This window comes from Rhamphochromis longiceps, linkage group LG7 (assembly GCF_057381845.1).
Source record: "Rhamphochromis longiceps isolate RC_006_pf linkage group LG7, R_longiceps_female_GT1.1, whole genome shotgun sequence".
Taxonomy (NCBI): domain Eukaryota; kingdom Metazoa; phylum Chordata; class Actinopteri; order Cichliformes; family Cichlidae; genus Rhamphochromis; species Rhamphochromis longiceps.
The window spans coordinates 52,023,604-52,311,961 of NC_140563.1; the positions used below are offsets into that span (position 1 = coordinate 52,023,604).

The window sequence follows — 288,358 nt, forward strand, 5'->3', positions numbered from 1 at the left end:
CACATAATTAATACAAAAAAATATTTTTTTTGTGTGTGTGTGTGTGTGTGTGTGTGTGTGTATTCTCAGACTTCTGACAGGTTTACTCCATGGTAGAGTCTTGTCCTGAGCTTTGCACACACACAAAAAAGTCAATATACTTTGAAGTGACTACAAACGTTGCAATTGGCTGTACGCTTCAGAATGGTGTGATGTGGCTGTGAAACAGCCAGCCTGCTGCTACCTACAGATCTTGGCTCGATCACAGACTTCACACTAATAACATAACTGAGCGAGATAAAATGACCCAACCAGTTAAATCTCATGTTATGTATAAGTCTCTAGACCGATGTGAAATTGGACAAAATTAACAGTTTTTTTTTTTTTTTTTTTTTGCTTGTTCGTTTGTTTTCCCAGAAGTCCTAAAATATCACATTAAATGTTAATGGGAGACAGAAGGATGAAGAACATCATAAATATGACATCAAAACTGGTACGGACCACACCGTGACTGCACAAAACATCGGCACATCTGTAACACTAGTATTCCACAGGTTTGGTATTGAATGTACGTTTAAATTTTTCAGCTCTTGGAGTTACGGATTACATGGAGTCAGTGTGGAGACTAAACACTAACAAAGCTGAATAATGAAGAAGGAGAGCAACATATTCCTGTTCTCAGTAGTGTTGCCAGGACGGTTGGAATATGAAACCACTTGCAGCCAGTACAAAATGTGGTAGAGTATACAATGCTTTGCTACAACATTTGGATTGAGAACCTTTATACTTGCAAAAACTCCATCGTGTCTGTTGTTGTTTCTGAGGATAAAACACAAAGGAAGTTGAGCCAATAACATGACCGAGAGCGCTGTAGAAGAGACAGCAGAGGAGTCATTGGTGTTGTAAGAGGGAAAAAGATACAAGGTAATGTGTGTTTTAGGTGCATAATTCATACAATACCTTAGATACATGTTTGCTCTTTCTGAAGTTGCAGTTCATTCAAGTATATAGCTGCCACCAAACAGTTGGCATCATCATTCTGTTGATTCACTGACATTTTAGAGGAAAAACGATAATGGTGTGTTTTTTCTACCACACAAAGCAGCACAAGTGATGTTTAAGTGTACAACTTTATTTTTTAACTTTTTGAAAACCTTTTGCATGAACTATTCCATACATCACTGTAACTCTAGGGTAAATGTGAAGACTGAACTTCTGTTACTGACTTATTAGTTTCCAAAAGAATTTCTCTTTGCTACTTAAAAGTTAAAACCAGAGCCTTTGATTGGAAGAGTCACATCATTGCCATTCACTCTACAGCAATGGAGCCTCACAAACATTCAGAAAGTTAGCAATATAGCTGTGCCATAGAGATTTAGCAATACAGAAGTTTGAAATGCATTTTTAAAAGGTAAGATGTTAAAAAAGAGGGCTGTCTGTTATCAGCACACAATCCAACTGCCCGCTGGCAGGTTCTAGCAAAGTCCAAACCCTGACAGGACTCTGACTCACTTGAGGTAGCTGGCTAAAAGTAGTTTTAGCCAGAGCCCTCGAGTAAGTCAGAGACACAAAGTACATTCAAGTGCAGTCAAGAGAACAAGGACATTTAAATATGATGGCTTACAGAAAGATGGTGAGAATGAGGGAAGACTCCGACCTCATGGTTCTGTGGTTTCACTCTCTCCTTTTAGCTGTGCAGGTCTCACAACAAACATATTGATCGTGTTTACATTAATGGCTACGTGGGGAGCAGCAGAGGAGAGGCCGGCCCTGCCTTTGCTGCAGTCGAGGAGGGCTAATCTTACGGCCAGACCTCCACCCACTGTCTGCTTTATTCCCATACTAAGTGGACAGGAAAGGTACACCAACAAACACCATCGCCTCGCATCTGCATGCTGTGGGAAAAAGATAAATCCATGCATGCAGTACTGTACACATGCTACACGTACACAGAGACAGAACAGAAAGATGAATGAAAAAAAGACGAGCCCATACTCATGAGAAGAACAGCAGGAGAAGTGCTGCACACATGCTCATTCAAGCACAGGTAAATTACAGCACATAGTCTGGTAAACTGTGACCCAAGCAGACAGGCTTAAAAGCATGAAGGAAATCATCCAGTTGTGGTGGAGCGGAAAAAATAATTGCACGAGAATCAATGTTCTTTGTCTCGGTCTAATAAGGGAAACATCAGGGAGTGAGGGAAGAAATGCTTTAAAATCCTGAAAACTTTAGGTTGCAGCGAAGGCATACACTGAACCCCCGCAGCGTGCAGCTACTGTAGGGCGTTGGATCTGACGGTAATTAACAGAGTTTCCATCCGATGGCACTGGGTCCTGATGAGCTGTAGCTCACATAAAGGGCTTTTGATGCAGAAAAAAAAAGGCAACAAGTTCCCCACCCAATAAAATAGTCAGAGGTTTGATGCATGGTTACCAGTTAGTGAAAACACAGCTTCCAACTAAATGATCTGATCAGTCAGATGTTTCATATGTCCAAAAATCACCAAACAGAGCTTTACTGGTTTTAATGGGCTTAAAAGGAATTCTGGTAGACTTAATGGATGTTCAGCTGTGATATATATTTTAAAGCCTATTAGGCTAACATGCAAGCTAATGCAGCAGGCATGGAGGAGCAATAATTTGTGTGTGAAATATCTGACTCTTTAATAATGACTAAACACTTTTCCTGTGTTAAAGCACACCAAGTCAGTAAAATCACAGGCTCCACACACTGAGCTGAAAGACTTGTCAATGCTCTTTAAAGGCGAGAGGAGCTCCGGAGTTTGGGTGGTAAGTTTCACTGCATTTCTCCCTGCGAGTGATACATTTCACATTACACACTAATTTAATCCACTGATAATTAGCTGGTCTTCCAACCCAGAACCCAAACAGCACTGGGAGACCCTGAGTGATATACAGAGGAAAAAAATATATTGTGCAGTGCAGTAATTATATGGAGCGATTGATATATTGTATATGATACCTTTTGGGCTGGTGTTTGCAATATGCTAAGAAGGTCCAATAAGCGAGCAGCAAAATAAGCCACATTAAAATTCACTGAAACTGAAACCAAAGCCATCAAAGTTGGAAAATTCAGCAAAGTTTTTCATGAAAGTTTCTGCTGAAATGAGAATGTTAGATGAGCTGCTTGGAGAGTAAAACTGCAGTAAGATGAAGAGTTGTTTACATCCTGTTTTGACTGAGGGATTGATTATGCTTGCTTTTCCTCTAATTTCCTCTAACGTTTTTCTTCTTAATCGAATTCTTCTCGTCTTAGGCAACAACAACTTCGAGAAATTGTTTGGGGATGAATCTGTTACCAAAATATCTTAAATATATACATTTATTATTATTGTTTACTCAGATAGGTATATAGATATATACTTCTAAATAATCCTTACATTTAGGAAATATCGAGCAAAAACGTTACCTTTGCTTTACTTTTTTAATGTATTTAAATTTTTTACATGATCGGTTTTGCTGTTTTTTTGTCTTGTTGTGTCTTAACTCTTTTGAGCCTCTTGATTTGTAATGTTTTGTGTTTTCGATGCATTGATTAATATGACAACGGTTGTGGGTAGCAGTGCAGGACATAGTGGGAAAGCGCATAAATACACATAGAAATATAGCATAAATAGTTTCCTCCAGCCTCATATCCATTTCCCTTGGATCGCCACTGCTGACCTCATGACCTGTTAGATGTAGAGCTTCCAAAGACGCAAGCCTCATTACCCAGACTCCTCTCTGGCGGAGCGGGGTCTTATTTACCCCCGAGGAAGGACAGAAATAAACAAAGACCACCACTGATTGAGTGATGGAAACAAAACACCACTGCAGTAAAAGGTTACGATGCCCGACATCCTGTTCAGTGCCCACTGGCTTTCAATCATAAAAAAAGAAACACAATGTCGCTGACACTGTCTCAATTCTGACAAAAATGTCAGCCATAAACAACATTTACACATGTTAATTATCACAACAGCCATGTTAGAGTGTAAGTTATGGGTTACTGACTGGTTATAGACAAGCCGTCATTAGCAGTGAAAATGCACAATGTTCCAGCTATCAGTGTGCCATGTGCTACATCGGCAAATCAGTAGAACATTGGTAATAATTAAGACAAGTACTTTAAAAAGGCATACAGGCTCATGATATGGTGAATGCTTTTCCATTAGAAGACAAAGAGAAAGTTTGTGATGTTGCTCTTAGAGTCCACAGAGGGAGGAGGTCAGGGTGGTTGATGGGTCAACGAAGCGATCACCTTTAATGCAGGAATGCACTTAATAGTTTCCTGTTTCTGTCACTTTTGCTTTCTTTTGACAATTACCAAAGAACCAAAAACCCAAACGGCTCAAGCCTTTCCCCAACTTTGTCTGAAGCAGTGGTGGAAAACTAAAATTTTGAAACTCAGGAAATATTATACAGCTGCTCAAAGGTTAGCAGTCACTTTGACATGTCCTTGTACTTTTTGTGAAATTGAACAGAAATATTATAAATGATGGTTAATGATTAACTGGATCACTCATCATCAATCATTTATACAGGCACACAAAAGCCAACAACCACCGATCCTAAGTTCAACAATGTGTTTCCTCTGATAGTTTAGCATGTTTAAAAGTCCCTCAAAAAGAATTCCAGTTTAGTTGGAAGATGTAAATATGGTTCTTCCAATTAAAGAAGTCCCAAATAAATTTCACACCTGACCTGTTTAAAATGATTTCTGTTTCATTTTCCCACTGATTTCTTGCTCATTTAGAGCTCCCTTAGAGTTTTCTTTGTTTAAAAACAAATAAAACCACCAGACAAAGTTAAAAGTTGACAAACTCATCATCTAATTCAGACCATGGTAAACAAACTAGGTGTGAAAATGCTATAAGAAATTAGGCCTGTTACACGCGGCAAAGTGGAAAAAAGGATCTCACTGAACGGTGTATCTAAATCCCATCACAGAACATCAAAAACTGACTTTAACCAGAAAAGAAGAAAGACGTGTGAGATTCCAGAGAACAAACAAATAAAAGGAAAAGCACATCAGAGCCTCAAAGGTCCTCCGGTGGCAGCCTCGTTGATAGTACCTTTGTGGGTCATCGTGGGACAAAAGCTGATGCTACAGGCATTCAGCTGGTCACATTTATAGTTTTTTATGTCTGTTTGAGGTCTACGTCCTGATCTGTGATCAGCCCGACCCTAAACTAGCCCTGATGCTATTGAAATACATGCTTTATTTTCATACTTACATTTCACCCTCCCCCAAAAAAGTCCTTTTTGTCTAGGCCTTTAGTAATCATCAGTGAGGTCTTAGATCTCACACGGTTAATTGGTGTAATTGTACATCGGAAAGACCTTCAACGTAATAGACTTGTGTAGGGTAATACCAAAACACAGGCATTGTTGTTGCTGAGAGCTGGCCTTTGTGCAATAAAAATCCTCATTGAATAATGATGTTTATGTTGATGTGTCCATAAATCAGAAATGATCATGTACAATATTTTGGATCAATTAGCATAAATAGTCCACAAGTGTGAGTCTAAGTTTTCTTTGGATTTCTTTGTTTGTGGCTTTGTTGAGAATCTGTTCATACTCAGAGATTTGCCAGCAGACAGAAATTAAATCTCACCAATCACTGTTAGGGATAGTTTCTTTCCTGTTTTAAAAGATGATATTGTGAGATCTCTAAGAGCTGCTGTCACTAAACAAAGGCACCATCTCCTGCTGGTGAAATTGATAGGCACTATTTGTAGCTATATGAATGAAGAAGAGCATCCACAGGTGACATCAGGGGTCAGCGTGGCAGGAAAAACCTCCGGGTGTGACGAGGGCGAGGTTGGGTGAGCAAATCAATGAGACGAGAAGCTGGTATTGATCCTGCTTGGATTTATCCCCCACGCCCCTCCAATGTCAACATGGAGCGTCAGTATGAAGAGGAGACTGCACCCTGTTTGCCCTGAGAGCACCGGGATAAATCTCGGTCTTTCTTCTGCAGCTCATTTAGTGAAGGATATAATGGTGTGAGTAGGCTGAGAGACTGTTAGCAAACCATTCTGTTGAACAGACTGTAAATCTTTTGTCCTGCTCTAGATCCGGCATCTATTTGCTGAAAATAAAAATCTGAGTTATGAATTTGAAGTGGGCACACGAGCGGCTGTAGCGCATGCCAAATAATTTGTTCGCCGTTGGTTACATGAAATTTGCACATTCATTACCTCCAGCGCCACGTAGAAACCACTGTTAGTGCGAAACCACTTCATAAAACGCTGATGTAACAACCATTAGGATCAATCAATAACCATCACCATTAAAAGGAACAACTCAATAAGGAATCGCAGTGTTAAATGAGGAGTGCTCAATCTTGTCTGATATAAATAGAAAATATAAACATAAATAAATCAGTTGGTAGTAATTCCCATGACATCAAGAGAGTAGAATCGCAACCTGTAAGATGAGAAGCCCCTCTTTAAAGGGGCACTACGCTGTTTTTTTACATATCAAAGTCCTCAAAAATATTCTGAATATGAGGAGAACTCACTGAAGCAGGCCACGAAGGAGCTCTGAAAGGACAAATTTAACCAGATGAAAGCGTCAAGGTTATGTCAACTTTCAATGCTTCAAGAATGAAAGCCTGCATTATAAAATGGTATGTGGATTTACAAAGAAGATAATGTTTTGTGGGTGGACAGGCTTTTTTTTTTTTCCAATGTACAAATTTGACAGATGCGAATCTGGAGAATGAATCATACTGAGGATTAAAGGTCCAGATGTCAAAGCGTCTGCACATGCTACTACCTCTCACAAGCCTTTCCAGACTTGAATTGCAATATTAAACTTGTTAAAGCAGGAGTGTCAATCATATCTGGCCCACTGAACGGCTTTGGACAATGTGAAGGAGGACTTTTAACTGTAGACTTTTAACTGTATTTTAAGTTTTACAGCTTTTTGTATTGATCAAGATCTCACCGATGGCAGTAAATAAAGAGTTTCCATTTTATAATTATAGGGCAAACAAATGGCTAACAGAATCTTTTCTGGAATTTTACACATTTATTTCTTACCGTTTAAGATGTAGTGTTGAAATCGCACTTCTTTTTGTTATTTTTAAACATTGCAGTGATTAAATCTGTCGTTAAACTTCTTTACACAGACAGAAAGGACAGCTTTGCTGGTCCGTTTATCATACAGAAAACACTGTATCGCTTCATCAGCTTCAGTGCAGTTGTCATGTCTTTAACCAGTCCTTTTGATTTATTTATTTATTTTAATCACTATGCCTTTGATTCTTACATCTTCTTTATCAGTATTTGAAGGTTGCTGCTGTAAGCTACCACCCCCAGTTTTTAATTTAATTTTCCTGACATGTTTTGCTACACCTTATCAGTAGGGGGTGCCGCAGCACCCTCTGCACCCCACTTCCTGTAGCCATGCATGACTGTGCAAAAGACTGACGAACTTTGATTTTTGTGTCTTTTGTGATGCGCTCAACTCAAAGTGAATTACTTTTTAAAGCACCCTGAAAACACTTGTGTTACATACAATACATGGTGTTGTGTATCAGTAGATCCCTTGCAGCAGATCAATATACAACAAGAACATTAATGACATAGTAGCTCATTTGCCACACAGTCCATAAATGTTACCCTGACCTTGACCTTGTGTACAATTTGGGTGGAGCTAAGATAGGTCCCAGTGCTCCCATGACCCGGAAATAAATAGACGGGAAAAAAATGGCTGGTTGGCTGGTTGGATGGAACTATTGGATGGATGGACTCATTAGATGATCATTGCATGTAAGTTTTATAATTTTCATACTGTAATAGCAGTCCTTTGGTCAGATGAGCTTATGTCATTTTCAGATCCAAAGTGTTTTAATCAGGTGGCGTGGTGGTACAGTGCTTAGTTCTTGCCTCACACCAATGAGGTCCTGGGTTTGAATCCAGTCTGTGTGGAGTTTGCACTCTCTCCCTGTGTCTCCATGCATTCACTCCAGGTACTGTTGCTTCCTCCCACAGTTAAAGGACAGACATGGCCCTTGAAATCTTCAGAAAGAAAGTGTCCTTTTCCACTCATATATGTGAAACCCAAATCCATTGGGGAGTGTCATGAGAATGACAGCAACAAGGCAGGCTCAGCAGTGTGTGACTGAGTCAGTAAACAATGAGATCAGCCTAAAGTGTGAGAGAGTACGTGAGCACTGCTCGAGTGTCTGCTTTGGTCATGTCAGTGAGATTTATCAGCAGGGCAAAATCCTGGCAAGAGCCAGTACACCTCTACATTTGTTGAGGTCGCCTTGTTGACAGATAGGCGAGCAAACAAGTGAGTAAGGAGGAATGAGGACGCGAATGACTAATCGAATAATCCAGTGAGTAAAAAAGGTGACAGAGAGGTCGTCTTTGTAACTGTAACCTTGAGTGGCGACAGACACTTGCGGTGTTGAAGAGTGGAGTGAGGAGTGTGTGAAAGGCACCTCCAGAAGTTCTCATCGATCACTGGATCATATGGGAGCTCTGAGGAGGTTCAGTCGAGCTGCAGCTGACGAGCAGAAAAGAGGCCACTCACTGTAAAGCACCTGCACAAATGCACAAATGCAGTGCGTCTCACAGATGGATACAGCTTTAACACCCCTGTACTGCTGCATACACACAAAAAACAGAAAAATAGACAGTGACCAGGTCCTTCCACACACAAATCCAAACACACACTCACTACAGCAGAATGTGTCTGCTGTCGGCCCAGTGTGGGACAGGACACCAACCGGGCCCTCCACAAATGCTGTTAATCTCAGACACAGCACCTTGTCATTGCGTGTTGCAAAGAGAGGATGTGTGATGTAGAAAGACGAGCGCCTGTGTGTGTCACAGCGCTTCATTTGCATCTTTAAGCGCTACCTCTCATCAGACTTCCTAGGACTAAATTACACAGAGGTCTACATCTACAACTGTTTATGTTAGGAGTAAAAGAAATAAAAATAAAGCTATAGTACAAAGAGGTAGATGTAGTGCTGATACCTCTTTAATAGTACCTCGGTATATGGTGGTTTCTGGGAATGATGTGAAATACATTTCAGGGTCACTCCAAGGTTATATCTGGTTTCCCTGGTGGGCAAACACCAGATGTAAGTGAAAAGAGCATCTTTCCCCAAGGTAGGATGACTAACTAGGAGTTGCTAGGAGACCATGATTGGTGTGTGTGCGTGTGTATGTGTGTGTCTGTGTGTGAGCGACACAAGTGTGCATGCTTGTGTGTGTATGTCTTCATTCATTGTCTGGAAGGCCCATCTGTTTTTTTTGTTTTTTGTTTTTTTTTTTCCTTGAAGAAGGAAATGTGTTCATAGTGACAGGTGTTTTGTAGTCGGACAGAACATATGGGGCTCACTGGTGAAAATGCCACGAAGTACATTCATCTAAACTTTTAAACAACACATGAAAGAAGAGCAAAACAATCAACAGTATTTATAAAAATGTCAAAAAACACAGTTAGTTAAACATTTGGCTGTGTAGAGTGGCAGATTATATCCAGGAGAAGGCAAATAGTCAATGTGTTAGATCCAAACTCAAACCAGATCAAGACACAGCGGACTGACTGTACAAACAATACAGGTGGGCTCAGGGCACAGGTAGGAAAGGCAAATCAGCAAATCAGAGGACATCCAAAGACAGGAAACACATAAGGAAAAGCAATTATCAACTTAAAACAGGAAGTTGAAACAAGGAAGACAGGAGGTACTAACAAAACAGAGGCAGAAAAAAGCTCGGAAACACTGGGAATACTAGGAAAAATAATAACATTACAAACACAAGAAAGAACATCATCAAAATCAAAGCAGTGACAAAAACTCAGTAATCAATAACAAAAAAACCCAAAATATATGGATGTGATTGGTGAACTGTCTCTTTAAGGGAAAAACCTCCATCTATATTCTTATCACTGTTTGTCCCTGTGTGCTAGTGATTTTAAATATCTTCTTATAAGTTATGTAGTTATATATCTTATAAGATATTAGCCAGCTGAAGAAACCTAATGCACAAGCAGCAAAAGAAGATGAACATGAGCACTGGGCTACCTTCACCAACAGGAGTTGCTTGGCTATGGAGACCCATGGTATGAAGCTCGCGGCTCACACCGTTTGTACTGATGTTAATGTCAGAGGAGGTTTGGCCGGTTAGGCGACAACACTCTGTAACTTATCGAGGTCTGAGTTGCTATGGTTCCTAAATGCTCCTGCTTTGCAATAATACCACTTAGAGCTGATCATGGAACATCTAGGTGTAAAGAGACAAGCTGTCTGATTGTTAGCTTTCTATCACAGCACCACACTTGAAATCAGTGAGCACTCTCGAACGACCCATTCTTTCATGAATGGATGTAAAAGCAGACTGCATAGTTAGGTGCTTGAGTTTATGCACCTGTAGCAAAGGGACCGAAAACTGATTATGGGCTTTGCTAAAGTTTGCCAAGGATGCATAAATGTGAGTCTTGCACAAGCAGGTTTTTACAGAGAGAGAGAGCGACAGAGCGAGAGATGAGGCCTTTCCTGAACCTTTTCCAAACTCCACAGGCTGCCACGATCAAGGGTGTATATTTTATCAAGGTCTGCCAGCTAGGCTACTCTCGCAGCCCTATCCTCTGCCAAAACACAAATATGGAGGGAGTGAGAGTGAAAGACTGGGAGAGTGTAGAGAAAGTTGGGGAGACACAAAATAGAAACAGAGGATGGAGGAGAGTATGATTTGACACCGTTCATTTGTGCGGTTCACACAGCAGATTTCAATCCAAACCGATTGCAGATTAAGTGCTTTTTTTTTTTTTAAAGGATGGCATGTCATGTCAGCAGCACCCCTTTGAACACTGCGTGGTCATGGACTAACATTGTTGCAGGAAATGAATACGGCAGCGTCGCTTGCTGTGCTACATGCTGTTATGTGCGCGAGTCTATTAGCCAGGACAGCCTGTGCTATTGTTATTGATGCTCCTATTTAGGTAGACATAATTGAATTCCAAAATACAATATCAGTCATTCATCACATTGAGGGTTGACATTTCGATCAGATTATTGATGCCCATTCAAGTGAATTAAGAAAAGTGGGGGGAAAAAATCAAACGTACATATCGAAAATGGCTAAAAACACGATTAGGATTTCTGTTAGAAGCGATAAGCGGTAAATGACGTCAGTTGCCTGACCGGCTTCACTGCCTACACCTGTAATCTGCATCCGTTTGTGAAATAAATGTTTGGAGCTTATTCACACTAAGTCACATTTCAAGCACGGCTGACGCGCTCTGGCCATTGCTGAATCAGTGATGAACTCTGGCTTCAAATCAGTCACACCAGGAAAACAGAGGAGCGGAAGAAAAAGTAGGAGGGTCAGTTGCTCAAAGTTTCAAATTCAAACTAGTAAAAATCTGATGACCTTTGGAAGTCTAATACTGAAAGTGAAATATAGGCTGCTACATAGTTTTTTCGCAGCCTCTGACAAATGCTACACTGTTCGTCTTTCATCTTTGACTCCGAGGCGGTTTGATAAATTGAGTGGGGCCTTTTTTCTTCTCTTATAGTGCAGTGTCGATTAAAGGTCTATGTTTTTTCTATATCGATAGCCTCTTATAACGGTGAATGCCATATTTGAGATGCCCTATTGATTGCAGAAGGAGGGATTTGTCTTTCAGCTTGGCCCTGCTTAAACTAGTTAGAAAAATGGTCTTTGCCTCTAAAATGCTCTGGGAGTTTAAAAAAAAAAAAAGGGTTAAAACTCATCTCAAAGACACGAAAAGAGAGGGAAGGCCTGGCAAGGACAAAGTATTGATCCTCTCCTGGGTTTACTGCCGGCGTTTCATACAGAGGTTCATAATTTCCTTTCAATTGTACATCTCTTTCTCTGTCCCACCCCCTGCGTCTTCTGGCCTCTTTCTACTTCTGTTTGTCCTAAAATGTGACCGGAGGTGTGAATTATGTAATCCCAAATGCTTGTTGTTCACCTCTTAAGTGTGAATTAGTGTTCTGGCCCAGTATGAACTGATTACACATCTGTTCTTGTGTTTTGGCACCACGACAGCGTTACTTATGCAGCTTGGTGTCATGAACTGGCACACGAATGACACACCAAGTCATTTTGTGTGTTACAGCTTAGTCACACTAGTGTAAAAATAGTAACCTCCTTGCAACTAGGAAACGATGGTTGTCTGGCAAATGCCTTTAATTTTTCTTTTTGCATTCAGCAACCAATTGCAACACGATGATTGCGCAGGTCAGCGGGAGGGAACAACCAGTCTCTAACCAGCGCAAATAATCGGAGTCAGTCTGAGCTGATGAGCACAACCTGTTGGTTTCTTTGCAATTGAGGACTTGACTCAACTAGTTTCCAGCTGGTTATATTCTATTTATATTACTACAGGGAGTGCAGAATTATTAGGCAAATGAGTATTTTGTCCACATCATCCTCTTCATGCATGTTGTCTTACTCCAAGCTGTATAGGCTCGAAAGCCTACTACCAATTAAGCATATTAGGTGATGTGCATCGCTGTAATGAGAAGGGGTGTGGTCTAATGACATCAACACCCTATATCAGGTGTGCATAATTATTAGGCAACGTCCTTTCCTTTGGCAAAATGGGTCAAAAGAAGGACTTGACAGGCTCAGAAAAGTCAAAAATAGTGAGATATCTTGCAGAGGGATGCAGCAGTGTCAAAATTGCAAAGCTTCTGAAGCGTGATCGTCGAACAATCAAGCGTTTCATTCAAAATAGTCAACAGGGTCGCAAGAAGCGTGTGGAAAAACCAAGGCGCAAAATAACTGCCCATGAACTGAGAAAAGTCAAGCGTGCAGCTGCCAAGATGCCACTTGCCACCAGTTTGGCCATATTTCAGAGCTGCAACATCACTGGAGTGCCCAAAAGCACAAGGTGTGCAATACTCAGAGACATGGCCAAGGTAAGAAAGGCTGAAAGACGACCACCACTGAACAAGACACACAAGCTGAAACGTCAAGACTGGGCCAAGAAATATCTCAAGACTGATTTTTCTAAGGTTTTATGGACTGATGAAATGAGAGTGAGTCTTGATGGGCCAGATGGATGGGCCCGTGGCTGGATTGGTAAAGGGCATAGAGCTCCAGTCCGACTCAGACGCCAGCAAGGTGGAGGTGGAGTACTGGTTTGGGCTGGTATCATCAAAGATGAGCTTGTGGGGCCTTTTCGGGTTGAGGATGGAGTCAAGCTCAACTCCCAGTCCTACTGCCAGTTTCTGGAAGACACCTTCTTCAAGCAGTGGTACAGGAAGAAGTCTGCATCCTTCAAGAAAAACGTGATTTTCATGCAGGACAATGCTCCATCACATGCGTCCAAGTACTCCACAGCGTGGGTGGCAAGAAAGGGTATAAAAGAAGAAAAACTAATGACATGGCCACCTTGTTCACCTGATCTGAACCCCATTGAGAACCTGTGGTCCATCATCAAATGTGAGATTTACAAGGAGGGAAAACAGTACACCTCTCTGAACAGTGTCTGGGAGGCTGTGGTTGCTGCTGCATGCAATGTTGATGGTGAACAGATCAAAACACTGACAGAATCCATGGATGGCAGGCTTTTGAGTGTCCTTGCAAAGAAAGGTGGCTATATTGGTTGCTGATTTGTTTTTGTTTTGTTTTTGAATGTCAGAAATGTATATTTGTGAATGTGGAGATGTTATATTGGTTTCACTGGTAAAAATAAATAATTGAAATGGGTATATATTTGTTTTTTGTTAAGTTGCCTAATAATTATGCACAGTAATAGTCACCTGCACACACAGATATCCCCCTAAAATAGCTAAAACTAAAAACAAACTAAAAACTACTTCCAAAAACATTCAGCTTTGATATTAATGAGTTTTTTTGGGTTCATTGAGAACATGGTTGTTGTTCAATAATAAAATTATTCCTCAAAAATACAACTTGCCTAATAATTCTGCACTCCCTGTATATAGAGTGCCGAATTTCTTTGTTGGACCTATGACGGTCCAGCTGAACTCTGAATGTAAGTACTAAATATAAATTTCTGTCTAAATGCCAACAGATTCACAACAAGTAGCAACAGACTTTGCAATTTTTGCTGATTTTTCACAGTTCATTGCCAAACTACTGCAAACAGAATTCATGCAATTGCCAACTTGACCTCATTCAATCTCAAATCAAACAATCTCACACTTATGAAAGACTGATTCCTTTTTGTATTGCTATTTTATGTCCATTTTGTTGCAGTCTCTTTAGAGACAGTAGCTGACTGTGAGTGATCGCAGACCTGCTCCCATCTGTTGTGTTCCGTAATGTTTATATCATATTGCACCACTAGAGGGTGGTGTCGCAAAATAAGAGGTAAAGCGGAGCCGGAAAAGGTTTAGAGAATAGAAAGAGATAGAATACAGTTAGGTGGCTAGCTGATAGCCGATGTGTGTCACTGCTATCCCTTGGATGTTAGTCTGTGCTGAATTCATTAAAGAGCACTGTTCTTCATGAGGACTGGTTATTACCGCCCACCATTACATTTTGGCGACGAGTAACCCTGCGTGTTTTTTTTTCTCTGCTTTGAGTTTTTTTGCCGAGTCATCATGACTGCAAACGTCCATCCGCCACCGATGTTTTTGCCTTGCCCTGGAGACCCTCCTTTGCCATTCAACATGTGGATGCGTATGTTCAACAATTATTTGCTTGTGATCAATGCAACAGGGAATGCTTGGCCTGAAGCACGAAGAAGAGCTACTTTACTTCACTGCTTAGGAACTGAGGGACAAAGGATTTTCTACTCACTGCCAAATACAGGTGACACTTTCGCCTCTGCTGTTACTGCCCTAGAGCAATACTTTTCACCCAAGGTAAATGTTGTTGTGGAAAGACATGCTTTCAGACAGCGAACACAAGCTTCACATGAGACTGTTATCCAGTATGTGGCCAGCTTGCGTGACCTTGCTTCTAAATGTGAGTTTGATGACAGGACAGAAGAAATGATCCGTGATCAGCTAGTTGAACATGTGTCTAGCCCCAGCATAAGAGAAAGACTCTTGCTGGAACCTGATTTGACACTAGATAAAGCTGTTACACTGGCAACACAAATGGAATCTGCAGTTCAACAAGCTAAATCCATAGCTGCAGACAGTAGTACCCCAGTCCAAGCTGTGCAGTCTCACTCGCACTCCATGCAGAGGAAACATAAGTACAATGCTCACCCTGCAAAGCCATCTCATGCAACAAAAACATCTAAGAACTGTTTTAGATGTGGTTCAAACAGTCATTTAGCCAACTTTCGTCAGTGTCCTGCTGCTAAAGCTACTTGTAAACTGTGTCATAAAATTGGACATTTTGCTCGTGTCTGCTGCTCATCCAAGACAAGAGATGTACGGGAAGTCCATTTACCAAAACTCACAGTCCTTTACTTAACAGATCCTTCTCATGCATCAAAAGGATTGCAATGCAGCATAAATGTGAGCACACCTACGTCATCAGCTAAGGATATTGAACTGATTGTGGACACAGGTTCTGCAGTTTCTATCCTGCCTAACTACATCTACGAAGAGCACTTCAGTGGTACGCCACTAAAACCACCTGACCTTCAACTAGTTACATACACAAAGAAAACAATCCCTGTGTTAGGCTGCCTGAAAGTCACAGTGAGCAGAGGAAATGCATCTGCCTCAGCTGTGTTCTTTGTTGTAAGGAAAGGAACTCCTCTTCTTGGAAGAGATCTGATGGAAGCGCTGAATGTCAGCATTGCAGGCAATACTATTCTACCTCCATGTACTGATCCTACTGCTTCTGTGATGTCTACAAATCCATCACCTGCTTCTTGCATCCCTGCTGCCCCAGATATTGGCTGTGTGCGTGCCTTTGTGCATAAAGTGAAAGTTGACCCAACAGTCAAACCTGTGCGTCAGAAGCTGCGACGTCTCCCGTTTGCTGTGAGGGCTTCAGTTTCAGCAGAACTGGATCGTTTACTCAAAGCTGGTGTCATTGAACGGATTGATGCATCACCATGGGTATCCCCAATTGTTGTGACAGGACGGAAAACTGGTGGAATAAGGCTGTGTGCAGACCTCCGTGAACCAAACAAAGCTGTGATCACTGATTGCTACCCCTTACCACATGTGGATGAATTGTTTGCCAGCTTACAGGGTGCAAAAGTGTTTTCTACAATTGATCTTGCAAATGCATACTACCAGCTGCCCCTGCATGAAGATAGCAGAGATTTGAGAGCATTCATTACACATGATGGACTCTTCAGATTCTGTAGAGTACCTTATGGACTGGCCTCTGCCCCCTCAGCTTTTCAGAAAATGATGGCTGAAATTCTTAAAGACCTCCCAGGTGTCCAAAACTACCTGGATGACCTTATTGTCTACAGTAAAAGTGCAGCTGAGCATGACCAAAACCTTAGCACTGTCCTGCAGAAGCTCAAAGATGCTGGACTTGTGCTTAACGAAAACAAATGCCATTTTAGGAAGACATCGCTACGCTTCCTAGGTCATGTTGTCACTGCTGATGGCATTCTTCCTGATGAGGAGCATATGGATGCTGTTTTGAGAGCCCCTCCCCCATCTGATGCTGTTGCTCTGAGATCCTTCCTGGGCTTGGTGTCATGGTACTCCAAGTTCTTGCCAAACTTTGCAACTGTTGTAGCCCCTATGCGTGCCTGTGCTAACGACAAGAACACCTTCACATGGACTTTAGATGCACAAGCGAGCTTTGAAGAAGTAAAAAAACTCCTGGTGAATAGTTCTGCACTGGCACTGTTTGACCCTGCCTTGCGTGTCGTGATCTCTACTGATGCAAGTGACTATGGGCTTGGTGCTGTATTTGCTCAAGTGCAACCTGATGGCACAGAAAAACCTGTGGCGTTTGCTTCCCGCACACTGTCTGCAACAGAACAAAAGTACTCAACTGTTGAAAAAGAAGCTTATGCTTGTGTGTGGGCTGCAGAGAAATGGAGAACGTATTTGTGGGGCCGACGTTTTACTCTGCGGACAGACCACCAAGCTCTGACAACACTGCTGAGCACCAAAGGGATTAATAGGGCTGGAATGCGCAACGCCCGCTGGTCTGCCCGCCTCCTGTGTTTTGACTATGATGTTATTTACCACCCAGGTTCTCAGAACTATACAGCTGACTGCCTCTCTCGCCTGCCCCTGCCTGTTTCTTCCCATCCTACATCGGATGCAGATCATGAAATGGTAGCCCAAGTTTCCGCTGCCATGTCCTCTCTTCCTGTTGCGGACTTTGACTCTGCCTGTTCAACTTGCCCTGAACTGGTTGCTTTGCGTTCACAAATACAAAGCGGCTGGCCTGCCTCAATCAAAGCACTTGATGTCACGCTTGCACCTTACTACAAAATCCGTAATGAACTTTCAACCCCAAGTGATTATGTTCTCAGAGGCTCAAGGCTCATTGCACCACTTTCAGTGAGACTTAAACTGATTGCACTGGCACATGAAAGTCATCAAGGGATTGTGCGCACAAAACAAAGACTACGAGACCTCTACTGGTGGCCAAAAATGGACTCACAAGTTCAGTCTGCCATAACCTCATGCCTCCTCTGTCAGTCCAATGACAAAACTGCACATACTAACTAGAGATGGACCGATCCGATATTACGTATCGGTATCGGTCCGATACTGACCTAAATTACTGGATCGGATATCGGAGAAAAATAAAAAATGTAATCCGATCCATTAAATATCACGAAAGCACCTCACAAAACTTGCAACAAGCTGTAACTCACCTCAGAACGTTAGCACGTCGGAGCAGTATGCATCACGTGATAGAGCGGCTGTGGCATGCGGGACCTGTCAGTGGTCTGGATAGCATTTGGAGCTTCGCTAGCAACCCGGCATTTCATCTCCGACAAAGTTATCCCCGAGAGAAGTAAAGCAAGTGTGTAAGTCCATCTCTGAATGTTTGTAAAGCATTCCTGCGTTAAGCTTAACGAGCGACTGCCTCTCGCTCTCCGGCTGCTACTTCAATCATGAAACTGCTTAATGATCAGCTGATCGGCTTTTCTGTCACGAGTCCGTGTCTCTTGTTTGCTTTTGGCCCACTTTGCACCAGAAAGAGGAAACCAGCGGCTGAACAACAGCAGCACGTTTAAGCTTGATCAGCTGTTGTTAGAATTTATTTAATATTACTTTCTACACCAGGATCCTTTTCTACGCAGCTGACGGCTGTAACTGTGCAGGGGCGGATCTAGCAAAGTTTAGCCAGGGGGGCCGATAGGGCATTAACAGGGAAAAGGGGGCACAAAGACATACTTTTCTTTCTTATTCTCATTGACATTGTTGGGCCTTTTGATACTGCTATACCTGCTTGTAGATATGTCATAACATTGACTGACTACTACTCCAAATGGCCTGAGCTTGCCTTTTCACCTTCTGCTACTCCTGATGATGTCATTCAGTTTCTCTCATCTGTCTTTAGTCGTCATGGCAACCCAGAGAACATCGTGACTGACAATGGTACACAGTTCACCTCTGTAATGTTCACCTCATTCCTCCAGAATAGAGGCATCTCCCACAGCAGAACATCTGTCTACTACCCAGCTTCAAACGGAGCAATCGAACGGTTTCATCGTGCCCTCCGCACCTGTATCCAGACAGCAATCCAGCAGTCAAAACCATGGAAGGCGACTGTGCTGGATTGGCTTCAAGTTTACCGTGCAACACAGCATGCAACTACTTCCCTCTCTCCCTATGAACTCCTGTATGGCAGGAAGATGCGTACTAAACTGGATGTCCTCCCTTTGCCTCCTGCTGTGTCTCCACTGGATGACGTTGCACATCACTCAGTTCAGAAATATCAGTTGAAAATGCAACGTTACACTGATGGTAGGCGTCACGCACGGAAACCTTCTTTTCTACCAGGAGAGAGTGTGAGGATAAGGAAACCCCACCATGTTCCCAAAGGACATCCCAGATTTACCCCTCCTGTAACAGTAACAAAAGCCAAAGGCTCGAATGCCTTCTTGCTGAGTGATGGGAAGATTTGGAATGCCACTCATCTAGCACGCTGTCGCCCAGTGACTGAAAAGAACGCTGACACTGCTAGGTTGCACCACACCCAGACTGGCTCACCTACTGCCAGAAGACTGCCACGCGTCAAGTACAAGCCTCGTTGGCACAAAGACTATATTGTACCATAATAGGTTGCTTGAAAAGGACATTAGAGAAATGTCATTACTTGTTCTATTTTGGGTTTAAGAACTGATTTCCTGTCACCAATGCACTAGAGAAAAATATTGTAATGGAAAAACTGGAATAATTTCTTTTCATTTTACAATGTCAGGCTTATTTAGCTTTTCTAGCTGTAGTATTCTGATGTTATAACTATTGCGACATTTAAGTTCACCAGTGTATGTTTGGTTTGCTAAACAGTGAATTACTTTATTTCTGTACTATGCTATTTGGTGAACTCGTTTTATAAAGAGAGAGGAGATGTTGTGTTCCGTAATGTTTATATCATATTGCACCACTAGAGGGTGGTGTCGCAAAATAAGAGGTAAAGCGGAGCCGGAAAAGGTTTAGAGAATAGAAAGAGATAGAATACAGTTAGGTGGCTAGCTGATAGTGATGGGATTTCCGGCTCTTTTTAGAGATCCGGCTCTTTCGGTTCGGCTCACTAAAAAGAGCCGGCTCTTTCGGCTCCGAACCGGCTCTTCAAGTTGTTTTGTTGCTTTAATTAATTTATTATTAACAATAATATAAAATTATGCACAAAAGGAATTACTAACGTAAAAACAAGTGGTTTTATTTATATATGTTTATATATAAATATATGCGGTGGCCCCTAGAGACAAAACACGTACAAACTCCAAAACACATTTCTAGCATGAACTGAACTTCCAAAGCAGAGCTACTAGATCACTTAAATTACACAATTGAAAGCATGTGTGTATTGTTTGTGTATTTATACACAGGCACTCATATATATATATTCAAATAATTTAAAAAAAAGTTCATTTACCTGTTATTACCACACACCAAATCCGGTCGTTGGTACTTGCTGGCTTGTGTAGCCACAAGATAACAAAGGCTCAACACTGCGCCCAGCATCCTGGAGCACTTCTGTTGTCTTTTGTACGTGTTTTGAGTTTTTATGTGCTTCTGAGTTTTTACGTGCTTCGGAGTTTGTACGTGTTTTTACGTGTTTTGGAGTTTTTACGTGTTTTGGAGTTTGTACGTGTTTTTACGTGTTTTGGAGTTTGTACATGCGTCAGAGTTCGTACGTGATTTGAAGTTTGTATGTGCTTTGTCTCTAGGGGCCACCGTAAATATACTTTTATTTATTCACTCCACATAAAATGTAATAAATAAATCATATAATACAAAAATCAACTATTCACATTTCAAGTTTTAACTATTTAAATTTTCAGCTTTTTCCTTTCACAAATTTAAAGTGAAAAGAACACCTGCAAACTACAACACAATTAAATATAAATTATAATATGAAAACTAAAAGAACATGCATATTCTCTGTCATATGGACCTGCATGAATAAACTTTCTCAATCCTTTATCATCTGCAACCGAAAATAGTTGTGGATGATTACTATACCTTTCTAATGTTGTTGTCCCTGCCTCTCTTTCTCTCTCTCTGGCTCTGTTCCTGTGCTACTGAGTGTAACTACCGCCCCTCCCCCCTCTGCCCAGCGTAAAGCACAAGGCTCGCGTGCAGAGTGAAGCGGAAAAAAAGTGCGAGAGAGAGGCTGAGAGAAAGGAAAAAAAAAAAAAAAAAAAAAAAACACGTGACGGCTCGCGATAAGGAGCCGGCTCGCGTCGTTCACGTCAAAGAACCGGCTCCAAGAGCCATTTCGTTCGCGAACGACCCATCACTACTAGTTGATAGCCGATGTGTGTCACTGCTATCCCTTGGATGTTAGTCTGTGCTGAATTCATTAAAGAGCACTGTTCTTCATGAGGACTGGTTATTACCGCCCACCATTACACCATCTTATAAGCTACCATTAAAAGAGAACAAGATTGCAGGTTTGTAGCATGCAACAGCAGTAATTGCGGCCATGTCTTGGTTAACAACCACTGCTTTCCCTAGTAAGCAATATTGAGGGTCATTTTTCTGCTTTTGGAGTCATTTTTTTTTTATCTGCATGAATGGCACATTAAAGTGCATTCAGGTGACTATTGTTGTGATTTGGTGCTATGCATATTGAATTGAATTGAAGCAAACCCTAACTTTAACCACAAGCCATTTAATTTGTTAAAATGATAAAAGAACAAGGACAGACAACTTAGGTTAATCACAGTTACCTTTTTGCATAACAACTGCGGGGGAAAGTCAAAAAAGGACACTTTAAAAAAAAAATCTTTTTGCTCATCAGTTAAAATGATTATTTTGCACGGAATGGACCACCAGTAGTTGGCACCAGTTACATTTCACTGTTATTGTCGTTGTTCTTTACATCCACAAAATCAAACTGATGCTAATTCTGCCGTCTCCCCAAACTGAGCTACATAAGTGCACTGACATAAAAGAAGGCAGATGTTTAGCCACCGTGACATAGCCCGTTGACTTAGGTACCTGCATTTTCAAGGTTCAATGTAGTGTTTAGTTTAGTGTTTTGGCTGTCACAGTGTTGCCTTTTTTCAGTTAGACATTATTGTTTTTTGGAGGTTAGCAAGCTCTGTTAGCAAGCTGCATCCGCACAAGTAAACAGACTAATAAAATCACTAGAATTTCATCCACCAAAACTAAATGCACAAACTTTTGTGTAAAGCAAGCCATAATATTTGCCAGAAACGCCCATTAAAATGCTTGGAAAGACACCAAAAATAAATATACTGGTTGCTCCAATAAGCGGATTTCATCTGCTATTCCCAAAATCCAGCATTCAGGTGAAAGAATACTGGAGCATGACAACTTCTCACCCGCTGAGGAGTTGTCATGAAGGTTGGGGACTTACCCATTAAGGCCAAGAACATTTTAGTATCTAGTAAACAAGCGTTTAATGCTATAAAGTTGGGCATCTTATCATGGAGCTAGCCCCAAGTGTCCACTAGAGGAACTAAAGTTTTTGGCACTTCTGGGTTGGCTCTCATTTTGCAGCCCTGGAGGTTGCTGCTTGCCTGACAGTTGTATTTGCTTCAGAAGCATGACAGTAAGATTTTTAAGTATAGTTTTTAAGTATAGTTTCTAAACAATGGTAATGTTAATCATAACAAAGTGCACAATTAACAAAAAACAAAGAAGTAACCTGAGTACTATAACAAGTGATTATTGTATGGCTCCAAAAGTTGATTCTGTTCATCTTGATGTAGCGTTTTGTGGGAGAAACGTTTCGTCACTCATCCAAGTGACTTCTTCAGTCTCAGCTGACTGCAGGTTTCCCCCAACCTTATAAAGAGTACATTTGCATAACTGGGTGTCATCAGGACGCTACAACACAGAGCGAACACCATCCCCACTGACACAGCGGCCAGGGAGGCAGAAGAACAGCACATCAAGAAGGCCCAGAGTAAATGTGGTGACCAAAAGAAAGCTCCAGCCGATCCAGGAGAGAAGGACAACCGCTGCCTAAGCGAAAACCTGTAGTGATCCCGTACGTGTCAGGAGTATCGGAGCATTTGAGATGCATTTTTTCTAAACACCGGGTCTCTGTGGCTTCAAAACAGGCTGCGCCAAAAACTGGTCCACCCCAAGGATCGGGTCCCCCGACACAAACAGAGTAACATAGTGTACGCTGTTAAGTGCCAGGAGGATTGCCAGGATTTATACATCGGGGAAACCAAACAACCTCTGGCTAAATGGATGGCACAACACAGAAGAGCCACCTCATCAGACCAGGACTCTGCAGTCTGTTTACACCTACAGGCCAGTGGACACTCTTTCAAGGATGAGGATGAACACATCCTGGACAGGGAGGAACGCTGGTTTGAGCGCGGAGTCAAGGAGGCCATTTACGTGAAAAGGGAAAGACCATCTCTGGATCGAGGAGGGGGCCTAAGGGTACATCTGTCACCATCTTACAATGCTGTGATAGCTGCCATTCCCCAGCTCTCTGTGAATGGTACTCATGGCCAGTGATCAGTGGGCTTTGATCAATGGTCATGAGAATTTGCATAATTAAGATTAAGGATCTGACCTCCCAGCCCATTGTTCCTTCAGTGGGCTGGTTTCACTCATTATGCAAATGTACTGTTTATAAGATTGGGGAAACCTGCAGTCATGATTGAGCATGCATCAAGACATTACCTCCAATGCATCACACAAGAAGTTTAAATGTGTGGATCTAAAACATTATATCATGATATCACGTTGATGTTTGTGGTTTCCAGATGCACGGACCTTTAGGCTTATGCCAAATAAACCGTTTGCATATGTTAGAATGAATTATGAGGTACATCCCGATCTATCAAACAACACTCTGAGTGGAATAAGACCAAAGAAAAGTCACTAAATCACCTTAGTGGAGGGTTCTGTTTTGCTACATTTGGCACTGCTGTGCTGTGTAAAATATGGAGAAATGCTACGTGAGCTAAAAATGGCACCACAGCAAACCTGTCCCAACAGCAGTGTCTCTGTTTGAGATTTGAATATGTCACATCACAGTATTTGCCTCTGTTACACACCAGCTCCCCAAGTTTCACTGCTCTTGACATTTTTTGGCCTAATCTCCCAGTCCAGTTTCAACTTTCTTAAAGTCAGAGGCTTTTGGTTGCACTTCTGCTATCCACGGTCAGAGTGTTTCTGACCTGTAAACCCACTTGAATAAAAAATAAATAAACTACTGATGCTGGGTGTGACCACTCTTGAACTTTCACATCTTGCCAAGATATAAACATTCTGAGCTTGGCAATCAGCGCTAGCAGGAGAAGCTGATAATCGCTTTCACTGATAAGCAAGTTGTTTATGTCTAACCCTGAAGATGACAGATTTTGTAACCTAGGAACAGAGATGGGCAGTAACGCGTTACTTGTAACGCGTTACTGTAATCTGATTACTTTTTTTAAGTAACGAGTAAAGTAAGGGATTACTATTGCAAAATCGGTAATTAGATTACCGTTACTTTCCCGTAGGAACGCTGCGTTACTGCGTTACTAAAACCGTGATTTTTTTTGCGAGAATGTCTCATGACAGTGACGTAAGCAAGTGCGACGTTGGTGACAGCAGCTGTGTGCAGATCAACAATGGATAATATATCGAGTGCGGGAGAGAGTATGAGCGTGCAGCGTTTAAAGTGTGGAAGTACTGACCTTACTTTGAGTTTGATTCCATAAAAAGTGACAAAAACATTAGCGTCCATCGTGCGTGGGAAGAAAACTTCTTTTTACAGCGAAAAAAACCCCTAAACTTCCGAGCAAGCACCGAGTAGCTACGACGTGATGGGAAACTCACAGAGACACTCGCGCGGATTCTTCAACTGACCGCAGCACACCTGCACCAGGGTAACCCTCCGCCTACCCTGCTCCTGCTTTACAGGTGAAAATAGAGCAAAAGGACCGCTGAGTCTTTGACTTTATTTATTTTCTGCTGTGTTTTACTTGCATCTGTTTGAAAGAGTGAGTGAAAACACAAAAAATATTTTATTTTATGTGCTGGAATGTGTAGAAAATAGGTTTAAATGTTAAACTAATTTATTCAAGTCAGAAAATGTTGCATATAATTAAATGTTTTGCTTGATGCATAAAGTTAAAAGATTAAAACTGATAAAACAAGTTAAAAAAAGAGACTTTTCCATTTGATTACATTTTGTATGATGGATTATGTAGAAAAAGTAGAATTGGGCTGAAAGATCTATCACTTTATCACCTCTTCAGGTTGTAAATCGTGTTTTTAAAAAGTAACTAAGTAACTAAGTAACTAAGTAATTAATTACTTTTGAAAATAAGTAATCAGTAAAGTAACGGGATTATTTTTTGGGGGGAGTAATCAGTAATTAGTTACTGATTACTTTTTTCAAGTAACTTGACCAACACTGCCTAGGAATAACACGTTTTTAATAAGAGAAGCACGCTCAAAATTAGGTCAACAACAAAAAAAAGTCCTGACCACAACCCGATAAAACGCCTTTGTAATGATGTCTTGATGCATTCTCAATCATCCAGGAAAGTAAATCTCCAGAAAGTTGATTCTGTTCATCTTGACGTAGCGTTTTGTGGGAGAAACGTTTCGTCACTCATCCAAGTGACTTCTTCAGTCTCAGCTGACTGCAGGTTTCCCCAATCTTATAAACAGTACATTTGCATAATGACTGATCAAAGCCCCTCCTCGATTCAGAGATGGTCTTTCCCTTTTCACATAAATGACTTCCTTGACACCGCGCTCAAACCAGCGTTCCTCCCTGTCCAGGATGTGTTCATCCTCATCCTTGAAAGAGTGTCCACTGGCCTGTAGGTGTAAATAGACTGCAGTCCTGGCCTGATGAGGTGGCTCTTCTGTGTTGTGCCGTCCGTTTCGCCAGAGGTTGTTTGGTTTCCCCGATGTATAAATCCTGGCAATCCTCCTGGCACTTAACAGCGTACACTATGTTACTCTGTTTGTGTCGGAGGACCCGATCCTTGGGGTGGACCGATTTTTGGCGCAGCGTGTTTTGGGGTTTAAAAGCCACAGAGACTTGGTGTTTAGAAAAAACAAGGAAATACTTTTGATAATTAGTGTAGCACCATAGTTGTTCTTCACATTCTGATGATATTTTTTTTAGTCAACTTTCAAATGTTTTAAACTGCTTTGAAGAAAAAAAAAACACATTGCTCCTTTAATGGATGCCATGCTGTGTAAGTGGGTGCACAGTTATGATTATGAGAACTGGATTCGTTTTGTTTCTGTACTGATGTGTTTTTTTTTTCTATACTGTTGATTGACTCAAGTCTAACAGCATACATCAGGTGAAAGTCACACAACCTTGAGTCAAAAAAACACATTCACTGCTTGAAAAGTTAAAGAGTCTGTTTCACAGTAGGACCATGGACAGGACAAAAGCACTACACATCACTGCGCGGGCGCGCACACACGCGCAGCAGTGTAAGGAAACTAACTACATGTACACTGTAAACCCCAACAGTCTACCTGACTTATAAAGTTTGTGGATATAACAATTAAAATTCCTCACAAAGTTGAAACAACTTAAAACTTTTCTGTTCGGTTAACGATTCAAACAGTTATAATTGTACATGGCTTAGAAGTTAAGAGTAAATACTGCTTTCTTAATTATGATTTTTGAGTAAATGTTTTTTTCCGAGCTCCGCATGTGGACGTCATGACGTCATGACGTCTTCTCTCTAACCTGAACGACGTTGACAGAAAATTCTGTTCAATATGGCTGCCCTTCTCGAGCGACTGGAGAACACATTTGGAGAAACTTGTAAGTAAAACTGAACCTTCGTTATGTTCTTCATGGGGCTTGATGACGGCAAACCCCTGAAACCCCTGCCTACATGCTCTTAAGGAATATAAGGCAATGTTTGTTAGGACACGCACTCTGTTACTGAGCACTTTGTTTGAAGCACTTTAAGCACTTTAAGTTTACTACAGGCTTTGGGTGGATTTAACTCCGTCAGTTTACCTAATTTTCCTATACTTGACTGCCTTATCTGGTTATTTGGAAGCTGATCATCTTTGTACCCATTTTAAAAAATTGTTTTTCATTTCTATTTAAAAAAAAGTGATTAGTATTTGACTTTTTGTTTTGCATTTTTGTGTATTTTGAGAAAGATGCAATTAGGACTGATGTCGTCCTTTGTGAGTTTATAAAAAGATAAATGTTCTACACAGAATTTATAATGCTCACTTTATGGTGCCGATGTCCATGTTAGTTGTTTTATAAAAACATTTGTGATGTTTTTAAATTTTCATGAAAAAATGTTAAATAAACAAAATGTAAAGTAACTGAATTTCCGTACTTTTTTTTTTTAGTAGTCTACACTCACAACATATCTTTTAATTAATAATCAGATAATTTGAGTTTAGGTTGTAATATAATTGCATTGTGTTGCATCAAAATAATAAACTACAAGAAACACAAAAATATTGAAATTAAAGTATACAGTCTTTGAGTAAAGCTCAATTAATAAAATATAAAATATAATTTAAAATTTTTAGGTTAACAATAAATACAAATTTTGAGTACCCCATACTTAGAAGATATGAGTTTTTGTACTTAAATCTTTTGAGGTAATCAGTTTCCACAAAAGTTTTAAGTTCAGTCAACTTGTTCGGGTTTACAGTGTACCTCACGTTTATCAAAGTACTTCGATGCAGTGCACACAGGCACCACATGCTGCAGTTACTGCAGACACATGCAAAAGTCATCCTAATATCTTTGCAAAACATTAAAATTAAAATTGCTGTTACTGAACCTCACAAGTAAATTTAAGGCGATTTTGCGGTTCAGGAATAATGATAAATAATTCAACAAAGTGGGATAGGGTCACAACGTTCTCCGGCACTACAAGTCCCGTCAGGAGTACTGCGGGAATACCTATTTTTGAAGGGAAGGGGGAGATTATTTTGAATAAACTGATAAACAGCGCGGGCAGAAGAATAGATGACGTTATCTTCACAAATCTGGACGGATAAGGTCGGAGGTAAAGGCTACGGTACCACCGGGACCCCCACCTCTCTCTCCGGCTGCTCCTTTAAAGCCGAGCGGAGTGCTGATCAGAGCTGACGGGGAACAGTTTGGAGCTGGAGCGGATAGGAGAAGTTGCACCGCCCCGGTTCAGGCAGCAGGGCTGGAGCAGATAAAAGCTCAGATAGTGATTGAAAGTGATGGTAAAAGGATTTAGCCCAGGCATTAACCGAGGGGGAGAGAGGGAGAGAGAGAGAGAGGAGGGAGGGAGATATTTTCCATAAAGCCTTTTTTTTCCTCCTCTCTTTCTTTCTGCCCTTGAGCATAAACCCGAGCTTTGTAAAAGTGGGAAAAGGAAGTGGAGAGGAGGGGAAGAAGGGCGGGCACAAGCCTTTTTTTCACAAACTCAATATTTTATACTTTTGATACTCCTTGACGCTGGATTTCAGTCCTGTTTTCGCAGCCGTTTCCAGATCTAGGACACCGATCTACCGTGCGCAGCCATCTACGCTGTGATCAAAAAGTATCCGTCGGACGGCAAAAAAAGGGAAAAAAAAGAAATAAAACAGAAAAAGAAACCAAACAAACAGCGAGCCGGCTGATAACGGGAGTACAGTGAGGACCGCGGCGGGGGACGAGTACACTGGATGGTAAAGGGGATTTTTTTTTTTTTTTTTGGCCAAACAGGGGGGGTGGACGTGCACGCACTCCGAGCAAAGTGCTGACCTGCCCGACAGATGCATGTCAGAAGTAAGTGTTTTATCTGATTAAAGCATTTCACAGCGGGATGCGTTTGTTGCGAAAGCTCTGCGAAGTCAGACAAGCACCGGAGAGCTGCTGATGAGTTGTAGCCTCCACAATATCCGGAGCACTTCAGGATGTTCGGGGGGACTGGCAGCATAATTCATTCTGCTTTAGACAAACGCGCTGATGCATTCATTCTTGAGCGTGCATTATAGCCCGCACACATACATATATATGTAAAATTGGAGTGATGCTCCACGGAAGGATGCACTACTGTAGAAACTGACACACCCCTGCGAGACTGCCAGTGCCGGGCCGGGAAACAGCTTTGGCGACTTCACTTGACAAGTGAAGTAAGTCACCGGGTGTGCATGGGATAGGCTGTTTAAGCACCAGACTTCCTTTGGTGTGGGATGACGGGCGGATTATAAGCAGTGAGTCCACGCTGCAAAAAGGGGGGGAAATCATCATGAGTAGCTATTCATTTACTCGGCCTAAAATGGAAACATAGTTAATACAAATAATATTAGTTTATTTATTTATATTAGCGAATAACTCAATTAGCAGTTTGTTTCTCCGGAACTTTATTATCACACCAGTTACTGATGTGCTGAAGCAAAGCTGAATTTTGGATAGGCCCGAGGTTGATGAAGTATAAATGAAATGACACTACGCTGAAGAACGTTCTTGAACTAGACTGTGGATGAGTCACTCTTTATTTTTTGCACCATTTGCCGGGTCATAAAGTAAACAGATTATATTGGGCTATTAAATACCTCTTGCCGACGGATATTTCTTGCAGTGCAGTTATTACCATCTGTATAGTCCACTCTCTGTCGCCGGTATTGGAGCAAAAAAAACACACACGCACAGGCGGCACCCGGCAGCAGCACGTGTTTTTACGCATAAGGTTATCCACGCGGTGTGGCGTTTTTTTTCTGTTCTTTCTTTTATTTTAACACTCAGATATTCGGGCTGTATGTAAAACAAACTCCTTGTAACTAACTGTTCGTGGCATATATTCACTTTAAATGTTTTCATAGTTTGGGGGCAGTTGTGATGTTTTCCAGAGTAAATCAGTGGGATTTGTTGCATTTTTAATCTGACACCGCGAATTAAAAGCTCAACGTTACTATAAAAATGACATTTCGAAGACGGGCACTTAAGTTTTATCGAGCATAGTCCTGTCAAATGCCACGTGTATTTATTTGCAGTGAAATTAAGAATGCGAAAAATTGCGGACACAGGTATTAACCTATTATTTATGCCCCCCATTTCACCTCCAGGACAATCGGAAGAGCTCAACAAATCTGAAATGTCCAATGGATACATCTGGAGACGCATCAACTTCTCCTCCATCCTCTCCAACTAGCTCCGCCGTTTCCCTGAAGGACACCGCTCTGTGAGACATGGATCCGCGCAAACATCTCCCACCCAACTCCCTGCAACACTATGGTTAGAGTGCATGCCGAGACTCCTCTCCGTAACATTATCCACCCCCACGCCCACTGCCCATCTTCCTCAGGAAATCAGCCATCAAAACAGTGAAGTGTCCTGCTTTCCTTTCCTCTTTGGGGCTGCCAATAACTGACGAGAAACGCTGAGAGAAAGCTGCCGATTCAGTGTTTCGTTTTGGGGAATTAATAAAGCTGGAGGCAGGTGATGTCAATTTACCCTGACCTCTCCATTCCAAACACAGCAGTATGGTGGTAGGGATGTGCACTCGTTCCCTATGATTATCGCTCCATGCTCGTAACCTGTCCTCTGAGCTCCGTGGCCCCCTCACCCTGTGCCGGACCCCTCTCCAAATACCCCCCCAGCCTGCCATGCTCCTTCAGGCTGTGTTGCTGCTGCTGCTGCGCTGCTTGGCCTCCACTCTGGGCCAGTACGAACTGTGCAAATCCCTGGTGAGCACGGACGAGGGCTCGGTGTGGGAGCATTACGCCTGCCAGCCAAAACCTAGGTCCATGAAAGACTTTATGCGGATCAAGGTGGATCCGCCTGGGATCACATGTGGAAGGCCACCGGAGAGGTTCTGCACTCTGGTGAGTCCATGTCAGGGCTTGTATCATATATGTTTCACTTTTATTAGTGACTTTAAAATGTAGGATATCGTAATAATAATGTTTCAAAGTGGTAAAAAAAATAGTGACCAGGAACACATGGGCCACATGCACAGTAGCCTTGGTCTTGAATGAAATGCACCTAAAAGTGTTGAAATAAAAGTTGAAACTATTAGTTTGGAAATCACCAGCTCACAGGGCTGAAGCGTAAAAGAGTAATGACAGGCATTTCTAACTAAGGTCAGAGCAGGATTCACACTGTAAAAGCCCCAGGGACCCGAAAGGAACGACACAAGTGCAATGACTGGGGACTGACCTAAAGGTGTTGTTTACATTACTATGGACTTGCCAGCCCGGTGTCCGGTTTAATTTAGGGCTTCTAGAGGGGCTCGCATTTCCTGTGGTAAAATGCATACACTGGGACCTTAGTTCCAAGGACACTAAAGGGTGAGCTGCAGGAAAACTTGTTAAAATGTCTGCTACAGCAGTATTTAACACACTTTAGCCTGGAGGCTACTCCCAACTAATGTAGGTGTAATAATTAGAAATAAGGGTTATAAAATCGTACGAATGAAATTAAGCTTCCTCCCGCCTCTTCCGTGGAAAGTTTTATATCTGAGGTTTGACTCATGATTTGACTCACAGCACGTGTATGTGTGTGTGTGTGTGTGTGTGTGTGTGTGTGTGTGTGTGTGTGTGTGTGTGTGTGTGTGTGTGTGTTGAGTGCGTGTGTGAGACAAGTTCACCCTCTTGATGATCAGCCCTGCTGTCGCTGAGTGTCCACTCACTGGCAGGGCCAGTACCGGGGGTGCCAGACCCGTCTCAACAGCCCTGAGTCAATCTCACAACAAGTGTCTCCGCAGAGCGTTGGTCGGCCGACAACACATTATAAAATCATGTCATGCTGTTAATTAGGTGTTTATATTCTGAGTGACTGGAGACTTGTTAGTTGTTAAGACGATTTTGCAAACAGCCCTCCACTCTTGTCTGCCTCCCTTCCTCCCACATAGGCTGGCATTTGGGGGGTGGAGGGGTCATTTGACAGGAGCAGCAGAGGATACTGTGGTTTTCGGATACCTAATGGTTAATGATTTGTTTAACAGCGGAAACCACTGTTGTCTTGAGAGAAGCCGCTCATGTGACTTATCCTGAGAGGGGAGATGGACATAGCTAGTGGAAAGAGTGTGGCGGGGGGGGGGAAAGAGAGAAGTCAGGAGAACTGCTCGCTGCCATAACGTATTGACGTCTGCCCCCTAATGGCCTCAGCCTGGAAACTTCTATAACTATGTTTCTGAGTGAGCAATGATGAAATATTGATGGACGCCTTAATGGGCTTCCTTACAAGGACTGGCCAGCGTCTCTCGTTCTCGGGGATCCAGAGTGGTGTTGCTTGGTAGATGAGACAGAAAGAGAAAGAGGAATGGAGGGCGGGACAGGAAGGAGTCTGGCCTTAGTCAGCAGTTTCACATCGGATTGGGTCTTTAGAGCAGAAAGTTCTTGTTCTTCTCAGGTCGTCGGTGGTTGTGGGGGGATTTAGAAGCAGCGCTCCCCTCTAAGTGCATTAGATGGGGAAGCTGTCAGATAAAAGTTTACTTAAGAAGCAAGGGATGTCAGAACAGCGGGTTTAATTCTGTACCGTGACTATATTCTTGTCATCACTTTAAGTCCTCATTCTGATTTGTAATGACCCATGAAATCTGTTCATTTTCGCTACAGAATCACTGAGCACTGAGGTCAGGATGCGATCGTGGTTAGGGTTAGGCTTACAGGGCTTTAGTTAAGGGGTTAGGGTCTGGCGTGATGGTGTTTCCACATCACAAAACAATGACATCACAACAATGTGATTGGTCGCTTGCAATGCTGAACCTTAATTTTAATAATCCAGGAACAGCACCAACACGGGGATATCATATTGTGCTTCTTTCTGCTGCACATGCCAAACAGGTATTGGTTGAGTGATATTAGGATACAGATCATTTATTTTCAAGCAAGTGCTATATTTTTCTTCCCCCTCTTCCTCTTCCTCTTCCTCTTTCTCCCCTCCCACCCTTACAGATTTGGCAGCTTTACAGAAAAGCCAGTTTCTTATCTAATTGGTGTACATTTACATTCACTCATTCAGCAGTCCCACAAGTCAAGAGAAAGTCAGGGCACTCTGGAAAAAAAAAGAAAAAGCATCACCCAAAGCGCAGAGCTGCTCACTCTTAATAAGACTACAGACATACTGCGGAAGATGTAAAATAATTTTTCCCCCCTCCACTTCTCTCACTCTACGACTGCTATGTAGCAGTTGTAGTAAAAGAACAAAAGCTGGGGGAGAATTTACTTTTGGGGTTTTGATGTGGAGGCATGCTGTAGCTCCGTCCACCCCCTCCCGCTCACATTGGTTTACAGTAGTTTTTTTTTTGCTCCCTCCATCTCCACAGGGATGCATTTTTTCTACTCTATTTATCTCTCTTGTTCCCTGGGAATGCAGCATCCTTTCTCCTTTGCCAAACAGGCCAGCATGTTGGCTTCTTTCAACATGACGGGCTTCCAAGCACTTTGACAAAGATGCTACTGTCACTAGTGCTGTGTTAGGAGCTTCAGTAGTCTCTTTGTAGCTTCTCTGTACGGCAGCTGCTATGGAGTTGTAGCTTGCAGTCGAGGGGCGATGGTCTAAGGAGATTTGAGGCAGCACGGTGTACTGGTGGATAGGTAATAATGAAGAAGAAGTAATAATGATCCAAGCTTAGCTAAGCAGATAGATGAAATCAACACTAAATGCACACGGTGTTGATATATATTAAAAAACAATGTAGCATTCAAAGAGGTCTCACCGTACTGTTGTTTGTTATTTTGTCTCTCGGTTTTGAACCAAAACCTTCAATCAACGCTCTCCCTCGGGGCGGAGAACATAGAGCAGCTGAATGCAAATGGGTAGCGTGCATGTGTACTGGAATGTACAGTGAACCAGCAGGGCTGCATGAAACGTGCACGAGTTGGCCAACAGTGCACACTAGTATGTCTAAGAAAGACACACACAAAAAACATGCGCGCACAGACGCACACACACCTTCCTGTTTCAAAACACATTTGCCCATTTTAGAAGGTAGAAATCTGCCAGCTCTAAAAATAGACATGATAAGAGAGAGAAGCCGCGCAGCAGCGGAAAGGGAGCATGCAGGAAGGGGAGGAAGATGGCAGCTGGTAGCGTGGATCAGTGCATCCCAGACTGGGCCTATGGCCATACTTCATACTCCCTGCCCAGTGTAGCCATGCCAGGCCCGGCTGGCTTGCCCTGCCCAGCAGCGGGACTTCAAGGCTGCGCAAAAGGGCCACCCACATCCAGCAGTGGGCCATCGTCAGTCAGCCTCCCTGGGGGTGAAAGATAGCTCAGGTGGCCACTGTCCTAATAATACACCCATGGAGGTGAATTTGGGCACAGCATGAGCAGCTTTGACAGCGCAGGGGCATAATTATCGAAGGGAAAAGAGAGAGAGAAGGGAGCGGACAGCTAAAGAGAATGACAGAGTGTGACTATACAAACAAGGCAGGAGGGGGAGGGTGCGGTGATGTAATGGCATGGCTTGCTTCCCCCATTAGGACACAGTTGAAAGTGATCAGAGAGTGTTTAGATGTGTTGGCAGAACGGGAGGATAGTTATAAGTGAGATTTATCCCTGACTGAGGTGAAACTAAGAGGGATTGGCTGCAGGGCTTAGACAGTCTGAGGTGAACTTAGCAAAACACCTTGTTTAACCTATCAGGATGTGTGGAGAGGAGTAATGCTTAGTACTGAGGGATGTGTTGAGTGGGGATACTACTACGAATGCAAGAAGCTTTCATGTATCCGTCCAGTGTACAAGAGATTGAGTGGCAACAGTGTAAGGAGGATCCTTTAAAAGTCTGGGTTAGAAAATTCAAACAAGGGCAAGGATGCAGCATCCTGCAGCTGTCCAAACGCTTCAGTGTATCAGAATCTATCAGAACAGACAGAGAAAATACAGATATCCCCTGGAACAGCCTATTGACAAGTACTTGGTATGATTTCCTTTGATTTGAAGAGTTTTTGGCCCCCCGGCTCTCACTACAATCCACATGTTCTTACACTAAGGCAAAGCACCCCCCCCCCCCCCCCCCCCCCAAAAAAAAACAAATAGTTTGATGTCAACTTTCTAAAAGCCTTTAAAATCAAAAGCAACCCTCCACTCTCCTGCATCGCTTTCCCGCACTTGCACACGAGCATACTTCCTGTGCTAACTTTCAGGATGATTTGAGGTGCATATAAGAAGTTTTCAGATTAAGGTTTTCAGTGAAGCTGTGAACACGGATCATCTTGGTTTACCAAAAAATCTATAAGGGAGAAGTAGTGACTAAAGTGTTTTCAAAAGCAAAGATTGAAAGTATGAGGACGCCCAGGCTTACAAATACCAGAGTTTGACATTTATTTCTCTTAGCGCAGCTCCTCAGTTCAAAAAGTGTGCAGAAGAAAAAGATGCACAGTTCTGCTCAAAAAGATTAAAAAAAAAAACAGACATTTTTTAAATCTGGCTGATGTCCCCTTCAAGGCAGTCTTCTTGGGTAGCAGTTCACTGTTTTCTATTTTTAGATCACTCCAGTGTGTCAAAAAGGTTGTCTTTAAAGTCACAGGACATAGGACTGGTGGTGAGCAAACTTTATGTTACTGCTGCCTAAAAGATTTGATGGAAGGATGGCACATGCAGTTCAGGTCGCTTCTGCCTAATGTTCTCTGTCAGATGCCTACATTAGTCTTGACAGTCTGACTCTCGGGGTTGACTTCACAAAGAACGACCCATGAATTTTTAAAAAAACATAACATCAACAACAGCAACGAGTTCCAGGAAGTGATTTAAATATAGCAACAAGGAAGCAGTGCAGATGTGCACAAGAAGAAGGAGGGATAAGCCAACTTTAAATTAGGTGTAAAAGTCAGTTTAAAGGACTTAAAGGTACAGTTTGTAAAATTCGACCACCAGTTGTCAGTAGATTTCAATTCAAGTGTATCATTCTAGCTACAGTGGCTGCTGTAGGACAAACATGTTTTAGGCAAGCAAGCGAGATAAGAAACATTTAATTTTGATTCCATCCCATAACAGATAGATTCACTATATTACTGTTTGTGTAAAAAAACAATTTTTCTAAACATTATATTTTAAAAATGGATATGTGTCAATTAAATACTTTGCTATATTTTCAGTTTTTACCCTCAAGTCTTCTCGAAAACTCTGGCTGCTTTTCATCTGTAGAACCGAGATAGCAAAGTAAGTTCAGACTTGATCTGAGTTTTTTGCATTCTGGCTATGCTGTCAGGCTGTTTACCTCACAAAGTTTACTTGTCAATATCGTGGGTGAAAACATCCATGTCTATTTACCCTGGAAGAGAAGAAGAAACTTTGTGAAAGCAGTCCAATACTCTCCAATGACATTGATATTGAGGTGAGGGGTGAGGATGTCTTGAATTTTATGCTGGTAAGCGGTGCTGTTTTTGCTGCGCTAATGAAACTTTGTTGGACTCAGACACTTAGAGAACGAATTCTCATAAAAGATGAGAAATTATTCAAACTGTGCATTGGAGTGAGAGTGTGATTCTTAGGACACTCAAGCCTAACGTTAGCTGGCGTAATGTTAGCTTATAACCAGCTGTTGTTGTTTAGTTGGCGCGTTGTCATCTGTCCAGAAATAGCAGGGTTGCATGTCCAATTTTAATGTGTAATTAAAATTTTCCTCCACTTTTTGGCATACTACAAATGTGGCCGATCTCTAGCCACAGACATAAAACACAATCAGACAGAATTGCATTTTCTATATCAGCCTCTGTAGTTTGTTGCCCCATCATCTACAATACAATGTATTTTTAATGGATTCATTCTCAGTTCCTAACAAAGCATACAAGTGCAAGTACAATATTATCTTTGTCTTTTAAACAAAATCTACAAACAACTGTCTGCATCTTTAAAATAAAACTTCATGCAGCTTAAGAGGGATCCGAGAAAGAAGCGGGGACCTACCTCAAGTGATCCGTCAGTGTCAGTTGCAGTGGGCCAAAGATTGTAAAGCTGTCATGACAAAATACTTGGAGGTGTGACATAAAAGCTTGCCACACTTCTATATCCCACCCCTCATCCCCACTTGAGGTTAGCCACCATTAGCATAACCGGTGCGCCAACTCTCAACTCATAGCTGTCAGTGTAGGCAAGTTAGACATGATCAGAGATGGGCAGTAACGCGTTACAAGTAACTTTTTTTTACAGCGAAAAAACCCCCCTAAACTTCCAAGCAAGCACCGAGTGCGCAACGACATAATGGGAAATTCACAGAGAAACTCGCGGATTCTTCAACTGACCACGGCACACCTGCACCAGGGTAAACCTCCGCCTACCGCAGTCCTGCTTTACAGGTGAAAATAGAACAATAGGACCGCTAGTCTTTGACTTTATTTATTTTCTGCTGTGTTTTACTTGCATCTATTTGAAAGAGTGAGTGTAAACACAAAAAATATTTTATTTTATGTGCTGGAATGTGTAGAAAATAGGTTTAAATGTTAAACTAATTTATTCAAGTCAGACAATGTTGCATATAATTAAATTTTTGCTTGATGCATAAAGTTAAAAGATTAAAACTGATAAAACAAGTTAAAAAAAAGAGACTTTTCCATTTGATTACATTTTGTATGATGGATTATGTAGAAAAAGTAGAATTGGGCTGAAAGATCTATCGCTTTATCACCTCTTCAGGTTGTAAATCGTGTTTTTAAAAAGTAACTAAGTAACTAAGTAATTAATTACTTTTGAAAATAAGTAATCAGTAAAGTAACGGGATTACTTTTTGGGGGAAGTAATCAGTAATTAGTTACTGATTACTTTTTTCAAGTAACTTGACCAACACTGGACATGATATATCTGATTCTGTTATATGAGTTTTAATGCTTTTCTTAAATTGTCAACTGTGAATTCAGCTGTGTTTGCAGACTGCATTTGAGATAAACTGCTAGTGCAATATTTAAAAAATACAGAAAGGTAAAGAAAATGATATAAAGATCTCTGTTGCACAGTTCACATCTCATCTCTTCTGCCTTACCTTACCTACATCTCAACTACCATTGGTTTAGATTTTACAACGGACCCTGAATCCATCTAATCGCTACACTTGGAGACAACAGTAACTCTGCCAGATATTTTGGATCTGCTATAAGCACTGCCTGAATTCTAAGATATGTTGCTAATAAAACTCGTGCTGGTTCAACTGCGGTAATTTGAACAGGACAAGCTCTGCTGCTGCTTCAGATCAGCGTGGTGTCGCCGCTTGGTCCTTCTTATTCTCTCCTCCTCCTCATGCACAATCACACATGCCTACAGTAAACATTTACTTTTTCCTGCCTGCGCACACACATGCACACGAATACACGCACACAGACATAAACAACACCCGCCCACACAAACACACACCTAAGACACTTTTACACTTGCCAACTGCTGTTTTGCACCCAGCAAGACATTTTCCAGCAAGCGGATAATCACTTTTTCAGGTAAAGTAAAAGGTTTGTAATCCTTTACATGTACAAATACACAGTTACGTACGCTCGCTGGCAACACACACACACACACATACTGATGTACTGTCTCCATCCAGGGTAACAAGAACTTGCAGCATGATGGAAAAGCTTCCAACAAAATAAAAGATTACGTTATAAGTGAAAAAGCAATATCTCTTTCTCTTCCCCTCTGTGCCCTTTTTAATGGGGAGGGCCATTTCATTTGATGTTTCTCCAAAATAAAATAAATTGCGTTCTCTGAGTGAGGGTCGGTACCTCTATTCCCCTCGCTAGCAATGTATTGTGGAAACCTCTATAAGTGGAGGTAGAAATAAAGCAGACAGCGTGATAGAGAAAGGTGGCAACAGAAAATATTTCTTGGGAACACAACTAGTCATAAGAGCAAAGGAAGGGACAGAAATGTAAAGGAAAATTTTTTGCATACTTCTTTGTGAATGGATGGTGGACTTTTTCTTTTTCTTTACAGAACAAGAGTTGTTTCGTCGCTCCTGATGTGTTCAAAAACAAGGCACACAGCCGTAGCATGAGCCACATTTTTAGCACTTGAGGTATTTCTAATGATCATTTAGGATCTCACTGTATTCCTGTGAGTGAAAACAAGAAAGCCACTGACGGCAGGGGCATCATGGCGGCTGTTGTCGTGGAGACGGGATCCCGGTGAGGATAATTGCTGGAGGGGCTTAGCAGTGCGGGCCACCTGCCGCAGCATTTGGCTGGGATCTGTGTGTCTGTGTGCTTCTGTGAGGGAAAAGATTGTGTTTGCTGGTGTGTGTGTGTGTATCCTGGAATATAGTGATATATATATATATATATATATATATATATATATATATATATATATATATATATATATATATATATATATATATATATATGTATGTATGTTGAGCCTGGCTGGGGAATAAGGAGGTGGAATAAGGAGGACACGGGCAGACAAAGGGCTTAAACATAACCTCATGTAAGTCTCTCACGGGGGATAAAATCTTCCAGCTTATTACAGTACATATCACCTCCAGACTAGTTAATCCTAAAGGGCCGGCTGAGGTCGGAGGAGGTTGGCGAACGCTTTCGACCTGATGCTGTAAAATACTGTAATGACTCCCTCATGTTGTCTGGTACTCACATGCTTTCTGTGTCAGACAAAACAGGAAATGCTATCACCGGTACACTTCAGGAGCTAACCTATATGTGCTCTATCTGGGACTGTGTGACAATGCGATCATTTTCAATCGGATTTGTAGGTCAAGGGTCATCCTCAGAACAACAGGCGTACTAATCTTACTTTGAGTGTGTGTAAACACGTGTGTGGACGGGTCTGGATTGAAGGGCACAGAAGCAGCTGATCCACCACGGAGCTGCTACTCTCACTCCGAGGCTCGCTATAACCCTCTTCATCTGATCCTAATTACTTTTTCTGGTTGCAGTTGTTTATGAGCATTGTAGATGATCATCTTAAGTGTGTTTGCGCTGACAGCGATCTCGATGTGAGTCAGTGCAAAGAGAGATAATTGGGTTATCAGATGGGGAACAATGCTGCTATGTTGCTCCAGTGAGCAGAGAGATAGATTATCTGCAGTTTCTGGTATAAAGATACCACTGCTGTGTCTTCACATGCATTATGATCCCGCACAGTGTCTTTTGTGCCATACAGCTTCTCTCAGCACCAGCTCAGCGTTTGCTTATGTTTGGAGTTTTCCCCACTCTGCACTGTCACCATAAATCAGATGATTTATAATCTCAGCCTCGCAGGATTGTAACTTTTGCTTTTGTTATCAGGCCACTAGAGTGAGCTTGAGTGACTGCTCACTTTTCTGTAGCGCAGTCCAATGACTTTATTCAAGAGGGCTTGGCAATAGATGCAAAGAAGCAGCGACACGTGATACGCACTTGCAAGGTTCATCAATATTGTGCAGTACTGCTTTCACAGAAAGAAGAAACTGCTGTTTCATGTGATACTCCACCCAAAATCTTTATGGAACTGAAAGGTGGCTGTAGAAAGCTTGATTTCTTTTTAGTAGGGGGGGGAACCAAAGGAGCTTCTCTGACCGCTTCTCCTACTCTCCATCTGTATTCTCAATATATTACAAATACTCAGATATCCATGAAACGTTTGCACCTCAGACCCAACTCTGTCAAGCTTGTTAGCAGCTGTGTCATCTTGATGTTCAAGCGCCCCTTCAAATTCTATACAACCAACTTTTAAACCCTGCAGGGTCAGTGTTTGATCGTCGAAACACAAATTTGTGGTGAAATCATCAGGCGACCAAATTTAGCCTTGTTAAAATTTAAGCAGCAGCACCATTACATTACTCTACATTAAGGCTTCTATCCATGGTGTAATACACTTTTTCAGTTCAACATGTAGCCATGACTACAATTTGATAAATGGCTACACCAAAAGTAATTAGATCTCAATTGATCGAATGACTACTATATTTGCATAAATAAATTCATTACATTTTGACAATATTTTAACAACACACATTATATGTGCATTGAATTTTAGCCAGGACCAAGAAATTGGTATTATCAAGAGAAAAATGTTTTTTTCTTTCTTTCTTTTGGTCTAATTAATACAAGAATAAACAATATGGCAGATCCTTGTGATAAATTGTTAAAACATCTCATTGGTTGTTAAGGCTCATGATATGTGATGTTACAGGTCCAAGTAGGAAACTGTTCTTCTTCCCCACCTTCCACTAAACGCAACAACCCCCAGGGACCCATATCAGGTCCTCTTCTCTTCTCAGTATACATGCTCTAGCTTTCAGAAACACAATATTCCCTTATACCTGGATGATACTGAACTTTATCTACTTGCCACACTTGAAAATATCTTCTCAGTGAAAAAAGTCTTTGTCTCAAATTGTGGACCCTCCTTCAACTAAATGATACCAAAACCAAAACTATTGAGTTTGGTCCATCAAACTCCACAAATATCTTAACAAACACACCTGGTGCTCCTGGTTGAAAATCTTGGTGTTTCTATGGAAAGTTCCTTTATTAATCAAATCAGCAAACTCAGCTTTCACTAATTGAGAAGCATCACTTAATTAGAGCTGGTTTAGGCTCTAAAGGATATGGAAACATAAATCCACAGCTTTATCACCTCACAGCTGGACTCTAACTGGTACAAATAAAAGATAACATGTCACTTCTGTTTTGGCTTGGCTGTCCTGGCTAAATACAAAATTAATTTTAAAAAGGTTATAGGTTGTCTTTCAAGCCTCCCTGTGGATCAACTCTATTAATTTCAATCCATATTTTGCCTCTGGGTCCCTGAGGTCATTTTGTCAACAACTTCTCTCATTGGCCCCATTTTCACCTAAAAACGACTAAAGGTCAAACACTACAATTAGAAACAGCACAAACGCTAAAAGTAAAAATAATATGGGAGGATGAAAAAAGAGAAGAAGAAAGGGGAGGAAGCAGCGGAGAAGCAGGGACGGTAGAGGTGGAAGAAAAAAAGAGGGATATTTATACTCTCTAGTCCATCAAGAGCTTGTTAAGCACGCAGCGGTAAAACACAGAACGACAGCCAGATTTCGAATAAATAAAAGAATAAGGATGACATCAGCTGTAGAACTGCAATCAGTTACTACGAGTGGAGAAAACCAGAGAGGAGGATGAAAACACAGCTGAAGATTCATTATTGTAATTATGCAAACATAACGCTGTTATGGGAATCCTTTTTCACAAGGTACATAAAAACTTAAATAACAAATAAATATACTGACATAAATTTAAACACACATTCAATATATAAATACAATATACTGACATGTATTGTTTGTGACATGTTGAATTTTAAATGTGAAGTGATGTGTAATGAAAGAAGACAGTATATGAGGGCAATAGAGTGAATGCTTGGTCAAATAATACAAAGATATTTGTATTTGATGCAATTAGTGACTTCAGCTAAATATTGTAGAAAATCATAACTCTAACAGTCTAATTAGTGCATCTTGGGGGCATGGTTAGCCTTCTGAATGTAAAACAATCCAAACAGCACGAGAGCTGAGCTTTGCAAATTAAGCACCAAGAGAGATGGCTGCGGATCTGTGGGATTTCCTTATGTAAATATTTTTACTTGGGTGGTGATGGGGATGTCAGACAACTGGCTTAAAACAGTCAGCTGCATCAATTTCACTGAAACCTCTGCAGTGGTTTTAATATGACGAGCCAGCATCTGTGGAATTAAAGATGTATAAAACTTATTTGAAAAGTTGGTGGAGTTGCGACAACTCTTAATGTTAGTTGATGCTAACTTAGGCTCCTAGAAATTACATTTATCACACCATGTTTTTTGTTAATTAACATATTTGGCAAGTTACTAAAATGATTAAAGCCAAGCTATTTTATTTGCTTTTCGCTGGAATATGAGATCATGCAGAACATTGGTGTAATGACTATAGCACTGATATATTTTATAGTTATGTGTAGACAGTCAGAAATTGGGCTAGGAAAGGACTGTGGTCTGGTTTAATATATAAAATGTCTTGATACAAAATGAACTGAAGGCACAGCCTTGTCGCCTAAATCTACATAGAGATGGGAATCACTTGTCAGGAGCTGCAGCCCACCCTTTACCCTCCTCTCTGTGACTGTGCTGCAGTACATACACTAAATATAGCACTTCATTCACTCAACCCTGATCCCAAACATAATCCAGCCAAAGATTACATTTGTCAATGCTGAGAAAGCCGTGCTGTATCACGTATATAAAGTAGTAATGGACCTGATGTTTTTTGTTGGAGTTTTTTTCATTATGTTTTGTTTTTTGGGGGGTTGTTTCAGAATTTGCAAGCCTAAACAAGTGGAAGATGAATTTGTCTTACTGGTATCAAGGGAAGATGAGATGCATGAGATATTCTTACAGAAGCATTTCTCGTTGCAGGTGTAAAGAGGCTTGTAGCTCTCTGTGAGCAGCGTGACTAATCCTGTTGACTTTTAGTTGTGTAGAGGGGCAGCAACTTGAAAGTCTTGGCATCACTAGAAGAGGAGGATCAATTCTCTGGAGTTAAAAGTGCAGCAGCACTCTGCTGTCTATGCAAAGACAGTGATGATGCACGATCCTCTTGACCTTCACACTTCCTGTTGTGTTGTTTGGCAAGTTTACTTTTAAGCTATCTGTCCCTTGGTGCATTGGAAAGGCCCTCCATACACGTCTCTTTTTGTCTTTTTTGGGAGGATAATATGGAAGATTTTGGTGTTGAGCTGTGGATATTGTGGGAATAAATAAATATCTTTTGAATCAGCATTTGTACTGGGAACAAAGGAACATCCTGATGATTGTGAATAGAATTTGTAAATCCGTAGCTTAACATAATTTTCCGTTGCAGTAATGATGGCTGCAGCTACTGCAGGGACCACAAATCCATTTTTAAAGCAAAGACATTTTGTTGTCTTGTCAATTGAGAATTTGCTGAGCCTATTTAGGGCTGGATGACCAGAAGAGAAAAGCAGACAACTGCCCAAGGGACTCAAAGGGCCCCAGTGTCAATGTGAATTTGCAGTAATCTAATAAAAATGCAATTTTCGGGAATATGCACTGTATTATCAAGTATTCATTACTGTTCCTCTTGTTAGAGTCATTCCCGAACCCCGAATGAAATCCTTTCTGTCTGTCTTTATCTCTCTTTTAGGAGAACCCATACCTATGTAGTGACGAGTGCGATGCCTTAAATCCAGACCTTGCCCACCCTCCTCAGCTGATGCAGGACAATGAGCGCAACGGCCTACTTACCTACTGGCAGACAGTAACATGGCGAAACCACCCACTGCCCCTGCTGGCCAACGTCACCATGTCCTGGAACAAGAGTCTGGAGCTCACAGACGATATCCAGATCTCCTTTGAATATGGCCGCCCTACGATCATGGCTCTGGATAAGTCCATGGACCACGGACGCTCCTGGCAGCCCTACCAGTTCTATGCCGACGACTGTCTGGATGCATTCAACATGCCACCCAAACAAGTGCGCGATCTCTCACCTGCTAACATCACACGGGTCATCTGCACTGAGCAGTACTCGCGCTGGGTTGGCTCCAAGGCTGAAAAGAATGTGAAGTTTGAGGTGCGGGCACGATTTGCTGTGTTTGCTGGACCTCGGCTACAGAACATGGACAACCTGTACGCCCGAATGGAAAGTATGAAGGGACTGAAGGACTTCTTCACCTTCACCAACCTTAGGTTGAGGCTGCTCAGGCCTGCCCTCGGAGGTACCTATGTCCAGAGAGACAACCTACTCAAGTACTTCTACGCCATCTCCAACATCGAGGTACCTGCCAGGTGAGAGCCACTTTTGACTACATCTTGATACAAATTCACACCTTTGAATGTAAATCTGATTATGAACATAAGAAATTCTTTGGTGAGAAGAATACAAAACATGAAACTATTAAGAACTCCGTACAGGACAAAAAAAATAAATAAATAAATAAATAAAACTATTAAAAACATATGTGTTAAACTGAAGTTCACTAAGAGGAACATTTGCAAAGTATTAAAACTCAGACAGATTTATATATTTATAAAATGGGAGCCATTTTATTCGGTTTATCCAGTTATAATATCTTGATAAAATACCAGCATCCTTTTTAAAATCAAACATTACTCTTAATAAGAATAGCTTAACAAGGGTTAAAGGGTTTTGTCAAGGGCACAAATAAATGTTTGAGGATAGGAGCAGAAATCTCAAAGATGCTCAGCTGCTAAATTTCTGTAAAACACATTAAAGGCCTAGACCAGTCAGCAAACACCTGACAACCTCCAGCTGCTAATGAGAAATGTGTTCAAAATCCTGTGTTCAACAGCCAGCAACAAACAAACCCATCAGGGAAGACATGTTTTATGTATGCTAGCTACTTCTAGCTACTTCCTAGAAGTAGCTAGAAGTAGCTAGCAATGACTAAAGGTAAGCTGCAAAATATTGATATCATAATTTAAATAATCTTAAACTTTGTTTTAATTGAAAACCATTTTAACAATGACTTACATAGTCTCCAATCGAAATATTAAATACCAAAGCAAAACCACAACAGTTCAATTACATCAGTAACAGTTTTCCATTTCATATAACTTGGTAAGGGTCCAAATGCCACTGAATCTTTTATCAATTCTTGAATGTAGCTTTGTATTTTTTAAGTAACTAAAACTAGAAATATAAACTTATTCAATGAAGTTGAATGATGTTACATAATTTTATTTTGGTACAAGAAGCTAGAAATGATTCTTGCTGGGAATGTTATTGTATTTGCTTGATTTTTTTAGTAATTAATTGTTGCTTTATAAGCTGTATGTTGTCTGTAAACTTTGGATGTTTTCAGTCCAGTTGCTATAGGTGTACGAAATGAAGCACTTAGCCATGCATTTTGTCTTTACAAGCATTTGTGAAAGAATGAGTTGTTCTAAAGAGCGCCGTGAATTCAAGCGCCATAGTGTAATAGGATCCCACCATTGCTGCAAATAAGTTTGTGAAATTTCTTTCTAGGTGTTCAACAATCAAGAGTGGGTGGTATTATTGCAAAGTTAACATGTTTAGGAACCCCAGCAATTCAGCCACAAAGTATGAAAGTTAAAGGTTCGTCGGTTTAGTTTTAGTTTTTTAGCTTTGAGAATGATTTCCGTGTTTGAGTTTCGTTGTTAGTGAAAATGTTTTGTTTTTATTAATTTCAGTGGAAATTTGAAATTTTTTAAGTGAGAGGCGTATTTTTTGACATTGATTGTTCGGACACATTGACATTACATTCACACAACTCGACCAAAATAATGAAGGTCTTGATTCAGAGCGGCGAGGTTAATTAGTTCAAAATATTGATCTTATGTATGAAAATTTTAACTGGAGCCTTCTGTATGCATCACAGTAACGATCAACTAGACCATTTCTCTGCAGAACAGTCAGCACTCTGTTTAACTTAAAAAAAAAACACTGTACGCTTGCAGTCGTTGACGATATAGTGGGATGTTTCTCTGTACTCACACTATTTGGCAGAGTACAGTCAACGGCTTGGAGAGAAGCCGCTTGGACCGATAGACCAGTTTTTCAGGGTAGCTGATACAGAATTAGCTGGCACTGCAGCCACAGAATGCAACATCCAGCACCAGCTATAAAAGTGAAAGTGTTAATTTTACATGCGTACACTGTTTAATATGAGATTAGTGAATCTTCGCAGACCAGATCCAATATGGAACTGATCATATTTATGCTTGTAGTTCAGTATTACTTTTCCTGCACTCAGACATGACAGATAAGGTATGTTCACCTGCCAGTGAATGTACCCTCTGTTCTGACATTCAGCCACACACTTTCACACACAGCTACTGTGATCTGAGGGCATTTCAAATGACACCCCCCCACCAACCCCCACACCTCCACACATACTCTCTCTCAGCCTGAGTCCTGGTCTGGCTGTCACTGGCCTGTGAAGACAATGATTAATGACAGAAACACGTGGCCTCGGTGGTCGAACGTAAACCGCCATCCACATTCTGCCAGAGGAGCCGGGAACCCTTACATGGCAACTTTGTGACAGTGAATGATGCCCGGGCCGTCATGCTGCTGCTTAGCATCAACAAGCCATCTTTCCTGCCTTTCAGAATTCTTCCAGAATTATTATTCCAATCAATACAGCAGGCTGACATTTGAATGGTATTTAACATCCTTGTTGGGATGGCATGGACTCAGAAGAAGAAGGCATAATTTGTGCGTGTGTGTGTGTGTGTGTGTGTGTGTGTGTGTGTGTGTGTGTGTGTGTGTGTGTGTGTGTGTGTGTGTGTGTGTGTGTGTGTGTGTGTGTGTGTGTGTGTGTGAGAGAGAGAGAGAGAGAAGCAGACAGGGGTTGAGAGTGAGATGGGGAAAGTGAAAATGAGCTACTGTTTGAGTGAGGCGTTGACCGATGGGGCCTTTGTGTGTGCGTGTTTGTGTGTTTGTGCGTGTGTGTGTTGAGTCAAGGTATGGGGGTGGGGGGTGGGATGTCTGATAAAGTCCTGAGTGGATGCTGACACAGCACACGCACACAAACACAAACAGCCCTCTGGCAGTGGTGAAAGGGCCTGCAGGTATTGATCACAGCCACTTTTCAGGCTCAGCATAGCATCAGAGAGAGCAAGGGATCGACCCCTGGCTGCAACAGTCCCTCGCCAAACCAGAGCCGCAACCAAACTCCGAAAATGTAACAATCAACCATTTCTGGCTTTGATATATTCGAGCAAACGCTTTATTTAGTGGCCTACAAGCGCGCAGCATCTAAGAATTCATCATCACACATGAAATCCCCGCTGTGCCACTCTGCTTGAAACAGCTACACTTACACTGTTAGCTCGGGGGAAATTTCTCTTTGTGTACGTCTCTTAACTTCTCTCCTCATCCTCAGAGCCTGGCCAGTGGCAGCTGGTGATAGTGTCAGCGTGTGTTGGATCTGGTGACAGAGGAGCCAAATTTAGCTCTGTGGAGATGACTGAGGCCAGTCCGTCTTCCGCCCTGGCCACCCACACCTCCCGTAACATAATCAGTAATCAATAAGTTATTCTGGGCAGCCAGGAGGAGTATTAGGTGATAGTGGTGGGGGGTCCTCAACAGTACAGTACAATCAGGAGTGTCTGATGCTTACGGCTGGGAAATTGATTTTAGGGGAGCGAGACGATTAGTCAATGTTCCCTGGACAAAAGGCTAAGCCATTCCATCTCATCTCATCTGGCCTTAGTAACATATTAGGATTTCCAATGCTTAAAATTTGAATAATGAATATTCCACTCTGCTGGAGCTCCGCCGGGGACAGCGCGCTGAAATGGGTTTTATATGATCAAGCCCGAGTGGCAGTGTACCACAGGTCGCAGCAGTAATGAGATATGCTGGTGTTATCGATGGAGAGAGGCTTGTAGTCACTTCCTGACCGTATTGTATGTCCCCGGGCCTCTAGCTGTGGCTCTCTGACTGAACCCAGTTAAAAGTAATTATTATTGGTTAACTCTTTTTAAAAACCCAAACTGACCGCGGACAGAGACAGCAGAGCAAGCTGTTTTCCCATCAAACGGTGTAAGATGTTACCTCTGTGGAAAGCGTTTCACTTTTATCTGACGCTGCATTGTCAGAGTGACTGGTCAGGCTCTAAAAAGCTGGCACAGGTATGCGGGAAGTCAGGTACTTGGGGGAGGATGGGGGCAAATGTTGCTGCTTTATCAATAAATAGGTAACCTGATAGGCCATTAAGTGCAAACGCAGGCAAGTTGGATTTGATGAGAGTGAGGTTGTAAATTTAGATTTGTGGACGCGATGAAAACACTCAGCAAACCGGATCTCAGGCGAGCGGCGAGAGGGCGTCTGAGGTAGAGGACAGCCAGAGGTGGGGCGGGGGGTTTTGAAGTGGGCAGAGTGGAGAGAAGGTCAAACAGAGGCAGCGTGGGGAAAGTTAAATTGGATCGGGTTGATAGAATATTATCATAGGATTCAGCGTCACTCACTTTGTGTTGCAAAGTTCTCCCAAGGTTAACTGTAATGAGCAAAAGTACTGACTACAATTGAAACTCTAAGCCAAGGTGTTTGGGGTTTTAAAAGCCCTGGGCTGTATGTTCATTTTGCAGGCTATATTCAAACCCCAGATCTGGCCATTTCCATATCATTGATGGGCCATGTGAAAGCCATCTCCAACCATCAAAGGCAGAGTAGCACAGCCTCAGCTCTATCATCATTTACATCATTGAAATCACATTCACCGGGAAGCTTCACTCATAAGCGGAGCTCTCAAATTCTCCCTCATTCATTGGGCCTCCTTCTCTCCATCCCTGTTCCTGGTGTTCCATCTGTCAGCTGGAACGTGGCGTGGACTATAGCAGGCCGTGCCTGGCCCGTAGTCTACATTATGGATTAGACATAGGGTCATGGATAGGGCCTTTTTAATGAAATAAGCAGCAGGTCGTACAGTGGGTCTTTATAATGGAATAAGGGAAAGGCTCTAAGCTCAGGAAAGAGGCAACTAAGTGGATTAGGGGCCAAGACAGAGAGGAGGAGATGGAGCAGGATGAGGAGTCTGCAGCGTTTCTCTCCCCTCGCTCATAATCGCTGCAGCGTCGAGTTCGCTTCTGCCTAACTTCTCAATTTGATTTGATTGGCTTATGGAAGAAGATGACATTTAAGAGAAGCCAAGTAGTCTGAGTGTCTCTTACTTCTCATTGTCAGTGAGCTGAATAATGGGTGCGATTTGCGCAGGTACATTACAGCACTGATTATGTTTCTAGAAAACATTAATGATCCTGGTATGCAGCTGGGGATATAAATTCAGATTTTAAATATTTGTGTGCACATAATTTGTATCAATGTTTGTAAAATAAACCCATCACTGACACCTCTATCATTTTTATTCAATCGGTATTTTTTTAAAATCTATAGGCTTCTGCAAACTACAGAACAAATGGTGAGGGGAGACGTGTCACAGTCATAGACTGTATCCAAAAGATGACCTTAGCCACCATGACATCACCTAGTCAGATAGTGGGTCTCAGTGAGAGGTAAATCCACCTGGGAAACAAAGGGAAGCTCCACACTTATACAGTTTAGTGAGTCCACAGCCACAAGGCAGCTATGTGTTAATGCTTACCCTGTGTTACTGGTCATTATTTACAAATAAACATCATATTATTAAAAAAAAAAAAAAAAAAGAATTGCAATAAACTTGCAGTTGGGACCAAAAAGTAATCTGGGAAATGTTTATTGAACTAATAAATCAAGGGAGTAGAGGTGTAATTTCCTCATAGACAAACTTGTTTCTGCAACCAGAGAAGTTGCCCCCTGGTGGCAATTGCAGAGACTGCGTGTTCATTATTATTTATTATATTCATTTTAACACAAAAGAGTAATCAACTAGACAAAGGCCAAACAAAGTTTGAAACATCATTTTGTCAAATACTGTCAACTACTAATTGTTTAATAATTAGCAATATGTTAACAGCCTTTTATCTCAAATAAGGAGGCCCTTGGGCAGCTAAAATATGTAAAGAGTATTAATATCAATACCACTGAAAATACATCTGCAGGCAGAGGAACACAAAGAACGTTCTCTGGGCTTTAAACACTAATTACAGCTGGTAGGCCCAGTCTTGTCTGAAAGGCCCATCTTTTACCAACAACTAATTATTCTCCAATAGTGAAAATGAGTTAAGAGCTGACCAGGCAGGAAACAAGGCACATGAATGCTAATGATATTCAGAGTGTTTTTACACGGTCATGCCGTTTCATGTCTGCTCGACTCATTTATCCGTCGTGTGTTTGTGTTTGTCTCAGTGCCGGCCCCATGCTGACAGCTAATGTGCTGAGAGGTTTAAGCTCTCCATCTCCTCACAGACTGGAACAAGCTGGCACAGAAAACTTTCCTGGTGTTTGTTAACATGTTGCAGAGGGAAAGAGCAGTAAAAGGAGTTTTGTGTGAATTCTTTCATGTACTCGTACATCTTCTTCTTTTGTGGTTTTATCAAAACAGCCGTTGCAGCAGAAGTCCTTTGTAATTCTCCAACAAATGGCTTTACTTCTGTTAAGTAAAATGCTGTAGTCGTGAATATTATCTATAATGAGATGTGTTTCAACTTTGAGAAAAAAAATAGAGGAAATTTAAAGACTTTTTTTTAGGAACGTTAGTTTTTTAATGTAAATTATTTTATTGCGCCTCGTTAGGTACGCTATTCATCACCTACGAGGAAACGTGCTGATTCTACCAGAGTCCAACATTCAAAATCAGTGTGTGTGTGTTTACACTTTGCACTGACAGATTTCCATTGTACTGATGGGATATCCACAGGCAGCTAGTGTGTTAATGCCATCAGTCAGTGACGTGAAGGGGGGACATTTCTGGTGCCAAATCTTTAGATTCTTTATGAAGACGTTTTAATCGAATCTAATTAAATAACACCGCAAAACCCAAAACGAAACACGACATGGGCAACACGCATTGTGAACGAGTCCGCGCTGTCTGGAGCAGAGGCTCCTATCTGGGCTCCCTTTCCTCGGAGGATTGTATAATATCTGAGGGGTTGCAGAATGAACGAAAAAATTAATTAACAATAAAGAGCACTTCTCCATCCATTAAACCTTAAAATCAGTTAATCTGTCACTTTAATGCCCCACTTTAATTTCTCTTTGGTACCTTTGAATTAGAGCTGGGCGATAGAACGATAACGATATGTATCGCGATATAACTTTTACTCGATAGAGAAATTAAACTATCGCGATAGACTTCGCTGCTCTTGTCCTCTTAAAAAAAAAACAAAAAAAAAAAACAGGTCAGCCAATCCAAATTAAGTAGCGCAGAGCCGAACCAATCACAGCCGCAGCGTCACGTCGCGTGACTTGTTACGTACAGCACAAGTGCCAAGCCGCACGTGTGTTTGTTTGGGAAGCAGCCAGCGTGTAATGGAGGAAATGAGTGTGCCGACTAGAAAAATCAACCGAGCGTGACCGAAGAGAAAACAGATGATGGTTCCAATGCCGGAGAGATTGTCGAACGGAAGAGCCATAGAAGTTCCGTAGTGTGAAGGTATTTCGGCTATTTCAAGTCTGACAAAAAACAGAGTAGCGTTCATTGTAAATTGTGCCGAAAGCAAGTCTGGAAATACAATAAACCGGTGCATGCGTCACACTGTGCGCCACGTTATTGTTTCGGTGAAATGAATTTCTACAATACTGTTACTGTTAATTCTACTCTCTGCAGTGTTTAAATGCTTACATATACACACAGTTACTGTCCGTCCACACATACGACTCGGTTCTGCTTCTATGCCCCAGCTTTGTTTACTTTTTCCCACCGAGGTTTCTAGACTTCTGATTGGCCAACATTTCTGCACGGTTAGGAATCTAGCGCCACCTGCTGCTTTGGCATGTTCATAGCAGCGTTTTCCTTCATTTCTGCCTTTATGTGTGGACGGATTATTTTTTAAAACGAAAACGGAAAATCTCCGTTTTCAAAAATACCCGTGTACGTGTGGACGTAGCCTCAGTCTCTGACCGGAAGCGCTAATTCGTCATTCGGCTTTTGTCAGACTAAAGTAACTGTTACAACTGTTTGAAAAGCTAAGCTATACAACAAGGAGAGATTGAGAATTTCCTTTTAGTTCTCAGTTTATTTGATATTGACAAAAGTTAGTCAGTTTTGTCTGTTCTTCTGTAAAACAAACTAAGATTTATTTTTAGAATTAATATTTTGTTTCTAAGTGGAATTGACAATTTAGTAGTCTGTTTCGTTTGTTCTATTTTGAAACTTAAACGCTTTAGCGGCTGCCTTTTGTGTAGTTTGCAATATTTGCCTTTATTTATCTGAAAAAGTCTCATGTTCCTTAAGTACATCTACCCTGTTGAACTTATTATGGGAAATAAATATTTAAATAAAAACAAGCTGCTGATTATTTCACATTTTACTTGTGAGCAACGGCACATTTAAATCTTACAAATATAGTTATTTGGCTTATATCGTGATAGATATCGTTATCGACTGAAATGAAAAAAACATATCGTGATATGAAAAAATCTCATATCGCCCAGCTCTACTTTGAATACAACAGACTGCAGCTCCTTTTATTGATCTAAAGTTTAAATGTTGTTTTTATGTTGTTGTTTTTTTAAATAAAATTGCATTTTATGGAGGACTGCTTCAAAGAAAAGTTGTTTTAATTTAATCCTTTATTGTTGCTTTTTTTAGCAGCTCTGACAGTGACGTGAATTACAATGCTAAGAAGTTGTAACTCATTAAAACCTGGAAGTCACGATCCTTAAGTAACCCTGATTAAGTAACCCTGCAGTTGCACTCCATCCTACAGGAAGGACTAATTAGACCCCGAAAGGCTCTCAGTGCTTAATCCAATTGTTACAAAGCTCTATCGTTGTAGTAGAAACATGAATGAGGATGACGGGGCAGGTAGCGGGAGATCTCGGAGGCCTCGGCGTGTGTCCGTTTCCCTCACCGGAGAGCAGATGCCTCTGCTCTGCTCTCTCTTTTTTGGAGCCTCCGGTCTTTTTCATGTCTTGATTATCTTCCAAGGGTGACTTTGACTTTGGAGACTGTCACGCTATTTTTGAATCACACCAAAGTTTCCTTTCGTGTCCTTTGCAAGAGTGAAGGTGAGAGGATGGGAGGTATAAGCCTGGATCAGGTGGGGGAGAGGGGAGAGGGAGAAAAGAGGGAGGCAGATGATGGATTAACTCCTAGTTTCATGGGACTAGCTGGGGTGTGTGATTCTGTGATGAATGATGCGAGGTGCGATGCTCTGTAAATATTATTCTCCAGTTCACACACAGCCACCGCCGCGGTGCACATCATAGTCTCGCATAGTGTCACAGTCTCGCCACATACTCGCCGCATTTCCCAACTACAGTTGAAAACTTCCGCATTTATTCTGTTTGATGAGGAAAACTGCTTTGTGCTTGAATACTGCCACCTTTCACCACCCTTCATGAATGAAATACACAGTCTGTGCTTGATGTGCGATGAGGAGAACATAAAGGTGGTGGCTCGTATGTTCGGGGAACCTTCATGCGTGGCCCACCCTTCCTTCGCCCAGACTCCTCCCCTCCGAGTTATCTCCCTCCGAGGCAGCCGAGGCTCCGAAACGGATCACTTTTTAAATCATTCATGAGCACTCCCCCAGAAAAGAAAGGCATGCAGAAAGCTGAGGGACCGGAATGAGGAATGTGTCATTGCTCCCCTCATATGCGATGATTTATGACACAATGGTTGTAACTGATTTGATAATCACAGTTTATTTCCCCTCCAAAGGGAAGAAAGTTATAGTCAGCGATTTTGCCTGTTTTCCCTTTATTCCACGTCTTTTTTTGTTTTGTTTCACAGATTAATTTTTTTTCTTTAATCCCCGCCCTCTTCGATTGATTTCTCTTTTCTTCTTAAACGCCCTCGCCCGCGCTCGCCAACTCATCCCATAACCATCCTTTTAAATTCACAAATACAATAAAGAATACTCCCCACCATGCACCAGCATCACACCCTACCCAGCATCTGGTGAGGGGGGAATCTCTTGATACCGCAAGCGTGCTTTAAAGCTGAAAAGCATGCTGGGAATTGTAAGTGGGAGAACATGAGGTAGAGGGAGGGTGTCCTTGGAAAGATGGCTTGTTCTCAGTCGGCCACATTAATTAGCATCGCATTATTACAGGCGTGCTCAAAAGCACACAGCATCTTCGCTCCTGGAAGGCGTCTGTCATTACTAACATGTAGACAGGTAAACAACTCGTCAACTGGCGCCTCAACGTGAGAGACAATGTGTGTTTGTCTGCGAGGAACACAACGGCTCACACTGTGATCAGCCGCCGTTTGATGTCGGAGACTTTCGCTCTTACAGCCGCATCGTCCCATCATGTGCCGTGGAGTCTCAAAGTTTTCAAACCAGCAAAACAAGGCAGCAGAAAAAAAGAGACTAGAGAATAAGAAAAATATTGAGTTGTTACAGCTATTAATGATAATTAACACCTTCCACAACCGTCAGGCCAATACTGTTGATCACATTAAGTGATTAAGTGAGAACATCCATTCATTTTCTTAATTGCTTATTCAGTTCAGGGTCTCCAGGGGAGGATGGAGCCGGTCTCAGTTGTTACAGGCTGAAAGGAGGGGACACACATGCTGGACAGGTTGTCTAGTGCAGGGTTTGGGGAAATCCATTGTATAGAAATAGACCTGAAATGGCTCTAAACCGCTACCTCCAGACCTTTCAGCTGTACTGCAGTCTGCAAGTTTTCGCCTTCTCAATAATTCTCAGCACTTTTCTGACTTTTTTGTCATCTGCTGAAGACTCATCTTTATCTGCTGATGTAGCCCAGCCAAAAACTCTATAACAAGATATTGTTCTGTCAACTGTGCTTTTCAAGGTCAAGAACTTGCTGCAACTTCCTGCTATGGTAGTGAAGGAGTACAGTTTAGTAAATAGCTCAGTTTACTGACCAGTTTCTCCTATATTCCTTGTAAGTTTTAATTAGCTGCTAAATACACGAAGAATAAAGAATTTTTTTTTTTTTTGAATGAATATAATGAATATTCTTTATTGTCATTGTCACAGGTACAATGAAATTGAAAGATGTCTCTGGTCAGTGCAACATCACAAAAGATAAATACTTAAAAACTATAATTAAATACTTAAAAACTATAATGATAGGATATAAAAGATAGAAATACATATAAAATACAGTATACTCATACCGTAGATACACCCAAGCAATCCAGGCCTAAGGCCCCATACAGACACTCAACATACGACCTAGTTGATATATCACTCAAACAATCAATCACTCAGTCAATTTGTTAGCGCATCCAACAAAACATGTCTGAAAGCATTCCAACATCAAGGGCACAAATGACAACAGGGGCAATGAAAGTCATCTGCTTTTAGTAGCATTGAGACATGATATTGCAATTGGGTAGAAACTGTGTTTGAGTCTGTTAGTCCTTGTGTATGTTGTTCTATACCGTTTACCTGAAGGCAGCAGTTCGAACATGGAGTGTCCAGGGTGTGAGGTGTCCTTTATGATGTTATGGGCTCTTTTGAGGCAGCGGGAACTGTGTAGGTCTTTCAGTTTGAGGAGAGGGCAGCCGATTGTCTTTTGGGCAGCGTTGATTACTCCCTGGAGTGCTTTCCTCTGAGCCACTGTGCAGCTAGCGTACCATATGCCTATGCAGTACGTTAGTATGCTTTCGATGGAGGCTCTGTAGAAAGACACCAGCAGTCTCTGTGTGATGTTGTTCTTCCTAAGCACTCTCAGAAAGTACAGTCTCTGTTGTGTCTTTTTCAGTAGCTCAGAGGTATTCACACTCCAGGATAGGTTTCCCTCTATGCTGACTCCCAAGAAGCGGAAGTCTGCCACCCTCTCCACACAGTCGTCGCTGATGATTAGTGGTTGGATTTCTGTCTTGTGTCTTCTGTAGTCAATTATGAGTTCTTTGGTCTTTTTCGTGTTTAGGAGAAGGTTGTTATCCTTGCACCATGAAGACAGCCGCTCCACCTCATCTCTGTAGGCAGACTCATCTCCCCCAGATATGAGCCCCACCACAGTAGTGTCATCTGCGAACTTTACAATGGTGTTGCTCTGGTGGGCGGGGGTGCAGTCGTGTGTATAAAGCGAGTAGAGCAGTGGACTAAGCACGCAGCCCTGTGGCGACCCAGTGCTTAGATTTAGGGCTGGAGATGTGTAACGTCCCACTCTCACTCTCTGTCTGCGGTCGGTGAGGAAGCTATTGATCCACTTACAGGTGCTGTGAGGAAGCCCTAGGTCTTTTAGCTTGGCGTCCAGTTTGTATGGAAGAATGGTGTTAAATGCCGAGCTATAATCCACAAAGAGCATACGCACATAGCTTCCTTGCCTCTCCAGATGTGTTAATGCTACATTGAGTGCTGTTGCTATGGCGTCCTCTGTCGATCGGTTTGCTCTGTAGGCAAACTGGTGTGGGTCAAGGCTGCTGGGTAGGGCTGCTGTAATGTGGTAACGCACAAGTTTCTCAAAGCACTTCATCACCACCGGGGTTAGTGCCACTGGTCTATAGTCATTTAGGCTAGAGATATGAGATTTCTTGGCCAAGGGTATTATGGTGGAGGTCTTGAGGCAGGGTGGGACGTTTGACTGTTCAAGGGATTGGTTAAAAATCCTGGTGAAAATATAGGCAAGCTGGTCTGCGCAGTCTCTCAGCACACGTCCTGGTACGCCATCTGGGCCGGCTGCCTTCCTCGGGTTAACAGCCCGCAGGGTGCGCCTCACTTCATGCTCCTCCAGAGTGATGATGGTACTGCTGCTGTGGGCTGTATGGTGTAGCTGTTCCTCTGAGGCATAGGGTGCAGTGACCTCAAAGCGTGTGAAGAAGATGTTCAGCTCCTCCGCCAATGCTGGGTCACCTTCAGCCATACCTGATTTGGACTTGTAGTTTGTCAGCTGCTGGACACCCTGCCACACCAGCCGGCTGTTCTTACTCTCTAGGTGGTTCTCGATCTTCTTCCTATAGTCCGCCTTGGCCTTCTTAATGCCTTTTTTCAGGTTGGCTCTAGCCCTGCTGTAGCTCTCCCTGCTTCCGGACCTGAAGGCGCTGTTCCTCTCTTTTAACAGCTGCTGGACTTCCCGGGTCATCCATGGCTTTTGGTTGGTGTAAACCCGGATCTGCTTGTCTACTGTGACAGTGTCTATACAGTGTTTGATGTAACAGAGGACACTGTTTGTGAACATTTCCAGGTCTTGATGTTGGAAGATATTCCAGTTGGTTCTGTCAAAGCAGTCCTGTAGCTGTTGAGAAGCGCCCTCTGGCCATGTTGTTATAGTTTTAGTGATGGTCGACGCAGTTTTCCTGATTGGGGCATATGCAGGAATTAGGAGCAGGGATAAATGGTCAGATTGGCCCAGATGTGGTAAGGGTCTTGCCCTGTAGCCCTTCTTGATGTTGGAATAGACTTTATCTAAGGTGTTAGCCCCTCTCGTGGCACACTTCACATGCTGGTGGAAATTAGGGATAGCTGTTTTTAAATCCACCTGATTAAAATCACCCGCTATAATGTGCACTGCGTCAGGATATTTATTGAGTTTATTGTTGATGTTCGTGTGCAAAAGCGCTAGTGCCACGTTAGTATTTGCATCTGGCGGTATGTAAACAGTTGTTATTACCACAACAGTGAACTCCCGTGGAAGATAGATGGGCCTGCATTTGACAGTCAGATATTCTATGTCCGGAGAACAGTGACGGTCTATGATCACTGTGTTTGTACACCAGCTGTTATTCACGTATATACAGATTCCCCCTCCTTTTCTCTTACCGGAATTGTTTGTTCTATCCTGGCGCTGTGCGGTGTAGCCTGCTAGCTCAATAGCAGAGTCCGGGATGGACTGATGCAGCCAGGACTCAGTGATTAGAAGAATACATGAGTTTTTGATGTGATTGTCCGTTGTTATTTGTAACGTTAGTTCGTCCATCTTGTTCGCCAAGGATCTGACATTCGAGAGATATAAACTCGGGAGCGGTGGTTTGAAAGGCTTCCTCCTTAGCCTGGTTAGCACGCCAGCCCGGCAGCCTCGCTTCCTCCTTCTCTCTCGTCGCCGTCTGCGTCTCCCTCCCGCCGGAATAGTAATCCAAGGAGCGCCCGGTCTCCTCGCTACTTCCTCTGGTATTTTGTGTGAGTGGATAAATTCCATGGTCACGCTCACACGGTAACTCACTCCGATCTTAAGAAGATCATGTCTGCTGAAGATGTTATTCGCTTGACTGATCGCGCACAAAACAAAACACAAAACGTACAAACGTATTAACACCTTTTTTTCATTTATCACATTATGAAAAAGCTAAATTATTAATCATAACGTCAGTTTAGTTGGCTGTGTACTTTTGTGTTTCTCAGCTAACCAGCAATCTGATATTAAGTCTCCAAAAATAAATGAGAGAATATTAACAAAGTTATATATGCTGCATAGTGTATTAGGGTTAATTAATGCAATTTGTACTAAAAGTAACAAATAAACACAAGCTTCTTTCAGCTACTCTCTCGATTTGGCCAAGAGTTTTACACCAAATTCTCTTCCTGACGCAACAGTACCAAGGAGTCTTCCCATACTCAGTTAAGGAATCTTTCACGTGCTCGGCAAATGGGCTAACCTGTACTCTACGTACCCACGGATAAATAAGTAAATAATAGGGGTGCAACGATACTCGTATCGATATTGAACCGTTTGATACAGTGCTTTCGGTTCGGTACGCATATGTATCGAACAATACAAAATTTTTAATTTATTTGATCAACTTTCCTTCTGACTATGCTGTCTGTGTTGAGCGCTCTGTAGATCTGAGCTCGACAGTGCAGCCTAGGCGGAGTAGTCGAACGCAGATTCACTGAGTGCAGGGCAAGCTAGCGAGACAGAAGTTAAGCTCTCCTTGCAACATGGCAAATTGAACCTCCCCCACCCTCATTCAGATGTGTGTTAGGAACTATTTTGGTTTTCATGTGACGCATGACCCTGAAGGTAAGCGCGTCACGGACTAAAGTAAAACAGCATGTTGGATGTGCCACGCAATGCTCAATTACATTGGTGGGAACTAGTGTGTTAGCCCAGTTAGCTCGTTAACATGTTGGCTGTCCAGCCCCACGCACGGGGTGATCCGCGGTAGCTCGTTAACAGAGATTTGCCGTGTTGTGGCGTTAACGTCATTTCAGATTAACGCTGACAGCACTAGTGGGAACACAACGAATATGACTGCACATTTACGCCGACATCACCCTAGTGCAAAGACAAGTGGAGGCAGACAAAAACAACAAGCATGCTACAAACTTTACCCGAGTCATTTAGACAGCCGTTAGCACATGATTCTCCTTATGGGGACCTGATATGTTTAATATGCTGCTGAGAATATAGCCCAGAAGAAGCGTAAAGTATAGCTTTTATTTTGGAAAGAGCCATTTCTCTGTAATAAACTCTCTTTTCCAAAGACGAGTGATTTCTCGATCAGATAGATTAATTTTTTTATTACTTTGTTATTTCAGCAACATTAAATTTAAAAACTGTACTTTTGAGTTAAAATATATTTTTATAATTTTAATAAATGACAAATTAAAAAGGCATGAACATTTTTTTTGTATTGAAAAAATATCGAACCGTGACACCAAAGTATCGAACCGAACCGAACCGTGAATTTTGTGTATCGTTGCACCCCTAGTAAATAACAGCTTAAGTTTAAAAGCAACATTTAACAGATTAAATTTTAAAAGATTAAAGTAATAGATTAGACAATTGTTGTAATTGACAGCCATGCTTATTTTTCAAGCATTAAAAAAAATCATGCCACTTTTTTGCGTGGCTAGAAAAATGTACAGCATTCATAAAGCACTTGATATGGTTTATTTCTAATCATTATCTCTATTAATAAGAATCTTATTATAATGATTGTAGGAAGTGTATGCATTCATTTCTGGCTCTCTTCCACAGAGTCTTATAATCCGTCCCCCTCCACTCACATCCAACCGGTCGTGGCAGATGACTGCCCTCCCTAAGCCTGGTTTTGCTAGAAGTTATTTCCTGTTAAAAGAGAGTTTTTCCTCCCCACTGTTGCCAAATTCTTCCTGACAGGGAATTGTCTGGTTGTTGGGGTTTTCTCTGCATTATTGTAGCATCTTTACAATATAAACACCTTTAGAGACTACTATTTGGATTTGGGCCTGTATATATCAAATTGAATTGAAAGTTTTCTGGTGATTATCGCCACCCATATATATCATTCTGTTATGTTATGTGTTCATAAACAACCCAGTTTCTGTCATTTGGCTACATACAGTGGGCTAGCAAAACCTTAACTTCGCCAGTAGGGTTTAGGGTGGGGTTTCTTTTCTTTTTTTTTTTTTGCATTAATAATAGGAACAAGTCACCTGTGCATCTTTCAGCGCTACAAACTCACGGAGAGTTGCAAGGTCGGTCAATGTTAAACCTCCTTAAAGCAGAGTTCATTCCATTTATTGCAAAATTATGCTGAGAATTTGCCTCAAAAGAGCATCATTATGTATATAGTTTAAATATGACTGTAATTTCATTCAATTCATTTTTTTCCTCCAGTAATTCATTTATAGAGAGATTATTAAGCAGAATATAACAATTACTGAATAAGCGACACAGTTTCAGCCACTGCTTAGAGTGCTATTAAACACTGTCCTTTCTTCTTCTTTTTTTAACAAGGACCCCCAAGTTTTACTCTTTGTGCTAATTGTCTTGCTAACTGCACTGGTGGGGTTTTGAAGCTCTGCTTTCCTATTTCCCCTTTCTCCTCCTCTGTTCCTCTCTCCTCATCTCCTCTGGCCTGCGGCTTGGGTAGCTCTCCTCTTGCTATGACTAATGAAGTTCTTTCAGTCTCAAGGTTTTAGCAGGATAATTATATTAACCCTTGTCCTCTGGATGATCCCAGCTCAGCTCCTCTTCCCCAGGCATTCTCCCCTCTACGGTCTCTCCGGAATTAGACTTTAACACATACGCACACACACACGCACGCACAGAAACACAAATTGCGCTGTAATACAAAAACTGTTTGCATTCGCGCGTGTATGTTTGCGTCTGGTGTGAATGCACATGTTCAAGTTTTAGTGACTTTTGGGAGACTTTTTACAAACTAGTTTTTTTTTCTGCTTAAATGAAAGGACATGCACCTAACAAAAAGAAAGCATGTATAGTAAAGTAATTAGATGAGTGGCTAAACACGGGTAAAAGCCTGCGGGTGTAGGTTTGCAAATGTGTTTGCACAATGCTAATTTCTGAAAACAGATTTGTAAGTGCATTCATGGTTCAAATTTCAAGTTCATACAGCGGGTATATGCCATCAGAGAGAAGAGATCCACATATGAGTTTTGTGATATACGCAACAGCTTAAAAAGCCTAAAAAACAACTTAAAGATCCTGCAAAGATCTATATCGCCCTTGGGGGTTTCAGGACTCTGCGGGGGACCACACAACAGGAAGAACCTTGCATATTGTCCCGGAGTTTCTATTTCTTCATCACTTTTTCACCCCCCTGCCTCCCCACGAACGTACACACACCCAGCTGCCTCCCTTCATCTATTAGGCCATCTTCCTTGTTTATATCTTAAATAAAGGAGGATGTATAACGACTCCCTCCCTCCAACTCACACCCAATTTCCTCTCTCCCCAGGTGTTAGTCTTTGCTGTAGTGTTCATTAAAACACATTCAGCAGCAGTAAGGACTCTGCAGGGAGGCTGCACTCTAATATCCAGCACAGTCACACGGTGAGCTCAAGACAACCGGGGGCCGGCTGGAGCAAAAGGCTGGACTCTCTCTTTAGTGAAAGAGGGCTTAAGATGCAGTGACATGTCTGCCTCAGTACGACAGTGTCAGCCAGCCTGCATCATTCATGCTGCATCATGCATCATGAATATTACAATGCTGGCATGCAGGCTCTTAAATTACCACCTGCCAAGTGCCAAATGCCAGTAAAATATGTCTTGTGTGTACGAATTAATAAGGGTCACCCATCACAGTGGTCACTGACTTTTGAGGGTGCATCTATTCATGGGTGATAACATTCAGCATATGTTATTTATAGTGCAATAACTTTTCATCAGAATCATGTAGAGACGACCAAACAAAGAAAACAAAACAAAAAAGAAAGTAAATGGTCTGTATTTGTATAGCGCTTTACTAGTCCCTAAGGACCCCAAAGCTCTTTACACAACCAGTCACCCACCCATTCACACACACTGGTGATGGCAAGCTACATTGTAGCCACAGCCACCCTGGGGTGCACTGACAGAGGCGAGGCTGCCGAACACTGGCGCCACCGGGCCCTCTGACCACCACCAGTAGGCAACGGGTGAAGTGTCTTGCCCAAGGACACAACGACCGAGACTGTTCAAGCCGGGGCTCGAACTGGCAAGCTTCCGATTACAAGGCGAACTCCCAACTCTTGAGCCACGATCGCCCAAGCAAAAACGTCGATGTGGGGCTTTCTCATTTCTGTCTCTATACTAAACACAGAGATTAGTTTAACTGTAACTAAAGCGCATAAAGAATGAATGACAGTTTCTGGCTGCATGAGAGGTTTTCTAATTGTTTTTGATGCAGAATCAAAAAATCTAAGATTCTACTCAGCAGCTTCAAATACAAATGCTATTAATGACTTTTAATGATGTCACATATTTTAAGCTTTTTTTAATGTTATCATTTTGATTCATTGTCTAAAGGGGTTGATCAGTCAGCACGGTTGGTTGATGGTTCTCATCTCAGTGTGTCTGGCTTTACTGTTCGGTCACACGTCCCATGGCGCTGCACTAAAAAACACAAGGTTTTCCTTTTCATCAGTGCCGTCACCCACTGGCCCAACTGGTCACGGCAGGTGTCTGCCTCTCTATGAGTCTGGAGGTTTCTTTCTGTTAAAAGGGAGTTTTTCCTTTCCGCCGTCAGCAAGTCCTTGGTTGATTGTTGAGGTTTCCTCTCTATTATTATATAAAAGGCCTTAAGGCAACTCCTCTTGTGATTTGGTGTTGTAGAAATTGAACTGAACTGAATTCAATTAAGCAGTGTAAGGGGTGGCAGTGGAGTGACAACTTCATCAGCCATGACACTGCAGTTCCTGTTGGGAGCTTTGCATTTTAAAACTTTGGTTCACTTCTGATTCTGCTTTTGTTTTCTCTTGTTCGGGTGCTTTGTGAGGTTTAGGAAAAGACTGTTGCTTGAGTTAAGACATTTCTGTCCACAACATTAACCCTACATGACTGAAAGGAAGCTCACGTATACCAGTGCATTTAAATCTGATGTCAGATGTGTTAGGAGATAGATTTATCTCGGTGTTGCCATTATAAGGTTTCAAGGTGTGTCATGATACCAGTGCCTATGAAAACATCTGCAAGACGCTGGCAGATTTGACAAAGTGGCAGTATTTGATGCCTGGTGAATGACTGATGTATTTAGGGCAGAGGCAGGCAAAACATGAAGGTGTCAAAAATGCCAGAAATGATCATGAATATAGCAAGAAAAACCAAAACCAATTATTATTTTATCTTCTTTTCCCTTCACCACACAATTTTCTTCATTTGTTAATAAAAAAAGGGCCAAAGTTTAATTTAAATGAAATTTTGAAAAGACGAAGAAGAAGAAGAAAAACCAGCACACCAGCATCAGCAAATTTAATTTGTTTCCTCACTTGCTCTTTACTCCATATCCTTCCCCTGGATATCTACATCCCACTTGTAGAGGCTCCATGGGGACCCTGCTCCTGTTTTGGAGCTATGGATGTAGTCTAGGGTCTGCTATATTCATGGCTTTACTAACACTTTTTTTTTTCTAATACGCAAAATCAAAAACCCGAAACGATTACAGGGGGTTGCCAGGGTAACAACTAAGAGCCTGTACAGTTTATAGATGTACAGTATAATGAGTATTGCTTACATGCCCATTAAAGCAAACTGCATGTTAAAGAGGGGAACTGAACATTGGCAGCGTAAATGATTTTCTTACAGACCACAAATTTTAAGAAACCAGACAATCTCCTCCTGGAACCAACTCTTAAAGCAAGTTATATATTCAGTGTTTAACTGAGTAAGAAAGTCATTTACAAATTGTGACCACATAAAGTATCACAGGAAACAGCAAAGGAAATAAAAAGCAGCATATTAATTACCTCTGCGGAGTGAAAGGCCAGCTAAAATGGTAAACATTGGAACCTGAATTGTTCCAATGTATATCTCTGTCACTCCTGGCAGGTCCCGACTGGAGAACAGGATGTGCTAAGGCTCCCTTATTTAGATGTTTGATGCTGTGCATATAGTACATACTTCAGAGAGCAGGTACCTCAAAGTGGAGCTGGAGTTAGACTGCTGTACTTTACATGGCCAAACCTGACCAACTGCAGGGCTGCTCTCAGGTCCGAGCACCAGCTAGGGATGCATGCAATAGCTATTTACTGTATGCTGTGTTAATAATTTACATGCAGGCCTATTCCCAAGCAATCTCTCCCTGTCTAACTATCCCACTGTCTAGTGCATAATCACTTGTTTTTTGTTTTTTTAAAATTTAGAGCAAACTGTGCTAAAATAATGAATCACCCCACAAACGCACCAAGGAGGTCACACGTCCCAAAACACTCCACTGCAGAAACACACACAAACACACAGTGTACAAATTCACACAGGGTGTGGATTGCAAAGACAACCAAGGTCATTCCTTTGAATTTGAATTTTTGCCGGACTGTTCACTTCAGTTTTTTCCCAGTGCCGAAAACATGCAGTGACCCCTCAACAGTGAACATATTTAGAAAGTGGTGTGTGTGTGTGTGTGTGTGTGTGTGTGTGTGTGTGTGTGTGTGTGTGTGTGTGTGTGTGTGTGTGTGTGTGTGTGTGTGTGTGTGTGTGTGTGTGTGTGTGTTACAACGAATGGTAGCCCATAAACACATAGTTCCCGAGGCCTTCCCCTTGTTCGAGTAGATGTTCTTTTTAAAAACCTTTCTACAAAAAAAACCCAAGAACAAAGCAAAAAGTTCAAACTAAAAAAATGGAAGGCAGGGAAGGAAGGATTGATTCCGAAAATATATCTAAAGCATCTGTGTTTTTTCTGCTGTCAACAGTTTACATTAGATAATGACCGATAAAGTGCTTGGGAGGAATGATTTGTTTAAAAAGATATCATCAGCTCTGCTATTAATGTGAAAGAGTGGGAGGGACTGAGAGAAAACATGTGAAAGAACTGCTGTGGTTGTGAAAAGAGGCAAACTGTAATTCCTGCTCACCATCCAATAGCAGGGGTGGTCAGTTATAGATTACCTGTTTAGTCTGGAGCGAAAGTGGGAGTACACGTGAGTGGATGGATGGATAGCTGAGCGGGAGGGAAAAAAAAGATAAGGTGTGGTAGAGAGGAGAGGGAACGTTTGAAGAAGCTCGTGCTGCTACGGAAGGTTGCACTCGAGGAAAATCGATCCTCTCCCTTCAGAGAAAGAAATTTATGAAGCTGGAACATAAACGGAGTCATGTCCAATTAGCTGCTCTGAATTTACAAGCCGAGGCAGGGGAGGAAGTGGGAGGGGACGTGGTGATAAAGACTTCAGCAGAAGCCAATAAGGCGTGCTGTTGATCAATGATCTACGCTTCATGGAACTCCCACTTCATACTCGGTTGCTTTCTCGTATGCTTGGGATGCACTGTGCCGTAGGACTTTCCTACAGCTGTCATCGTCTAGCCAGGGGAAGGACGTATACGACGTGTATGCAAATACGGTTTTCCACAAAGTCATTGGTATTTAGAGATAAACACAGCTGAGTACAATCAAGAAAACAACCAACAGGAAGTAACACTGGAGACAAGATACAAGGGACAGAAGGCTTGAAAATGTAACAGGAAATGAATACCTGAACCACTGAATAACTTAAAGGAAACAAACTGTAACACAGAAAAAAAGTGAAAATACTGCCCTTATCTGCCCGTGTGAATGCAAACAGTTTAGAAAAAGCACACTTTTATGCATGTGATCATGATAAGAACTGTTTAGAGAACTAAAAAATGTGTGATGTGCTACGAATTTACATTTGATAAGGTTCTTGCATAGAAAGTTGAATTAGCCAGTTAAAATTTGAAGGTACATCTATTACCTCTGCCTATAAATTAACATTTCAATGATTTCATTGTTTTTCTTTAATTTCTAAGTTAGACTGAAGATGCCCTTCACTCTTCCGTTTTTATACTCAATCCAATCGGTCTTCCAAACTATTTGTGATCTAACAAAAAAAAATATATTCAGAACATGTTTTGAATTCTGATTCAAGGGGCACAGAAAAAACAATTTGTAGACTCAAACCCATCAAATATGCATCATTCTGCACAGAGAAGGTCAAATATTTAGACACAATTGACAAAATATAAATTACAAAAAGTTTCTGGACCAAACTACGAGCTCAAAACCACAGAAACTAAATCGAATCTGTACAAAATCTGGCATTGTAGACAAACTGCTGGACTATTGCATTCGTTATGATTATAGTGCACTTCTCTGCCTCTTTTATCAGCCCTGTCACAGAAATTGTGTTTATGTAATATCAGGATTACACTTTTTAATCAACATAATGAGGAAATCTGGCGAGCTGCAAACTATCAGTTCACTGAAAATGTGTTTCATTTGTTGGATGCCAAAATATCCAACACTGCAATACAAACACAGTTTGAACAGTAGCATAAGTGTACCACGTAGTATAATTACACTGTTTTATGGGCACAGCACATAAAACACTTGCTTGAGGTTACTGAAATGTGCTTTTCTTTCTACAATTTAGCTAAAACCACAATCATAATACAAATGTAATTTATTATAATACTTAATACAGCCACACATTATGTATATCCATCTACCTCATTCCTGTGTGGTATAGAAATAAACAGATTCATAAAGCAGTCATGTTAAGGCTTTCTGTCTCTGGCAAACAGGCCCTGACACACAATGCCTATTAGCCTCTCTCTCTACTATTACTACAGCAGGTTGTTTAGCCAGTTGTGAGTTTTCCGGTTTCCAGAGAGGGAATAGTTGCAAGTGTCGAGTGGGCCTTCTCAGTGACGGTTGATCGAACAGAGAGTGGAGAAGGAGGGAGTCCTCCTGCTGGGTCAGAGCCGCATCAATGCGGTCTGTCATCACAGGTTAGAGCACGTCAATGCAGACCCTCCCTCTACTCCTCCTCCAACTCTCACCGCTGTAGTCGGAGAGGCAGGCAGACTGTCAGGGCTTTGACACAACTGCCCTACTCCCTGCTGTACTGACTGCTCAGCCCCCCACATGGTCTAAATCCCCTCTATTTTCTCCTCAACCCACTCCTCTCAAACACATGTCCGCAACCCAATTTAGTCAATGCACTCTTCGGTGAACACTGATGCGACTGGCTAAAAGGGGAACATACGTAAACTGACAGAAGGGGGAAAGAGATGGAGGATAAAATGAGAAAACAGAGATCAAGAGCCAAAGGAAAGGGTGGAGGAGATGGATTTTTTTATTTTTTTTTGGAGGGGGGGGTAGCAACAGATACAGTGGGAGAAGAGTGCAAAACGGAAAATAGGAGAGAGGGCGTGATAGCAGTGTCCCTAGAGAGGAATAGAGGAATATGCTTCAACTACAGTAAAGAGACAGATAAAGCCCCATTAACTGCTGCTTCCAGCTGCTTTCTCAGGCTCTGCCACCACATGACTCCCCCTTGATGTTTGTTTATCTTTCGTCTTATTTATTCCCCTAATTGCTGCGTCTCTGCTGTCTAAAACAGGCAGTCTTCATATCATTAAATACACATGGCCGACATGACTTCAGACAGACACGCTGCGGGGAGAATGGACAAAGACAAAGGCAGACAGGGCTGGACACAGATGCACATAGAGAGATATAATAATTATATGCCCTATAATAACCACCAATCTGCAATATGTCTGAAAATTGTTTCAGGGTAACCTGAAAATACCCTGCTCAAAAAAATTAAAGGCACATCAGATCTCAATGGGAAAAGAAACATGTTGGATATCGACACTGATATGGACTGGGTAATGTGTTAGGAACCAAAGGATGCCACGTCGTTTGATGGAAATGAAAATTAGCAACCCACTGATGCGGCAGGTTAGTCCATTTTACGAAATGTTATAGTTTTTACAGCCCCCACGTGCTCGTATGCATGTCTGACAACGTCAGGACATGGTCCTAATGAGAAGACTGTTGGTCTTCTCCAGACCCTGCCAATACTCGTATTCCACCAGCTCCACGGTGCTGAGGACAACATCATGAAGTCTGCCTTTGATTGTTTGGTCAGAGACATTCCCTGCTGGTCACTTTGTAGCTCTGGCAGTGCTCATCCTGTTTATCCTTACACAAAAGCGCAGACAGTGGTCTTGCTGATGGGTTAATGACCTTCTACGGTCCTGTCCAGCTCTCCAGAATCTCCTCCATTCTCTGTGCTGGGAGACACAGCTGGCAATGGCACACATGCCATCCCGGAGGTGTTGGACAACATGTGCAACCTCTGTAGGGTCCAGGTATCGCCTCATGGTAGTGTAGGTTAATGGAGTGTATGTAGATCGCTCCCATGATATGACATTAGCTGATATTTAATAACCGCAATTCTACAAAATACGTTTAAATCCAACTAAATAGATTTTCATTTCCTGTTTTCATGGCCAGGATGTAGTTAGGTTGTGTTATTTGGAACTTTGGAGATATATTTATAAAAGGGAAAGTCTGGACAAATAAGTGGACACATATGAATCAAAAGCTTAAACTCTGCTGTAATTATTTTATACTGCAGAGCTTAATGTATATAAATTGGATGAGTTTGTCACTAACAATTCAAACTGTAAAGCACCAATTTGCAGGAATTTGGAAAGTTAGTACATCGTGCACTTCAGGTGGTGCAGAAGAAGTCACAGCTAGTTCATCAAGCATTTTCTTAACTAAAAACAGTGTCACACAGCCCATGGTTTGTTGGGCAATACATTTTCTGCTCACGGTGTGTTAACATCCTGCAGCAGTCAGTGAACTTCACTTAACATAACACCAATTTTGTTTATATCCTGTATTCGCACCAAACACAAGAGAAGTCTAAAAAAAAGTGTGTTTGTTCATGTTCATTAGTAGGCAGTCGTCTACTTTCTGCTTTAGCTGGCACACTGCTGCCTAACTGGTGCATTATGGCCTCATGTAGGTCAGCAGAGTTGTGTAAAATTATTGGCAGAAATATGCATTATGTCACTCGTGTCGATGCATGTGTGAGAGAGAAGAACAAACATGCAAGGGATCACATAAGCATCAAAGAAACCAAGACTACCTTTAAGGCAAAATATCCTTAGATATCAAAGCAGCTAATTAAATGTATGGTTTCTTGTATAGACCGGAATTCATTTGCATTCTTTATTTTTCCCCTGTTCCTAGACACTCTTATTACCCTGCTTTCTCTTGCCCTTCCCACTCTCCTCCTCCGCTCACCTTCTCTAATTTCGTCTCCCCTGTCTCTCCCACTCCAAGCAAATAGACTGTTGTGATGGATCCAGCTGTCCCATCTTAACTTCCTTCAGCTCAGAGCTGATTCTCCCACTTTGATGACTTTGCAGCGAAGGCAGACATCTTGCACATTAACATATGATTGTGCCCATGTATTATTTGTGTGCGGGGGGACTGGAGACAGGGATCGGGAAAAATCCCAGTGCAAGCTGTCATCCGAAAGAGAGACAGAGAGAGCTACAGGAACACTGCACTTGAAAAGTCAAGAGTGTCAACATCATTCATGCGGAAAGAGTGCAAGGCTAGATGCACTCTTCCTGGGTTGTCCTGTGTGGAAGGAGTCAGAAAAGGAGGTCAAGGAGATGAAGCGTCCGAGAAAAAGTTTCAGCCTGTGAGACTCTGAGGCTTCCTGAACGCGAGTTAATTAACAGAGAATTTTGTTAAGATGAGAAAGCAAGTGATATTTCACAACTCGAAACACAGACCCACACAAACACACACGCAGGTTTTTGTGCTCTCCAGCTAAGTGACAGAAAGAAGGCCATTTCTGATGGCATGAAGCCCGTGAGCCTGAAAATGCACAGCAGCATACCTAGAAACCGCTCGCTCTTCCTCAGCATTGTGTTTAATCTCCAGCTTCTAGGTTTTGGACTCAGCCCGCTTACATTTTCAAGATGAGACAGATGAGATTTATCACTGAAGATACAGGAGATGAGAAGTAGTGATATGTTCGGCGCTGTCAGTCACTCAGTGCCGGCATTAGTCACCGCGCCTCAGCTTCTCTGATCTGTTGTCTGTCATCGACGCTCGCAGGCAAATGCATCACACGAAGCAGAAACACACACACAAACGCGCATGCACACACTCGTCTCATTTGAAACACGTTCGCTCTCGCGCACGCACCGTTCTCTCCATGAAAAAGAGATGTTCAATTTCAGTCTTTGCTAAGTGGACAGCTTGTGTCCTTCAGGAAGCAGGCAGTAAACAAGGCCTTGTTGGTGGATGGATTCTCTGTGGCACATCCTGTCAACTCCTCCAGTGATCGGAGAGAAACTGAGGTAATCTGCGCGACTCTGTGTAAGACTCATGGTGCAGATCAACTGTCTCGATTTCTTTCCGTTTTAAGTTTTAGTCATCATAATTCATATTTTTGAAAGTCCCCCCCACCCCAAAAAAAAAAAAAAAAGGATGCAAAAGGAAGATTGAAGTAGTCATCTCGTCAGAATACAGAGGCCATTCTTTGAATATTTGATGCAGACGGATAGGTGTTCACTCCAGTGGAACAAACTAGATTGGAGTCCAGTCGCTCATCTGGAAAAGGCTGTAATTTAAAGTCGTAGCTGCCGAGTGTCCTTAAGATCCTCATTTCCTTTTTTTGGCAGAACTTCAGCCTCTGGATCAGCCCACCTGGGCCCTGTCCTCTGCTGAGGTCAATTGCCCAAAGGTGCGCACACACACACACAACCACAGAAGCACCTACGCTCAGATGCTTGAATTTCACCGGCACTAATTGCAAACAATAATTTGCTCAGAAATGACGGTGTCAGAAAGCAAGTGGATAAATAGATTATCAACAGTTGTGGCACCTTCAGTGTACTCTGATTTGTTTTCTCTTTAAAGTCCAGACTTAGTTGGGGGGGGGGGGGGGGGGGGGGTTGAGAAGGGAAGAACAACATTAACATATACTTTGACTCACAAATAAATAAGCTGATAAAATTACACTATGCAGATCTCATAGTACCATATCACTCAAATAGAGTACGCCACTCTCGGACTGCAGGCTTGCTTGTGGTTCTTTAGCTGTGTTTTATGGAACCAGCTCCCAGTTTGACTTCGGCTGTGGCAGATGGCTGCTCTTCCCTGAGTCTGACGTTTCTTCCTGTTAAAGGGAGTTTTTCCTTCCCACTGTCACAAAGTGCTTGCTCATAGGGAGTTGTCTTGTCGTTGGGTTTTCCTTTCTAGTATTGTAAACAAATGTTGTTGCAAATAACATTGAATTAAACTGAATTCAGTCATTGTTTTTGATTTTAATTAATTTATGATTAAACTAATCAGCTGATTCCACTGTTACTATAGTTACATATTAATATTGGCAATAATAATTTGTGTAATGATCGCAGCGTAGTAATATCTTTACAATATGTTTTGAAAGATATTAAAAATATGGTAACATACTTTTGATTAAATAATTTAATGAGTGCATTATTTAAATTAAAAGGGGGTACTGTATGTTCATTTTACAAACGTCATGGGCTACTAGCAGTCTAATATAGAGGGCCATTACTAACACGAATGATGTCATGAAGTGAAGATCCACACACTCCAAATAACTTCTAAATAACATTAAAATTGTAAATTATGTTCAAATTCCCAATGAAAATATTAGTAACAATAAAATAAATCGACATAGATGCCATACTAACATTCACCTAGGTCTCACCAGTAGTTTGATATGCACCAGTGATCCATGTCAGACTACTGGCTACAGACTACTGCTGCATATCAGATTACTATCAGTGATGCATCACTCTGTACTGGAATTCATTTAAATAGCAGTACAGTCCCACTGCTTTTTTCTTTGTTTGTTCATTTTTTTAAATTGCCTGGCAGCGGTTTTGTGCAGATATCAGGTGTGGTGTACGGGGGTCCTTAATAGACCAAACTGAAGTGATCTGTATTTTATCTAGGTGTGCTCTAACACTATATCACCGGTAATTAATACTGAAATACCTTCAGGCATTATGTTCCATACAGGGCTCCCTTGTTTCAAGACAATACAGTAAAAAATATTATGTTTGTTGTTGTGATTTGTGTGTTTGCTACCTGAAGACCCTTGTAAAGTTCAGTAAAAGTTCTGATGACTGCGGGCTGCTAAACGCTACCAGTTTCTATTTCATTTCATGTTATTATTATGGTAAAGGACCTTTACCCTGTTCCAACATACACAGTTATACTGAGAGTAATCACAAAATTTTTAAAAAGGGATTAGTTAGTTAGTCCAGCTATTACACTGATGTGCTGGCAGATTATCCCATTGTTACCAACATATTAAAAATACTACTACGATCACTGTTCATTGATATGTTTAAATGTGGAAAAAAAATCATGAGTCAAATAAATAAAATGTAAAAAAAAAATCATATGAGTATTTATTACTCATATCTCATGTGTTCTACTGTCAGTTACTTCTCTATTTCATATACTATTATACTACTGGCTATTATAATCATATTAATGCTCAGATGTCCTATAAAGTGGTAGTACTAAATATTGTACAATGTGTGACAAAGGGCTAATAAAATTTCCAGGAGTACAGATCGACCTTTTTAAGTTGCCCCACAAGCCAAATATATTTAGTTTAATATTATATGTGATTAAAAGAAAAACCTCACCTATGACTTCTTGCACCCAAAAAATTTGAAATAATGTTCTGAGAAGATTATCAAAATAGCTGCTGATTTATTTTCTATCACCTGACAAACTGATGAATTAAGTGTTTTTGACTCAGTTGGGACTTTTGTTACCCGGCAAGGTTTTTTTTAAGCAGTTTAATTCATTGCTGTCACTTTAGACTGTCAGTGTGAGTACAGCTGCCAGTAAAATACAAAAAAACAGAATCAGATGGACTGGCAACTGTACAAACTTTACCAGCAAACATCAAAATAGAAATGGGCGCTGAAGTTCTGCCAGTACTTTCTGAGAAAGCACTGAATACATTTGAGAGCAAAAACAGAGTTAAGTAATAAACCTATCACAGTGACAAGTCTCAAGGGCATCGCGATTTTTTAACTATGATTCTGCTCGTCTCGTTTGCTTGGTACAAGTGCGCCGGCGAGGCCACACTTAGTTGACTCTTTGTGACGTGCTGTAATTTAGAGCAGCGGTCTCCAACCTTTTTTGCGCCACGGACCGGTTTATGCCCGGCAATATTTTCCCGGACCGGCCTTTAAGGTGTCGCGGATAAATACTACAAAATAAAACCAGTACCGGTACCGAAAAACAGAAGATTTATTCATAACACACGTGAAAAGACCCAGGAAAACCGAGTTAAAAACGATAACAAAATAACGCTGAAAAACGATAAAAACCCTGAAAACTATACATTTCACACCTGAGCCTCATCTCTCGCGGCCCGGTACCAAACGACTCACGGACCGGTACCAGTCCGAGGCCCGGGGGTTGGGGACCGCTGATTTAGAGTATTCGCTAAAGAATTAAACACAAGAACAAGAAGTGTGCGGCATGTCTGTGCACAGGGAACTCAGCAGTCCACAGCTGCACTTTGGTGAACATGGAAAATACAGAGTATGATTAACACTGTAACTGTAACCTGGGTGTGATTACAGCTTATTCCCGCAGCTTTATACACAGTCAGCTCTCACACATCGCATGAACATTTTGTCTTACGGGCGTCCGTTCTATTTCTGTTTAAGGTGTAAGTGTAACCTCCACGCCTCCCAGTGCCTGCCAGATGAGGATGGCGGGAACCTCCAGTGCCAGTGTGAACACAACACCACAGGCCAGGACTGCCAGCGCTGCAAGAAGGGCTTCAAAGCCAAGTCCTGGAAAGCAGGTTCCTACCTGCCGGCACCCAACGGAACCCCCAACACGTGTAAGTTAGAAATAACATCACTGACTCTTTTTAATAACACCTATCAGCCTTCTTTATTATAATAGAGCTGCACAACTGTAAGACTACTTTTTGCGGAAGCAATCTGAACCGTGGCTTCCATCGTTGCCGACTTATGAAAGAGGTTTTCTATCACTCTGACGTCCTGCATAAAAGCAGGCTGGAAAAGAAAGAAAAGGGTGAAGAGGCTGAGTTGTTGTCACCTCTGTGCAGAGAGCACATCTATGGAAGAAATATAGTATCATCAGAATTCAAGTATTTTTAGACATTGAATTTATGACACTGAATTTTTATCCTCCAAATTTCCCTGCAAAAATATTCACCTGCAAAAATTCACCTGCAAAAAATTCACCTGCAAAAATTCACCTGAAAAAAATTCACCTGCAAAAAATTCACCTGCCAAAAATTCACCTGCAAAAATTCACCTGAAAAAAATTCACCTGCAAAAAATTCACCTGCAAAAAATTCACCTGCCAAAAATTCACCTGAAAAAAATTCACCTGCAAAAAATTCACCTGCAAAAATTCACCTGCAAAAATTCAACTGCAAAAGTGATGAACTTTAATGACCCAAGCCAGAGCAATCAGCACCAGATCGAGTCGAGTGGCTCTCGGCCAATTAAATTACGCTGTTTGATCACATGACACCGTTAGCCAGCAGTTTGTCTCCTAAAAGAGAGCTGTTTAGAGGTGAGTGATTAAGTTTTTCTCCTAAATAGAGATCATTACAGAACGCCTAGTCCTACTTAAAATCCCATTTATTTTTATTTTATCATCTACTCGAACTAAGGAAAACGTTTGACTAACTCAAAGACAATTTCCACGCCTCCCCTGCCTGACTGCAGAGGCAGTTTTGAATTTAGGAGCAGCAAGATGGAAGCAGCAAACCCTGGCGATTCTCCGGTAAGTATATTGTTTTTTATCTTCAAGTTTGTCTTTTGAAACGTTAATTTTATTTAAATCCGTTGCTCACGTATAAAGTACACAGACGGGGTCTTTGCTCAACTCGTCTGAGGCGTGTCTCACTAAGCGCTACATGCTAGCATCCTGCTAACCGAGCTACCCTTTACATGCTGTGCTTTAGAAAATAGGATACTCGTTAAAAAATACTCCGCAGATATTGATAGATAGACGAACACTGCAAATATAATGTTGTAAACGAAAACGGCCTTTGGTGAAGTGGTAAAATACACCATGAATAAAGCCATAGATTGAATGGCTGCCATGGTTGCAGAACGGCCTGATTTAATGACAAGAATGGGGAAGAGTGAGGCGAAGTGAACCAAAGCCACAAAACACGGTCAGACAAGGCGGCAAAAGGGGAGTGATCTGTCCGTCAGTATGAAGTTGGTGTGTGCTTTGGTGAACAAAAACTCGAGACCGGTAGCAGGAAGGTGGGAGACTCGTGTTTCACTGGAATAGTGGTGAATTAAAACATCCTTTGTTGGGGACATTTAGGTGTAAATGCATCCATAAAGGTGAGACAGAGGCAGACCAGACAGTGAAGAAAACAAGGCAAACATTAGAAATATTAAAACGGAAATATAGGATTAATATAACATACAATTGGGGAAAATGTAAGGAACACAATGTAAATGATATTGTAAAGTCATTAAAACAGCATACTCTGATTAAAAGAAACAGATAATTGGGTAGGAGGATGATGATGATAATAATAATAATAATAATAATAATGTTAAAGAACATGTACAAGATGGGTATGTATACTTGTAGCCAGAACTTAACAACTACAAAGTTGTAGCATGCCAGACCATCTTGATTGAATGTAACTTCGCTCCACACAAGTTTTATGGTAGACATATTCATATTGGTATCTAATAAATGATTAATTCTTAGATTTTATCAAACGTTAATTTATAAATTGTTTCTGTCTTTATGTGTTTGTTTCAGATTATGCAAGATGTAATTATTCAGTCAGCAAGACACTTGCTGCAGTTACTGACATCATCCAACTGAACTGCTGCTGTGATGAATCAGAATACAAGGTTTACTTTAGCAAGACTTATGAGTTAATGCTACATTTAACTAAATTGTTATATATTTTGTGTCCAATATTGTCTCCATATGATTTTGTTTTTTGCAACATCTTGCAGAGAACAGAGTCAAGGTACCAGCTTGGTTAACCCTAAAAGACCATCTGTTCATCAAGAAATGACCAGGTGAAAAAGTCATAAACTAAACACTCTGCATGAGCATGGAATTTAGGATGCAACTTTACATCTTACCTGCTCTACACTCAGGGCTTGAATTACAACAACAGTCAATCACATAAAAAAAAATATATACTTTTGGTAGTTCTGTGTCTGTCTCTCTCCTCCAAACCCAGATGGCTGCTGGTACTGAACCGGGTTCTGCTGGAGGTTTCTTCTTGTTAAAGGGGAGTTTTTCCTCTGCACTGTCACTTCATGCTGCTCAGTGTGAGGGATTGTTGAGGTTGAGTCCATATGTCCTGCGAACAACTGCTGGGCAATGACACCATGCAATCTTCTGGGATTCCTTGGATAGAAAACCTGTGAGCTGCACTTGTCCTTGGTCTTCACAGCTCACCTTTTTACTGTTTATTGAATCAAAATTCTCCAGTGACATGGATTCTACATTGTAACTGATGTGATGTTCTATAAAGTGGTTTTAATAAAAAAAAAAAAAGGCAAAAATTAGTTTGTTTCTTTATTCAATTTTTGAACAGTGATACTCATTCAGTAAATGCAAATTATTTACATGGCAGTGCACTATAGGCATAAATCTAGACCCCTAGATAAAACATGATGGCATTATAGCAGTGACAACTCCTCCACAGTAGCAGGTGGGATTTTTCTTTTTTGAGGACGGCTCCTTTTACCTGTCACTACAGATGGTCTGTTTGTTCTGATCAAGAGCCTTTTTTTGGGCAGCTGAAGAGGAGAAGTCTATCTTATGGCCAACCTCTGGCTGTATCTTGGTCATATTACCCAGCAAAACCCAGTATGCAGGTTCATCTGTAACAGTCCTTGTGCCACAGATCACTGTTGCTTCTACATTAAACAGAAGAGCAGTGACATGGGTGCAGGTCTCCGTGACTCCGGCCTTACAGCTGCAGTGGGTGGCTTCAACCTTCCCTGTGATGCTCACAGTGACCCATGGCTGCAATGCTGGTTCATTCAGTCTTTGAGAGTGCAGGACCTGAAACACACACAAAGTTCTTGTCTTTAAATGAACTATGAGCCAAGGCTGACATAAATGTTTTATCTACTTAATCATTAATGTAACAGTGTTTAGAAAGTTAGCACATACATGTAATTTTTCATTTCTTTATGTGTCCATCTATAGAACGCTGCATGTTATAGTGTAAATCTGCCTGTTCTCTGTCAGAAACCTGCCTGCAGAAAATGAACCTAAAGGATGTAATGCAAGGATGTCATCACTTTCAAGATGGAGAAAGCATAAAGTGACAATTATGAATCATTTAATATGATAAGGAGATTCTGCAGGTCATTAATCAATGTATAAAATTATTTTTAGTGACACAAGATACAAATATGGAAGGAAGATGTATAATCGCTCAGTTTGGGGAAATTGTGGGTAGCCTGCAAGGGCCTCAACTTCTCCATACCCACAATGTGCAACAAATGGGCACAGCTATCTTCAACAGTGGAACATCGGCCAGTTACTTCCAACTTTAACGCAGCTTGTAGTCTTGGAGAGCAGCACACCAAAACTGCATGCACAACTTCTGCTAACAGTGGAAACAGATTAAGAAATCCATGCAAACAGATTCATAAACCGAAAGATTATTTTACAGGATTAATGATCATATCAGCCGCTGGCTGATCACAAACCCTGAGGGTGTATACGAGAAGCAGAAGAAGCAGAGGGGATATCCAGTTTAAGTTTAGATAGTATTTGTAAAGATATTGACCATATCCTTTTCTGAAAGTGTGGATATAATGGATGGGGTAAGGTACTGACATGCTACAACTTTATAGTTGTTAAGTTCTGGCTACAAGTATACATACCCATCTTGTACATTTTTTTATTATTATTATTATTATCATCATCATCATCATCATCATCCTCCTCCTACCCAATTATCTGTTTCTTTTAATCAGAGTATGCTGTTTTAATGACTTTACAATATCATTTACATTGTGTTCCTTACATTTTCCCCAATTGTATGTTATATTAATCCTATATTTCCGTTTTAATATTTCTAATGTTTGCCTTGTTTTCTTCACTGTCTGGTCTGCCTCTGTCTCACCTTTATGGATGCATTTACACCTAAATGTCCCCAACAAAGGATGTTTTAATTCACCACTATTCCAGTGAAACACGAGTCTCCCACCTTCCTGCTACCGGTCTCGAGTTTTTGTTCACCAAAGCACACACCAACTTCATACTGACGGACAGATCACTCCCCTTTTGCCGCCTTGTCTGACCGTGTTTTGTGGCTTTGGTTCACTTCGCCTCACTCTTCCCCATTCTTGTCATTAAATCAGGCCGTTCTGCAACCATGGCAGCCATTCAATCTATGGCTTTATTCATGGTGTATTTTACCACTTCACCAAAGGCCGTTTTCGTTTACAACATTATATTTGCAGTGTTCGTCTATCTATCAATATCTGCGGAGTATTTTTTAACGAGTATCCTATTTTCTAAAGCACAGCATGTAAAGGGTAGCTCGGTTAGCAGGATGCTAGCATGTAGCGCTTAGTGAGACACGCCTCAGACGAGTTGAGCAAAGACCCCGTCTGTGTACTTTATACGTGAGCAACGGATTTAAATAAAATTAACGTTTCAAAAGACAAACTTGAAGATAAAAAACAATATACTTACCGGAGAATCGCCAGGGTTTGCTGCTTCCATCTTGCTGCTCCTAAATTCAAAACTGCCTCTGCAGTCAGGCAGGGGAGGCGTGGAAATTGTCTTTGAGTTAGTCAAACGTTTTCCTTAGTTCGAGTAGATGATAAAATAAAAATAAATGGGATTTTAAGTAGGACTAGGCGTTCTGTAATGATCTCTATTTAGGAGAAAAACTTAATCACTCACCTCTAAACAGCTCTCTTTTAGGAGACAAACTGCTGGCTAACGGTGTCATGTGATCAAACAGCGTAATTTAATTGGCCGAGAGCCACTCGACTCGATCTGGTGCTGATTGCTCTGGCTTGGGTCATTAAAGTTCATCACTTTTGCAGTTGAATTTTTGCAGGTGAATTTTTGCAGGTGAATTTTTTGCAGGTGAATTTTTTTCAGGTGAATTTTTTGCAGGGAAATTTGGAGGATAAAAATTCAGTGTCATAAATTCAATGTCTAAAAATACTTGAATTCTGATGATACTATATTTCTTCCATACACATCAGAGCCGTGTCATGACGTGGGAGTGTGTGGGGAGGAAATCCTCTCAGTAGCCAGCTACAGTAGCTAGATATGATAAAATAATAATCTAGGGCAGCCCCTCCCTAGCCTTTCTCCTTCCAAACAGACACTGAGACACTTAGGAGCACAAGAGATGCACACAGAAACCCGCAACTGCACACCTGTACTTGTGCACTCTCACACACACACAAACACACTGCAGAGAATGGCTCTATTGTTAGCCTTTTGTTTTAAATCTGCCTGACATTTCCGACCCAGTTCTAATGGTACCGACGCAACTCCCGAGCCCACCGCCCATTTTTTCTTTTTTTTTTAAACTGAATCCCATTAGTGGAATTTTAAAAATTCAAATGTTTGCAGCTCGCTCCGTCGAAATGCTACACAAAACGGCCACGGCTCACGAAAGAGCCTCTACAGATTGCATTATGCATGCTCGGGCTAGGCTAACTGTTAGTACAATCTCGGGGAAAAAAAAATATGCAAGAGAGGCGAAAGTTTTGATGCGAGTGTAGCAAAGTGGTAGTGCTCTCTTAAAACATCCATATGTGATGAGCGCCCGTGAATATGGGGATTAGAGAGAGAGCAGCAAGATAAAATTAGGAAGAATGGAGGAGGCGGGTTCAGTAATTACTTCAGGACTTTGAGAGGTAGTCCAAAACAAGCCTTTATTTTTGCAGAGCAGCTCTTTAGCTCTCTCTGCCACCTGAGTCTGATGAATGAGGCAGAGTCAAGTCTTTAGGCAAACTGAATGCATAAATAAACAAGCTCTCATCTCATATCCTCTTCCCTTTTCTTATTCTCTTTCAGGTACAATTGCTGGTTCCCCCTCTGGTTCTAGTAAGTAATAATGCAAAGCGAAGCAGAAGAAGTGCTATTCTACTCTGCTTCTCTCCCTGTCTCGTCTCGGTCCCCTTTTTGTTGCATTGTTTTAACCCCACACCTCGCCATCTGGATCTCCTAAACCCCACCCTGCTCTCTCTCTTTGTGATGTTCAGCTGGCTCTCGACTCAGTCATTCCTCTTCCCCCCCTCTGCATCTCCTCTCCTCACTTGCTCCAGCTCAAGCCCCGCGTGCTTCATTATTAATAGGCCTCTCTGTCGCCCATGTCCTTTCATCCCAACACATCACACTAACCTGCACAGGAGGATTTCTTCCACAGTTCTGCTGTTTTTTTTATTTAGACTAAAGACAGTTCTGTTGATGGATTGAAGAAAAGGGGCGATGAGAGAGGGCTGAGTGAGAGAACGGCGGGTGGATGGAGCAGAAAAGGGAGCTGAGCGAGGGAGAGAGAGAACGAAAAGGGAGAGAAGGATGTGGGCATATGTTAGTGTGATTCCGGGTGAGGAGCGTGGGGAGGCAGGAATAAAAGGGAATTTGATTAGGGATTCTCTCTGTGGAGAGACTCGCAGCCTCCGAGCTGTTAGACAGAAACGATCGGCAAAGTGGCAACATCAACCCTGACAGCACTGGGCTTTTCTCCACATGGCCCAACAGTAAAGGCTGATGCATGGATAGACTGAGCAATTGGACTGCACTGCAGAAGCCTTCTTTTTTAAATGGTCTCCTCTGACAGTTAGACACAACTGTCTGGTTAGTTAGAGAATGAAAAGAAAAAAATTGGTGTTATTTATCAAAGAAAATAATGATTCTAGCTAATGGGATGATTACGGGTTCGGTTTTCCAGTTTCAGCCTACCCACACATTTAGCTTCTGTTTATTAATGGAGATCTGTACTTGTTGTTGCCAAATAGCCACAACAGGAACTTCATCTAGGACGTTTACCGCTCCCAAAGCTGATGACGGGACAGAGGTGAAAGCTGGAGTTGAAACTAAGGGTGAAACTGAAGGTGAGGGCGGGCCCGAGGGCGACGTGGAAACAACCACAACCATCTCTGAAGCTGAACGGTCTCCCGCTGTTACCCACAAACCACTTCAGGAAGGTGCGACAAAGTAGATTAGGAATAGGTAGATTGAAAGTTGATGCTTTATACTTTTTCAGTATGTCCTCAATATGATGCAAAAGCAGTTCTGATGAGCAACGTGCCTCTGTGGTGTTAATGCTCGGCCTGTCTCTAATGGTAATGTTAAAAGCTGGTTGTCTTATCTTGAGAGCAAGGTCATCAAGGTCATTCAGAGTTTATTCATTCAGATTGAATGATTTTTGAGCAGTCCGGGATAGATGTGAACATTTCGGTCAGCCGCCTCGATATACTGTACGGTAAAGTGGCCTGTAAAGCGCGGCTTGCTTTCATACTAAATTAAATCCTGCTATTTTGGTAAGCAGCAGACCTCTCATGTTGTACCAGGAAAGCACTTAGAAAGTGGGAGGAGCTGTGATAGTTTTTTTTGGTCTTAAGGAAATCCATTAAGAGCATGTTTTGAACAGCGCAGCAGTTTTGTTGTTTGGCTGACGACAGGAACTCAAAGAACCCACTCATTTGCTTTGATTTAGGTGAGCCTGACAGGAGCTTTAACATTACATAAACAGGACTACAACCCTCAGAGAGCCTTTTAAAGTCCTGTTTGAAGGACACAAACTTTACAGAATATCTCACGTAGACTTTTAAATTTAGTCATAATGCTACAATAAAGCAATACAATGCATTCCCAATGGGGCCTCAACCTACAGCTTCTTTTATTATCATTTACTTCATTCTTTTTCTTTCATTAATCAAACAAAACGCAAAATACTGAATTAACAATTGGAGAAATGTTTTGCAAAAAAAAACACGGAACTGAGGGATTGAACCAGTGTTATCAGTGTGTTGTTTTACGGACTTTGTTTGTAGCAGCCTGTTGCAAGAACATAAAATGTGATGTAATACACGGTGGAGGCTGTGTCATGGTTTGGGGCTGCGGTGAAATCAGAGGTGTTGAAGATCTTGTCAATAATGATGGAATTATGAATGCAAAAAAATACTTTCAGCTTGTGATTCACCATGCAAAACAATCCTGAAAAAGTTCCAAATATCAAGAACTGAGGAGTGGCTCAAGTTTTAATACATAAAAGTTGTTTCTGCTTGACTTCTATCTGTACATACCAGATATAAATGTACAATATGCAGCAATATTAAAAAATATACAACACTGCTCTGTTACACTTCTGGTAGACCAACGTGAAAGATCATCCTATTGTAGAATTGTATTCTTGCCTATTTTTAATCTCAGCTTTAGAGAAATGTATTTGGCTTGAATCTGACCCCGATGTGAGCAAACCTCTGTTATCTGTGTGTGTGTGCGTGTGTGTAAGTGCATGTGAATGTGTGTTTGTGAGCAGGTGTGTTTAGATTTATGGCGAGCATATGGTGCAGTTCAGTAAAACCCATAAATCATCTTCATCCCCTCCTTCACCTCCCAGGGATCTCAGGTCTTAGGTTCCATTCTCACAGAGTGTTCGCCACTACTGTTTGTACATGCACACACTGATGCACACGCACACACACACGCACACACACACACACACACACACACACACACACACACACACACACACACACACACACACACACACACACACACACACACACAGGTTTTATCATATCATGTAACTGAAGGTCCTGACTTTAATATCTAGATCAAATAACACCATTAGTCTTGAATAATACAGCATAAACTGTTATTTCATTTATCTTATTTAAGTGTATCTTAAGAACCTTTTTAAAACCTCCAGGTTAGAAGTGACAATACATACTTTAACTTTTTCCCACTTATAATGCTTGATTTTTTTTATATCCACATAAAAAGCCGGTTATATAAGCAATATTTTCAATACTATTACCGTTTCCAGGAATATAAAAATGAAAATCCAGGCTTAGTTATTCATTGATTTTGATGTAAAATCAAACAATGATAAGTTGTATTTTTAATATGTTCTGTGCTTCCCGAGCAGATGTACCTTTTAAAAAACATTACAGCAGCTTATGCTTGGACAGGATGTTATAGTAGTCGCAGCCTTTGTCGTGCCTCTGCCCCAGTTAAGTCAGTGAGCATGCTCAGATAAGGATTAGCGATGCATTGGCAAGAGGCTCTGATCCAATGAGCCCGTTGCCTATTGGTCAGCTGGACAGATGGGTGTTTGGTGAGTGGGGAGGGCTGGTGGGAGAAACCAAAATCCCCAAACCCTGTCGTACATCTACCTATCCAGACGCATGACCCCTCGTGACCCATGACTTCATCGTTTATCCAAAACCAGATCCTCTGGGCTGAAAAAGAGCCATACAAGCATAACCTGTCACATGCTGAACCGCACATGCAGATGACCATGTGTGCACACACACACTGATGATGCATTACTCTACTGAATTACTTGCATTTTTTGAAAAGATTGAACTTGGCCTTGGTCTTGGAGAGATTGGATCATGTCTGGAAAATCATGTGACATATTAATAACATCCATGCGCTCTGCCACCGTCAGGTGTTCGGGCAAAATGTTAACCGCCTATGAATCCCAATGTATTCATTAGTGTGACTCTAAATCAATGTTTAACACTCCGGTAATAAATGATGAGAATGCTAAGACTGACAGGTGGCATTAAAAATTATTGTTATACTTTTTTCCCGGGCTACATTAATTGAAGTGACAAATGATCTCATTACATGCAAATGCATAAAAATGCCAGTGCGCGCCAGCAGACACTACATGCTCGCTTCAGCACGCGCGCTGAGGCGAGGTGTGTGCATGGAAGAGTGTGTCATGGGACAGTTAGTGAGTCCATTTGCGCAGACAGACAGGCACATATTAAGGGATTTAAAAATGAATCAGCTTAGACTGCCAATGCATTATGTGTGAGAGTGGTGGCACTGTTGCATGGCTGGAAATGATACAAAGACTTATTTTTTTATTTTTTAACCCTTTTTCTGTATATACAGAGTCTATTACATTCCACAGCTCTGTTTCTGGGGTCGGAAAATCACATTTCAGCTCTCTAAACCCCCCATTATTTCAATACAAGTGAAGGTAGGCGCCGTGTGAGACTCACTTAATGTAGTTTAGTTTCGATTGCAGTAGAGTGATATTAGGATTGATAGCTATGAGTGCGATGGTTAAAATGCCTTCCTTTACATCTGATTCAGAGTTTTCAAAACCCTCATACTCAAAATCCACTGCTAGCCCGAGTTTAAAACCTACCAGATTCCTCTTCTCCATTCCTTTCCCGGTTCTGCTTTCAAACCTCTCTGTGGAACTGGACAGCCTATTGTCCTTCCAGAAATAGATTTGTTACATTGTTGTAGAATGTAGAATGAGTTTTATGATGTACTTTTCACCAAACATCTTACAAAGAAGCTTTGATCTTGTTCTCATCATACAGGAAGTTTAAAGTATCTGACTGTTCTGGATCTGTAAGGGGAATAATCCTGTATTTACATGTATTACATTCTACAAACACACAATAAGCCCAGAGACAGACTGGTGACCTGTCCAGGGGTGTATCCGCCTCTTGCCCCGTGGTAGCTGGGATAGGCTCCAATCCCCACCCACCCCCCACATGACCCTTAACTGGATAAGCGGAGAAAATGAATGGATGGATGGATGGCTCAATGGAAACATACACAATATATGTCTTAATTAAATTATTATAAATAAACCAACTGCAAAATAAATATATTAACGATGCAATAAAGTGAAGTGTAGAGGAACCGCGCAGCTAGTATTACCACTCAGTTATTCTCTCTCATTAACTGTTTACTGATGATTCACTTAAGTGGAAAATAGCATGACGATCAACCCGGACATTTCCGCGGTTTCAATGCAGTTTCGTATAATTAGATTATGTGGCAATCTGGTGCACCTCTGTGCAGCTGTGTTACATTTATAGTGATCCAGCAACTGATTTGTAGCTGTTTTGAAGGTGAGAGATAAGTGTTGCCATTATTTGTCATTGTTTTTGTCTGACGACAAAGCTGAGTGTGTGCAAACACATACGGACACATCCATGTAAGTGCAAAGAAAACGGCGTAATACACTTTGACAAACACTGTGTGATTTCATTTTACAACCGCATTAACAATAGTCACACCTTTTAGCAGTCACAGCGTTTTCCAGAAAGGACACAATTTTCAGCACAGAAAGGGTTTGTGGAACAGCTTTTTGAGTTTAGCCTGTCTCAGCAGTGTGAAATCGCACTTTCATTGCGGGTTCTCACTTCCGTTCGTGTGTGAACGTGCGCATACTTGTGTGTGAGTGTGTGTGCGCGTATATGTGCTCATTTGAAGGGAAAAAAGGGGGGGGAGCGCTAGGCTTTCTTTGGATAAACAATCTGAGGCAGCATCTCTTATGCTAATGCCATAGCCTGCACATTCCTCATTGCATTTACATTCTCCGTCCTCATGCAACTGATGCAACAGACAGCAGAGCTCCACCAGCAGAAACCCGAGTTACAGAGAGCTCAGCCCCGCTAACACACAATGTGTTACCCACCAGCGCTGCGCCTAAGCCTCTACTGATACCCACGGGAGAATCTGACACACTTCATATTACAACAAAGGTTCACCCTCCATCACCATCCTCTCTGCCAGAGCAGCGCAGAGTTCCCCTGACACCAGAGGAGTTTACGCCTTCAGAAACAATCCCCGAACACTTGCATCTGTCGCATCTAGTCCTGAAGAACTCTGCACATGGCTCAGCGGTCGATCAACATCATCGCCACCACCGACAAAAGATCACAGAGGAGCCCGATGTCCATCTGCTGACACACCATCACACGAGCTGTGTTAAAACTGGGGATAAATGCTCAGAGCTAAGGCACAGTAAGACATAGATAGCAGTAGATACAGAGTAGAATGGAAGCCCACAGAAATGAGAGTAATCTAATTTAGAATGAGATCGTTTTACAGCCAGCGTGATGGGGTTTACAGGGTGTCAAAGTCTTTTAAAATGGGCAATTTTCAGGCCTAACATGCTTTTATACACAAGCTACCATCACTTTTACGCTCACCATTATATCATATGTCTGAAGCCTTGCTCAGTTTAGGTGCTGACAGTGAAATCCACTTAATGTGGGTGAATGAGCGTGTGAGAAGCTACAGAAAGAAACAGAAAGTTGGATTAGTTCGGCCGACATCGTCTTTGCATCATTTAAAGTCACAGAGAGAACTGCAGAGCATCAGAGGATCGGAGACTGAGCCCAAATTTATGTGAACTCACTGCAGCACATGCCCTTCTTTCAGTCAGCGTGGAGCAAAGGGGGAACACCGAAGGCTCCGGCTGCCAGCGTCTCCTGTCAGATGGTTCGAACTGAGCTGATTGAGATTAATGCCAAGAATGGTTCGGATCACTCCTACCCCCCCAAGGCAGCGCGGGTTACTGAGATTAAATGCGTTTATGCTCACCGCTGTGCTACATCAGCCAGTTGAAACAACTGTGATTCAGAATCCTGCTTTCCCACAAGAGAGTTCATCAGCCGGTGTGTGCGCTCTCTCTCACTCACTCACACAGCTGTGACAGATGTGGGGCCAGAGTAGGACATGAGTAGAGGTAGGCAGGGGTTACTATGATGAGATGTAATGATGGCGCAGTGCCAGTTGTGTGAAACGATCCCGGGTGCTCTGAGAACAGCTGCTGGCGTCCCGTCTCCCTGGAGGCCCTTGGGAGAGGGAGGGATGAAGAGGAGGAGCGATGTGGGCGGGAGATTGCCTGAAGGGGGATGCTCCGCAGGGGAGCGGGGGACGCTTGCAGGATGCCCCTCTCTCTGGGCAAGAACAACTGGAGACGTACATTGCTTGCATGAAAAACACCTCAAGGGGGGGAACACAGATGGAGGCATGCAGGAGAAATGTATTCTCTAGCGGTCTAGTGATCATTAGTCCCTCGATGACGTGCACGGTGTGGTCACATTATGGGATTGGCTATCTGTATTTTTAACCATCTCTGTGGTGGATTTATTTATTTTTTTTAAATTTATTGAACTGTGCCGCTCTGTGGTGCAGTTAACGGAAAAGGTGTAAGCTGGAGGTGGTTTGATCCACAAACTGAACTAGTTTTACATCTCTCTTCTCTAGCCCTAAGAACTTGAAGCAAAGGATTCTGGGTATGGCATAAACCCCTCTGGGAAAGTGGAATATACAAAGGAAAATGCTCGAAAAAGGAAAAGCAGATGCGAGTGACAATTATAAATGCAGCAAAAGTGGAATGTGTCTCTGGTATTGATTTGAGATGTTTTGTGTGACTGTGGCAACAGAGAGCACGTTAGATCTAAAAACCAAGGAAATCCACCCATAAGAAGAATTTGCTCCGATATCCATAGCGTCTCATGAATATTCATAGTTCTAGTTTAATATGATAAAAAGACAACAAGAGCAGAGGTGGATCATCCTCCTCCATTATGCGAGGGAACAAAGTGAACGAGTGCAAAAGCAGTCAGAACATTTCATGACATTCAGATAAAAGGAAGTGCATGTCATTTCTTTCACACCCAGAGTGAAAAGCTTTTTCCCAAGCCCAGGGCTGAGGCCCCTGATGGGCCAATCCGCTATCTGACAGAGAGAAAGGCAGAGAAGAGGAAAACAAGGTCTCGGAGGAAGAGGGGAAAGCAGGCAGACGATATCAGAAATCTTTACCCACTGCAGTATCAGCCTAATTATAAAGCTCTTATTATTCAGGTTGTCGAGGATAGGTGCCTGTAAAATAGCTTAACAAGAATGGGCATCCTGTGAGGTAACTGTGTTTGCGGCGTGCCAGTCTCCCACAAGTCTTTCCATGAGACACAAAGCACCAACGTCCTCTGAGCATGGGCAGAAAAGGGAGGAAGAGGAGGAGGAAACAGAGAGAATATTTGAAAAGACGGGTATTTCTTTAACTAAGTGGAGTAAATTACTCGATTTCTTTGAGTGTTCGGTTTTGTGATAGAAATGTGACAGCTCATGATTCTTAACTGAAGCAGAAATATATCTAAATGTCGCTTCTCGCTGACAGGCTGTCATTAAGCTTATCCAAAATGTTGGCTCCAGTACATTTATTTGGTTTTAGGCTTAAAAAGAAACACAATTTAAACCCAAATGCATTATGCAATTAAACAGATTAACTAGCGCTAGCTTAAATTTGCTCAAAGAATTCAAATACTGTAATGTACTTTCGAGTTATATAAATAAAACTGAATTTAATTGAACATGTTTGTTACATTATGTTTAGATTTAGGTTGCATTTGATTTAATATAGAAGGCTGATTCAATAAAAAGTGTTGTAGGTAGGTTTCTGACGATTATTGTGTGAAACTCTTTCAATCAGCTAAAAAATACCTGCGCACCAGCATAGACGGCAGGTGCATTGGCGGAAAACTTCTGCAACATGTTAATTAAAACTCGGTAGGAAGTCACTTTATGAACAAGTTGGTAATTATTTGTACTACTTGATATTTGTATTTCGTCTTCATCGGTTTATATATTTGAATATGTGGGAAAAAACTGTGTAAATTTGTGAAAGATCTTTGCCATGGTGTTGTTGCTAATGAGTATAGGCTATTTTGGTGATGTTTTCTGTGCAGGTAAGAAAAGGGTTGGATAGATGTTATTTATGGTTAGCTTCAGTCTAATGCTTTGGGTTTTTTTTAAATAATATTCTGATTAATGGCACATACATGTGAAATGTGCTAATCACACTTTAAGTTCTGACTGGATGATTGAAACATTTCAGGAGGATGTGTGTGTGTGTTTGTGTGTGTGTGTGTGTGGTGTTAGTGAAAGTATGGACATTAACTATATACCTGATAAAGGTCAACCAGCCAAAAACCTTGTGTATGGTAGTTATATTTAAATTATAAAAGAAAGTCGTTAAAATGAACATTTAGGTAGCTTTGTTGGATTTCTCAAAAGTGAAATATAGATTAGGTTTCACAGATTGATAAGATAAGACTGTGTTTTTATTAGGTCCTGTGGACTTAATCCCATTGGAAAAGTAAATGAAAACTAACTCAGGCTGATTTTACACTGGGACAGTACAAAAGATGGACATAGTTAGGAAGACGTCACTCTATTTATTTGTGTCCCGTTTTGAAGATTTTTCTTGTAGTCGATAACTTGACGTTTTGACGTTTGTTGGCTTCACTTTCCAGACTAGAAAGCTATATTTCCTTTTACATAATCTGTAACCCAACCGGTAATCCAACCAACCAAATCCAGAAGATTACTTTTAAGTTCATCAGGTGGAATTAAACGAGGGCAATCAGATGCCTTCATTTCTTCTTTTAGTTCTTTCATCTTTTAAGAGGCAACAGAGAAACAGGCTGAATCAAGATGTGACTCTTTATGTATGTTAATTTGATAATTTGGAATAGATCAAATTAATAACTACATCTTGCACTGTTGCTTTTTCTGCAAATGAATATTTTGGATTATGTCAGAAACCCACAAGTCAGAGGAACAGCTGCATGAGACTCATGGCCACAAAGCTACATCTTTGTTTGAGCATGGGGAGAAAACGGAGGAGCATTCAGGAGGAGAAACGGAAAGAAAAGGTATCCCTTGTGTATGAAGTGTAGCGACTGTAGTTAGTAGCTCAGTGTAGTTAGTGGTGTGCATGGTAAGTAGATTGCACTTTGTAACTTAAAGCAAAAAACAAAAACTGTAAACAGTAGAACTGTATTTAAATTTTTGTTTCTTATGTTAATCGTGGTTGTGATGTGTTAAGTCTCCCATGAGTCTGAAAAACATTCACATGAGATTCGTGGCCACAAAACTACTTCCTTGTCTGAACACGGAGCAGGAAGGGAGGAGGAAGATGAGGAAGAAGAAAGAAAATCCAAAGAGACAGGTATCTAGTGGTGGAAAGTACGAAAATCTACAGCATATGTAGATTTATGTACCTTACTTTACTTGTTGTGCAGATGTGCTGTAGACTTAAATGAAACTTGGCAATCCCTAGGTCCCCTAATACATTGGAAATGACAGAGTATTTATCATAAATTCTCCTCATTATTTCAATCACAGCTGTGGCGTTTCAGACCACCACCAGTCTTAGGGACACATACATGACAACCAGAGCTGTAGTTAAAGTGTATAATAGTAGTAGTGTTCGCCATGTGTTACACATCTTCCCGTTAAGTTGATAAAAATATGTGGTGTTTCAGTCTCTCACAAGTCTGAGGAGCTCGTACAGGAAACTCACGGACACGCATCCACAACCCAATCTCAGCACGGGGAAGAGAAGCATGCAGAAAGCAAAGGTACTGCGTTTTGTGCACAGTGGTCCAAATGATGTCATAGTGTTCACAATTCGATTTGGAGATCATAAACAGAAGACTTTTAGCTTCTTTTAAGCAACTTTTACAGTTAAATACTAACATGTTATAGAGGCTTTTGAGGGACGTTTTGTGAATAAAAGCTGTGGTATAACAGTTTCCCACGCATTTGAGGAACACGACGCTCACGGCCACAAAACAACAGCCTCATCTGAGCACGGTGAAAATTCACATGAGGTGGTGCATCGAGAACGAGGAGAAGAACGGAAAGGTGACAGTTCTATATGCACTGTAGTGGCAACTCTGTAGCTAACTGTAGTAAACTTGTAGTGTCCTGACGCAAAACCGCAGAGATGCATTTTTATTTTTATATTTAAACACACATTCATGCCTGTCTTGTGACAGTTTCCCACATGTTTGACGGGCACACACGTGAGACTCACGGCCACAAAACAACAACCTCACCTGAGCATGGCGACGGGCATGAAGAAAGAAAAGCTGAAGGGAAAGGTATACAAATGCACTCTTCCTGCTCATGCTAAACAAATGCACTGTAGAATTATATAGCAGTGGGCATAGGCGAGTAAGGAAATATGCAGGTGATAAATGAAAACATGATTTATTTACTACAGAAGCCAGACATGGAAATGTGTCTCAGTTTTGGCTTGTTATGTCAGTGACAATTGTGGTGTTTCAGCTCCCCACAATTTTGTGGAACACGTACACGAGATTCACAGCCGCAAACCAACAACCTCATCTGAGCATGGGGTGGAAAGAAAGGAGGAGGAGAGTGAAAGTAAAGGTATTTTTAGAGCATAGTGGAGACAAAGTCTTTATAGATTTAACATGGGCTTTATTAATAAATAAAGCAGAAGAAATTAATGTTTGCCCAGTGAGATTTTTTTCTGGTTCTGACTGAAAATTGTGTCAGGAGAACACACACACGAGACTCATGGCCACAGAACAACCTCGCATGTGCATGGATGGAGACACGAGGAGAATAATGAAATACATCCTGAAACAACAGGTACTTTATCTTTTATGTTGTAGTGTCACGCGAAACACAGCACACAGAAGAAATACAACTTGTTAACAATAATGACTGTGTTGTGTCAGACCCCCACACATTGGAGGGGCATGTACATGGGGCCCACGGTCACACAACAACAACCTCACCTGAGCACAGACAGCAGGAGCATATGGAAAGAAAACCTGAAGGTAAAGGTATTGTTGAAATCTAGTAGTAGCAGGGGGTTTTTTTTAGATTTAATATAGCATTTTAGCTTAATTTTAGTACTAGTAGCAGTATTTGTATTTATTTATTATAGTTTTTATTATTCTGAAATCAAACCCAATAGCCCGATCATGAATCGAAGCTGTTCTGAAGGTGACTTTTAACCACAAGTTAAAAGTCTCCTTCAGAATAAATATGGCAACTTGCTTTTTTCTTCTGTTCAAGGCAATTGTGGGTTGCCAGTTCCCGTTAGTATGTTGAGCTCCAATGTGGGACTCATGGTCATAAAACATCACATGGACATGGGGAGGAGGAGCATGTGGGAAGCAAAGCTGAAAGTCTCTCAGTTTAATACACAGTAGTAACAAGTTTCTTTTTAAAACTCAAAAACCTCCTAAAAATTGGGACCTGGAAGGACTGTATTAAGAAAAATAATTTGAATTTAATGTCTCAGCAGTTAGATTGTGTATTGGTTCATTTAAGATATAGTGCTAAATTTTAAATATAACAGCATAAAAAAAATACAAAACAAACTAAATTGGCATTTCAGTTTCCCACCATAATGAGGAACACTTGCATGGGACTCGTGGCCACCAAACCGTATTTGAGCACAGGCATCAGGACAGGAGGTGTATCCACTTTACAGTATATTTAGTGGGAACATGCAGGAAGCAAAGCTGAAAGGACTGGCATTTGGAACTGGGAGGATCATATTCAGAACAATAATTTCAATTTGATGTTTCAGCAGCTGGATTCACAGCAATTAGGTTAAGATAGCTATTCTCCTGAATTTAATATGAATTTATTATACATATTATATACATTATACCAACGTATATTCAGATATAATACATTATCTGAATATTAGAAAAAAAACAACAGAAATGTTTCCTGATTATATAAATGTGTTTTGTCAGGCCAACACAAGTCTGAGGAACACATACATGAGGCCCAGAGCCACAATATACCACCTGAGCACAGAACAGCTGAAATTACAGGTACCATATGAATAATCTTCTGCATTATATTTTTGCTAAACAATGGCCAGACTGTTCCCCCGACTTGAAATTCCCAGCTACTATTAATTGTTGTGGTGTTTAAGCCTCCCACAACCCTGATGGATATGTGCATGGTGGACATGCAGAAGAAGCTCATGGCCATAGAGCATCTGAACATGGACATCACAAGCCTGAGGGACATGTGCATGGTGGACATGCAGAAGAAGCACATGGCCAAAGATCTGCATCTGAACATGGACATCACAAGCCTGAGGGACATGTGCATGGTGGACATGTAGAAGAAGCTCATGGCCATAGAGCATCTGAACATGGACATCACAAGCCTGAGGGACATGTGCATGGAGGACATGTAGAAGAAGCTCATGGCCATAGAGCATCTGAACATGGAGACCACAAGCCTGAGGGACATGTGCATGGTGGACATGTAGAAGAAGCTCATGGCCATAGAGCATCTGAACATGGAGACCACAAGCCTGAGGGACATGTGCATGGGGGACATGTAGAAGAAGCTCACAGCCATAGAGCATCTGAAAATGGAGACCACAAGCCTGAGGGACATGTGCATGGTGGACATGCAGAAGAAGCACATGGACAAAGATCTGCATCTGAACATGGACATCACAAGCCTGAGGGACATGTGCATGGGGGACATGTAGAAGAAGCTCATGGCCATAGAGCATCTGAACATGGACATCACAAGCCTGAGGGACATGTGCATGGGGGACATGTAGAAGAAGCTCATGGCCATAGTGCATCTGAACATGGACATCACAAGCCTGAGGGACATGTGCATGGTGGACATGTAGAAGAAGCTCATGGCCATAGAGCATCTGAACATGGGCATCACAAGCCTGAGGGACATGTGCATGGGGGACATGTAGAAGAAGCTCATGGCCATAGAGCATCTGAAAATGGACATCACAAGCCTGAGGGACATGTGCATGGGGGGCATGTAGAAGAAGCTCATGGCCATAGTGCATCTGAACATGGACATCACAAGCCTGAGGGGCATGTGCATGGAGGACATGTAGAAGAAGCTCATGGCCATAGTGCATCTGAACATGAACATCACAAGCCTGAGGGGCATGTGCATGGAGGACATGTAGAAAAAGCTCATGGCCATAGTGCATCTGAACATGGAGACCACAAGCCTGAGAGACATGTGCATGTTGGACATGTAGAAGAAGCTCATGACCACAAACCTACAACTGAACATGGACATCACAAGCCTGAGGGGCATGTGCATGGAGGACATGTAGAAGAAGCTCATGGCCATAGTGCATCTGAACATGGACATCACAAGCCTGAGGGGCATGTGCATGGTGGACAGGTAGAAAAAGCTCATGGCCATAGTGCATCTGAACATGGAGACCACAAGCCTGAGAGACATGTGCATGTTGGACATGTAGAAGAAGCTCATGACCACAAACCTACAACTGAACATGGACATCACAAGCCTGAGGGCCATGTGCGTGGGGGACATTTAGTAGAAGCTATTGGCCACAAACCAACAACTGAACATGGACATCATAACCATGATGGACATGAGCATGGGGGACATGTAGAAGAAGCTCATGGCCATAGAGCATCTGAACATGGACACAACAAGCCTGAGGGACATGTGCATGAAACTCATGGCCACAGAATAACAACCTCATCTGAACATAGACATGGAAGGGAGGAAAGGGGACATACAGAAAGAAAAGGTATCTGATATATTAGGTATGATTAGCAGTGTATTTAATAGTTTAATGTACACTCATTGGACACTTTGTTAGGTATACATTGCAAGTATTGGATTGAACTCCATTTTGCTGTCAGAACTGTATTAATTTTTCCAAGTGCTAAGAGATGTTAGTTCTTATTGACGTGATAGCTTGGAAGCCATTTCAGTGCAGTGTTGTCACAACCAAAAATATCTATCTATCAAACCAGAAAGAGATAATTTGAGCTTCTTGACACTGTTTTCCTTCTGGAGGCAGCCATCAGAAGATAGGTACACTATAGTCAAGTCCATGGATGGTACTCATTTGGAACTGCTGGAACCCTAGGTGTGCCAAGAAAATATCCACTATACCATTAGGTTGAACAGCCTGAACCATTGGTTAAGAAGGATGGATGCATGGTTTCATGTTTCTGTCATGTGAACATTGCAGCAGAAATCAAGACTCATCAGACCAGGCAACATTTTTCCAAACTTCTGTTGGCTAGTTTTGGTGGGCCCTTGTAAAATCAAGCCTCAGTTTCTTGTTTTCAGCTTGCAACGGTTGATTGCTGTGTGGTCTTCTACTGTTGAAGCCAACCAGTTTCAAGCTTTCAAAGTTTTTCTGCTTTCCTTGGTTTTAACAAGTGGTTATTTGAGTTAATGCTGTTCCTATTAGCCCAGGGCAGTCTGGCCATTCTCCTCTGATCTCACCAACAATGTATTTTAGCCCAGAGAACTGTTGCTCTCTGGATAGTTTGGCTTTCTTTGGAACCATTCTCCTGGATTCTCTCCATAAAATCCAGAGATGATTGTGTGACAAAATCCCAGCCGTTTCTGAAATACTCAGGCATCAACAAACATAACTGTCACTTAAATTGCCTTTCTTTCACATTCTGACGCTTGGTTTGAATTTCAGCAGGTCATTTCGATCATGTCTATGTGTTTAAATACATAGAGTTTCTACCATGTGATTGGCTGATCAGATATTTCCATTATTAACAAACAACTCAATGGGTGTAACTAATGAAGTGGCTGGTGAGTGTATATTATTGTACACCTGTACTGTCAGATGATCTTTCTCCATAAATAAAGCATAGCAACCCTTAGAAGAAAATTCCACCTGAATACTGAAAACAGCAGAAATGTTTTTGTCTAATACCAATGGCAATTATTTTGTCAGACTCACACAACTCTGGGGGACACATGTATGGCCACAAAGCTTCATCTGAGCATGGAGAGGTGGAACATACAGACAGACAAGGTATATCTTTTTTAGATATAGGGGTAGTGGTAGTGATCACCCATGTGATGGAAATACGCAGTAGATATACTTTAATTACATTTTTTTTTTATGTCAAAAGAGAGAAATGGGGTCTCAGATGTGAGACGAATGTTCCCAAGCTTTAGTTGTTAAACTGTTTGCGTTAATAACAACTGCTGTTTCAGACCACCACGAGTCTCATGGACATGTGCATGAGGCCCATGGCCACATAACAACACATGGACATGGAAGGGAGGAAGAGAGGCATACAGAAAGAAGAGGTATCTGTGACTGGGATTGTTTTACTGCAGTTATAGTTCCTTGTGTAGTACACCTGTACTAACAGTCTTTCTCTATAAAGAAACCTTAGCTAATCTGCTACTGCATATTGGAAATTGTAGAAATGTTTGCATCTAATGTTGATAACAATTATTTTGCCAGTCTCGCACAGCTCTGAGGGACACACACATGGCCACAGAACCTCATCTGAGCATGGCGAGGAGCATACACCCAGGCAAGGTATATAATTTAGATATAGTGGTAGATGTGTTTGGGTAGCTAGTGAGTGAAATATGCAATGGATAAACTTTAATGTTTCCAAGTTTTAGTTATTAAAAGTGACAACGGCTGTTTCAGACCACCACAAGTCTGCCGGACATGTTCATGAGAGTCATGGGCACATGACATTAACAACCTCGGGCATGGGGGAAGAAAGTCATAGAGAAGGAAAAGGTATTTGATGGTGGTCAGTTTGTTAGTTATATAATAAAACATACAGCAGAAAACTTTTCTTACAAGTTAACAATATCACTTGACAAGTATTAAAAATTGGGCAACTTTAAACAGAAGAAATGTATCAAAATTCAAACTAATGGCAGCATCATATTAACTGAGATGACAGAAACTGCAGTAGGACCAAGTAAAGGAACAGAGATCGACATTGTTCAATTAGTATTTTTGTTAGTTGAGGAAAGAGCTATTTTCTTATCCCTTTTTTGGTTTTGATATGACTGTCAACCACATGTGTGACGTGCACTGCACAAAAAGTTAAGGGAACACTGAAAACATGTGAGACGTCAATGGGAAAAAAATCATTCTGGATATCTATACTGATATGGACTGGACTGGGCTGAATTCAAAGACACCCTGACGTCAGATGCATAACATAATGTCCCAGAGATGTTCTATTGGATTTAGATCAGGTGAACGTGGGAGTCAGTCAGTGGTATCAATTCCTTCCTCCTCTAGGAACTGTCTGCATTCTATGTCGGGCATTGTTGTGCACCAGGAGGAATCCAGGACCCACTGCGATAGTGTAGGCTCTGAGAAGGATTGGCAGTCAGAGTGCCATTGCCCGTCCTGTATAGGTCTGTGCGTCACTCCATGGATATCCCTCCCCAAATCGCTCATGCTGAACAATGTTACAGAGTATAACGTTCTCCACAGCTTCTCCAGACCATTTCATGTTTTTCCACATGTGCTCAGGGTGAACCTACTCTTATCCGTAAAAGGGACGGGGCGCTAGCGGTGGAATTGCCAAATCTGCAATTCTGTGGCAAATCCCTGTCAGACTCCACTGTGCCCGTGAGAACAGGGTCCACTAGATGATGTCGGACACCCATGACGTCTGTTTCTGACATCTTCACCAAGGCCTGCTGGGGGTCATATTGTAGGGCACCGGCAATGCTCATCCTGGTAGTCATTGCATAAAGGTTTAAGGGCCTTATAGCTAGGCCCTTATCTGCTAGAGTCATGCCCCCCCCCCCCCCCCCCCTTCAAGGAATCTCCTGAATGTTCCTCAGACTGTGCTGGGAGACAGCAAACAGCTACCTGTGCAACTTCTGTAGGGTCCAGTTATCGCCTCATGCTACCAGTAGTGACACTGACCTAGTCAAATGCAAAACTAATGAGAAAACAGACAGAAAAGATAAGGAGGGAAAATATGTCAATATCTCCACCTGTAAACCATTTCTGTGTTGCTGGGTTGTCTCTGGGTTTCCCCTCTAGTGAACTTGTTGTTAATTTTATTATAACCAAAACAGCTGAAGCTGATTAACAACCCCCTCTGCTACTTAACTCACCAGATCAATATCCCAGAAGTTTACTTAGCTGAGTCTACACTCTGGTTAAAAAGTGTTCCTTTACATTTTGTGAACAGTAAACATGTACATGAGACTTGTGACCACAAAGCCTCCAGCCTCACATGAACAACAGCCGAAAGGAAAGCTATCTATGCTATATGTTGTGCTAGGAATTTCATCATGAAATGTAGCTCATTTTTTCTTGATGTGTCATTCACTCTCCCATAAATTTGAGGGACATGTATGCGAGACTCATGGTCAAAAACAAAAATTTAATTTTACCACGGTCAAGAGAATGAGCATAGCGAAATAAAATTTGAAAAGACATTTTGTTAATATGTAGCCCTTTTGACGTTCACTTGAGTTACACAAGCTAGAAAGAGTATATTACTTGTGATGCAGGCAGTAGAAGAAACTTTCACCATCACTTAACCTTGGCAGCCTAAGGTGAAAAATGAAAACTGGAAAAAATAACTAAATATATGTCTTCAGCTACATGATGGCCTGTCTGTCAACATGAACCATAAGGCTAAATTTAAGTCTGTTAGCAAAAGCAGAGCCATTTTTTAATCATTTTTTTTATCTAAGACAATGAATGATGCAGAAGGGCTGGACAGAAAAAGCAAATAGCATAAAGGATGGCACAGAAATAAATGGGCAGAGTAGAAAAGGAAGATGAATTTCACACTGAAGATGCTCCTGAAAAAAAGAAAGTGCTGTTTCTGTGTTTTTCCCACATTTTAAACACCGTCGTGTTCTGTCTGATCAACACATTATAATGCAGAAAGAACACATATCGTATTACATTAGAATGCATGAATGGAATCTGCATTAGCAAAGGCTTTTTCCACAAATCTTTTTTTGATTTTTGTAGTCTCTCTGTTTCTTTACAAAAACCTGAGATAATCTGTGCAGCATCAATATAGATTGATTTCTGAGTTGTTGCTCATTTGTAGCACACCATGGCATTGAAAAAGCAGAATGGGAAGTAGTCGGTCGTGAGGAGGATGAAGACAGAGAAGAGGAGAAGCAAAAAGGGAAAAGGCGAGGTGGGATTTTAAATGTGAAATAATCACTCAGTGATTCATCTCTGGTCAGACAAATTTATCGTGATGAGATTAACAGGGGACAATGTCCTGAATTTATAAAAACGTTATAAAAAGCCAGCATGGAAGATACCCCGTGAAATGTAATGACTTTATTCATTTGAGCTCCCTAACAGATTTCATTATCTACATATGAAAATAAAATTATGTGCAATGTTTCATTCGGTCCCTGTCTGGACACAAGATTTGCTAAATATGTCGCAATGTTGTGGATTTTATTCTCTGCCTCTAGTAACTGAAACAGGGTTGTCACCAATTTTCTGCATAGCTTTAAATTTGTTAATACAATATTTACCATAAGGTTACCCAGTTATCTGTTAAAATTTCTATATTAATGTGTATGAAATCGCCCTTGTCCTTTCTTTACTTTGGACCACCAAAGTCTCACCACAGTCTCACTGCAGCACTGTGGTGGGATTAGTGGCTTGTCTTTAGCCTCTGGTATAATGCGAATTTGAATATGATCATTTATTGTGTAACTTTTGTGCACATTTGTTTATAATTAATTGGCAGTGTTTCAGGACCAGATATTAATCTTAAAAGCTAAAAATATGCTTTTAAAAAAAGAACTAAAAGATGATTACCTAAAATGAAAGTTTTTTTTAATTTCAAGTTATTAAACAATAAGGAAATATGCTTGATATATACTGAATATATCCAGTCAGTGTATCCAGTCAATTGCATTTATGTTGGACCAATTCCACAAGATTTTACATTTTGCATTCTACTTATGCAACAAAATTACATGTAAAAGTCAGCTATACCAAGCTGAAGCCAAGTGTGGCATACCTGTACTTTCTTTACTGCATATAAATGCTTGTAAAATCTGCGGTCTGACCAGTGAAGAAACACTGCACTAGTTAAAGATTTTGTCAGCTTTATAGAACAAAGCAATCCCCTTTTTTAAGGTAGGATCTAGTGGGAATCCCTGCCACCTCCTCCAATAAGCACCTCTATAGTACTGACACTGACCTTTAGGGTATACTAGCTCCTGCTGTGTGAAGCTATGGTGCTGTAGATGGCTATAGCACAGTGAATGATCTGGAGCTGACTTTTGAAGAGAGATTGCTTCATCCCTCAAGGGCTGCTGAAACTTTTGATCTCAGGAGAGCCCCAGGCCAAACAGTTGTTTGGGATCATATACGATGATTTCAAAGGTAAGAGACCAACACAAACACAAGGTCTGAAGAACAAGACAGAAAATCTGAGCTTAATTAAATCCTGTGGATTTTGGGTCAGTGAATTGTAAAGTGTTTCTTTGTCATTTCACTAAACTGTTGATGATGCTTTTCAAGTAGAAAACCTGTGGAAGAATTCCCTCCTTTGTATTTTGTCTGGGTTTTTTTTTTTTTCATTTCACTCATTCTTTCTCTATGCATCTCCTTCGTGGTTGTGTTTATGTGCATGATCAAGGTAAGAATTTGGATTTAAATGTACCATTATTCCACCAATCTTGAAGCTTCTCTGATGCAGGTTGTTTCCTCTCAGTCTTGCAATATAACTGTCGTTTAATGTTAACGGTTCACAATTGATAAATACCTATAAAGCAGCATCTTGACTCATAACGTTCATTTGTGGAACAATGTCCCATTGCCTCTCTAGTCTGTGGAGTAATTGGCCATTTATATTTAATTAGGCAGTTCTTCCTCCCACTGCTAGCATGGTTCCCTCAGTGCTGAGAGAGGCACTTTACTGTGCTCCTCTCGCTGGCTTCCTTTAAACCAGCTCATTAATATTTCAGCTGGCATCATCAACCAAACAATAATAAAATAATAATGTGACGGCTGATTAAACAGCTAAACTCCGACTTTTTAATGTGCATTTAAATGTGTATTTGCATAAACATGCCTGGTAAACGCCTCTTTAGAGGACAGTGATGCCTTGCAGCACACCACTGCAGCCAACTTCTAAAGCTTAATAAAACCTTAATTAGGTACGAGTCTCAGCCAAGATAATCGTAAAGAGACTGTCGAGCAACCTCTCCTCTCTTACACCCTTCTGCACAACACAGATCCTACACTAGGTTATAACCGGCTTTTTTTTTTTCTCTCTCTGTGGAAAAATTATCCAGAGATCTTAAACCATTCTCCACATTATCACTTTTTTTCTTCGTTTTGGTTTTAGGGTGCAAAACTTGTAACAAGTCTTAACTTATCAAGTGTACAAGCAAAGGGAGTAAAAACCTGAAATCAAATCCGCTCGAATAATTCATGAATTACAAAGAGAAATTTTAATTAAGATCTCTGATTACGCAGCACTTTATAAAAGGGAATTTAAAACAGTGTGAATGGAAAAACCAACAGTGAAAAGAGGAGGAAGCTGGGCTGCAGTGTAGGACCAAAAATACTCACAACATTTTTTGTTATATTGATTTATATTTACAATATAGAATAATGAAGGAGGAAACGCCATCTGCACATTTATGCACAGCTTGTCCTGGTGTCCACATTGATATAAACATATGATTTTTTAAGAAGAACAATTAGAAAAATTACACAAATTCAAAACAAAAAAACTTAACTCGAAGTTTAATTAAGAGATCTGAAATCTGTAGACAGCACCTTTCTGCTGGTAGTGCAGGTAGATAACTTGCACACCTGTGAGGACACAGTTATTGCTGAACAACATAAAAGCTTTGTTGCCAGCCAGACATTTTGCAAGGTCCTGATTATTTAAATAAAGAAAGAAGTTGTCAACTACCTGATTACTACAGTGTTGGGTAATGCAGTAATGTAACAAGTTACTGTACATAATTCAGTGATTGTTGTACATTATGTTGTTACTCAGGTTGTAAAGGTTCTTAAGTTATCTGCACGCCGGGAACATGGAAAGACAAAAAAAAAAAGCACAAACAAACTTGTGTTTTGTTCCCAATTTTTGTTCACATGCAGGAAATTTGGCATTGAGGTGTGCAACTTTTGAGCATTGGAGAGATCAGCATTACTTTTATAATTACTGCTGAAGTGCAAACTGCATGCAGGATAGAAACAGATGGAATATGCTGAGAAGTATCAGACAGGGTCCTAATGCAAAGCTGGCAAAAAACTCAGATTGATGTTAAAGTTGAGTGCATTTTGACCCGAGCCCAGCAGCCAGACCCTGAACTTTAACAAGCAACAAAGACAGTGATGAGCAGTCAGGCTTTTAGCGTTATTGCCTCCATTTCTACAGTAGAATCACCATGGCAATCATTTTAAGGTCTCTTTGTGCCAGTTTTCATCTTTGCTTTGTCTTTTTGTCTTGTGCTCGTACATAAACACTAAAAGAAAGGTCTTATATGTGTCCTCAGTAGTTACCTGGTAATTACAGTGACAGTATGTTTCAAGTCCTTTACTGGGTAACAGCGAAAGTACTGTAACGAGTAGTTCCCCACAACCACTTGCTAACGAGTAGTTAGCAAGTGGTTGTGGGACTGTTGTTGCAAAGTAAAACTGGTTGCAAAGAGCTACATGGTGCTGCACTGAAAACCTTGCAACTCCTCTGCAAACACTCAACAATTACTCACTTGCACATTATTAAGTTTTGCTCCTGCCCGAGTGTGCTTGGGACCAGCCTGTTTGGCGCCCCGGGCTAACACTCCCTCTGCCCCCCCCCTCACACACACACACACACACACACACATAAAGCATATTAAGGATTGTACATTAACATAAGACTGTTGTCGAAATTTACCAGAGAAACACAAACACACACACATATGAAGAGAGAGAGAATATGCATAGTATGCAAACAGCCATAATTCGTCATACAATGAGAACAGGACAAATCAACAATTGACACTGACAAATTAATATTAAAATCTGTAACATAATATATTGTTTGGAGTTTAGTCTGTTACTGTTACTATTTTTACCATTTCTTTTTGGAGCAACTGTAACCCACGTTATTTCCTTAGGGATTAATAAAGTATTCTGATTCTGATTGTTTCAGGATGACCTGCCATTATCCAGTGACACATCTGCTTACCTGTATCTTTTGCTCATTTCTCCTCCTCTTCTTTTCTATTTTTTCTAAACCGAGGACCTGATGGCTTTGAACTTTTCTTGTCCATCTTCCATTGGTTTTCATTTTGCATTCCAGTATGAACACCCATCCCCCAACCCGAGGTCACCACAACATAACCTAACACACCTACACCTTAGTTCACAGATTCGCTTTGTCAAGGGTTTATTTCTGGGATTTCACACAACCCAGGATTCAAATCATGAATACATAATGGGCTTGGATTTACAGCATTATGAATGAAATGTGCTCTATTTGGAAGCAGCTGCCCTCCTCCCCTTTCGACGGCTTGTGTGTAAGACTTTAAATCATCAAACTGTAAATTATAAATTTTAAATTGTTATTGATCCCTTTACCTCCTAAAGTGTATATTTATTTTCTTACTGTTCTTATATTTATTGTTTGTTCACTTGCACTGCTGTAACTGCAGCCTCGTCGTCTCGTCTCTCTATATCCAATCCAATCCAATTTTATCTATAAAGCACCTTAAAATACCCAGCACAGGAACAAAGTGCTGTACAGAAAATAAGTTAAAACAATAGAAAAACAGAAAACACCAAAAATAAATAAATAAAACACATAAAACATAAAATAAAAACAGCCCAATATTAAAACAACAACAAGATAAAACAATATATACTGGACTGTATGTAGCGGAGATGACAATCAAGTTTACTTTGACTTCAGCAGCAAGCAGGTGCACCGATGGCTCTCGCGCTCACTTTTTGCGTATAGAATTTTGAAAAAACATCGGTGCAAATTATGAGTCTGTATCATAATATTGTTGGTTATTAGATGCTGCTCCAGCTAGCCAGAGAATCCTCTCCTGCCTGCGCCGCAAGCAGCAGGCGCACCTCGCAAACAAAGGGCACCCTTACTCCCAGCAAATGGGCGATAGAAAACCGATCGGTGCTTATGCCATTCCCAATATGCGCTGGTTGATGTCGGGGCAGCATGAGTACGAGCAATTTTTTATTTTTATTTTTTTTGCCGATGCCCGTGATGCCGCCCCGGGCAACCGCCCGTGTCGCCCATATCAAAAACCGCTACTGCTTGGGACCAGTCGGCATCTTACATTCAAACAGTGGGTGACTGTAGCAAGATGCTAGCAACCAAAGTAATCAAAATGAGGTTGAACTTGTCCAGAAAGAAAGTGTGTGACTGAGGCACAAGACAGCGGCAAACTAAAGCTTTTATATACTCCAACAATATGGCTTTGAAAAGTTCAGGTGCTAAACTGGCCTGTCTTCAGTCCAAACCCTTCACTCATTAAAACAAAAAATAATAATAATAATATGCATGTTATAAAGGAAGCCCTGAACTGCTGAGCAGCTGAATTCGGTATCAATTTGCATCGTCAACATTTTGATCCACCGAGTTCCTAAACTGAGTTTTGTTGATAGAAGACCTGATGCAACATGGGGCAAACCTGACCTTGGTGGGAATTTACACATCGCTGCGTTAAAATTTAAAAAAAATCATCACATTTTAAAAATAAAGAAACAAAGTTTACTGTTCCTATAACGACTTTTTGGTATTTTACACATGCTCCAATAGTTATTCAGATTGACTCGTTGCCGAGGCGTGAACAAAGGCCAGTTTTCCATCAGCCTAACCAGGGTCAGACCATTTTCATATTGTCAAGCGCAGTCTCCAAACACTCACTGTACCACTCACCTCAAACTAATTCCCTTAGTTACTATTCTACAGCTTATAATCTGCTCATTCTGTAACACAATTAAATTCCCAGAGACAATTACCATGCTTGTATTCACACAGCTGCACACATAGCCACAAACATGTGCACACTCACACACACACCCATAGCCAGGATAGTGCAATTCCCATCAGTAATCAGTGCAGCGCAGTGAAGCAGACTCAGCAAACCTGTGAGTGTAGTAATGGAGAGGGAGTGGTCTGTCTTTATTGAACTAATATAGAGTGAGAAAGGAAAGCCATAAAACACACACGGCATCATTTGTTTCTCCACTGACATCTAAAAGTAAAACTTTCAGACATTTTATATAAGCTCAGCTCATTTATCATTTCCTTGTGTCACCCAAAAACACCTCCAAGACTGCAACACCCCCCACCCTCTATCCCATTTCATTCATGAATCTTTTTTTTCCCTACACCTGAGAAGAAATTTGAAATCCACCACTTTTTCTTTCAGACTGCGAGTGCTACGGCCACTCCAATCGCTGCAGCTACATCGACTACCTGAACATCGTCACATGCGTCAGCTGCAAGCACAACACCAGGGGCCAGAACTGCCAACACTGCAGACTGGGATTCTACCGCAACGCCTCTGCCGAACTGGATGATGAGAGCGTCTGCATCGGTGAGTCTGCTGGGAAACGGGGAGAATATGTGGAGGGGGGGGGGGCGCATCGGTACGACAGCAGTGGGTGTGTGTGTGTGTGTGTGACTGACAGTGAAACAGGTAAGAAGATCCATTAGGCGCGTTTAAATTTTCAAACAACAAGATGATGCATCTTAAGTTAAAAACAAAGTTACCAACACTTGGTGGTGTAGCAGTGAAATTTTAATGCGTAGTGTTTAATGCAAATGTTTTTTCAGCGGCACTTTTATAAAACATATTTGCCTATGTTTGCTTTGAATTTAGATAGGACACGATAATTACGGGATTATAGTGCTGTCAGATTCAAGCCGTGTGCGTTTACATCCATATCAGAGAAAAAGTGAAGAAATAGCCTTGTTTTAGACACTTATTCTCAAACTGCAGGGAACATACAGTTCTAACAAAATCTTAAAGCCACTCTAATTGATAGGAACAAACAAAGCAAAGGATGATACGACTACTTGTGATGAAATCTCTGCTTGTTTCAGGGCTTTCTTGCCTTTCAGCGCGGTCTTAAGTAAGTGGAACAGTATACACAGGTGACTGATGTGGCCACTCAAGAAGTTTTTATTGCTTGGAAATCAAAGCTTTGTGAGTTTCTAAGGGCTTTTTCGCTACTATCTTAAAGCTTGGCGGACTACAGTTTGAATAAAAGAAGTCAGACACTGTTCAGCCAGTACTAATGCGAACACCCTCAGGCATCCTTTGAGCTAGAAGCCAACTCTTTAAACTCATATCATGTCTTCTGTTCTACCATGCAAAGCCAAAACAATGAAGAACAGAAACTGTGGGATTATTTTATAACTGTACTGTAAAAAAAGAATAGTTTTGTATTGTTATTTGCAGTGATATGCAGGATAATGTGTGTTTGTTTTAAAGTCAGTCACATTAAGGGCACGTCCTGATAAGAGGTCACTCTGTTTGCATAGCTGTGGAGCGGAAAATCTGGTGTTGATTTGGATCCATCTCTAGGTGAACTGCAGGGGGTTGGAGGGTAAACTCACTGCGGTCAGGGCACACACAGGGCCAGGCCTTGGAGTCAGCACAAATAAGGTCCCATTAGCTTATCTGCCAGCACACTGGCACACCAAGTGTGGCAACAGAAATCAGTTCAAACTAGCATCTCTAGAGCAAGAAGCCAAACACTGTAAAATACAAATGTGTTTGCACTCAGTCTCCCCACACACATTCACAGATAAAAGCTCCCATACGTCAACCAATACTGATGCACATGACCCACAAACACAGGAATGCCAACCCACAGCGCTGTGGTTGTCTTAATCTCAGACTTTTTCCCACTTCTATTAATTTTTAATGCTAAATTTTATAATAAATTACTAAAGGCGATCTCGGGTTTTCTCAAAAGACAAGCTATTGACTTACATCAAATTATGATAGAATCATCAGTTCATCATCAACTCACTGACAAATGTATCCTAAATACGCAGCTCTGCAGTTTGTGAGCCTTTTATCTGCTGCCAGCTGTCACTGATCTCAATATTATTCAAGGATATATGGATTTGGAATCCTAATGACTAGTGGAAATAAAGCAATTTATTAAGAAAAAATAGTATTATGTTTAGTCTATACATATTAATATAGGGCGCCTGTGCACTGACTGACAGCTCTCACATCAGCTCAAGTGAAATGCACTAAATAGACAAATGAACTGAGAGTGTTTTAACCAAACTACAGCAGGCAGGGGAGACTTCACAGCACACTGTGTATATGGAGTATTTTTGTGACTTTGCAGCTGTTTCTCCAGCACAGGCAGTTTGTAACCCAATTTAAAAACTACCTGATAATGGCATTGGGATACATCCATCTTCTTCGGTTCATCTAATTCAGGGTCATAACTGGACTGGAGCCCAGCTGTCATAGGGCAAGAGGTGGGCTATACCCTGGACAGATTGCCAGTCTATCCCACAGAGGGAGAGACACAACAGCTATAGCCAATTTACAATTACCAGTTAACTTAATGTGCATGTCTTTGAACTATGGGAGGAAGCTGGATCACAGCCTGTAGATTTGAACCCAGGACCTTTTAGCTATGAGGCAGTGGTGCTAACCACCACACTACCATGCTCCCCGCGTTAAAAACTCACACTTTAAGAAGGCTTCTAAAGTTGTTGAAAAATGCTTACCTGCAAGGGTCTTGTGCCATCCTTCAGTTCTTGATATTTTGCTTTCAAGGAGCCAGACATTCTTGTATTTCTTAAAGGTGTCTTCAGCACTAGTTCTCCAGGTTTTCTCACCCATTCGAGCATTTAAAAAGTTACCTAATTCAAGGGAAGAACCAGTGTAGTGTCTACACACAAAAGTTAGCAAAGAACCAAAAGAAACCATTTTAAATTGTATGTTTAGGCACTTTGTTACTAGCAGCCTGTCACAAAACCCCATCATTTGCTCCCATTACTTTAGTTAAATCTACAAATAATGCCAAAAATAATTTTTTTAAAAATATGCAAATAGATGAACACTTGGCATTTTTCAGCATGGTATGCAGTGTGTCTTTAAAAAGAATTGAGGAAACTGGACAAGTGGAGGCTAGAAGTAGAAGTGCCAGGCCTAAAAAAACGATCTATAACAGATGAACAATATCTGAAAATCTTGTCTCTAACAAGTGGGGGGGTGGGGATCCAGTAAAGACCTGACGCAGGACCTGAGAGCTACATCTGGCCCCTCAGTTCATCCATCTACTGTTCAATGAAGCCTCATCAGAAATGGTCTCAGTGGAAGCTGTTAAGAAGCCATTCTTAAGGAAGAGAAACAGGGAGAAAAAGCTGAGGCATGTGTAATTACACAAGAACCATTGAGAGGAGAGAAGAGAGGTGTAACAGTGAGTGTCTACAGCAACCTGCGAAACACAGTGGACGACCTGTCCTGGTTTCAGGCTGCTTTTCAGCCAGTGATGTTGAGGGTCTTGTCAAAATTGCTGGAATTATGAACACAAAAAAAGTACAGCGAACATCCAAAGGAGAGCTTTGAATGTCCTTCAAGAAGCCTGGAGAACTATTCCTGAAGACTACTACTAAGAAAGTACAGGAAAGCTGTCTGAGAGAGCTCAGGCTATTTAGAGAGTAAAGGCGGCTGTACCAAATGTTGACATTTAGTCTCATTAGAATCGTACAAACTCTGTTTTTTCCTTCTATACTCATAATTATATACTGTGCATGTTAGCATATGCATTGAATTTGGAGACAAATCAGAAAATTTGTCTCCAAATTCAATTTGTGCTCTGCTGTTTTAGAATAAATGTTACCTGTGAGATGCCTTTGAAATCATAACAGTTTGGTAGCCCAGACAGGACTACATTGATCACATAATCATGGAGTTTTGCATGAAAAAAGAAAGTAAAGAAAAAACTACACTGAATGTTCAACAAGGTGATACACTGCAGGCTAAACACTAATATATTTCTGGCTGAAAAATTGCCTCAAATTCAGCCCTGAATGTCTTCAACGCTTGGACGCCTTTAGAGAAACTTCACCTCACATGCACAGAACCAGAGCTCTGAAGATGTTGAACATCAAACACAACTCAGTGGTCTGAATACAAATGTGTAGATTTTGAGCCAAACTCATTTCAAGTCTAGATTAACCCCGCCCCCACCCAAAAAGCAGAAAAAAAATGAAATGAGACAAGCATTTATAACTGACTCGTTCTGTTCTTCTTCTCCACCCTTCTCTTCTTCCAGAGTGTAACTGCAACCAGATGGGCTCTGTTCATGACCGGTGTAACGGCACAGGTTTCTGTCAGTGTAAAGACGGGGCCACGGGGGCCAAATGTGACGACTGTCTGCCAGGATACTACTGGAAGCAAGGCTGTTACCGTGAGTATGGGGATACTGACTTTTGGTGGTTTAAAAAAATTTCGAGTTGAGGAAACGTTGCAGTCTTTCCAGGGCCTTTGCAAGTGCACCATTTAGCTCGTGCAGCTCTGGATGTTGTCCGTTCTCACAGAGGAATAGATCACGTAGCTCATTAGTGACATCAGCCTCTTATTTAATTGATGACCCTGTCGCACCTTAACCCTATTATGGGGAAACGCCTTCCTTATGCCATCTACCATCGAGGCATTGGTCTCAGTCTCAAGTAGACCCAACTACCCACACACACACACACAAAAACAAATGCATCTGTCTGTGAGTTTTTTATTACAATATGGAACATGCTGCACTAAAAGGCCGTGCAGTTTGTTTTAGCCGTGACATCTTACTCCAGATACTCCCAGGCAACAGAACCAATTATCTTTGGTGTAGTAAAAAAATGTTAGCACATGTAATTACTTCTTGTCACGGAAGCTGGATCCCGTTTCCCCTCAGAACATTTTTAGGTCAAGTATGTTATGTGGTACAGTTACCCAAGTACCTATGGTTCCCGACGATGCTCATTCTTCCAAAAGACTCCTGAACAAATAAAACACATGTTGTGTATTTTCTGCTGGATTTGATACAGTGATTCTGACCTCACCCTGAAAAAGTGCATGCTCAAGAAAAACAGTCGAAGAAAAGGGCTGCAATAACGAAAGAAAAAAAAGACAGGTGTTACCTGTTGTAGTCCCCGAGGCAAAGACTGGAGAATTTATCTCGGCTCTTTCCTTCCTGCTCTTTCTTTTCTACTTTGTTCTTTCTGCCCTGGATTCCTCTCCTCCTCCCCATTTCTGTTTCCTATCATGTTTTGTCTAACATTGCCCCTTCTATCATCCCCCACCTGTCTCCCTCTTTGCCATACATCTTTCCTTCGTCTTTGTGCTCTTTACTCCCCCACTATCCTTTTACCGCCTGTCATTCTGTCACTTCCCCGCATGCTCTTTATTCACAACTCGTCTCTCCCGTTCACCTTACCTCTGCAAATCCTTCACCCTCCATCCTCTACGCCACTTCCTCCCTATGCTGCACTTTCTATTCTCACCTTTCTTTTCTTTTCTGCAGCTAACGTTTGTGACGAGGAAATGCTCCTGTGCCAGAACGGAGGAACGTGCTACCAGAACCTGAAGTGCATCTGTCCTCCAGAGTTCAAGGGGGTACTGTGCCAACATTCGCGCTGTGAGGCGGGCAAGGACTGCAGCGGCGCTTCTTTGCCGCACCCTTCCACGGCCACCCTGCTGCTCAGCACTCTGCTAACCTACCTGCTGGCCACATTAACGCCCCATTGAGCCACGAAAATCCTCCTCACCCCCCAACTCCGCCCACCCCCCTGCCTCACACCTAAAACATGTGTATATGAGCGTATTTGTGAGGCGACGGGTGACCCAAAATGGGAAGGGGTCGTCCCTGTAATGGACCCAACACTGCAGCACTCTTAAAAGCGCACACGCTCACCGATCACTACTCGACTCCCGTTCCCGTTTCAAACACACATGCGCACTTCACAGGACTGTAATGGCACTGGGTGTACACTCAGGTGTGCGAAGGACAAACAGAGAATAAATATGAGCAACCTCACAGAAAAAAGATGCAGGGGGGGGAAGAAAAATCATACCAACCACTGTTCCCTTTATTCCTAAGCTGGAGCAATGTGCATCAAACCAAAAAGCATAGACAAAAACTTAATCACCACTGTTTCACATCAAAGGGAATGGCTGTTGTTATCACAAGACTTTTCTTTTCTTTTTTTAAATTTCTTCTCTTTCTCGGTTGACTTGCGGATCTCACTTGCAACTGACGTCGAGGGCGTGCGGTCGGGCTCAGAGTGAGGACAAGGCATGTTGACAAGGGTCGAGCGGAGAGGCGCTTGTTTGATCCTATTGCTGAGGCCTACGTAGTATATTAACCAGGTTTCATTTTTTTCTCTTAATCTGAGACTTGATTTTACATTTATTCTATTCCTGCTGCATTTTTTTTTCTAAAAAAAAAAAATATATATCTTCAGTCATTGTATCTAATGTGCCCACTAGCAGTTGCTGAGATTATACATATTATATAATATCCAGGGGGTTATGAATTATAATACATTAGTCACTATTATGGTTGTTATAGGAATGAGTGATTGTTGCCACACTTAGCGAGATTTAATCTTCACACAGTATTCAGGAAGAAGAATTTAACTAATCAGAAGTCTAAAAGAGAGAGAAAAGATATGAACCACGTATCGATATTATATGACATTATTTGAATATTTTTTGTAGAAATTATTTTTGTTTGGAGTTACAATAAATTATAAAAAAAAAAAAGAAATACATTTACATCTATTCCAAAAAGAGCATTTTATTACACTGAGTCTAAACCTTGCAGTAAATATGACTGTTAATTTGCCTTCTTGATTGTACTTTTTTTCATTCAGTCGGTGTCCACAGTTACTTGCTATTAATCATCTTCTTTTTCGGGGGGGGGGGGTTAGCAGGCGGAGAGGGGGTGTTACCAAAAAAAAAAAAAAAAGAAAGAAAGAAAAAAGGCATCATTGCAAGTCATTCATTTTATCTATTTTATTCTCTTTGGGCATAGTGTTGAATGCTTATTACTACGAACGGATTATTCCGATTTATCCACCGACAGTCTGTCTGACAATCACAAAGAACTGTTTCCTGTCAAGAGAATATAAATTATTTTATTCTGATAAAAGTTGCAAAAGAGTTTTTATATCTGGAAATGCCACTTGCAGATGCAGTGAAAATAAGGGGCTAATTAAAAATCTTTTCCACAGTATAAACACGGTGATTCACGTCAGCCCTGAGTGACCAAGGGACTGACCCTGACGCCAGATCTTCCACTCTTCTCTACTTTCAAGGCTACGAGACCTTCATGCGAAAATGTCTTTAAAGCTTCTATTTTATGCAAAACTACAGTTTAATTACACTTATCCCATTGCTGAGTCAGTCGAAGTACAAAGTGGATCAAGATACATGAATGCTGCATTACATTAGGATACAGTGTACATCAAAGATGAAAGCGGGACTAAGCCTGTGAGAAATGACAAGACGGGGATTCTGGTATTACTCCCCTCTGTCTGAGCTGCTGGTAGCTGTATTAGCTATTCTGTGTGTAGGGCTCATCCCCTCAGAGCCTGAACGGTGTCAAGAACTGAGACTTGGGAAGGAATAGTTTATGAATGTAGAACACTGAGAAATGATGTAAGCCCACGTTTCATTGTGGATCAAAGACCAGGTAATAGTCATGCTGAGAAAAAAATGCATTATTGACTGAGTGTACTAGACGCAGTACAAATATCCACCTTGTGAACAAGGAAAACGTGATTAAGTCTGGTTGATAATAAGGTCGGTGATTTGAAACGATAAAGAAGTGCATGACCTTACTAAGTTACTTCGTGAAGTTCAGGACTGTAAAGACAGCGCACGGTATTTTAAATTAAAGAAATACTTTTACATTTTGGAAATAAGCAGATTTGATTTATTAAGAATATATATATCAGCTTCATACTGAAAATACACAGAAAGGTTACAGAGAGAAGGTAGTTAGGTTGGCTTATTAGGCACGTTTGAAGCGCAAGGAAATAGCAAGCCATTGTAAAATAATACATAGGCCACGACATTGAATACTACTGATCATCTGGTTGCAACACAATGTTATGTTGGGACACACTGGCTTATGGCATTTCTGTTTCTGACCACCCACCAAAAGGTTGTTGCTGTGGGCTCCCACAGTAGAAGCACTCTCATCAACGCATTGCCAACTTCCCATTCCAATCAAGTATCCGTGGGATGTGCTGGTAAAAGATTAATCCATCGAGGCTTCACTTGTATCCCACAGGACCCGAAGGATCCACTGCCAATGTCCTGGTGCCAGACTTCCCCAGAGCTCCTGTACTCATATCCCACCCGGCCAGCGCTGTTATGGGTGAAAGGGAAATACACAGTTTTACCAGATGGTTTTAATGGTTTAATTGGTTTACAGGAATTTTTTTTTAAAAACACACATTTACTATATATATATAAGTTCCATGCAGTGACTTTTGTAGAGCGCTAATGAGAGAAGACATCCCCTGACTACACACATTTAACGCACTAATGATGAGACAAAACGTCCAGATTTATGATTATGTGATAAATGACTTCTAGTCTTTTATATGTCCTGACAGTTTTGAGTATTTTCTGCACTCCTTCCTGGCCTGGCTGAAAAAGGTTATTACCTCCATGCTTACCATCAAATATTTACCATTAGATGACAATGAGCAATGGTGGAGGACTTTTCAAGAACTGTTCCCTTAGTATTACTGTGTATTACTAGCAAACTTTAAATATCAAATGTAAAGGTTCTCATTCTCCAGAAAATGATTCCCCATCAGTGTTATTTGGGTTATTATTATGGCTATAGATGGTTACGTTTGAGCTAATTTTTAATACATTGCTTTGTGTACACTTTAATCTAAGGTAATAAATCGTAATCTAAAGCACTGTCATAAGTTAGTAGCAGGGGTGTTCTGTAAGCTCAGAAAAACAATCCTACACCTTAATTAAAATTAAAATGTATTCATATAATATAAAAAAAACCCATCACAGCTGAATTAGAAGTCTTGAGCAATGTGTAACAGACTTAACAGTCAGTATACTGTATACAGGGAAATAAAAATACTAGTTCAACTTGGTCCATCTGGTCCACCAAGCTGATTTCTGCACCTGTTAGAGTTGATAGGCTAGGTAATGATGTTACTTCTTTACAGTCTGAGTTTTGTTGCTATCATGTTTAAAAGTCTCTCTTTCTAATAATAGGTAATTATAGCAGAACATATCTTTAAAGATAAGAAATCACATTAGAGTAATTTGATTGTTCACTTGCTAACGTTTACTCTGCTTTCACACGTCAGGAATTACAGATCAGAACTAAAGCAGAGTCAGGAGTAGCAAGCAAGCTAGTCACCCTTCAGCCTCGAGCCAGACAGCTCAGGTTTATCCACAATGTGTATGTGCAAAGGGCTAAAAAAGCCTCTGTTAATGGGATATAAACATACCCATGAAAATGACAAAGTATGAAAACCAATAGCTCCGAGTCAACCGAGCTTCCACATACAACTGATAACTGCAGTCGCAAGATAGCTTTAATTTAGAAGATAGATGTAAAGAGGCAACATGAGATCATTTGTGGGACACAACACTGTCTGAGACGCAAGTCTGAATGTTTGTTTCATTTTTTTACAAACTTGAAAAAGCAACAAGTTGTCATTTTACCTAAAGACTCACTCATGATTATAATAAGTGATCGACACATATACTGGATTAAACATAATAAGCAAGAAAATAAAAAACAAGCAACAAAAGACAAAAACTGAAATAACTAGTGTTTGAGTACAAAGATGAATGCTAAAACAAATGGCTGTAATCTGTGGGCCTTCACACACCTCTGAATTTAAAACCAGATAAGCTAGCTTACTGGTATTAGATCTCAAATTTTCTTATGTTTCAAAGAAAAATATGGTTCCTCACTTTTGCTGTGTTACCTTTACAGACAATTTTTACCATAACCCAACTTTTTTCTGGAAACAGGGCTGTAGTTCATCAAAACAAATAGTGCACTTCCCTTTTTTGTGATTAGAAACAGACAAATAAGTTTGGAACTGACAAAAGATGCCACTATTCAAGGCAAAACTGAGCACTTTTAACACCAGGGTTTATTATAGACATTAATGAATATTCAAATTAACCTACCCAATTAAATTAAAACAGAGCAACACTGTGTTTTGCTAGTCTGAGCTGAACCCAGAGATCTATAAAAAAATGAATGAGAGCAAACTCTTTGATCAGCAGACGGCTCATCTTTTCACTTCACCTCTTAATAGTTGAATATTTAGTGAAAACGAAACAAATCTTTTAATTTATGCTAATGCTTTATATGTTTTAATAGAGAATGGGTCTGTGTAAAATCAGATTTCATATTTTTAAGATCAGAGACAAAGAACGACAGCTGAAGTTTGTCTTTATCGCCTTGAATGTAACTCCTGAATCTGACTCAGTTTGCTGAAAACCGTCTCTATTTGCCCACGTCATCTCGACACTGTCGTCCCAGCTGTAACACTGACTCCTGTTTAAATTTTCAGCTTCTTAGATTTCCATTGGGTCCTTGAGGCTTCTACGTCTTTATTGCCCTAATATTTCCTTTTCTAAACGTCTTTTGTTTTGCGGATACAATTGTCGATTACCTTCCCCCTGGCTGGTGCCCAGGGATCTCTGCCAGTCATTCTTTACACAGCCTACCATCTCTTGTACATGACCTGATTTCTCTTCTAGGGCCAGTTGTTTCTCTGAAGTTTTACTCATGTTTCATCATCTTTTGCAAAAATGGTTAGCAAAGCATTGCTCGATACAATCCCCGTGGAAAAAGCCTGACAGAACACCTCATGTTTTGGGGGTTTTTGGAGTTTGTTTAACTTGCACAGACTTGACATGACTTGACAACTCTGTGTATTTCTGTTCATACTGTGATATCTGTTTACATCACTTGATAGGAAAAAAGGGATAGACCAGTAATAACATCCGTAACGTAAGTCCGTAGTATCTCAACTTAACGTAGGTAACATAAGTTGAGATACTAGCTACACAAAAACCCAATACCACAGAAGACGTATCACTACTGGCCACATCAATCCATGAAAATAATCCATTCAGTCAGGGTACATTAAGTGATTGATACAGTACATAAGGATTTATTAGCATGGCAATCATTTTGATAGTCCTGTTGTTAATTAAAGAGGCAACACTGTAAAAGAAAGTATATGGTGTCCATAGATGGTTTAGTAAACACTAGGAAGTGACTCGGATTATTAAACTTACTTCTTAAACTGTGAATTTAAGCAAAGTAGCTCATAAAATGGATTTGCTTATTATCTGTTTATTGTAAGCAATTAATGAGACTGACACTGTTTTCATGGATTAGCCTGTGATAAACTCAGAGGAGAGACTACCACAAACAACAGAGACAGCGTTAGAGTGGGCATCCTTCATTTGTTATCATGGTACTGCTTTTTTGGAATATTCTTTAAATACATGTCTTTTTGTGAGCTAAGCAACTCACAAAAATACACCACAGGCATGCACACTCAAATGTTTTTGTGTCTATGCTTTAATGCAGGGGTGCCCAATCCCAGTCCTCGAGAGCTACCGTCTTGCAGCTTTTAGATGCATCCCTACTCCAACACAGCTGAATCAAATGGTTTGGTTACCTCTTCAGCATGCCATCGTGTTTGGCAAAGGCCTGATAACAAGCCATTCATTTGATTCAGCTGTGTTGGAGTAGGGATGCATCTAAAAGCTGCAGGATAGTAGCTCTCGAGGACTGGGATTGGGCAGCCCTGCTTTAATGTAACTGCGTGCATTCAATCCAATCCAATCCAATCCAACTTTATTTAGAGGGCACTTTAAAAACAACATCGTTGACCAAAGTGCTTTCCAGTAATAAAAAAAAAAAACAGAGATGACAGTTAGAAACCATACATTAAGCAGACAAAGAAATATATATAAAAATAAGAATAAAATAAATACATACAATGAAAAAAGAAAAGATGAAAATAATGAATATATATTAAATATTAAAACATGAGTAAAATGTTTTAATATTTAAAAGAATAAACAATAAAATAAGCAATAAAATATACAATGAATAAAATTAACAAAATAAAAAGATTAAGACCAAAAACGGACTAAAACTGTTTACTGTTCAGACAAGTCTAGTAAGTCACATAAAAAGTCTGTGAGACCAGGTTCAATCTGGTATTTTGCTATTGCAATATTTGTGAAAACGTGTTCAAATCTTGCAGATGTTTTATTGAATTTCGTCCGATGTGTACTAGAAGTTAGTAACCTCCATAAAATTGAAGGACTCCAATTCACTGATTGCAAGTACATGAAGAAAGGATAAAAACTGAAAGCACCAAGGCAAGAATACCGCAAAAGAGTTTTGTATTTTCTTTAGTCGTAAGAATTTTGCTTTAGAAATAGTCACTTAATAGCTAAACCGCTACAGCAACAGAAGTTCTTTTAACTGTTAAGCAACCTACAAAAGCAGATAGGGTTAGCAAGAAGTAACAATTCTTACGAATATATGTTCTAAATGTATGGAAGCCCGTTTCCGCCACTAAATAAAAACAAAAAAGCTAGTATCCTAACTCGAAATTTCGAGTTATTTTCTCGAAATTTTGAGTTATTTTCTCGAAATTTTGAGTTAGCTCTGCCAATCAAAAATATATGTGAATGAGGTCGCTTTCTTGTTACCCGGAAGCATATGGCGCAGAGGAACGCGCACTCAAAAACGGATCCCAACAAATTGGCGCTTTCGCGAATACGTTTGCTGATAGTAACACCATGTGATTCAGCTAATAACACAGGGATTTCATCATTTGTGAAGCCAGGCTGAAAACACTCAGCAATCTGTGCATTCACGGCTGGATGTAATACCGGTAGCTTAGCTGTAGCATTTGTAGCTGACGGCTTCAGCTTCCAGGTAACGAGGAAATGACGTCATTCACGTAGATTACTGATTGGCAGCGCTAACTTGAAATTTCGAGTTACTTTTCTCAAAATTTTGAGTTAATAAATCGAAATTTCGAGTTAATATGTCGAAATTTCGAGAAAGTAACTCGAAATTTCGAGAAAGTAACTCGGAATTTTGAGAAAATAACTCGAAATTTTGAGTTATGGATCCTTTTTTTTTTAGTGGCGGAAACGGGCTTCCATATAAATGTATCGAACATATTTCATCGAGATACCTTAATTAACAAATGGCAAACAAACTAAACCACCTATGGTCATGTGGGTATACTATAAGTTCTACATTAACATTCAGAATTAGCATACTGGTACTCATTTTATTCAACATTATTTCTAATCCTTAGCAATTCTTACCAGAGATGATGAAGAGTGACCAACCGAAATAAATGCTGAAATAAACGTATCTTCAACACTCTGAAGTCCACATGTTGGATTGTAGTTAAGAAGAAACGAGTTGGATCAAGATGTACGGTGGAGGTGAGTGATGCTAATGACAGGTCAAAACTGAAACAGCCCATATACTGTTACACTACAGTTTTGAGGGCAAAATATTTATATATATATTTAAGAAGGTAAAAAATCTGTTGGGTACAAAATCCAACACAAATATTTAAAAATAAATGAAAAAAATTAACCGGTCAAATTAACAGGTTCACAGATGCATTACAGAGAAAGAGCATGCTAAAATTCTGCACATGAAATAGTTCAGTGAGGTGTCTAGGCACTACTCCTATGTAAGACTACGACACACCGGCTATGTGAGTTTGTGAGAGCGACTTATTTGCTGAGCAGAGCAAATTTACCGTAGAAAAAAGACAAAAAGCGCTGAGAGGAGTGGCCGGTCCAAAAGAATCTATTAACAATGTACAACTTCATGAACACAGGAGCAGCCAGTTCATGTCAGCAATAATGAAATCTACCTAAAGAGGAAATCAAATTAGTGCTGGGTCACAAAGAAGCATCCCTAATGACAGCAGGGATAAAATACTAATAATGTTCTTATAACGGAGCTTATTACTTGTATATGGCATAAATGATACAGAATCAGTATTGATTTTAAGCATGCAAAGTTTATGCTGTATAGGGTTTCTGACTTTAGCAGGGCCCTTTTTCATACCTTAATACTTTTTGGGGATTTCACCACAGTATAGAGAATTTCTCTAGTAAATACTAGTTTATTGAAATAATTATTAGTGTCATAAATGTAGAACATCAGTTGGCTGCTGGGTTACACAGCCACTTGTCTCCACCTGGGGCTGCAGTCTCTGCTGCTGTGCACCCCCTGATGTCAAGCACTAATACCCATAATGGATATTTTAAAAGTGTAGGAGCAGGAAGGCTGACATGTCTCAGTGGTGTATTCTCATACAGAAAATGAATGACTGTATTTATGGATGTACAGATGAGGACATAATTATTAGTCCCCCTATATATATTTTTTAAGTACTGGGCCAGAGATTGTTCACAGAAAACAATAAAACTTGTCTGTTCACACGTCATCGTATCCTAACAACCTCACGGATCCCTGCACAGGTGTAACATCTGCAAAAGATGCAACATTACCATCTTTATTATCTCTATAAAGGTAAACGCCCAGTGATGCCCACTGAATGACACATTACAGTGTGTTAAATATGAAGCTACACACTCTAGTTGTCCTAGATCCTTAAGTGGCAATGCTTTTGCCACCTAAAATGAAATGTTTAACCTTGTTGTCACAACCTGCTGAAACATTCAAGGTGATGGTTTTATTGTCTGTTGACTGTTTGACGAATAAGCAAGTGGGAAGAGCTTACAATGGCCCTTAGACTGGCTGTCTTCCCTATTCTTATTTCTCACACTGTCCTTTAGTAGCACTCGCACTTCTGAAGTATCAGTGTCCCATATTTCAAATGTGTTGGCATATGTCTGAGAAATGGCTGCTGCTGTGCAGCATGTAACCCTCAAACTGTCGGTGCTTCAGGCCAGAAAATAAAATCTTTGTCAATTCACTGAGCTGTCAGGCTCAGGGTAGCAGTGGTTCTGACACCAACGCTCCAGAATACCAGTTGTAAAACTTAAGGGCTCAGATGTCTGGCCTTTATGCTGCTTCTGCAAATGTACATTAATGTGGAAATGTACAACTTGATGTCTGTGAACTTCATAAACTAACACTTTACATACTTGTTGTTAGTAACTACAGAAAAATTGAAAACAAATTTAGGGGAAAAAAACTTTCTAGTCTAATTTCTTTGCATTATAATCCCTACTACTGCTGGTCACAGTTTGGAGTGCCTTTTAAGGAACAGGGTTAATCTGTATATGCATCTTAAGTAAAATGCATATAAACAGCACATTTATACCGACACACAGATGGTACTTTGAAATATACTCAAAGAAAGTCAAAAACGAACTTGTGCTATATTAATGCAATAATAAAATAATATTAGTAGAGAGACTAAAATAAAGTTTGTATTCCTAATTTTTAATTCTAATTGTAATCAGCTTGAATCACTGAAGTAGAACACAAGCAAAGAAAAGACAGGAAAACATTATCTCTCTTTTCTGTTGCCGACATTGTAGGGAGTGACTTTACCTCTAAACAGCAAGATGAGTGGGAACGAGGTTAAAGTGGGATTCAGCATTTGGGGGAACCCTGAAATCGGTTGTAGTGACTCAACACGGGGAAACAACTCACAATAATTGCTATTAAGAGCTCCAGAGAGACTTTGTTGATATAAAGGCTATGATCAGCTGATGTGTGCTATATTAATCTCTGCTACACTTCATGTAACCTAACTCCAACCATAAGAACCACAGCCACTGTGCACCATGCATTGCATTTCATACAAGCTTTAAATAACACAGTTAGTGTACCTTAGTTTGTTTTGCAGCATGTTTCACAATATAAAAAACATAATGTCACATGTACAGACCCAATCTCTGATTTAAAAACATGAACATCTAACCTTTACATTTCCAGTTTATCAAATCCTACTGAGCCGTTCTTATCTTTAAATCTAACCTCTCTTCTTCCTCTCCTGCCCTGTCTTTCTTATCTTTCTCCATCTCTGAGTGAAGTTAGCTCTCGTTCTGTTCTCTCCCTGTGAAATACAGCTGCTGGACCTTTAGCCAGTAACAAGGCCCCTGACTATGGCATGAGGTTTCATCTGTTTTTAAGCTACATGCCCTGGCGATTAATACACAAACAGGACTGCCTTTCATGTGTCTCTGTTTAGACTTAAATTGGTTTGATATTTGAAGGCTTGCACTGACCAGAAATAATAACCAAAACCAAAAGTAACAAGCCTGAAGATGTAAGGAGTAGGAAGTACAGGTATTTGTGTGAAAAAGTAGAAAATGTGGGGAGTAAAAGTAAAAAGTTCAGCAGCAAAGTGTTGTACTTCATTACTTCCCACCTCCACTGACACAATTATATTGCTTGAAAAATTATATTCTGACATTTTAAGAATTTTACTAGAATATCTGCAACCTTCCCACATTAAAAAACAAACAAAAAAGAGTCACATGAGAGGGAGAGAGAGATAAAGGGAAATGAAGGCACCAAAGTACACACAAGGCTTGAGGTGAAAAAGGAAGGGGGTTGTTTTCTGTTGCTGAAGCAGCATTTTAGTTTGTACTCACACTAGGCCACCTGTACGGTACCCAAGAGTGACTGATTGAGTGCGAAGTCCAGTTTGTTTGACTGGTTGACATGATTGCTGCATGTCATGCCCAGGCACAGATCCCCAATGCTTCCTCGGTGACAGCAGCGTCTGAAATAAAAATCAATCAAATCCACCAATCAAATTTTGCTAATACGTGAGAGGACAGTGTGTCACTGCAAATGCATAAAATCTTGAAATGTGAGCTCTGCTGGAGTGCATTTCAAAAGCCCTGCTGTGCATGAAAGACAGAGATAGCGAGGGTGAGAGAGGAGTTAAGATGCTGAGACAAACTGTACTCTGGCCTGGACAGTCAAGGGCACTGTGAGCGCAGGCTAGATAGATGAGTAAATCATCATGAATAAGACTGATTCTAATGCACCTCTGCTGGCAATCAGCTTTTTGGCGTATGCTGACTTCATCGCTTTCTCGAGCAACACACAATATAGAAAAATAGGAGACAATTAGGAAGGCAGAGGACGGATGAGAAAGCATGTCCTGCAGACAAGACGCTTTGTTTCATTGCAAAAGGAGCCTTTGTCACACCACAGCAGCAGAGGCCACGAGAGCAGGGTGGGTCACAGATTAAGTGAATCAAAGCACTCACAATATTAAGTCTAATATCTTGCAATACTACATTAACATCATCATCATCAGGTTTCTTATTTCTTCTCAGAATTTTCATTTGTGCTGCTGAAAATAAAAATGAGAGTGAGTTTGAACGAGAACTCAGACCGTACACTGATGAAGGTTCAGCTTTAAATACTAATATTTCCTGACTTCTTATATAAGCTCCTGACTCATACTGAAACACAACTTACAAAACATAAATGGATAAATTAGGACTTTTTTTTAAGCCTTTTTGCACATTTTATAAATCATCACAAAGACAACAGGTGACTGAATGAACATCACACTGGGAAAACTATGAATGCCTGATTTCCCAGGCCTGTGAAAAACCTCCGCAGGAACTTCACTGCAGGTAGTTAAATACTGTGCAAACAGCGATGGCACGACATTTAACCACGAATAATGAAAGCGTGAGAGAAACAGGAAAAACAAGGCAAACGAGGTGTGAATTGGACTCACTTTTTCGTGGAAGTCCACGCTTGTTTATTTCATGGAGATAGTCCTTTAATCTAGTATGCCCTATTTGTTGCTGTCATCTCACAGCAGTGGCTTATTTCCTACACAAACACTGCAGCTAGCCAAAACGAGGAGGTCAGAAAAACAGCAGTAACAAGCTAACTCCATCGTGTTTTTCATTACTAAATGTGCTAACTACTTTTTTTCACGGATATGCAAATTTAACACTGTTTGCCTCTCAGTTTGTAATGAAAAAATGAGAAAAAGAAATTCTGCAAAACTTTGTAAAACTATCCAAATCAAAAATGTAAAAACAAAACAAAGACTTTTGTGTGACAAGGAAACCGATCGGGATGATGTAAAGTCACACAAAGTGACACAGCAATATATCTGATCTGAAACTGGTTCCACACCAGTGTCAACATTATGGACGGGGCTCAGAGGTCCAGGTCCACCCAATAAAATCACCCTTCCCCCACAGCTGAATTCTGCTATTACACTTTGCTTAGGTTATAATAATGCATACCATTTGGTGATGTAAACTTAAACATCCGTATTACTGATGGTTCACTGTAGTTTGGTGCTTTTGCAGCAATCCTGTAGTGGTAACTAGCATGACTGAGGAGGACACTGTGCAGGTCAGACTTTGGGAAGTACCTCATGTCTCTTTGAAACTAAAAAGAGGACATTCATGAGCTAATACAGCTATTTTAAAGCATGACCCTACTTGAAAATTGCAAAACAAATGGAATAGAAATGTGCTGAGAATATTGCACGCTCGCAGTCTGTTGTAGCGTGTGGTGAGTTCATTGATCCAATTCTACACATGGAGAAAATGTCTCCACTGTTTGTCATCTGCATTGTCTCTGCAATGTAAGACAGAAGTTCTGCACTTGATAAAATGGTTCTAAGGAGAATGTTTGAAGCTCTACAGCGGGATTTCAACGTTTGCATGAAATGTTGAGCATGAATATTTTTGCATTTTTATCACTGATACATCTGGTATGCGTTTTGGCAATGATATGCCAAAATCACAGGTGCAGGGTGCCGCCATCTGCAGACTAGACACTTTTATTCATATGAGGGAACTTTAGCCATTAAGGGACACCAGGGACCTGACTGTCATTCCCCATCATCCACATTCAAGTTCCAGAGTCCATGTACTTTAATGTTTACAGCTAGACAGCGGCACAATTTTTTGTAATTATACCTTTGCAGATAGACGCAGAGCCTTTAAATCAGATGTACAAGATGTGACTGGTGACTTATCAAGAGTTTAGACGATAAGGGTCATAGATGGTAAGGCCTGTCCTTTTATTATACCATGACAAATTAAGCAGAAAGCGCTGTACAAGATACCAAAGGGAAAGTGTCGAACTGTTAACACAAGTGAATCAGCCCATTATTGGGCTTAAAAAGCCAAATAAACTTTAGACATGCTAGGTGTGGCCTAATCTACAATCTTTCACATCCTCAAAGCTAATTCACTGGCCAGCTCAGCAACATCAAAAGGTGGGGAAAACCACAGAAAACAGCTACAGTAGACGACTGCAAAATTGTTTCCTTGGTTAAGAAAAACAACATCACAACTCAAGGATACTGTTAAGTAGATAGATGTGCAATGCCAAAGTCCATAACCAAGAGATGTTTTAATTTCTATATTAAAGGTTTGCATCAAGGTGCACTCAACTGGTTACACTGAAGAAGAGGAAGGCGACATTTCTGAAAAAAATGCAATATTAACTTGCACTAGAGTGATGGGAAGATAAAAGTATTGCAAAAGCATACCTCATCGTCTGTTAAACATGGTGGCATGTATCACCGCCATTTCGCTGGTGTCTACTGATGATGTCACAGCTAATAGAAGTATCAGAAGGAATTGTGAAGTGTACACATCTGTAGTCTCTGCTCAAATTCAGTCAAATGCTGCAAACCCGATCAGACAGTTCTTCGTCTTTGACTGCAAAAGATCTTCGTTCGAGTATTAAAAGTAACCCTTATATTTAAAAGGATGTCAGTTTGTCGCCTTACTTTTGAAACTTTGAAAATGTGTGAGCTGTGTATAAAAATGGCTGTAATTCCTAAACAGTTAATGAGATAATTTTGCGATACCATTTTCAATTAAAGCTGAAAGTCTGCGTTTCACATTTATTCAGTGCAAGCACCGAGAGGGAATTCACAAACCAGCTTCTCTGATTTCAGCCTGTCCAACTGAGCCGATTAAAAATGAGATCCGAGAGGACTACGCCACTCAGCAATATGGAGGTCAAAACAAAGCACAGCAAGAACTATACTGTAAAAGAAACAGACACAAGAGAGACAGCGTGGCAGCTAAATAAGCTTGGTACATGAGCAAAGTATCACCAGGATTTAAGAAAAGCATATCTGCAGAGTAAACATCATCGCTACCTGTCGTTTAGGTCACCTGAAGACTGAGAATTTTGCCTTAAATACAAAACAGCTCGGTCTCTTCTCAGTGAAACTGTCAGCATAAACTGGAGAAGGCATGCAAAAAGTCAGTAAAAGTGATGCTGTGAAAATATTTGACCAGGGTAACATATATGCTTCCACTGTTTTAATGCAGTATTTTTTTGTTTGCTTATTTCTTTATTTTTCTTTAACCTGTGGGTGTTAAATACTATATTAAATCTTGAGTGCACATTGCCCTCCTGTATCTCTTCAAGAAAAGACTCCTTTTTTCAATGTATTTGTTTTCTTTCCATTTTTAACAGTTTTTGAAAGGACGTCCCAAGTTGCCCTGCTTTTGTTGAACACTCTGTTAGGAAATATATTTCCATCCCTTTTGCGGTCTCTGCTCTTGCATGCCTCTCTCGAACGCTCCTCTCACAGTCATCCCATTCTTGGAGCTTCTTCATGGATGGCAGAGCACTGTGTCAGCTACTGTCACACGTCTAAATGATCAAATGAAAGCTTCAGATGTGCATTTACTGTACACTGATGGGGAAAAAAGAAATACGTTTCTAAAATAAGAAAACAATAGTTGCAGGTTTTCAAAGTCCACACTGCTGTGCAGGAATAAACATGTGACTTGGATTTGAATTTGGCATTGGCGAAGCTGCTGTTATTTGACTTTACAGGAGACTTATATGTAAATTTCATGGTAATCCGATACTTCTCAAGAGATTTCACTCTGAAGACACAAATCCTTCCAATAATATATGAGAGTTTTCAGTCCAAATCAAAGAGAGGAGGTGTGCTAATTGGGACCCATTATAATCCATAGAACAACCCCAAAAATGAGGAAACCAAGCAATCACAGTCATTTTCACTCTGCTAATGAGTTAACTTACAAGCCTTACTTTTATTTAGCCTTTCATCTGCATTTTTATTTTTGGCGTCTTAGAGCTCGCGTCACCACTGAACTCTCTAAATATCAAGACTGAAGAGGTTAGGAAAAGAAACGGAGGGACTTTAAAAATTCTAAGTAGTTCAACAACTTTTCAGTGTTGCTAAAGAGATGCAAAGCCTTGAGGAGATCTGCTATATACCTCTTTTAGATGTAAAGTCTAGCTTTAATGAGATCTGCCAAAAGCACTTTATCACAAGAAAGAGAGAGATGAAGTCAATAAGGTCAATTTAAAAAGAGCAAGAAAGGCAGCCTGTTCAGCGTCTCCCTGCAGACCTAGGAACCCGAACTCAGAACTAACACCAGGGAGTGCAATTATCTGTCGCGCGACCGGTTATCAACATCTTTGGATTTTACATAAAACTCTGCTTGTGTTTAAAATAGCTCTTCAGAAAAATCAACATAATTCAAAAATGTAAGATTTTCAATCTTGAGGATATGAGAAAATACTAATACACTCATCGGAGACTTCACTCAGGCAAGTCTGCTGGACCAGACGGAGTGAGTCCCCTTGTCCTCAAGACCTGTGCCCCCCAGCTGTGTGGAGTCTTTCATAAACTGTTTATGCTGAGTCTGAGTCTGCAGAGGGTCCCGGTGATGTGGAAGACATCATGCCTCGTCCCTGTACCAAAGACGCCTCGTCCCAGTGGCCCCCAGGATTACAGGCCCGTGGCACTGACCTCCCACATCATGAAGACCCTGGAAAGGCTCATCCTGGACCAGCTGCGACCCATAGTAAGACCACATCTGGATCCCCTTCAGTTCGCTTATCAGCCTCGTCTCGGAACAGAGGACGCCATCATCTACCTGCTCAATCGTGTCTACACCCATCTGGACCAGCCGGCGAGCACTGTGAGGGTCATGTTTTTTGACTTTTCCAGTGCTTTCAACACCATCAGGCCGACCCTCCTGGGTGATAAGTTAGCAGCGATGCAGGTGGATGCTTCTCTGGTGTCCTGGATTGTTGATTACCTGACAGGAAGACCACAATATGTACGTCTCCCACAGTGTGTGTCTGACAAGGTGATTAGCAACACAGGGGCACCACAGGGGACTGTCCTCTCCCCCTTCCTCTTCACCCTCTACACCACAGACTTCAGCCACTGCACAGAGACCTGCCATCTTCAGAAGTTTTCTGATGACTCTGCGGTGGTTGGATGCATCAGCAGGGATGATGAGACAGAGTACCGGGCTGTGGTCGACTCCTTTGTCACGTGGTGTGAGCAGAATCATCTGCAGCTCAACGTGGCAAAGACCAAGGAACTGATCGTGGACTTCAGGAAGACCAGGAAACACTTGACCCCTGTTTCAATCCAGGGGGTCAGTGTTGACATTGTGGAGGACTATAAATACCTTGGAGTACACATTGACAATAAACTGGACTGGGCTAAAAACACCACAGCACTTTACAGGAAGGGCCAGAGTCGTCTCTATTTTTTGAGGCGACTGAGGTCCTTCAACATCTGCCAGAAAATGCTGAGGATTTTCTATGAGTCTGTGGTGGCCAGTGCGATCCTCTATGCTGTTGCATGCTGGGGGAGCAGGCTGAGGGTCGCAGATGCCAACAGACTTAATAAACTGATCCGTAAGGCCAGCAATGTTGTGGGGATGGAGCTGGACTCCCTCAAGGTGGTGTCGGAGAGGCGGATGCTGTCCAAGATAAAGACAATGTTGGATAACACCTCCCACCCACTCCATGACATGTTGGTCAGTCACAGGAGCTCGTTCAGTGAGAGACTGAGATTACCGAAAAGCACCACTGAACGACACAGGAAATCATTCCTGCCTGTGGCCATCTCCCTGTACAACGCATCCACTTAACACACTGTTTGCTGCTACAACTACACATGTTTCTTTTCCAAATATTTATTTATAAGTGACTTATGTATGTATGTATGTATATATATGTATATATTGTACTATTCTTAGTTAGCGTATTGTCTGTCTTGTCTTAATGTTGGTTTATAATGGAGCACTGTAACAAAAAATAATTTCCCCCAGGGATCAATAAAGTATTCTGATTCTGATTCTGATTCTGATCTGTGTGTCAAGCTTTTAAAATGTACTGCATACTGCTAGAATTTTGTTTTCTTTTTGCAGCATGCTGCAGCATATGTTTTGCAGATCTGATTTTAGCACGTTCAAAACAATTAGGGAAAGCAAGACTTCATTCACAACTGCTGTAAATCCACTGCATATCCACCGCTCTCAACACAAGAAAAAAAGAAAGAAAGAAAGACTGAGCTTTATGAAGAATCTGCCAGATACCCAAAGAGCATATCAGTGATATTTGTACAGGCGAGGACCTAACGAAGGTGTTTGGTCAGCGTGTCTGAAGCGGAAGCAGAACATAACAGTGTTTTCTTGTGTAATGTGTGTGTCCTGCCAGCAGGCAGCCTCTGGGGCGCCTAAGTGTACCATCTGTGACCAGGTCTGCCATGCCATCATATGCTGTACCACTGCCATTGACGATGGCGACGTACTGGAGCACATGACTTGTGCTTTCACAGCAGGAGAGCTGCAGATAAGAGCCAACAGGAAATAGCGTCATTTGTTTTTCTTTCTTTAAACACCCTGGTGGCCATGAGAAATGCTGTTTTCACACATATTGCTCTGCACACTTAAAATGTTTTTTGTTTTGTTTTTTTACCAAAATTCAGTGGCCCAAATTTAGTAAAGTGACATTTATTTTAGGAGCATTCTAGTTTTAGACCAGTGCCTATTAAGTCATTTGTTTCCTTTTTCTTATTACCCAGCTCTGACAAAGGTAAGATAACAAATAAATAAATAAAGTCCTCTGTAAAACTGCAAGATATGCCGCAAAAACCCGATGTTGTACCTGCTGTTTAAAATGAACATTTACAACTGCTTGCACACCGTTATCAGATGGATTGAAGTGTTGCAAACTGGAAGCATTTCCTTAATGCATTTATAGAGCAGCAGTGCTCCATGCAGTTCTATACTGTTAAACCATTACTAATAGAAACTTTTTGACTTGTCAAAAAAGGAGTAACTAATCCTAGATAATGGCTCATTTAAAAATAATCATTATCATCACCATCCTCATTATTATCATATCTTTACTGTTGCTGCTTTGAATGTAAACACCTTAAAATGCTTAAAAATATGCCCATAAAAATATCAAAGTCTGTAAATATTACCATAAAAATTTCTAAAAAAAAATTATACATCATACTACACATACAAAAGTTCCTGCCAACACATGTAACAGTGTTATTGTTACGAGGTTAAATTTTGTAAACACAATAGCTTGAAAATGTTTTGATAAAACTTTGTAGGGGTGTAGAGTGTGCTCATGTTAACAGTCCGCAGCCAAGGTCAACGTAATCACTTATTGGTCAAAAATTGATAAAAAGCCTTACACCTTTGAAATTGTGGTGTAAGTACTGTATAAAGATTTAAAATATCATGTCATATTTGACATCAAGTTCAAGGTCAGGAGACTGAGATGTAGGTCAAAGCAGTAATAATAATATATAGATCTATATACACACACATTATATATATATATATTTACAAGAGTCAGACTGAAGCATAACAGAGCAACATTTATCTTACTAGCACTCTATTTCTGTTTTTTTAGGCTTTGCTGCGATTCTCCTTTAATCCCTCCTTCCAATAACTACCTTGTCTTGAGCCTTGCGCTTGACCTCAAACTAGGGAATCGATAAATGTGTTGATTCAAATGACGATTTGATGTACAAAGGCAAATCCTCGAGGATAAACTGCTGCTCTGATTTTCACGGTGGAAAATTATTAATTGCTGGCCTGCTGCTGTTAAAAATAAATAAACAAATAACTAGAGCTTGCCTAAAAGCTGCACACCCTGTGGTGTTTGAAAATTTAACGAGATTCAGGAAACATTCAGAAACGTTGCAGTGGTGAAGGGTGTCGATACGGGCAAATATTCATGATGCTGTCAGAAAGCTCAAGAAATCAGAAAAGCATGTGAACTAAGCTCCCCGCAGCTCTCAGATGGATCTCTGCTGTCCATCACTGCACACTTTGTGACACGTACCATCAGTTAAACACAAAGCATGACAAGGAGCTTCTCAGGAATAACTTACTGTTTAACTCAGTGCAGTATTCAGAAGTACTGCAGTGAAAAACAACAAAACCGAGCCACCAAATCACACGCGCAGAAAATTCATGTCACTGTTTTGGTAAATTCATACGCCAATGCATGAAAAATACTATGGATGATGAGAACGTAAGAAATATGGACGTCAATAGAGTTCAGCTTCTTTTCCACAACTGGATATCCGGACATGCAACGGCCAGCCCCAGTCGTGCAGGTGACAGGGATCCCAGGACCTGCCCAACCGGGCTACAGCACTGCTTGGCTGCAACGAGACATTTTTTTGGAGAGGCAACAGTCAGTGCTACACTTCACAAATCTGGACTGTGTGGGAGAGTGGCCAGATGGCAGAAGACAGGAGTTTACAAAAAGGCACTGAAAGATTCTAAGTGCATGATGCAAAAGACTGTGGTCTGATAAAATGAGTGCCGGAGACTTGTAAACTGAGATTTTGGGGTATTTTTAGGGTATTGGCGGCATTGCCCTTAAAGTTGAGTAATCACACAGGCAGCATTCTGTTCAGGTTAACCTGCAAAGATCATGGCAAAAACCAAAAATGAGAACATTAGATTGCACAAAACTTTAACTTGAACCAAAGATTTGTCATATTTTAGATGTGAGACTGAAATCATCATAATAATTTTACATCTAGTAAAGTCCAGTGCTCACTATCTTGAAGCCTTCATCAGTTTGATTGGGCTGTTGAGTCGTTTAACATTACAAAGCCTATCTGAGTGATTCCTGTAAACAGTGGAAAACATAGGAGATGGATATAGGCAAAAAGTCTTGTTATATTTGAGTTATAAAGGACAAATCTGCCATGAGAGAGAAGAGAAAAACAAATCTGATGCATTCATTTATGGTTATTATATTACAATTTCCATTAATTTTTCTTTCTTGTGTATTACTGGATAGTGATTCACCTGCTGCTCCACATACAAATTACACAAATATAGCAGTTCAAATTTTTCCTGAATTGGATTACGCCAATTCTTGTCTTTGATTGGTTTTCACTCAAACTCCCTCGAAGACAACTTTTGTATCAGAGTGCTGTAGCAGCCCATCTACGGTACAGGATGATAATAAGAAGCTATAATGGGAAGCGTCAACATCCCTGTTAAGACACAACAGAAGTATGAACAGGTGACAACACACATAACCACAAGAAGGCTCACAAGCTATTCTTTCAGACTGTGAGGATTATGAAGATGCGGGAGGAATGCAGACAGATCCTGGCTGTAATCCTGAGCCTGATGTCTGCCTGATAACCTAATAGGAAAGGTGCTTAGAGTTTAAGAATTCACAAGGAGTACACACATCCAATGAGCACAAAAAAAGCTTAGTTTTACTTTAAATATAAATGTATATATTTCAAAAGTCAACATAGGATTAGCGACATGTAAAGAAGAAGGAAAGGTGTTTGGTCCATATGCCATATTTGTCAAGAACCGAAGTTCAACACACAAGCTGGACCCAGGAGCAGAACACACACACAGGGGAGGGGAGGTAGTGTACGCATCTTACGATGATAGCGGGGCCAAGGGAACTGGAGGGAGGGGTGAGGGTCCGTGGGGAGAAGCTCCAGAAAGGGCGAGGCGGCTGGGGTTGATCGTGATCCAAATTCTGGACAGGCAGGTAGACAGGCTGGTGACTCAAAACACGCCGAGCATTGATCTGGGTATACAAGGCAGAGTTAGTACTAGTTCACACGGATAGGATTGCCTAAGGACTTTCCCGTAGGTGTGCGTTACCGCTGAAGGACGATTACGGACTGGCGTGGAGCAGCAGGCTGGGCAGGATTAAATGGTCCACCTGGTGATTGCCTGGGATGGGATGCAGGTGTGGAGTCAGCGGCCACGCCCACGGGAGTGGGCATCCCATCAGCACCTCAGACGCCGGGCCGCGGACCATGACAGTACCCCCCCCCTCAAGAGTCGCCCCCAGGCGACAGGCCGGGACCCCGCCTGCGGAGAGAAGCATGGAAAGCAGAGATGAGGCGAGGGTCCAGAACGAAGGAGCGCGGGACCCAGAGGCGGTCCTCGGGGCCGTACCCCTCCCAATCCACGAGATACTGCCAGCCGCGCCCGCGCCGGCGCGCATCCAGGATACGCCGGACCGCATAGGCCGGATGGCCGCCGACGAGCCGGGCGGGAGGAGGGGGCGCGGAAGGAGGGCACAGGGGGCTGAGGCGGACTGGTTTAAGCTGACACACATGGAACGTGGGGTGCACACGCCGGGAGGCTGGAAGCCGAAGCCTGACCGCCACCGGGTTGATGACTCAGCCCACCTCGTATGGCCCGATGAAACGGGGAGCCAGTTTGCGGGACGTGCCCCGGAGTGGGATGTTCCCAGCAGCCAACCAAACCTTCTGTCCCGGCTGGTAGTCAGGGGCTGGGGCGCGGCGACGATCGGCGTAGTGCGCATGTCGTTCCTTCGCACGCAGGAGGGCGCTGCGAACGCTGCGCCATACACGTTGGCAGCGCCGAAGGTGGTGTGGAGCCGACGGGACGGAGAGAGTCAAGTCCTCTTCAGGGAAGAGCGGAGGCTGATATCCGAGAGACGCCTCGAAAGGTGATAGACCGGTGGAGGACGAGGTTAGAGTGTTGTGGGCGTACTCCACCCAGGGCAGGTAGGTAACCCAAGAGGAGGGGTTTTGACTGGCCACGCACCGTAGCATAGTCTCCAGTTCTTGATTGAGACGTTCAGTCTGTCCGTTGGATTGCGGGTGGAAGCCGGAGCTTAGGTTAACCTTGGCGCCGAGAGCGGAACAGAAGGTCTTCCACACCTGTGAGGTGAACTGGGGACCTCGATCGGAGACAATTTCCAAGGGGATTCCGTGGAGCCTGAACACATTAGCAACCAACGACTGGGCAGTCTCAGCGGCTGAGGGCAGCTTGGCTAGCGGGATGAAGTGAGCGGCCTTGGAAAACCGATCTACAACGGTGAGAATGACACGCTTTCCGGACGAGGCAGGGAGACCGGTAACAAAGTCGAGGGAGATGTGAGACCAGGGCCGGTGGGGTGTAGTGAGCGGGTGGAGCTGGCCTGCGGGGCGCTGGGTGGATGACTTATTACGGGCGCAGACGGCACAGGCAGACACATAGTCCCTCACGTCCCTTATTAGCGTTTTCCACCAAAAATGTTTCTTGAGGAGGTGCGTCGTTCTGTTCACGCCTGGGTGGCACGTGAATCGTGCTGTGTGGATCCAGTGGATGACAGCTCCCCGGGCGGCAGCAGGAACGAAGCGCCGTCCGGGTGGTCCGGTCCCTGGATCGGGGTCTCCCGGGAGAGCTCGGCGAATGGTCTCCTCTATTTCCCAGGTGAGGGCGCCCACCACGCAGGTGGCGGGTAGGATGGTGGCGGGGGGAGTCGCTTCGCTGTCGGAGGAGTACTGACGGGAGAGCGCATCGGGCTTGGTGTTCCGCGATCCTGGACGATAGGAGAGCGTGAAGTTGAAGCGGGCGAAGAATAGGGACCAGCGAGCTTGGCGTGGATTCAACCTCTTGGCGGTTCTCAGGTACAGGAGGTTCTTATGGTCTGTCCAGATGAGGAAGGGCTGAGTGGCCCCCTCCAGCCAGTGGCGCCATTCCTCTAAAGCAAGTTTAACGACTAGCAGTTCCCTGTCGCCGATGTCATAATTCTTCTCTGCGGGGGTGAGTCGGCGTGAGAAGAAGGCGCATGGCCGGAGCTTATTCAGAGGCCCAGACCGCTGGGAGAGAACCGCTCCCACTCCCGCATCAGACGCGTCAACTTCTACAACAAACTGCTTAGCAGCGTCTGGGTGGGTTAGGATGGGTGTGGAAGTGAATAACCGTTTTAACTTAGCAAAGGCTGCGTGGGCTTCAGGGGACCAGGTGAAGGGCACTTTGGGTGAGGTGAGCTGGGTGAGCGGCGCTGCCACCTGGCTGTAGTTCCGGATGAAGCGGCGGTAAAAGTTCGCAAACCCCAGGAAGCTCTGAAGCTTCTTCCGTGACTCCGGAACCGGCCATTCCAACACTGCCTTGACTTTCACCGGGTCGGTCTTCACCTGCCCACCTGCTAGAATGTAGCCCAAGAAGGAGATGGATGAAACGTGGAACTCACATTTTTCCGCCTTGACGTACAACCTGTTTTCGAGCAGCCGTTGTAGTACGCTTCTCACATGGATGTGATGTTCTTCGGGTGTTTTGGAAAAGATCAGAATGTCATCTAGGTATACGAAAACAAACACATTTAGGAAGTCCCGTAACACGTCGTTGACTAGAGCTTGAAAAACCACCGGGGCGTTGGTTAGTCCAAACGGCATCACCAGATATTCGAAATGCCCCAGTGGGGTGTTGAAGGCGGTCTTCCACTCATCACCCTCACGTATTCGAACCAGGTGATAGGCGTTCCGCAGATCCAGCTTGGTGAAGACTGTGGCTTCCTGGAGTGAGTCAAAAATAGAATTAATTAGTGGGAGGGGATATTTATTCTTGATGGTGATGTCCTTAAGACCCCGGTAATCGATGCAGGGGCGAAGCGTCCCGTCCTTCTTTCCCACAAAGAAAAAACCCGCAGCGACAGGGGAGGACGACGGCCTGATTCGTCCTGCCGCTAGCGACTCTTGGATGTAATTCTCCATGGTTTCTCTTTCGGGGCGAGACAGGTTATACAGTCTGCTAGAGGGCAGCGAAGCTCCCGGGAGTAAATCAATGGCACAGTCATAAGGACGGTGAGGAGGTAGTGAGAGCGCCTCGTCCTTACTGAACACCTGCCGAAGATCGTGATATTCGGGGGGCACGGAAGAGAGGTCCGGTGCGGGTGGCGGGGTTGAATTTCGTTTCGTTGAGGCGGAGGGAACGGCCGACCCCAAACAGTTCGCCAGACAGAACACACTCCAGCTCGCGATCCTCTTTCCGGCCCAATCGATGCGAGGGTTATGTTTCTGTAGCCAGGGGTAACCTAAGATAAGCGGGGTGTCAGGAGCGGGAAAAGTGAAAAAGGAAAGCTGCTCCTGGTGATTCCCTGATGTGACTAACTGTACGGGTGCAGTTTGGTGGGTGATATAAGCAAACACTTGATTATTCAACGTGGACGCAGGGATGGGCGGCTCGAGTGGCGTGAGGGACACAGCTAATTTCTTAGCCAGTCTCTCATCCATAAGATTCTGTTCCGCCCCGGAGTCTACCAGCGCGGAGCATGTAAAGGTCTGGTTATTAGTTACGAGGGTAACGGACAGTAATAATCGGGGTCTAGTAGTGCTTAACGTGCTGCCCACCCGTATCCCCGGACTTACCGGTGGGCCGGGTCGTTTGGGCGGACCGGGCAGACAGCGATGCGGTGACCGGGCCTCCCACAGTACAGGCATTCTCCATCCCGAAATCGGCGTTCCCTCTCCTCCGGAGAAAGCCGAGAGCGTCCGATCTGCATGGGTTCGGGCGGGGGAGGCGACGGAGAGCGCGCACACGCAGCCGTGGGCGTGGGCGGAGAAACACTGATCCCGGGGCGCAATACGGAGCCCATAGGTTTAAGCCGCCGCTCGGCATCCCTCTCCCGCAGGCGTCTATTGATCCTACGGGCGAGGGAAGCCAATTCTTCGAAGGATTTAGTCTCTTCGTGAAAAGCTAGTTGGTCCTTCATCTGGTCGGTTAGTGACCGTAAAAAAACCCCACGGAGAGCTGAATCGGGCCAACCCACGGCGACCGCTCTGGTACGAAACTCGACTAGGTACTCCGCGATACTGCGCCGCCCCTGACGGAGCCCCAGCAACTTCTGTGTGGCGTCATCTTCCGAGACCGGAGGGGAGAACGTAGCCCGGAACTCCTCCAGGAAATCATCGTAATCGCAATCACGAATGGAGTGAGATGTTAAATAGGCCTCAGCCCACGTTAAAGCACGTCCCCGTAATAAACCTACAAAATAGGAGATTTTAGCTGCATCCGTGGGGAAGGCGTGTGGCGTGCGGCTGAAGAACAGGGAGCATTGAAAAAGGAACCCCCCACACAGGTCTAACTCCCCGTGGAAGGGCTCCAAAGGCGGAGGCAAAACGCCGTGGGGCACGGGATCGGGCGGCTTGGTTCGCAGCTGTTCCCGAGTGTCACTGAGCTCTTGGTAGCGGTCCTGGAGCGATTGAAGCTGCTGGTCGTGGCGACCGAGAATAGCGCCCTGCTTATTAATGGCGGAGCGGAGTGGATCTGCTGGGTCCATACTGGCCAGTCCGTACTGTCAAGAACCGAAGTTCAACACACAAGCTGGACCCAGGAGCAGAACACACACACAGCGGTACGAGAGAAAAAATAAACTTTATTATAACTGAGAGTGTCCCGGGAGAGTAGAAGGGAGAAAACGCACGGAACCAGAGAAACCGAGGGACCGGGAGAAGAATCGCGCAGGAAACGCCGAGAGCGGGACCGTGGGAGGCTGAAACAGAAAAAGAAAAAAGGATTATTGGGGTGCAGGTAAACCGGCAGCATACGAGGGGAGGTAGTGTACGCGTCTTACGATGATAGCGGGGCCAAGGGAACCGGAGGGAGGGGTGAGGGTCCGTGGGGAGAAGCTCCAGAAAGGGCGAGGCGGCTGGGGTTGATCGTGATCCAAATTCTGGACAGGCAGGTGGACAGGCTGGTGACTCAAAACACGCCGAGCAGTGATCTGGGTATACAAGGCAGAGTTAGTACTAGTTCACACGGATAGGATTGCCTAAGGACTTTCCCGTAGGTGTGCGTTACCGCTGAAGGACGATTACGGACTGGCGTGGAGCAGCAGGCTGGGCAGGATTAAATGGTCCACCTGGTGATCGCCTGGGATGGGATGCAGGTGTGGAGTCAGCGGCCACGCCCACGGGAGTGGGCATCCCATCAGCACCTCAGACGCCGGGCCGCGGACCATGACAATATTTGTGGAGGTATGGAGATGTCTGGGCGAGAGGGCACTGGACTTTTTATCCAGATTGTTTACCACAATTTTGGAGACTGAAAGGATGTCTGACAAAGAGAGAAGAAGTGTACTGGTACTGATTCTAAAGATCAAGGATAGCTTGATCTAGCTGTAGTAACTACAGATGTGATGTTTGCTATGAGAGTGTTGATGGAGAAGTACAGAAAGTCAGAAGGAGCTTCACCATGTTTTTGTCAGTTTAAAGAAAGTATATGATAGGGTGCCAAGAAAGGAACTGTGGTACTGCATAAGGAAATCAGGAGTGGGAGAGAAGTACAAGAGGGTCATGAAGGGCCTGTATGAGGACAGACAGGAGCGACAGATGGGTTCAAAGTAGGGGTGGGACTACATCAAGGATCAGCTCTGACAGAGGTCAGGCAGGTGTCTCCATCGATGAGATGTTCATAGATGACAGTGTGATCTGTAGTGAGCAGTGTTGGTCAAGTTACTTGAAAAAAGTAATCAGTAACTAATTACCGATTACTTCCCCAAAAAAAGTAATCCTGTTACTTTACTGATTACTTATTTTCAAAAGTAATTAATTACTTAGTTACTAAGTTACTTACTTTTTAAAAACACGATTTACAACCTGAATAGGTGATAAAGTGATAGATCTTTCAGCCCAATTCAACTTTTTCTACATAATCCATCATACAAAATGTAATCAAATGGAAAAGTCTCTTTTTAAAACTTGTTTTATTAGTTTTAATCTTTTAACTTTATGCATCAAGCAAAAATTTAATTAAATGCAACATTCTCTGACTGGAAGAAATTTGTTTAACATTTAAACCTATTTTCTGCACATTCCAGCACATAAAATATTTTTTTTGTGTTTACACTCACTCTTTCCAATAGATGCAAGTAAAACACAGAAGAAAATAAATAACATCAAAGACTAGCGGTCCTGTTGCTCTATTTTCACCTGTAAAGCAGGAGTGTGGTAGGCGGAGGTTTACCCTGGTGCAGGTGTGCCGCAGCGGTCAGTGGAAGAATCCGCGAGTTTCTCTGTGAGTTTCCCATTACGTGGTAGTGCACTCGTTTTTTTCGCTGTGAAAAGATGTTTTCTTCCCACATACAACGGACACTAATGTTTTTGTCACTTTTTATGGAATCAAACTCAAAATGAGGTCAGTACTTCCACGCTTTAAACGCTGCACGCTCATACTCTCTCCCGCACTCGATATATGATCCATTGTTGATCTGCACACAGCTGTTGTCACGAAGGTCGCACTCGCTTACGTCACTGTCATGAGACATTCTCGCAAAAAAAATCACGGTTTTAGTAACGCAGCGTTCCTACGGGAAAGTAACGGTAATCTAATTACCATTTTTGCAGTAGTAATCCCTTACTTTACTCGTTACCTGAAAAAAGTAATCAGATTACAGTAACGCGTTTCAAGTAACGCGTTACTGCCCATCTCTGGTAGTGAGCATAGGGAACAAGCAAGCCTGAAGAGGTGGAGGTATGCTCTAGAGAGAAGAGGACTGACCGGCTAAAATGTGTGGTTTGCTGAGCTGGAGGTGGCAGAGCTGACGATTTTAACATTTTTATTGGGATTAGAAAAGATTAGAAATGGGTACAGTTAGGGAAGCGAGGCTGATATGGTTTAATTTCAACAACAGCCTTATAATTGTAGAAAGATATGTCTGTCTGTCTCCTCCTTAACAGGTGAGCCGATCTTGGTGAAACTGTGAATTAAGATTGGCCATACACAGTAATTATTAACATTTATATGTTTGTTTGTTTTTTAAAAACAAACATTTATTATATATTTAATATTTTTTCCAAGGACAGTCTGTAGCCAACGAAGGACCACAAACCTACTTATTTGTGGGCAAACTGCTCTACCTCCTGAGCCAAGAATGGCTGTAACCTATTTATGTAGAGTAACCACGTCCTTGCTGTGTCTGTATGAGTTTCCTTGGGTAACTTCAGCTTCCTCCCAAAGTCCAAGCACATGCGTGTTTACTTAGCTTAGACCTTCCCAAGGTGTGGGGCCTGCCCCCTAGGGGAGGCGCAGAGCCATTGCAGGGGGGCGCGGTATGAAAAGGGAAAAAAAAAAAAAACAATGCTTGTACACTGCAACCACGGGGCGCCCACACAAACGCAAAGCAGGAGATGAAGCATTGCTGAACATGTTACCAAACCAACTTCATTCTAAGCCAAAGACTAGAAAATATGGTGAAGCATATCTTCCCTTTGGTTTCACCTGCACAAGTGCAAAGGTAGGTCTCCCCTGCAGAATTACAGGGAGTGCAGAATTATTAGGCAAATGAGATTTTGTCCACATCATTCTCTTCATGCATGCTGTCTTACTCCAAGCTGTATAGGCTCGAAAGCCTACTACCAATTAAGCATATTAGGTGATGTGCATCTCTGTAATGAGAAGGGGTGTGGTCTAATGACATCAACACCCTATATCAGGTGTGCATAATTATTAATGGGTCAAAAGAAGGACTTGACAGGCTCAGAAAAGTCAAAAACAGTGAGATATCTTGCAGAGGGATGCAGCAGTCTCAAAATTGCAAAGCTTCTGAAGCGTGATCATCGAACAATCAAGCGTTTCATTCAAAATAGTCAACAATAAATCACGGACAAACAGTATCCCACAGCTGTTTATGTTTTTAAACCCATTTTGCACAGAGAGGCTTTTTCTTTTTGAAAAATGTATTGATAGCAATGTTGAATATTATTACACAGGAAAAATCCAACTACATGTAAAATAATTACACTGTGACGCCTCTGCCTTTCTAAATAGTGGGACAGTAACTGCGTGTGTATATGTAAGCCTGTAAAACCTGAAGATAGAGACAAAATACTGTTAATCTGACTATCTGCCATTCTGCAATTCATCTCATGTAAACAATAACGTGGCGCACAGCGTGACGTGAAAAAAGGCACATACCTTTGACCTCTGTGTCCACAAGTAAACAAAAAAAAAGGAGTTTTAAAAAAATCTCCGTTTTCAGTGATTCGAAACGCCGTTTACGTGTGGATGAAACAACTGCGTTTTCAAAAATACCTGTGTAGGTGCGGACGTTGCTTAAAAGAGTTAGTAGTCTATTTCCTTACTACCTGTAATTTATTGCAGATTACTTGTATTTGCTTAATTGTTTACTAAATGTTTGAGATGTGAAATAAACCGCAATGGAGCAACATATGGGTGTGTGTGGTTGGAGGATGTGTTTGTGCATGTGCGCGCGTGCGTGCATGTGCGCGGAACCACTGACTTAGCTGGTGATTTGGCATTGGTTGTGAGCCAAATGTGGGATAGAAGTGTAAAGATTAAAAGCACTTTATGAATACATGCTTAAATGTCGCTTTCAGTCTAAAGCTTTCAGCGATCAGTAGGACTAGAAAAGTGCCATATAAATTCTGGTCTACAAAAACTGACCTTTAAAAAAGGGTGCAAAACAGTGTAGGGGAACCCATTTATTTATATTATATTTTTGTTATTATTCATAAAATCTAGAGGAGACAGTGAAAGTGTGTAGATTTTACTATTTGGGAACATATATGTGCCAGTTTTGGCGCTCTAAAAAGTACACACAGTTACCTTTATGTCATTTAATAGCCCCAGGGGATACATTCATCTTCCTGTAAGGACAGAAAGGAGCTTTTACTGTACCCTTATTTCTTATTTCTGAAAGTGTGTGAATATAATACAAAGAAGCAAAAGCTCAAGAAAAGCACAAACACAACGAGGTCAATACTGGCACAGTTTTACTCGCAGATTCAACTTAACTGAGTTCAGTCTCATGTATAAACCATTTAATAATGCACAGGTCATGGTCTTGCAATCTGTTATTTATCATGTTAGTTTACTTTAAAGCGATGTGAATTAGCAAAGACATTTTGTTGTTTGGTTCCTTTAACATCTTCTTTGTGCCCTGAAGTCAAAAGTAAGGGGAATTTTGAAAGAAATCGGCCTTCACCTGAATCAGTTCGTGGCTGCTGTGTTAACCGTACAAGCAACTGCAGCACAAGGAAGAAGGCAGTACAAAAAAAGGTCCGGCTGTGAAATGGAAAAGGTATCAATAGGAAGTGAAGACTGAAAAGACATAAAAGGCTAGGTAGTAAGGCAAAGTGATGATCTGGAGTCGTGAAGAGGTTAAGTGTTGCTGTAAAAGAAAACAGGTGAAAAGATGTAGAAAGGAAGATGGGAGGGGGGCACAGAGAGAAAGGACAAAGGAGGCGAAAGTGTGATGGCGAACGTAAGATGGAGAGGGGGTCAGGAATAAAGAGTGGGCAGACCAGTGAGCTAAATGACCAGGATCAAATTTCGTAGTGCAAAGCAAATTACGAGTCACAGTTATATTATGGCAAGTAAGCGATAAGCTGTTGTACTTCTCGCTGCGCTCTCTTTGTAAAGACCAACAGCATGTTTTTGGGGGTTTTTTGGAAGTCAAAGCCCAGTTTGCGCTTTAGTAAACACATTAGTAAATCTGGACCATAGTGTATATCACTGAGGTGCGGGCAGCTTTGATAAAGCAGCACTGTAAGGGCTTTACATAAACACCATATGCTATCAGCCTCTTGCAGATATCAGATGTTAGTTCTAACATGTGGTTTTGAAAACCAGTGTAAAAGGCTGTATATTAACCCAAACTACACTGTATTTGCTCATTTGTCTGTATAAGAACGTCAGTAACATCCAATTCCTAATCCACAGGGTTTAATCTAATGGCAGCTATAACACCTTCAACTCTTCTGGGAAGGCTTTCTACAAGGTTTAGGAGCGTTTATGGGAATTTTTGACCATTCTTCCAGAAGCATATTTGTAAAGTCAGTTTGGGGATGTCCTGGTATGCTGAAGTATTAAGAACTAAGGGGGCCCAGCTCCTGTAAAGCAACCCCACACCATAATCCCCCTACTCCAAACTTTACGCTTGGCACACTACAGACTACGTCCACACTAGCCCGGATAGATTTGAAAACGGCGTTTTCGTCTGAAAACGCTCCGCGTCCACACTAGCGTTTTCAGTCGTTTTTACAGAGTTGCACATCCACATTGAAACGGCCGAAAACACTCATGTTCCAGTACTGCAGTAAACGCAAGAAGATTCGACCTGCCTCATTTCTGTCTGCCGCTTATTCACTTTCTGGCTCTTTCTAAATGGACTAACAATGAGGTGGAGTTGTTGCTGCGAGTAACACAAAAGTACTAAGTTGCAAAAGCAATTGAGAATTTGAAGAAAAGCTATCTGGAGCATGTACAAACTGATATTAAGCTTCAATGGGGCTGTCAAAATTGAGAGCAAACAAAACAACTGCTGTATAATCCCCTCTGCTATCTTAGTTTAATTGTTCACATGACTGCATCATATGACTAACGTGCGTCATCGTTTTCAAAAGTCTGCATTTTCGCTGTGGACGGGAGGCCAAGACAGAGAGATCAGTGTGGACGTGGCCACAGTCACAACTGCCTCCCCATATTGCCAGACGGGGAGGCGTGATTCGTTACTGAAGAAAACACATTTCTAGTGCTCTAGAGCAGTGGTCCCCAACCCCTGGGCCGGTCCGTGAGTCGTTTTGGTACCGGGTTGAGGCTCGGTTGTGAAATTTATGGTTTTCAGGATTTTTATGAGTTTTGAGCGTTATTTCTTTTCCCTTGTGTTGTGAATAATTTTTTTTTGTACCGGTACTGGTTTTATTTTGTTGTATTTATCTACAACACCTTAAAGGCTGGTCCGTGAAATTATTGTCGGACATAAACCGACAATAAACCGGCGTAACAATGGTCCAGTAGCGATGTGCTTATACCACTGCATTCAACACTTTGCATTGAGTATGGCAAGTTAAGTCTTGGATGCAGCTGCTTGGCCATGGAAAACTGCTCCATGAAGCTCTACGCTGTGTTCTTGAGCTAATGTGAAGATGACATGAAGTTTGTAGGTCTGGAGAGATTGACTTGGCAGAAAGTTGGCAACCTCTGCTAACTATGAATCTCAGCTTCCACAGACCCCATTCTGTGATTTTACATGGTCTACCACTTTGTGCCCGAGTTGCTGTTGTTCCCAATCACTTCCACTTTGTTAAAATAGCACTAGCAGTTGACTATGGAATATTTAATAGCAAGTAATTCCCTGAGCTCTTGAGAACGACTCATTCTTAAACAAATGCTTGTAGAATAAGTCTGCATGCCTCTGTGTTTTTTTGTTTTGTTTACACCTGTGACCATGTAAGTGATTGAAACATATCAATTTCAATGATTTGGATGTTTGAGTGAATACTTGTGGCAATATAATGCATTTTTTTATCAGTAATCTAAACAAGCAGAATAGGTACTCAGAGCTAATTGATAAAAAAGCAAAACAGTCAAAAACAGCTGCTTACAATGCGACATAATGCTACCTTTATGCTACAGGGTTTCCCAGTGCTTTAAAATTTGACACCCAAGGTTTCCGAACAAGCATCACTATGTGATGCCTTGGGAATAAGAATGTGTTGGGGTTTCACAAAAGCAGCTGTAGGCTACATAAACAGATGTTTCACGCACACCAATATCTGGTATAAATAGTGCCAGACCACAGCTTGAGAACTGTACCACTGCTCTGTTTGTTCCATCCTCGAGAATATTAAAATTGCAACATGAGCTTGATATTGTGTAAAAATAGAAGTACACGTTTAGAAACTGGCCCAGGAGCGGGACCTGTCGGAGACTCTTGTCTCTTTCCCTCAGTGTTCTCTCTCTGTGTCTAAATAAAGAATAAAACTGCTGGAGGTGAGAGGACAGGTCTAAAAAAGAAATCTCAGCTATCAAAGCTTTTACAAAGTCTTTCACTTCTTAAGTCTACCAGCCATTTGTTAGATGTGTAGTGAAACTAATAGTAGACTTCAGTAACATTTAATGACGATATCAATTACCTTAGTTTTTTGTCCTTTAAATAGCGGTTTTGTCCTTGAACCAACCAACCCGTGCAGGTGAGTGTTTGTTGCCCCCAAGTGGAAAGCCTATGTAAAGACAGGGAGAGAGGTCTGGCCATTAAAAGTATTTACACGAAAATTATGTTTACTTACATAAATGATATTTACTGAAGCGCATCAGACTTTTTAATATTTGTACTTCCATTTTATGGTAATTCATCCTATTACTACACTACATTTAAGATGGGAATGTATTTTTATTCCAGTTACTCTTCTTCCATTTACCACGAAAGCTTCCATCAGTTACTTCAGTTTCTATTCAAACAAAACAAAATGAGATGCATTTAATTACTTTATCAATTCATTTATATCTTGATTTAAATCCCTATTGTATTGCATGTAAAAAAAATGCATTAGAGCTGTAAAACATTCTCTCCGGTATTTAATTGCAAATCAGTTATCATAATTTTAGTGCAGCAACATGCCATAGTCTATCTTCTTAGAAATAACTCCCCAGCCTGCTTAAATCACATTTAATTAAAGCAGGCTGAATAGCCAGCGATGCATATGACAGATGATTTTGACTGCACGAAATGAAGTTTTTACAGCTCTATTTAACAGGTAGAGCTAACAGCTAGAGAAATTTCTTTAATAAATACACTCGTGTGAAAATGAAATTTCTCCCTGGACTCTGTGTGGTCCTGTGGAAAAAACAGAGTACATCCTTACTGCCTCCATAGGAATTAAGTATTTACATTTTGTATGTAATTTTAAGATTCTCTTAGATTAAGGTCCCCCATTCACCACACAGGGACCTCTGCCCACTTAAATGGGGAACAAATGAATATATGAATAAAGTCATTCATGTGATATTTTCTGAATGTATTTTTTACAAATAAATAAATAAGCCAAGTTCATTTACATCAGATTGAGTTGAGCTCAATTACTTTGTTACACTTTTGAGATGATGTGACTTACAGCAATCTGATACCAGTGTTATCCTTGATATAAAACTAATTATATCCCGACTGCTTCCATACAAAATAAGAAGGTTAGTAGCAGCCAGGTACTGCTAATCTAATTATTTGATTAATTCATCATCAATAAGTACGAGCAGCTCTGTAAAAGCAAAGGTTTTTGCAGTTTGCTGGCTTGATGCATTCAGATGTGTGTTAACCCAAATACCACAATCTTCCCAGGAGTGGACATTCCCAGAAACTCATTCCAAGATCAGACTGTCTGCAACAGAATTGCTGAAAAAGACAAGAATCAAGATCTTACAATCCCCCAGACTCCAATCTGATTGAAATGCTGTGGTGGAACCTTAGGACGGCTGTATTTAAATGAATGCCTTCACCTCCGTGAACTGAAATTTCTACACAATAATGAAAAATACTCATAAAGTCATACAGAAAACAAATACTGCATGCTATTGCTGCTAAAGATGGTTCAAGATGCTGTTGAATCTTCATTTTTCGCTTTCTTTTTACCAACTAACTTTTTTAACACTAACTTTCTTTTTCATTCAGCTATAGAAGAATTTGCACCACTAGACACTAAAATGCCCAGTAAGTCAAAATTAGCTCCAGTTTGATCAGTTAGACTGGTCAAATAGTTCTCCAACAACATTAAAGCTGCTGAAAGTGGAAAGAATAACATTGTTTATCTGCTCATATCCTACCTATCAAGGACTTGGACCAAACAGGCAGGAAGTGAACAGTTCAATGTGCCGGAAGCAGAAAAATAGGCAAAATGTGAAAATCATATTGTGAGGGCTGGACACCAGGATGCTCAAAACAGCAGGTTGTTGGGAGTTTCCTGTATCCAGTGATGCACAGTGGTTTTGGTTGTATTATGTGTTCCAGTGCTCCACAAGTGTTGTGTCTGCCCATAGCTTCTCGGTGTGCAGTACAGCAAGAATTTATACACCTGCAAGATCTTCTGTTTGAAAAATAAAACAGAGAGTTGTGTTGTTGTCATCCACAAACTGGAAACAAAATCAGGATAATCAAATCAAACCAACGTGAGGGTGAACTTTCGCCATATTTTCTCATACTGTATTTCTCATGCACTGGCTGTATATCAACTGACTTATGACTTAATCAATGAACCCAGTGAGCTAGGATTAAGACAGTCGCTCCCAACATATTAAACACTATTGAACAAGAAAAGGAGAAAAAGAAATCCGTGTGAGGAAACGAGCAAGTATACTGCCAAAGTATTTTGTGAAACACTTAGATTTTTTAAGGTGATATCAGTCTTGTTGTGGTATCTGGACTATATATCAAAGATGGACAGAGCCATCACCCAGTGATTTTGGAATTCCCTTTTTCTTTAGCATTTTGGAGGATGCTGTGTTAGTATTTGGGAGCTACAAGTTACCATATTTAGATGAGAGGCTGGAGTTCTTATCAGCTATTGTTAGCAAATATAGTTTACAAGCAAATTTCAGAACTGTGCAAGTGCAATGCACAGAGACAGAGTATTAAATGGGATTTCACTCAACAAATCTGAAGCATAAAATACAGTGGCCCTGAAAGGTCATATCCACTGCATTTTTTTTTTTTTTTTCAAAAAACATCAGCAAATGAAAAATGCGTCAAAAGCACACAAAAAACAACAACTTGGAAAACACAGTGGGAGTGGTTTTTGGAAGACAATAACGTGACAAGCTAATAGTAAATGGCTAATGTCAAACGTACATACAGTATTATATGAATCACATGATTAAAACACACATTAACTTGCAGCTTTTTCTCTGTCACAACACCAATGAATCCTTTGCTTCTTTTAAGTGTGTAAGTGCAATTCTTCACAGCTGTTCTGTCACATCAACCTCTCCCAAAAACACTTCCACTGTCCTTTTTGTTGTATTTTGTTTTGGGGGTTTTTCTTTTTCCATTGTGTTTTATTTAATTTAACTGTGCCACACAGCAGGTGCAAATTGGTGCAGTGTTTGTGTTTTGATTGGTGGTGAGTTCCAATAAACCTGTACTATCTTTGTGTGTGTGACGGCAACCTGCTCACTGCCAATGTGCGCTGGGTGCCATCTAGTGGTACTCATTCAACAGTAAAGTCAAATATAAAGCATACAGAATACATAGGTTTGTTCCATCATAGCATGTAGACTGAATTATAGTTGTAGTTAGAGCATATGTTATCTAAATGCTGAAAATTACCTTCATTAGGTATGCAAATAGAGGAAAACATACAAAATATACTAAAAATCATTATTTCCATTTTTCCTAGAGACTGAATCCTGTTTTTAATATCCTTAAACCCGAGCTCCTGTTTGCAATCCATTTTTAATTTCTCCTAGCCATTTGTGATTTGCTGAACCTAATAAGTATATATACTAAGCTTCTTCTATGAGCAGGAAGTTATTACTTTGTTCCATAGCAGTCACACATCTCTAAGTAATGGGGGTCCACATATGCAGTCATCGGGTTCTTTCACAGCATAACACAATAAAGTCAACATTTCCCAATATGAGGATACAAAGTTTCAATACAATGAGACACACTAACTTCAATAACTGAATTTAATTTATTTGGCAATCAGACATCTAAGCAAATGATTTTACTTTTTTTAAAGGAAGATACCACACTGTTCTAAACCAAAAATATCCAGCAACAAGATGTATTTGGGATTGATGTTCAAGATGAAGATAAAGTATTTGGCTTCAATAAATATTGCAGTTTGAGTGTCTAATAATATATATATATATATATATATATATATATATATATATATATATATATATATATATATATATATATATATATATATATATATATATATATATATATATATATATATAAAATTTTGCTGCTAATTCATTCTTCCTATAACTATAATATGAATATAGGGTTAAAGTGTTGCTATGATTCTTTGCATGAACATCATTATTTATTCCTTGTTGATCATAAAACTGTGAGTACATTAGGTTTTAGTAGGACATTTTGTTCATCTCCAAAGCGGTCTTTCATGCTTCACTCAGATTGTGCTCCAATCTGCTGTTGGTATTTCTGGGTATGCCTGTTTTCAGTCCTTGACAATATTCCCATCTGTGGAGGATAGAAAAAGTTTTTTCTTTTTGTTTTTTTGCTGACAAAGAGAGTAGCCTTCTCTGTGTTTGACCTTTTCTCTGAGCATACTTCACTTGTCTTTGCCATTTTTTGCAGTTTCATTCTACTATCCAGTTCCAAGATCGTCCAATTCTCAGTAGATATGTTCTTCTAAATTTATGCTGTTGCCTTTCAGAAAGTTGTCTTTCTGTGACAAATTCACTTACCTTTATTTATTATTTAAAAATGTAAACTCACTGCATGCCTCGAGAGAGAAAAAATAACATTAACTTAAACATAATATCTACATTTTGTATATAATGTAAAGATTTTCTTGTATTTGGGTGCCCCACACCACACAGGGACAGGAACACTGATTTAACTACCATTTAATAAACTCATTTTGACGTTCATTTAACTTGTAATTAAGTAGAGCTTCTTTGCCTCGTTACACTCTTGGGTTCATACCAGTGATACCAGTGCTACAGCTGATACAAAACTAATTACATCCTGATTGCTTTCATCAGAACTAAGAGGGTAAGTAGCAACTAGGCGCTGCTAATCAAATGCACCTGATCAGGAAGTGTAAGCTCTGCTATAAAAGCAGAATCCAGGTCTGGAGCATTCAAGTGTGTGTTCACACAATGCCATAATCTTACCAGGAGTGGATGTCCCAGCAAATTCACCCCATGTTCAGACTGTGCAATGTCGAGAAGCTGGCAAAAAGCCTAAAAGCTTACATCTCAGGCTCTATAATGCTGAGTCGGCATGTTAAAGTTCACTGACAGTGCAGCATACAAATGAGACCAAAGTGAAGATGTTTGGGGATGATGCTCAGCACTACATTTGGAGACAACCGAACATCTCAACTTAGCACCAGCACTTCAAACCAACTATCGAGCACAGTGGTACAAAGCAAATCTACAACAGAACTGCTGAAAAAGAAAAGAATCGAGGTGCTGCAATGGCAGAGTCAAAGTCCAGACATAGACCTGACTGAAATGCCGTAGAAGGACCCTAAGAGAGCTGTGCATCAACAAGCCAACGCAATATTTTAAGGAAGAGTGGTCCAAAATCCCTCCATAACAATGTAAGTGACTGATAAATTCATACAGAAAACAAACACTGCACGTTTATTGCTGTTTATGGTGATTTTACAAGCTTTTTTAAGCCCTGTGAAAACTTTTTTTCAAATGACTGCATCAACCTTAAGTAATTCTTACTAAAAACAAATAAGTTAATCTAACTTGCCTCACTTTCTGGGGCAGCTGTGGCTCAGTAGGTACAGCAGGTCTTCTACTAATTGGAAAGCTGACTGCTCCAACCAAAGTATCCTTGGGAAGGATACTAAACCCTGAGTTGCTCTCAGTGTGTTCATTGCAGTGTGAATGTTAGATAGAAAGCACTTAGTTTAGGGTATTGACATCACCCCACCAGATGGGCGGCGTTGGACATACTTTTTTTTTTTAAAGTGTTACGTGCTTAAATTGACAGAAGAAAGTCAGAAATCTACTCTGTCATGAACAAAATTGTGTATTTTTCACCAAAAATGTAAACCTCATTTTGATTTATTGGGTTAATAACACTTATCCTTGTGCCATTTTGAAGTTTCGAGTAAACCATTTTTCAAAGAAGGGGAGTTACAATATGTATATATTCAGTTTTAGAAATCATATTCAGTGTTAATTGTAGCGTTAAGTGTTAACGCTAGCTTATATTCATAAACAACACTGCCATATGCAAAATTAGGGTGGCACTAGGGGTGGCCACCTCATGCCACCACAGTAAATCCGCCCTGATGGGATCTACAGTGACCTTGACCTCAAGTTCAAGGTCGGAGGTCAAGAGGATTTTGAAATTGATTCCATAGGCACGTCTACGAGGAGGCTGAGGGGTAGCACTGGTGGTCGCCGGTATTTTAAAGGGGCGATTTATTTCAGTAGGACATCACTTATGTAGACTGGTTGTAAATGCTTGTTTTACACAGTTTATGTAGCAAATTAAGGATAATAATAAGCCTTGTGGACTTCACTGAAATTTGCTGATAATTTAACTGTCTGAAGACTCTTTGGAATCACTGTGTCAAATCATGGTACGACTCTTACCATGTAAATACTGCAGAAAGGGAAAGGAGCCTTTATAAGCTTCTTGATTTCTTTAAATCTGAACAGAGATGTTGAACAGCTTCCATTGCCAAGACAGAACACACTCAAAGTTGCTGCCAACCTCCAGTGAGATTACACACTGTAATTCTTGCCAGTGTCTGCTGGCACAAATGTAACTTGTCTGAAAGTAAAAATCTTACAGAAATGTCAACTTAGAAAGATAGCCATTGTGTTTGTTGTAATAAATGTTGAGGCAGCCCTTTATTCACAGAAGCCTGGTTAGCTTTTAAAGGAGAAAGAAACCAAATCAGGGGACAAATACAAATAAGCTTGTAAAATACAACCAGTAAACTTGATTTATTCTCTGTCCCCCCCTTTTTTTTTTTATCATGTTCAGATTGTGCATACAAATAATATTTATGCTTCCGAGCACGCCACCATGTGATTACGTCATTTGTACAGGAATGAGGAGCTTGACATTTTGTTTGTCTCGGTTTCGCACAGCCACAGGTTGGCACAACTCACATGTGTCATTAGCTGCCATTACAAAAGCAAAATGCCAGGCTAACACGACACAATACAAAGCCTCGCTGAAATCGGTACGTACCATTTATACATATCAGCCAGCCGTTAAGCGATTAACATGGCACACAAGATCCCAACAAATCATTCCACTGTGGAGGAGCTGAATTACACAGCTGCTTACTAATCTAACTGGGGCTGCTGTTTGATTAGCAATTTAATTTGTTCTCCGGGGAACTAATTAAAGTGCACATCAGTAGGTGCGCAGAATCCACCCCCCGCACCCCCAAAAAACAAACAAACAAAAAGGCTGGAAATGCATTAGTCTGAAGCCATTTGTTCTCCATGAATATGCTGGGCATTGTAGTTTTTAGCAGGACTAAATAATGCATTTGTTTGGGACTATTTTCATCTGTGGACTGATACATTTTTGGCGATGCAAGTATTCACAGCGGCAGGATGCTGTATGTAGGATTTACAACAATGTTCATGTTTAGGCTGATGAACACGTCAACCGATGTGACAGTGGTGCATAATGGTTTTGCAACGTCAGAGGGAACAACAGAGGATATTTACAGAGTGGTCTATAGAAGAAATTTCATGTTGATTATTGTCTGCACAAAGAGCAGAAGCCTTCTTAAGAGCTCTTAAAACATGTTTTAATATAAAAACAAATGTCAAATTTAAGAAGTATCAAAACAAGCTGTCGCAAATGGTTGATACACGGAGTATCCTATTACTTCGGGGTCAACTTTAAGATTCTGGTTTTGACTTTTAGAGCTCTGGATGGACAAGCACTGACATACATCAGTGAACTTTTTCATCAATGCATCCCCAACAGGTCCCTGAGGTGATGTAATCAAGGCCTGCTGGCTGTACGTCATACAAGGATGAGAACGAAAGCCTTTGCATCAGTAACCCCCCAAACTCTGGAACTCCCTCCCACTGAGTTTGAGATCCGTGGACTTGGAAACATCTCATCTCTTTTAGCTTTTTTTGTTTTTTGGCAAGGTTGTTTTGTGGGGAAATCCCAGCAGATCAGCACTTTCTGAAAAACTCACACCAGCTGGTCGGGTTTGAACAACCACTTAAATCACCTTTCTTGTCCATTTTGATGTTCTGTTTGAACTTCAGCAGGTTGGCTGGACAAATATGAACTCAATAGAAGGGTTTAGTAGGATGAAAAAAGTTTAAAACTCAATCATTACTTTCAATGTGGTTTAATAAACAGTTTGATGATCCTGTCAGTACAAAGGCAGGGCATCTGACAAGAAGTAGTTGTGGTAAAAAAGTGAACATGTAGACTAAATACGCAAAGGTGGGAGTGCTGGAAAAGTACACAAGGGCAGGAATTGGAGATGGTGAGTTTTTAAAAGCAAAACAGGAAACAAACTTAAACTTAAGATGAATAATTATTTTGCATCATCTCATTTCCCCTTTAATAAATAGGCCCAACCAGCTTTTTCTTCCTAAAAGAAACTATTTTATCTTTCTCCTGTTTGAGATAGCTGGTCACACGTTTAACATTATTAACCGCTTAAAAAACAGAAGTCTGGCTGAGTTGATAACAATAGTGCCGAGAGGTTTCTGTTTTGATTTACATTTCTTTAAGTTCAAGATACCTCTGTGACTCTTAATTCAAGAGTTTGATGCCTTCATTTTTTGATGAACTATGAAGAACCAGAATTAAACATCTGACATATTTGGAGTGGAGACTGACCAAACAGCTCTGAGCCATTCCTCTGAATCACATCCAAAGAGTTTTTCTTCAGGAGTGCTTGCTGCTTAACTGAACAGTGCAACACAGAAGTAATAGCTTGAAGGAACAGAAATAGACTGCAGTCTTCATAATTTAGGCTATTCTTGTTCCCGATGGGTGTTTGGGGATAGTCTGAGGTAGGACCTGAAAAGTGAATCAAAAATGGAATGGGTCGTTTAAATAGGGCAGACGTTTCTTTTGAGCCGTGCAAGTCGTGAGGATATGCCTGAAGTATTTTCTCAGCAGTGTTCAGCAGTCACTTTGGGGAATAGAGGAAGAGAAGTGCATGAAGTTCCCTTAACAAGACAGAGAGCTTGTTCGTTGTTTCAACTAAACAGACGGATGCATGGATTTGTCACCAACACTGGGTCATATCGTGTTAACATACGGTGCATGTTTAAATTCCCCAGTCTCTGGCAAATGAAGCAAAAAACTGAATTTTAACATATTTTCCACAACAACGTTTCACTGTCATTTTACAGCAGAGTAAGGGGGACTGGGGAAACAAGTGATTCGTTTGAACATGTTAGAGTGATGACACTGATGATAGTGTCAAGGATGCTTTCAAAACTGATCGACTCATAAATAAATATATCAGTACTGTCAGATTTTAATCTATCCAGCAATAAAATCTGAGAAGCATGTCATCAGGACTGGCTTCATTTTACAGCATGACAATGATCCCAAGCACACTGCTAAAACAGTAACAGAATAGCTGGATAGAAGCGACACAATGGACCACCACTGGTCACAGATTGGCCTCCCCAGAGCATGGACCCCAACATTATTAAAGCAATGCAGGACCATCTTAACAGAGAAAAGAACAAAAGGTAGACAAAATCAAAAGAAAAGCTTTGAATGTCCAACAAGAAACCTGGAAAACTATTCCTTAAGACGAAACAAAGCTGAAAAAAAGTTGCCCAAGAGAGCTCAGGCTATGTTGGAGAATAAAGACGGTCGTACCAAATATTGACTTTCAGACTTGCTGGAAATGTGCAAACTGTTTTTGCCTTGTTTGCTGCATTTCCATGTATGTTTGCAAATTTCAATAAATCACTGCACATTTAACATTTTCCTAGCAAAATTTGCAATGACACGTACTGTGTGTGTCATTGCTTGTAATAGCTTCAGCCAAGGTTATGCCTTTGGCATCATTTGCATGTGTGTCATTATGTCTGCAAACACAATAGCTTGAAAAGTTTTGAGTAAATTCTGGTAAAACTTTGTAGGCTACAGAAGAGGTTCAGGGCCACTGGAAAAAGTGAGGATGGGGTTTTTTTTTGTTTTTTTCTGAGAATGCTGGAAAAGATGTAGCAGTCCAAATTGTAAATTATAACCAAGCTGAACTTTTTTTTTTTTAATGCATTTTTTTTTTTCTTTTAAACAGAGTAGTGTTTGTCTTATTGTTTAAGTGCCGTATTGGCTCAATAAATATGCTACAAAGTAAAATTTTATATGTAAGCAATGAAACCATTTTCCACTGATCCATGGTCACAGTGGGGTCACTACAGCAGGTAGCTGTTCATGTTTGATTTGGCAACTTCACACTGGCCTTGCCCTTCCTAACTCAACCCCAAAGGGCTGGAATCAAACCAGCAACCTTTTGCTAGTCAAGTGAATGTGTTAGCCATTACAAGGTGTCACTATATTTCAAAGTAAGACATTTGACCATCACTTGTACATAAACACATTTTTATTCAGCCTGATATAGGTTACACATGGAAAAAAAACCAAGATACGAGAAAAAAAAAAAAAAAAAAAAAAAAAAAAAAAAACCCAAAACAAACTATAGATCTACTTCCCTTTGTGGAGCTAATGGTGACACTTAAAAATCAGCTTCGGCGCTCACTTGACAGCTTCCAACATCAGCTGCCGCAGGCTTTGAGGAATAAGCATAATCACATGCTGCTACTGACCTGAGGATTTTTTCCTGTCTTGAAAGAAAAAAAAAAAAAAAAAAAAAAAAAAAAAAAAAGTCCACCCTCAGCACTCATTTTCTCACTATCTGATATGGAATGTTGTGTTGGGAAAAGTGGGGAGAAGGAAAATTTTAAAAAGGGTCTCCGCAACTGCAGAAAAGACCTGAAACTTGCTGAAAAAAAAAAAAGAAAAACAAAATTACAAATCCCAGAATTCTGTTCCCAGGCTGCTACTATGCAAGAGGCATTAACAAAACACCTCGGTCCAAAGTGTGTTCAACAACAAAAGAATAACTCAAACCCACTGCTGTGCCACTTAAAGGTTGATATGAACAGAAACCATAACTTATAGCTTGTTAGTTCAGAAGGTTCATTAAATTTACACTGCTTACAGATCAGCTTTGGAGTCTAATATCATTATTATGAGGACTGGCAGAGACACAAAGCAAAACCCAATGAGGGAAAAAGACAGGGAAGGTCATTCATGATACTTAACTAGTGTTAGTCCTATTTTAACTTGTAAATTTAACAAAGTGCAATTTCATATTTATACTACATCATAACCAATTTTAGAAACTGTTCATTCTCTAGTCTATAACAATGAAAAATGGTCGACTCCACATCACCCCTAACAAAGCCATAATCAACCCACCCACCCCACCAGCTATAGTATCCATCAGAATATTTCTTTTAAAGGGAAGAAAAAAAAAAAAAAAAAAAAAGGAATCACTAAGTACATGCTGCAATGACGCCCATCAATCTGTTTGAAACTTGAGCAAAGGCTCCTGTAATTGGCCCCTTGAAGCTCTTGCAACACACCGTTACTGTCAGCGCGAGTTTATAGTTAAAATATATATATTAATCTATCATTAAATAGTATGCCTCTTACACAGTCTTGCATGCACTGAAGAGCATTTTTAGGCAAGCTGTACAAGGAGGAGAGGCGTGGGGACGGACTTGCTCAGGCTGTAGGCTCCGGGCCAGGTCCAGGCACTCCTGCCACCTGTAAATATTTTTTTTGTGTTTGTTTGTTTTTTTGCCCTTTACTCCTTTGCAACCACGTCAGTCCAGATGATGGTTCTCCAGTGTCGTTTTTGTGTTTACTTTTTATGCCATTTTTTGGTTGGGGGGGGGGGAGGGGTTGAGTGAACATTTGTTTGCGTCTGTAAATGGGAATGTATCTGTGTGCACGTGTGGTCCTAAACTCAGTTTCACAAATGAACTTTGTAGATCACTGAACTTTTGTTCCAAGCTTTCGTTGTCTGTTCCTGGAAGGAAAAAAGAAAAAAAAAGAAAAAAAAAAAAAGAAAATTAGCAAACTCAAAATATTAGGAGACCCAGTCATATTTAAAGCACCAAACATTTCAATGGATCAACGGTCTTGCTAAGCAGGGAGCTACGTGACATGAATATTTTTGTCTCAAGCTCTCAGCGCTACTGAAGCTGAACTTAGCTTTGAAAGTGCTGAACAACACTCCTGTCAAATTTTCATTCAGTTAACGGCACAGTAGAAAGAAAACAGGAAGACCTCTAAATGTGTCACGTCTAATTAGCAACGAATTATTCCTGGCTTGCCAACATGTTAGCTGCTACCATCACCAAGTGTTTTAGTCAGGCCTCGATAATCACAGATGTAGAAAAGCGAGTGAAATGCCATTACCACCACCACAGTATCTTACCGTGCCTCTGATCTGGTCACTGTGTACTCAAACCACAAGATGTTTGGGATCAGGCTTGTGTCTCGTACCAGGAAGTACTCTGATATTGGCCTGTGAATTGTTTAAAAGAAAGAAAAATATGAACATTAGACAATAGATACTAGACCATTTTCATGCAACTCAGGCAGAGGATGAGTTGCCCTCCCCTGTGACACATGAAGGAAGCAGAAAATGAGAGAACTACTTACCATGCAGCTATTTTGGGGAATATTGGTGTCAGCACCTCTTGTGTAATAAAGAACCAGATTATGCCAATCGTACTACCGGCCACTCCACCGTAGAAAACCTGGCTCCAGGTGTGATACAACAAATAGACTCTGAAGAATGAGTAAGTAAGTAAGAGAAAAGAAGAAAAAAAAAAATCAAAATGCATTTTAAACCATTTCAAAGTGTTATCGGCTCAGCAAAAGTGATGCTGTTACAAAGGAAATCAAGTTCTTTGCAAAGTGTGAGCAGCCTGGTCAAATGTCATCTCTGAGTTTTACACCCACTACTGACATTCATGCTTCACAAGTTGAGACAGTTAACTTAAGTCCTTCATTTCATCAAATAATTGCCACCATCTAATTAAAAAAAAAAAAAAAAAAAAAAAAAGGTCAATATCTCAATTATTTATAGAAAAGAGAACATAAAAAGCACTATAAGAATATACAAGTATATCGAGTGTTGCTTATGCAATTTCTGGCAGAAATGCCAATACAGAACCACTGAGCTCTGCGTCCCCATCACATCAGTAATGGTTGCCAATTCAGGTCAAAACTTCCTTGACTTTAAATCGACTTCTGTTGAAATAACGCGTTTCTCCCTCCCCCCCAAAGATCACCTGCGAGGGAAGCAGCTTCACTCTGTAACTCTACTGAACAGTCATGAATGGACTAAAGTCCTAAACATACTCAACAAATAAAGATGGCTCATGAAAGTGCAGACTTGAATGGGCATCTGTAAACAGAGTACAGGCATGTAGTCTAGTGTCACAAATGATCACATAACATGCTGGGAACCTCCTGAACCAGCAAAAATAAATAAATAAATAAAACAACCTTCCTGTTTATCATAACAAGGGCCAAGAAAACAGTTAATAAGAAAAAGGGCAAGGATGTGGTGTACAGTGCATGCATAAGACCTATATAATGAGGGTCAACTTTAGTAAAACAAGTACTAATATTACTGTTTGTTAGAGTACTCTTCTATGAACTTCAGATTTTAGCAATGATCTGGGATATGTGCAGAGGATAGGGATTGGATTTTACCTGCTGTATGACACTGATAAGGCTATGCCCAAGAGGATAATGGACAGTATGTGTCTCCACAGAAGGTCCACACATCGAGCATTGTTCGTTTGATGCATTCTGACGGGGAAAAAGAATAAATAATAATATACAGCAGTTTGGCACATTTTAAAGTTAAGGTGGAATAATTACTGATAGCCCAAACCATTCTTGTAATGACCTCAAATAACCAAACTGAGCACCAGATGAAAACTAGAAATGAAATGCTTGTTTGAGATGCACACAATACACATTGCATGTTTGCATTAGTCCTACTGCTAGACTAAATTCACTTTGTCAAGTAGCTGCTGCAATTTGAATTATTTCACAACTATGTTTCTATCATTAAACTTCCCCACACAACAACAAAATAACTCACCTTAAATACAGGAAAAGAAAGAAGTAAACAACAAAGAACCAGATAAGCTGGGAATGACTGGAGGGCATCCCATACTCTGTGTGCACGGTTGTGTGAGCCCCTGCAGAGAGACAACAGAATCTTATAAACATTAATTTACAATATTGGTTTTATTTACAACAGTTCGGCTATGACAAACAAAACCCAAAAATTATTCAGTTTTTTTTTAATCATGCATAAAGAAAACAATTAAATGCTCTTGTCCAAAAACCTGGAAGAAGAGGGAAAAAAAACAAAAGAAAACAAAGCCATTATTATCAGCCAATAAAACGTTTCTCCCCTTCAATGAAGTATTCATCAACCAAAAGTATAATACCATGTGTCTAACAATGTGTACGTCCCACTCTTAAACAGATGGAGCATTGGCACAGGATTTCTGGGTCAATGGCAGATGATCCCCTGGGTGCTGTGGGGTGGGGTCTTTTAGTGAGCTTTTTCCAGTTATTCCAGCAAATGATGATGATAGAATCCTGGGACATTTGGAGGCTGGATATGGCCTATTATTATGTTCCTGAGGAGTTTTTGTCAAGTAGTGAGGTTAGGACAAAATAAAAGATGGGTGTAGCCACTGGGCCACATCTATTATGTAGCCTCAAACTGAGTACTTTCACCAAGAGGATAAGGCAGGAGTGGCATGTTAGGTGGACTGCAACTACAAACTAAAGAGAAACGCCATCAGCCCAATATTCTCCATTTAATGAGGTGACCAGTGGTTTTTGTGTTGTGGCTGATCAGCGTATCCAGTGCAGGCACTGTTTTGGGTTTAGTAAAAGAATAAAACTACTCATAAAGCTGAAGTGGATATCGGCATTTTCTACAGGTACTTCTATTTAGCTCTAATTCAATATTTGACAAAACAAAAAAAATTTGGACGAAAAAAAAATAGATGCTATAAGCCAATTTTTATATTAAATTGGGGCTCTCGAATCATCTTGATGCCATCATCACACAGTTCGGAGATAAAGAGATAATAGCAAGATAAATTTGTAGTCTCAGGTTTCAGTGCTGTGCGCCTGAATAGATATTGTGGTTGATAGCAGAAGATGAACTCTAGCTACCGTTACATTTTTGTAATGCTTGCCCAACCCGCTATACATAAAAAAGAAAAAAGAAAAAACTTGTTCCTTCACCCACCTGCGCATGGGCGCGGCTCTCTGAGAATGTGCTTCAGCAGCCAGTTCACTCCTTCATTCAGGAGAAGCCCTCCAAAGAAGGAAATCTAGTTTTATGAGAAAAAAAAAAAAAAGGCAATGCATGAGTGTTTGCATACTTCTGCCCTGTCTGACAATGCTGATCAAGTTCCTGTGAGACAATTGACAGTTTCACAGGCGGACTTTTAAATATTGTGCCCTTTCTAAAACCACAACTTTGTCAAGTACATGTGCAGGACTCACCGTGTGCAGTTCCCGTTTAAACACTATGAGTGTAGCAAAGCCCACAAGAATTGCTATAGGGATGAGGCTGATGTAGGCCAGCAAGTGTCCCGTCAGATCATCTAAAACACATTAACAGATTACAGATATTAAATGGCACATAAACAGTAGAAGTCACTGGTGGGAGTGACAAGTTGTGTCTCTCAGTGAACCCGGATGACCAAGACACTGTGGCTACAAGAAGGAAGCTGGTGTGGTTAAGTAGCTAAGCCATATTTAAACTAACAGAGCACATTATTGGGTGCAACTCAAACATATACGTGCAATGAGATTCAGTCACACTGATCAGTATCAGGCCATGGGACTAGCTAGTATGTTAGCTACAATGCTGGCTACAATGCTTTCCGAGGAGTACCAATTTATTTCTACTGTAGTCATACCTTTTTTTTCCTATTTTTTAAATACTTGAGTTTGGCCAAATAACCGTTACAGTACACGGCGTATTAGCAGAGAGCGGAAAGAAAATACCGAAGACGATATAAAGACAGCTAGCAGGCTAACTAGCCTTCATTGTGGACATTGTGACAAACTGCGCATGCGACGCTGTCTCACAATTTTGCAGTCCGGGTTACATTTCCCGCTGTGTTGCTGGTTCTACAGCAGCTCACAATTTGGCAGCAACACCGACGGCCGTGTTCATTCAGCAGCAACAAAACACGCACTGCCCGAAAAATTACACAACAGCCAGTGTCGACAGAGCTTCAGCAGACACATAAAGACGCTAAGTGTACGTACCCTCGGGGAACTCTACGTGTGTCAAAGATATGGACCGCCATCGAGGTGGTGCCGAGCACTGCTCTTCCAACGCCATCTTACCCGGACACAACCGGGCAGTCCCACAGTGAAACGCCCAGACACGTGTCCAGCCAATGGAGAGCGGAGCTCAGCACTTAAACGTCCCCTGACAGTGGAAGCGACGACCAATCCCAGCTGCAATCTGCAGACGAGCTATTTTGTCCATAGAGAAGAATTATTGAATGAACAAAAAAAAAACAAAAAAAACCAAAAACGGGCCGCCTACATTAAAATACCAAAAATGCACTCATTCAAAAACATGTATGATCTACAATTGTCTTAATTAATTTAAGGCATGAAATTAATAATAATAATTAATTTAAGGCATGAACCCAGACTATTGCTTACCCCTTGAATAACTGACCTAATTTGCATCTGAGATTTCTTTGTGTGTTAAAATATGAATTAATTTGAGCCAAATTGTCAAATGTCAAAACATAATTTAGTACTTTTAAGCTAACCTTTACAAAGGCTAAGGTATAAATTATCCTTACAGGAGACTTGATAAACTGTGACTAATACTGTATAGATCCATTATAAGCCACTTAAAAAGTGGAACTGTCATTCAAAACTAATTATAGGGATACACTGACGTTAAGATTTTAAGGTAAACACAAATGCAAGTGGTCTGTGGATTTGTTTGTTTTTTAATATTTACTTGTGTTATTTTACTTGTTTTATTTGGAATAGATGCCTACTCCACCTTGTGTCCAAGAAGCAGATTATTTAATTTTTTTTTTAAAAACTGAAGTGTTTTGAAATATTTGTACATTTAGCCTTCACACAACACATAAATGTCATCTTAATTGCTAATAGGTGAATGGCAGGGCCAATATGGGGGTATCAGTGCATTTTGAATTAATTTCATTACTGATTAAGATTAATTTGAGCCTTTTCACTATCCCACACTTTACTGGCCCGCCATCATTCCTGAACAATGTTCAAAGCCAGAAGGGTTTATTTGAGAATATTAAACAACTAAACATGGGCGTAGCTTTCTATTTCTTGACCACAAGGGGCAAATCGCTGTGGTTGCAAAAAGACTTTAGTCCTACAGAAGTCTGTGGGAAAACTGCCTTCAGCTCTAACCCCTGTAAACACTTTCCTGATGATTTTATGGGCTCAGTCATTCCTTTTGTGTCATATTTGTGTCCATTTTGCAAATTTTTATCATTCTAAATGTCAGGAAGCCAGAAGCTCAGTGACTTATGCCTTGGAATTAACCAGCTGTTAGCCAATGAAGAGTGCAGCGGTCTTTACAAACCAGTCAGTGGTGCCAAGGTGCTGGGTAATGCTACTCCAGCACATAGGTTCCCACATTAACTATAGATGACCAGTCTCTTTCAGGTTATAGGTGTGCAATATACAATAATGCCACACTTGCAGGGGATGTGCTCATGCCAAGGTTATTATAGTTAAATAAAGCTGAACTGAAAATGAAAACTAGATGTGAAAAATATTTTCCTTAACTAAAATAAAAACTAGATTTTCAAGAAAAGCTAAAAGTCACTGAAACAATTTTGCAAACAAACTAAAATAAAAATACTAATACAGAGGGAAAATTTGTTATCATAATTGAGCTGATGAGGCTTTAATAGACATGTTTATTGAAATTTTGGATGTCTAAAAGACTGAGAGTCAACTGCTTTCAAAAAAGTTCAGTTTTTTATTGCAATGATACTTCTACTGAGAATTCTAAATCTTGCATCTGGCATATGCACTCTATACAAAAGGGACTAAACCTAACACTGACACTAATAAAAACAAAAGTAAAACTAAACATTGTCAAGCAATGAAAAGTAAAAACTAAACTAAACTGAATTAAAAACCAAAATACAAAACAAAATATAAACTAATTAGTAAATCCAAAACTATAAAACTCTGGCACAACCTGCTTTGTGTTTATTCTTTATAATATCTATGGTTAAATACTATAACTTGGAGCTATACAGTTTGGGGTTTTTTTGTTTGTTTTTTTAGGTATTTTGTACACCTTATTTATATCAAAGACATTATATAAAATAATCAGAACACCTGTATATTATACCACAATTTGCCAGTCAGTTTAACATAATTTAAATAAACTAAATTGCTTATAAAGTTCACACACAAACATCAATACTTCTCTAAAAGAGCTTTAACAATTAGTGATCATATAACCTTTGTCTGGCTGTTGTATTAGCCAAATGTATTTACAAACTCCGCTTGGTGTACCTCACCCATCCACAGGCGTAACTCTCATTTTATACAGGGGAGGGAAACAAATATTGCACAGAGGTTAATATCAAGATCATGGCTTATCTCTTAAAATTAGATGATTCAAATATTATAATTTTATTTTAAATTGGTTGCATGAGTTCATATTGGAAACAGCCTTAACTTTGAATACAAACTTTCAGGCTGTAAGACAAACCTGATCATAAATGCAGTGTAAGGAATTTTTGATTCCCATTTATGTCCTTTTTTTCAAAAATTAAAATGTCTTTCTTTTGGGATAAAAAGTAACAAGTTATCCAGACTTGTTATACAAAGTTATTGTAAGATTTGTGGCTTACTATTGAATCACTACAGAGCTTTTACCTCTTGTGTGCCGCCATCTCTTTCTTATTACTTTAAATAGTTTAAAAGGAGCAGCAAATGATGAAACAAAAACATTTTTGACTTTAAACTATGCCTGTATCCACCCGAGCAGTGCTATAATCGAGCTAAATGTTAGTAGATTTGTAATTTTGTGGTAGGTGCTAGTGTGTTAGCATGCTAGCTAATAATCGCTTGCACGTGAGGCCGATAAAAAAAATAAATAACATCAGTCTTGAAGGTTTTTAAAGGGTGGTAGCACCACGGACGCATATATCATCTTTTGACAAAATAAAGATAAAGTATGTAAGAACTGTACTTTTTAAATTCAGGACTTTTATAGGGGACAGTTACATGATGACAATAATCACCTGAACAATTGGGAATACTGATGATATTTGCCCTCTTTTGATGCTACTACTACTACTACTAATAATAATAATAATGATTTAAAATTCCTGACCAATATTTTAGTCACATTAGATTTTTTTCCTCTTATTATCTACTATGATCATGTACTTCCTTAAAAACCATCCATCCATCCATTCGCTGCCGCTTATCCTTTTCAGGGTCGCGGGGGGCACTGGAGCCTATCCCAGCTGTCATAGGGCAAGAGGCAGGGTACACCCTGGACAGGTCGCCAGTCTGTCGCAGGGCCAACACAAAGGGACAGACAACCATTCACACTCACATTCACTCGCACATTCACACCTAGTGACAATTTGGATTTTCCAATTAACCTATCCCCACAAGCTGCATGTCTTTGGACGGTGGGAGGAAGCCGGAGTACCCGGAGGGAACCCACGCAAAATTAAGCCAGTGTTTTTTGATATACCTATTCTAACAATATTCTTTTAAAACTCTCAATTAGAATGTTTGACTTTTGTGAAGTAAAATAAATAACTCAATATCATTTAACAAAAAAATAACATTTAATATGGAAAATTAAAATCAGATTAGTTTCTGCTGTTGATTAACAATAGAAAAGACAAAAGGCATGAGTAGGACACTTGAAACATAGCAGTGACTTTCAAAACAAAACCAATCTTTCTCTATAGTTTGGCCACCTGAAATTCTTGCATCAAATATATGTTAAGAAGACTCCATGCATAATTTTTTTTAAAATTAGAAATTCCTAAATATTGGTAATCTGGGATCTTTAAAACTTACAGCTAAAGGCTAAGCCTGGGTCTACAAGTAGCATTATACACTGATGTATTTCTGAGAAAAAGCAGACCAATCTATGGACACAAGACTAAACAGAAGCATTTTTCCATAACAGCATTTACCTGCATGACAAATAATGGTATAAAAATTACTAGAACAGTTAAAAGGGGAGAATTTGAACAAGATGGACACATAAACAAAACCTAGATAGCAGATTAACAATAATCATATGTATAGTGATCTGGGAAAGATAATTTCTCTACTGTACAACATTTATGTTCTTTATTATCAATAATATGTCAGTTTTTTGATGCAACAAATAAATCAACAGCTATTAAAAAAGGGTTATTGGACATTCTTGGATTTTTCTGCTAAAGTGCAAAATGCTCATCTGTCACAATGAGGAACCAAATGATTTTCTGTAAAAGCTCAATTTACAGTTTTGGTTCATGTTAGACAGAAACACCAAATAACCCTGCAAATACTGAATCAAAATAAAAGAAAATAAAAGCTCTTAATTTAAGAGACTTTGATTTGGATTATCACTGCCACAAGAAATACACTTGTATGGACTCATAAGATAAACTACTGACACTAAAACGGCCCAAAGTATTCAGAGAAATTTTTTTTCCTCCCCTCAGACAACTGTGCTTCTCTGTAAATAAATAATCTTTAAATTCAATTTCATGAAGACGATTTACTTTGTATATATCTGCGTATCAGAAATGCGCCTGTGCAGTAGTGGTGTAATCGATGCGATAATTGCGGAATAAATGCCATTCAATAACAAGTTCACAGTACTTTGGATAGCAAAGCAGACTCAGACGTTATCATCAGTGCACTTATGTGGATGACAGTCCAGCTGTACAATGCCCTGTTCTTCATTACAGATCTTTATAACATCAGAAATATCCTTCCTAAGAATACTAAATGGCAATGTTTCATTTAGAGGTTGTGTCACTGTTTACATATATTTTTTCTAAGCAAGATCTCCACAGGTGTCCACCTTCTTACACAAAAAAACCCCCAAAACAACCCCACAGCGAGCTTTTATCACTGAAAGTATAGATGTAAACAAAAACATAAATGATTCAGTAGGTGTGCTGTTAAGGTGTGATAGTGAGTGAGTGAGCAAACATGCACAGTGCTCGGGCCCCAACACTGGCTCACCTACTTTAAAGCCATTTTTAATGTTAACCAGTGAAACTGCCACGGAAAGACTCTACTGTTCATGTCGTGTGAACAACACAGCGCTACTGGTACCATTAGTAACACGTACTTTCCCTGCTAGGACAAGTGAGTAGTATCCACTTTGTTAAAGGCTTATTTGGTACAACTTGCGACTGGACACTTTTAGACCCAAATGTTTTTAAGCAATTAAACTGGGAGAATGTCTCAGATTCAGACTTTAGAATTAGCAAATACAAATCAAGAGAACTCAAGTCTTACATTGTTTATTGTCTTTAGCGTCTTCTAAACTGTTGTGTTTTATGTAATAGTTTTCAGACAGGTATTTCACATCTCACACTCTTTTGTGTTTGGAGTGTTGTTTTGTTTTGTTTTTTGTTGCCATTTAAATCTGAATATTTGCGTTGTAATTTATAGAAAGTAAACCTTCATAATCCCTTAGCACATGCTTCTTCAAACACTCATGTTTACTGCAACTGTGAACACTGGTGTCAAACATGAGTAACATGCCAGAACCCTACACTATTTCAAGTCTTTTTGCATTCAACAGACTTTCTTGGTTTCACCACATTTTAAGCTCGATTGACCAAAAGTGGAGAAAATAAATAAAGACATTAAAGAGGATTTAAGGACAAGTGTGGAGACAAACCCACCCCATTTTGCATTAACCAGCAGCACTAATAATCAGTTGGCCAAAGTGCTCAAGAACTCTCAGGAAATCTCATCATTTTAAACATTTAAGCTTACTTAATTTAAAATAAAACACAAAATGCTGTTTCCCACACCATGATTCCCCTTAATTCCAGAGGTGATGAAGAGTTCTCTGAAAGCCCTCAATCCATGTGGAGTAAAAGTGTAGCGGGCACAGTTACAGTTTTCATGGGTTGGTAATGCTTCCCGTCAGGCCTGTTTTCAAGAACTCACCCAACAAGGCAAAGACAAGTCCTTGCACGTCTGTCATTACATGACTGCAGTCTGTATTCTCGATGACTACACAGCAGCAACATAAAAGAAGTGGGATCGTTACACTCACTCCTTAGTACAAGGACCAATGACTTTGTAGAACTAGTGAAAGTATGTCCTACTTAAGCCGTCATGTTTAATGAAACACGGATGAATAAATGAATAATGCTGGTTCTCAGTGTATCACAGGAGGATGATTCTTTCCAGTCTTAATATCGACACACTGTTCAGCTGTGACTTCTTGCTGTTCCCAACTCGTCAGCCTCTTTGCTGTTGGCTGGTACAAGGCCCAGTGAAGCTCTTTGTTACCCTACTCCTCCTAGTTGGTCCCTGAAGAGCCCTCTTGGTCACTGGGCAGGGCACCGTTGATCTCAAGAAGGCTATCGATTCCCAGATACCCAAGTAAAATATCACTTCGGCGGTGAGAAAGGTTCAGGATGTCCTCGGCCAAACACTGTGGAGAGGTGAAGCGGACCTTGTCGTGGTCAAACATATCCTTAAGGTACTGCACGATTTGTTGCTGCAGGTGAAAGGAGAGAAAACAAAATGAAAAGATGGTATGATAATGTGTGTGTTGTTAAGCCACGTGAAGACAACTTCATGTGGCTTAGTTAGCTCTGAGCCACATGAATGCAAGTTCCCCCATCATTGTTACTGCAGCTACTACTACTTTGACTGTAAAGGCTCTTGCATGTAATGATGTCTGTGGCTCAGGAGCTGCTACTTAAATCTAAAAAATATTGAAATTAGGTTTGGCACAAACTGTATATAAATGTGCTCTAACAAAGCAGCAGGCAAAGAACCTTTAGAGTTGCATTAAAGGAAATGTAGGTTTAAGAGTTTCACTCTGACTCTTTTCTTCCAACACTGCACTTCTATAAAGTTTTATAACCCGATTAAAGAAAGTATCTCGCAGCATCTTGCATCCTCTGCTGTACATCTCACTATACAATTGTATAAATTATACATTTAGTGTCATGTGCTGTAAGAATTGTAGAGTTGTACATTATGCTAGTGGTTTTCCTGCACAGAGGATAGTGTCTGCTTGCACTGAAATATTTTTAAACCATATACTCTGTATGGCCTCACCTTAAAAATTGTGCACACTTCACTCAGGTGCTGCCGGGGTCCTAAAAAGCCAAAAGCTAAAACTGGGCTTACATGCTCAGATATGGCATAGAAGTGGGAGATAAATCCATCAGGAACCTGGAGAGAGCAGAAGAACAAGCTATCAGAATAAACAAATTTTTTTAGGTTTAAATAAAGCTGTTAAAAAGTATTAATTTCTAAAACTAGTATAAACTCACCATAAGAAGACGCCTTTTGGCTTTTAGGACAGACCAGCAAGCAGTCGCCAAAGCCTGCCAGAAAATTAAAAACTATTATTAGAGAAACCGTTATAAGCATGTTGGTGGAATATGGAGTAAGTGTCTGTGCTGATGCATGTGCATCATATTAACCGTTTCTTTAAAGCTGTCAGAGAGCCAGCGATTCCTCAGCACAGCCACCACAGAGGCAGGAGGACTCTCCAGGTCTTCGAATGCATCCATCAGGATGAAGTCCAACACTATGTCGAAAAAGTTCATACAAACCACCTGCAATGTTCAGGAAATGTGGACCATGAGGAATGGTGAAGGCATTATTTATTTATTTTTAGCAGCAGTAATGTTTTGAACTGCTGTGGCATCAGGCATACCTGACTTGGAACACATAAAGGACTAGATAGTGTTGTGCAACTGTTGTACAAGAAAAAAAACTTCTGTATTTTTTTCTTATCTACTGTGGTGACATGGAGGTTTGTAAGAGTGGGCTCCTGGTCGGTCTGTTTCAGATATACACACACCCAAGCATGTGTGAACATGTCCTATGGATAGTTTGAAGCTATACTACTGATGAACAGCTGGTGGCAGCAATGTGCAACATATTAAAATTATGTACATCTGACTCAAAGAGCTCAAAGAGCTGAGCACACTGTCATGTGTGTTGGTCATGAGTGGGTTATATCTGTCACAGAGAAACTAAAAAAATTAAGCAATCGGTCCCTTTAAATATTTTCACTAAAAAACCAAAAAGCAACAAACAAACAAAAAAAAAAAATACAAATGTTAACTGATGTTTGCAATTAATAGCTACTGATTGTATTCACTTGTCACATTCATGCTTACCGTAAACACACATACACTATCACATTGATGTGATGACTTGAATAACAGCATGATTACTCACTCCTCGACCCTCCAGCTCCATCTTAGTGATGGGCCACGTTTCCTCTCTCTGAGTGTACAGCAGCATGTCTTCATAGCTTTCTAGAAAAGCTTTGGGGCTCTGAGATGAAGCAAAAGATCAAATGAGATCAATTAAAATAAATAATTACAGTTCTTTAAAATTGTCCAAAAGGACATTCATAACTGAGGATCCAGTGAGGAGTATTTTACCTTGTTCGCCTTTATCATTAAACCAACAATCATTTGCTTTCCGGTCTCCATGAAAAACGTACGATGGGTTTCATCTAACAATAGGATCTGGAAAAGAAAAGCATCACTGGTTTAATTTCTGTAGTAATTTGGTTTTAAACATGTATATACGTATGAAGTGTGGGTTTGCTGAAACCAACCTGGAATGCTTGCCTCACACAGTGAAGCTTGGCAAGGAACTCTTGGTCACTATAACATTCAAGTAGTTCAGTCCTGGTAAACACAGAAAGATTTATTTAAGTCAACAAAGGCTCATGCTTCTCTTGGCTGCTGTGTATTGGAGTATAAGATGTTTTGTTTTTTAGCACCACTATTACCTTTTGTTAAAATGTGCATTTTCACATCCAAAAAGTAACACCAGCATTAATTTGGAGTCTAAAAAAAAATTCACTTTTTGCTCAGTTTTGGTCTCCACCAGTTTAACTGCTAAAGGCTTTTTGATGTTTGACAATTAAACTGCGTTTCTCAGTAGTTTTAGTTGAAAGTCTATGAGGGACCACAGATACAACAGACAGTGACTCATATGGCATTATCTACAGTAATATATACTATTTTTATAAAAGTATTTGTCAGTGCATCTTTAAGTATACAAATAAAAATGCCTCACATAACAGTTACCTCAGGGTCCTATAGGCCACTTTGTCTTCATGGACCAGAGACAGGGCTTCTTCATAAAGGGCTGCTGGCTGATAGACCTCCCCTAGAGACATGGGATCTAACAGCTGCACATAAACACAAATACCTCAGTGCACAGCCTGTATGTGTGTGTACACAGATGAATACACAAGTGAGGGGGAGGTTTTTTGAAGGGTCTGGAGTGTACTGTGTTTTCTGACGGTCGGTCTTTAGAGGGCAGGGGAAAGAAGCTCACCTCCGCAGCCGAAAAGAAGGAGTCATCAGAAGTGACAGTAGTAGCATCGTCCTCTTGCAGTCTATGGAAACTTTCCACTTGAGGCAAGATTAGCGTTCCTTCACTTTCTGCCAAACGAACAACACAAGCTAACTGCCAGAGCCAGACCGGAAGCACACATATATAGCTCTAAGCAGTGACAGAGGCCAAGAGCCAACAGTCGAAATGTATGATCTTTGATTAATAATATTTATATTGTCTGATAGGGTCACACAGAAATTCTTACCAAAGTCTGCCAGCACATTGTCTGCTGGGATACTGCTCCCAAAATCCTCCTGTAGGTGATACGCTCTGTGCAGTAGTGTCTCTAACTTCTCAGCAAACACTTTATTTTGGGCTTCACCCTGTAAAATAAAAATAATAAAGATACCACTTTAATATTATATAATAAATAACCCAAGAATTAGTTTATTTAGTTAAATTAAACTGGCACTGGGCTCTAATCCAGGAGGCAGACTAAGCGAAATTGATCAGCTTTTCTGGAACCGCATCACATTTTATAGTTAAATTTAATCATTTTATTTTATTTTTAATAAATAAAAGTCTTGCAACAGTTTATGACCAGTTCTTTTTTTCTATAATTATTAGGCAGTTGTTTAATGCACTGATGTGTTGCAACAACATCAGGTAAAGTATTTGATTATTTCTGCCTTTTGAGGGATAAAAATGCTTTATAAGATTAACAGGAAATCTCAGCTTTAATGTTCCCCAGTGTAACCATTTATATTCTGACCTCAGCCTTCACTGAAAGATGACAGCTCTCCGGCAGCTATAGCAGAGATGATTTACTGAGTTACTTTTCATAGTGAGAGTTCAGTCACAGTCCCACTGTGCAAGTGGACTCCAATGCATATCTGGTTTGGGAAACGACAAAGCTTATGATAGTTGATAAACTGAAGCCAACGATAGCTTCAGGTGGTTTGGAGTCACTCCCATCTTAGACCCACAGAGTGATTTGAGTGATCTTCAGTGGAAAATATGTTGAGGTTCAGACTTTGAATTTCAGACATTGTATCTTTCAAAATGTTGCTTGACATCATTTAATGACTAGCAATCCCACCACACACTGGTAATAACAGTTTAATAGTTACCGTGGTAACGTCTCCACATGTTGCTCCCTGCAGAGCCAGGCTGTTGTTGCTGGATGTTGAGTGGGGTTGATGGCGAATATTCAGTGCCTGTTCCCACTTTCGCAGAGCCTCATCAAACAGCTCCATGCCTAACAGGAAGCGAAAAATTAGATTCAAATCCCAACGTTGTCTGCAGTTTTGCCCCGTCTTAAATGTAGCACACAACAGTTCAATTCACACATGGGCTCAATCAGATTTTACATAGACTAAAACCAGTTGTATGTCGGTCCAATTCATTGAAAGATTTTATTACTCACATAAAGTTCCCCAGTTAATTAAAAGAGAAATTAAAGGCTGCAGTGCATGTGCAAAAACAGTTTTAAGCACATTACTCTTGAGTTGAAAAATAATGGTACTGCACTACAAGTACCAGTGGCACAGAGCTACAGGAACTGGCATTTTTGCATTAAATTGATACGGATTAATATTGGTTGCAATGTAATTATAGATAGCTTGTGCTCTAATGTCAGCATGAAATAGTAAAAAGACCCAAAAAAAGTGGCTTTACGCTGTTTTTATATTAAACAATAAAAACAACAACAACAAACAAAAAAAACAAAACATGAGTTTTAGTGAATACTTACCCATTAAATAGAGATTCTCTGCATTAGCGTCCTCTACCGCCCCTGACTCTTCCACCACAGGCTCTGCCTCCCAAGGTGTGGATGGATTGGCAGACTGATTTGGAGAGCTTGGGACTCGCATCTAAGCCAGAAATGAGCATCCAGACACATATACACCCAAAGATGGTGAAAAAAATAAATAAATAAATAAGTCAAAGATAAAGCAAACATGACAAAAAAAAAGTATGAAACTTACAGATGCCAGGCTGTGTGATGAACTTGAGTGTTTACTGGGAGCCAGGGAGGAAATTCCACTCATCGTATCATTGCTTCGAGTGCTGGGACTCATCATCTGTCGACCAGTAAATGGGGCTGTCCCAAAGGAAAAACATTTCCTCACTGAATGTTTCACAGCAACCACTGCTGAAAGACACTAAACAGCGTCCCCCTCCCCTAAAAAAGAAACATAATATTCTGTCTTCACACCTCTCTTTAATGATGAGGGCCGTCCTGTCTTCATGAGCGACTCTGGTATTCCCACTGTCTTCTGGCCATCCTTTTCTTGTGTTCCCTGCTTCCTCTTTCTTCCTCGCCTTTTTAAATGATGAGCAGTGAGAGCTAGAGCCACACTGCCCAGTGCTGTGGCAAACAGCACCTTCTTCAGGCTAGGTGTAAGCCTCAGCTGGGAAAATATGGACTGACAGCAGAAGAAGCAGTGAGGATACGACCAAACATAGTGTACACTCTGTGTGTGCATTTGTATAAAGGTGTTTACCTGCCCAAATGTGGAATAGAGAAAGACGGGTATCTCTGCTACAGTCATGGCCAAAGCCTGAGCGATGGACATCCCTTCTCCTCGTCTCATTGACATCTCAGGAATTATAATGCCTTCAGGCCACAGCAAAAATTAAGTTTCCCCTCTGGTCTGAGATCAGCCAGCTCAGGACCTGCTGATGAACCATCCGTAATCAACCACTCTCTCATCCAGTGGCTAACTGCAGTCTTGTTGTTCTACAACAGATAGAAGCACCTACACTTAGGTACAAACCTTGTGCCCTAACTGCACAGCCATTATAATACCAGCTATTAGTAGAAACTATTTTCACTGTACCACTCTCCAGACAAAAACTTAACTTGTACAGGTTTATGGTTTGACCTGGAAGGAGAGCAGACTGACACTCTGCCAGCTACTACTTAACCAGTCTGGAGTGTCTGGTATGCAAATAGGCAACAAGCACGCCATTCAACATACTGTACGAGACAAAGCCTAACAAAAGATAGTAGTTGTGGCTTCAACATGAGAAACTGGTTGACTTTCTACGTCTCTGAAGCAAACTAGTGTACATAAAGCACAACTATGTTCCATGCAGACTTAAGTTATTGAAAACAAGGCTGCTAGTTGAAAGAACTTTGACAATATGTTAAAGCGAAAGCTAGCTGTTAGCCAGTCCAGGAAGCAGAAGACAGTAATTTCAACTGACACAAATTATTTTAGAGCTTTCCCCATAAATTCAGCAGCAGGGTTTATGTCTTTCTTTAAAGCTCAAGTCAAGGACAGCTAAATATTAGCACTAGCAAAGATGAAACTATCTTTTTAGATGAGCATATGCTAACGTCAGCTAGCTTATTCGGCTAGCCTTATCTGTCAGTCTGCATCATAGCATCACCAGGTCAAGCTGGCTTCAGAGCAAAGTCTGTGAGCTGACAGCTCACACACTTCAAGGCGGCTTTGTGTGCAGCTTCCCCAGAGGCACAACTAATAACATAATCCCTGCGTAGGTACATACCGTGATCATCCGAGGCTTCAAGGAAGGACATCCCCGTGTCACAGTCAGTGAAAGTCGCACGGTGGATTCTTTTTTTTCCCAAGGCCCTACGTAGTTAACGCAAGAATACCGACGCGGACACGGGCCAGTCGGGTGAGGTGTGAAGACAGTTACCTATTTCTTGACGAATCAGATAAAAGAGTAGGCGGGGCAAAGACTTTTCTAATCCAATCAGATATTAGTTCTTGAAATATCGTCACTCTATCCTGATCAAACAGAGGGGAAATACTGCTAGAAAGTTCAAGGCGGTGTATATACTTTATAATTAAAAACAATGCTAAAGGGACATAAATGGGTTACGTTTATTGAATAATTATATTCTTAATTATATGCTAAAGGCCATAACATTGGAGTCAGGCTACCAGAATAGTATAACGAGAAAAAGTATTGAGACGGCGTAGTTTAACCATCTGAAATAATGTTTATAAATTACTTTCCTTCTATTGTGGGAAAGAAAATTTACGAGGGGTACTGGAACGTCGCATGGACGGCTACTTTAAAGTAACCAAAAGTATTGAGAAGACTGCTTCCGGTTTTGGCATGTTTCTTTCAGAATAAAGGCGTGACTGCCCTCCGCATGTCTAATGTCATTATATGAATTTAAATACTAACAATAAAAACGTATACCATCATTGTTTATATAGTTAAATTCATAGTTATTATAGTTATTGTTATTAAAGTTACAGTTATTTCTGGTAAGTAATGTTTTTTAATCAAGTTTGTTCCGGTGATAGTTTGTTGCGAAATAGTGGCCCCGGAAGCCGTATTCTGTAAAGACGGGCTACGTTATAATTTACAAGGCGGGTCCTAGGAATTGTTTGTAGGGTACTGTGTCAACAAAGCTGGGCTAGAAACGGGCAGCTTGCAGATTTCGGATGGTAGTTGATGTAAACATGGTGCAAATAAGACTAGAATAATGTGGTCGGCTACGTGATGAAAATGAAAGTAACCGCACAAAGAAACGGATGCTGGAATTTGACAGAGCTGGAAAGGCAATTAAAAATCTTTTGATATGGAACCTTTGTGATCATGAATCGACGGTGGCTGACTGGGCATGTCTCTCTCGAGTCGGCGTGAAAAATGAGTGTCGTCCGGGCCATTGGAAGCAGGGGTTTGCCGAAGGCCTTGATATGAACGTTCTGGTAAGAGTCACTTGCTTATTTAACCCATCCGATCGCTAATAATGTGTGCGGAGCTGCACTACCCTAACATTTCCTACATCTTATCCGCCTGTGCAGATGCTTCGCTGGCTTTGCCTGCTCACCCTGAGCCTCCCTCTGTTGTTTTGGGTTGGACATGTGATGATACGGGACGGCCCATCACCTGCTGCGGCCAGGAAGGGACTCGAGGGCTACAAGAGGATCAAGCCCGACAGAATGGACCAGGTGAGACACAAGGAGGGTAGGATTACACAAAAAAAAGCTTACAGAGGTCTGGTTCCCTTAGTTCATGGTGACCGTGAAAACTGATAGCCACTCATATTAATTATACAGTGCATTTCTTAACCTAAATAACAAAGGCATGCAACTGTCAGTCTGTCAGTCTCTGTTGATTGTATTTGTGTGTGTTAGGGTGAAAACCATTACTACAGATCTGTAGTATTTCTGTCAGACTGTGAATACATTTGCATCTCAACAAGACAAAAAGCTAGAGCGTACCACAAAAGAACACAGGAGTGGCTTTGGAAAAAGTCTGTGAAAGTCCTGAGTTGCACATCCAGAGTCTACAGCTGAACCCAGTAAATAATATAATCAATTCCGATTGTTCCCAGCAAGACATACTTGACCTAAAATTCTGATTTCGTCTATTTTAATTAGCCCAACACAAAACATTATGAAAGCACATTCTGTAATTACAATGGAATAACAGCTGAGCTATAACCATCCAATTACTGATTTATGTGCACAAACCACAGCCTAAAAAATTCTCATCTTTCCCCTTTTCTCTCCACAGATACTGGACATCAACTGTAGTCAGTGTGCCTTGGTCTCCAGCTCAGGTCAGATGCTCGGAGTTGGCGCCGGAGAGGAGATAGACAAAATCGGGTGTGTGATCCGGATGAATAACGCGCCCACTAAGGGGTTTGAGAAAGACGTTGGGAGGCGCACCACCGTTCGTGTTGTGTCTCACACCAGCGTTCCCCTGCTGGTAAAAAATGAGCAGTATTATTTCCAGCAGTCAGCAGAGACCACATATGTGTTTTGGGGTCCTGAAAGGAACATGAGGCAAGATGGCAAAGGACACATCTTCAATGCCCTCCTGAAAATGGCAAAAAAATATCCAAATGTCCGAATGTATGCTGTGACGAAAGACAAGATTGAGTACTGTGACGGGGTGTTTCAGAACGAAACGGGAAAAAACAGGTACGGTAGGAGTTTAACTCGTAAGTTGTACAAATAGAAAGTGTAGCCATTTACACACTGTATAACTTTGTTCTCTAATTCAAAATATTAAAGGTGAAAATATAATTTACCCATTTCAGCCTTAAATCAACTCAGTTAAATCTTGATACCTTACTTTAAAGGAAGTTATTGTGAATTCTTGTGTTCAAAGTTTAAGTTTTTCTTAAATGAATTACAGTTAGAATGTGAGGAAATAACTGCTATAACCTGAAATCCAAAAATGTGAGCGTCAAAGAGATATCAATTGAAGCTGCGCTTGGGCTGGGCTCTATGTAATACCATGTTTTTACCACAAGGGGGTGAAGCTACTCAGTGTTCCCATTGTTTAATCAGGTCAGTCATTTACTGAGGACGTTCTTTACACAATGACAGCCTGGCTAATGGCAAAACCTCTTGAGGAAATGAGGGTCTCTAAAAAGAAATACAGTGGAGGAAATAAAAATAAGTAATCCAGTCTGGGATTTGTGTAAACATGGTGACCAACTACACAAAACATCTTACCGCTGTGTTTGCCAACAAGGGTTTCTCCACCAAGTACTAATTCATGTTTTGCTTAGTGATCAAATACAGTTCACTCCATAACATGCAAATCAATTTCTAACTTTAATGTTATGTGTTTTTCTTTCTGGATTTGTGGTTGATATTCTGTCTCTCTCCATCAAAATGAAACTACCATAAAAATAGAGGCTGTTCTCTTTCATTTGGAAAATGAGCAAACCTACAAATTCTACAGGAAATTAAATAATTACATACCCTCTTCTGTACAGTGTATGATACAGTTATGATCTAATGTGTAGATTATGACTGGTGGCAGTTGTAGGATTTATTTTTGAATTTGTAAGAATTTGCAAAACTTTTTTTGGAAGAACAAATATTCTGTGTTTCTCACTCAGAATGAAAACTGGGGCGTTTCTCAGCACTGGATTCTTCACAATGATTCTGGCCATAGAAATGTGCGACAGCATCCATGTTTATGGAATGATTGATGACGGCTACTGCAGGTGAGATTATGATCCATAATCAAGCTCCATCTTTTTTTTCTATGTGTGTATATATTCTATGTACATACAGTGGCTTATTACTATCTTTAGTGACCTACTGTTTCCCTCCTGTCAACAGCCGAGCCAATCACAGTGTTGTTCCCTACCATTATTATGAACAAAACAGAATCAATGAGTGCAAGATGTACAAGGTCCATGAGCACACCCAACGTGGAGGCCATCGCTTCATCACTGAGAAAGCCATCTATGCCAAATGGGCAGCACGCCACAGGATAGAGTTTAAACACCCCTCCTGGAGCCTCTGAAGAATGAGATTAAGCTTTACTGGTAACAAATGATAATGGCCCCTCGGTATTGCAGAGATCAGTAGGACTACAAGAAAAAAACATATTAAAACACAACACCATAAATTAAAACCTGTCAATACCAAAGCTGCTTTTAGATTCTTTATAACTGTGCCTTGACTTTTGCTCTTTTCTGCACAGTTTTTTTTACTTCATGCTTCAATCTGGCCTGTGTAATATAAAGCTGCAATTATATACATTTCATTTGAGACAGAAAGTGCATTATAATTATATACACAGACTGTATATAAAAGATATACCTAGCTAAAAAAAGCTAATGTTCTTTAAAGGTGCTTCATTTCAAATGGCCAGCAGGGGGCGACCCATCTGGTTTCATCTGGTTTAATAGAAGTCTACACGAAAACAGCCCTTCAACCCTTGTTATGAGTTTGTGGTCTCAGTTTCAGGTTTTACTGAATATAACATGTTGATTTTATAAATTATATCCCTCAGAGTCAAAACAGACAGTAATTAGATTAAGCTTTACTTTGTGGTGGACGCTGTCCCTCAATTTCTCATTAAGAACCTCACTAACCAATGGGTGTCATGATGACTATGCCATCATGGCCATCTTTTATATACAGCCTATAGTTATGTAGGGTCACAATTAGGTTAATGCTGCTTTTGAATCGATAACAAATTGTCAGAAAATAACTGGCACTTACTTTACCATCACAGAAATCTAAACACGCATAAGATAGTGGCATTTTAGCATTTTTGTATGAAAGATAACTTATTATAAGAAAGTCAACCACCAGAAAATCCAGCTGATTAGAACAAATAATGACTAATCCCTTCAGCACTTCTATTATTGTTTTACACGCTCTTGGTCCATGATCGTGATCAAAAGATGACAATGCCGATTCAGCATTAAAGCACAGTTGAGGTAATAGTGTATTTATGGCCCCGGGACATTTTAAAAGGAAAGCTGTTTTCAGACAAGCCTTTGTGTTGCATTTCATTTGAACTTTTTCAACAAATAAGCATATTTGAGCAACTTGAAGTTGGTGTTTATTTCTGTAAAAACCTCTTGCTGTTATGCTGTAAGCTCTCTACTGAAAGCTTTATGCTTGCATTTGTTGCTAACACAGTAACTGTAACAATATGGGCGAGTTACAGTGTTAAAATGCTCGAAGTGGCAACATTTCATTGAATGTGCATTAACGTGTTCAGGTCTTTCTGTGGTGCCGTTGAACTCGTGATTCTGCAGTTTGCTGTTTTCACATCTGCTTTGGTGGCCACATACTCGCTCACACTCACGGAAACTGAAAAAACCCTTTAGGGTGTGTGACAAAATGTTACATTTGAATGAACAATTGTGAGCAAAGGAAGACTCATTGTCTTGTTTTAATACTAAATTTCATCTTTAAAGTTTTTTACCATTTATATTTTGCTGCCTGTTACTATTAAAAACATAGCACCGCCTTTTCAGTTGCATAATGCTTATTTGGTGGCTTATTACAGAGACTGCATCAGTATTTGCACTAGTGAGGAAGCGTTTTACTATGATGTGTACTTCAGACATGAAGTGTTTAAATTTACTTGTGTTTTAGCAGCCAAAGTCCATGTATATGGTAAAAGGAAAAAAAATAATAAACCTTTGAAGGCACAAACTTGAATGTAAACACTCATCACTGTGAGATAAGTGTTATCATGAATAAACCTGCTAAAGAACACTTTCTGTTTGTATGTGCGAGTTTGGATTTCAGAGTCTTGTTTACTTGAATATGTGCATCTGAATTCAGTTCAGTGCTTTGGACATTCTTTGTCTACCCTTGGTGCTTTCACCAATATCCGATTAGTCAGTGTGCGGATGTGAAAGATGATTGGCTCACTTCTGTTAGCTTTTGTTATTTTAAAATTGTATAAAATACCTCCATTTTGTTAATACAGGATTAAATAAAACATTACTTTTAAAGGGTTGATAAAGTGCATAAATCCAAATGTGTTACTCATAGACTGCATGTCCTAAGTATATACTGTTGTTGTTTAAGTTTCCAGTATAACATACAGTGGGGCAAAAAAGTATTTAGTCAGCGACCGATTGTGCAAGTTCCCCCACTTAAAATGATGACAGAGGTCAGTAATTTGCACCAGAGGTACACTTCAACTGTGGGAGACAGAATGTGAAAAAAAATCCATGACTTCACATGGTAGGATTTGTAAAGAATTTATTCATAAATTAGGGTGGAAAATAAGTATTTGGTCACCTCAAACAAGGAAAATCTCTGGCTCTCACAGACCTGTAACGTCTTCTGTAAGAAGCTTTTCTGTCCCCCACTTGTTACCTGTATGAATGGCACCTGTTTGAACTCATCATCTGTATAAAAGACACCTGTCCACAGCCTCAAACAGTCAGACTCCAAACTCCGCCATGGCCAAGACCAAAGAGCTTTCGAAGGACACCAGGAAAAGTATTGTAGACCTGCACCAGACTGGGAAGAGTGAATCTACAATAGGCAAGCAGCTTGGTGTGAAAAAATCAACTGTGGGAGCAATCATCAGAAAATGGAAGACATACAAGACCACTGATAATCTCCCTCGATCTGGGGCTCCACGCAAGATCTCATCCTGTGGGGTCAAAATGATCATGAGAACGGTGAGCAAAGATCCCAGAACCACACGGGGGGACCTGGTGAATGACCTGCAGAGAGCTGGGACCAAAGTAACAAAGGTCACCATCAGTAACACACTACAACGGCAGGGAATCAAATCCCGCAGTGCCAGACGTGTTCCGCTGCTGAAGCCAGTGCATGTCCAGGCCCGTCTGAAGTTTGCCAGAGAGCACATGGATGATACAGCAGAGGATTGGGAGAATGTCATGTGGTCAGATGAAACCAAAGTAGAACTTTTTGGTATAAACTCAACTCGTCGTGTTTGGAGGAAGAAGAATACTGAGTTGCATCCCAAGAACACCATACCTACTGTGAAGCATGGGGGTGGAAACATCATGCTATGGGGCTGTTTTTCTGCCAAGGGGACAGGACGACTGATCCGTGTTAAGGACAGAATGAATGGGGCCATGTATCGTGAGATTTTGAGCCAAAACCTCCTTCCATCAGTGAGAACTTTGAAGATGAAACGAGGCTGGGTCTTCCAACATGACAATGATCCAAAACACACCGCCCGGGCAACAAAGGAGTGGCTCCGTAAGAAGCATTTGAAAGTCCTGGAGTGGCCTAGCCAGTCTCCAGACCTCAACCCCATAGAAAATCTGTGGCGGGAGTTGAAAGTCGGTGTTGCTCGGCGACAGCCCCAAAACATCACTGCTCTCGAGAAGATCTGCATGGAGGAATGGGCCAAAATACCAGCTACTGTGTGTGCAAACCTGGTAAAGACCTATAGTAAACGTTTGACCTCTGTTATTGCCAACAAAGGTTATGTTACAAAGTATTGAGTTGTATTTTTGTTATTGACCAAATACTTATTCGTAAATCAGGGTGGAAAATAAATTCTTTACAAATCCTACCATGTGGATTCATGGATTTATTTTTCACATTCTGTCTCTCACAGTTGAAGTGTACCTCTGGTGCAAATTACTGACCTCTGTCATCATTTTAAGTGGGGGAACTTGCACAATCGGTGGTTGACTAAATACTTTTTTGCCCCACTGTAGCATAGGGATTGTGGGGAACAGAAAATGTTTCAAAGAGGAGCCTTCTGTGTTAAACTGAAACTAAACTAAAGAAATGAAAAGTGAGGAAAGTGAGACTCTTCACTTGTGCCGAACTTTGTCACAGATTCAAAATTAGCTTAATAATCAGCACAAGACTAGTTAGCAGAAGGCAAAGGCCATTTAGTATTTCTCTCAGAGGGCAGTTGTGTCTGGCTGGAAATCAACTAATTTCGTGTCTAAATTTGTGTCACTTCATGCCATTATGCTCCCCCCAGAATTGAAAAAGTTATGAAGATTCATATAAAAAATAAATAAAACCCCAAAAAGAAACGCTAAACAAATTTGACACTCCACATAGATCACTTACTTCTACTCTGGGAACTAATGAAGTAAAATGAATTGAAAACACAAATCCAAGACAAAATAACAATAACATAAAATAAACTCTAAATTGAGATTCGATTCAATTCAATAAATAAAGAATTGAATTGAATTGAATCTCAATTTTTGATCTTTTTTTTTATGCTTCATCAATAAGATGTAAACTGATTTCCAGATTGCATACCTGGAAAGTAAGGTCGCTGACCTGGAACAATACTCCAGGATAAACGACGTCATCATCACTGGGCTCCATATTAAACCCCGGTCATACGCTCAGGCGGTGACCGCTGACAGCAACGAGGAACCTGGAGAGCTTGACATTAGCTCCACGGAACAACAGGTGGCTGCTTTCCTGCGGTCCAAAGGGATTGCCCTGGACTGTAACTCTGTCGAAGCATGCCACCCTCTTCCCAGGAGGAACGGCAACATACCGGCTATTATATTAAGGTTTGTAAATCGAAAGCACAAGATTACGCTGCTGAAACAAGGAAGAAAATTAAAAGGATCTAATGTCTTTATCAATGAACATCTAACCAAACACAACGCTGAAATAGCCAAAAAAGCGCGACACCTTAAGAAGCTGGGAAAAATCCAAGGCACTTGGACGACGAACTGCAAAATATTCATTAAACTAAACGGATCACCAGAGGAAGCCAAAGTTCTGACCATTAAAAATATGGCGGATCTCGAAAAATATCAGTGAGCAACACGATCTGGACGGCAAACAAGGTAACAGACAACCACACACTCCCTTATGACACACACTGGAAGGAAGAACTCAGATACATCTGGAAGAATCAGCTGCATCAGTCAGACAGTTGCAGAATATGATCAATTGGAACTGAAAACATTTAACTATATGGATCACAATACACACGACTTGGAATATGAAATAGATCCAGACAACAACTTTTTCTCATCTAACAATAACAATTGCTGCTACTATACAAATAAAGACTACAATCAGAGGATTAAAACTGAGAATAAATTATCAATTATCCACTTTAACTGTAGAAGTCTATGCTAATTTTAGTCATATCAAAGAATATCTTAACCAGTTTTCACATCCATTTAGTGTCATTGCCTTATCAGAAACTTGGATCAATATGGAAAAAGGAACAGACTTTGAACTGGAGGGTTATGAATTCACATTTATAACTAGGCGAAACAAAGGAGGAGGAGGAGTGGCCTTGTATGTGGACAAATCCTTGAAATTTAATGTGGTGGAAAAGATGACGATGGTGATTGATAATGTACTAGAATGTATTACAGTTGAAATTTGTAAAGAAAAAAGTAAAAATGTAATCATTAGCTGTATATACAGAGCTCCAGGTAGTAGTATTGAGACATTTAAAGACTGGATAGAAGAAACATTTATTGAAATAGCTCGCAAAAAAGTTTTCATTTGTGGAGACTTCAATATTGATTTGCTAAACCCAAATAAACATAAAACCACTGAGGAATTTATAAACACAATGCACTGTATGAATCTATTCCCTAAAATTACTAGACCTACCAGGATTACATCACATTGTGCAACTCTCATAGACAACATTTTTGCAAATGACATTGAAAATAAGACTGTAAGTGGACTCCTGATTAACGACATAAGTGACCATCTTCCAATTTTTACAATCTATGATAGGAATTACAAGATCAATAAAATGGACAGTAAAAAAGAGTACAGACGAGTAAGAACAGAAGAAAGAATGAATGCATTTAAAAAAGATTTATTGAAGGAAAACTGGGGTGAAGTATATCAGGAACAGGACGTTAATAGTGCTTATAATAAATTCCTTAGAATATTTACATTACTGTACAATACCAACTGTCCAATAAAGCAATATAGTAGGAAACAGAAATATATGGACTGTCCATGGATAACAAAAGGTCTGCAAAATGCATGTATAAAGAAAAATGCTCTATACAGAGAGTTCTTAAGAACGAGAACTAAAGATGCTGAAATCAGATACAAAAGATATAAAAATAGGTTAACTAATATACTTAGATTTAGTAAAAAGGAATACTATAAGAAGCAATTAGATATAAATAGAAATAATAATAAAAGATTATGGGAAATCCTGAACAGTGTTATAAAATGTGGGACTGGACAAAAGAACTATCCCAAGTATTTCATTTGTAATGACCATGAAGAATACAATATGGATGTTGTGGCAAATAGTCTCAATGAATTCTTTGTAACTGCTGGACCAAATTTAGCAAGAACAATCACTCATCCTGGGAAAGCACAGGAAAAACCCGATACACTGATTGACAGAAATCCATATTCTATGTTTCTCACAGCCGTTGATGAAAATGAAGTTCTTGAAATTGTCAAAAAATGTAAAAATCACAAATCTTTGGATTGTAATGATATTGATATGATAGTGGTTAAAAGAGTCATTGAGGCTATTATAAAACCATTTACATACATCTGTAATTTATCATTTCAAACTGGTCGATTTCCAGACAGAATGAAAATAGCAAAAGTTATACCTCTATACAAATCTGGAAACAAACACCATTTCACAAACTACAGGCCTGTCTCTTTACTACCTCAATTCTCAAAAGTTCTTGAAAAACTGTTTAAAAACAGACTGGAAAAATTTATAGATAAACATAAACTACTCACTGAGAGTCAGTACGGATTCAGATCAAGCAGATCAACATCATCGGCACTATTAGATTCAATAGAATACATCACAAATTCCATAGACAAAAAGCAATATGTGGCTGGGTTATTCATAGACTTGACAAAGGCATTTGACACTATAGATCATGATATATTAATAAGAAAACTGGAACGTTATGGTGTCAGAGGGGTAGTTTTAGATTGGGTCCGGAGTTATTTAAGTGACAGAAAGCAGTTTGTGAAAATAAATGGTGGTTGCTCCTTATGTATGGACATTGCTTGTGGTGTACCCCAAGGGTCAGTTTTGGGTCCAAAATTCTTCAACTTGTACATTAACGACATCTGTAAAGTGTCCAAAGTATTAAAAATGGTTCTCTTTGCTGACGATACAAACATTTTTTGCTCTGGTGATGATCTGCAGAATTTATTGGAGGATATGACTAATGAAATAAGTAAAGTGAAGTTCTGGCTTGATAAAAACAAATTATCATTAAATTTGAATAAATCTAAACTTATGTTATTTGGAAATAGTAGTTTAAATACAAATGCAAAGATTCAAATAAATGGTGTTGATATTGAAAGAGTCAGTGAAAATAAATTTCTGGGGGTAATAATAGATGAAAAACTTAACTGGAGAGCTCACGTAAGATATATTCATTCCAAAGTATCACGAAGCATTGCAGTACTAAACAAGGCAAAACAGGTATTCGACAGAACATCACTTCATATTCTCTACTGTTCACTGGTTTCACCATACTTAAGCTATTGTGCAGAGGTCTGGGGCAATAACTATAAAACCACATTACATTCACTTTTTACTCTTCAAAAGAAAGCAATTCGAATCATCCACAATGCAGGTTATAGGGAACATACAAACTCACTATTTTTGCAGTCTGAAATATTGAAAATTGACGATATAGTGAAATTCCAAACAGCACAAATTCTATTCAAAGCAAAAAATAAAGAACTGCCAGGTAATATTCAGAGTATGTTTTTTTTGAAAGAAGGAAGTTATAATTTAAGGGGTTTTTGTAACTTCAAAACAATGAAGGTACGTACTACAAGAAAAGGCTTTTGTGTTTCTGTTCAAGGAGTGAAACTATGGAACAAACTGAATATGGAATTAAAGCAATGTCCAAACATAAAACTGTTCAAAAAGAGTTATAAAAATATGATCTTCTCGATCTATAAAGAAAAGGAAAATATTTAAATTAAGTGAATGTCTCTATTTAAAAACAAACAAACAAAAAATTCATGATGTGATATTATAGTATATAGTATATCAGAAATCTGTTCACTATTTTTATTACAAATTATATCAGTAAGGAAGCTGACTAAATATTCACTGATAATTTATGGGACAGGGGTGGGATTAAATAAGTGTATACTTCTTCCCACTCCCTTTCAACATGTAAATTAATCAGAATGTTTTTTTGTATGTAATTTGTATAGTATGTTTTTTTTTCTCTCATTTCTTTTCTAAATGTACTTGTATATTGTTCACATGTTGAAATAAATTACCAATCAATCAATCAATCAATCCCAGGTCTGAATAAACACATGCAGCAAAGCTTCAGGTAGGTTTCAGTGACAAATCTGATCTGAATCAGTGTTGTAGTGGGTGGACTCAGATTGTCTGTTTCAGAGGTGGGATTCCTCCTGTGTCTAGCAGTTACTCATCTCTGTACTATTGTCTGTTTTTTAAGGCTGAAGAACTCCCTCAGTTGATGTGAGATTGTTGTTTGCCTTTATTTAAAGCTCTGTGCTGTTGTGCCTCAGTTTAGATGCTTCCTTACCTGATTTCAGTTTCAAAATGTTTAACACATTAGTTTTAGATAATAACCTGGGTTGTGTTCTCTACTTTCCTGTTAATCAACTGTCTTCACAAAGCTTTGTGTAGACTTTGTGCAATGCATATTATCTGTTACTTAATTTATGGAATATGGAGCAGCATTTAAAAGACTAAAACTAAAATGAACTGAAAACAATAACAGAAACAGACATAAAATAAAACCTGATTACAAAGGACATATCTGTGACGATGTCAGGCTACATCCTGGAAACTACCGTAGCAACGTTTGTTTATGAGCTCCGGAGTCCGCAGCTGTGCTCACTGCTCTGCAGGCACACAGGGAGGACGGGGGCAATGACGTCAGAAAGTGGTGCAGGAAGATAGGCACGAGAGAAACGAGGGAGAGCGTTAACGGAGGCTAAACAGACCATGAAAAGGTAAAAAACCCGGACCATTACGGGCCCCCGTTAACCCATTATCACCCGTCAACTTCATTGATATGCTAGCACCGTTAGCCGGACGCTGCTCTTAAGAATAACCAGTAAAGAAAAGCGTAACCCCGCGGAAAGCGGCCGGTTGCGCATTTAAGATGGTGTTTTTGTATCAAAATGTGTAATATTTGGCTTTAACATTTGTCAGGTGTACCTAGCAGCTGTATGACGGCTGCTAGGTACACCAGCACATAGCCTGTAAATACTTACGTGTCTAAACATGCTATTAGACTAATTACAGCTAACTAGATAATATCACTACGAGTGGCGCCATTTAAATGAAGTGGGATGAATTTGTGTGCATGTCTGTTTTAGTCTACCTTTTCCTGTTTAGGTATGATGACAGACAATTACAGTCCGTGTGCTGGAACTGATCAGGAAGCATGGGGCTCAGGCTGGGTGGCAAGGTAAGACCTTTAGAGGGTGTGGTGGCACCATACCTCTTGCCCTTAGTATCTTTGTTAGTACTGTTAAAAAGTGCAGGCACTTGTTGTGACTTTCGACTGATGGCTAGAAGGTTGCTGGTCATCAAGAGCATTTCTGTCCCTGGCACTTTTTGGCACAAAGACCTGAGAGATGCATATGGAGCTTCAGTTGACGGGAAACCATGAGCGGCGGCAGCAGGGGTGGGAAACTTCCAGGCCTCAAGGGCCAGTGTCCTGCAGGTTTTAGATGTGTCCAACACAGCTGATTTAAATGGCTAAATTACCTCCTCAACATGTCTTGAGGTTGTCCAGAGGCCTGGTAATTTCTACAGCCATCTGTGTAACACAGTGGTGGTTCTGTCATGGTTTGGGGCTGTTTTTTCAGCCAGTGGAGTTTGGGATTTTAACAAAATTGATAAAAACTGATTAGTAATACAGAAAACTACGATCAGAGTGTGTTCGACGAAGCAGTACTATTTGGAAAGCATTTGATTGACTGTGGCTTCATTTTTATTAACATGACAATGATCCCAATCACATTGACAGTGTAGTAAAAGCATACCTGGATAGAAAGAGAAAAAAAACCTCATAAGTGGTCAGTGGTATGTCACTCTGGGAGATGTGACATATGATAATGCTGCAATGATCAGCCGGTCGATCAGCCTGTCAGCCAGCAGCTTTATGATGATGATGCTGCAGCAGCTGGTGCTAAAAAGCAGGCACTTGTGGCTGTATGTGTTTTTCTTATCTAATATCTTTGTTTATATTAGTAAAAAGGATGTAGTCAACAGGATTTACGAAAGGGTTATACATGAAGCAAAGAGATGACCTGCTTTGGTAGTGCCTAAAGAGTTGAGAGGCATGCCTCAAGATGTTTGACATATTATAGTTCAGCAAGTGATTTCCGCCAGTTTTAATATTGGCGGCCATTTTTTGGGAAACAACCACTTTCTTGGCATGTCACAGGCTGCTATTTTCATGCTGTCAGTCAGCTGCATCATGCAGACACTCAGTGGTCAGCCGGTGGTGAGTGGCTCAGACAGTGAGCATGTGCGTTTTGAGGGTTAGCCTCATTAGCTGCTGCCTCTCCATTAACAGTTTGTTTGTACACAGGAAACAACTTTATGTCAGCTTTTGTCTCACTCTGCATGTATGCAAGTATGCCAGATGGGGCCACTAAAACATCTTTTTGTTACACTGTGTATGATTTAGGCCTACACTAAGTCACTCATAGCAAGAATCAGGGCCAGTTAGAGCTTGCCTTTTTGTGTATTAAAATCTAAAATAACGTGGTTGTGTGCAGTTTCACTTTTTTTTAAAACATTTAATTTTGCTGCTGCATTCTCACACACTGTGGTTTTCATGGTCCTTTCTTAATCCAATAAAAAGTAAAAGTATTGCCTCTAGTTTCCATGTTAGTAAATGTTTTTCTGTATATTGCACCATTGTGTTTTACTCTGCAGGGACAACAGAGCCACAAGATGGTGATCTTTGCTGCCATCCTCATCCTGATGACGCTCTTCATCCTGTACAGCTCCAACAATAACAGCAGCATCGATGCTGTCTACGCTTCTTTCCATGTGGCTACCAACCATGCCACCAAGACCACAGACCTGAGGAAATGGACAGGAAAAGACGGCTATGTGCCAGTTTATGGGAACAAAGTAGGTTGTGCACAAACACTCAAAGTTAAAGCTGGAACTATAAGTGAACTTTGAACCAGAAATCAATATAGAGTCAGTTTCCCGATTGGTAATGCGAGTGAAATTAATTTAGTTTTAGAGACTGACTGCGACACTCATTTGGATATATAATCTTGTGTTTTATTCTAAATACCTGTGAAGGTATGGAGACAAAATGGAGTGCATCAAATGCTGCTGAAGTAATTTACTAATATGTATTTTGGAAGAAGCTGTAACAGGATGTCATTAAACTGGGCCCAGCTCAGGCTGTCCTGTGAACGCTATATCCAAGTTGAGTTTTATCTGTGCATAGGGGTGGCTTCCTGAACCAGCCAATAGTAAAGAAAAAATGTTGCTTTTTTCCTCTTCAGGAAAAAACTGCATTGACTGGGATGTCAACCCAATCTGAAGTTAGAGACTTGGGATAAGGTGCACTGCCTCCAAATTGTCCCACTGCCAACCGTTATGTGATCAGAGCTAAAAACACCCGGAAACTCCCTGAAAGAAACCCTTATTGTTTTTTTCTTATACTGCATGTCAATAAAGTTTATTATTTTAATCAGGTAGCGAGAATCTGATATAGTGATAACCCTGCCTAACACACTGGGCTGTAGTTGTTAAGACTGGGCAGATACATGGACGTTATCATAGACTATGTGTGGCTAAACCCACACACATTTGCATGACCCGTGTTGCTGAAAACGTCTATATTAACTTATTATCATTGTTATGAGCATTGTCAGCTGGATTTAGCATTTTAGTTTTAGTGTTTTTAGGTTTTTTAAAAATTAAATCAGCACTTAAACTGGTAAAATATAGACACCACACCACTGTTGCGGACAGCTATTGTTTTAATATGTTATCTTAAAAAGCTCCATCTTGTGCTTCTTTTCAGAGTATGACCATGCACTGTCATGAGTGTGCACTGGTGACGAGCTCCAGCCACGTCTTGGGTAGTCGAGCGGGAGACGAGATTGACCGCACCGAGTGTGTGATCCGCATGAACGACGCCCCTACGACGGGGTATGAATCTGACGTCGGGAACCGGACCACTCTGAGGGTCGTAGCCCACTCCAGTGTTTTCAGGGTGGTCCGGAGACCTAATGAATTCCTACGACATACAGACAGCCACCCAGTGATCATTTTCTGGGGACCCCCAAACAAGATTGGGAAAGATGCCAAAGGAACCCTGTACAGATTGATCCAGAGAGTCAGCATGACCTACAGAGACTTCTCTTGTTTCACTGTCACACCGAGCAAAATGCGCAGATTTGACAGCCTGTTCCAAAGAGAGACAGGACGTGACCGGTGAGTGTTAAGGGTGGTTATAAAATGTTTTGATAAATGTAACCAAATGCTGTTTTCCTATATGTTTATTTTTTCTTCTCAGACAAAAATCTCACTCGTGGTTGAGCACAGGTTGGTTCACAATGGTCATAGCCATTGAAATATGTGATAATATCAAAGTATATGGGATGGTTCCACCCAATCACTGTGGGTAAGTATAACATTTGACTTCAACCCATTACAGGGAATTTAAACCAGTTAACCAATAAAGAAATCAATTTGTTTTTCCAGAAGAAAATCTGGATCCAAGAAGATGCCATACCACTACTACAAGCCCAGGGGCGGTGATGAATGTGTAACATACATCCAGCACGAGAGCAGCCGAAGAGGAAACCACCATCGCTTTATTACAGAGAAACAGGTGTTTGCACGCTGGGGAAAGCAGTACAACATCAGCTTCACTCATCCCAAATGGTAAAAAGCACTTTTCTGAAGACTTTTCTCTGGAGTTAACAGGTGCACAAATGAGCTTTATCGGTTTGATTTCATTGGAACTTCCCCCCGGATGAGACCTCTTTAAAAAAACAAAAAAAAACCAGACTAAGTATGAATGATGGATATTTTCAGAAACCGATGAAAAGCCTAATATTGGACCACATCTCGGAATAGAGGCATGGGATTTTTTTTATTTTTTTTTATTATTTTTTACAAAAGCTCAGTTTCAAGCCTTTTTCCCGAAACCTGGTGTATATTCCACACTGACTTGTGTCTTTTGTAAATAGAAAATGAATTTACAAAGATTTTTTACATGTTTATTTTTTTTGTTAAATATTGAAAAATGCAGTTTCTCATGTTGAAAGGGGATCAGCAATCATGTCTAATCAACTATAACTAAGTGGCCTATAAAGTACTCTTTATAGCTATAGTTTTCTGTTTCATACACAGGAATCGTATTCTGCCATCACTGCAGCCATAGCCAGTATATCCCTAATCCAGTGTACAAATAATCTATATTATAATCTATATTGGGGCCTTATGATACAGTGTAAGAGCACAAGTTCAAGAAACCATTGACAATACATTGTCAGTATCTTAGCTGGATGAATCCAATTTGTCTACATACAGTACACTTTTCAGCTCTTGACACAAAGCATCCTAACAGTAGCTTAGTAAGTCTGAATTCGGCACTTTGTATGTAAATAATAAGACAATCTGACCTAAGATTTAGTGTCAATTAAAATAACTATAATATAGTGTTTATGCTCCTTAGAAATAAGAGTACCACCAAATATTAATTTAACAATATTTCACTGCTCTTGAGTCAACTCTGACAGAAAAAGAAATGCTACTTTTGTGGACATAATCAGACCTCTTAAATCACATGGGAACCCAATTTATTATGGGAAGACCTTTTTAGTTATAGGTACTAACTGTGCGCTGACTTTCAAACAAAGATGCAGAAGGTTAATTTCCAAAAATGACCAATATTCTGAGACCAGGGCATATTAGAGGGTCAAAAATAAGGGAGCTACTTATGTACAGTGTAAAATTCACACGTTTCCTCTCTGAAAGGAGCAATATGTTTTCTACAGTATAGTGCCAGTTGAAGATTACTAGTGAACTGTCTGCCTGAATCTGACCTTAAACAGTTTCACCTCAGTGGTGTCGTGGTGCATGTGGCTGTAATTCAGATCGTGCTCTTGCTGTGAAATCTCAGTTTGAAGCAGAGAAGCTTCCTAAATGGTGACAAGAATTTTGCAATTATCTTTAAGAATTTGAACTGTCATCACTGTGCATGAAATGCGATTTTAAGGTCCAGAAGCCTGAACCTTTTTTCTTTTAAAATTAGTAAAAAATAAATAAATAAATTTTTATAGACTATGAAGATACACAAATTGTACTGACTGCTGACAACTAGGTTGCCTGCTATATATACACTGAGATAACAGCCTGAAGTAGATTTATACAACCCAGATTTTCAGGCGTTCAATAACCACAGTTTTAGGCATATCAGAATGTGTATATAACAGAATGCAGTACAACAATGTCAAGTGTTGCTTCAACAGCTATAACCAACATGACTGAATTAATGCAGGATTACGATAAATGCGAAGATGTACCAAAAAACTTTAGTCAGTTTAAGTTTGGAACCTGAGACAGTGACATTCAAAACACATACAAAAAGTTTGAGAGCTGAAAGGTCTTGTAATCTTACAAGAAAAGCTTCCAGCTTGAAGAAAGGCAGCAACATGTTTTGGGTTTTTTGTAAATGCAAATGTATGTTTAACTGACTGGTTTAGAAACTCAGACTCAGAGGGACATTCATTTGTCCATTCTGCTCTCCACGTGTGTGTTTTCTTTTGTTTGTTTAATGAAAAAACAAACGTTTAAGTGCCAGTTCAAGCATGTGAATTGTTTTTGTGTTTTAATAAACATTTGTTGCCATTTAGAAATGAATGGAGACTAGGTTACATCATTAACAGATACGTTATTGACTTCCTGCAGGAGATAATGCAAAAAATCCCAGTTATGGATAATAAACAACATGTGTTAAATGCCATTTGTATGATTTGTCTGCTAATATTTGACTGACTATTTAATGAACCACTGGTGTTGTGCTGGTTAAATATCCACTGTTAGCTTACCACAGTTAGCTCCTTCATATTGTTAATTTGTTAAAATTAAGTTGCAACTTTAAAGTTACAGTGTGTTAAATCTCATCACTGGATGTCAGTAGATTGCAGTCAGGGGAGTACAAACACTTGAACTAGGTTAAGTTCAAGTGCATAAACCTAGCTAAGAGTACCAGCAAATCTGTGGCCAAAGACAAAGAACAAGCACCTCTGGCCATCGTTCATCTTTTGTGACTGTAAGCTGTCAGTCTGATGTCTACCTCGGGTGTAAATGGTAAATGGCCTGCATTTGTATAGCGCTTTTCTAGTCCTTAAGGACCCCAAAGCGCTTTACACTACATTCAGTCATTCACACATTCACACACTGGTGATGGCAAGCTACATTGTAGCCACAGCTGCCCTGGGGCGCACTGACAGAGGCGAGGCTGCCGGACACTGGCGCCACCGGGCCCTCTGACCACCAGTGTCAATATCTATTTACTCCAGAGGAAGCTATAAAACTTTGTGAAAGGACTCCATGAGCCGTGAAGCTGACTTCTGTCCAATGACAGTGATAATGAGGTGAGTTGTTGGGGATATCCTGAAATTTTCTGTGCATTATTTTTTTGTCATTGTTAGCTGCTGTTAGCCATATTTTCTTTGAAATGGCTCTAACATTTTTGTTGGAAACTTGGGATACTTGGAGGAGAATGTAATCAAACTGTTTGTCAGAGGGAAAGTGTGATTTTTCTGTCTTTTAGACACTCAAGCCTGACATCAGCAGGCATAATCTTAGCTCCTGACCAGCTGTTGTTTAGCTGGCTTGTCAGCTGTCTGGAGATGGGACGGTTGCATGTCTAGTCTGCTGGCAATAAGTAACTGAAAATACTGAAAACGATTAAGTAGGTTTTTCTGCGCTAGAGCGCTGACTGCAGTTCAGGAAATGAGGCTTGAGGTGAGGAAAAAGAGAATGAGGTAGAAATGGGGGGGGGGGGAGAAGAAGGAGATGAGAAAGATTAAGAAAATACACATACAAATGCTAAAGGGTCAAATATAATTTGAAAACCTATTTGTGGTCTCTAAATTAAAAATAACTTCTAAGACATATGTTTGTGGCCAGTCTCTAGCCACATACACATCTGACACACTGACATCTCAAATAACTGCGACAGGTTTCGTTTTTTACTTGGTACCATTACCACTGTTATCAGTCACTAACCTACCACTTCTCTTCCAGAGACTCCAGCTATATGTGAAAATTTTATCGGTAATGACTCCAGCTGCCTATGATCCCTCGGTTCCCCCAAAATCCTTGGTTGTTTGGTTTTGTTTTTTTTATCACTTTGAGCCTGTTTCTCTGTCTAAATTGGCTGAAATGATTACCCATCTTAAGCTCTCTGTGTGTCTCCCTAGACATTATTCCCACTCATTTATTCAAGAAGACACAGTCAGGCCTAGGGTGCTATCCATTATTGATGTCTGTCTTCTAAAAGGGACATGTCTTTCTCCCTGCCATCTTCAAACATGTGGTAGTGCAGCCAGCTCTCTCTCTCACAAAAAAACAAAAACAGAAAAACTGAATGAGTTCTAAATTTCCTTTCCTGTCCAAGGTGCTGGAAAAAGATGTCAAATGGTTTCAATGGTGAGAAGTCTGGTTTCAAAGCACACAATAGCACAGAATAAGCACTTTTAGATGTTTTTTATTCATCTTCTATTAATCTCAGACTCGAATGATTATGCTATTTGGCACAGTGGATCATAGTATCCTAGTCTCTGGACTGAGAATTGTGTGGGCATTAAAGGAACCTTTTCTCTTAAATGGTTTAGATCAGTGATTCCCAGAGTGTGGCCCTGGGCCCCCTGGTGGGCTTTGAAAGTACTGCAGGGGAGCCACAGTAAGAGGAGAAATTCAAAGTATGTACAGTTGCATATTTATATGCATTTATTTATTTATTTTAATAAAAGGTGAAGCAAAACTGTTAATACAGATTTGAGTCCCAGGGGCAGGTGGGTCACACATTTGACTCAAGCGTTTCTACTAGAGATGGCACAATACCACTTTTTTATGTCTGATACCAATATTATAAATTTGGATATCTGCCGATACCGATATGAATCCGATATAGTGTTTTTTAATCAATAAAACGTTTTTTAATATCTTGCTGCATTTTGTATAAGTTTATACTCAAGTTTAAATAAATAACAACACTAACGCTATTCTGTTATACCTGTATGTAAAAAATACACTGCGCCCAAAATATTCATAGTTCAGCAACACTGATCAATCTAATAAACGTAAACCTACTCCATCCTCTCTATTCTGGTATTTAAAGAGTACCTAGAAGAAATATTAAGCAACCTAACTAATAGGGTTGCAAACTCCCAGCAAAATAAAATAGGGAACCACCCCCCACCCTCCACCTCATGATGCTTAATCGATGTAATCAAATTTAATTTGATGCAGGGGGGGGAAAATGCACAGAAATAAATTATTTTTCAAGAATAATTAAATAGATTCAACATCTTTCTTCAACAGAATTGCAGAATTCACAGATGGTACTTTCACAAAGGAAAAAGTACTATAGCTTACTAGGGTATATTAGACTTAACAGTTACTATATACAGTAATGGACTTCTATACATCAGATTAAAACTTTGGGTGTAAGATTCGGATGATCATTCATTGAAAGCTGGACATTTTAAATGAGAATAAGAAAGAAAAGTATGTCTTTGTGCCCCCTTTTCCCTGTTCATGCCCTATCGCCCCCCTGGCTAAACTTTGCTAGATCCGCCCCTGCACAGTTACCAGCTACATAGAAAAGGATCCTGGTCTAGAAAGTAATGTTAAATAAATTCTAACAACAGCTTATCAAGGTTAAACGTGCTGCTGTTGTTCAGCCGCTGGTTTCCTCTTTCTGGTGCAAAATGGGCCAAAAACAAAGAAGAGAGACGGACTCCGACAGAAAAGCCGATCAGCTGATCATTAAGCAGTTTCAGGATTGAAGTAGCAGCAGGAGAGAGAGAGAGAGAGAAGAGGCAGTCGCACCATATATCGGTTGTTAAGCTTAACGTGGGAATGCTTTACAAACATTCAGAGATGAACTTACACACTTGCTTTACTTCTCTCTGGGAAAACTTCCTCGGAGATGAAATGCTGGTTTGGTAGCTACCCTACAAATACACACAGCCGTGATGCATACTGCTCCAACGTGCTACGGTTATGAGCAGAGTTACACCGTGTAGCAAGTTTTGTGAGGTGCTTTTTTGATATTTAATGGATCGATTACATTTTTTATTTCTCGCCGATAGCCGATCCAGTACCGATATGTAATATCGGATCGGTCCATGTCTAGTTTCTACAAGGTGAGTGGGTGAGTTGCATTGAATACTGTCGTACTGTAGAATTGTCCTGTAGAATTGTCTGCTGAAATTTTGTCCTCATACATAAGAGAAATATAACTGTGTTTTTTGTCTATGCATTTCTTTATTGGGTGAGTCAAACCAGCAGATCACGACAGATACTGCTAAAATATAAAACATAAATATGCCGCCCCACCAACATACACAGCTATTACCTGTTTGCTGCTTTTATTCATAAGATGAACTATTCTTGAATGAAGAGACATTGATTTGACACGAGTAAAAATATGGTTGTGTTTATTGTTAGTTAAGAATAAGTTGGGGGGGGGGGGGGAGAAAAGAAAGGATGAAGATTGGAGGGGAGAAAGAAAAATGGAGAGTGGTGGAGAGAGGTGGTACGAGAGAAAGGGAGAAGAGGGGAGGTGAAAAGAAAGGGATAGAAAGGAGAGAAAACCCCAACAATCCCCTCTGAGCAAGCATTCGGTGATGGTGGATAGGAAAAACTCCCTTTAAAGGAAGAAACCTATTGCAGAACCAGGCTCAGAGAGGGTCGTCTGCCTTGACTAGTTGGGGGGGTGAGGGGGAAAAAAGAAAAGAAAAAGGATGAAGAAGGGAGGGGAGAAAGAAAAAATGGAGAATGGTGGAGAGGTGGAAGGAGAGAAAGGGCAAGAGGGGGAGGTATAGGGGTGAGGAGATGAGAAAAGCGGTGGAGGAAGACCAGGCTATGCTGCCTTATGATCCAGTGAGGAAGCAGGAGGGTCCCTCCTCCTGAAAAACCAGAAGTGTTTCTTCTTCTTTTTCAGGCACTGTTCCTGGAGCTCTTTTTTTCTGTAGGATGAGGGTTTTCAGTTCTTCGGTTGTTACTGTAATTTCCTCCTCAAGTTTCTTGCATTTTTTTCTCCAGTTCTTCTAATTGTGCTTGTTTTTCTTCTCCTGTATTTTTTCCAGTTGCTCTTTTTCCTGAAGAAGCTCTTGGTTTTTCTCCAGGGCTTCATCAAGCTGTACTTGCAGCTGCTGTTTCAAGTTGACAGCGTCTTGGAGTTTCCCATAGATCTCCAGACTAACAGCTTGTGCTTGTTGAAGCTGGTAGCTGTTCTGCTTCTTTTCTGTAATCAGTCTTACAATGCGCTGCTGAGCTTGATTAAACATTATTCCCCAGCCCTCATTTATGATGTCCACGTTGGGCTGCTTCTGTTGGTTCACCAGCATTTCCTTGTGCCTTTCTTCCAAGTCTTTATTTCGGCCTTCCAGTTCTCTGTATTCAGTGTCCAGTTGTTTCTTCTCATGAAGCACTTGTGCATTTCTGTGCAGGGCTTCATCAATCTTTACTTGCAAGACATCATTTTGTTTCTTCATGTTGTGAAGTTTGCATTCCATATCTTTCTCCTTTATGTCCTGCTGTTTCTTCTCTTGAAGAAGCTCTTGGTTTTTCTCCAGGGCTTCATCAAGCTGTACTTGCATCTCCTGCTTCTTTTTCTCAGCATCTTGGAGATTCCCATGGAGCTCCTGATTAACAGCTTGTGCTTGTTGAAGCTGGCAGGACATTGTTCTTAACTTATGGCTGTTCTGCTTCTTTTCTGTCATCAGGCTTGCAATGCGCTGCTGAGCTTGATTAAACATTATTTCCCAGCCCTCATTTATGATGTCCACGTTGGGCTGCTTCTGTTGGTTCATGAGACTTTCCTTGTGCCTTTCTTCTAAGTCTTTATTTCGGCCTTCCAGTTCTCTGTATTTAGTGTCTAATTGTTTATTCTCATGAACCATTTCTGCATTTCTGTGCAGTGTTTCATTAAGCTTTACTTGCAAGACTTGTTGGTTCTTTTGCACATTTTCAGCTGCTGAAATGCGCTGGCCTGAAGTGATCGAGGCAATAACAAGGCAGCAAGGTGAACAAGTCAATTTTGAAGGACTCGACTGGTCAGCAAAGTGTGACATCCTGAGAAGCAATCCTGTCACAACAATGCGCATGTTTGACAAGAGAGTTGAAGCATTATTCAGAGATTTACTCTTATCTCCTGCAGAGCCACTTGGCAAAGTCATTGACTACTTTTACAGAGTTGAGTTTCAGCACAGAGGAAGCCCACACATACACTGCCTCCTGTGGGTAGAAGGTGCTCCTGTGTTTGAGGAGGATGATGATCAAACTGTTGTGGATTTTATAAACAAATACATCACAGCTCAGCTGCCTGATCCACCTAAACAACCTGAACTGTACAAGAAAGTAACAGAAGTGCAAAAACACAGTAAGAACCACACAAAGACGTGCTTTAGGAGTATAAGCTCCAGGTGCCGTTTTGGTTTTCTCAAACCACCCTGCTATGAGACAATGATCACAAGACCCAGTGAGGATGATGAACTGGAGGTAGAAACGGCAAAGAACAAGCTCAGACCACTGAACCAGCTGCTGAATGAACCTGAAACTGCTTCCAAAAAAAGAGAGCGGGCTATCTGAGTACCTGAAAACTGTCATTGAGAACTCCCATAAGGAAAGTGTAAATGAGTGCGATGAAATGAGAGCCGTCATGCAGGCATACTCAAAGAAACGAGAGATCAGTGCACAGGAGTGTGTTGCTCGTGCATGTGGTCTTCACACGAAGCAATGTTCACGTGCTGTAATCTTCATACCAACTGATGATAATCCTGTGAAAATGAGTTGTCCCCTGTCAGTTCTGGACAACACAACACCTGAGTCTTCCAATGTTTGGATGACATCTTTGAATGACAAATACAAAGCCAGACCTGAAACACCAGAGTATGAGGAGATGTGCATGGCAGACTTTGCTGCTACTTGCAGGATTGTCTATGGCCAACAGAAAAAAGGTAAAGATGTTTTGCCCCTTCTCAATGAGATGGGATTTGTGCAAAGGCGCAAAAACGATAAGCCTGCTATCATCAGATTTCACCGCTGCTCACAAGAAAAACATCCAGAGCAATATTCCGGAAGACTGCTTAAACTGTACCTTCCTCATCGTTCAGACCACGAACTGAAAACGCCATCTTTGCCAACCTATCAGGCTTTCTATGGTGCTGGCTGTGTACAGCTGCCAGGTACTGACCGTCTTGAGTACGTGCAACACATTGTCAAAAGAAACAGAAAAATATGAGAAAAACAGTGAGGAGATCGAGAGCGCTGTTGAGTAATATGAGCAGAACAGAGGTGTGACTGACGAATGGTGTAATCTGGCACCTGAATCAGATCTCGTAAGTTTGCCACTTGTTGAACAAGAAAGAGAGCGAGACAATGAAAATGAACAGGAAGATGTGCCCGACTACAGTCGTCAGGCTGATGCTTCAACAGAAGTCAGAGCCATCAGGGAACCCCCTGCTATTGATCCCACATTGTTACGTCAGATGTTTCAGAATCTGAATAAGAAGCAAGCCTGCATATTTTATGCAGTTAGAGACTGGTGCACTAAAAGAGTCTGTGCTCTAAATCCAGAGCAGCTTTTCTTTTATATTAATGGTGGTGCTGGAACAGGAAAAACACATCTCATCAAATGCATCTACTCAGAAGCATCTAAGATACTGAGCAAAGTGCCCAGATATGCAGATGACGTTGACATATCAAAACCCACTGTCCTGTTAACTGCTTTCACTGGGACTGCAGCATTTAACATTTCTGGAACAACACTGCATTCTCTTCTCAAGCTCCCTAGAAGCTTAAAACCTCCCATTTGGGGACTTGGCAATCAGCTGGATGAAGTCAGATCAGAACTTTTGAATGCTGAAATAATCGTCATTGACGAAGTGTCTATGGTGTCAAGACATCTCTTTGCATATGTAGATGCAAGACTCAAACAGATCAAAGGGACTCTGAGACCCTTTGGAGGCATGTCAGTCATTGCTGTTGGAGACTTCTATCAGCTACCCCCAGTGCGACAGTCTAAACCTCTCTGTGTGCACGGCCCGTCCGAGATCGACCTGTGGCGGGAGCATTTTCAAATGATCACTCTGACTGAGATTATGCGTCAGAAAGATGATGTTGTCTTTGCTAAGATGCTGAACAGAATTCGTGTGAAAGGAAAGTTGGATGAGCTTTGCGAAGCGGATAGAAATTTGTTGTCATAGGCCATAATTGAACCAGCCCTTTGTCCGACTGATGCGTTGCACATCTTTGCAACTAATAAAGAAGTGGATGCACACAACTCTTCAAAACTGGCTCTGCTCCATACTCATGTCATTGACATCCATGCAGATGATTTTAGAAAGGATCCTAGAACTGGCAGAATGGCACTTCAAGACAGACCATTTAAAGGAGGTAAAAAAACGAGTTACCAGACACACTGAAAGTTGCAGAAGGAGCTCGTGTCATGCTCACCAGAAACATTGACATACAAAATGGTTTGGTTAATGGAGCTTTTGGAAAACTACTTAGAGTAGTTTACTCTGAAAACGACCAACACATCATCAAGCTTGGACTTAAAATGGATAATGAGACATCTGGAAAGAATAACCGCACACCAGCAGACGACATGGTGTACATTGAGAGAGCAGAGGAGAATCTGAAGCAGAAAGGAGTGGTACAAAGACAGTTCCCAGTGAAGCTGGCCTTTGCATGTACAATACATAAGGTACAGGGTATGACAACTACATCAGCTGTTGTCTCTCTTAAGAGCATTTTTGAGCCCGGCATGGCCTACGTAGCTGTCAGTAGAGTGACGTCTCTCAGTGGACTGTATCTTCTTGATATGGAGGAGAAAAAAATATTCACCAACCCAGAAATCACTGCAGCGCTTGAGAACATGAGACAAGCCAACCTTGATGACATGATGCCTCTTCTACACGTGAGACAAACACTCAGCAGGTCAGAAGTTTTCACCATTGTTGATCATAACACAGAGGGACTGCCAGCTCACGTTAATGACATCAAGAGTCACCATGAATTGTGTCTAGCAGATGTTTTGTGCCTAACAGAAACACACCTGCGGGGCTCTTTTGTCGCAGAGAGTCTCCACTTGGAAAATTACAATTTGTTCAAATGCAACAGACACCTGTCCTACACAAACTTTCCCCAGATGGCAAACAGAAGTGGTGGTGGAGTTGCTGTTTATGTGAAAAGTGACATTCAAGTGCATGAAAAACAGTACATCCATAATGTAACTGACCTTGAATTTCTGGCTTTAAAGGTTGAAGCACCATTCAGTGCTCTGATTGCAGTTGTGTACAGACCTCCAGACTACACTCTGAGGCCATTCCTGAAAAACCTGATAAGCCTATTAGACTCATTAGAGATTATGGACTGTCATCCCATCATAGTTTGTGGTGATTTTAATGAGAATGTTTTATCCAGCGCAAACAAACCAATCCTGGAGCTGTTTGAGTCTAGGGGATACGTACAGGTCATCACTGCCCCTACCACAGAGAAGAACACACTGCTTGACCTAATTTTCATTTCTCAGCCAGAGCGATGTCTCCATTCTGGAGTCATGAAGACCTACCATAGTTACCATGACCCTGTATACTGTGTTTTGTCCTGTGATGATTCTTGATCTAGATCTTTGAATACAGTAAGCAATTTCTATATTTTTGAATGACATAAGATAGTAGAGCGATATTTAAAAGTTGGCTTAAGAAAAAACACCCTGCATTGCAGGATAATGTTTGAATTCTTTACATAAAATACAATTAAATGAATTAAGTAATGATATCAGTAAAAGATGACAATTTTATTTATTACAGAAAATCTAAAAATCACCTACAGTAATCTATGAATGTCAGAAAAAATCAAATATAGCAGTTTAAAACGAACAGTGTAGGCATATCCTCTCTGCAGCCAGGCTTCAAAATCCTGCCAGGCTGCCCCAGTCTCACTGTGGCTGGGAGGGAGGGAGGGTGGACCAGAGGATTGCCCACACAACAAATAAATGTTCAACAGCTTCTTCGTTGTTTCTGGGAGAACAACACAGACTAAAGGTTTAAAATACCTAATTACAGCAATAATGACAGTTAAGCCGCTTTATGTGTGCCTTTATTTTAAAATACTATTTACAAAAATGTTATTGATTTTGGTTTGTTATAATCTTTAAACTTTATCAAAAGTATATGATTATATTTTTGGACAAATCTTACAATGAAACACACATTTTTATGAGCTTTTATCATGTTTCAGCCAGTGCATTTATCAGGGTGGGTCTGGGTTGATAACTGCACACTTCTGGCCAGAAGTGTTTCAGCAGTGTCACATATGTACTACATATGTGACAACTTGCTTTCGGTTACCAGCTGATACCCTACATTTGTATAGACATTGGATCTTGTGAGGCTGGGGAGTTGAGTGGAGTGGGTAGGTGGGAGTTGAGTGGGGGGGTGCGGTGGGAGGTTTTTAGGGGGGGGGGGGGGGTTGTTTGTTTTTTTAAGAGAGACACAGTCCTCCTGTGTCTTCTTCAAGCTTAAAAGCGTAAAATCCAACAGTGTGAAGCACACAGCAGCCAGAAACTGTAATGCCACAGATCAGAGAGGCTTCATCATCACCATCTTCACCATACGATCAGAGCGTGAGACTTCACATCTGGAGCACAGGAGAGATTCTGTGATAAGTCTTCCTTCTAGCTTGTTCCACAAGCAGTCGGTGAAATAAAGGGTTAATGACATTATTTCCATGAAAACATGTATTCATTCTTGTGTTTAAATTGTGTTTTCACTTGACCTTAGGAGTGTTATTTTGAGTGTATTTTAATGTCTGTACTCAGGTGTTTCCCTCTGTGATCCATCCCCTTCAGAGCTGAGACACTCAGGACTGAACAGACTGCACAGTTTCTGTGACTGAGCCTTCTTTGAAACCACACGTGATAGAAGGGCTTTATATTTGCAGCAGCACTACTACAGGTATTCAGTTTATTACAGGGTGTGTTTGTTTCTTAGGACCAGCTCTAAGTGCACACTACCTAACATATACACCTTTCTGTTTATTACAAACCAACTACTCTGGATCATATGGCCAGTTGTCAGGAATGTTGCTGCAGGAAAACATCCCTGGAGATCACCATCATTGTCAGACTGACTGTGCCTCCTCTGTGCAGTGTCAAGATTCTCCCTAAATGATTCTGTAAGTTAACATTTTCATTATTGTATTCCCTTTGACAAGACAACTATCACTGATATTCACATTTACAACTACATATGTTCCTGTTTTCTGCTCTTCTTTTAAATGGACATAATGACTGCCTCACTCTGATCAACAGGCTAAAGGATTGTTTTCATTGTTAGAGCTCTGTACAATGTATGCTTATTTAATATTTCATCACAGAGCAAACCTTTATTTATTTAACATATTTTTATTTTGTTTTAATGTTGAATTAACTGTGGGGATTTTTTTTAAGTGGACACTCGGGATGTCATATGACCAGAAATGTGATAACTGGAATTCAACAGTATGGGGAAAAAAAATCTGCTAAGAACAAAACACACACAAAACCCCCGAGTAGGGATGGGTATTGATAAGATTTTAACGATTCCGATTCCATTTTCGATTCTGTTTAACGATTCGATTCCTTATCGATTCTCTTATCGATTCTTTTTTTTAAAAAAGGAGAACACTAAAGTCGATTAGCTTAGAACTGTGTTTTATATAGAAATAGAAATTTAGGAGTAACATGGCCTTACAAACCCAACAGTGAGATCTTAAGAGATCCAGCCTACGGCTCTTCAATGGGGTGTCACAGGGTCCCCAGGAAAAAAATGTATATGTAAAATAATAAAATAAATATTCTCCTGTAGCAATAACAAAGTTTAACATAAATTATTCTGTAGCAATTACACAAGAATATCCAGTAATGTCCCTGCCTACAATTAAACACATTCACTTACCAAAGTGAAATCGGGGGCATCTGCTGTGGCAAATGGGTGCAAGCCTTTGACCACAAACTTAGACACTGCTGGGTGACATTCGTCTATCCTGGCCTGAAAGGAGACGCTACCGGTAGACTGCAGCGAGAACTGCCAGCATCTGAGCCAGCCAGACTCTGTCTCTCTCATCATGGTTATCTAAATGCAACGCACAGTAATAGCAGGTTTTGTAATAAGGTAAATCGCGCTAACATAATATGCAATGCTAATTGATTAGTTACCTGCAGTATTAACGGGAGAGGACGTGGAAACGCTACCGCTGCTGCTGGGTTGAGCTTCGCTAGTCCGGAGCGGATCAAAAACACGACATTCGTTGAAAGCAATCGCGTGTTTTTTGAGCAAATGCTTTTGCATATTCGTAGTGTTTCCTCCCTTTGATGAAATCTCTACTTTGCAAGTATTGCACGTTGCCCTGTTGTCATCCTTTCTCATAAAGTGTAACCAAACTTTTGAGCGTTTGTGCCGCTCAGGCGCCGTGTTTCCTACTGGGTAAAAGACGCTACTCAACGTGATGACGTCATTCGGGGCGACTGGAATCGATAAGGGAATCGTTTTTAAAAGTGGCAAACGATTCCAAGGAATTGAAACAGTGGGAACCGGTTCTCAACAAGAACCGGTTTTCGATACCCATCCCTACCCCCGAGAGAACTCAAATTCATTCCATGTAATCCAATCTAAAACATTTTAAACTGCTGAACAGCAACACAAACAGTGTTAAAAAACAGTGTAAACAGAATGATTATGATGAGTTTGTACCAAAGTTTCAGGTCACATGGCACACCTAGTGTTTAGTGTGGGGTATCAGCTGGTAAGTATAGGTTTTTTTCATATTTGTGTCCTTAGAGTTCAGATAGATAAAGCCTTGTGTATAATAATTAGTCATAAACACAACTCAAAGTCAGGGACTAACTAAATTTGGGACTTTGTGTCTGAGCCCAGGTTAAAACAATGTGTAAAAAAGCATTTAGTGGCATGGCTGAACAATGCTGTAAACTAATGATACTTATTTATCCATGTTCACAAAAAGGACTAATGTGTTTATTTGATTATTTGTATGTGTTAAACTGTGTCACCACCTTAGGCTTTCATTTGAATTTACTCAAAAATCTCTATACAGTTCTCTTTTACAACTGTGTGGACTCTGTTTACATTAAAACACAAAAAAGAATGAGTAATAAAAAGATGTGTAGACAGATCAGTAGACCAATAGAAACAGCTGTTCAGCCATGTTCTAAGAAACCAACACAATTTAAAGGTTCAGGATTGTGGTTTTAAAAGTTGAATTTTCATGTATTTCATATGTTGCTTAACATTTTTTATTTAGTTATTTAATTTAGTTATTTTTATTTATTCTACTAGTCCTTTTCAGAAAGAAGCTGTAAAATATGACTTAAGATTTTTATGTTATGACATACAAAACAAATTGATGTATATAATACTATTAAACATAATATACACAATATGTCTGAAAAACATTATGCTGTATATTAAAGTTTGTATTTTCTCCAGAATGTTTGTTCATCTTTTAAGTTCATTTCAACAAATTTGTTTTTACATTTATTTTTAATAAGTTATTATTTTATGAATTGGAGATTTATAATACATAATTCCACTCTTTAAGTGATTAGAAGAATATAAACTTTTAATATTAATTCAGAAGTTTTCTGACTCTAAATTTTCTTTTGTCAATACTCATCTTTTTCTAATTTACATTTTAAACATGTTCAGCTATTTTCCAAATTCTTCCTTTGTGTAAACGTCAGCTTTTAGCAGTTCAGCACTTTTGTTTTCAGGTTAAAAATTCAGTTGTTTTTTTTTTCATTTTTAACTTAATTTCATCAATTAATTCATTTCAGCGCATACATTCAGATTTGAGCATTCACACTGCAGTTTCTTCAGAAAATGCACTTTCTAGTTATTATTATTATTATTATTATTATTATTATTATTATTATATATATATATATATAAACTCTTATCTGTCCGTCTATCTCCTTCAACACCATTCAACTTAGAAAAACCATTCAGCTACCGTTAGATTCCTCTTCTTTTGGACATTACTGCTTCTATTTTTGTCATTTTTAACTTTTGTATTTTTTAAATTATTCAACTTTATTCAACAAAAATTTATAACGTATTTCAATGGGGAGACCCTTCAAAATCTCATTCAACTTACTCTTATTTCAACTACTTCCACATACGTTGACCTAGAGCCACCATTTAAACTTTAAAACGAAGCCAAGACATTCAACTTGTATTTATCTTTTCAATATCTATTATACTTTTTCTTCAGCCCCAGTTTAAGTTTCATGCTTTTTTTCACCCGTTTCAGAGTTTATAATGGGTGTGTATGGGACGGAATGTTGGAGGTTAGAGTGAGACAGCTCAACTGCTAGAGTGGGAGCAGGGGGAATTTTTATCTTGAAATCTTCTCTTTAAACTGCTGCTGTGTCCACATTGTTGGCTCTACAGGTATGATTTTGCCCTCAAAACGTAGCCACTGCTGTCCTCTTTCATCCAATGTTGTTATTATTGTAGTATATATTATGGTTCTTTCATAAATGTCACCAATGCACAGCCACCTCCCTCCAACTCTTCCATAGAGTCCAATGTTAAAATAGATCCCAAAATTTTTCTGAAAATCAGAAGTACAGGCTGTCTTTACACTGTCACCACATCCATATAATAAACTCCAAAGGCATGAAAATCTTAAAATCTTATGTTTCAACTGCTGCTGTGTGCACAGTGTTTGCTCTACAGCCACCATTTTACCCTCAAAACGTAGCCATCGTTGTTGTCTTTCCAACAGTGTGTATTTCAAAGCTCAGCGATGTAAACTTTTTGAACTGTGTGGATCCAAGTGGAGAGATAACCCTCTAACTGACCCATAGACATACATTGTATGTTCAGTCAGGAGTTTGTTTCAACAGCAGGAAAGACCCCACTTTTTTAATTGCTCCTGTAGCCAAATGTTTGACAGCAGGAACATGAAGAACACACTGTTGTATGGAACAAATCCTCAGGACACCATTTGAAAATGATTTTGATGGGAGTTAGGGTCTTGGATTTAGAAGCAGTTGTTCAACAGGTGCACCGAAGCAGATTTGACAGGGTTTTGCCACAGAGTAATAGTAAGTCAGTAGTTAGACCTGGACAACTGATTGGTGGATTTGTTTTCAGCAAACAGGTGGTTCAGATCTGGGCATTTGGAGTCAGTTGATGACTTTTAGAATCATCTTTTCTGACTAGATCATTAAAACCTACAGCTAGTGATGGCCAAATGAAGTTTTCTGAAGCACTGAAGCTTGTATTGAAAAACTGTTCATTACTCAACACAGTGCTCTCTGGTGGCATCTGGTGGCCAAAAATATGAAGAGCAGCTTGAATCCCCACCAAGAAATTTTGTTCCACTCTGCCATGGCCAAACCTGTTCCTTTTCGTGGAGATAATTTCTCCTGCCTTAAGGAAAATCCCTTCACATGGAACAGAAGAGCCTGGAGTGCATAAAAACTGGTAGTTATATAGTCTACCTGGGCCCCACAAACTATCAGCTAGAGAATAAATCAATTAAATTGCTGCACATTTTGCAAACTAACAGTTTAAGATTATTTAAAAAATAAAATATATCTTTTTATAACATTAAATGTAAAGAGTCATTTTAAGTTTTCCCCGTTTCCAGATAAAATAAACACTCACAAAACAAAGGCAAACAACAAGAACACAAAGCTGGAAAACCCACCTGATTGACCAAAATCAACTCAATATACTCCCACACGACAGAAACTCCTCTAGTCCTCGCTGGCTCCAAATCTCTCAGTAGAAATATCAGTGGTTTGCTATCTGCCACCATCAAAACACTCCACAAATCCCGCGAATGATTCACTTCCTTATAAACCGAAGCACTTGGGTTCTAAATGAAGCTTCGGACATCACTGATCTCGTGACTCTGGCCAAACGAATCAAGCTTCGACACAGTGCTTCTAGCAGTGTGTTGATTTTTTTGACACACGCACCGGAGCATCAGCTTCAAGAGGGCCATCACTACCTACAGCATTGATCTTTCTGTAGTGGATTCTCACACATTTCAGTGATTTGGTGATTAAAAGAATATGAACTTTTAATATTCATTCAGATGTTTTCTGACTCTAAATTTTCTTTTGCCATTTCTCAGGTTAAAAAAAAGTTGAACTGAATCTGATGTCGGGAGCCACTCCAGTGTGTCCTGTGTGTTCTGAAACCCCAATGAGTTCCTACGGCGTACAGACAGCCGCTCTGTGATCGTCTTCTGGGGACCTCCGTACACGATAAGAAAAGATCCCAAAGCAGCCTTTTATGGATCGAGAGTCAACATGACCTACAGAGACATTTCCTAATTTACTGTCACCCCGAGCAAGATGCTCACATTTGATGATCTTTTCCTAAGAGAGACAGGATGTGACCGGTGAGTATCAAGTGTGTTGACAAAATGTCTTTTCTTATTCTTCTTGTTGGCGACTTTCAAGCCTTTGAGTCGCCGAGCAGCTGAATAGGGGAATAATGTTGACGCGCCCGCTGTTTAAAACGTTAGTCAAAGTTCCAAGTTAAAACTCCTTTATTTGTTATCAAATCCTTAAAATCCGTAGAAAAACAGTGATCAAAAACATTCCAAGCTTGAGCGGTCAGCAAAAGTCGACTTCCCCCATCACCCACTCATTCACAAAATTTCCCTCGGGCCGTGAACAGGTGATATAGCAATCACTATTACAGACACCACGTGACCCAAAGCTACGCCTATCCATAACATTCCGGCCCCTAATTATTACATTTTTACAGTAATAATTACACATCCAACACCACAACTCACAACACACACTTCATCATATCACAGACACCCAGTGAGACAACATAACATACTCAAAAAGTCCACCAAAGTTATTTTCTCATGTCTTCTCTTCTGTCTGCACATGGTCAGTCAGTCATAGGCCAGAGGTTACCAGCACTTAGCCTAAATATAGTCAGTCTGTAATGTACATCTCATAACATTAAAGTCAATTCAAAGTTAGTTATGTCACACTGTGTCAAAATGTCATAATCATGGGTCAGAAGTCTCCTGAAGAAGGCATATCTTTGTGATGGGTCTGCACACATGGCTGGTTGGGGTCTTAATCCAGACCTGACGCACAAGCCCCTTTTCATCTGGTGCAGCTCCGGTGACTCTCCCAATGATCCAGGAACCACGAGGTGCAGAATCATCCACTATAAGGACCACATCTCCGGGAACGAAGTTGCGTTTAATCCTTCCCCATTTCTGGCGCTCTAATTCTGTGACTGGGACTCTCTTTGCATATCCTCTAGATATAAGATCTGTCATGAAGGCAGTGTAGTCTTTGTGAAAGTCTTTATCTCTGATGAACCTTTTCTTCAAACCTAAGGCTCGTTGCTCAATTGCACGGTTGTCAGGCATTCTTATGTCTCGGTCTTTTAGTGGCAGGGCAATGCTGTAGTGCCAATCCCCCAAAGTCACCGTCTTGCTGGCCAATTCCAGGAACTTCAAGTCTTCCTTTGACAGCCCCATCTGTTCATCATTGCTGCTCTCAGGAAAATCCATCTTGAACTGCTGTTTCCATAGCTTGTCCAGTATGACAGCAGAAACTCTGTTGGCGGTAACTGTTGCCAAACATCCTGGCCTTCCACAGCATTCTCGATTAAGTGGCCCATTCACAGTCCAGCCGAGCACAGTCCTAATGGCAAAGGGTCCATCACCTACACTCCGGATGACCTCCAAAGGTTCTAGAGCTCTGGGCATATTCATGCCAATCAAAAGCTCAACATTGGCCTTAATTTCTGGCAAATGAACGTGCTTCAAATGTGGCCAGTCATCCAGGTCCTGTTGATTTGGGATGTTACCAGTATCTACAGGCATTTTATGCTGAGTGAAGAGGTTAGGCATATCACAGTACATGTCACTGTCCAATCCAGCAACTTCAAGTTCAGGTACAATGAAACTGTCCACCACTTTCTCCTGTCCCATGGTGCGCAGGAGAATCTTTGTCTTCCTCCCAGCAATATTCAGCTTGTCCATAAGACCCACTGTACAAAAGGATGCTGAACTCCCATGGTCCAGAAAGGCATACGTTTCCACTATTCTTTGACCTCTCTTTGATTTTACTTTAACTGGCACAATGGCAAGCTTACAGTCCTGTTCACCAGCCCCAGTAAGACCACTAGTCTGGATCGTAACAGGAATGTTATCTGCCTCATTATTAGGTTTGACTTCATTCTTCTCTTTGTCGTGGATATGGAGTATACTTGCATGTCGGAGGCCACAGATTTTACATGAAAGGCGTTTTCTGCATTCTTTGCTTATGTGCCCAGTACACAAACAGCCAAAACAAATGCGGTTCTTTTTAAGAAAAGAAATCTTCTCATCATGAGGTTTCTTATCAAGCAGAGCACATGACTCCAGTGTGTGTCCGCCTTTGCAGAAAAAACAAGCCTTCACAGTGCTGTGACGATCTTGAGCCTCTATCTGATTCTGTCTCTCGACGTCAGAGACTGTTGTGGCGAAGCTACTTCCTTTAGCTTTTAGATGTGGAGAACATTTCCCTCCATTGCTGCCCTTGGCTGCTAGATGTGTTGCTGGAACGTCACATAGATTTCCAAAGATGGGATCTGTTACAATTTTAACTTGACGCTCAAGGAAGGAAACAATGTCAATGAATGCGGCTCTGCGATGTTGCCTCTCCTGAATGTCATATGCTACTGTTTGCCATTTGTCTTTTAACTTATATGGCAGTCTTCTAATCACAGCAAGCATATTGGCAGGTGTATTTAATTCAGAGAGATCATTAATCTCTTCCATTGCATTGCAGCATCCACGTAAGAACAAACAATATGCCTGAAGAGCTTTTCCATCTTCCGATCTAATCAGTGGCCATGAGTGAACTTTGTTCAAATAGGCAGATGCAATCACATGTCCATTCCCAAAGTGCTCATACAGCAGAGTCTTTGCCTTTACATATCCAGCACTTCCAGACATATGTTGGCAGCTTTTAACAAGTTCATTGGGCTGCCCCTTGGTGTACTGTGCAAGATAATGCAGGCAGTCACCAGCATCGCCAGTCTTTGCTTCTATGACCTGTTCAAACGAGCGCATAAAGGCCTGAAAATGTAAAGGGTCACCATCAAAGGTTTGAATCTCCCTTTTGGGCAGTGAAGAAAGACTTTGCTGATGGACCAACATACAAGTTAATTCATTTTGTTTTTCCATAATGGACAACAGATTTTCATTGGCTACTGGAAGAGCAGCTTGTAGCTTAGGCAAAGGTGGAATTGATCCAAAAGCATCAGAAGGCCCCATAAAAGCTGGTGCAGGCCTTTCCCTTTTGATATTCTGTTGCACTGTTTTTACTTGAAGCTCTGCATTCCCAGTGATTGCATTTCCTTTTGTAAGCGTCTGAGGAACAAAAGTTTCTGCATCCGCATTAAGAATTTCAAGGCTGTTTCCCTTTGTTTTAAAATATGATTCCATTCCATTAGATTTCCGTGAAGCGACGCTCCGCATAGCGGATCCAGTTCTCAGCACGTTCACCTTTGCAACAGTTGCAGCTATATCTGCTTCAAGCTGAAGTTGTTCTTTCTTTCTCCTCAATTGTTCCTCTTGTTCTTCAAGAGAGTGTTTTTCTTTCAGCATATGTTGACGTGCGAGCAAGGCGGCCATTTCAGCTTCTGCCCTGAGACATGCAGATGAAGTAGATGATACTCTTGAGCTTGACCTACTGCCTTGATTTGACACACTGTCGGATGGCAACACGTCATCATTAACATCATTCTGAGGATTAAGAGATAATTGTGGTTCTTTTCCAGTGTGCTCTCGAACCTCCACTTCTCCTCCCAGGGAAGTTTCCTGTGACTGTGCCTTGTCAGATGATGGCCTCCCTGAATGTTTATCAGTTTCAGAAAGCCATATGTTAACATCCTCCATAAACCCTTTATTGTATTTAGAGATGCTTGAGAACCATGTATTTTGTTTATCTTTCTCATCAAATGAGATTAGAGAAAGTAAAGATTCATGCAATGCACTGGCATCCTTAAACTACGGTGGCTGGGAAGTGCAAAGCGCAACAAATTAAAAAACGGCAACAAATTAAAAATCCACAACAAATTAAAAAACGGCAACAAATTAAAAAACGGCAACAAATAAAAAATTCACAACAAATTAAAAAACCGCAACAAATTAAAAAACCGCAACAAATTAAAAATCCACAACAAATTAAAAAACCACAACAAATTAAAAATCCACAACAAATTAAAAATCCACAACAAATTAAAAAACCGCAACAAATTAAAAAACCGCAACAAATTAAAAATCCACAACAAATTAAAAAACCGCAACAAATTAAAAATCCTTGACGGAAAGGGATTGTCTGAAATACCGGAAGTGGAGAGTGATGTCACGAGAGGGGGCGTGGCCAGAATTTTTGGTTGAGGCGCCATGTTTCTGGGCCGAACAAAGCGCTAGCGAAAGAGGAGCGAAAGTACACGGATCAGAATCAGAATCAGAATCAGAATGGGTTTATTGCCAGATGTTGAGGTTTACAACATTAGGAAATTGCTGCGGTGCTTCAGTGCAGACAATAAGAATTAAAGTGCTATGTAGAAAGAAAGATATGTGCATGAGATAACACCAGTTATGGTTCGTACTTGCTGTGCGGTCGGTTGTAAAGTTAGATCGCACGACCGGCAAGGGAATAAGGTTGAAAATGGTTTATCTTTTCATTCTTTCCCCACCTGGAAGCAACATGAGGCAGCTCATGTATGGGATGTTACCAAAAGAAGGTGTCTAGTCTGGATAGCAGCTGTGAGACCAGCTGATATCCAGTTCGATTCCATCTCCAAATATCTGTTGGTGTGCTCCAGACATTTTCATTCCGGTAAGTTATAGATATGTTCATATCACTCTTTATCGGTCTTTTAAGTCTGACATCACTAGCCGTGTCTTGGCTCAAACTCCCAAGAGCACCTGCAGGTCCATAAATCACACGATCACTGTGGCATCACTGAGTGTTGAAAAACTATCTAAAGTCTTTCATCTGTAATAAAATGATCAGCGTTCTGCTCTACCATGTGTAACAATTGAGTTTATCATCCAGGCATCCATGAAGATGAAATTAGCAGGAAGTTAGCTCGCTAGATTCCATCTAAATACAATATAGCATGTCCTAACTGAGGGATTTTGGAAACAAAGTCAAACGTACAGCTCTGCTATCACTTCCAACATAAATGAAGACAGAAAACTAAACAGCAGTGACGTTTGTAGGGTACTGAAGTTTGGCTAGCTGGTGTAAAACGATGTGCTACGTGACCGTTAGCGGCACAGCTATGTTAGCATAATATAAACACTAACTTTTTCCACTTAATAAAAGTTATCGTGAGGATTCTCGGTGGTCAGAAACAAATGTAATCGCATCGCAGGATGCTGTAAACGGACCAAACTCCAGCCAGGAGAACAACTGAGATAATCCATCCACAAGGATGAATAGGATTAGTCATTCATATACTGCTGCATGGGCTGGGCTGTAGCTACATCGTAAGGTTTTAAAAACTGAGCTTTCAAATGATTAGTGGTGATAGAAGCAGTGGGAAGCCAACAGTGATCACTGACTGTTTTTAGGAGTTTTTTGAGATTAAATAGAAGACAATACAAAACATTAAACATGTTAACAACACAAAATCCATATTAAACGCAGACTACTTTAGGCCTGGAAGCAGGATTTGTCACGCCACCACTTAAAGACCAGATAGCCTATTAGTTTTCTTTTCGATGCACTCTGAGGTCATAGCAAATTAGAAAAAAAAAACATCCTAATGAGTGATTTTGCAGAACTACGTGCTATTTATAGACTTGCTAATTATTTGGCATTATTGCAGCAGACCAGCCAATGAAATGGATGAAACATCGTGACTGGGTTCCAGCGCTACACAAGGGACCTGCTTCAAACATACCACCATGCCAATACTTCTTCCATGTGAGGGTGAAGAGGTGACCCTTCTGGATAAGATGGTGAAGGTTTGCTGCCGTTTTGATGAACAGTGTGGTAGTAAAACCAGGGGAAAATGAAACTTGCTCCTGTTAAATATTCTTAAGTCTTGTGCTGTATAAATAGCGGTAATTTTTCAGAAGATAAATTGAAGTAATTGATAGTAAATTAAGTAGTGTTAGTAGTGGGTGATATCGTGTAAATGCTGTCATGATTTTGTGTAAACATTTTGTCTTTTATAAACTATAAATGACATGGATTCTACATTGTAACTGATGTGATATTCTATAATAAAAAAGAGGCAAAAATTAGTTTGTTTCTTTATTGAACTTTTGAACAGTGGTACTCAGTCAGTACATATTCAGTAAATGCAAATTATTTACATGGCAGTGCACTTCAGGCATAAATCTAGACCCTTATATAAAACATTATGGGTCATTCCCACAACCCACAGCTTTACTGTGCTCCAGCAAAGTATCCAATAGCAGTGACAACTCCTTCACAGTAGCAGGTGGGATTTTTCTGTTTTGAGGACGGCTCCTTTTACCTTTCAATACGGATGGTCTGTTTATGTTTTGATCCAGAGCAGTTTTTGGGCAGCTGAAGAGGAGAAGTCTATCTTATGGCCAACCTCTGGCTGTATCTTGGTCATATTACCCAGCAAAACCCAGTATGCAGGTTCATCTGTAACAGCCCTTGTGCCACAGATCCGCATTGTTGCTTCTACTTTAAAAAGAAGAACAGCGACATGGCTGCAGGTCTCCACGACTCCGGCCATACAGGTGCAGTGGGCGGCTTCAACCTTCCCTGTGATGCTCACAATGACCCATGGCTGCAATGCTGGTTCATTCAGTCTTTGAGAGTGCAGTACCTGAAACATACAAGTTACAAGTTAATTTAAAGACAAAGACTAATGAGCCAAGGCCAACATAAATGTGTTTTATCTACTTTCAAATCCATTTATCATAAATGTAACAAAGTGTTTAGAAAGTTAGCACATACATGTAATTTTCCATTTTTTTATGTATCCATCTATAGAACGCTGCATGTTATATTCCAAATCTGCCTGTTCTCTTTCAGAAACCTGACTTCAGAAAATGAAACTAAAGTATGTAATCACTTTATGGAGAAAGCATAAAGTTTGACTTTAGGTGACAATTATGGACACGTAATATGATAAGGAGATTCTGCAGGTCATTAATCAATGTATTATAGTAAAAAATGTATTTTTGTGACACAGGACACAAACACGGAAGCAAGATATGTAATTAGGATTATTTCTAATAAATATGAATAAATAATTGCAATTTCTTTAACCACTGAGAATAACTAAATCCTTCAGAACAATGTCACATCAATGCACTCTACTCACTATGGCTACGTTCACACTACAGGTCTTAATGCTCAATTCCGATTTTTTTGTCTGCTTGTTCACACTACAAATAAAATGTGACAGCAAACACGCTCCTTTGTGAACCCTCAAAGTGGCCCACATATGCAAAAGCAGATGTCACACACAACACGCTCTGTTTAGACCCAGACCAAACAGTATTGTTTGACTGATGCCCCTTAAATATAAAGATTTGTTTCAGACTTTGCTTTAAATTATTTTGTTATTTACATATGGCCTAATAATTATCCTTATTGCCATTTTAGAGAGGAGCGGTGCTTCAAAGGATATGCAGATTTCTGTCAGAATCTGCAGATTATACAGTATAAGTAAAATGTTCATGTTGTCTTCCCAACAGTTTCACTAACATCTACACGGGATGGACACGAAGCGCCGTTGTTCCTGACCACCGAGAATCCTCACGATAACTTTTATTAAGTGGAAAAAGTTAGTGTTTATATTATGCTAACATAGCTAACGGTCACGTAGCACATCGTTTTACACCAGCTAGCCAAACTTCAGTACCCTACAAACGTCACTGCTGTTTAGTTTTCTGTCTTCATTTATGTTGGAAGTGATAGCAGAGCTGTACGTTTGACTTTGTTTCCAAAATCCCTCAGTTAGGACATGCTATATTGTATTTAGATGGAATCTAGCGAGCTAACTTCCTGCTAATTTCATCTTCATGGATGCCTGGATGATAAACTCAATTGTTACACATGGTAGAGCAGAACGCTGATCATTTTATTACAGATGAAAGACTTTAGATAGTTTTTCAACACTCAGTGATGCCACAGTGATCGTGTGATTTATGGACCTGCAGGTGCTCTTGGGAGTTTGAGCCAAGACACGGCTAGTGATGTCAGACTTAAAAGACCGATAAAGAGTGATATGAACATATCTATAACTTACCGGAATGAAAATGTCTGGAGCACACCAACAGATATTTGGAGATGGAATCGAACTGGATATCAGCTGGTCTCACAGCTGCTATCCAGACTAGACGCCTTCTTTTGGTAACATCCCATACATGAGCTGCCTCATGTTGCTTCCAGGTGGGGAAAGAATGAAAAGATAAACCATTTTCAACCTTATTCCCTTGCCGGTCGTGCGATCTAACTTTACAACCGACCGCACAGCAAGTACGAACCATAACTGGTGTTATCCGTGTACTTTCGCTCCTCTTTCGCTAGCGCTTTGTTCGGCCCAGAAACATGGCGCCTCAACCAAAAATTCTGGCCACGCCCCCTCTCGTGACATCACTCTCCACTTCCGGTATTTCAGACAATCCCTTTCCGTCAAGGATTTTTAATTTGTTGCGGTTTTTTAATTTGTTGTGGTTTTTTAATTTGTTGTGGATTTTTAATTTGTGGATTTTTAATTTGTTGCGGTTTTTTAATTTGTTGTGGGTTTTTTAATTTGTTGTGGTTTTTTAATTTGTTGTGGTTTTTTAATTTGTTGTGAATTTTTAATTTGTTGCGGATTTTTAATTTGTTGCGAATTTTTAATTTGTTGCGAATTTTTAATTTGTTGCGAATTTTTAACTTGTTGCGGTTTTTTAATTTGTTGCGGTTTTTTAATTTGTTGCGGTTTTTTAATTTGTTGCCGTTTTTTAATTTGTTGCGCTTTGCACTTCCCAGCCACCGTATTAAACAGGTGTGTTAACTCATCAAACTGTTTTTTGACTTGTGAATGATTTTTATCATCTTTCATTAGCTCTTTAAGAGACATAATAACACTTTTCATTTTGTTTACATGCCTTTTCCGATCTGTTTGGATGGTTTCAATTTTGTTTGCAAGAGCTTTCTCAGTGAGGGAAGTTATTCTTTTATCCTTTTCAGTTTTTCCAACAACAGATGCAGCCTGTGATCCACTCATTTTAAGCATTCAACATAAGCAGCATGCCAAAATCCAAAACAAAGGCAACAGCAATTCCTTCAAACTCAGTTGAACGCCTGCAGAGCCACAACTCACACACACCAAATCCAACAGCAAACGTAGCGGTGGGCGTGTCACAAAAACATCTTCGTATGGTCAGAATCCAAACTGCGTTCAAACAAACAATACGCAGCACAAAAACACAGTTTACATACCACCGTCGTCTTCTCCTTATCTGTCGGTCTAGCCGCTTTTACGGGTGTAGTGGCGGCGGTGTGTGGGCTCGCATCGGCGTTTATTCAGCGCTGATTGCGGGACGGTCCATTGCCGTCGCACTTTTTGCTGACAAATGTTGGCGACTTTCAAGCCTTTGAGTCGCCGAGCAGCTGAATAGGGGAATAATGTTGACGCGCCCGCTGTTTAAAACGTTAGTCAAAGTTCCAAGTTAAAACTCCTTTATTTGTTATCAAATCCTTAAAATCCGTAGAAAAACAGTGATCAAAAACATTCCAAGCTTGAGCGGTCAGCAAAAGTCGACTTCCCCCATCACCCACTCATTCACAAAATTTCCCTCGGGCCGTGAACAGGTGATATAGCAATCACTATTACAGACACCACGTGACCCAAAGCTACGCCTATCCATAACACTGTTCTTTTGGAGGCGATGGAGGTCCGTTATAGTCATTTGTACCTTGCTCAGGAGTACCTCAGGATAGCCGTTCAGTGGATTCGAACCTCCAACTTTCAATCATGGGGTGACCACTCTACCTACTGAACTAACCCTGCCCCCGGAATTGTGTCCACCCCCAGTGGACCCACTAATTGTGTGGCATTTAAACCTTTTTAACTCAATGTCACGCTACATGCAGCTTTAGTTCAATTCATCCACAGTATGCATCGCAGTCGTGGTATGGATACGTTTTTCGATCTTTGGCCTGGACCAGATAAAGTCAACTTTCAGTTTCATTCAGGTCCCATTTTTAAAACTGTTATAATAAACTTGTAAGTAGAAATATTTTACTACAGGAACATCACGCTCAGTTTACATTGTTGGGTGTATATAGCCTGCTTTGATATCAAGTATGTCGAACCAGCGAAAGATGTTTAAACAACATGTTTTAAAGACACATTTAATCCCATTTAATATTGAAATTTGTGCAAGTTTAAAAAGAAAATGTCATTTTCTTTACTACACAATAAAAACAAATTTTTCTGTAGTAAAAACCACAAATCTGTCAGCACATAAATGTGGTAAATTACAGAAATGGGCCTGCTAGTTCACTGCCTAAAAAAAATCTCCCCCAGTGGACCCACTGTAAATAAATACAAAATTCTATATAGAGAGGTTTTTCACTATGGTTTAATAACTATTGGTTGTCTGTTACTTAATTATTTAGGAGTAGTGTGAATTGCAATGTTGGAGGTCTATATCATTAGGAAACCCTTTAAAATCTATGAAAATACAGTTGAAAGTTCAAAATCTGTTAATAAACAGTTTGTTCCCATTTGTTTGTCCATGATGGTCTCTGCACTGTTTTTCATGAAATAGATTTGTACTGCTGACACAAAACACACCAGTTCATGCATCTGAATAGTATTTATGGTTCAATATGTGCAATTTCTTGAAGCAACGGGGATAATAAACATCAGACAACATTAGCAGATCTATTGCTGACTGCATTCAATGCAAAAATTGGGTGAAATATTCTTACAGAAGGCAATGCTAAATGCTCCAGATCTGGACATTAAAACATTTTTGTGTTATTGTATCCTCAACTCTCTAATGAAGCACTACTGCTGGAAACGGCAGCTGTGATCTTCGGCCGCAGGGCCGCCATGGAAATTAAGATGGCCTCCTGGTGACAGGAAGAAGGAAACAAATAAAAACACAGTCAAGCTGCAAAAGTGTTTATTATGGTTTATAATTTGAAAAATGCTTTTCAAACAAATTTTGAATAACTGGTCTCACCTCGGTACGAATGGTCCTGCTGCCCTGACCGGGGCAAGTGTTGAGGTAAAGGTCAAATAAAACACTGGGGTCAGTTACATCCAGCTTTTGGTCGGCATCTAAACTGGCCTCCAATCCCTGAAGACCTCCAAAAACGACCAAGAGATGTCTGCACAGTTAAAAAATAAATAAATAAAACAACCTCCGAGAGGATGTATTCAGAGACACTTGTTCTACCGCCCTAATGCTTACCAAATTTAACATATTCTGAATGTTAAGTTTGCACACTAACGGTTAAAGGCCGCTTCAAGCAACTTACTTGAATGGCGTCAGTGATGCCTGGTCCGCATTGCTGCCTCTTTCTGATGTACCAATAGTCAAATCATATCCTCCTTTAAAGGGGCTTTCAGTAAAAACTGCACCTGCAGGAACGGGAAATAGACAAGAGTGTGGATAAAGCAGTGGTTGGCAGTAGTCGTTGACACAGACTGCAAATGAATGCAAAGCACAATGTTGAGAGTTAAATGGGAAACCTACTGAGACAAGATGCCAGACGAACACTGTAGCCCCAATAATAACCACCTTCAGTCCTGGGCACGTGAGGAGCCACGACAACACCTTTATATGCTTTGCCTTCTGCAGACAGTTTCACAGATAGATGGACCCAAACTTAACTGATGTGCTAAAAAAAAATAAAAAAGAACCTTGAGATTCTGGTGAAGAAAAGTACCTGGATTTTGTGTCTTGCTGAGCCGTACTGTGACTCGTAGTCCAGGCTGCAGCTGCTTATCAATCTGAACTTCCTGTGGGACCAGGAAAGTGAACATCGTTCAGTTTATATTCTTAGATAATTACCAATAAATAAAGAGTACACTAACAACAGCTGTGCTCCCAGTGCAGAATAGCTCACCTTTCTCATTCCACAGTCGACAAACGACCCTTTATTGTGTTTGGTAGGCCTGTCGACCACGACGCCTTCCCTGTAGTCAGATTCCTCGTCTATCCTCATGTGGTGAGGACTGTCTAGAGGGTTAAGCAAACCTACCAGAGAGAGAGGGAGAAAAAGATTCCTGATTGATGATCATGAAAATCATGAAATATTTCACACCGTATTTAATTTCAGACTCATCACAAGAACAGCTGTTTATCAGGTTGTTGTTTTTCTTCCATTTGTTACTAAGTTACCTGCGTACTGTAAATCTTGATGCTTTGGGAAGAAGGCCTTGCGCAGATATCTGATGGAGAAGAAAAGCTGGACTATCAAAAGAGATAAAATGTACTGATCAAATCAATAATGGTGATCTGATTTTCTCCAAACTTACTGTGGACATTCTAGATACTGAAGTATTCTGGCAAGTTGAATGCAACCGTGTCCCCTCTTCCCAACACCGCTAAACTCGCCCTCCACACTCCTGTGAAACACAAACAAAAAGCAAACTCCTTTCCATTAGCTGTCATGTGGGTCAAGGCATATTTAATCTGCAAGTGGGCACTCTATGAAAACGTACTTGACATCTTCCCCTCGTTCATCAAACACTACGATCTCATCAACAGAGAAAACAACGCAGGCGCGGGCGATCTGTCCGGCCAGGTACGTGCGAAGTTCAGGAGACTGAGCATTATCCAGGATAGACCCCGGCAGAGCCAGACTCACCGTGTAAGCCCGACCTGAGAGAAAAACAGATTAGTAATTATAGCACTCATCACCTATTACATAGGAAAAATCAACAGTATAATGTTGTTACCTTTTTTGCTCTGGCTCAGTTCAGTTTCTGCTTTCTCAGCAGCCTCTTGCTGTTTCTGTTTTTCTAGTCGATTGATCAGCTTGGCCTCTTTCCTTTGCTTCTTAGCCTCCTTTACTGGTATTCAGGAAGAATCATTGACATTTACAAAAAAAAAAAGAGCTCATTTCTAAATAATCACTGTGAATACCTAAATCTTAATTATCTGGACAGAAGTACTGGGCCACCTATAGGTTACATTTACATGACCTACTTGGTCATGGAAGCTCCCAGCACAGTGCTTACGCTGATGTTAATGGTTTGAAACTTTACAGTTACTTGGTCAGTGGTGTTGTTTTACACAGTATGCACCTCAGCACCTGGTGACCCCACTCTGTAGCTTTAAAAGTGAGTTGCTGTGGTTCCTAAATGCTCCCACTTTGCAATAACACCACTCACAGCTGACCCTCTAGGAGGGAAGAGATCTAGGAAGTCTTTAAAACATCCTGTTCTTTCACAAATGTTTGCAAAAACGGGTTGGTTATTTACACTTTTGGCAATGGTGCTGAATAAATGGCCCAACAGTTTTGTCCATAATGTATATATAAATACAGAATATATGTTTCCACTATAATTGTATATTGTAAAACAAAGTATTTTGATTAATAGTTAAGACGAACATGCTACATTTTATATTGTGTTTTAATAAACTCCCTCTTCCGGTTTTCGACTGCTGAGCAGACTTACATTGTTATGTGCTTTTTTTTTTTATCAATAAAGAAATCTGCATTAAGCATGTTGTCAATACATGACAAACCTTAAAATGGATATGCACATTAATTCTCACAAAAATAAAGTTTTTTCTTTCTTTCTTTTTCTGTTTTAATGTCCAAAACAGCCGTATAGTATTGGCAGGGATGCAGCTAAAAAAATGCAGCAACCCCGGTTCGAATCCGGGTCACGGCATTGTGAAACAATGTCACGGCAGATGAGTTTCTTTTCGACTATGTAAGAAAAATATGTGGCTAAAAACCTGTTAGCTACATGCAGCTAGTTAGCTGTTTACTCACTTTCCGCTTTCCTTTTCTTCCAGTCCACCTTCTCGACTGGCTGCAAACACGAACAAAGGACAGAAAAGGGGTGTAAATAAAGACACGCATCAGTGGTTTTGTTTGTTTTAAGTGTCAAACAGTAACAATACCTGAGAAGACCCAAGATTGGGTCGCTTCACTGCAAAGCTAGAAGACATATTCAAGCGTCGATGTACCAACACGTGAACAGTCTTTACTTCCAGGTCATGTTCTGCGTTGCCCGCAAAGCACTTCCGGGAAGTTAACCACGTGACGATCCAGTTGTGCTTCTCATGCTACAGTCACTGCCTACAACCGCCTTAATTTTGACCTTATATAAATTATTATAAAACACCACTCTCTGTACAAATAATATATATTTAAAAAATATATAAAACATTTAAAATGATAAAATATTAGATCATTTCCCGTGGGGGTAAAAAAGTAAAAATTTACATCCATAAATTTGTAATTCTTAGCAACTAATGGTGTCTTAAATTTGACTGATTCTAGCTATTTAAATAAGCTGTTATTAAAACTGCTATTAAATATAAACTGGATCAAAAAGCATCTCAGAAATCTCATATCTTCATTTGGAGCTACATTATTCAGAAATTCCCAATTAACCTCTCCACTTTCCATAAACAAGTACTTTTCCCCCTTTATAAGTCAGCTGTTCAACAATGTTAGTTAATTTTGCAGGTACAGAGCGTTCCGAAACAGATACAACATACCGATAATCCCAGAGGAGATCCGTATTGATTTTGATGCCAAGTCATCTGGTTTGTCACTGTTTGTTGGAAACAACCATAGCTCAGATGCTATTTTCTTCATTTATACATGTGTGTAAACTTGCTTGTAATAAATAGAAGCCACGGTATTAAAAACACTTATTTCTGTAACGGCAAGGTTCAGCCCAAATTACTGTGGCATGTGCAAAGTCCAGCATGATGCCGTGTCTTTGAAGAAACAATTTAAGAATGTGTCTTTAGGCACAAAATCAGCATAAATACCAAAGGTAACACAGTGCATACAAACCTTATTGAAGATGACAAACACTTTACAGTGCAAAAACATGTATATTATAAAATTGTAAGTGCTTTATGCTGATATTAATATAAAGTTCAAAAATGGGTAGATAACTGGTTTTATGGCTTTACATTCAGGAGGCACCCTTAACCACAAAACAAGAAGTGAGACACTGATATCTTTGAAATACATTTTTAATGAACTGACAAATTAATAGCCGTGTCACAGTATGCCACCATTATTATTTTGAATTAATACTGCTCTATGTGCTACCCCTCCTGACATCATTATTATTAGTAGTAGTAGTAATAGTAGTGGTATTATCATCATCATCATCTGAAAGCACACATACAACTCTTTCTACCCTTATCTAGCACTTCTTGTTTCTTGTGCTAATGTCAGATTTTCACACCAAAGTCCTTTGATGTAAAATGAATAACAGCCTTTAAAATGATGGCAGTTACATCCAATCAATAGAAAAATCTACTCGCAGAAAACAGAATTCCCATTTTTAGTGCAACACTCATACGCCTCAATTCTTAATGCAAAAAATGAGACCTTCTATTAGTGAATGTATTTCATTGTATAAATCCTTACCAACAGTTGTTGGTTTAATTCCAGCCAGAGACAGAAAATGGATGGTTTTATTCATCCAGTATAAAGCACTGCCAAATGAAGCAAGTGGAAGTACCAGCTTTGGTGCCCACTTGTGGTGGGAGAGTGGCTGTTACAGAGTGAATGGGTGGCTCATGTTCCCAGTCTTCCTCAGCCAATGGCTCATGTGAGAACAATTAATATTAGCAATCATAAAGTGATCAGGAATATATTGACTCTTCTCATCACTGATGATTAAATTAGGCTGATTATTTGTGACTAATACATTAAGCCTGGTTCAGCAATACTCACATCCATCTAGAAATGACTACAAAATAAAAATTCTCTCTAAACAAATTCCTTTATCTGGCAGGAGTGCAACATAAGTGTTGATGAGGTTACTGAGCACAGAGCACTTATTTTACCAGTTTAATGGATGCTTTTATTCAGTGATTTCATTACTTCAAAGTAAGGGCAAATATCCCTGGAGCTGTGATGTAGAGGTATATTGTTAACTTAAAAATATTTACTGAAAAATACTTCCTCAGTGATTGCTCAAGTGCAAGTGGATGCTCTGTCCGTGCACCTTTAACTGGATCAGGTCAACACCTGAGTTTAAGCAGACTGGAAGAATCTGGGTGGACGGATAAAGCCTCACATCAGTGGTAAGTTTACTCTTTCTGACTCCACTTTCTCAAGATGGCCTCTGCAGCATCCAGCGTGGAGTCCTCCTGTGAGGAGAAAGCAGAGACAGAAAGACTGACAAACAGGAAGTTGTTTCTTGAGATGTACCACTTCAGTAAGAAAGGTCAGGTTTACCTTAACAAAACAGAATCGGATGTACTTGTCAAACTCCTTGCTGTGCTCTGGACTGTAGAACGCAGAGACGGGGATTGTTGCTAAACCCTGCAGATAGAAAAGGCAGGAAAAAACAACAAAGAAAACTCAAAATCTGTGGCAATGGATCAGATTTTGACCACTTAGCATCAATTGTCTCCAATCGATGCTGAAAGTTTGTCCTGTTCATCATCAGTTTCCTTACATGGGGGCATCTATCCCCAACAGTTTTCTAGAATTCGCCAAGCTCAGGGAGCATTCATCAAAAAGTATGCAACTCTTTATGTCTCTGTTACCCACCCTTCAGATATGTACCACGCACTTTAATCGCTGGTCTAAGCAGAAGGACTTGATTGGTTATGTCTCATTAATGTGGTGTAGGTTTACATTTGAGAGTTTGAATCTTCAGTACTGTTTTTCACCTTTCAGGATTTTTTTTTTTTTACCTCGATCTTCGCTCCATCTTCTCTATCCACCCTCCACCCTTGATCATCTTAAGGATGACCTTACAACATGTGCCCAGATCAATCATTTTATATCCCCACATTTACTCCAAACAAACGTCAATAAAACCTTACATTTTTACCTTTTCTTTAATGAGCCATTTAACAAATCTGAAGTCATACAATTCATCCTTTGTGCTCAGGTCATTCAGGTCCACCTCTGTTTGAGGAAAAAAGACAAAAAGGTAAATACTGATTTCAGATGATGAAAGATGTATAAAACAAAGATGACTGTTCATCACTCACTGACTGAGGAGATGTCTGTGACCATGAAGTAGCCTCCCTCTGGCATGATAGGCTGCAGCCCCACGCTCTCCAGACACGAGGCCAGCTTCTTTCTTTTGTGGTGCAGCATCGTGGGAAGCTGCTGGAAGTAGCTCTCAGGAGTCCCAAACAGCTCATATTCCCGTTCAAATCCATGAGCGACTGCCTCCTGGTGGTAAGGAAGAAGGATGAAGAGAGTTTTAAAATTTAACCTGATCAAGCAATTCTGATTAGATAAAGCACAAGAAGAAAGAAACAAAACAAAATTGATCTGCTCAAATAGCTATAATTTCACAGCCCTACTAAAGTATTACTAATATTAATTTAGAAAGTATGCATTTACTTGAGCGGCTGTTGCGCAGTGATAAACAGAGTTCTGATGGATGGTTTTCATGTATTTGATGATATTTCCAGAGCCGATGGCCCAGCCAACCTGAAAAATATGAGTAAAAAAACAAATCAGATCACACTAACAACGTGTTGCAAAGACAATGACCCTACAGACTGTGTGTTACCTTCCAGCCAGTAGCACTAAATGTCTTTCCGGCACTGCCGACAGTTACAGTTCTTTCCCACATGCCAGGAAGGCTGGCTGCCAAAGAATAGGAAAAACAAACATTAGATGACACGTCGGCACTGTCGCTAGCTAGTTTGTGTGTAATCTGCTATCCCACCTATCTTTATGTGCTTGGCTCCATCATACGTGAGCCATTCATACACCTCGTCACTGAAGCACAGCAGATTGTGCTTAATACACAGATCGGCAATCATTTGGAGCTCTTCTATCTTGTAAACCTGTAACACACACGGATGCATGTTTGTATCCGAGAGTAAAGTCGATATATTAAATGAAAACATAGAAAATGGCAAGAAAATAAAATCCCATTAGTTGAAAATTCCACAACCCAAATCAGACTTATGTGCACGGTAACGGCCTCGTGAGGGCATAATTAATCTTACCTTGCCTAATGGGTTGTTGGGAGTGTTGATAACAATGGCTTTAGTGCGAGGAGTAATTTTACTGGCCAGCTCGTCAGCAGAAAGAACCCAGTCTCCACTTGATAGGATAGCACTGCCCTCTCTCTGTTGCAAATGGGAAAACACAAAAGAGAAGAAATATGTACAGGATCCATACATTGAGGATCCTAAATTGAAAAGAAAATGTGAAATTATCAGTTTCTATTCTATTTTTTAGAAACATGAACCACTCACTGGTCTCAGAGGAACATAAACTGCCTTTCCTCCAGCCATCACCACCATGGGCTGGTAGCAGTCAAAGAACGGTTCGATAATGATGACCTGAAACGTAAATTACTTTTTTAAGAGAGAGAAAAAACCCAACTCTCAGTTCTTTATATTTTCACTTGAACGTTGATCACTAGTTTCTTGTTTTTTGACAGCACTACTTATCACTTTGTTGATTTCTGTACCTCATCCCCTTCATCAATCAGACCCTGGAAAGCGCAGAAGAGGGCCTGATAAGCACCAACGGTCACCAGGACATCTTCGAGAGGGTCGATGTCCTGTACAACAATCCTACTAAAGAATTTAGCCAAACTTTTAACAAGAGGGGGGTGACCCTGAGGAAAGAATATAATAAAAAAGCCATTCATTATTTGCTCTGCAACTATTTCAATTTCATCTGTCCTTTTAATCCCTCAGAAAAATGACTGAAATTGGGTCCCCCTTTGGGATGCCTTTGTGCTTACAAAAGCTCGGGTGTACTGGTGCATTTGAGGTCCTCCGTTGATGGCCTTGCAGAAGGCCTCCTGGATAAACTGCGGAGGGGAGAAGTCGGGAAATCCCTGGCCGAGGTTCACTGCTTTGTAATCTGCTGCGAGCTGTGTGAACTCAACCCTGTGGGCGTGAGGTGAGTGAGACAAAGCAATGATGTTACGAGATGTGTCAGTAAGAATGAAACAATCAGAGGGTTTGTTCCATTTCAATTCATCTCAGTTAAGAAGATTGTTGATTTCAAGCATCCATCATTCTATTTTAGCTTGAGTTACACTTCTGAGAATCTATATTTTAGAGTGGTAGCATCTTTACCCTAAAATATTTGAAGGACCAAGTTTAATTAGTTTTCTAGACTTGTGAATCAAAAAATGACTCCTTAAAAATGACAGGGATCTGACATTTTTTTTAATAAGTCCTATTAAAACGTGTATCATACATAAGTATTTAATGCACATTCTTTTTGTGATAGTTGCCATTATATTCTGCAGAAATCTGCTTGGCTTGTGACAGACACATTTGCACTTGACCCACGATGACAGACTTGGGTAAAAGTTAAACACTAAACTATGAAAGTGTTCAATGCTGACCTTTGTAAACAAGACGCAATCAAAATGTGGAAGTGTCTCAGTATTTGAGACGGAGTCCAAGGGTTAAAAATGCAGTGCAGTCCTTCATGAAGTCACACATCTGATCACTCGGGGCCCATCTGAGCAAACTGTAATTTACTAGCTCAACCATTAAGCCTAGGGCTGGGGACAACTACATTTATCCAAGGGCCAGAATTTTTCTCAGGAGACACTGTGAGTAGCTCTCATAAAATAAAATAAAAATAGTATCATAGGTAATATATTATTTAATTATGCTAATTATCTATTTCTAAATTTACGTTATTCCTTATCCCTTGTCACTGTTAATACTTGCATTACTTGAACTGGAGCAAGCCACTAAAGGGCGATTGTGATACACTATTTTAGGTTTCATATTTGTGAAGCTTTCAAGATAATCATCGCCTACACATGCAATGTACTTGTACATTGTGGAGTCTGGGAATCTGCAATTTGTGTTTGCATCTTTTCACTGAATTTGTTTACCCGCTCTTTAATTGTTTGTCGTTTTAGCTGTGTTTGGTGGTCATAGAAATGGTTTTATAGCTTGGTGACATAAAACGTGCACATGAAACACTACAAGAAATGTTAAATGAGAGATACTACTTATTAGGCTATTCCTGTATTCAGTCATATTCTAGGGGCTGGGTGAACAGCTCTGGTGGGCTAAATGTGGCAATATTTCAATAATTAAAAATATGCAAAACCTTAATTAAATAAAACACCTGACTTTTTCTGCTGTCTATAATGACATATATGGATTCCACTATGAAGCACATTTTTATTAGTTTGTGACACTTAAAAAAAAAGAAAAAAAAAGAAAGTGGCTCAGCTCCAAACTGTGCGACCTTGCTCTCAACCAATCAGATGTAGGTGATACACCCGATTGGTGGAGGTAGGAGGCAGGTCATAAGCAACAAACTGGTAGAGTTTTATTTTTATTTTTCTTCTTTTTTCAGTTAAACAATTTGTTTAGGAGAAGGCAGAAAGCAGGTCAGCTTAATTCAGTTCAGTGAAATATGCTGACAAAAACATTTCTCTTTCTGTTTCTGTTCTTCTTCTTCTTTTAACCATAAATCGCCCAATGAGCAGGTACCTGAATGCAACTTTAAACGTGCTCAGCAACTGCAGACTCTGTTGTGAAATATTACTTTGCTGTTATAGTTAAAATATTACACATATGATACTTTACCTTTGGTTGAGTAATCATCCCCCCAAAAAACACGGACATTTCAGTGTATTTACTCACCAGACATTCTTATCCACCCCGTCTGTCCTGCGTGCGTGAAGTCGCCTGGACATTATGACCTGAAGCAACAAAACAAGCTTTAAAATACGCGGTCATGCTGGAGACCTCTGTCTTCAGTTTAACGGAGCTGTGCCTACCTTATGATTGTTTTTAACTGAACTCTGCCGAAGTAGGACCAAACTTGCTGCAATGTTCCTGATTATTCCCATTAATAAATGATCACAGCCTCACAGGAGCAGACGACATTTAATGTTGTCACTGAGTCCCTGCAGAAGGAAAAAAATATCTGTAGACGTTTCTGTTCACCTGAAAGTCCAGGGTTGCTGTTGTTTGGGACCAGTGCGAGTTGATAACGAAGGTCCCAGCAACTCCCCTTCAGCCTCCTTGTGTTTTGATATCTACTTCCTGTGTGGGCGTGGCGAGATATTACAATTAGAAACGTCACGGACAACAGACAAACACGGGCCCAAAACTCAAGCCGCGGTTCAGCTCTGTTGACGTATATGTCATCAACTAACCATATGCTAGTTTTTATTTTTTTAAATACTGTTTTAAAAAGTAGCCGTGAATTTAGGAGAAATATTCCTGAACGTTTCATTTCCTGCAGTTGCTTTTTTTTTTTTTTTTCCCCGGAGAGGACTCAGGTAATCCTCCAGCAGCCTCAGGACTGACTTTTATCACTGCCAGTGACAAAGTAGTCCGAAAAAAAGTTAAACCACAGTCATTAATCTTTTTATAGTTCAAATTAAAAAAATTACATCGATAAAATTAAAAAATATATTTAATGAGTTGGCGCTCATTGGCGTTTGGCCTGAGAGAAAACCAGGCTTACTTGGCTGTATTTGTGCTATGCAAATGTTTTGCTAACCAGCGTCTTTTTGGTCAACAGGCACACACACAAACACACACACAGAGCCTGTTAATTTGAATTATATTCATTATCATGTTCATAATACCATTTTATTGACCATGAAACAAGGTATTTCTCCTGGGCATTAGGGTCAGGCAATATCTGCACAAGGAGAACATTTATTATCATGTGAATATCACAGTGCCATACAGAAACTGAAACAAGATGCAAGTTGTCTTTCCTTCGACTAAACTGTGGCTTTTTTCAAGTCCTCAGGCAGCACCCGGCCCTTCTTCCGCGCCCTGTCCTTCTTCTTCTCTGCCCTGACTTGCTTGCGTTTCTGCAGGTTCTTTTGCCTCTTGTCCTGCCGCTGCTGCATCTTTTCTAGGACGTGCTCGCTCCGCTGCTCCCATTTCTTCTTTTTCTGAGTGCGCCTCTTCTCCTTCTTCTTCAGCGACTCGCGCAGCATCTCCTCGTTGTCCTTGATTTTGATGCCCTCTGCCTTGTAGAGCATGTTGGTCCACATGATCTTCTTTTCCATCTCGCAGGCCTTCTCCTCGTCTTTCTCTCTCAGCTGTTCCAGCTTGGCTTTGCGAGCCTCCACGCGGCTGAGCAGCTGCTTGTAGTTCTTCCCCGTCAGAGGAGTTATCTGGCCTTTTATCCCCTGTTTCTTGATCTTCTTTTTTTGTTTCTTGTCTATATAACCCTCGTCCACCGTCTCAACCTTGTTGAAGACCAGAGCAGTCTCATTTCTTTTGCTCGAGGCAGGGACGTGCTCCTCTTCCTGTTTTACCTCTAACGGCTGTTCTTTCCCACTTTTTTCAGCCAGTTTCTTCATCAGAAATTCTTTTCTTTTCCTCTTCTTGCGCTCCCGCTCCAGCTTTCGCTTTGCTCGCTTCGCCTGGACAGCTTCTGATAATGCATCCTTTGGAGTTCCCTGATAAAAGACAGGTTAACATGGTTAAGCTTCAACAATAATTCTAGGGCACCCAGCGGTGACATCACTTCCTGTTTTAGATGATCCTCAGTACCCCTCCCCCCCTACAGTCTCTGTCTTTCATACTGTGCCATCTCTGAAAACTGCATACCTGTCCTCTGGACTCTTCAATCTTTTCATGGAGCCTTTTGCGTAATACATCGACTGTAGTGAAGCTGGAGTCTACACTTCCTCCTTAAAGAAAAAGAAAATAAGCATTAAATGAGACCCAGTTATATAAAGAGAAAAACCTCCACACAGGACCAGCGTAGGCTTGGTATACCTTGATGCTTCTGGTGTGCAGCTCCATTTGCGGCCTCAGTGTTGGACCCGTTTGGTTTCACGGCAGCTTTGATTTTCTGTGCTGCTGGAGAGGGTGAAGGCTTCTGTTGGGGTTTGGGAGTCTTGCCATCTGTGGCCTCATCTTTCTTTTTGCATTTTTTCTTCTTCTTTGGAGGACCAGTGTCACTTTTAGCTTTGAAATGAACTGTACACACACAAACACAATGCACATATTGACGATTGCATGTATATAATGTGTCACTGCAGTTCTACAACATTGCTATTACAGTTACTAGCCTAGGGCCTGCAACATGTTCAGATAACGTCAGCTAACTGGAGAAAAGAGGATTTGAAATTTTCTGTTGGTAAACTCATGATCAGCTTGTTTCCTCATTTTTCATGAGAAAAAAAAACCCAGTCACAGCTGATTTGGTGGGTGACTCTTCTCTTATAAAAGCAATCCTATTAGCAGTAAAACACCTGCCAGTCAGTTTATCTCATGACTTCTTAATATGAAAAAAACCTGTCCTGGCATAATGTGATCAAAGGATGTATGTCTACAAGTTATGAGCTCTTTGGTTTAAAAGTAGTCCACCTGGAGGTCTAGTGTGCACATACTTGTACAATGAGACATTTTTAAGCCATTTTGCCATATTGTCACTTTTATTGCATAGATTTTTCTCTATAATTTTAAATCTGAGTCCTAGACAACAACCATGCATTAGCCCCAGCTGATGGACTTGAAGAGGACATTAAAGAAGTGTAATGGGAACTACTGTTGAATCTCAGTTGTCTGCGTCTGCAATGGAATATAACCAAGTCTTTAAGTTGGGTGCACAGCCTGTCAGAGCATCTCAAGGGAGGAAACACAACACTAGGTTGTAGACTTAAGAAATCTACTGCTTAGGAAGACTGCAGAAGTATTTAAGACTTTATTTATATTTTAAATTAAGTTTATGTGTCTATTTACTTTGAACATTTAAAAGGGGGATTTGTGTAAAACTTCTGTGGCACCTAAATAGTTACTGCATTACTTTTGTTAAAGCCCTTGAATAAAAGTTGAGCCTCTGCACTTGCCTGATTGATTTAAAGTCAACAGTGTACAGAGGAAAAACTACAAAAACAACAAAAAAGTAGCATTGTCCAAAAACCTATGGAGCCAACTTTAAAAGACATAAAAAGGTCATTTACAATATTAGTTCCCACCGAGTTATAAATTAATCTTGTTATCTACAACTTCCCACATAAATGAAATCAGTGAAAAGGAGAAAATTGATACCTTTAGAAATTTAGATAAATAAATGACAAAAAACTCATTTTTTAAATCAGTTTTGGGGACAAAAAAAGTATTTTAAGAGAAATAGCAGATTATTTTTCTGACATGCTATCAGTTTGGTAACTTTAATGAACAAGGGGCGCATAAAGCCATCAGATTAAACACTGTAGCGCCTCCTGTGGTACAAAGTAGGTAAAACGTGAAACCGTGGCACAAGGTTTGATGACACTTGCTGAGTTTTACGTAGTTTTTCCACAATAAATAACACCTAAATGTTAAAGTCTGCACTACAGCTTCAATTTTACCATGTAAACAAACCCAAGCATTTAGCTAACATTACCGAACGGTCTCTTCCTGGACTCCTGGTCTCGTTGAGAAAACACTTTACTTGCAAGTTTCTGAATGTACGAATCCTTTGAGGCGAGATCCATGTCGACAAGTGAAACGGGCTCCCACCTTTAATCCGGATAAAACACACACACGATATTTACCGATAAAAACATCAACACGTTCATATACGCACGTGTGTAAAAATTTAAAGGGGCGGGGCGTCCCCAATCCGGAAGTAGTAACACCAGAAGTGGTCCCCCTCCAAGCAGAAACTTGTCAGTTATGTAGTTGTAATGTAGCCGGTTGTCTCGTCCATTTTCATCCATTTCCACGTTGTTTTGATTCAGAATGGTCTCTCTGACATCTCTGCTGACTTACTCCCGGAGGCTGCTGCCGACACTAAAAACACAGGTGCGTTAGTTTTCGCAGTTTTTCGTCTCAAACAAAAAAAAAAACGTCAAAGTCATTTTCATCGCCGAGTGAACGACTTGCAAAAATGCTGAGTTTATTTTATACATTTGTATTTCAGAATCGTGCATTTTACACCAAGAGGTCTTTCTTCTTGCCAGGAGCCTTCAAACGTGTAGACGGTACAAACTAAACTTGTCAACAATTACACCACCTTTAGATAATTAGCGAATAAAGTCACTGTTACATATTTTTTCCACTTAAAAAAAAGACTAGAAAATAAATCTGTTTTGTATCTGTTATATGGTATTTTGTCTTTAATGGTGAAATTAGGTAAAAAAGTAATTACTACGTAATAATATAAGAAAATCAACAAAACCTGTTCGGTTTACATTAATGTCTGTCTCCATGGCTGCTGAAATAATCTTTGTGTATAATTTTTTTGGGTAGCATATATACGTTATTCCATTATATTATTTGTAACTGTTATGTCAATATGCTGTTCGATTCTCCAAGGAATCCACCTTTCACTATTATTCTTTACATATCCAGGCAGGTTCCTTGGCTTTGGACGACAGTCCAGCTCCACAGCAGCCACAGCTGCAGAGAAAGACTCTTTTCTTAAATGGTTCCTGCTGCTCATCCCTGCCACCACCTTTGGCCTCGGCACATGGCAGGTACCACTTATTTGTTGATTGTTATTGCTTTTTTAAATACACACAATGCAGTTACGTCTTTCTGGTTGTTGTTGGGTGTACTCCAGTGTCTTCATTGCCTTCATCTGTAGGTGAAAAGGCGTCAGTGGAAATTGAAGCTGATTGATGACCTGACCCGACTCACTACGGCAGAACCCATTCCTCTTCCTCTTGAGTAAGTGGCAGAGAGTGGCTAGGTCCTGTATCTATGACAGAAAATATGAAAAAGTATAACAGGTGCTCTTTAACACTTCATGTAATATCTTAATGTGCAGAAGTTGAATAAGCTGCGTTTTTTACATATGTGAATCATTAAGGCACAGATTTACATACCATTTTCCCGCCTTGCATTCTAGTCCTTATGAGGTTAATAACCTCGAGTACAGAAGAGTCAAGGTACGTGGATGTTACGATCACTCCCAAGAGCTATACATTATGCCCCGCTCACCAGTCGACCCAGAGAGAGAGGCCAGAGAAGCAGGAAGGCTCTCTTCAAGTGCAGAGACCGGCGCTAATGTCATCACCCCATTCCACTGTACCGACCTCGGGTAAGGAGCCAGATAAAACATCTCACCATAGCAATATCTGTACATTGATTGATACATCGCTGCTCTCAACACTGATTTATACCGTCTGTGTCACTGAAGCATCACAATCCTGGTGAACAGAGGATTCGTGCCAAGGCAGAAAATAAGACCAGAGACCAGGATGAAGGGACAGGTGAGGGGAAGACATCAGATGCTGGGTAAACACAGAGGTTTTACACCAGGCTGGAGTGTTAAGTCTTTGAGATTTGTTAATTGCACAAAGACTAACTTATTCTTCAAGACTAATAAGACTAACTTATAAGTCTAATAGGTTTGTCACAAGCTATGTTAGAACTAAGACTACAGTTCAGTTCTTAGGTTTTACATACCACGACATAATAAAAAGTCATCTTGTTGACAGCAAGTCTTAACGGCTAAATACAACTTCAGATGAACAACAACATGACACATCACACCATGTAATTATTTACTGAACAAAAACTAAGCCAAAATGCAGAAGCAGCATGTGTAAAAATGATCTACACCCTGATAAATAAGTGCACTTGATTCATTGATCATAAGCAAGTATGAGCACCTCAGTAAAAGTAGAGGTTTTGGTAGTTCGCTGGTCTGGAGCATTTATGTGTGTGTTAACAGAATACCAAAGAGATAACAGCAATGATCCCTTGCCTATCTGGGAAGGGTTAAAGGACCATTTCCAAACAATTTGAAATCCATCATTGTACGTTGAGAAAGATTATTTACAAATGGAAAACACTGAAGAGTTTCCAGTCTTCCCAGGAGTGGAAGTCCTGGCAAAACACCTCAAGGCCAGACTGTGCAATGCTTAGAGAAATTGCAAAAAACCCAGTAGCTACATGCCAGACTTTGCAGGCCCCAGTTAGCGTGTTAATGTTAAACATGTTAAACAGCACAAAGAAAAATAATGAACAAGTATGGCTTACTTTGTTCACAGATAACCTATTTTGGAGCACAAGTTACTATGTTGATCCACCTTGGTAAGAAGCGAACCATCCCTGAAGTTACCTGGTCAAGACAAATCCCACGTCCTGGTATAGGCCTGGGGTGTTTCCAGTTTTGAAAACCTCTTTATGCACTGAGAATTCATCTTCAATTAGGCCCCAACTCCCTTTAGTAATTGAATAGTTTAAATATGCCTGTGAAAGTGCCTCGAAGACCCATTTATTGTCATGTTACTCCTACAGAACTGACTTACACCGCTTGACTGTTCGCTAAACTACTAACACCACCTTTGTGTTGTTGTAAACACTTGGAATCACTGAAATGCTGCCTTTATGCAGGTGGAGGATGAGGTGGAGTTGGTGGGAGTGGTCAGACTGACAGAGAATCGTAAACCCTTTGTACCAAACAATGACGTGGAGAGAAACCGCTGGCATTACCGTGACCTGGAAGCGATGGCACAAGTCACTGGAGCCGCACCCATCTTCATTGATGCCGACTTTGGTATGTTTAGTGCTCTTTGACGCAGTGACTTTACATTAAGATTAAACCTCTGCAATCCTCCATGTATGCTGTTTATCTCACTCACATCAACAGAAACACTTCAATTTGAAAGTAATTAAAAGTTTTGTGTCTCACGCAGGTAGCACTATTCCTGGTGGGCCAATAGGTGGACAGACCAGGGTCACACTGAGGAATGAACACATGCAGTACATAATAACATGGTGAGTGTTTTGTTTTGGACTGCTGTACATCTGTTACACTCATGTGTCAAGGTGCATTTGATTGATAAAATGCAGAATTACTTTTTTCTTCTAGGTATGGTTTGTGTGCAGCTACTTCCTACATGTGGTATGCAAAGTTCATCAAGAGGATTTAAAGCAATAAAATTATTTTACTTGGTACTTGAATGATGGGTTTGTGCTTAACTTGTAGCTCCAGCCTGGTACATATATTATGTAAATAGCTTCATGTGTAAATAAAGTACTCAAGATCGGGGATTCTGTCATTTACCTTGTTGTATGTACTATGTGCCAATAATAACCGTTGGGGAAAAAAAAAAAAAAAAGCGCCTCGTGTCCTGTAAATTATGTGGTTTTGACAAAGCATCTTATGTTAAATTTAAGCCAGTTTTTCTGTTTTTGTTTTTTTTAAACAGGTTAACTTTACTGCTGGATGATACTAAATATAAGTAATTTCAGTGCGATCAGATTCAGTAACTCCAGTTACAGAAACTTAGACCATCAATACGTCTTCACTTACAGGAATTGAAAGGCAGAGTTCATGATATTTTTCACCTTTCAAGTTGTGGTTTCTCAGTTATTAAAGAAAAAAAACTATCCCGATTTCAAGCAATTTGTCAGATAATGCCCAAGATTATCATCTTGATTTAAACTGTGACACTTCAGGATTCGGCATGGGAAACCTAAAAATGTCAGTTCCACCCTTATTATAACAATCAGAATTTAAAATGCTCCCATGTTTACGTTTCCTGCTGTCACTGTGTTGACACCTGCAATCTGATTCTAACATTTCTATCATTTTAGTTTGAAAATTAAACAACAGAAGTCTTCTTCTTTTAGGGCATACATTTTTTTATTCCAAACAATTTAACCAAGCTTGGTTGCAAGTTCCTTGGCCTTTGCCTTCTCCAGCTTAGTGATGCGGGCTGTGGATTTGGGACCCATGATGTTACCTCCCCAGTGACGGCGGATCTGGAAAATGAGATTGCGAACAGTTAAAATTTGTACAATTTGTTTTAGGATTTGTGAAATGTAAACACTGCTAATTGAGTAATGGCTATTCACCTCCTCGTATCTGTCATTGTAGTTGGTCTTGATGGCTTCCACGAGCTTAGCAAGTGCACCTTTGTCCTCACTAGGAGTAGGGGGAAAAAGGAAAAAAAAAAAAAAGAGAGAAAAGATGGTCAATGCAGTACCGACACTTGTATTCAGATGACTAAATTTTCCTGTCTGAAAAGTCACTTCAAATTTATACATATTGTGGTCCCTGATTAAAAAGTCAACTGCTGTAGAAAATAATCCAAGCAAATTTGAAGATGTGAACTAAGATCTCACTCCAGAGGAAGTATCGAATCTTTTCTCCAGCCAGTTATTGAACACGTACTAAAAATCATTTGCCAAACTTCACTGTCACACTTGGGCACAGTTCAGTGTATGTTCATACTCACGGGTTAATCTGTGTGAAGGCAAATGAAGTGCATGTCTTTCTGTGCACCAGTCTGCCCAGTCTAGCCTTCCCCTTCACGATGCAGTAAGGGACACCCATCTTGCGGCACAGAGCAGGCAGGAAGACCACGAGCTAGAAATTCAGGGGAGCCACAGGAAGTATTAACATTTCAGGAAGCAAAAAATTTTGAGTTTATCCATGGAGTGTGGCAACCATATTGCCTTTTACAAAAATTAATAAATGATAACTTGTTTTTCATTTGTGGTCTGTGCTCAGGGTTAAAAAGCTCGTATGTTTTGATCCACACAGAGGATTCAGGTGAAGAAATTCAGACATCATTGCCAGAGACCACTTTTTACACTAAACTGAACCCAACATGCATTCACATATTACACCAATCTCACCTCAATAGGATCCACATCATGGGCAATGACGACCAGCTGGGCCTTCTTGCTCTCCACCAGAGAGGTGACGGTGTTCACACCTGCAGAGAGCGAAAACCAAAAGGCAGAAATTAAAATGTTTGATCCACCAACTTAATCCAGAAAAACTTTTCATTATTTTTTGGCCAACGCTCAGGGTTAAAAAGCTCAAAAACCATCACAGCAAGTTTCAGGTGAAGAAATTCTGGTCATCACTGCATTGAGGCCAAGTCAGATGAGGCTGAACTAACAAGAACACAAAATAGGTTCTAATGCACAGTTTAAGACTGTTTAGGAGCAAACCTACAATTCCAGCAGCACTCCTGAAATACATAAGACCGAGCTGCCAACTAGGCCAGCACAAGTCTTAAACTTTAATACATTTTTACTAAACTGTGGAGCTTAACAAAGACAGGACTTTGTTCAATCAAACTCACCTGCACGGATAATGGGAGGCCTCTTTGTTGGGGCATCTCCCTTTCCAGCAGCCTTCTGCTCAGCACGAGCCAGCAGCCTCTGCTTCTTCTCCTGCTTGGTCTCGGGCCTGTACTTGTGAGCCAGCTTGAACAGCTGAGTGGCTGCGGAAGAAACCAATTAAAATTAAAAATGTAAACACTGAAATTTGGGCAACAAGTTTGGCTTACTACAAAGCTACCACGATTACAAACACATGCATCAGTGATCTTGGTGGAAATCGTCCGCATAACTGGTCAGATAGCAAATACTCTTTCACATCACTTGCACAGTGAAACAGTCCTTCTTAGAACCCACATGACAACTCTGACATACTGCCATACAGAAGAAAACCACTTGCTTGTACTTACCAGTCTGGCGGTCCAGAGCCTGGGTGAACTGGTTGATCGCAGGGGGAACCTTCAGACGCTTGTAGAGGATGGAGCGCTGCCTCTGCAGGCGGACGTAACGAGGCCATTTCACAAAGCGTGTCAAATCACGCTTGGGCTGAATATCCTGGCCTGTGGTAAAGCACAACAAATTCATCATTATCTACCATTAAACAGAAACTTTCTCTTAATTTAATGTTAATATAATGTGCATCAGCGATCTTGGTGGGAATATTGTCATCAGTGGTATTAAGATAGCAAATATTCTTTTACATCATCTGCACCTGTATGACCACTAGCTTATGCCCCCAATAAAGTGGCACCTGCAGATACTCACCGATGCCAAAGTTCTTGGGCCTCTTCTCGAACAGGGGGTTGACTACTTTCTTGGCCTCATGCTTCTTGGCCACTGAAGGGGCTGGTGCCACCTTCTTCCCCTTAGCCTTCTTTCCCTTAGGCTGTGGAAAAGGGAACAGTGTGTTACAGAAGCATAAACACAAGCAACTTTAACCTAACATGACTATTAACTTGTAAACATGTTACTCCGCATGTAAACTTACAACACTGCTCTACCTTTCCCAACCGTGTCAGGGAGTTGCTTAGCCTAGCTTTAGCAACTACCCTTGTCAATTTCCCACAAAATAATTTTTAAATCTAGCAAAAATACAATCAAAAGACCACTTTAGTTCTTTTTAGAGCTGTAATGCAAAAAGCAAGAAATAAACCCCAAAAGCCAGAGAATGACTTCAGAGCTCAACTAATCTCCATGCTGCTACACCAACACCTAAGGGACGTCATACACACTGAACTAAAGACCGATTCAGGATGATAACGTATCAATGAAAACGTAGGTAAAACTTGCGTGTTTGTGAATACATTCAATAAACGACAGAAACACAACTAATGTGAGGCCAAAAGGAAGGTTAATACCGACCCACGCTCAGGCCCATTCCCTAATGCTAGTCAGTAAACTAGCAGGGCACACAAACTTGTACCCCGGTAGTATTGTACTTCTACTTTACAAAATACATACAACCGTCTGGAAAATTAAAAAGAAAAACACAAAAATTTAATAAAAACAAAACAAAAACGAGCTTCTAAAACAAGCATGTTCATCGCCTTTAGCTTCAGCACTCCACAGGCAGCCACAGCACTGTTAGCACCGGTTACACATCGACCAACATAACCTACGTTTTTCGCAAAAACAACACAGCATCAAAGCACAATATTAACATCACGGCCCTACACAAAGTTCAAAGACTTAATTGGCACTTTCTACAGTATAAAAATATAAATGTATGAAAGGATGCAAACAGATACAACAGATAACATATTTCCCCCAGAAGGAACAGCTATGTACCCACCATGTCGGTTCAGGCAGAAAGGAAGACCGGGGCATGCTGGGTAGCGTAAATACCGCGAGGCTTGCTGCGTGTTACGTGGCTTCCAAAAGTGCCGATCTGAAGTCAGATTTTACAGCTACCTGCCAGTTCAAGCTTTGTTTCTTAAAAAACGGAATACTGACTCGGAATCTGTGTTACACTGACGTATCAATGATTGGGATTTATTTTAATTTTCTTTGCCGCACTGATAAAACATATTATTCTAAACATTTATATGAATGAAAAATTAACATTAACGTTTTGTTTTAAAAGCATAGGATTTTTTATGACGTAGTAACGTCATACCACACATTTCTAGTTTAGTTTCACTTTATTTTAAAAACGAAAACTTAAAAAGTAGAAGAAAATAAACAGTAATAATTGATTTAACTTTATTTTATTGATCATAGTAATTCTGTACTGCAGTTTATGACCATTTAGTTTGTTTAATACTATTTGACAAGCATAAAATAGTATTTTGCCAACAATATGATTCCCAAAACTTGGCATGGTGTGCAAAAACTGAGGAAATCAGACCAGTAGTTGTGTTCTGTGTATTTACCGATATCTAAAAGTTTTCCTTTGAACTTAGCAGCCAGGGTTTTAGATTAAACCCTGAGGGTGTGCCATGTCTGTCCAGCATCCTGCCACCTGATCCAACTGACCACCACACAGCTTGTTGCTGTTCAACCGCCTGTGGCTGGCACGCCACCACCTGTTCAACCGCCTGCGGCTGCCATGCCACCACCTACTCAACCGCCTGCAGCTGCCACACCACCAACTACCTACGGCTGCCACGCTGCCATCTGCTCATGCCTGCAGCTGCCATGCTGCCACCTGCTCAACCGCCTGTGGCCTCTACACTGCTTTAGGCCCAGTCGCATCTCTGCCTGAGCCAGAGGTCAGCATGCCGGAAGGACCTGCTCTGCCCAAGCCAGAGGTTCTGTGGGCTGTCTGGACTTGCCATGCCCACGCCAGAGGTCTGTTCTTTGTGGGGACCTATTCGACCTACCATAGCCTGAGCTGCTCAGCCACAGTTGGCAGCTCCATCATATCGCTGGTCATCTGCCATGCCACGCCGCCACTGGACCTGTGGTCGGCATCAGAACTTTTTCTCTGCCACTGCCAGATCTGCAGCAGGCCACCAGAACAATTTCTCCACCGCTGCAGGACCCGGGTCTCATGTGTTGCTTTGGGTTTAATGAATATTGTGATTCAATAAAAGGACTAGCTGTTACAATCCCTGATATTGCATTGCTTCTAATGGAGAAAGTCTTGAGGGATGGCTACTATGAGGAAAGGCAGCCTGGAAGCTTTACCAGCAGGACACATCATCAGTTGTGTGCTTTAACTTCACAGGGTGTTTCGGCCTTTTATCACAAGACACCATCGGCTCAGGCAGGCCCACCACAGGGCATGTGTCTTACATCCTCCCACAGTACCATCAGCTCAATGACATAAGCAAGTTTTTGAGAGTTAGGCCAAAAGACAAGGTCTGGTCACAAATGAGGTGTAACAATTTCTGTGGGGAAAATTAGTCTCTCATCCAAGTCAGCTTGCATCTGCCAATCCCTGGCGACCTTCAGCGGTCCCAGATCCGGGGGTTGAAGAGCTAGTTCTTAGCTTGTCCTACTCCCGGACAAATACCGATGCTCCTCTTGGTTTGTGAAAGGTTGGGTGTTAATGGATTCCCTTTTGTACTCAACTTTTTCAGCTAGACACCCGAGGACCTGGTTGTGTCTCCATGTGTACCTGCCTTGAGTAAGGCTAGTCCTACAACAAACCAAAATGTTCTTGGTGTTGCTGGGTGTGCACACAGGGGGCAGGATGGGTCCTTTCCAAACCAAAGCTGCAGATTTATGGGGAAAGGCAGCACATCATATGATGAAACTTAGCCTATTACACTCCATTCTGCAGATTTCACTCCATTGAGTTTCCTCTTTTCAAGACACTCCCAATTCATCCAGCGACCCTGCTTGGCCAGCGCTACAGCTCTGGCATTTCTTTTTTATTCAAAATATTGAGTATTTGTGGATATAGTTTACAAAGAAAAAAAGAAGATGGAAAAACACAAACTGTTTACAATGAATACAAAACAGAACTCATGTTGGAACATTGTTTTCTTCTCTTATTATTTACCAAACAAGCAACGAGAAAAAAAAACAAAAACAGACAAAAAACAAAAAGAGAGAAGAAAAAACGAAAACACCCTGCTCTTTGCTCTGGGAATATACTTATCATCCTCTCCCGCTGTACCAAAGGGAGCAAGTAGGGGGTTGAGAGCTAGTTTCAGGCTGGTAGCCTTGTTCAAAGTGCAGAAAACCTCCTCCCAAAAATTTGCCAGGGCAGGGCAGGTCCAAAACACGTGGGTTAGATTGGCATCATTAGACCCGCACCTGTTACATTGAGGGTCTAAACTGGGATGAAGCTTAACTAGTTTGGATTTAGATAAGTGGGCCCTGTGGACTACTTTGAATTGTAGCAGGGAATGACGGGCGCAGAGTGATGTAGAATTTACCAGAGAGAAGACTGAGTCCCAGACGTCATCTGACATAGATATACCCAACTCCTTCTCCCATGTGGACTTGAGGCCCACAACGGGAGCTGGGGTTACACTGCACAGTTTGTTATAGATGCGAGACATTACAGCTTTGCCTGATAGTTGCAAATTAAGGAGCTCGTTCAGTAACTTAGCAGCTGGAGCTTCTTGAAAATTGGAGAGGTGGGACTGCAAAAAATGTCTGAGGTGTAAATATCTAAAAAAGTGAGTTTTGGGAAGACTGTATTTTCCTGCCAGCTGATCAAATGATGCTAGTTTATTGTGTATAAAGAGATCTTTAAAGCAAATAATACCTGCTCTAAACCAGACCTGGAACAAGTTGTCCAAAGTTGGTGGGAGGAATAGGTGGTTTGAAAGGATGGGGCTTTGAAGTGAAAAATTATTCAAATTGAAATGTCTCCTGAACTGCGCCCACACCTTCCCCAGACTGTAACCAGTAGGTCAGGGACCGAATATTGGCAGCCCAATAGTAAAAGCGGAAGTTAGGGAGTGCCAGACCCCCTTCAGTCTTAGGTTTCTGTAAGTGCACCTTAGTTACTCGAGGTCGTTTACCCTTCCAAATATAAGAGGAGATTATAGAATCTAGAGTTGTAAAGAAAGACTTGGGAATGAAGACCGGTAAAAATTGAAATAAGTATAAGAATTTAGGAAGGATATTCATTTTAATTGAATTAATTCGTCCAACCAGAGTTGTGTTCAGGGGTGACCACTGTTGAAGGCTTTGTTTGACATTCTTCAATAGTGTAAAAAAGTTGGCTTTGAGAAGTTGTTTATACTTTCTTGTAATTGTGATACCCAGGTAGGTGAACTGCTCTTTGAACACTTTAAAGGGGAAACCTGACAAATCTATTGGAAACGCTTCTTCATTTAATAGACAAAGTTCGCTCTTGGACAGATTTAATTTATAACCAGAGACTTGACTGAAATGCATGAGTAGTGACAATATAGACGGTAGGGAAGTATTTGGATTTGAAATAGAAAGCAATAAATCGTCAGCATAGAGAGAGCCTTTGTGTTCAGTTTGACCTCTTTGTATAACCTGGACAAGTTTACTGCTTTGAAAAAGCATTGCTAAGGGTTCAATAGCTAGATCAAATAACAATGGGCTAAGGGGGCAACCCTGACGTGTGCCTCGTTTAAGTTGAAATGGTTTTGATTTCTGGCTATTAGTGCAAACAGACGCAACAGGGGACAAGTATAGGTACTTGATCCATGAGATGAAGTTGGGACCGAACCCAAATCTTTCCAGCACAGCAAATAGATAGTTCCATTCTACACGGTCAAATGCTTTTTCCACATCAAGGGAAAGAACACATTCTGGAGTGTCCTTGGACGGCGTGTGCAGGATATTAAAAAGGCGTTGGATGTTGAAAAAGGGGTGGCACCTTTAACAAAGCCAGACTGATCTTCAGGTATGACTGCTGGCAGGACCCTTTCCAACCTGTGGGCCAGCGCTTTAGCTAGGATCTTAAAGTCGACGTTCAAAAGCGAAATTGGCCTGTATGACGCACACTCAGTTGGATCTTTCCCCTGTTTTGCAATTAAAGTTATGGAAGCATCGTGCCAGGAGGTTGGCAGTTTGCCCTGTGTGAATGCTTCAGGTAGAACTGAGTGGAGTAGAGGTACGAGCTGTGGGGCAAATGATTTGGAAAAATTCTACCGAAAAGCCGTCTGGGCCAGGGGACTTCCCTGACTGTAGAGAGAAAATTGCAGCGCAAATCTCTTTTTTGGAAAATGGCGCATCCAAGATCTCTCTGTGGGTGTCTGCCAGCTCAGGAAAGTCCAAGCTTTTAAGAAAATGTGTGATTGGTGAGTGATCGGTGGGAGATAGCTCTGGCATTTCTGGCTGCATCCTCCTGTCGACGCACCTCCTCCACCATCATATTTCAACATTCGGTTACAGATGCCTGTTACCAGAAAGGTGTTACTGCTCCAAGACCAACCCTCCTCTGCCCTGTTGGACGTTGCCCACGATAGAGAAGAGCAGATTTGGCCTGTAGCACAGCCATGGCTGGGGTTCACTTCCTCCCCGTTGCTAGGGTGGGAGCAGCGCCTCTCAGTCCCAGGAGTCTGTGAGTGATATCTCCAGCCTCACTTTTGCACATTTGAACTCCTCTGCTAGGTTAGGGATAGGCAATGACAGTATCCTGTCGCTGTAGAGTCCAACACTGCTTAGGCATTTCGGAAGTCCAAGCCACTTCCTCATGTAGGTGCTCACTAGCCTCTCCATTCGATTGGCATGATTAAGCGAGACCCTGTACATCATCAGTGGCCACAGTAGTCTGGGTAACAACCCAAACTGTAAGCACCAGAGCTTCAGTTTCTCTGGGAGTGTGGTGTTGTTAATCTGCCTGAGGTCATTAGCCATGTCATGCCGTATTTGGCCCATGTCAGTTGTTAGTTTTGACCAGCCACAAATGCAGTTCTGCAGCTTCTTTCCTACCAGCATTGATGGTCCAATAGTTGCAATGCTGGTTAATCTATTCATCGTTGATACCGTTCCAAGGTCCGTTGCCATAAAATCTGTCTCAAAATGGTCTTCTTCCGTCCCCACTCTCACAGACCCAAGACGTGTCTTCTACTTTGAAGTTTTTGTAGCAATATTGGGTTTACCAAAAAACGGTCTATCAGATTCTCAGGATTGTCTATTGTTGTTTGTTTGGTATTGTCTGCTCCTGGTCCCTCGTTTCCCTGTGTACATGTAAGGGTGTGTGTGCTGTGATGTTCGGGTTTTGCTGCCACACCAGGCCTTGAGAGTCTTCCCGCCTTAGAGCCAGCCACACCTGGAGTAATCACATTCAAATCAAATCAAATCAAATTCAAATTTTATTTGTCACATACACAGTCATACACAGTACGATATGCAGTAAAATGCTTACACAACTGCTCATGACCTAAAGAAAAAAAGAAAAGGCTATGAATAAGATAGGAAATAAATACGAAAATTAAAAAGGATAAATTTAACTAGGAAGGAATAAAATAAAATAAAATATAAAAATTAAAGTTAAAAATGAAATAACTGTACAACACAAATTAGAATGAAGGGTAAATTTAACTGGGAAAGAATAAGATAAAATATATAAGTTAAAATTGAAAAGAAAATAACTGTACAACAAAATACACAATACACAGTATAGAAATATATAAGAATGTATGAAGAAATATAAATATATATATACAATAACAGCAGCCGTACAAGTATTAAATGGAAATGAAGAAATATGATGTCCAGTGTTGTGCAATCCACATTTGTAAGTGTCTTGTGCAGTGGAAATATCACCTATTACTGATCAGCCTTGTCAAGGAAGCACTACTTAAGAGAGTAGCGGAGCAGTGCTAGGCGCAGGTTCGTTGTATTAGGAACACAGTTCTCCTGCTCATAAGGTGAAGATGTACTAACTGAAGTGTCTCTTGTTTCCAGGAGGATTGCAGAAACGTGTGGCGGGAGCTGGGCACCTATGTACATAGACTCAGAGGATAGAGGAACATTTACCGTGGACCACGGAGGAAAATCACTGCATGGGAATTGAGGAACTGTCGCACAGAGAACTCACACACTGTGAATTATTAGTACTTTTGTTGGTATTCTTTGCTGTAAATAAACACATTGTCTACATTCAGAAAGTCCTGCATTTGGGTCCTACTTCTGCCAAACCGTGACACTGTTGTTGGGACTGCTGTCCCCTTCCCCAGACTCACTTTTAAAACATCATTTAAGTACTACATTTTATATTTATTTTGGGATTTCACTGCATAACATTAACATTTGCTTGATAATTTCGGCTAAGATGCCCTGATGAATATATATTTGGTGTCCTGACAGCTGCATAGAAAAAAGCACTCACGTGACATTTATACTATGGAAAGGACTACTTTCTTTCTCTTAAGAAAAATGATTTTGATTAAAACTGTGGGATAAGTGGGTCAAATATGGTAAACCTGTAAAATTATATTTTGTGCAGGTCCTAGGTGAATTTCATGTATGTTATTTTAATCTACTTATTTGTTTATTTTTTTGTATCTATACAAAAAATATTGTATATATGTTCATATATTACTTAGTGCCTGAACCTATCTCCACTCATAATCTGTGTAAAGAAATCTTTGAATGCCAGAGGCCAAACATTACTCTAGCTTCATTTAAATTGTCTGAAATTGTGAAAAGAAAATGTGACAAATATGAGCCCCGTACAAAAAACAAAAGAACAAAACAAAACCAAACAATCAAACAAGAAAAACTAAACTAAACAAGAAAAGACAAATGGGGAAGGAGACACACTCGTTTTTTCACGGCACTGTAAACAGTCAACCGATGGACTCGAGGGACCCATTTAACTTACGTACCTCTGACATACGTACAGTATTATGTCACTTCCGTACAGTATTATGTCACTTCCGTAAATAGGGACTTTTACGAAATCGAAGCGCACTTTGCGGTTTATGAATCTGAATGTATCTATATATACAAATAAAACAGTTATGAATCAAATGTTAATCAGGAAACAGATCTATTATTAAAAAAGAAGAGAGCCTTCATTTTCATCAGCGGAACTGAATTTGCATGTGCTGACCTAACGGTGGCCGGGGCTGACGTCTCCTCCTTCAGCCTGACGTCGTCCCCAGTGGTCGTGCGTGCCGTGCCGGGCCTCTCTGCAGATGGAGGTGGCGCGGGGGGGAGGTTGTTTGGGGATGGTTTGCCGGGATATCGCGTCACCTCCTCGGTGTCTTGCTAGCATACTGTCACCTGCTCGCATTCAGCACGAGCTGTTTGCACGGACATGAAAAGTAAGATTTCGGGTCGCGGTAGCCGCTCCTGTTTGTGAGCCCTTTGTAAAGCACGTCGCTGCGGGCCAGGAGATGTTTCGTGAGCTTTGGTGGGTAAACAGAAGGCCTTTACCTTTGCAGGGTTGACAGCTTCTGTTTAGGGGCTTGTTGTCTTCGCGGTAATGACAGACTACAGCTGCTGCTGCATCTGCTTTTGAGCTATCAGCCAGAGACGAGGTGAGTGCGATGTCTGTCTGTGTATTTGGTGTTGAGGTGATGGAGCTAGCGTTAGCTTACAGCAGCCCCTTTCTGAAGACTTTATTGCTATTAATGGCCTGTCACGTTTGCAGACGTCCACCAGAAGAAGATAGTTGGTAACTATGGCTGAACAAGACGTTTGCCTCCACCTCGATTCAATAGGCGAGGTGACAAAGGAGGACCTTCTGCAGAAGTCTAAGGTGCGCTTTTCATACAGTGAAGCTGCTGTCAGATGTAAAATATACCCTGTTGTGGATGGCGACTGAAATAAGCACTTCAGCTGTGTTGTGCTCATGTAATATCCATGCATATAAACTTCTTCTTCTTTACTATGTTGTGTTAATATTGCCTGTAGGGAACTTGTCAGTCATGTGGAGCTGGTGGTCCAAACCTGTGGGCCTGTCTACAGGTAAGGTTAGGACTTAGATCCTGTTAAATACCTTACGTTATTATCTCAAATAGTTAGCTATAAAGCTAAAAGGTGGCTTAACTTCTAAGCCAACACTGCGCTTAGCATATATCATCAGAGACTGGAGGGCCAGGTGAATGCTGTATAATTAATGTTAGCGTGGAGTATAAATGTGCTTAAAAATGCAGTTCCTCTTCAGTTCAGGAAAGCGATAAACGGTGTTGATTGATTTTTGGATTCTGAACAGAGAAGCAAAAAGGAAGGAGATCCTATCTTACATTGTGTCTGATTTGCAGAATGACTGCCCGTATGTCGGGTGCGGAGAGTCCTACTCTGATCACAGCACCCTGCATGCACAGGTACGGCCCTTTCATACAAAATTTATTTGCAAGCCCCTTTTTTTAAATTAGTAGTCTATAAGCAGATTGTGTGCTTCCTTTTTAGGCTAAGAAGCACAACCTTACCGTGAATCTGACAACGTTCAGGATCTGGTGTTATGTGTGTGAGCGAGAGGTGTTTCTGGAGCACAGGCCGGCCCTGGTGCCCGTAGCTGCTGCAGCACACCTCTGTAAAGCTACAGAGCAGGTATGAGTTCAACCCAGCTCATGTTTTTATGTTAAGTGTCTTACTAGTGGAATTTACATTTTAACATAAGAACAAGAAATACACACACACACACACAAGATGCTTATAATATTTGTTTATTCTCTTTCTAGGAAACCTCTCCCCAGACAGTTGGTCACCCACTCAAAGCGGTACCGATTGCTGTGGCCGAAGAAGAAGGCTCAGAGTCAGAAGAGGATGAGCTTAAACCCAGAGGTATATATGCATGCATGCTTGATCAGCTTCAAACATTTCTAGACTGGTGGTCAAAGTTGCCCTGGTTTCTTTTTATTCAGGCCTTGAAGGTTTTTCTTTTCTCTCTGACTTGTACAGCAGTCTTTATGTCTAAGATGTTTAGTTTGAATGCTTTCTGAGAGGATAAAGTGTTTCATGATTGGTGATCTTTTTTTGGATCTTTGTTTGTAGGGTTGACAGGAATGAAAAACATTGGAAATTCCTGCTACATGAACGCAGCTCTTCAAGCCCTGTCCAACTGGTGCGTGCTTTTCCTCCTAAAATGTAGAACAACTTTAATGTTTGTTTTGGTTTTAATCAGGTTAATCATTGGACATATTTCAGTCAAACAATAAAGCTTCTCTTTTGTTTTACATCTACTACTAATGTTAGAGGTGCTTTAACCTCAGCTGTCCCTCTGCCCCCTCATTAGCCCTCCTCTCACTCAGTTTTTTCTGGACTGCGGTGGATTGGTAAGGACTGACAAGAAGCCTGCTTTGTGTAAGAGCTACCAGAAACTCATCTCAGAACTCTGGCATAAAAAACGGTAATTAAAGCATCACAGTGATTGTATGTAAACTGGACAACAAACTAGTGTTTAGTCATTAAAATGAAAACATAATTGCATGTCTCTTATTACTGCTCCCCTCTCAGGCCCAGCTATGTTGTCCCTACCAGCCTGTCCCACGGCATCAAACTGGTTAACCCCATGTTTCGTGGTTACGCTCAGCAGGTAGGGCTGTCCGCCCGGCATGCTTCAACAGCATCTTGACACTGTCCTTTTATTGGATTTTATATCATTAAACCCTTGGATTTGCAAAAAATGCTTTTCACAAGATTACTCGGTTGTGTATTTTAAAGTGCAGTCCATTATTTTTGACTCAGTTTTAAATCTGCAGTTTGTCTCCCCCTTGTGGCAGTTAAAGCAAGTACACAAACATGGTTGATTGGCCTTTGACAAAGAGAAATCCACATTAGTGTTAATTCCTGTTTTCCTTTATCTTTAATCACTTTCATTGTTAGACTACAAGCCTTCCGTCAAATGCCATTTGTCTGGAGGGGGAACTAGACAAAGTAATAGGAAATGGATTTTTTTTCTTTTAACATAAAGACAGGAATTGAATTTCCCTTTCCCTTCTGAGAGGCTGCTTAATCTGAAAGATAACTGCTCCTTGGAATAACACAGGCTTTACTTCTGTTGTTCTGTATCCTTCATATTTGAATACTGAAAAGACCGAGGGCTTCATTTTTACCCAGTTATGTTTCATGGCACGTCTAAGGATAAACTTCAAGTCAGACTTAGTATTTTAGTTTGTCTGATCCTATTTAAAGAGAAAATGCAGACAGTCACACAGTATCGAGATATCTCCAATCCAGTTTCTTGTTATTTTTTCCATATTTTCTCGGTGGCTTAGTTAATGTTTGATTTGTCTGTTTACGCAGTGGCTGTGATCGGCACATGGTATCTCGCTAATGTGCAAACCGATTTCTTGTTACTCCAATGTTTCTGTCTTTTTGCTTGCAATATTTGTGTTTATCTATTGTCCATTTACAAATGTTCTCTGTGAATGCGGCCCTATCCATGCAGTTAATATAAGGTTTCTGTGTTGTCCAGGACACTCAGGAGTTCTTGCGCTGTCTGATGGACCAGCTACACGAAGAGCTGAAGGAGCCTCTGTTGGAGTGTAGCGTGGGCTACGACGGGAGCGACGGGGAGGACAGAAGAGACGGAGACCGCTCCCCCTCTGAGGATGAGTTCCTCTCCTGTGACTCTGGCTCCAGTAGTGACCGAGGGGAGGGAGGAGGGGTGGGTGACAGCGAGCTGCTCATCCAGGATGAGTGTGATGGGATACGGTCACCGGCAGGTGGAATGGGGGACGTCAGTAGTGGTACAGTGATCTCTGAGAAGGAGAGGCTTAAAGAAAGGAGGTTACCCGGCTCCCCGCTCCATGGAGGCTCACAAGAGATGGATGAAGATGCTGATGTGGACACAGCAGTTGAGGAAGGGTTTCCAGAAAGGAGGGCGGAGGATGAAGAGGAGCCTGCAGCCCCAAACACAGAGGTCCAAAGTCAGGAAAACCATCAGACGTCTAACACAGGGCAAAGTCAAGTCCCGAGCAACAACAGCTCAGGTACAAGACCAGCAGGAATACAGTGATTTTATATATTTATATATCTATATATTTATATATTGGATTATTCAGTTATGTATTGTAGAATATCATCAGTTATCATTAAGTTTGTGTTTCCACTGTGATGTTTTCTAGAGCCAGACAATGAAGCATCGATGACCCAGCCCCAGTCCACTCCCTGCAGTCCTGTGCGCACCCTTCAAGAGCTGCATCCCAAACTGTCCTCCAGTCCCCCCCGGTCCAGCCCTCTCCGCTCTTCAGGACCTGCATACTCCTTCAAAAAAGGTGAGAAAATTTCTCATAGACTGCTCAAGATGCTTCACAATTTTAACAGAGTCCCCAGGTTGAGAAACATTTGCCTTGGTAAAACACATTTTTACCGCACTACCGTGGTAGTCGCATGTACAGAACTGTAAGTAAACAACATAGGATGCTTCTTAATGTTTCACATATGAAGCAGGCGAGTCTTTGCCTGTAGAATCACACTGTCCAAAGTGGAGTTCTTGAGTCTTTCTAAGTTTTTTATTTTTGGAGATGTTGGCTGCTTTTACACTCATTTTCACTCCAAGGTTTAGGTCAGGTGACTGGAGGCTCACGTGACTCGTGTATCATTCAAACAGTCAGTCGGTTGAAAAAAAACCACATAATTTATTCCCATTTCTTTGGCTGAATTTAAAATGTCAATGATAACACAGTTTGATAGGCATAAAGTAGTACTTTGACACATATTAGCTGAAAACTTGGGATGTCTCATCATGGTGTGCAGTGTGGCCTTTAAAAAATGAGAAAACTGGACAAGTGAAGGATGAATGAATTAGTGGCAGGCATTAAAAGGTATGTGTAGCTGATGAATAGTATCTGAAAGTCATTTTCAGTTTGAGTATACACAGTTACAAAGATGTTAGTTAAGGTGGCACTCTTTGAGATGCTCTCTGCCTTTGTCTTCTGAAGCCAGCCCTCCCTCCCATCATGTGTCTTCCAGCTCAGCTGCTGCTCAGTGCCAGGAAGAAAAAACAGTCTCACTATCGCAGTGTGATCTCGGACATCTTTGATGGTTCGATCCTCAGTCTAGTCCAGTGTTTGACCTGTGACAGGGTAAGATGCACTTCACATATTTGAACACAAGGGGGAGGTAGAGTATACGCTTGATAAAATATGTTTATTTGTTAAATTATATTACATTTCCTATCAAAGCAGGTTTAAATGAAATGAAGTGACTTGTGCAATTATTTCATTTCAGTATTATACAGACTTTTTTGTGTAATTAGAGTGATTAAAACACATTCATAATTGCTCTTTTACTGCTAGAGGTATGCTGTTTAAACTGGTTCTCTGAATTTGGTACAGGTCTCAACTACAGTGGAAACCTTCCAGGACTTATCCCTCCCTATTCCTGGTAAAGAAGACCTAGCAAAGCTCCATTCATCCATCCATCAGAACCTGCCGGTGAAGACTGGTGTGTGCCCTGACACTTACGGCTCGCAGGGGTGGATCTCCTACATCATGGACTCCATACGGCGGTCAGTGAATGAAATATAATTGAAAAAGGCTGAGACGACGTTTGCATGTTTGAACCTTAGTTGTGCATAATTTTGACTGCTGATGTTACCGATATACTTTTAATCTGGTATGTTTCTGACTTTAGTTTCCTGTAACTTCAGATGTAGTTAGATAAGCTTTCTATATGCCTGCAAGGTAACATTTTTACAGAATTAACAGCGAGTAGAAACTTGCTTGGCCTGTCGGTTTTTTTCAAAGTCTTTGTGTATTTCCTGAAAACGAATCATAAAACTACAAAAGCTTCTTATTTAGCTAGTCTTTTCAGTAGGTGCTGCAACACGTGTCTGTGTGTTCGATGATGAAGATGAACGCATGTGCTATGCCAGATCTATAAACTAAATAGATCTAAAAAATGAATAGTTTATTTCCTCTAACTAGCAATCACTTTGCTAGTTAGAGGAAGTGTATTGCAGGTGATGTCTCATAGATAACTTCCTTCAATGATTTATCACATTTTTTTCTGAAAATGTGCTGATAAACAGATAAAGTTTGTGTGTAGGACATGTAGAGAGGCCATCTAGAGTCACTCAGTTACTCATTGGTTGGACAGATTTGGTAAACTTAAGGTGGCTCTGAAAAGCACTACACTTACACTTTTCAGCAAAAATACTCTGGATAGTGACGTCACACGGTTGCACTGCATCGAGTTAACAGTTAGCAGTCCCCTGGAAATGGGTTCTGTTCAACCTTTCCAGTTTGAACCAGAACAATCTGAGAGAGGATGAAAATAGTCAACCAATACTTAGTTTAGATGAAGATGAAAACAATCCGTCACACGAGGATGTGAAAGTGAGGGAAAACTACTGGTGTCTATGCAGCTACTGCTTGCCAATGGCAATGGTGTCGTGCCAAATTATGCATCCCCGACAGAGACCCAGAGTGCACTGAGAAGTAAATAACAATGGCGGCCTACTGGTAAATCGGTTTTGTATAAAATGTGCCTAAAAGGAAAACATTTGGCGTATTTTAATACCACATATATGTTATTGGAAGCACAGTGCATATTTTAGCGCAAACATGTGTTAATAGCCGGGGTTCCCTTTAAAAGCTACTCCTTTGATTTCATAATAACACTCAAGCAATGGTGGAAGAGGGCTTTTATTGTTTAACCCAGATTTATTCTCTTTTTAAAAAATTCTGCTGACTTAGAGCATCTTTGAACTCATTACTGTTTTTGTTTTTTGGCTTAAAACATTACTGTATTTCCCGGACTACAAAGCGCACCTGAATATCAGAATCAGAATCAGAATACTTTATTGATCCCTGGGGGAAATTATTTTTTGTTACAGTGCTCCATTATAAACCAACATTAAGACAAGACAGACAATACGCTAACTAAGAATAGTACAATATATACATATATATATACATACATACATACATAAGTCACTCATAAATAAATAGCTGAAAAAGAAACATGTGTAGTTATAGCAGCAAACAGTGTGTTAAGTATTAGCCGCACAAGCTAAAATCAGGGGAAAATCCTGTTTTGTACATACATTAGCCGCACCTGACTAAAAGCCGCAGGTGTTTCAATGTTGACTTATCATATGTAAGAGAATATACACAAAGGGAATTGTCAGGAAAGAGATGGCTGTTTGGAGACATCACTTTTATTAATATTTTGAAAAACAAGTTACGGGTACATATTTGCATAACTTTTTAGGTATATGTACAAGTACCGGTAATTACAAGTACGAAACATGTACTGTGCTTCATAAACGAGTAACAAATGTAGTACATAACAGTAACCTACAGCACACCAGAAAAATAGATTCGGACTACCTTTTAGGCTCAGGTGCAGTGACACGGCTTTAACAAGAAGAAAAGTCAGTCATTCACCACCATCTTCCTGCGCACTAAAACCACCAAAGTCCTCTTCTCCAGTGTCGGATACTAACAGGCTCAGGATGGCTTCGTCATCCACTCTCCGCTTCTCTCCTTTGTTGTCACTTTCAAAACCAAAGAAATCCTCGTCAGTGTCAGAGTCGAACACCCTCTGAAGGGCCGTGGCGGTGTCCTCCTCTTCATCATGCAGCAGTCCAGCCCTTCGAAATCCGTTGGTGATCGTGGATGTTTTCACACTTTTCCACGCTGTCAGAATCCACCGGTGGAGTTGAGCATAACTTGCTTTTCGCAAGTTTATCGCCGCTCGTCATCCACGCCTCCCACTGAACGCGTAGCGCTACTTTGAATTTTGTTTTTCGCGCTACTTCGTACGGCACTACGTTGCCTGGCGGATGGACATGTGACCAACATACCACTCTTGAACCCCGATACTGTGTGTCTGATCATATGCCCTTCCGCCAGGCAACGTAGTGCCGTACAACAGCGGAACAAACAAAAAAATCGTCTTATGATATGACAAAACTCATGGATAATCCATAGAAAAGCCGCACCTGACTAAAAGCGGCAGGGTTCAACGCTTGTGCAAAAAGTAGCGGCTTATAGCCCGACAATTACGGTACTCTTTTGGTTCGGTCTCATTGGTAAGTGTATTTTTCCAAAAATCACCATCAAACTACCTGTGCACGTATGTTGGCACTATACAGGCAGAGCATCCGGAGACTAAAGAGCCAGATATCTCCCTCAGGAAGGAGTGCAGATAAGATCTGACCTATAAGGTCATACTCCTACGCTTTGTTTGCGTCATCATAGCTCAAAAATTCATGTTCACATTACTACTCTGCTGTGATGGCACAGACTAGTTTATGAAGTCTTGTTTCAAAGCTTTGACTTTTACCTTCACGGCTGTTGCAATCTTGATATTATGGAAACGGAAGTGGCCGTGTTTTGACAATGCTGTTATCAGCTAACACAGGGGTCAGCTTTTTCCCCATGAGAAACCGGGACTGTTGTGGAGCGCTGCAGGTAGAAATATGAAGGACAGCAGACAGGTGATCATCACTGAGAGGGGATTTGTTAAACTTAGTCACTAAGCATATTTATTGACATATGAAGGTAGAGCCAAAGAGCGTCTTCTGATACACGGAAATCTCTCCTCTATGAGAGAGCAATAAAGATCCAGCAGTGATGATGATGTGAAATACTAATGATTCGGTGCTTTTGCTCTTGCAACATGGTTCATTTTTAGCAATGACTTACACAACACTTCCTGGTGTATAATTCAGTGCAAAAACATCAATTTCAGTTCTGTGTTCATTTCAGTCACTTTATCTTTCTTCAGATTTAGGCAGCCATTCGTTGTAACACCTGCCAGTTTGTGCCGTTTCAGCTCCAGCCTATCCAAGCATGCGGTTACCGTCATGGACGAATCACTCCAGCTCCTCCATGATGTCAAACTCTCTTGTTTCACGTGTACATAGACTTATATTGGGCTGTGTTGCAGATATCACATTTCTCATCCGGTGGCAAGGAGAAAAAGTCAAAATTGTCTGCTTTGTTTTCAGCCGAAGCTTTAGATTTCCCCGAAATGTCCTCGTTCCTTCCTGTTAACAGTTTGCACATTTTCAAATGCTGTTTTATCAAGTCTACGTGTTTCATCTTGTATTCATCTTTTCATCGTGGTGATTCAGTGGTGAATCACACTAATCTGCTCTACACAAACTAAGCATACAACTTTACCTCCAACTTCAGTAAATAAATTCTTAGAAGTCAAAGTCATTTTTAAAAACTACTTAAAAAACAGACATCCGCCTTCAAAATAAAAGCAACAAAATTACATTATGATTTGAAGCTATTCTCCAATGGAAATTTGGTGGTTACAATGGAAAACACTTGAGTGATTTATAATTATTTATATGAGTGCTTTTGGATGAATTGTTACTCCATTTTTTAGTTATTGGCAGGTAATTCTTATCAAATTAACCCAAAGTCGCCTCAGAAAGGGCGAGTGACTTCAGTTAGCTTTAATTAGCTCTGGTGGAGTCTTTGCAAAGACTCTAGTGATTATAGCGGACATCTGTAACCTTAAGATTTCCAGTTATTAAGTCACGCCCCCAATAACCTTAATTCTTAATACAATAAATATAATTTTGACTCGCTTTTGGAGCCAGCCCCAAACGGCCATTTCAAGGAATTGCAGTTTTCCAGATGTTCTAACTTTCACATCAGTCCATCCTCTAACTCACTTTGTTTTGTCTGAGAATCAAGCTTAAAGAATATTCAGGCTTATTAGTAAGAATGATTAAAAATGACTAATTGAAAAAGGGGAAACATTTTCACTATGTGATCAACTGCGCTGAAGTTTAGAGTTGCCTTTTAAAGCTAATATTTCTCCAGCTTGCTTTGGTTTTTTTTTTGTTATGAGTATTTGTGTTTGTGTTGTGCAGGTTTGTAGTCTCATGTATCCCCAGTTGGTTTTGGGGGCCCATGGTAACACTAGAGGACTGCCTTGCTGCTTTTTTTGCTGCAGATGAACTCAAAGGTAATTGGTGCTCTAATAATGCTCCAATACTAGCATAGTTTATATGTCAGAATTTCAATTTCCATTCATTTTCTTTGTTTTTTCCCAGGGGATAACATGTACAGCTGTGAGAGATGTAAAAAGTGCGTCAAATTAAATGCTTGAAATATATATCCTTGATTTAAAAGGAGAGTACTTGTATGCATTTATTCACACAGTGTTTTCTTTTCTACAGGTTGAGAAATGGTGTCAAATACTGCAAAGTGCTTAGACTTCCAGAGGTGCGGTTTTCTTTTCTTTTTTCTTTTTTCTTTTTTTTTTTAGCTCAGCACTTTCTTTCAGTAGATAACACATCGGTTTCATTTGCAATCTGCTGCATAATGCCATCTTTAATTTCCTTGTTTTGTCCTGTATTTGCTGCATAGATTCTGTGCATTCACCTGAAACGTTTTCGGCACGAGGTCATGTATTCGTTCAAGATAAGCAGCCACGTGTCCTTCCCGCTCGAGGGCCTCGACATGCGACCTTTCCTGGCTAAAGAGAGTCCATCGCAAGTTACCACTTACGACTTGCTGTCAGTCATTTGCCACCATGGCACTGCAGGAAGTATGAGACCACAAAGTTTCCCGTTGATATATTATTTCCCCCGTGGGCAATATTTCTCACAGAGCGAGCAAAACACATATCCGATTAGCATCTGTCTCTAATATGTTTTGTCATGCTGTTTATGGGTGCAGGTGGGCACTACATAGCTTACTGTCAGAATGTAATCAACGGCCAGTGGTATGAGTTTGATGACCAGTATGTTACCGAAGTCCATGAGACGGTGGTGCAGAACGCAGAGGCTTATGTGTTGTTCTATAGGTGAGCAAAGGCGTCATTTACATAGACTCTACGCTAATTCGTCCAAGATGTGTTAAGTGATTTATTTCTATTGTACTCGTGCAGGAAAAGTAGCGAGGAGGCTGTGAGAGAGAGGCAGAAGGTGGTGGCTCTGGCCAATATGAAGGAGCCCAGCCTGCTGCAGTTTTACATCTCCAGAGAATGGCTCAACAAGTTCAACACCTTCGCTGAGCCAGGCCCCATCAGCAACCACACGTTTCTTTGTCAACATGGCGGTATGTGTGGTTAATAAGTCTCTTCTTTAAAATCAGAATTGCTCGCTTTACTTTCATGGCTCAGCCTGCAGCTTGGTATAAATATTTTTATTAAGTCGTCCACTGACTTGTCTTGATTAGAAAAACATGCCTGCACTGTCTTTATTAACGTGTTTCATCTCTGTGCAGGGATCCCTCCTAATAAATACCACTACATAGATGATCTGGTTGTGATTGTTCCCCAGAACGTGTGGGAATACCTTTACAACAGGTAAACGTGCTCCATGCTGCCAAACAAACCTCAGTATGACTATGTTACGACCTTGGCCTGGAATAACCTGGGCGTAACAAGAAATGTGATTTCCCCACTCCAACTCCACCCAAGAAAGAGCCAAAACACAGAGCAATTGCAAATGCTATGCAGCTATTTATTGACTTCAGCAGTGAGCTATGGCAATGAAACAAACAAAAGATCTCCAAAGGTCCCTAATCTTCCCTGACCAAATTAAGAGTCAAACAAAAGACAATTTGCTCACCTAAACCCCTATCCAGTAAACAAGAGAAAAGAGGTTTTAATGATTAAAGGCTTCTCACTCCTGTAGTGTTCAGTATATACAGTGAAACAGAACAAGTTGTCTGATTTACAAAACTATTTACACAGATCTCGACCAGCACTCTTGAAATCAGACACACAAAAGTGACAGTCACTTTGTGGCTGAGTTGCTTTGGTGCCAAGCACTTCTGCTTTGCAGTAATAGCACTTAGAACAAGGAGGTTGAGCTAGGAGGAAGGAAATGTCGCAAACTGACTTGTTCCAACGGTGGCATTGTATTACAGCACCACACTTGAATTCACTGAGCGCTTTAGAATGACCCACTCTTTCACCAACGTGTGTAAAGTCAAGCTGCGTGGTTAGGTGCTTGATTTTTATACCTGAAAAAGGTTGAAGAGGTGTCACTCAGTACTTTTGTCTGTATTAAAAAAGAAACCAGACGCTGCTGCTGTTTAGAATCAAAATGACCAAAACTGTCACTCGGCATAAGAGCTGAATGGTTATGTCATGTAGCAACATTGTTGACCACTTTGATTATATTAGGCAGCAGCACCCATTTAAAGATGACATGCATCTCAGCATTGATGTAAAGACCAACAAAAAGGCCTTATACTTCCTTATCAAATCATGTGTTAATCTCTCTGTTACGGATTTTTTCTGCTTTCAGCTTCGGAGGTGGCCCAGCAGTCAACCACCTCTACATGTGTGCAATCTGTCAGGTGGAGATTGAAGCTCTAGCTAAACGCAGAAAAACAGAAATTGACACCTTCATCAAGGTAAACGTGTGTGTTATGCAAAAGTTTACCTTTGTGCTAAAGTGTCTTTGTGTTGAATGAACTTTTTTTTTCTCTTGTGTGTAGCTGAACAAAGAGTTTCAAGCTGAGGAGGCTCCAACAGTGATCCTGTGTATCAGCATGCAGTGGTTCAGAGAGTGGGAGAGCTTTGTGAAGGGCAAAGACAATGGTACGATGAGTAGCAGCGCATTCGAGTTCCCATCTTTCTCTCTTTACCAAATACTTTTATACTTTCCTTTTCCCAGAGCCACCCGGTCCCATCGACAACAGTAAAATCGGTGTTATGAAAGGAGGACATATACAGCTAAAGCAAGGTAAGTCTGAGGAGGTTGAAAAGGACATAAAGGTAGAAAATCAATGTACTGTTTTTAGACATTGCGTGTTTTTTCACCACAGGTGCAGACTATGGTCAGATCTCAGAGGAGACTTGGCAGTACTTGTTGGGAATTTATGGCGGAGGCCCTGAGATTGCAGTGAGACAGACGGTGGCCCCGGCTGACCCCGACACCCTTCACGGAGAGAGGAAGATTGAGGCAGAGACGAGAGCACTTTGAGATAAAGAGAGGTTGGAATCTTTACACTTTGCTTCATTACTGTGCAAAACCTTTGAGACTGATGTTTTTGAATTTTTTAAAAGTGATCTTTAGCAATAGTTCTCTGGCCTCATTTTGAGTCCAGTCCTCGTACCTGACCATTTTCAGAGGAAATTTGTTTAATGTTTGTTGTTTAATTTTAAATTGTATCTTTAGGCACTTTGTTATTAGGAGCCTGTCACGAAGATTATTTGTTCCCATTTCCTTGAGTTGAATCTATAAAAAAACACCCCAAATCCAAACATAAGACAGTTACACAACACAGAGCTATTAGCTTTAAATTTGGCACATCTCCACATGGTGTGCAGTGTGTCCTAAAAAAAAATTAAGGAACCTGGATAAAGACGACCTGGCAGGCCTCAAAAACGTGAAAAAATGGACCTAAAAGTTGCATCTGGACTTCATCTCCTGTTATCTGAAGTGGCTGAGGTGTGTGTAATTACACAGGAGCTGGAGTGAAAATCAGTGGCAACAGGTCTTATAAACAAAGGAATTCAGATTCTGTATTTTTGGTGTAAATTCTGATCACAGAGCAGGGGATCCACATTTAAAACTTATTATCAACATGTATGGTGGCGGTCAGAAGAGGTCCAACAGTGAGTGTCTACAGCCATCTGTAAAACACGGGGGAGTTGCTGCCTTGGTTTGTGGGATTTGTGATGAAACAAATATAATAAGTATTGTCAGATATTGATTCACCATGATATGCCATCTAGAAAGTGTCTGATTGGTAACAGCTTCATCTTTTAGCAATAAGTGATTCAAAAATCGCAATAAAATGCCTCCTCAGAGCCCAGACCTCAACATTATTGAAGCAGCGTGGGATCATCTTGACAGAGAAGAGAACAAAAGGCCTGAAGCTCTGTTGCTGAACTTGTTAGAACTGTACAAACTCTGTATTTCCGTGTATGTTTGCAGGATTCAATAAATGTCTGGAATTTTTTTGGAAAATATATAGCAGTGAGAGGTGGCTCAAGACATTTGCACAACACTGTACTTATAAACATACATATCCCTATATATGCTGTATATACACAGAGTGGATTCAGGTATGCCTTTTAGTGTATTTGGGTAAATCAGCAGAAAGAAGGATATCTGGTCTCTTAACTGCTATAAATCCAAAATATAGAGTTGGAGATGATGCCTCACCAAGGGTCTGCTCATTCTCAAACTGTTTCTCAACTTTTATCATCCCCAGGTCTTCTGAGCCCTTTTTCCACTCTTGTCCTCACAGGAAGCTGAGGAATTTGCACCACGGTGAAGAAGCCCCATCTTGAGCACTTTGTAAATGTAGCAGCATGTTATTCTGAAGCCATGTTGCAGCAAGAGAAAACGCTACCTAAAAACAACACGGTTTATTTGTTGGATAACTTTGATCCTTAATGTTGAGGTGTACAAATAAGATGTTGTCACATCCCTGGAGCTGTTTTTGGTAGCTGTGGTGTCTCAGTGGCCGCTGTAGTGACATGGTGTTGTATAATGCTAAACGGGCAGATGGCTGCAAGTATTACAAGACGAAATGCTGCGGAGAATAGAATTACAGTGTGTTGCTTTTGAGGACTTCTCTTCTTCCCTGGAAGCAAACCCAGAGACATTAACAGTGCTTTTTGTTATTTAGTTACATATCAGCAGGTACGGCCATGACGAGAGGGATGTCAGATAAATCACAGTCGGACACTTTGATCTTTAAAGGGGACATATTATGCATATCTACTTTGTTTTTCCACAAAAGATGGCAAAAGAGCATCTCTAGAGATATTGCATGTAGTTACATACAGGCCCCACTGGTGAATAGATGCACCTGAATACAACAGACCTGCCCCGGTGTACATTTCTGTGTTTTCATGTCACCTTTACTGCTTTAGTCCAAGCTCAGCTCGGTCCTTTACGTCTCTTTGCATCTCTCCTCATCGCACCCTGTACTGCATTTCAGCACGTTTAAAATCCCACTACAGCTGACCTCATTTACATAATCTTCAGTTTTTGTTTACAGACAATGAAATGAGTGCGAAATATGAAGACACAAACTACAACCTGGCTTGTAACCTGTCGCCAGTTATGAGCCAGTTTTTAAAGCTGCATTGCTAAAGTTTCAGTTTTTGAATTGATCCATGGTTCATAATCATGAGCTCAAATCAGTGGTTGTTTGTGATTGCTTTGTGTTGCATGTAAAATGATCACACTGAGAATGATAGAAACATCAGAGTCTCTCATTCACGTCTATGTGGCACACTGTGCTGTACTGCTCTCACTGGGTGGTGCTTTCGGCTGCTCCCGTGTGTGTCTTACAGACCACTTCCTGAAAAGGAGATTGGGCACCAGCAGCACTTTTAATTTAAAGCTACAGGCACTGAAAGCGTCTGTTGAAAACTGGGGGTATAAGCTGAACCTTAAACATTTCGGGGACATGTAAAGCCTGCATCAACATGTTAAAGTGGTATATAATATGTCCTCTTTAAAAGCACTCAGGACTGTGGGTCTTTTCAGGTTTGAATTTGTTTAAAAGGGTTTACAGACTACAAAAATGCATGTTCCAAAAGACTTTGGGTATAAATGCATGAAAAAAAAGTTGTTGTTTTTTTGTTCTTCTTTGCTCAAGTGAGGACATTTCACTGACAGGTTGAGTTTTTTTTTATTTTTTATTTTTATACCCCAAACAGACAACCCGTTATCTTTTTGTGTGCTCAAAATGATCGAAGTGTTGACTCGCTTCTGTTTAGTTTACGCAAGCAGCTATCAATACTTAGGAGTTTATGAATATTAACAGATGGAAATTTGGAAATGGGAATTTTCATGGGGCATAAACAGAAAGTTGAGCGTGAGAGAGGATTAATGAAGAGAATCTTGTGCAACAAAACATCAGAGCTGGTTTTTATGACGAGAAGAGACAGAAGCTTTTGATTTCTAAGTGTAAATTAACTTTGAGATGCCTGTTATTACAATAGACCATTATGCAGTATTTGTTTAAAGGGCAGTATTAAGTACAAAGTGCTTTTTCCCACCATCTTCTAAAAATTTAGCAGAAATAACACAACAGCTTCACAAACAGATATCACATATGCAAAAAAAAGAAGAAGAAAAGAAACATGTCGCACCAATAAGGTTACTCCTTATACTGATTCGGTGTATGTATACTTTTTTAATTATTATTATTTTGTTTTATACTACTGTGCAATGTTTGGACTCCAATCTGAAGGTGGTAAATAAAAAAAAAACCTTGTAAAAATTTAGCATAAGTATAAAATGTTAGATATTTTCCTGAAGTGTGCAATTCATGTTGCAGAAATGCAAGAGAGATAATTCGATAACAAATCTGTAAGAAGCTTAGCTAAGTAAACTTAGTCATCCTCTTTCTCATTTCAGATAAACCACACGCTTGCCTTTTTTGTTCTTTTTAAAAAATAAATAAATAATGGAACCCTAACCCTTGCCAAACGTTGCCCCCACATTTTAAGTAGTTAATGCTTGGCATTATTTTAATAAGCTAATTCTTTCCCTTTAATATATTAGACTACATTACATTATATTAGTCTAGTCTACTGTCAGTTAATAATAATCAGGTTTAGAAATGGTGTTAATGAGCTATTACATGCTTCTTCTTTTTTTTGTCAATTTACATGACATGAAGTCTCCATAGGTGTTTTTCATAAAGTGTCAGTGCATATACATTGCTTTTAAATCTCTATTTTATCAGTAATCATTAAGGGAAAAATTATATGTATTAGACTGGCAGTGAAAAACCTCCAGAAGTAGACTGTGGGTAAATGTTGCAACTCAGCTGATGCCGGTTTAAAAGTAGCTAGAAGTACTTTGATAACGAAATTTTCAGGGCCAAATGACTGAAAATAATAGTGAGGGCTTATTTAATCTTTTATGTAAGATGAAGGTGCAAAGTGGTGTTTGTTCCAGAGTGTTCCCCGTTCTGTGTCATTTGCTTTTTTTAAAAAAATAAAAAATTCCTCTAAGTGAAATTACTATTTTTCCCTGATGACGAGTTCACCCACACATATTTGGGAGTAATCGTCTGAATTTCTTCACATTTGTATCAAGGAATCATTTTTGGCTATAATTTGAGGCATAACAGATGGGTCTCAATAATAGAGTATGATCATTCACCCCGGTTGCGTTTGCCAAATAGAAGAGCCAAAATAGAGGCACAGGACAAATTGACAGTGAATTCAACCATAAAGCCAAAACTGGCTCACCTCTGTACATGTAGTTATATATCTAGGTTTCCAATAAAATCAAAGTTAATGTTTGTTTGTTTTTTTGGGGGGTGGAGAATTAATGGTCAACCAGGGCTCCACCAGAGTCCAGGTACAGAAGTGGTAGATTGTTTCTGGCTGGGTGGGCCCAGATCACTTCTATCGCTGCCATCTATAATCCAGTTTTGAGAACCCTTCCCAGACGCCTTAACGACCACTCACATCCTGAGCCATTTGACCTCAGTAAATCACCTGATAGGGTGGGGCTTAGTCTCACAGTGGGTTCACCTGAAACATTGACTGATTGTGCCTCACACCCGCTTTCAAAGGTGTGGGGCAGAGGATCAACAGGGGGTCCACGACCCTCTTGGGGACACTCCCAATAGGGCTTAAAATCTGGAACTCTCCACCATTTGCTCTTAGAACTGAAGAAGCTTCTTGGATGAGAGGTGAAAAGTCTTCAAGGAAACTTAAAGAAGTCCAGACACTTTGTTTTCAAGTGCCATACATTGCGCTAGGATGATTTGGAGCTGGGATGACATTTGGCACTTCCAAGTTTGAGGCCACAGTTCCCAACCGAAAAAGGGTGCAGGTCTCTTTCCACTTTGGAAAGTAGTTTCTCCCATAGGGGAGTTCAAGTATCTTTAGATCTAGAGAATGGGAATAGCATATTGTCTGAAGAGATGCAGGTGCTGTACCGGTCTGTTGTGGTGAAGAAAGAAATGAGTGTAAAGGTGAAGCTGTAGATTTACTAGTCATGCTACATTTCTGTCCTCACCTATGGTTAGAGCTGGGCGTGAAGACCGAAAGAACGAGATTGTGGATACAAGCAGTGGAAATGAGCTTCCTCTGAAAGGTGTCTTGGCTTGCCATGGCTATTGAGTGGACTCACTACTGTGCATGTTCAGCTCTAAATTTTCCAGATTTCTAATATCTCATTCTGTGACATATCTACTTTAACCTTTTGGTTCCCGTGGCATTCTTGCCTTCCAGCTAAGTGAGGCGCCCCTTATCCAAAACAACTTCACATTTGGCACTGTGCTTGTATAGTCAGCAATACACCCATCCAATGTGAAACTTGATTGCGGAAATAGGCGACAGTAGTTCAGATAGACACAGATTCATCAATTATTTAAATTTTTTTATATTTAAAAAGACCTTGGACATTTTTACTCTCTAACAAGAAAGTAGAAATAGGGTTTCCCTTTAATGTGTTCGAGTCATCTTAGCAGAATAAAACAAAACTTTGACAAATACCGATCAAAAATTAAGTGTTTGATGTGTGCTTTTTCCCTTAATAATAGCTGGGGTAACTCTATCTGCACTATAGTCATCCTACTTTTGAATACAGTGCCTTCAATCCCCTACACACTGTTTGTTAAGGTGGGAAATTTCCCAACATTCATCCACCTTTACATTAGTCATGTATGTCTAGCAGTGTACTATTAACTCTAACAGCTTTATTTGTTTGGAAGCTCAATCGAGAAAGCTCTCATTCATGCAGAGATATTAAGGAAAGCGATGAGAACTCAGGAGGTAATCATTCCTTTGTTCTCCAGCTTTATATGAAAAACAACAGGAACCTTTGAAAGGCGCGTCCTAACACATGATAGGCAGAATTACTTTTTTCCATTGTTTTGTTTACACCACTGATTTGTTCATTGTTTTCTAATGTGTTTTCTTTTAGCACATTTCCATGTTGTATCCACGAGAGGTGTTATTGGCGATATGTGTATTATGTTTAGATACATGTTTTTTTTGGGGGGGGGGGGAAAGTGCAATGAAATAAAAGACAAATCTTAGTGCAATCTCAGCTCTATCATCAAAGATGTGCTTGACATGCTGACAGTCTGAACAGCTGACCTGAAGACTGGAGCGTTTTTTTTTTTTTTTGTTCAGACTTTCTTTGCAGTGTAGAGAAATCGTGAATGGTGATTACTTAATTATCCTCATCTGTGAGTTTGTTTGTTTGTGTTACAGTGCGTAGCTACACGTGCAGAGTTTTCACTTCACTCAAAAATGTGGACAGTTAATCGGAAATGTTAAAACACACAACGGGATCTCATTGACTTTTGTTTTCTCTGTATCCTCTAATGTGTGGCTCGTGTGCTCATGCCAGTAGTGTTGCTTTGATAACGTGGGACCTAAGTGGTTGGCCTAAATTCAATGAGATGTCTTAATATCTGTATAACTGATGTAATAACTTATGACTAGTTTGATGATTAAAATTCCCTCGTATTACATTTGAAAATGCCAATTTTCTTTGGTGTGTGTGTGATGCAAGAAGGTACTGATGGTTGCTTTCAGCTGCTTTTTGGTAAATATTTGAAACCTCACTGACAATTGTTCAAGAGGAACACCAGTGGCCTGATTCCAGGACATTGGGTGTTCCTATCAGCCTCAAAAAACTGATGCAGCATTTTTACAGAGCTGTGTAAAAGTCCCCTCATTTCTTTATATTTCGCTAACAAGGAGCCAGACTGTCATGTAATTTTTTCAAGTGGTCTTGAGCAATAGTTCTCCAGATTTTTTTTTCTATTTCACTATGTTCATGTGGTGTAGATAGGTTTTAGGCCTGCCACTTTTGTCGTCCACTTGTCCAGTTAAGAACACACCCTGCTTAGATACCATGCCAAGGTTTTGTCTAATGGCTCTTTAATATTGACTTTGTTGGTTCTTTGGAAATGGTCTGTCACATGTAGACACAGTGCTGGTTTGTTAGGTGCCTTTTTATGCTTGAAGAATTCATAGGCTAGTGTTATATGGCTTTGTTAAGGAAAATGTTCTAAAACACTTCTTCAGTAAAGACCCAGAGAAGAGAAACACACAGAACTTCTTGCTAGCAAGGGCAGTCTCCAGACTGAGAGACTCGCGCTGAGCACTGCCCCGGTCTTTATTTTGTACGTGTGTGTGTGTGTGTGTGTGTGTGTGTGTGTGTGTGTGTGTGTGTGTGTGTGTGTGTGTGTCCTGCTGATCAAAGGGTTATGAAAGCACAAAAGCTACATCCTTGGTCACAAAGAGGGTAGTCTCCCCCACCCTAGATGGTTCACCCTAGATAACACGGTGAGGAAGTCCAGCAGTTAAAACACTTAGACTAGAACAGACGTAGCTACGTTAATCCTACCATAAAACAATAAAACAAGGTACGAACTCTCATGCTCCTAGGATGTGGGGGTGAACACCCTAGAATGTTACAGACCTCCTAGGATGAGACATCCTTTCAATATGCCACCAACTATATACTTCTACACACAAATAATTACATGCAGCATTCTACCATATGCAAACTTATATCATTAAAAGATTATACTGACTACTAAGTACAATTTTCCATTGACAGGCTTAATAAAGAAACAAAAGAAAAAAAAACTCTAAATCTGTAAAAATGCTCACACACAAGGATTGGAGTGAAAATGAGTGAAAAAGCAGCCAGTGTCGCCCCCCCCCCCCCCCCCCCAAAATCTGGCTCCTTGAGGCAAAATATAAAGAAATGAGGGTGGTTCAAGACTTTTGCATTACTGTGAAGCAGGCTACACCGATAAGGCATAACATTATGACCAATGACAGGTGAAGTGAATAACACTCATTATCTCTTCATCATGGCACCTTTTAGTAGGGTCAAGGACCAACAAGGACCTAATTTTCAACTTCCTTATTCAGAAGGACAGTCGAATGAGGAAGTCGTTTTCATGGTTCTGTTAAAGGTACATCACATGTTAAATGTTTGGATGTGCTTGCATGAGTGCGTTCCCTCCCTACCAGCACATACCCTCTAATAATCACATTATCTACATTTTAAATTTGTACAAAAATGGACATTAAAACCTAATTTGCTCATTGACAAAGCACGGCTCTTTCTGCTGCTTTAAGTATTAATGCTAAGCTAACCTAAACAGATCAAGCTTGGAGTGGCATCAACCTTCTTATCGTCCATCCATCCATCCATCCTAGCTGTCAGACCTTCTTACTATAAGGAAGCGAATTTTCCAAATCTTTTGCTTTGTAAAGATTTATGTTTGCTAAACAGAGGTTTATGCAAAAAAATGCATTGAATGATGAGCAGTGAAGTTTCCATGCTTTTTAAGGGATGAACCAGTGATGGATTTCAAATGTAGCCACTTGGGATTGTGCCAAAATAATTACTTAAATGTGTCATTATTAGATTAAAATATCAAAACATTAAATTATTTAATGGTTTCTGTGTTGCAGTGCATCATAAATCTATTTAATCTAATCTAAACCTCACCCTTCAAAGTCAGGGGGCGGGGCTAACTCCAGGGTGGTCCAAGCCATTGCATTTTCTTTTTTCATTTTTTTTAAATACACATTTTCCCCAGTGTTTCTAGTTGTTTCTCAGTTCCAAGTACACAGAGTTTGTATTTGTGTACAAATACTTCCTGCCTGGCAAGTTGAAGACTCCAGACTTCTGAGGATGGCAGGACGCAGCCCACACGTTGATAGCAGCATATTTGATAACTAGAGCTTGGCTTCACTGTGCACTTCACTACCTTTTCATGCTTATGATTAATAGCTCTAATAGAAATAACACATAATTGACTGTATTACTTGTGTTCTTTTAAAATGTATGTGCAATTTTAAAGGCAAGAACTCAGCTATAGAAGGCACATGAATGTAAAATTATTTTGAGAGCCCAAAAATGCTAGACTGATTGGGAAGAAGGTGGTAAAGAACTGTACACCAGTATATTAAATTTGATGAAGACTGTTCACACAGATCAGATTAAAAAAAAATAAAAAATTCTAGTAAACTTTTAACAAACAGCTGCCATCTAGAAGACAGATAATTTGATAATTTCTGGAGCAGGCTTGACAGCGCTCTTCAGGGTATCCATGCAGATACCCTCAGTGTGCTAGATCAGATGTTTCTGTTCTCGGTAAAATATTCTCATTTTCTTCCCTCCCTATGTTAATTTTAATTGAAAATATGTTTGATTATTTTTTTCAAATACGTATAACACAATTGAACATGGACAAACAAATGATTTAGTTCAAAGTATACTGACAGCACTGCAATGAGACTCCATGCAGTTTAAATTATTGGATGATTCACCTCACCGCATTAATGCAGTTATGGCGTTAACGCGGCACATCTCTGTTAGCAAGTTGGCGCGGATCGCCCCGTGCGTGGGGCTGCACGGCGCTAACGCATTGACGCCGTGCAGCCCCACACATGGGGCGATCCGCACTAACTCGCTAACAGAGATGTGCCGCGCTAATGCGGTTATGGCGTTAACATAATTTTAATGAGATTAACGCTGACAGCACCAAATATTTTTAAATAAACACATAATTTTACTAAATCTTCATTTAATTATGCCTTTAATAGATTACATCCAATTTTAAACAAGTTAAATAATTATTTACTTTATTCATTTAGACACTCTTGGCATGATCTTTATGGGATCAAACTCAAATGAGCTGGGGGCCACTGCTGGCACTGTCATCTCACTGGAGGGCCACTCTAGTGTTTGACAAAAAAAAAAACCAAAAGCTGCACTTACTTTGCAAATATAAATTACAAAAGAAATGGTTGCCTTAATTGTGGAAAAAGCTAACAAAGTAATTCAAGACCCAAATTGCATGAGATTTTTTTACATCAGTATATTTTAATGTGCTAAAACTATTGCAAATGCCACAGAAAAATGATGCATAGACTTTATTATTTTTGTTGTTTTTACCTTCTGCTGTATGCCAAAAAAATATAAGCATGAGAGAGAGACGAAAGAATCGCCCGTTTTAATTTTAGGAAGAGAGCTGCTCTTAAGTACGGAGGTGTGATGTCATCTCAAGTCCCGTACATATACTGAGCTCTGCCGACTCCAAGCCCAGACAGAGACGGAGCAAGAGGGAAACACGCCGGGCTGCTCCAAGGATATCACGCACATACTGATTCATGCAGATGGGAGAACCAACACACCGTATTCAGGTAAGAGCCAAAATGTGTTTTAGGGGGTTGCCTTGAGCACATATAGCTATACAAACACACAGAGCAGCATGTGCAGCATCCATCCTCATCACAGGAACACAACACTGGCATGATTCCTGCACTACGCGTGTGTCTGAACATGAATACACACAGAGCTTTGACATCATTACGGATGTGAAGGTTAAATTGAAGCTGGGATGCATTTCTTGAGACACCACATGTATTGATGAATAATTAAGTGTCCCGTAGGAGCAGTTGAATATAAACCAGTATCAGTACATTGACAAATGAGGACAGCAGAGGAGTCTTAAAGCCTGGCTTTAAAGAGGGTGGCCCCTGCTGTGTCCATTCACTGGGATGGGATGGGTGTGGCATGTAGCAGCAGACCACTTGTCCTCATCATAACAGGCATTTTTTTTTCACCCTTGGAACTAATGGCTCTCTGTGCACCACCCAGATTCTGCTGATGGAGCTTTGACAGTAGATTCGGGTGGTCTGGTACAGAAGAAAATTTCACTCGAGCATGGAAATATGAATGTCGACATTCATATCACGAACAGCCTGGGTCAGCTGCACAGATTTAGTTTATTTTTGGTTGTAAATTGTGTTGTTATTTTATAGAGTGCACAGAAACAACATGTTTTTCATTATATGAAAGCAGCAATGTAATGTAATTAGCCAGAATCACTCTTGTAGGAGTGCCCTGTTTTTTTCCCATAGCTATAAGGAAAAAACCTGGATCCTGCCTGGTTCATGCATGTATTTTTAATTCAGATTACGAACACTTGAGCGGTTACCCCATTTCTGCTGTCCTCACAGCACCCCTGTAGGTGTATATTTGTTTTTGCAGAACCTTCATGTTTTTCAGACATACAGTTATGTAAAAACAAAAATACAGCCTCTTACATTTCTAAGATTTTTACATATCAGGACATAAAAAAAATAATTTGGGCTTCATCAGGTTCTACAATTCCTCAAATATAACTTTAAACACTCTACAGTGTTGCTGCAGTTCATTGGGGTTTGTGGGTATTTGTTCATGCACAGTTCTCTTAAGGTGCCACCACAGCGTTTCAGTCAAGTTGAGGTCTGGACTTTGACTGAACCACTGCATGACTTAGAGTCTTTCTTTTTCAGCCATGTTGTAGATTTGCTGCTGTGTTTGCAGTCATTATGCTGTTGTTCTGTTGATCGAAGCTTTAGCTGTCAGACAGATGGCTTCACATTTGACTCTAGAATAATTTGGTACATAGAGGAGTTGATGAGCGACTCAGTGGCTGCAAAACAAGGCGAAATCATCACGCCTCCACCACCGTGCTTGACACTTGGGGTGTCCTGATATGCTGTGTTTGATTTTCATTAAGCGTGGAGCTGTGCATTACAGCCAAACACCTCCAGTGGACATTGTTCCAGAAGTCTTGTGGTTTATTCAGATGAAGCTTTACAAACTTGACCCATATTGACCCATCAGTCTTTTTCTATTAATATAGCCATAAACTTTAACATTTAAAATGCTAACCAAGCCCTGTAAAGTCAGAGATGTAGCTGTTGGTTTGTTGTTTTTTTTTACTTAATTTGAAGTTTCTCTGAGCATTGCATGTTCTGAACACTCCAGGGAAGATTGGCAGCTGTCTTAAATGTTTTCCACGTGTGAATAATCTTTCTAACTGTAGATGATAGACCTTAAAGTGTTTAGAAATAGTCTTTTAAGCCTTCCCAGATTAATGGGGAGACACAGATGCTTCTCCAAGATCATGGCTAATATCTTTCCTCCCTTGTGCTGTGTTAACACACATCTGAATGATTGGGACCAGCAAACTGCCAGATCTTCAGTTTATCAAACTTCATTTGATTATCAGCTTCTGGCTGTTACCTGTCCACTTGATCCCCATGGAAGCAGTCAGGGTGTAGGCCATTTTTATACACTGCTTCTGCCACTTGGTTTAGTTTTTGTTACGTAAATAATAAGGTGGTGTAATATGTCATCTGTTCTTGTTCATCAGAGGTTGCTTTTAAAGAGCCTGCTAAGGACCAGATTACTGGATTTTTATTTATATGGGATATAAAACATTACAACTGAAAGAGGCTGTACTTGTAACATAAATATAAACCAGAAACTGAGTCACATCTCCTTTTTTTATCTGTTAGTTTTTGTCTTGATTTTCCTTTTTCCATTTCATATTTGTCTACTTTTGTATTTATCTTAGTCTCACAGAAATTATTTCATTGCTGATTGAGTGGTGTACAAAAAAAAAGAATATTTTGCCCCTAAACTTAAAATTATATTTTTATCTGCCGCTCGCTAACCTCTCATCCATTTCTCTCTTCACACATTTTTCAGATCTGCAGTGACAGCTCTGCTTAATCAAGTTAAAAGGCATCACACAGGAAGGCTTTCATTTATCAAATCATCAGTGTGAAGACGCCCTGTGGCCAAATCAAAGTGCCACCAGTTCGAAGAGCACGTCACCAGATGAACTGTTTCTTCTGAAATGAGTGCGATTTGCTGGAGAGAAAGAAGCTCACTGACTCATCTCTGTGTCTGACTTCTCTCTGTGAACTCTTCTTTTTTTCCCCCCTTTCCAAAAGCAACCGCAGTAAATATTTACATGCCGTGTCTGGCAGCTGTATGAGATGGAGAACACCAATTATGATTCTGGCTTTTTGCTTCGTGGTTAAGCCTTTCGAGCCTTGCAGGCAGGGTTGCATGTGAATCTGTTGTGTATCTGTGCGGTGCATGCAGCTTTTGGTTTTACGTAATTTTTTGGCGAACCACCCTTTTTGCCACTTATCTATTTTTTTTCACTGCCTTTTATAGAAGAAAATACTGATTCACATTCTTGGGAAACAAGCATAGGGGTTTACAGTGACGCTGATGGTGTTTTACACTCATTAGCAGAAATTCGATACTCGAGAGCTCCTCTTCAGAAACATGACATAGAATAACTATTCAAATGTATTTAACACTGCAAATTCATTTTGCATTTTACCTGCATAATTTATGATGATGATAGTATTTATATTTTTATGCCAAAACCTGAACAAAAAAAATACACCGTGCACTTTGAAGGCAGAAAAAACACGGGAACCAAGACAAGGCATGGAAATGATTGATGTTGATACGTCTTAGGTCCTGTCTGCACCTGCCAAGTGTGTTGGTGAGTAAGTCACTATTTACCCTGAGACCTGCGTTCTTGTATAGAATCACTGTGCATATCTGTGTAATCTGTCCCCTCCACTGTTTGGAAACACCATGGGCTGTGCCATGTGTATGCATCTGGTTGACATGTGGACTGTGAGGGTGAGCAGGACTGGCCGCAGGGCTATGGAGCTCACTGCCTATCCGCAGATGCTCCAGGGAGACTACCATAGAGTGACGGGCCTCCACTACATGTCGTCCTTCTCTGATGCCGAGGACTGCTGCGACGACACCAGCTCAGGCAGCTCAATCACGCTGGACTGGCAGACACAAGGAACAGGCGGCTGACCCTCATCCAAGAAGTGTTATAATCCAAACATGTAAATAAACGTGGAGTCGTGCACAGAAAATGTGTATTTACAGTAAATGTGGTGATGCTTCCTGTTTTCTTTCAAATCTATACTCTCAGACAAAAGGAAAAATATGATGTCCAAACATTTGTCTAAAATCTTAAAAGCAAATGAAGATTTTACATGTTTTTAGTAATTAATACAGGTTTTAGACTAAGACTCCTTTAACAATAAGTTAGTGTTTACTTATTAGAGCACCAGAGATAATATAATAGCAACTCAATGTATTCAAATATGACAACGTGGTCAAGATGTCAGAATGGGTGAGAAGGGGAATGATCAAAGTGACATTGAATGGCTGGTGAACCCAGAAGGGCTGGCTCTGAGTATTTCAGAAACAGGTGATTTACTGGGATTTTCCTGTCCCACCATCTCTTGGGTTTACAGAGAATCATCTGAAAAAGAGAGAATTCTGTAGCAGCAGACGAGCACACCGCTCCTGTCAGCTAACAGCAGCAAACTGAGCCTAGAGCTCACACAGCCTCACAAACGTAGGAAAATAAAAGACTGGGAAAAACATTGCTTGGCGTGATGGGTCTCCATTTCTTCTGCAACGTTCAGAATTTGGTGTGGCATGAAGACATGGATCCATATAGTCTTGTAGCAGCGGTTCAAGTGACTGAGCGTACCGATCTCCTGATGACTGCTTACAGAGAGATAACGCACCATGTCACGCAGATTCAGACAATCTGCTTCCTTGATGTATAGATATAGTAAATGGTACTTATATAGAGCTCTTGTCTAACATCCATAGAGACACAGTATGAAAAGATACAGTTATTTAAAAAAGTAACTCCCTAAGCATGCAATATTTAATTATAAAGTATTAGAGAACAAAGTAAAACAGTAAAAGTAGCTCCAAACACACTTAAGTGCAGTATTAATTCATTAAAAAACAAAAAAACAAAAACTTGTCTATGTAAAATGATGACTAATCATGGTGTTGAGCAACTAGGCTACGAACAGAGGGCACAGCTGGATTGCATCAGAAATGTTCTGTTGTAACCTCTGATGGCGTATTTTGCTAGCAGTCCTACAGGAAGTAATTATCTTTAAAAAGTTCATAGCATGTTTTTTTTTTTTTTTGAAGGAGTCACATAACATGACTCAGTTTCAGATCATTCTGTGGAGTACACTCTTTCAAAAGAGTTGAACCAGAGCCATCCATAATTGAGTGAAAAAAGTAATTGGTGGGGGTGAGGACAGGCAGGGACAGTTTTAAATATAAAGCTGTTGGTGTTGGATATATCGGAAAAAATTAATTGCATTTATTGTGTGATAGATGAATGCTAACAAGTTTAAATATCTCAATAAATCTTTATAAACAGTGGACCTATTATGCCCCCAAATCTCCACCCCCCTGTGTCAGCTGCAAAACAGACAAAAAACAAACTAAAAACCAGCAAAAAACGATTTAAACATAAAAAACAAAATCACAAAGAAAGAACAATACAGTATCCACATCTCCACCACAGAGTAAAACAGTGCAATGTGGATTATTAAACATTAGGTCTCTCATTCAAGTCTCTGTTAGTAGCCTACAGCGGCCCCCAACACCCGGGCCGTTTGGTACGGGGCCGTGAGAGTTGAGGTTCGGGTGTGAAATTTATGGTTTTCAGGGTTTTTATCGTTAACTCATTTTCCCTGGGTCTTTTCCCGTGTTGTAGTTGTGTGTCTTATTTTGAAAGAAATATTTACGCGTTACCATAGCGACCGGAGAGCATTAAGGGGCAGAGAGGAGGACGTTACTCTCAATGTTGTTGGCGCATTTAAGGAGGACGCTGCTAATTAAGTTACACTGTAAATATAACAATAAACGCAAATTCACTAAGTACCAATACAGTTTTTGTCTTGGTCGTATCATTTTATGTTGTTGTATTTATCCGCGACACCTTAAAGACATGAAAATATTGTCTGACATTAAACCGTCCGTGATGCAAAAAAGGTTGGGGACCGCTGTGTTAGTACATGAGTTAATAACTTGATCAACAAATCGATTTACTCTGCCTTATAGAAACCTGCTCACAGCAGGATGATTATGTTAGCTTAAATGAATCAACACCCCCAAATCATAATAACTATCAGAATCCTCAAAGCATAGGCTGAAGACGTGGTGTGGCAGCAATTTTCCACACCAGGCTATTAATCAACCAAAGACCAAGACAGACATAACTCATTTGAAAGCCTGATGCTTAGTCTTGTCCACCCTAGCTAGAAAACACAAAAACCAGGGAGGGCAGGCTGTGTAAATACAACAGTGATCAGTAGTGGGCATGGTTTTTTTTGTGGGTGCTAGGATCTAGCAGAAAATGAAAAACAGCAACAACAAAAGAGTGATTAGGAGGTAAGACTGTCTACATTAGCCTACTTATTTAGCTTAAAGCATGGTTGTTATGGGAACACTGCAACTAAAAAAAATATTATTTCATCACTTGTGTTTACACATTAGTTTAGGGTTTATTCTTCTTCAGATACCGGCTTCTATTCAAGAAAACTAATAATACAATATAAGAGGATCAAGTAATCTAAAACTCAACATTTTGCTGACTAATAACAACTTTTGATTAATTCAGTACATGTTGTTTTGGCAGTGAACATAAAAGGAGGAAACTTGACACGCTTCAGCAGAGATCCACCCAGTCGTTATCCACACCTGAGGGAAATCAAGCCGGTGCACCAATCAAATCCTCCCAGTCTCCCTGCAAAGCTCTCAGACCACAAGGACAAACTGTCTCAACGTAAGTAACAAGTAATTTTTCAAAGTTTAAGGGTGGGTAGAAAAGAGTGAGGCAACACATGAATCATGCAAATTAGAATCAAGTGCAGCAGATATCTGAAACAATCTTTCAAAAGTTAATACAAGTGGCAAAAACGGTATGTCCAGCCAATGTTTAAAAAGAAAATAGCCACAGGAAATTTCAAAATCTGACCATTGTTTTCATCTAAGAAACAGCTGCAGAATTTCATCCACTGGATAAATTACAGAGCATTAACTCTGACTAAAAGTGGGTCAAATTTCTTAATCGAAAAACTTCGTCAGTGTTCCGTCTAATGATGTTACGGTAATTCTAGTTGCACAGTTTTGTGGAATTCCATTTTAAGCCTTTGACAGCACTGTGACGTATACAGCTAGGTTCAGACATTCACCAATGGCAATAGAGTTACTGTTTCAAAAACATTCATGTATTTGACACGTAAAATTTCCTTTACCCTTGATTCAGCTGCCTCATGCCCGCACCGAGTTCATGGCAGCCTATCCCACACACTGGGTGAGATATCAGATATACCGTGGACGGCCGGCATATTTACCTCCACAGCTGCTATAGAAACACAATTTAACCTGAAAAGCAGGTCTTTGAACAAGTTCAGGATTAAAACCTTCTTGCTGCAAAGCAACGTTTGCACCACAGTCTCTACTCCTATCAACTCCAACCAGTTGCAACAGATAGCCGCCCCTCCCTGAGCCTCGTTCTGCTGGAGGTTTCTTCCTGTTAAAAAGGTTTTTTCCTTCCCACTGTCACCAAGTGCTTGCTCATATTGTGGGTCATGTGATTGTTGGGGTTTTCTCTCATTATTATAGGGTCTTTATCCTACAAGGCAACTTTTGCTGTGGTTTGGTGTTATATGAATAAAATGAAGATGAACTGAACCACAGTGCTGCGAGGCTTCTCGTTATATTGGCTAACTCGTACTCATACCCCAAGTTGGGCCACACGTCTAATCTTCTGTGAGAATGAATAAGTTGGATTTTTTTTTTTTCCATCATCACACTGCAACCTGCTATCACAAACACAGTTTTTAGACTCTGACACATTCATGCACATACATCAGGAGGGACTTAGGGTTGGGTGTCTTGCCCAAGGACACTTCAACATACAGACTGCAAGGAGCTGGGGATCAAACCTGACCCTCTAAATAGTTGCAAACCTGCTCTAAATTCTGGGGGGAAAAGGTAAAAATCATACGTGAACATGTCAAATTTTGGTATTTATCCTCCAAGATAACGGAAGGAGAAAACTATCAAGCTCAATTTGAATGATTAAATGTGCTACCTGTTTCCAAGCAGAAGAACAAAACGTACCTCCACCATCTGAACATGTTAAGTGTAGCCTCCAGGAAGCAATTCTGGAATTCACAGAAGTTGTGCATGAATGAGAGTGCTTTCATCATTACCGTGAGTGGGTGGAGGCAGTGCTACAAAACGGCCTGCCCTCATTCTCACTCTCCCTTTTATTTCAGCAGCACGCTGCAATCTCAGAGTCCTCCTTTAAGTGCTTTTTCCTCCCCTGCTCTCGCTGCAACTCTGCGTGGATTACAGCAGTCATGTTAAGAAACTCTGTTTTCTCCTGCTTTGTTTTCTACGGCGTGCTGCTGGTGTTAAAGATGTACGTAATAGCGGTCATAACGGGACAAATAAGACTGCGTAAAAAGGTGAGTGAGCTCCTGTATATGCAGCTTGAAGTTAAATGCTGTGTAAGTTTCTCTTCTTCCTGTTTGTTCTCTGGTGGAAAGCTTTTTTTTTTTTTTTTATTGTTTGTTTTTTCGCTTCTTCCCTGAAAGGCTTTTGCCAACCCCGAGGACGCGCTGAGACACGGAGGTTTACAGTATCACAGAGAAGATCCATATGTGGAAAGATGCCGGAGGTGAGCGTGCAGACGGGGTATTTTTTGTAAGACTAGACTGCTTGTGTTTAGGGGGATGGAGGGTCGCAGGAGGATGATTTTAAAAAAAAAAAAAAAAAAAAGGAAAGGAGAAAAAAAGAGAAAGTTTTGGATTGCATTTAAAATCCAAAAACTTTTTGGATTTTAAATCCAAACAACAACAACAACAAATAAACTCCCTTGTATTTGCTGCTTATGGCAAGTATTAGTTATACTATGCATTCCCATTGCATAGCTTTTACTTTTTGATTTAAAAAGGAATTCAGTACACTGCATGAAAACTGGTTCACTCAGGTAGATTTCAAATGCGCACAGCATTGAAGTACTCGAGTAAAATACCCTTGCATCATAAAATGAAAATTTTTCTACAGAACATGAATGACGTGCCGCAAGTTTTCTCCCGCGCAGATATCTGTCGCAAACCCGATAAAGTGTAGATTTATTTCCAGCGGATTTGTTCTCTTTTCTTGTGGGCTACTCCTCCACTGATGTTTCAGTAGCTTGTAGCACTGTGTGCGACAGATTTGTTTAAACTTGTCAGAATATGATCTGAGACAGGGGAGAGCAGATGTTTTTCTTACTAGTAAACTTTCCCCTCTGTCTGTCCTGAAATGTTTTTTTTTTCTTTCTTTTTTTTTTCTCCTGAGAGCTTGTGGTGGGAATCAACTCTGCACCAGGGGGAAACACATTTAAAATTTCCATTAATAACTAATAAAAATGGCTGCAGCACGACGTATTCCATGTCCAACCTTAATCACGTCTTTTATGTGCCCTTTTTTGTTTGTTTTCTGGGCAAAAGGGGATTATGATGGCGAGTGTCCTAGAACAATATTGTTTAAAAAGCTGCTTCAAGTGGGTGGAGGGGAAACAGGAAAGAGGTGAGTAGAGAAGGTTGCAGAGCCCTTGCTTTGGCTTGAGATAGTGCTAGTGTGGGTTAAATGCATATTATTTTAGTCACCCTGAATATAAATCTTCCAGGAATATCACAGGAAATCATTACCCCGTATCATAGTCACTCATGCGATGTAGTCACTTTACTGCATCATAGGTAGCTGAGTCACACAACTGTGGAAAACAGTTGTGTGTCAGCCTCCGTGTGCTGACTTCTGTCTTTCTTTTCAGAGCTCATATTAATGACATGGAGAACATCCTCCCTTTTCTCTTCTTGGGCGCCATCTACTCCATGACCGGACCTTCACTGTGGGTGGCACGGCTTCACTTCCTCGTCTTCTTCATCTGCCGTGTGCTGCACAGCGTTGCCTACCTGCTGGCCCTGCAAGCACCGACCCGGTCCGTGGCCTACACCTTAGCTCAGATTCCCTGTGTGTCCATGGCCGTACAGATCCTGATGGCAGTCAAATCATATGCCTAAAAACACTAATAAATCAAAAACAAAATAAATCCAGGAACAAGGGACTGAACTAACAGCTGTGATCTGAGACTCAAGACGGCTCATTATGTGTGACCTGTGTCAGAAAGTAGTGGGAGAAGGATTCCTGTTGCACTTCCTGTAAAGACAAGTGGAAGTGCAATACAAGGTCTCTGATAACACCAGTGCTGGGTTTTGAGATTGATTATCAGTATTTTTTTTTCTTCTTTTTGGCAAAGTTTGAAATATAACAGTGTCTTATAAAGATATCTGAAGCTGACATCACATGCAGTAGATGCAATCGAGGTTGTTGCTCCCTTTTTCTTTTCTTTTCTTTTTTTTTTTAAAGCCAGGAAATGCTGAAATTTAGAACAGGCTACAGAGATTGAACTCAAACAACCTGGGATAATTTTCCACCTCTGCGCTCCACTTTGGCCACTGATCTTTTGTGTTTACACAAACCATAGACCACTATTCATGTATTGTCATGCCACCCCATGCTTTTGTTTCTTTGTGGATGGATGCATGTTCCTGTGTCTGTTCAACAACAGCATGATGGATCCTGGTATGATGATTGATATGCTGAAAGTTTAAATACACTTGATGCTCTTTGTGTGTGTGTGTGTGTGTGTGTGTGAGAAACGGGTTCAGAGTACACGCCTTGCAACAACCTTCTGAGGAATTTTCTAGCGTATAATTGTGTGTAAATATATCTGTGAAGGCACTTGGTGAGTTTTGTAATTTATTCAATTTAATGTTTTTGAAAGGAAAACTTGTAGACAATAAAAACTATGCACATCTAAGCACACCCAGCCTCTACCTTCACTTTGTGCTAAATGAGTTGTTCTTTTAGATAGCCTTGTGCTGCAGAATTGGTATGTTCTGGGGATAGGGGGCCCCACTTTATGTGCGAGAGTGAGATGATCCAAAAGGCACCGGCAGAGTTCCAGCATTCCTTTGATTGTTATGTAAGACCTTCTGCTATGCTGTGCTCATTTTCCCTTTCTTTTTATTTTCACCCTGAGGCCAGGAGGGAGGTGCTGGAAGGCCATATAGAAATATTTACAGAAGGTGCCCAGTCATGCTTCCACACTGAGGAAAATGAAAGTTTGTGCGCCAACATAAAATGTTTTTCCATCAGTGATTATGCTTGATTTGGCTTTTCTCACTCTGGCGTGAAACTTTTTGCCCAATTCTCGGATGATGTAATTTCGTTTCCAGTGATTTTTTTTTTTTCTCCAACCCAGTGATCATGACTAAGCTCGAACTTACAGGAGCTCAGGTGTTTTTGTGATTTAAACAAAATGACAAGGTGGGATGAGGGGAAAATCCTTGGCTTTTAATAACAGAGCATTAACAATATGTGTAATCTGGTTGAAACATAAAGCTGGCATGCCAGTGACAGCGGTGTGTCTGTATCCTTGCATGCGTCAGTGTTGTCATAGTCTCAACGTGCCCCCCCCAGCCCTCGAGGGTAAAAGGAAATGTGGTTCCTGACCTCCTACCTACACTTCTCACTGTAATACATAATTTCCCCTAGTGATCAATAAGGTATTCTGATTCTGAATAAGATCAGTGTGAAGTAAAATATTTTTCATTTCCCATGCATGCTGTTTTTTTTTTTTTTTTTTTAAACTTCTGGATTGGAGGAAAACTCTGACAAAAGCTCTGTTTTTGCTGCTGTTCGCTGTTAAGGGAGATCAGTTTACTTTGGACCAAACTTTCTTTTGTTTTAGAAGTGCAGGCTCTCCTGTGTGAGATTAAAAAACAAACTGGTCATTTTAGTAAAGCTACATATTTACCCCCACCTTGTGGACACACAGAGCACTTCTCAGCCAGATCTTTTCAGCTTTCACTCTTCAACCAAATGGCGATCGTGGCTCAAAGAGTTGGCAGTTTGTCTTGTAACCGGAAGGTTGCTGGTTCCAAGGTTGCCGGACCCAACGACAGTCTCGATCGTTGTGTCCTTGGGCAAGACACTTCACCTGCCGCCTACTGGTGATGGCCAGAGGGGCTGATGGCGTGATATGGCAGCCTCGCTTCTGTCAGTCTGCCCCAGGGCCTCCACCAGTGTGTGAATGTGAGAGTGAATGAATAGTGGAATTGTAAAGCGCTTTGAGGGTCCCGAAAAGCGCTATATAAATGCAATCATTATTATTATTATTATAAATTTTTGACTTTGACAAGTAACAGTACATAGACACCTATTAGAGTTATTAAAATAATAGTTCACACCAGCTAAATAATTATCTAACACTTTTCTAACACCACAGAATCTAAACTTGTATAACTATGATGTTCCACTGTTCTGTGTCTTATTTCAGTTAAACTGATTTATTTAACTTTACATATTAATGTCAATATAGGCAACATGTGGGCCTGAAAGGGCCCAATGCATAGTACGGAGCCCCCCAGGGGACATGGGAGAAAAAAAAATTACGGAGGAAAAAAAAAAAATTAGGGAGAAAAAAAAAATTAAGACGGACTTTTGCGAGATCTCGCAATACTTTTGCGAGATCTCGCAAAACTCCAACAATGGCGGCAGCTACTTAGTTGTAATATTACTCTTTCTGGGTCACAAAATACACTTTTAAGATATTTTGAGGCGTGAATGTAGTTGTGTAAACGTCAGATACCTGCTCGGTTTACAAGACATCACATATTTGCAAAAGAGCTCCGACGTTTTTAGAGATCTGACACCCACTAGCTCGAAGCTAACGGGCGGTCGAGACCTACTACAGCCGGGAGGAACACCGCTTTCCCGGCACATCGTGCCTCGACCTCCCGGTCGGCTTCGAGCTGGCGGCCACTAGCTCGAAGCTAACGGGAAGTCGAGACCTACTACAGCCGGGAGGAACACCGCTTTCCCGGCACATCGTGCCTCGACCTCCCGGTCGGCTTCGAGCTGGCGGCCTCCGAAGAATGCGGCTAATACTTTTGCAAGCGCTCGCAATACTTATTGCGAGATCTCGCAATACTTATTGCGAGCGCTCGCAAAAAGTCCGTCTTAATTTTTTTTTTCCTCCCTAATTTTTTTTTTTTCCTCCCTAATTTTTTTTTCCTCCCATGTCCCCTGGGGGGCTCCGTAGTATATGACGGTATCACACAGCTGCTGCAGATTTGTCAGATGTGACTCCATGATATGAATCTCCCCTTTATGACATGGCATGCTCTCCTGTTGGAATCAGCCATCAGAAGATGGGTACCCTGTGGTTATAAAGGGTCGGTGTTTGACCTCCTAGGACCTGGTGTCTAGACGAAAATACTTAATTTTTCTCTACAAGGGCCTGATATTCACTTGTGAGGACATTATACTGCCACCGTTCTATCAGAATTTAAAACCAATGTCCTCATACGTGGATCTCATTTGTATCAGAAACAAAAATTAGGTAAATAAATAAATAAAAATCTGGTAATTATTTGTTTTTACATTCCTCAGGTCCCAATCAACCCAAATAGCAAAGAAAAATTTAAAATGCATGCCATGAAAGAGTTTGGGTCTTAGGCGGTTAAACAAGGCTCAGTTGTTAGTGTGCCAAGAAAATATTCACCAAACCATTACAGTATCTGCAGCAGCTTGAACTGTTGATAGAAATCAGAATCCAGCTTACATGCTGTTTAGATCAAATTCTGACCTTATCATATGAATGATGCAGCAGAAATGTGAGACTTATTAGACCAGGGAATGTTTTTCTATTCTCCCATTATCCAGTTTTGCTAAGCCTGTGTGAACTGTGACCTTGGTTTCTTGTTCTTTGCTGACAGATGTGGCACTCAGTCTGGTCTTCTGATGCTGTAGCCCATCTTCAAGGGCTAACATTGTGTGCATTTAGAAATTCTCTTCTGCATACCTTGGTATGACTTACTGTTGCCTTCCTATCATCTCCATGCTGTCTGGCCATTCTCCTCTGACCTCTAACATCAGCCGTAATCGCACAGAAAACTGCTGCTTACTGGATATTTTCTCTTTTCCCGACAATTCTCTGTAAACCCTAGAACTGGTTGTGTAGAAAAATCCCACCAGATCAGCAGTTTCTGAAATACTGAGAACAGTCCAGCACCAGGAGTCATGTCATTCCCATTCTAATGCTCAATTTCAACTTCAGCAGCCACGTTGTGATGGGCGTTGAAAAGGGCAAGTGAGTAAAAGGTGGTGTGATGCTAGTATCGGTGTTCTGCTGGGCTTTGGTAGTTGTGTGTACTTCGCAATGTACTACAAAGGTAAACATTTACATTGAACCTCATAATCAGATTATTGCTGGGTTAAAAATCCAAACAGAAAGAAATGCTCCATTTAAACAACTCATGAATAAACAACCCCAGACCTATGACTCAGTCAGCTACAGAAAAGAGAGTTAAAGCAGAAATGTATGTTGGCATTTAACCTTAACATTACTTACATTGCTTTCAGCCTGCATATATCTATATCTATGTGTGTGTGTGTGTGTGTGTGTAAGCCAAAGAAACCACCCAACAGAAATTTCATAAATATTTATTACATATCAATGAACAAAATCAACTACTTTCACAGCAGTGGTCTACAGCACTTGTTTAAAATAACTGCTCAAATAATATTAATATTAATAATAATATAGTTCAGTTTCCTTTGAGGCCACATTTGATACACAAACATTTACAAGTATTACTTGGCATTAAAAACGATGGCGATACAATATTTTAAGACACTTGGTGTTTTTTTTGTCAATTTTCTGTCATTTTGATATCACAGAGAGGTTCAGCAACAGTCTAAACAGTAAATATAGATTCAAATACAAAACCCCCCAAAACAAACTAAAATACCAACCAAAACAAACAAAACAGTAAAAATGCCAAGGGGAGGTAGAAACTAAAGACAAAAATACAGAAGGAATCGTAACAACGCAAAGCGGGAGAAACAGCATTCCCCGAGTCATCCACCCTCATTTAGACACTAAAGAAGAGTAAAAATCCATCCCGGTTCCTCCTCCTCTTCCTCCTCTTTCTTCTTCTTCTTCCTCTACCCCTTTTTCTGAGTTACGTTTTGCTGTTAGAGGGATTCACGCAGAGGCAGGCAGGAGAACAGAGCAAAGGTGTGAAGAAATGAGAAAAGAAGAGGCTCATGCTCAATCTGAAGGCTGCTATGATGTGAAACAAGCATACAGAGATGCACTAACACCTACATCAGGCTAGTCACCTTTGCCAAACATTTCCCTTTGTATTACTGTCACTTTGATTAGCTTTTACATTGACACAAAGCACCATTTAACCTTTTCAGTGCTGTAATTAGGTGTTATAAAGTGGATTCTTACTAAAATTAAATGAGAAGTGTAGTTGACCCTTTGTGTTAGAACGGATTGTGAGATTCTGTATGAAACTTTTTCTAGATAAAGTAATCCTGATAAAGGTTATTAGTGTTGGAGGTGCATTTACATCACAAGTGGGGTGGATGGTACAGATGTGGAGGTTTCCCATGTTGAACCTGTGGTGGTTAAGTTTTGTCTCCCTCCTCTGGCTGTGACAGTAATTACACAAAGTTTGTTTGACCATGTTTGACCTTTTTTAAAACCATGCACTCTCACTTGCCAAGTTTCTGCTCTCAGAATTATTTTTATGATTGCTCTAACGCCCAAAGGTGCTCAAGCTGGGTTTAATCATGTGGAATGTCACCCTTTAGCTGATGTGGTGCATCCTTAGCTGTTTGGCATCCCAGACTGATGTAATAATAAGAGCCATTGTAGATACTGATGTTTCCCTGTTGTCAACTCTACAGTAACTGAGCATTAGTGGTTTTATTTTTAATGGATTGCTTTACTCTGTAATCTGAATGTGTGGAGTATAAAATGAGGAGACATTTAAAAGGCCGAGAGGGTTTAATGAAATGAAGGATTGTTTTTAGAGCATATGTAATATTAGAGACTTATCAGTCTCTTTTGAGCCCTCCAAATTTATGGACTAGATTTTTATCTGTATGACAATAACAAAAGATTTTCCAGATGGGCAGCCAATTAACAATCTGATCATAAACCTCTACACTCAGTAAGGAAAGGATATCTAAACTGTGAATTTAACCGTGTGCTGCAGTGAGTTATCCCCTAACCGATAACCCCAGCTGTAAATCAGTGTATTTCTGGACCTCGAGGTGAAAATCAGCAGGGCTTCTGGGCCTTGAAGTTCCAAATTAGACTCAGTGATTTAAACAGCGCTAGCATGGTTATGCTTTCCAAATATACTAATTGTATAAATACATTTAGTATTTTTTAATGAGATGTTTTGTTTTGCACTGTTAAAATTCTTAGTTTCATTTAGGCTTTAATTTTAGTTCAGTAAAAGTCTAATTTTTCCTAAAGATAAAACTATCTTTTAACTAAGTGCACATTTTACTCTACAAAATAAAAGACTTTTTCATTCCACACACAGAAAAAGACAAAGTAAAAGTAATTCACACTTTTGGTTTTGTTTTTATCATCCCTCCTCTATCCATCTAGCCACCGTCTTGTTATAGATACTCCTGTACTTTTTTTTTCTTGTCTCAGTTTGTTGTTTCTTTACTTTGTTCGGAATTTGGTATCATGTTACAGATCGCACTGTTTCCAAAGAAGTGATTTCTTTGCTGCAAAAAACACAACACTTGCAAGTCATGCAAATTTAAGGTCAGGTCTTTGTTATGGGATAAAATGATTTGTGCATGTGCCTTTGAGATTTTGCCACCAGCAAGTGAAATCACCCGAGCTGATTGCAGTCGTTGGTTACCACTGTAATCGAACATGGACTACAATCATGGCTGCTACTGACAGACACCAAAATCTGGTGGCTGTTGGACGTCTACTTGAATGGAGGACAGTGGCAGACGGCACTTGTGGGAGACTTCTTCCAGGTCTGTCGAACCTGTTTACGACAGATAAGGGGAACAATATGGGCGAAAATGTGCAGAGCATAAAATCAAAAATCATACTTTTACTAAATATGGGAATAAAATTGATTTTTATAATATATCTATAAATATGCATCACAAGCCAGACAGGCATATATGCCTGCATGTGTGCACTTTTGTGTATAAACAGATGTACACATATGCATATCATACAATACTTGAAAGTGGATCGGAAATAATCACATAATATACAACACATAAGCTCTTGCAACGTCAGAGGGAGTTGAGAATGCAGAGAGTTTTCTCATGCCTTGGTGCACAGATTTACATTCAGTTTGTGGTTTAGGATCAAACCGGCATCTCAAAGCTCTTGCAGAAGTCTGAATGCACCACGGCATCTTACGCAACCTCTTTGGGTTATCTGCTGCAGGGCGACACAAACAGCTGACACACGGCGGCTGAGGGGGGGCACTGCTCATGAAAAAAGTCACACACGCACACAAACATGACTTCAAACCTCCACTGCACCCATCTCGTCCGCTGAACGGGGGCTCAGAATCCCAGGGTATGTAGGAAAAAGCGCCAAGGTATCAGAGCTCAACAACAGAAAAAAACAAAAAACAAAAAAGAAAAGAAGACCAACCAAAACAACAGAGTAAAGGTGACAGTACAGAAGTGGGCGGGCAGAGAAGTGCACGATGGGATTGTCTTCACTTTAGGTCCAAGACATCTTCTTCGAAGGATGTGGAGAGGGAGAACGCACTGGTAAGGGGCGGGCTCTCTGGCTGCAGCACCGCCTTCTCTGGCTCCGCCTCCGAACTGGATGAACAGTGCAGCTGGACATCCTGATCCACTTCGCTGGACTGTGAGGCTAGCCTGTTGTGCACAGAAAGACTCATGTCTCAAGCTCAAGCTAGCATTAAGCAAACATCAAACGTGCAGCTGCTGTTCAGATTTATCACCTGTCGCTGTTTGTGGACGTCAGCGCTCGTACTTTGGGCTCGTCCTCTGTGTTCTTTTTGCTCATCTTTCTCTGTTTCACTGATCCGCTGTCCGATTTCCCACTTGGTTCCTCTGTCAAGCCTTTGTTGGTAGGAGACAATGGAAAATGCATTGGAAAACTCAGAAATATGCTTTTTTTTGCCTTCCTTCTGAGAGCAGGATGGTCGATATCCCATTTATAATTATGAGCTAGATGATTTCAAACCAAAAGTAGTAATTTTCTTGGATTTCATTTAATTTTTTAAACTTTTCAGTTTAATAAATCCAAAGTATATGAATATGAAATTTGAAAGTATTTGAAGGTGGGGACGGATAGAAATGGCTTCTTTAGACAAAAGAGTAAATGTTTCTCCATATGTTAAGCTAATGTTGCTGTAAGTTTACATTTAGTGTAAAAGTACCACATGACAGTGGGATGAATCTCCTCACACAACAGGAAGGCCAATAAGCACATTTTTCCAAATATCAAACTTTTGCTTTTTGCCTATGTTAAAAAAAACACCCAAAACAGGTCTACTTCAGAATTGGAAGGTACACATTGTTTGGGATCTTCTCCTACAAAGCCAAATGTGTAAAGCCATGTGGTGACTTCATATCTCAGATATAGTCTCTAATGCTACAGTCTCGCTGGCGAAAACAGTAGTTAGAGATGCTGCACAACCAAAATGAATGTAACTGTGTGATCTCTGTGGTTTTGAGTGCTGCTTTTAACCACAGTTCACGTCTTGAAAGCAACTTTGGTGCATCAAGATAGTTAGAAAACAGCAATAAGTCGAAGTCAGTCTGCTATCAGTTTGTGACTGAATAAGGTCAGCTTGGAAACTGTATGATACGATTAACTGTAAATCGTTGAAAATCACAAATGTGTCGCCAACTACATACACAGAAATGTAACATTTAACAGAAATTCACATTAACTATTTACATTCAGAATCCAGCAATTTAACTGCAAAATGACACAGGTGCTTTTATATAGGAATATAACCAGAATACAACCAGCTGGAAACCAGTTGAGGCAGGTCTGCTATTAAAAACACACACGTAGATGATGTGTCCAGACTGACTCACACTGATTACAACCTGTTGCCAATCTGTCTCCAGGGAACCTGTGCAATCACTGTGTGGTCAACTACAGGTTGTGGGTTTTGCATTCTTAACCTCTGGGTTACCAGTTGGTCAGTGCAACTACTTGTAATCGGCTGCTAAATTTCAAAATATTCAATGGACTCACTGGGCAACCACCAATTTTTAGTAGTTGCAAGGAGGTTTATATCATATCTTTGCTCTATTGTGACTGAGCCACTAAACTGCAATTGTCATGGTCCTGGGTCTCTTGACCCAGCGTTTTAAGTTTGAGTTTATTTTGTTCATTAGGTTATCTAAGTTCATTTGGTTATTAGACTCCTTGTGTTTTCTTCCCCTGTATTTAAGCTTCCCCTCACCCTTCGTGTTTCATGCTGCGTGTCTTATGTTATCAAGTTTGTATTATTATGCCTAAGTGTTTCTAGTTATTATTTTCCCCTCGTGTTTCCAACCATGTTAAATCTCCCCTGCTCTTCATGCGTTTCATGTCTGTGTCTTACGTTGTCAAGTTCGGGTTGTCATGTCTATGTCTCATTATGTTTCCTGTTTTATTGTGAAGAGGTCTGGTGTTCTGTGTTCATCATGTTCAGTTTTACTCTCCCACTGTGACGTCATTATGTTCATGTGTGCCAGCTGTTTCCTCATGTGTCTCCACTTCCCCTAATCACCTCCTGTGTATTTAAGTCCTCTGTTTTCAGTGTGTGATTGTCAGGTCGTCTGTTGTCCACGCCATGTTTCCCATGCCATGCTTCCAAGTTTCTTGCCTAGGTTTTTCTTATTGCTTGTTTAGATTCCCCAGTTTAGGTTTGTGTTAATTTTGCTTCAGTTTGCCTTGCCCTTTGTTTGTACCTCTTCTACTAGCCTTATTAAACGGCTCGCCTTTTGTTAACATTTCAAGTTCTGTTCCCTGTTCCTTGGCGTCTGCGTTTTGGGTCCTTTTTCAATTCATACAGTCTGCCCTCGCCAGACTGTGACAGCAATAGCATCTGAGACCAATACTGGAGAGTACTTCAAAGATTTTAGAATTAGCACAGTGATGTCTCCCAGAAAGTTGATTCTGTTTATCTGGACGTAGCCTTTCCACTGGGAGGCTGTGAGGTCACTTTCTTGATCACTGATCAACAGCTACTGATCAATGAACATGAACCACTCACAAGGAGTTGGGCAATGGCTGCCTGTCCTGCCTTAGACATCGAAGATACCACATATAATGTAATAACTGAAACAACACAACCAGAAATGAATAAATAAACAGATAAAAGATTCTTAATAGGAGCCTGTTGAGATTCTATATAGCTGTTCTTGCAAACCAAAATGTGTTTGTGGAATTAGCTTTTTTGAGGAAGATTTTAGAATGAAACACAGAGACGACAACTAGATCTAACTAAAAATAAAGGAATCTCTGTGTGTGTTTTTGACTGACTGTGATCACGTCATGT

The 288,358-nt window shown here is 40.6% G+C and overlaps 13 protein-coding genes, 1 long non-coding RNA gene and 4 other non-coding genes across 31 annotated transcripts in view; 6 read left to right on the plus strand and 12 right to left on the minus strand.

Annotated features, from left to right (window-relative positions):
• The first annotated feature begins 26,860 nt into the window (after positions 1–26,860).
• On the plus strand, positions 26,861–111,594 carry ntng2b (netrin g2b). The gene is given in 29 exon segments (XM_085414238.1): positions 26,861–28,255; positions 29,536–30,294; positions 43,512–44,155; positions 73,752–73,930; positions 80,125–80,154; positions 81,069–81,257; positions 84,187–84,248; positions 84,250–84,274; positions 89,652–89,765; positions 89,939–90,061; positions 90,378–90,473; positions 90,646–90,759; positions 90,894–90,998; positions 91,186–91,290; positions 91,420–91,515; positions 91,605–91,706; positions 92,640–92,720; positions 92,825–94,447; positions 95,627–95,707; positions 95,893–95,988; positions 96,149–96,226; positions 96,344–96,439; positions 98,007–98,045; positions 98,048–98,119; positions 98,745–98,837; positions 99,977–100,051; positions 105,070–105,237; positions 108,956–109,090; positions 110,192–111,594. Coding segments are annotated over 28 exon segments (5,064 nt in total). The 5' UTR covers positions 26,861–28,255; positions 29,536–30,075; the 3' UTR covers positions 110,416–111,594.
• Positions 111,595–112,614: 1,020 nt separating this feature from the next.
• On the minus strand, positions 112,615–137,240 carry LOC146666295 (uncharacterized). 2 transcript variants are annotated; one of them, XR_014912434.1, is made up of 4 exons: positions 136,579–137,240; positions 136,352–136,501; positions 121,318–121,448; positions 112,615–113,044 (listed from the first exon to the last, which is right to left on the minus strand). It is a non-coding gene; the product is annotated as an uncharacterized LOC146666295 (long non-coding RNA). The 2 variants fall into 2 exon arrangements; XR_014912433.1 differs by having other exon boundaries at positions 136,352–137,240.
• A 16,815-nt stretch (positions 137,241–154,055) lies between these two features.
• On the minus strand, positions 154,056–159,713 carry dolpp1 (dolichyldiphosphatase 1). Its single transcript, XM_085414239.1, has 8 exons — positions 159,599–159,713; positions 158,825–158,925; positions 158,565–158,649; positions 157,392–157,491; positions 156,995–157,093; positions 155,933–156,061; positions 155,706–155,795; positions 154,056–155,294 (listed from the first exon to the last, which is right to left on the minus strand). Exons 1-8 carry the CDS (start codon positions 159,672–159,674, stop codon positions 155,258–155,260), a joined length of 717 nt encoding a protein of 238 aa, XP_085270365.1. The 5' UTR covers positions 159,675–159,713; the 3' UTR covers positions 154,056–155,257.
• A 3,440-nt stretch (positions 159,714–163,153) lies between these two features.
• miga2 (mitoguardin 2) lies at positions 163,154–172,561 on the minus strand. 2 transcript variants are annotated; one of them, XM_085414240.1, is made up of 16 exons: positions 172,418–172,561; positions 171,406–171,641; positions 171,117–171,327; positions 170,887–171,002; positions 170,652–170,772; positions 170,029–170,156; positions 169,164–169,281; positions 168,899–169,005; positions 168,646–168,749; positions 168,168–168,240; positions 167,989–168,075; positions 167,780–167,878; positions 167,014–167,148; positions 166,861–166,914; positions 166,643–166,759; positions 163,154–166,073 (listed from the first exon to the last, which is right to left on the minus strand). In XM_085414240.1, exons 2-16 carry the CDS (start codon positions 171,499–171,501, stop codon positions 165,873–165,875), a joined length of 1,767 nt encoding a protein of 588 aa, XP_085270366.1. In that variant the 5' UTR covers positions 171,502–171,641; positions 172,418–172,561; the 3' UTR covers positions 163,154–165,872. The 2 variants fall into 2 exon arrangements, with proteins under 2 accessions (XP_085270366.1, XP_085270367.1); XM_085414241.1 differs by having other exon boundaries at positions 171,406–171,577; positions 172,418–172,543.
• Positions 172,562–173,275: 714 nt separating this feature from the next.
• st6galnac4 (ST6 (alpha-N-acetyl-neuraminyl-2,3-beta-galactosyl-1,3)-N-acetylgalactosaminide alpha-2,6-sialyltransferase 4) lies at positions 173,276–177,880 on the plus strand. Its single transcript, XM_085414242.1, has 5 exons — positions 173,276–173,598; positions 173,695–173,841; positions 174,410–174,819; positions 175,752–175,859; positions 175,978–177,880. The coding sequence occupies exons 1-5, from the start codon at positions 173,422–173,424 to the stop codon at positions 176,162–176,164; spliced, it is 1,029 nt and encodes a 342-aa protein (XP_085270368.1). The 5' UTR covers positions 173,276–173,421; the 3' UTR covers positions 176,165–177,880.
• Positions 177,881–184,903: 7,023 nt separating this feature from the next.
• st6galnac6 (ST6 (alpha-N-acetyl-neuraminyl-2,3-beta-galactosyl-1,3)-N-acetylgalactosaminide alpha-2,6-sialyltransferase 6) lies at positions 184,904–191,063 on the plus strand. 2 transcript variants are annotated; one of them, XM_085414245.1, is made up of 6 exons: positions 184,904–185,061; positions 185,431–185,522; positions 187,004–187,204; positions 188,118–188,530; positions 188,613–188,720; positions 188,801–191,063. In XM_085414245.1, the coding sequence occupies exons 2-6, from the start codon at positions 185,499–185,501 to the stop codon at positions 188,985–188,987; spliced, it is 933 nt and encodes a 310-aa protein (XP_085270371.1). In that variant the 5' UTR covers positions 184,904–185,061; positions 185,431–185,498; the 3' UTR covers positions 188,988–191,063. The 2 variants fall into 2 exon arrangements, with proteins under 2 accessions (XP_085270371.1, XP_085270370.1); XM_085414244.1 differs by having other exon boundaries at positions 185,450–185,522.
• Positions 191,064–216,034: 24,971 nt separating this feature from the next.
• Positions 216,035–220,595, minus strand: spout1 (SPOUT domain containing methyltransferase 1). The gene is made up of 12 exons (XM_085414246.1): positions 220,484–220,595; positions 220,353–220,392; positions 219,307–219,420; positions 219,070–219,229; positions 218,884–218,973; positions 218,747–218,796; positions 218,472–218,602; positions 218,292–218,364; positions 218,099–218,197; positions 217,881–217,983; positions 217,583–217,730; positions 216,035–217,469 (listed from the first exon to the last, which is right to left on the minus strand). The coding sequence occupies exons 1-12, from the start codon at positions 220,529–220,531 to the stop codon at positions 217,386–217,388; spliced, it is 1,140 nt and encodes a 379-aa protein (XP_085270372.1). The 5' UTR covers positions 220,532–220,595; the 3' UTR covers positions 216,035–217,385.
• A 971-nt stretch (positions 220,596–221,566) lies between these two features.
• Positions 221,567–227,576, minus strand: kyat1 (kynurenine aminotransferase 1). Its single transcript, XM_085414247.1, has 13 exons — positions 227,308–227,576; positions 227,171–227,229; positions 225,289–225,436; positions 225,010–225,159; positions 224,792–224,878; positions 224,540–224,662; positions 224,254–224,374; positions 224,095–224,171; positions 223,923–224,012; positions 223,562–223,748; positions 223,399–223,475; positions 222,795–222,881; positions 221,567–222,706 (listed from the first exon to the last, which is right to left on the minus strand). Exons 1-13 carry the CDS (start codon positions 227,377–227,379, stop codon positions 222,647–222,649), a joined length of 1,338 nt encoding a protein of 445 aa, XP_085270373.1. The 5' UTR covers positions 227,380–227,576; the 3' UTR covers positions 221,567–222,646.
• Positions 227,577–228,089: 513 nt separating this feature from the next.
• On the minus strand, positions 228,090–231,120 carry surf6 (surfeit 6). The gene is made up of 4 exons (XM_085414249.1): positions 230,895–231,120; positions 229,280–229,483; positions 229,109–229,191; positions 228,090–228,957 (listed from the first exon to the last, which is right to left on the minus strand). The coding sequence occupies exons 1-4, from the start codon at positions 230,983–230,985 to the stop codon at positions 228,268–228,270; spliced, it is 1,068 nt and encodes a 355-aa protein (XP_085270375.1). The 5' UTR covers positions 230,986–231,120; the 3' UTR covers positions 228,090–228,267.
• A 15-nt stretch (positions 231,121–231,135) lies between these two features.
• surf1 (SURF1 cytochrome c oxidase assembly factor) lies at positions 231,136–234,406 on the plus strand. The gene is made up of 9 exons (XM_085414250.1): positions 231,136–231,295; positions 231,414–231,474; positions 231,845–231,969; positions 232,080–232,162; positions 232,344–232,535; positions 232,635–232,707; positions 233,837–233,999; positions 234,139–234,220; positions 234,315–234,406. The coding sequence occupies exons 1-9, from the start codon at positions 231,233–231,235 to the stop codon at positions 234,373–234,375; spliced, it is 903 nt and encodes a 300-aa protein (XP_085270376.1). The 5' UTR covers positions 231,136–231,232; the 3' UTR covers positions 234,376–234,406.
• A 660-nt stretch (positions 234,407–235,066) lies between these two features.
• Positions 235,067–239,381, minus strand: rpl7a (ribosomal protein L7a). Its single transcript, XM_085410979.1, has 8 exons — positions 239,344–239,381; positions 237,287–237,453; positions 236,932–237,081; positions 236,545–236,685; positions 236,090–236,169; positions 235,687–235,817; positions 235,304–235,373; positions 235,067–235,210 (listed from the first exon to the last, which is right to left on the minus strand). The coding sequence occupies exons 1-8, from the start codon at positions 239,379–239,381 to the stop codon at positions 235,106–235,108; spliced, it is 882 nt and encodes a 293-aa protein (XP_085267105.1). The 3' UTR covers positions 235,067–235,105.
• LOC146666305 (small nucleolar RNA SNORD36) lies at positions 235,953–236,029 on the minus strand. Its single transcript, XR_014912856.1, has one exon. It is a non-coding gene; the product is annotated as a small nucleolar RNA SNORD36 (small nucleolar RNA).
• LOC146666306 (small nucleolar RNA SNORD36) lies at positions 236,256–236,328 on the minus strand. Its single transcript, XR_014912863.1, has one exon. It is a non-coding gene; the product is annotated as a small nucleolar RNA SNORD36 (small nucleolar RNA).
• Positions 236,779–236,850, minus strand: LOC146666307 (small nucleolar RNA SNORD24). The gene has a single exon (XR_014912867.1). It is a non-coding gene; the product is annotated as a small nucleolar RNA SNORD24 (small nucleolar RNA).
• Positions 237,159–237,232, minus strand: LOC146666308 (small nucleolar RNA SNORD24). The gene has a single exon (XR_014912866.1). It is a non-coding gene; the product is annotated as a small nucleolar RNA SNORD24 (small nucleolar RNA).
• Positions 239,382–245,278: 5,897 nt separating the features above from the next.
• usp20 (ubiquitin specific peptidase 20) lies at positions 245,279–261,327 on the plus strand. Of its 4 annotated transcripts, XM_085414252.1 has the most exons (26): positions 245,279–245,676; positions 245,797–245,892; positions 246,006–246,113; positions 246,269–246,322; positions 246,619–246,681; positions 246,767–246,907; positions 247,039–247,141; positions 247,352–247,421; positions 247,593–247,706; positions 247,814–247,892; positions 248,775–249,291; positions 249,427–249,576; positions 250,247–250,386; positions 250,639–250,811; positions 255,144–255,238; positions 255,327–255,360; positions 255,453–255,498; positions 255,643–255,823; positions 255,955–256,081; positions 256,166–256,335; positions 256,504–256,585; positions 257,535–257,643; positions 257,728–257,830; positions 257,907–257,975; positions 258,058–258,226; positions 259,453–261,327. In XM_085414252.1, the coding sequence occupies exons 3-25, from the start codon at positions 246,036–246,038 to the stop codon at positions 258,213–258,215; spliced, it is 2,856 nt and encodes a 951-aa protein (XP_085270378.1). In that variant the 5' UTR covers positions 245,279–245,676; positions 245,797–245,892; positions 246,006–246,035; the 3' UTR covers positions 258,216–258,226; positions 259,453–261,327. The 4 variants fall into 4 exon arrangements, with proteins under 4 accessions (XP_085270378.1, XP_085270377.1, XP_085270380.1 ...); XM_085414251.1 differs by having other exon boundaries at positions 245,279–245,892; XM_085414254.1 differs by having other exon boundaries at positions 245,279–245,892; positions 259,489–261,327.
• Positions 261,328–276,171: 14,844 nt separating this feature from the next.
• Positions 276,172–278,792, plus strand: ptges (prostaglandin E synthase). Its single transcript, XM_085414256.1, has 3 exons — positions 276,172–276,385; positions 276,515–276,597; positions 277,738–278,792. Exons 1-3 carry the CDS (start codon positions 276,278–276,280, stop codon positions 277,985–277,987), a joined length of 441 nt encoding a protein of 146 aa, XP_085270382.1. The 5' UTR covers positions 276,172–276,277; the 3' UTR covers positions 277,988–278,792.
• Positions 278,793–282,460: 3,668 nt separating this feature from the next.
• The window catches only part of garnl3 (GTPase activating Rap/RanGAP domain like 3), a 101,366-nt gene continuing 95,468 nt past the window's right edge, over positions 282,461–288,358 (minus strand). For 7 of the 8 annotated variants that reach the window (XM_085414269.1, XM_085414273.1, XM_085414274.1 and 4 more), the window contains 2 exons: positions 285,797–285,917; positions 282,461–285,710 (listed from right to left, as the gene is read on the minus strand). In XM_085414269.1, the coding sequence (XP_085270395.1) occupies positions 285,545–285,710; positions 285,797–285,917 (287 nt within the window). In that variant the 3' untranslated portion in view covers positions 282,461–285,544. The remainder of the gene's footprint in view (positions 285,711–285,796; positions 285,918–288,358) is intronic. The other variant, XR_014912760.1, reaches the window with a different exon arrangement.

Coding starts and splice junctions, on each gene's coding strand:
- dolpp1 (XM_085414239.1), bottom strand. CDS start 159,674: ATGGCGTTGGAAGAGCAGTGCTCGGCACCACCTCGATGGCGGTCCATA. Junction 158,650..158,824: donor TTAAACGGGAACTGCACACG/GTGAGTCCTGCA, acceptor TCATAAAACTAG/ATTTCCTTCTTTGGAGGGCT. Junction 157,492..158,564: donor AGAGCCGCGCCCATGCGCAG/GTGGGTGAAGGA, acceptor GTCTCTCTGCAG/GGGCTCACACAACCGTGCAC.
- miga2 (XM_085414240.1), bottom strand. CDS start 171,501: ATGTCAATGAGACGAGGAGAAGGGATGTCCATCGCTCAGGCTTTGGCC. Junction 171,328..171,405: donor TCTATTCCACATTTGGGCAG/GTAAACACCTTT, acceptor TTCTGCTGTCAG/TCCATATTTTCCCAGCTGAG. Junction 166,915..167,013: donor CTGACAGCTTTAAAGAAACG/GTTAATATGATG, acceptor ATTTTCTGGCAG/GCTTTGGCGACTGCTTGCTG.
- st6galnac4 (XM_085414242.1), top strand. CDS start 173,422: ATGCTGGAATTTGACAGAGCTGGAAAGGCAATTAAAAATCTTTTGATA. Junction 173,842..174,409: donor AGCCCGACAGAATGGACCAG/GTGAGACACAAG, acceptor TTCTCTCCACAG/ATACTGGACATCAACTGTAG. Junction 175,860..175,977: donor ATTGATGACGGCTACTGCAG/GTGAGATTATGA, acceptor TCCTGTCAACAG/CCGAGCCAATCACAGTGTTG.
- st6galnac6 (XM_085414245.1), top strand. CDS start 185,499: ATGGGGCTCAGGCTGGGTGGCAAG. Junction 187,205..188,117: donor TGCCAGTTTATGGGAACAAA/GTAGGTTGTGCA, acceptor GCTTCTTTTCAG/AGTATGACCATGCACTGTCA. Junction 188,531..188,612: donor AGAGAGACAGGACGTGACCG/GTGAGTGTTAAG, acceptor TTTTCTTCTCAG/ACAAAAATCTCACTCGTGGT.
- spout1 (XM_085414246.1), bottom strand. CDS start 220,531: ATGTCTTCTAGCTTTGCAGTGAAGCGACCCAATCTTGGGTCTTCTCAG. Junction 219,230..219,306: donor ACTGAGCCAGAGCAAAAAAG/GTAACAACATTA, acceptor TTTTTCTCTCAG/GTCGGGCTTACACGGTGAGT. Junction 217,470..217,582: donor GCAGGACCATTCGTACCGAG/GTGAGACCAGTT, acceptor TCCTGTCACCAG/GAGGCCATCTTAATTTCCAT.
- kyat1 (XM_085414247.1), bottom strand. CDS start 227,379: ATGGGAATAATCAGGAACATTGCAGCAAGTTTGGTCCTACTTCGGCAG. Junction 223,749..223,922: donor ACTGCGCAACAGCCGCTCAA/GTAAATGCATAC, acceptor CCTTACCACCAG/GAGGCAGTCGCTCATGGATT. Junction 222,882..223,398: donor AATGGCTCATTAAAGAAAAG/GTAAAAATGTAA, acceptor TTCTATCTGCAG/GGTTTAGCAACAATCCCCGT.
- surf6 (XM_085414249.1), bottom strand. CDS start 230,985: ATGGATCTCGCCTCAAAGGATTCGTACATTCAGAAACTTGCAAGTAAA. Junction 229,484..230,894: donor GTCCAGGAAGAGACCGTTCG/GTAATGTTAGCT, acceptor GTGTGTGTACAG/TTCATTTCAAAGCTAAAAGT. Junction 228,958..229,108: donor TTGAAGAGTCCAGAGGACAG/GTATGCAGTTTT, acceptor GTCTTTTATCAG/GGAACTCCAAAGGATGCATT.
- surf1 (XM_085414250.1), top strand. CDS start 231,233: ATGGTCTCTCTGACATCTCTGCTGACTTACTCCCGGAGGCTGCTGCCG. Junction 231,970..232,079: donor TTGGCCTCGGCACATGGCAG/GTACCACTTATT, acceptor CTTCATCTGTAG/GTGAAAAGGCGTCAGTGGAA. Junction 232,536..232,634: donor TTCCACTGTACCGACCTCGG/GTAAGGAGCCAG, acceptor GTGTCACTGAAG/CATCACAATCCTGGTGAACA.
- rpl7a (XM_085410979.1), bottom strand. CDS start 239,381: ATGGAGCTGCCAACTGTGGCTGAGCAGCTCAGGCTATG. Junction 237,082..237,286: donor GCCCAAGAACTTTGGCATCG/GTGAGTATCTGC, acceptor GCTTTACCACAG/GCCAGGATATTCAGCCCAAG. Junction 235,818..236,089: donor ATGATGTGGATCCTATTGAG/GTGAGATTGGTG, acceptor CTGAATTTCTAG/CTCGTGGTCTTCCTGCCTGC.
- usp20 (XM_085414251.1), top strand. CDS start 246,036: ATGGCTGAACAAGACGTTTGCCTCCACCTCGATTCAATAGGCGAGGTG. Junction 247,142..247,351: donor GGATGAGCTTAAACCCAGAG/GTATATATGCAT, acceptor CTTTGTTTGTAG/GGTTGACAGGAATGAAAAAC. Junction 255,239..255,326: donor TGCTGCAGATGAACTCAAAG/GTAATTGGTGCT, acceptor GTTTTTTCCCAG/GGGATAACATGTACAGCTGT.
- ptges (XM_085414256.1), top strand. CDS start 276,278: ATGTTAAGAAACTCTGTTTTCTCCTGCTTTGTTTTCTACGGCGTGCTG. Junction 276,386..276,514: donor AAATAAGACTGCGTAAAAAG/GTGAGTGAGCTC, acceptor CTTCCCTGAAAG/GCTTTTGCCAACCCCGAGGA. Junction 276,598..277,737: donor TATGTGGAAAGATGCCGGAG/GTGAGCGTGCAG, acceptor CTTTCTTTTCAG/AGCTCATATTAATGACATGG.